This window comes from Schistocerca serialis, chromosome 3, assembly GCF_023864345.2.
Source record: "Schistocerca serialis cubense isolate TAMUIC-IGC-003099 chromosome 3, iqSchSeri2.2, whole genome shotgun sequence".
Taxonomy (NCBI): Eukaryota; Metazoa; Arthropoda; class Insecta; order Orthoptera; family Acrididae; genus Schistocerca; species Schistocerca serialis.
The window spans coordinates 1,009,018,603-1,009,306,960 of NC_064640.1; the positions used below are offsets into that span (position 1 = coordinate 1,009,018,603).

Sequence of the window (288,358 nt, forward strand, 5' to 3'; positions counted from 1 at the left end):
CATACTTGACACCTGGGAAATTTCTCTAGAAATACGTGTTCACCTAGGCACCAATGCTGACGCTACAGGGCGGGGGTGCAGACGCTCCAGGGGCGCACGACCCGTTGCAGCGGCGAGCCGCCGCCAGATGCAGGTGAAGTTGCTTCTGTTTTCGAGTATACAGTCAGTGTTATACTGACATCACAGAACTCCAAGGGACGCTCACGCCAGTCTCATATACGAGACGCCTCTGGCCAGCACCGATCTTCACCATTGATAACAGAGTAGCACAGAACGCATTGTTCCTAGCATGACATGTGAGACGCGTGTAACCCTTCTTAAGTGCCTAGCCTGACTGACGCAACACCGCGAAGTGTGCATGCGAAGATACAAACGCATCTAACAAGGTTCTCAATCTTATACTGATGTCACATGACTATGTAAAAAATAAGAACTGAGTCGACCTCGCTGAAATTGAGTAATGTCCTGGGAATAGTTAATACTTGCTTCCTTGATGTCTCAGCTTGTATGCACGAAAATTGTTGCCCCAGCAAAACCTTTATACGAAAATAACGCAGAATCACGTCGAATGCAGTCTTTTTTGCGGAACCTAATGTGCTACACAGTGCATCATGTGTTATCATTCCTGCTTTCAACACACACAAATGTTCCCTCCGATATGTAGAGGCTCCTATATCCCAGCACAAAGGATGTGAATGACTCGAGCATTATGATTGGCTCTTATCGAATTTTCCAGCCGAATGACTTTTGCTGCTGTTATCGAAGCACCATCTGCCTTTTTCCCTTCTGCAGACAAGACACTCTGCGGTTATTTTACACAGATCGCCATATTGCACTGGTAGTTAAATCTTACAAACTACCATACATATCGTCAAATATAGAAAGACTCTTTCTCATTTACACTGCTCTCCCACCGAGGACAGGAGCTAGAATATTAGTGCGCGAAACCAATCTGTAACCCAGCAATATATCACCACTTACTGCGTTGATGTATTAAACATACAATTCGTATCCTGCACCTAACAAAATCATCCCTTTTACATCAGTCATACATATTCCGTGAAGACAGACAGTACCATATGTACTCCTCACAGCACTAGATATTTCCTGCAGCAGACGATCACAAGTCATCCACCACCAACTCGCGACCAGAGCATCCTCAGCGGACCGAAGTCGCTCTCAGAACTGCTCTACAAATTCGGGCTCGTTTCCCCTAGGCATAAATACATTACTGCTTCTGCTCCAAACCTGCTTCCTTGCTTGCTCGCTTATCTACACACATCTCCAGACTCGGGGATTACAAGAACACGTTATTTTTGAATGGTTCACCATGATATTATACCATTTTCGCGGTACTGCTCGATATCAAACACTAGGCAGCAACCTACCGATCGCTAGCGTAACACAATTCCCAAGATATAGACTGGAAATTATTTCTCTACAAACTCGAAACTTTAGCTAGGTGGGGCGTGCTGTAAACCACTGACTAACTAGAAACTTGTCACATCTGTGAACACATTTACTCAGCAACTTGAAACAAATAGAGGAAACTGATATTTCCACTCTCGAATAACGATGTCGGTGATGAAGTAGATTCCAAATCATTCCTATAATTTACAAGATCAACTAAAGTGTTTCCCATGTCTAGAGAACTGGCAAACGAAGATGACGTGCTACAGACGCGAAATTTAACCGACAGGAAGAAGATGCTGTGATATGCAAATGATTAGCTTTTCAGAGCATTCACACAAGTTTGACGCCAGTGACGACACCTACAACGTGCTGACATGAGAAAAGTTTCCAACCGATTTGTCATACACAAACAGCAGTTGACCGGCGTTGCCTGGTGAAGCGTTGCTGTTATGCCTCGTGTAAGGAGGAGAAATGAGTACCATCACGTTTCCGACTTTGATAAAGGTCGGATTGTAGCCTATCACGATTGCGGTTTATCGTATTGCAACATTGCTGCTCGCGTTGGTCGAGATCCAATGACTGTTAGAAGAATATGGAATTGGTGGGTTCAGGGGGGTAATACGGAACGCCATGCTGGATCCCAACGGCCTCGTATCACTAGCAGTCGAGATGACAGGCATCTTATCCGCATGGCTGTAACGGATCGTGCAGCCACGTCTCGATCCCTGAGTCAACAGATGGGGACGTTTGCAAGACAACAACCATCTGCACGAACAGTTCGACGACGTTTGCAGCAGCATGGACTATCAGCTCGGAGACCATGGCTGCAGTTACCCTTGACGCTGCATCACAGACAGGAGTGCCTGTGATGGTGTGTTCAACGACGAACCTGGGTACATGAATGGCAAAACGTCATGTTTTCGGATGAATCTAGGTTCTGTTTACAGCATCATGATGGTCGCATCCGTGTTTGGCGACATCGCGGTGAACGCACATTGGAAGCGTGTATTCGTCATCGCCATAATGGCGTATCAGTCGGCGTGATGGTATGGGGTGCCCTTGGTTACACGTCTCGGTCACCTATTGTTCGCATTGACGGCACTTTGAACAGTGGACAATACATTTCAGATGTGTTAAGACCCGTGGCTGTACCCTTCATTCGATCCATGCGAAACCCTACATAATACACGACCGTATGTACGGTACTGTACAGGCCTTTCTGGATACAGAAAACGTTCGACTGCTGCCCTGGCCAGCACATTCTCCAGATCTCTCACCAATTGAAAACGTCTAGTCAATGGTGACCGAGCAACTGGCTCGTCACAATACACCAGTCACTACTCTTGATGAACTGTGGTATCGTGTTGAAGCTGCATTGGCAGCTGTACCTGTACACTCCATCCAAGCTCTGTTTGACTCAATGCCCAGGCGTATCAAGGCCGTTATTACGGCCAGAGGTGGTTGTTCTGGGTACTGATTTCTCAGTATCTATGCACCCAAAATGTAATCACATGACAGCTCTAGTATAATATATTTGTCCAATGAATACCCGTTTATCATCTCCATTTCTTCTTGGTGTAGCAATTTTAATGGCCAGTAGTGTAAATCGAGGTACGACGTTACCTCTGAATTACATGGTTTCTCCATCCACACAAATACCAAGACGGAGATAGCTGGGGTGTATATTATCAGACCAACGGTACGTTTACATGTAGCCAACGATGCAAACTCGTGATAAAATTGCTGAATTTTGAAAGTTATTAGGCTAAGGAATGTGGTGTGAAATAGGTATTTGCGACGCCCTAATGCCTCCAGATATTTACCCAGTATGTGTAACATATTCTGTCTCGATACAATATCAGGCGTTCTGCTATATATCCAGTGAGTTATTGGAGATGTCTGATTGAGAAGGATCACACGCAGTATTAAATCGTATGCTTATTGAGGTCGTAAGAAATGTACACTAGCTCTAAGATCTCTAGTGTTTCGCTATCTGCTAGAAATGACGTCCATGATTTAGAATCAGGTCTTTCCATTCAATCACATACCTGCATTGGATCCTACCGACAATTCTTTAATTGATTACAACCACTACTCAATCATATTTCTCGCACTCCCATATCTCGAAACGAGTCACCTTTCCCGAACCTAGCTGCTACAGCAAAATTCCAACATGATTTTAGTCACCCCCTATGCATCTTGCAACTGCTCCAATTTTTGCAGCTTCCCGCAAGTGATCGTTCCATTTTGGACAGGAACGGAGCAGAGGTCGGAGAAACACATACCCACCACCCTCTGCAACCTGTGTAGGAACAGAACGACCTGAGTTAGTGCAAAAGGACCGTGTTTTGACCATTCGGTGGAAATGCGCGCAATGTGGTACATCTCCAAATTAGACACAGATACTACAGTCCGAAGCAGATCGGCGTCCATTCAAATCAATCACCCCAACATGCTATTCTCTACCCCTCAACAGATAAAAATTGCAAGCTACAAAAGATCCACTAACATCATCCGATACAGAAGCCACCTAGGCACCGATGCTGGCACAGGCCGGTGTGGCCGAGCGGTTCTAGGCACTTCAGTCTGGAACTGCGTGACTGCTACGGTCGCAGGTTAGAATCCTGCCTCGGGCATGGATGTGTGTGATGTCCTTAGGTTAGTTAGGTTTAAGTAGTTCTAAAATCTAGGGGACTGGTGACCACTGATGTTAAGTCCCATAGTGCTCAGAGCCATTTGAACCATTTTTGATGCTGGTACAAAGACGCATAGTTGCGGTGCGGACCATCATGCAAAGGAGATTTCGCAGTGCTTCCCAGAATGTCAAAGCATGTAGCCCTTCAAACATTCCTAACGGTATACCCCTTCCCTCACCGAATTTACACCTCAAACTGCTGCTGCTACTGCTGCCTGTGTGGCATGATCCTATTAAATATACAGGCACTGCAGAGGCCACTTTAAAGTTTCATCGCCTCTACTCTAGGCGAATGATCGTATCACACAGACTATACTAAGTGGCAAAGACGCTCCCTCTGGACCCTCTTAGTTGCTTGAAACACTGTTTTCTAACACGATTTTCTGCAATGCCAAACATTTTCTTTTTCTGGCACGATTTCGGGACCTGTGTCGGGTTCTAAACTGACATTAAGGCGTTCTGATCCATGGCCTCTCGCAGAAAACTAGACATCACATGGTGTAAATCATGTTGTTACGACGGCTACCATTACACACCACACACTGGACGATTTTAAATAAAAGACAGTTACAACATCAGGAAACTAGAAGAGTTTGGCTGTGTTGTGGAGAGTTTCCAAACTGATGTCCGAAAGTGATTTACGATCTCTACATTTAAACTCATCTGTCACAGTGAAGGTATAGATGATGGCTCTGTGTTCCCATTAGACTGATTCCTCATATTGCACTCATGTACGCGATCACTGTTTCGGTGCTAGCAACCCCCAGAAGGTGTCACCCATCCACAAAACTCATCCCCCAACTCAAACAAGCGCTGTCAGTCAATCATTATGTGATAACCAACAGCGCGCCAATGCACTGATGGGATGTAAAAGACACCGCTGATGTACTGTAATAATAAGTATCACAGTTGATAGCGCGAACAATTTTAGCAATTTTACAGTAATTTCAACGCCAGCCAACGATATGACAACTTGTTTCACCAATTTCAGTATCATAGCTAAACCACCCCTTCTATACTTTTCGAACATCATTGTGAATGCAGATAGATGACTGCACAGTACGTCCATTCCGTGTTAATTCGCGAACACATAAATCATCAAAGTATACCAGACAGCGCTCTACATATTTCTAACACCTCGAGCACAGTGCTTAATTTACGATCTATCTTTTGGGTATGAGAGTCACAGAGCATTCTCGCTATTTTAGGGTGAAATCAGATAGTGGAAGGCCCTCATCACACTGTCATCGACCAACCCGACCTGCAGCACCGTTAGCGAATTAATCTGCAACCGATCAGAAGTATACCGCTACACTCCACGTCTCGTGAGTGAATAGGGCTTTCCGAGTCCTCACACATCCAAGTGCATGAGATTTCTCGAGATGTGCCCATGTCGAGGAGCTTAGCAGTCCTTATCGATGTATAGTAACAGATTTCAAAGTGTCGTGATGTAATAGCAGACAGTTAAGAAAAACAAGAAACGAATGATTTTTATACGCGATGGATCTCCAGACGGATGGAATTCGGCGCATTTTTATGTAAATCAACCAAGCTATCAACTCTAAAGTATTGTTCTCGAGTCTAGGATCGGTACCATTAACACACGCAGTCCTAAGACTACAATGCACTGTACATAAAACGGGCTATAATGTTAGATCACTTGCGATTCCAACATATCAGTCGTATGCAGTGTAGTGCTGTTAATATTCCAATGTAAGAAATATATTTCAAGCGCAGGACATACATCCTTCTTCTCGGTTTCTCCTATGTTATCGAACCGTAAAACGAAAAAAGCTACTTCCTTAAAACATTGACTCTGTGTGATACGAGTACAAAACAGCTTTCCGGAGATGTATAGCGCCCACTGTCCATATCCGATCACGGTTCGGAAATTATACTATACCTGCATCAGCCCTGTATAAAATGATCGTTAGTAACGGCGAACACCTCTTACAAGGAAACAGATAAACGCATAACAGCAGCGTCCGACATGAGAAAATTACAAGTCATTCCGTCACTAACTTTGTAAACAGCACACCTGACAGGCAAATGTGTAGACAGGGATTGCACTGCCTCACAAGCACCTATCGTTAACTTAGTTATGACGCTGAAGTCTCGATTTTACACCCAAGATGCGACAGTGGGGATGGAGTACATTACATAAATCAAAGTTCGTTTAGTGGAATGTGCCCCGTTTCATCACAGATGAGATGGAAGTCCTCTGATGACCGACAGCTATACCGTTAACGATCGTAAGTAGACAGTGCTTTAAACCACATACAGAACACGTGGCTGTATACGAGTAGAACATAGGCTATGTCACTCGACTGATGCATCCTGACAGAAAACTAGGGTCTACTGTGGGCTCTGGGAGCCTTTTGCGACACATGCACATACACAGATATACAGAAAACAGAGCAGACACTCTCCAAATGTGGAGGTGACTGGATACAATCGGGTACCATGCTATACTATGCCTCCCGATCAGTGCATTTGGGCTAGTTGTTGGCAGCTGTGCTACACTTACAAGCAATTTTAGAACACAGAACAAGAGGTAATGTCATGACTGCATGGATAGATATGACATTAAATCGATAGAACTACGAAGAATGATGAGGGAATGGGTATAAATTGACTGAATATACATCGAAATGCGGGGAAATTGAGGAAGAACTTGCGTATCTTCTGGTTTGCTCCGACAATTTGTACATGGGAACAAGTATGTAGCAGCATGAGGAATCCGAGAAAACTTCGACCTCGAAACGAAGGTAATCAGGGAGGCAGTCAATTTTTCTCTTTCGAGGCAGCATTATACTGTATGTCCATTGAGGTACCAAGTGAGTTAAGTACTGTATTTGATGCTTTTCGGGAAGACATCCGCCTCTAAACTTACTTGCATCTGCGTTAAAAGATAACAGGGAGTGGAGGGAGTGATCGATTAGATGGAGCTGTATCGAGGTACGATTTAATGGTTAGCTGATGATGAATTCTAGAGAAGGTGAAGTTGCTGGAGGTCAATATTCCACTGTTCTGTCAGGAAGCATCAGTCGCGTGACATAGCCTGCGTTCTACTCGTATACAGTCACGTGTTCTGTATGTGGTTTAAGGCACTGTCTACTTGCGACCGTTAAAAGTAAACCTGTCAGTCATCAGAGGACTTCCATCTCATCTGTGATGAAGCAGAGCACATTCCTCTAAACGAACTTTGATTTATGTAATGCACTCCATCCCCCCTGTCGCATCATGGGTGTAAAATCGAGACTTCAGCTTCATAACTAACTTAGCGGTAGGCGCTTGTGAGGCAGTGCAATCCCCATGTACACATTTTCCTGTCAGGTGTGCTGTTTACAAAGTTAGTGACGGAATGACTTGTAATTTTCGCATGTCGGACGCTGCTGTTATTCGTTTATCTGTTTCCTTGTAAGAGGTATTCGTCGTTACTAACGATCATTTTATGTAGGGCTGATGCAGGTATAGTATAATTTCCGAACCGTGATTGGATGTGAACCGTGGGCGCTATACATCTCCGGAAAGTTGTTTTGCACTCGTATCACACAGAGTCAATGTTTTAAGGAAGTAATTCTTTTCGTTTTACGGTTCGATAACATAGGAGAAACCGAGAAGAAGGATGTATGTCCTACGCTTGAAATATATTTCTTACATTGGAATATTAACAGCGCTACACTGCATACGACTGATATGTTGGAATCGCAAGTGATTTAACATTATAGCCCGTTTTATGTGCAGTGCATTGTAGTCTTAGGACTGAGTGTGTTAATGTTCTCTCTTACCAATACCTTTTAGGTACCGATCCTAGACTCGAGAACAGTACTTCAGAGTTGATAGCTTGGTTGATTTACATAAAAATTCGCCGAATTCCATCCGTCTGGAGATCCATCGCGTATAAAAATCATTCGTTTCTTGTTTTTCTTAACTGTCTGCTATTACATCACGACACTTTGAAATTCTGTTACTATACATCGATAAGGACTGCTAGGCTCCTCGACAAGGGCACATCTCGAGAAATCTCATGCACTTGGATGGGTGAGGACTCGGAAAGCCCTATTCATTCACGAGACGTGGAGTGTAGCGGTATACTTCTGATCGGTTGCAGGTTAATTCGCTAACGGTGCTGCAGGTCGGGTTGGTCGATGACAGTGTGATGAGGGCCTTCCACTCTCTGATTTTACCCTAAAATAGCGAGAATGCTCTGTGACTCTCATACCCAAAAGATAGATCGTAAATTAAGCACTGTGCTCGAGGTGTTAGAAATATGTAGAGCGCTGTCTGGTATACTTTGATGATTTATGTGTTCGCGAATTAACACGGAATGGACGTACTGTGCAGTCATCTATCTGCATTCATAATGATGTTCGAAAAGTATAGAAGGGGTGGTTTAGCTATGATACTGAAATTGGTGAAACAAGTTGTCATATCGTTGGCTGGCGTTGAAATTACTGTAAAATTGCTAAAATTGTTCGCGCTATCAACTGTGATACTTATTATTACAGTACATCAGCGGTGTCTTTTACATCCCATCAGTGCATTGGCGCGCTGTTGGTTATCACATAATGATTGACTGACAGCGCTTGTTTGAGTTGGGGGATGAGTTTTGTGGATGGGTGACACCTTCTGGGGGTTGCTAGCACCGAAACAGTGATCGCGTACATGAGTGCAATATGAGGAATCAGTCTAATGGGAACACAGAGCCATCATCTGTACCTTCACTGTGACAGATGAGTTTAAATGTAGAGATCGTAAATCACTTTCGGACATCAGTTTGGAAACTCTCCACAACACAGCCAAACTCTTCTAGTTTCCTGATGTTGTAACTGTCTTTTATTTAAAATCGTCCAGTGTGTGGTGTGTAATGGTAGCCGTCGTAACAACATGATTTACACCATGTGATGTCTAGTTTTCTGCGAGAGGCCATGGATCAGAACGCCTTAATGTCAGTTTAGAACCCGACACAGGTCCCGAAATCGTGCCAGAAAAAGAAAATGTTTGGCATTGCAGAAAATCGTGTTAGAAAACAGTGTTTCAAGCAACTAAGAGGGTCCAGAGGGAGCGTTTTTGCCACTTAGTATAGTCTGTGTGATACGATCATTCGCCTAGAGTATAGGTGATCAAACTTTAAAGTGGCCTCTGCAGTGCCTGTATATTTAATAGGATCATGCCACACAGGCAGCAGTAGCAGCAGCAGTTTGAGGTGTAAATTCGGTGAGGGATAGGGTATACCTTTAGGAATGCTTGGAGGGCTGCACGCTGCGTTATTCTGGGAAGCATTGCGAAATCTCTTTCTCCATGCTGGTCCGCACCGCAGCTATGCGTCATTGTGACAGCATCGGTGCCTAGGTGACTTCTATATCGGATGAAGTTAGTGGAGCTTTTATAGTTCGTAATTTTTCTCTGTTTTGGGGGGGGGGGGGATGTTGGTAGAGAATAACGATGATAGCATGTTGGGCTGATTGATTTGAATGGACGTGGATCTGCTTCGGACTGTAGTATCTGTATCTAGTTTGGAGACGTACCACAATGCACGCATTTCCACCGAATGGTCAAAACACAGTCCTTTTGCACTAACTCAGATCGTTCTGTTTCTACACGGGTTGCAGAAGATGATGGACATGTCTGTCTGCGACTTCTGCTCAGTTCCGGCCTATATTTGAACGATCACATGCGGAAAGCTGTAGAAATGGGAGCAGTTGCAAGATGCATAGGAGGTGACTAAAACCACATTGGAATTTTACTGTAGCAACTAGGTTCGCGAAAGGTGACTCGCTTCGATATATGGGAGTGTCAGAGATATGATTGAGTAGTGGTTGTAATCATTAAAGAAATTGTCAGTAGGATCTAACACAGGTATGTGCTTGAATGGAAAGACCTGATTCCAAATCATGGACGTCATTTCCAGCTGATAGCGAAATACTAGGAATCTGAGAAGCTAGTGTACATTTCTTACGACCTCAATAAGCATACAATTTAATACTGCTTGTGATCCTTCTTAATCAGTCATCGCCTATAACTCACTGGAAATATAGCAGAACCTCTGACATGGTATCGAGACAGAATACGTTACACATACTGGATAAATATCTAGCGGCACGAGGGCGTCGCAAATACCTATTTCATACTCCATTCCGTTGCCGAATAACTTCCAAAATTCAGCGATTTTATCACGAGGTTGCGTCGTGGGCTACGTGTAAGCGCGCTGCTGGTCTGATAATATACACTCCAGCGATCTCGGTCTCGGTATTTGTCCGAACAGAAAAAACCATGTCATTCAGGCGTAATGTTGTACCTCAATTTATAAGGCCAGTATAGCTTTTAACATGGATACTTGTATGCACTTGTAGGACCATGACTGCTTGGACAGTAACATGCAGTAGTTGTTGGGATCTAGTTTTTTTAACATCTCTCCGATTACGTCTCTCTTTCTAGGACACACAAGAAAAACTTATGAGACATGTCCACCCATGGTTGATTTTCTCTCAGTATTATGTCGTCGCCAGCGATCAGTTCAAAAATGGTTCAAATGGCTCTGAGCACTATGGGACTTAACATCTGTGGTCATCAGTCCCCTAGAACTTAGAACTACTTAAACCTAACTAACCTATGGACATCACACACACCCATGCCCGAGGCAGGATTCGAACCTGCGACCGTAGCAGTCGCGCGGTTCCGGACTGCGCGCCTAGAACCGCGAGACCACCGCGCGGCGATCAGTTATTAACGATGTATTATACTTAGTAGTAGGGGCTGTGTGATATGTTCACGTTGAGCATCAGTCTTATGAAGTATGTGTTTGTGTTCCGACATGTGCAAAGGAAATGACTATGTCCAGTTGTAAGGAATGTATGGATTTGACATGGAGTACTGTGATAGCATGGGAAGAGTATGCAAAGTCATAAGAATGGTATTGATATTTCTATTTCCAGAGCCACAGCCATCAACAGAGTGTATTTCCAATCCCTCGATCATTGTCGAATGTCGTTCACCTGAGACCGCGATCGTACATTTAGTTGTAAGTACATGGATAAAATACACTCCTGGAAATTGAAATAAGAACACCGTGAATTCATTGTCCCAGGAAGGGGAAACTTTATTGACACATTCCTGGGGTCAGATACATCACATGATCACACTGACAGAACCACAGGCACATAGATACAGGCAACAGAGCATGCACAATGTCGGCACTAGTACAGTGTGTATCCACCTTTCGCAGCAATGCAGGCTGCTATTCTCCCATGGAGACGATCGTAGAGATGCTGGATGTAGTCCTGTGGAACGGCTTGCCATGCCATTTCCACCTGGCGCCTCAGTTGGGCCAGCGTTCGTGCTGGACGTGCAGACCGCGTGAGACGACGCTTCATCCAGTCCCAAACATGCTCAATGGGGGACAGATCCGGAGATCTTGCTGGCCAGGGTAGTTGATGTACACCTTCTAGAGCACGTTGGGTGGCACGGGATACATGCGGACGTGCATTGTCCTGTTGGAACAGCAAGTTCCCTTGCCGGTCTAGGAATGGTAGAACGATGGGTTCGATGACGGTTTGGATGTACCGTGCACTATTCAGTGTCCCCTCGACGATCACCAGTGGTGTACGGCCAGTGTAGGAGTTCGCTCCCCACACCATGATGCCGGGTGTTGGCCTTGTGTGCCTCAGTCGTATGCAGTCCTGTTTGTGGCGCTCACCTGCACGGCGCCAAACACGCATACGACCATCATTGGCACCAAGGCAGAAGCGACTCTCGTCGCTGAAGACGACACGTCTCCATTCGTCCCTCCATTCACGCCTGTCGCGACACCACTGGAGGCGGGCTGCACGATGTTGGGGCGTGAGCGGAAGACGGCCTAACGGTGTGCGGGACCGTAGCCCAGCTTCATGGAGACGGTTGCGAATGGTCCTCGCCGATACCCCAGGAGCAACAGTGTCCCTAATTTGCTGGGAAGTGGCGGTGCGGTCCCCTACGGCACTGCGTAGGATCCTACGGTCTTGGCGTGCATCCGTGCGTCGCTGCGGTCCGGTCCCAGGTCGACGGGCACGTGCACTTTCCGCCGACCACTGGCGACAACATCGATGTACTGTGGAGACCTCACGCCCCACGTGTTGAGCAATTCGGCGGTACGTCCACCCGGCCTCCCGCATGCCCACTATACGCCCTCGCTCAAAGTCCGTCAACTGCACATACGGTTCACGTCCACGCTGTCGCGGCATGCTACCAGTGTTAAAGACTGCGATGGAGCTCCGTATGCCACGGCAAACTGGCTGACACTGACGGCGGCGGTGCACAAATGCTGCGCAGCTAGCGCCATTCGACGGCCAACACCGCGGTTCCTGGTGTGTCCGCTGTGCCGTGCGTGTGATCATTGCTTGTACAGCCCTCTCGCAGTGTCAGGAGCAAGTATGGTGGGTCTGACACACCGGTGTCAATGTGTTCTTTTTTCCATTTCCAGGAGTGTATATATGTGACCGATTTCTTAGGATAAACATTCTACCTGTACATGCTGGGCCTGCAGCGCTGGTGACCTTTGTGGGGGTGATTCAGATTTCCTGTTAACGGTAGGAGCTGTCAGACTGGAGATGCCTGTTGGAGTGTAGGAATGTATATGAATTAACCGTGTTGTCCTCTAGACGACCGAATAGCGAACTAATACTTACTATATGTTGGATAGCTTCCGTGATTAAGTGGAAATTTGATAAGATTGAATATGGAGGTGCATCGTTATTCCCTCCCACGTAAATTGTTCGGTTCCCTGCTTCTGCACATTTCGCGCCGTTATTTAGTTGAGGCAAGATCGATTGTCGTGTGTGCATCTAGCGTGTGGAAGACATGTTTGCCGGTTCTCTAGACATGAGAAACACTTTAATTGACCTTGTAAATTATAGGGATGATTTGGAATCTACTAGATCACCGACATCGGTATTCGAGAGTGGAAATATCAGTTTCCTCTATTTGTTTCGAGTTGCCGAGTAAATGTATTCGCAGATGTCACAAGTTTCTAGTCAGTCAGTGGTTTACAGCACGCCGCACCTAGCTTAAGTTTCGGGTTTATAGAGAAATAATTTCCAGTCTATATCTTGGGAATTATGTTGCGCTAGCGATCCCTAGGTTGCTTCCTAGTGCTTGATATCGAGAAGTAACGCGAAAATGGTATACTATTATGGTGAACATGTGTTCTTGTAATCCCTGAGTCTGGAGATATGTGTAGAAAAACGAGCAAGCAAGGAAGCAGGTTCGGAGAAGGAACGAGCCCGAATTTGTGGAACAGTTCTGAGAGCGACTTCGGTCCGCTGAGGGTGCCCTGGATGACTTGTGATCGTCGGCTGCAGGTAAATATCTAGTGCTGTGAGGTGTATATATGGTACTGTCCGTCTTCGCGGTATATGTACGAATGATGTAAAAGGGGTAATTTTGTTAGGTGCAGGATACGAATTGTGTGTTTACTAAATCGACACAGTACGTGGTGATTTATTGCCGGGTTAGAGACTGGTTTCCTGCACTAATATTCAAGCTGCTGTTCACTTTGGGAGAGCAGTGTAAATGAGTAAGAGTCTGTCCGTATTTGACGATATGTATGGTAGTTTGTAAGATTTAACTGCCGGTGCAATATATGGCGATGTGTGTAAAATAACCGCTGAAAGTCAGACGGTGATCCAATACCGGCGGCAACAGCAATTCGGCGGGTAAATTCGAGAAGAGCCAATCATAATACTCGATTCATTCACATCCTTTGTGGGAGTTTCTAAAAAGCGGAGGGAACGTTTGTGTGTGTTGAAAACAGGAAGGGTAACACATGATGGACTGTGTAGCACGTTAGGTTCGCGAGGAAGTCTGCATTCGACGTTATTCTGCGTTATTTTCGTAAACAGGTTCAGTTATGACAAGAATTTTCATTCATACAAGCTGAGGCATCAAGAAAGCGAGCATTAACTATTTCCAGGACACTATACAATTTCTGCGTGGTCGACTCAGTTCTTATTTTTTACATAGTCATGTGACATCAGTATAAGATTGAGAACCTTGTTAGATGCACTTGCGAAGATTTGTAGCTATGCCTGCGTACTTTGCGGCGTTGCATCGGTAATGCTGGGCAGTTAAGCTAGGGTAGGTGCCATATTGCGCTAGGAACAATGTGCCCTGTGCTACTCTGTCATCAACGGTAAAGACACATGCTGCCCACAGGAACCTCGTATATGAGACTGGCTTGAGTGTCCCTTGGAGTTCTGTGATGTCAATATAACACTGATTCTATACTCGAAAATGGAAACAACTTTCACCTGTGTTCAGCAGTGGCTCAAGGCTGTGATGGCTGGTGCGCCCTTGGTGCATCTGCACCCCTGCCCATTCGCGTCAGCAACGGTGCCTAGGTGAACATGTATTTCGAGAGGAGTTTCTTAGGTGTCAAGTATGAAAGGGATGCCGCCGCCTCATGCATGCGGGACCCTAATGGGCTTCTGTGTGTAGTTTGACAGCTGAGGGCCACTTCATTTCACTTCACGGGTTCTGCCGCTAACCTCCTGTGCGGTCCAGTGGACGGGGTGTGGGGGGCGGTGCTTGCGCATGTTGACTGCGTGTCAATTGCATTATTTTGCAAGGAGGTCTGTTGGCTGTGCTATGCGTTATTTGGACAGTTTACGATTTCGTGCCTGCACATCAGTGTACTGCATTATTTAGCAGCAGTTTGCAGGTCTGTACTGAAATTATTTTAGAAAATTAGAAGTTGTTTGCGTGCTTAGAGAGCGTTATTTAGAAGTTCAAATGGTTCAAATGGCTCTGAGCACTATGGAACTTAACATCTATGGTCATCAGTCCCCTAGAACTTAGAACTACTTAAACCTAACTAACATAAGGACATCACACAACACCCAGTCATCACGAGGCAGAGAAAATCCCTGACCCCGCCGGGAACTGAACCCGGGAACCCGGGCGTGGGAAGCGAGAATGCTACCGCACGACCACGAGCTGCGGACTATTTAGAAGTACTTTACAGGTCTGCAGACTGTGTGTTGTGACCCCAAGCACATCAGGGCGAGTGTTTTTGCGTCAGTGTGATAAATATACTCCATCCCTCAATAAAATGTTCCAAGATAAATAGAGTACACTCCTTACTCACTCCCCCCAGCAGCCCAGTGCAGGTTGAGTCATTTTCGCATCATTTTCCCCCACCAGACCACCATCTCGGATTACATCACAGGAGGGATGAGAGCACTCTCTGATGGCAGTACTGTGTACTAGGTCATTTGGACTCAAGAACTCATGGTGGAGAGACTGCCTGCACAATAAAGACTGATGTCCAGCACAGGCAGAGTCCATTTTCCGCCATTTGGACTCTAGATCTCGTGGTGGAGACACTGCCTGTAAAATAAAACTCACATCCAGCATAGGCAGAATCGATTTCCTGCCATTTCCCCCCACTATCTTGGATTATGTCACAGAACAGACAACGGCGCCCTCTGGTGGTGGTACTGTGTGCTAGGTCCAGACGTCGTGCTGAAGACACTGTTTGCCGCCATCTTGGATGACGTTACTTGCGTCATCAGCAGACGTCATGGCCATCATCTTGGATTACTTCTTTTAATGTATGACAGCGCTCTCTGATGGCGGTGACGGGTGAAGACTGTTGCATGATTTCAATGGTTGACGATTAGCAGGCACGTTTGCAGAGTCTTTTAGTGGTTTGCATGTCTGTAGGCTGTGTGACATGTCAGAGCGTGTCTTCTGTATCACTGTGATAAATATACTCCATCCTTAAATAAATTGCCCCTAAATAAATAAAGTACACCCCTTCCTCTATCCACCAGCCCAGTGCAGAATGAGTCCTTTTCCCACCAGTCCCTAGGAAGAGTTGGCGGTCGGGTGACTTAAGTTAGTGGAGGTGAGCTTTGTTTCTCGCAATTTTCTTAGGTTGGTAGAGATAACCGTTTTGTAATGCATTATCCTGTTGCAATTTGAACTTGGTGCCATTTCTTAGGTAGAGGTGGCAGTCGGGTGTCTTAGGTTAGTGGTGGTAGCCCAAGTGACCATTTTGCTGCCATTTTGTTAGGTTAGTAGAGGTGTGATGCTTTGTCCTGTTGGAATTTGAACTTCCTATTTTCTGGAGGAGTGGAGGGGAGGAATTAGGTTAGTGGATGTAACCCAATTAATCTTCTTCCCGCCAAAATCCGCCACCTTGAATGACGTTATCGCCGCCATCTTGGATGATATCATGCGCTGTTTCCAGGTCTACACACTGCTATCTTGGATGACGTCATCGCCGCCATCTTGAATACATCTGGCAACGATGGAAAGTGGGGCCACGTCCTCTTACCTCTACTACTAACGAAACTCAAATAAATATCCTTGAATGAATATCCACACAACTAGATACAACAGAAATGTCTTTCCTGTGATGTTGTCTTTCATGTGCCTACATTAGGAACCCCAGAGTCGTGGTAGGCGGTAGTGTGGAAACCTGGGATGTTACTGGGCCAGTGCTGCCCAAGTGTGACAGCTGACTGCTGGTTGTGAAGATCACTACGAACTGGACCACGTCTGCTGGCATGGAGCATTGAGACGAAACTGCTGGTAATGCCACTTGTAGCGCCAGAACTGAACTGCTGATGTGGCCAGGCAGAACTACTGGGGCACTAGGCTTGGAGCAACAAAATGGTGCCCTGTCGACAGCGCTCTCTGCTGCGACAGACAGGCTGCCTGTTAGCGAGGTCAGAGCCCCCACACACTGTGGAGGTGACGTGTAACTCCATGGTAAACCTCCCAGGCTATACAAGGATAATATCTCTGTTTTGATGAGAGGCGCTTAACCATGTCCTCCCGGTCAGGCGGCTGCCCGCATTGCCTCCCTGGTGTGCGGAGGAATTGACTACCAGTTAGATACATCATCCCTTCCCTCTCAAAAAGAGATGATACTGCCATTTCGAAGACACACAGCACACCTGTAGTGAGGCAGCCCACCACCAGTGATGACTGTCCATGGAACTGTGTAATGTAGAGACTTTTTGAGGTCATAAAATGAATGTGGTGTAGCCGCAATGGCTGTACCAGCCAGTCCACATCACAAAGAAAGATAGCAGAATAAAATTAATTTGATAATTTCAACCACAAATTCGAGCTGCCTACAAACTTCCGAATTCACTGGGAGCAGTCCGATTATTAATAATTTACTGCAGTCGCACGCTACAGTTACAAACAAAACTGCCAGCCACGCCCTGGGTTCTTTCGGACGCTGTTCTCAGACCCTTCACGTTGCAGACAGTAGTATTGTGAAGTTACAACCATTTTGTGATGGAAGTGATGTCTCATATTACCTCGTGAGCAGCCTTCTGTTAGGGTCGTCCATGAGGGTTAGCATGGCTCACATTCAGAAAATAGCAGCAGTAACATTGGTTGCTAAGGCACAATTACACCGCTTGTATCGCGAGCACTCTGCATCGCGACCTTACAAAAGAAATGAGGAAAGTTTTTTCGTTCGTCTCCTGCACGTGTTTTCGTAACTCAGATCTCATGGCTAGAATCTTATGTGATTTCGTGTATTATTCGTTGTCCTACAGCAAAGTGGCTTCGTGCTAAATCTCTCAGCTTAGAGAGTACATGTTAGAAACATTGTAACTGAGCTATCTTCCATTCGTGTGTAGTACTGCAAAATAAATACCTAATTTGTCTCATTACAGCCTATCATGTTCTATTACTTTCACCTCACCCCACAGTTATTAAATGAACTTTTCAATGAGGTTACGAAACACCTGCCAAGTGAAGAAGTCCAGAGACAGTAGATCAGCAGATGGGTATAGCTTCCTGTCTGACAGGGAAAGGTGATAGGCAACAGAACATCATACCTCCTCAACCACACTGGTCTACCTACAGACCAGACAAGCTACAACAGCAATGAGCGACAATACAGTCAGCAAAAGGAAACCATGTGCCCAGGAACTGACCAGATAAATACAATAAAAGAATCTTGCATTCTGTGCATATTGAACTGAAGAAAAAACACTATGCAGATAACATTGAAGAATAATGCAAGAGACAACTAACAAGATTGCTGAGTATGGTGTGTAGGATCTGTGACTTTCGATATACAATAACAGTATAGAAACTTTGGAAAAGCTGAGTGCCAGGCACATGAAAATACAGAAGTGAACCACTAGTTAACCCAAGAAAACGATCCCAACAAAACATTTATGCAGTGTCTGTGGAGCGTAACGACGACTGGCCTCCACCGGAGGTAGTGACGGGTAAGGGCCGGGCGTCGGCACGACTTGGAGCGAAACTTCCGAGAAGGCGCAATCCAGAGCCCGGTATCAGCGTGGCTGGACCGGCCCCAAGAGGAACAGCGGCAGCATGAGGACCAGCCGCGGTAGGGCCGCTGACGTCGGCGACGCCACGAACTGGCTCATCGGAGAAAAGACTGACAGGTGGATGGACGACGTAGTCCTGGCGAAGACTTCAGGGCCGGCCGGAACACGGCTGACGACGGACGATCGAACTATAGGACCGACGTAGTCATAAACTAAATTGTCGACGGCGGCAGGACCGGCGAAGTCCGGACTGACAGCATGGCTGATATCGGTGAAGACAGGCTTGGCGACGACGACAACTCAGTTCAATTTATTGCTACGCATTTTAGACCTGTTCTCTGGAAACTCTAAACAGGTCGTACTTATTCGTTAATCATGATGACATACAATGATTTATATGATGTATGTGGTAGCAAGTCATGTTAATAGCAACAACTGTCAATATTAATGTGGAAATAAAACAGAACATTTGAAAAATAAGTATCAATTAAAAAAATAAAGAGAATTAACTCAAGCTCCAAGAGAATAATTTCCATCTTACATGACTAGATACGTTACTGGCAGCGTCGGAAGAACTAACTACAACTACACCTATTTCTAAACCAATAGTTGCTACACTATTGTAGATCATCCAAGATTGGTATGTGCGTGCCTTGGAAATCCTCCTGTCTAAGCACACTGGTGCGGGTGGCCGTACTATTTTTTCTTCTCTTTTTATTTTTACTTTTCAACGAAGGGCCAAAGAAACTGGTACACCTGCCTAGTATCATATAGGGCCCCCGAGAGCATGCAGAAGTGCCGTGGACTCGACTAATGTCTGAAGTAGTGCTGGAGGGAATTGATTCCATGAATCCTGCAGGGTAGTCCATAAATCCGTAAGAGTACGATGGGATGGAGATCTTTTCTGAATAGCACGTTGCTAAGCACCCCAGATATACTCAATAATGTTAATGTCTGGGAAGTCTGGTAGCTTGAGAAAGTGCTTAAACTCAGAAGAGTGTTCCTGGAGGCACTCTGCAGCGATTCTGGGCGTGTGCGGTGTCGCATTGTCTTGTTGGAATTGCCCAAGTCCGTCGGAATGCACAATGGACTTGAATGGATGCAGGTGATCAAATAGGGAGCTTAAGTACGTGTCACATGTCAGAGTCGTATCTAGACGTATCAGGGGTCTCAGACCCCTGCTGACAAGCATTGTCCATGGATTCATGAGGTTGTCTCCAGACCTGAACACATATATCTGCTGGATATAATTTGAAACGATACTCGTCCGACCAGGCAACATGTTTCCAGTCACCAACAGCCCAATGTCGGTATTGATGGGTCCAGGCGAGGCGTTAAGCTTTGTGTCGTGCAGTGATCAAGGGTATACGGGTGGGCCTTTGGCTTCAAAAGCCCATATCGATGATGTTTCTTTGAGTGGTTTGCATGCTGACACCTGTTGGTGCCCCAGAATTGAAATCTGCAACAGTTTGAGGAAGGGTTGCATTTCCGTCACGTTCAACGATTCCCTTCAGTCATCGTTGGTCCCGCTCTTGCAGGATCTATTTCCGGCCGCAGAGGTGTCGGAAATTTGATGTTTTACCGGATTCCTGATGTTCACGATACACTCGCCAAATAGTCGTACGGGAAATTCTCCACTTCATTGATACCTCGGAGATGCTGTGTCCCATCGCCCGTGCGCCGACTATAACACCACGTTCAAACTCACTTAAATCCTGATAAGCTGCCATTGTAGCAGCAGTAACCGATCTAACAACCATTCCAGACACTTGTTGTCTTATATAGGCGTTGCCGACCGCAGCGCTGTATTCCGCCCGTTGAAATATGTCTGTATTTTAATACGAATGGCTATACCAGTTTCTTTGGCGCTTCAGTGTATGTGTATTTGAAATTTCTCTTAATTAAATTTATACGTGCCTATCATTTCTATAACTGAGGAAGCGATCTTGTGACCTGTTGACACTATTTTGTTATTCAGAGCGGCCACTTGATCTTATAGACTGAGAGTTAAGCAGCTGCATTTTAGATATCCGACGCGCTCTCATATTGAGTTTTGTCCACAAGTTTTGCTCACTTGCAGTTCTTTGCAGATCGCAGTTTAATTGCCTGCAGTCTCTCTCTACCTATCTTAGATCGACAAGATCAGTGGAACCTTCCTCTCCCCATTCACAGATTGGTGTGTTACTACATCCCACTCCATGTAGGTGTTTGGGATATGGAACGTGACCTGTTAATAGCCGCCCCATACCTCGAGTTGGGGCAATGCAGCGCAGTTTGAGCCTGACAGGAGTGACGCCGAAAGGTGGGCCGGCCGTAACGTTCACAGAAGCAGCGACAACGGTCGTCCGTTACCAGAGGTCGCCCGATGACATCGCCCGACAGCGTGGTCATAGTGCGTCCCATCTCCTTCGCCAGTTTTTGGCAGGGTCGACGTTAAGTTAGGTTACGTCAGAATTTGTTCTATCCTCTTAGGATGGCATGGATACCACGACGCCTCTGTGCTTGGATACGAATGCTGAACAGCGGCTTCTGCTATTAAAGAGACGCCGAAAGCAAGTGAATGAGCTTTCCTCTCTCGTAAAGAACGTGGCGACTACTATACACTCTGTCCTCAAAGTTTTACGAATATATGAGGAGACGGGAGAAACGTTCTGTTACATGCTCTAGATAATTCGTGGTGACCTTGAAAAGCAAGCTATAAACACTGTATTTCGCTGTATTTATTTAAGGTTGTGCAAACGTATGTCAATTAACCTTCAATGACTGTCATTTAGCACACGAGTAAAAGACAGGCATAAAATGTAGCGTAAGAAACTCTGAAAACCTAAAGCACTTAAACGTGGAAATACATACCATACACGACATTTGTAAATCCCTTCATATAAACAGAATCACTATCCTACTGGCATAAAACGCCACTAAACAGTAATAATAATTTTTAGACAACTAATGACAAGCTGTCACAAAAAATATCCAGTACGGTAGCTGTAAGCATTTAAGATACGCGACCCTTTTCACTTTAACAAATTATTTTTAGAGGTTATAATCTATGCCCAATATTTCCAATAAAGATTTTGCTTATTTAAGGTTTCGAACAAACATGCCATTTCAGTCCATAGATTCCGAACTATAACCCATTATGATATTTTCATCCTCATGATGACACAAACTCACTCTTTCTTGGATTAAACGCACGAGAACGTCGGTCGATTTGACTGAAAAAAAAAAAAAACTGATTTGAATTTCACCGATACGGTCGACAGATAACATCGGCTGTAGTGGCATACTGATTTGAAAACATCGGCGGTCGCCGACCGATGTCGGCTGTCGGCGGAATCCACAGATATCGGAGCCACTGTGACCGCAGCCTTAGGCTATATATAACAGAACGTTTCTCCCGTCATCTCATACATTCGTAAGACTGGTCTGGTAATTCCAGTAACTGAGGACAGAGTGTATAGTAGTCGCAACGTTGTTTACGAGACAGGAAAGCTTATTCACGTGCATTCGGCGTCTCTTTAATAGCGGAAGCTGCTATGTGGCACTCGTAGCCAAGCACAGAGGCGTCGTGGTATTCGCCTCACCCTAAGAGGTTAAAATCTAACCTACTTCATACACAGAATAGATTCTAGCCTAACTTAGCCTCCCTGACCTTGTCAAAAACTGACAAAGGAGATCAGACGAACCTGTCGGTCGATGTTATCGCGTAATCTCTGGCGACGGTCTCTGACGACCGTTGTCGGAGCCACTGTGACCGCAGTCTAACAGGGCCGGCGCCGACAGGACTGAAGCTGACGACGAAATAGGCGGCGTCCGATAGCGTCACAGGCAAGGGATGGGCCGAGAGTGGTGGTACTATAGTTGAATTCTTTAATCTTGGCGGCTCGCGCATGCCCGCCCAGACGCGGGAGAGTGCTGCGTTGCCAGTTGCACACGACGCACGCGCCAATAGAAGCAGCGCCATAGTATAGCTAGTTTGCAAGCTTACGTTTAGGAGGAAGCGCGCAGTTCATGAAGTAAAGCCACCACGGCCACATTAACCTTTCGCTGTTACAAAGACGTGCTCCCTGCATTCCGCGCTGTGCGCGATTTTGTCACTGCACTGCTCGCCTGTGCAGACACATGGTGTTCCCACTGCTTTGACACACTTATCATTCGATTTCACAAAAACTATTTGGCGAAAAAATTAGATTTTTACATGTCTTCTTGACTGATACTTTCCCCCCATAAATGACTTAATTTTGTTTCGATGTTCAACGCAGTTATTATGCAGCATTAAATGTAGTAAACCATTGCACGAAATTTTGAAGAGTTTGCAGAGGTAGAAGTCCATAGCGTATATTTCCGTATGGTCGATTTTAGTTGCCACAATATTGAGAATGAAATGTGGACAAGATACCTAAATTTCATATTAAATTTACTGTATAACAATATCTCATTTAAGTACCACATATGTGTCGTACGTAATATTGAGAAATGTTCCATCTTTCGCGACTGTAACAAAAGTTTTATTTACACTGAGCACGTTTGGCTTTATTTTAGAGCACTTCAATGAATCAAAAGGAAGTAGACAAAATACATTAAACAAAACTGTGGACTTACAAAAACATTAGGACTTGAATGTACCGTCTATCAGTGAAGTGCTCTGAGCTATGTCAAATATAATTTTTGTGTGTGGCACACACTAACATCATTTATTTGCTAAAACACTGATCAGCCAACACAAACGTTGAATATTGTGTTACCGCAGCACAAAACTACGAAAGGTGACTTGACAATGGAGGAGACAGAATACTGTCCACTGAAGATGCTTCAAAAGAGAGAAACGCGTCTGGTCTAAATAAGTCGCTTATTACAGTTGCAGAAGAGGAATATATTTCAGTACCATAGGTGAAACTGCGACTGTGGAACAAAAACAAGAAAGAGAACATAAGTACCATTGTGTATGTGCCATACCTTTCATTGATTGAAGTGCTTTAAAATAAAGCCAAACGCGTCCACATTTCATTCTTAACATTGTGGCAACCAAAATCGACCATATGGAAAGTATATGCTATGGACTTCTACCTCTGCAAACTCTTCAAAATTTCGTGCAATTGTTTACTACATTTAATGCTGCATAATAACTGCGTTGAACATCGAAACAAAATTAAGTCATTTATGGGGGGAAGGTACCAGTCAAGACGACGTGCAAAAATCAAATTTTTGGGCCAAATAGTTTTTGTGAAATCGAATGATAAGTGTGTCAAAGCAGTGGGAACACCATGTGTCTGCACAGGCGAGCAGTGCAGTGATGACAAAATTGCGCACAGCGCGGAATGCGGGGAGCACGTGTCTGCAGCAGCGAAAAAGTTAATGAAAAGGCAAAGCACTAGAAATTTCATTCAAACGAATATAATTCATGAAGTAAGGCACTTCGATATTGTTTTTAAATAATTAAAATATTAAGTTCCGCACAAGGTTTGAACAGATAACCTTTCACATAGAAGTGCAACACCTTAACCATTATGCTAACGCAGATCGTCTGTCTACAGAACACGGTGAGGAGTCTAACATGTTACGCAAAATACTGACAAACACTTTTGGTATGACTATGAATTACTGACGCTTCATCGAAGTACAATAGGAAATAAACAATTAGCGCTCTTCTTTAGTGCGAAAAAGCGGTTCGTGAGATTGATACAAACACCTTTCCTTCCTATCGCCTGAATTAGGAGTCTTATTGCTTGTTTGGTTTAATTAATTAATAGAATATGAAGCAATTGGTATAAAGAATGCTTTTTCCAAACTTTCTATAAAAGAAAGTCTGCTATCAAGACATTGCTTTTGTTCTATTACTTTATTTATGGCTGAACGTTTCTAATACTGAAGACACTCGTCCATGCTATGCACTGCAGTCGAGATCTGGCAACGTCGTTCTCTGTTCATTGGCTTACTGTGTTTTGTGACGTCAGATGCGCAGAACGAACCTAAACTCGGCCGCCAACATAAATGACGCGCACTTTACCGACGTAGAACTCTGAGGACAAGACACGGAGTACCGCGTGGCTCGACAATACTGCAAACAACCGGACTGAAGGGGGGAGGGGCAGCTACCCACACGCAATGTTTATAGATGCGCTGTCCGGCCTCTGTTCATGAACAATCTCACTCGGACACTGTCGGCCTGAAGCTAATGACACAACGAAAATGCACATTTAACTGTTCCACCAACAAATCATAATTTAAGTTCTCCGGGCGCGACTCGGAGGAAAACTGACAACGCAAACTAAAAATTTCTGTACCCCCACTGCCACTGTCAAAACAACAAAAAACTAGGGCAGCTAAAGTGATTGCAGCCGTGCGGGATTCGCCGAGCGGTCTAGGGCGCTGCAGTCTCGGACTGTGTGGCTGGTCCCGGCGGAGGTTCGGGTTCTCCCTCGGGCATGGATGTGTGTGTTTGTCCTTAGGATAATTTAGGTTAAGTAGTGTGTAAGCTTAGGGACTGATGACCTTAGCAGTTAAGTCCCATAAGATTTCACACACACTTTTTTTATACCCCCACTGGCAAGAAAACGAGCACTATGTTGCTTCCCTTTGAGGCCGTGGGCCATAAAATGCAACTCCAACTGTTGATGATTAGGTCCCAGTCCTCCTTCTGACCGTCCAACACAAGAAGCAGCGATGCAGATGGTGGAGTCGCGTGCCGAGACGCACCTGTAGTAGCCAAAACCCAAGTGAGCTGGGTTACACCCTGTAACAACTTGTAAATTGCTGCTCCTGCAAGCGATCGACTTGAGACCACAGCAGCTCTGATGATGAGACAGACATGATACGCGAAAATACTGACAACGATCGAGCATCTCGAATACTGCAACACAAAAAACAACTTGGACCAGCAGAGCGAATAAAGTGCTCACTGGCACATCGTCTGAAATGTGCAGAAAAGACAACAACAACTAAGGAACTGACCGCATAGAGCGATAACTGTGCGCAGGTGGATGAATCGTGAATGCGAAGAACACTGCCCTCTGACTGAGGGCCCAGAACAAGCGGGAAAACACTGCCCCAGCAACGCTATCACAAGATGGACAGTGTAAAAACAAAACATGCTCCAGCAAACAAAACCAAGACACAAAGAAACCTCTAAAACCAGATTGAAATAATACTGAGACACGAAACCTGTGAGAGACATCTATGTCAAAACACACTTTTACACTACTGGCCATTAAAATTGCTACACCAAGAAGAAATGCAGATGATAAACGGGTATTCATTGGAAAAATATACTAGAACTTACATGTGATTACATTTTCACGCAATTTGGGTGCATAGATCCTGGGAAATCAGTACCCAGAACAACCACCTCTGGCCGTAATAACGGCCTTGATACGCCTGGGCATTGAGTCAAACAGAGCCTGGATGGCGTGTACAGGTATAGCTGCCCATGCAGCTTCAACACGATTCATCAAGAGTAGTGAATGGCGTATTGTGACGAGCCAGTTGCTCGGCCACCATTGACCACACGTTTTCAATTGGTGAGAGATCTACAGAGTGTGCTGGCCAGGGCAGCAGTCGAACATTTTCTGTATCCAGAAAGGCCTGTACAGGACCTGCAACATGCGGTCGTGCATTATCTTGCTGAAACGTAGGGTTTCGCAGGGATCGAATGAAGGGTAGAGCCACGGGTCTTAACACATCTGAAATGTAACGTCCACTGCTCGAAGTGCCGTCAATGCGAACAAGAGGTGACTGAGACGTGTAACTAATGGCACCCCATACCATCACGTCGGGTGATATGCCAGTATGGCGATGACGAATACACGCTTCCAATGTGCGTTCACCGCGATGTCGCCAAACACGGACGCTACCATCATGATGCTGTAAACAGAACCCGGATTCATCCGAAAAAATGACGTTTTGCCATTCGCGCACCCAGGTTCGTCGTTGAGTACATCATCGCAGGCGCTCCTGTCTATGATGCGGCGTCAAGGGTAACTGCAGCCATGGTCTCTGAGCTGATAGTCCATGCTGCTGCTGCAAACGTCTTCGAACTGTTCGTGCAGATGGTTGTTGTCTTGCAAACGTCCCCATCTGTTGACTCAGGGATCGAGACGTGGCTGCACGATCTGATACAGCCATGCGGATTAGATGCCTGTCATCTCGACTGCCAGTCATACGAGGCCGTTGGGATCCAGCACGGCGTTCCGTATTACCCTCCTTAACTCACTGATTCCGTATTCTGCTAACAGTCATTGGATCCCGACCAACGCGAGCAGCAGTGTCGCAATACGATAAACCGCAATCGCGATAGGCTTGAATCCGACCTTTATCAAAGTCGGAAGCGTGATGGTACGCATTTCTCCTCCTTACACGAGGCATCACAACAATGTTTCATCAGGCAACGCCGGCCAACTGCTGTTTGTATATGAGAAACCTTTTGGAAACTTTCCTCATGTCAGCATGTTGTAGGTGTCACCACTGGCGCCAACCTTGTGTGAATGCTCTGAAAAGCTAATCATTTGCATATCACAGCATCTTCTTCGTGTCGATTAAATTTCGCGTCTGTAGCACGTCATCTTCGTGGTGTAGCAATTTTAATGGCCAGTAGTGTACATTGTCGTCATTGAAGTATGGCACAAGAGGAGGGTAGAGCAGGCAACAATAACAATGTACTTCAACACACATGTACACAGAGTCATCGCCACTAAGGTATGGCTGACGACATGAGAGAAAACACCATCAAACGCACACAGGAGAGACAAACGTCTCGCCAACTAAGAATGGCGGATATACACTGAGATGAAAAAAAAAAGGTCATGCGATAGAGATATGCACATATACATATGGCGATAGTATCGCGCACACAAGGTGTAAAAGAGCAGTGCATTGGCAGAGCTGTCAATTTTACTCGGGTGATTCACGTGAAAAGTATTCCGACGTGATCATGGCCGCACGACGGGAATTAAGAGATGTTGAACGCGGAATGGTAGTTGGAGCTAGGTGCAAGGAACATTGCTTTTCGGAAATCGTTAGGGAATTTAGTATTCCGCGATCCACAATCTAAAGACTGTGCTGAGAATATCAAATTTCACACATCACCTCTCACCACGGACAACGCAGTGGCCGACGGTCTTCACTTGACTGACAGAAGCGGCGTTTACGTAGAGTTGTCAGTGCTAACAGACAGGCAGCACTGCGTGAAATAACCGTGGAAACCAACATGGAACGTACGACGAACCTATCCGTTAGCACAGTGCCGCAAAATTTGTTGTTAATGGACTATGGCGGCAGATGAATTACGCGAGTGCCTTTGCTAACAGCACAACATCGCCTGCAACGCCTCTCCTGGGCGAGTGAAAATATCTGCTGGACCCTAGACGACTGGAAAACCGTGGTGCGGTTAGAGGAGGCCCGATTTCAGTTAGTAAGAATTGATAGTAGGGTTCGAGTGTGGCCCAAACACCACGAAGCCATAGACCCAAGTTGTCAACAGATGACTGTGCAAGCTTCTGGTAGCTCCATGACGGTGCAGGCTATGTTTACATGTAATGGACTAGTTCCTCTGGTCCAACCGAACCGATCATCGGCTGAAAATGGTTATGTTCGACAACTCGTAAACCATTTGCAGACATTAATGGACGGAACTTTTATTGATGACAATGCGCCATGTCACCGGGCCACAATTGTCCGTGACTGGTTTGGAGAGCATTCTGGATAGTTCGTTCGAACAACTGGGCAACCCATATCGCTCAACATGAATCCCATCTAATTTTTATGAGAGATAATCGCGTAATCGAGAGCTCTGTTTGTGCACGAATCCTGCACTGGCAATACTTTCGCAGTTACGGACGGCTATAGAGCAGCATGGCTCAGTATTCCTGCAGGGGACTTCCGACGCCTGTTGAGTCCATGCCACGTCGAGCTCCTGCACTATACCAAGCAAAACGAGTTTTTTTTTCTTTATTGTTATTTCATCTCCTTCGTCCCATATGGGCGGGGGGCAGGCTGCCAGCGGTACAAAACCAGCTCTTCAGCCGAGCGAATTAAAAAAAAAATTATAATGAGAATTAGAAAGAAAATTTAGGGCTATTTTTCTATTTTAAATTAAAAATCAAAGACAGTTAAAAAACGAAAACACACTTACGGAAAAAATCGTAACATCAAAACATATTTAATGTAGAGTAATGAAATTTGGGGAACAAAATCATCTAGGTAACATATTTAAGGGGCTCCGGAACGCCCTATACTTGCAATGTTAAAATAACGCTTATAAATTACATCTTTCCTCACAAAGTATTTGAGGTAGGAAGTTGAACTTTTTACAGATTACTTATTGGAATATGGGCTACAACTTAACACCGGGATTTTACAAAATTTTAGTTCAGTTATTAAAGATGATTTTTTTTCAATTGTAATGAAAATTCACAACATTTTTTTGCCATTTTTTATTTATATATTCAAAAATATACAGTTTTTTGGAAAAAGGCTGTGTTAAATTATGCAGAAGGTACTGTGTAACATTTACTGAAAGTTTGAAACAAATATGTTATCCTTAGAAAACATGTAATTAGTATGAGAAAATAAAAGTTTTGGGAATCGAGCGACAAAGATTGGATTAACTTTTTAGTGCATTCCAGGTCCATAGGATGGATTATCTTCATCCTCTGCAAACTCCTCCTCCAGCTTCCTCTTGTTCCTCCTCCTGTTTACTCTTGCTTGTATTTCTAGACTCTTTACAGCCCTGTATGCAGCCCGAAGGCGTTCCTTGTCTAAAGCAAGCATCGCTCGTTGTTGTGTTCGTAGATTTTGCTACCATTTTCTTCAGTTGCAGTTACTGCAACACTGTTCCAAAAGGTGGTCATGTATGAACACTTATCACATTTCAGTTGTATTTCACTAGCAAGTCCGACGTGCTTTATTATGGAGAGTTCCAGACCAACTTCACTACAATGAATACATCTTATACAGTTTGAAAAAATTCCTTTGAGAACCGACAAATCAAATATTTCATTCACATCCGATTCGCCCATAAAACATTCATAGTTTTCACTCATTGAACCAAGCTTCTTCTGTGAAGTATTTTCTTTCCCACTTTGACTGCTATGGGCAGGTGTACTTGAGAGGTTAGGTTCACTCACTTGGTTATCGTCTTTATTGTTTACAGTAATAACACATACCTTTGGCTTTCCAACATTTCTCCTTTTCTTAAAAGCCTTCCGAGGATTTCTAATAACTTTACTTTTACTCATTATTATACTTCAACAAAACAGAGACTCAAGAAACAGAATTAATTACGAATATTTTCGAGATAACAACAGAGTAAATAAACATGAGACAATCGACAATCACACCAGCGATATATATTGAACCATCACACGTTCGCCACAACACATACTTTATCTCACATCACTAAAATGTACCTGATGAACACGGACGTTAATAATAACACCATTTGACAGCAGTTTAACAGCGCCACAGTCGGTCACGCCCATGTAGAACACATTTCAAAAAAAAATTTAAAAATAGTTGTAGTCTTTGGAATTGAATAAATTATATATCTATTAAAAGGTAATAGTCTGCAGATTCAGAAAACGCAAAAAAGTAAAAATTGAACTTTTCATGATTTTGAGCCTTTCCGGAGCCCCTTAAATGATTAACATTGCAAGATCACAAGTTAATGAACACACGAGATAAGCAATTCCAAACGTGAAATGCTGGTACATTGATAACTGGTGTGACTGCCAGAATGTTGAATGCAAGCATTCAAACGTGTATGCATTGTGTTGTACAGGTGCCAGATGTCAGTTTGTGTGATGGATTTCCATGCCTATTGCTCTTGGTCGGTTAATACAGGAATGGTTAATGCTGTTTGAGGATGACGTCCGATGATGTCCTAAATGTGCTTGATCGGAGATGGATATGGTGATCGAGGGGCCAATGAACGGTAGCACAACAAATCGAATCACCAGATGTATGTACGAATTTGCATTCAGGGTGTATGGGATAACTATGAGAGTGCCCCTGCTGCCATACGAAATCGCACCCTAGACTGTGACTCCAGGTGTAGGTCCAGTGTTTCTAGCACGCAGACAGGTTGGTTGCAGACGCTCACCTGGACTGCTTCTAACCAACACACAGCCATCACTGGCACCGAGGCAGAACCAACTTTCATCAGAAAACACAATAGACCTCCACCCTGCCCTCCACTGTGATCTCACTTGACACCAATGAGGTCGCAAATGGTGGTGGTTCTGGGTCAGTGAAATGCACACTACGGGGCGTTTGGCTCGGATTTGTCCTTGAAGTACGATTTGTAACACTTCTTTGTGTCTTTGTGATCCAACTGCCGCTCGTATTGTAGCTGCGGATGCAATACAATGCGCCATAGCCATCTGCCGAACACAGTGATTTTCTCTCTCAACATGCAGCTTCTCATAGCCCTATTACATGGCCTTGTTCAAGCTCAGTGTGGAGTTGATAACTGCGTCCTTGTCGATTTAAAGGCATTCTTGGCTAACATCAACTCACCACTTCCAATCTTAAAGGTAAATAACACTCGCGACTGTTACAGCATGTATTTAAAGCAAACCTGATTAGCGTCTTCATAGTGGTGCTACTTGCGCCACTTTTATGCGACTGGCACGAAATCTGAACATACATCATCTTTCAGATTTAGAAACACACCTGTCAACTATCGTTTATGTCGCGCAGCTCTTTCATGATGTTCCGATTTTTTTCGTCAGTGTATATGTACGTTAAAAACACATAGCCAGAAGTTGAAAGTCTTCTGGTTAAAAAAAAGAAAAGAAAAACATGGAAGCACTGCACTTTCACTTAAAAACTGAAGGACCTTCACTGGGTGACAAGTATTGTCAGAGGAGAGAATATGTCCCATACTGTTGAGGAGTGTCGGTAAAAAACAGGGATTTGTCAGGTAGGAAAACTAGAGAGATGATAGGTATGAGTTGAGGTGGATAGTGGGAAATAACTTCGATGGGAAAGACAGAGGATGAGGAGTAGTGTGTTGTGTGGGTAGGTTAGTGGTTAAGAAAGGAAAGTGATGAGAATGGATGAAGAGGTAAAAGGGAAGAGGTGCCCTGATATGGAGTGGGATAGGTGGAGAAGAGTTAAAGTTGGTAGGAGGAATAAATATCGGGGTGGATCTTGGATCTCATTGTATCAGAGAGGCAGTTGGTTGAAATTGCATTGGGATTGGATGTGGAGTGTGTGTAGGTGTAGGGATGGAGGGATGTGTTCGTGAAGGCAGGCAGCATACTAGGGTTTGTGAGCAGAGCATAGAAAATGGGGTTATGTGAATCTAGTCTGCAGATAGTGCAGGAGATGTGGAGGTATTCGATGTGGGTGAGAAGGAATGGTTATTTGATGAGATGGTAGAGACTACATGTAGGGGAAGGTAAATGGATGTGGAAAGCGAGATGGAGTACATGGCGTTCGAGGACTTGGAGGGACCTATAGAACTTCGGTGGAGCGGAGATCCACACAACATTTGCATAGCAAAGGATGGATCAGATCGTAGTTTTGTAGGTGTGGATAATAGTGGAGGGGTGTAATCCCCAAGGTCGACCTGTTTGACAAAAGGAGATGTTGTTTTTCTTTATTGTTATTTTATCCCCCCCACCCCACCCCATATGGGCAGGGGTTGGGCTGTCAGCAGGTGCAATTTGCTGCTTTTCAGTCACATGAGAGAAAATTAAAAAAAAAATGTAATATAAAAACTGGACATGGCGTTTGACAAAAATAAACATTCTGTACAATAAATCAAATGGTTCAAATGGCTCTGAGCACTATAGGACTTAACTTCTGAGGTCATCAGTCCCCTAGAACTTAGAGCTACTTAAACCTAACTAACCTAAGGACATCACACACATCCATGCCTGAGGCAGGATTCAAAACTGCGACCTCAGCAGCAGAGCGGTTCGGACTGAAGGGACTAGAACCGCTCGGGAACAGCGGCCGGCTATTCTGTAAAATAAAAAGACTGATCTTCAGTTTTGTAAGTTAAAATATAAAAGGTTGATTTAGTGATTAATGAAAATATAGACACAGATGAATAGAAGATGAGTGTTTCACATGAAAATATAAAAACAGATAGACAGTTGCACAAAGTAAAACATAAAACAGAGAGGTCGATGTGTGACTTATTAAAAGAGATACGCGGATGAGGGAAGAGATGAGTGGAAATAGACTGCCAGCGAGCAGAGTCTCAAGGGAATGCAGCATTTAAAGGTAGATCATAGGAGTGGGTTTGTAGGTAAATGTTTGGATGGGGGAAGAGTGGAGAGGGATGTGGTTCCGAATCAAGACTTAGGAAGTGAGAGGGGAAGGGATCGCTGGCAAAGGGTGGGTGATAGGGATCCCCTAGATCTGGTTGGATGGGTATACATCAAGGCAGATTTCATGGCTGGGTAATGGAAGGTGATTAAAGTTTCATTGGGAGAGGATGTAGAGGTTATTGCGGTGTAGTGTTGGGGCAGTGTGGTGGTAGAGGTGCGGCAGGGTACCAGTATCAGTGACCAACGGGTAAACGACAGGGTGGTTAGTGTCAAGTTTACAGGTAACATAGGATATCTGGGTGTGTTCAAGATGAAAGAGTAGGCTGGAGAATTTGATAAGTTGGTAGAGGGTGTGGGTGGGGGAGGGAAAGCAGATTCGAGAAGTTGGGTGGAGTGCATGGTGTTCAAGGATCTGTAGGGCGTGATACAAGGAGGGAGGAGCGGAAGTCCATGCCACACTGGTGTAGCAGAGGATGGGTCAGATTAGGGCATTATAGGAGCGGCAGATTGTGGAAGGGTACAATCCCCATATTCAGTCGGTTAGGACTTTTAGTAATTTTAGTCTATTGTGGGTTTTTTATTGAATAGTTAGTAGATGAGGCTTCCATGTTAATCACCAATCAAGTGTTAGTCCGAGTTATGTTAGCATCTTAATTAACTGGATAGGATGGTAGTAAATGGTAAGGTAAAAATCGTGGGGATGGAAGCTGTGGGTGGTTTAGCCTATAAGTATTGCCTGCATTTTGGTAGGGTTGATTTTGAGGAGCCATTGGCTGCACCAGGGGGTGAACTCATTGAGACGGTTTGTTGGGATTTCTGTAGGGTAGGGTAGGGGTGAGGAAGGCAGTGTCATTGGTGTACTTGGGGAAATGAACAAGAGGAAGGGGCTTGGGGAATGACGGCAGCATAGAGGAAATACAGGAGAGGTGAGAGGGGCATACGTGCTGTGGGATGGAAGATACTGGTGTTATCTTGTTGTTGGCGACATATGACAAGTAATTAGAGGGAGAGGAGGCGATGAGGTGCATATAATTTATGGGAAGTGTATAGGTCTGGAGCCTAAAGAGGAGCCTGGAATGCCATACACAATCATAAGCTTCCTCAAGATCTAGGGAGACAAAAATGCAGGATTTGTGGTTATTGATTTGGTGGGACAGGAGATGAGTAAGGTGCAGGAGTTGGTCATCAGAGGAAAACGTGGAATGGAAGCCACATTGATAGACAGGAATAGGTACGTGTTATTATAGGTGTTTATGGATACATCAGGATGGAATGGATTGAAGGACCTTGCTAAACATCAGGGTCAGACTGATGGGACAGTAGGAGGAGGTGTCACTAGCAGGTTTATTACATCTGAGGAAGACAAGGATTTAAGAGGTTTTCCATTGCTCAAGATAGAAACCTGTGGGAGCTGTGTTTGTGATAGAGTTTCTGTTGAATGTCTTGTGTTGTTATTAGAGTATTGAGTTCTGTCTGTGGGATGTTGTCGAGGTACTGGAAGCTAGGAGCGTGGCATGGGAGGGAGGTATTGGTACACTCATGGACCTTCAGAAATAACGAGTTATCAAAATGGGGATAATCTGGGATAGTGAAGGTCTCAGAGAAGTAGGACACAAAGTGATTGGCTTTGCTTAGATGGTCAGGGAGAAGGTGATTATCGTGCAGGAGGGGGTAGTATGTAGTATGGAGCAGGGTTGTTGCCAGTAGGGTGGTGAAATACCTTCCATTACCTGGAAGAGTTTATGGGGTTGTGGTGCTGAGGCGTGGTGGCGTTTCTTTGCATTAAGCAGTTTTCGGATTTGTAGTTGCTGAAGGTGTGTAAATGTATCGCAGTCATGGGTCTTAGGAAGGATTGGTAAAGGTGACGGGATTCACAGAAGAGTAGGAGACCATGTGGAGGGAGTGAGGGATGGTGTGGATAGAGGGGTTTAGTCAGAATGTGGCGAGTTATGGCGTTTGACAAGGTCTGCTGTAGGAAGGTGGCAGCATGGTGGATGTCATGGGGGTCTTGGAAGGATAATGGGTGGCTTCCAAGTTTGGTAGCAATGAATTCCCTGTAGGCATCTCAGTTTGTATGGGAGTAGTCCTGGATTGTTGGGGAGAGGCAGGGGGAGTGGGTGCATGGGTAAGGTGTGTGATGTAGGGGATGGTGAGTAGGACAGGAAGATAGTCGCTTCTAGTGGGGTCAAGGGCTGCTGCAATAAAGTGCCTAAGGAAGTTGGGAGAGGTGAGGATAAGATCAGGAGTGAAATAGCTTTCAGGGCAGGTATGTAGTGAGAGAGGGACTATATCACCATGGAGAGAGTCAGTAAACCGATGCCACCGCTGGAGCTTAGCATGGGACCAGCTATGATTGTTTAGGTCAGTGGTAATAATGTAGGTTGAAAAGGTATTGTCTATGTGGGGAAGGAAGTTGCATGATATGTGATGGCGTATTAAGATATGGATACTGACACAAGTAACTGTTATGGTTTTGAGGAAGAGAGTGAGAATAAGGTGGTCAAATGGGAAGGTTCTTGTGGTGGCCAATAGCACCTCTGTCCTGGGCCATGGGGAGCAGGATGAATGGCTTGTATGGGTTAAACTAAGGTGTTGAGACAGGTGAAAAGAAAGTGGACCTGGTTGTGGGAATAGTGGCTTGTGTGTGGAGGTGGAAGATGGAGTGGGCAGCAATGGCAATTTGGTGTAGTGTGTGTGGCCTGTGGAAAGGGTAAATGGTTTGAAGAACTATGGTTGTAAAGTGGATGATGTCTTCAGCTATGATAGGTGGGTGGAGGGAGTTGTTGGGGTGGAGGGGGTTGTCAATAGGTTTGATGGGAACTGTCAACTCAGGTTTGGAAGGTGGAGGTTGAGCCTTGCACTTGGAAGCATAGGCCACGTGGGGCAGGTTACAGGTATTACATGAGGGAGGGAAGTGAGGTTATGACATTGCTTGAGGAAATGGTGGGATTTACAATGGGGGCAGGTGGGAGGGTTTTCTGCAGTCAGTGGTTAGGTGGTCATCATACACTAGGTATCTTTGGCAGTGGTAGGATTGAGGGCAGGATTTGGATTGCTCAATGGTGTGTCATTGTTTGTAGTTCGGGGCCCCAGGTGGAGAACATGGTGGATTGTGGATGGGGATTCGGTGACCATGAGGACTTTGAAAGTTGGGCCAGAATTGTCAAAGACTTCTGAAATTCAAGGTCTGGATGTGAGTTGAGCTTCGACTCCACCTCCTCCATTGTCGCCTCAGGGTCGATCCCTTTGATCACGATGATGAGGGTGGGGGGATGGTGAGGAGGTTGTGGTTGCTTGGTCTGGGTGGTTGCAGGACCAGGTGAGAGGTTTGCATAGAGACTGAAAGTGATACAGGGGGTCTTCTGGAGGAGTTTGTTGTGAAATTCTGGATCAGGGTATTTGATGAGGATGGAGTCTCTTCTAGGGATGATCTGAGTGATGGGTAAGGACAGATATATTTTCTGATTTCGTGGAGGAGGGTTTTGTATTTGAGGAAGTTGGAGTCAGGATGGGAGAGGGGAAAGGTATGCAGTTCTGTGGATATAGTGGCAGTTGGGATGGCCAGGCAGTCCATGAAGTCTGTGCTTTCCATTTGTTTAGGTGTTTTTTTGGGATCAGGAGTTGGGACAGCATCAGTGCTGAGATGTTTAGTGGTCTTCCTGATGGGTATGAGTAAGGAGGGTTTGGTGGGCACAGCAGGGGGTAACAGGCGACGGAATTGTTTGAAAGGGGGTTTGGATGAAGAGGTTACCACAGTCCAGGGACCTGTTGTGAAAACAATAAGTTGAGTCGATGGTAATGGCGAAGGTGGATCGACGTATGGTGGTGGCAGTTCTGGTGTTGTTGTACTGAATGATGCTGGTCCTTGTGCTGGATCAGAAGAGGGCGCTGCTGGGGGTAGGGCGTGTCTGCAGAAGAGAGGACTAGGAGAGGCGGTAGGCTTGATGGAAGGTGGATGTGCTCCAAGTGATGATCGTAGGGGACTGGGAGGGACAGGTGTAAACAATGGTAGTGGTTCGAGAAAGCATGGTGACGTTACTAGTTGATGGATGGGTGACAAAGTCGGCGTCGGTGGCAACGGCAGCAACGAAGGCGGTGGCGGCAGCGTCAGCGGCAGCGACAGTGGAACAGCGACGAGAAAGCGGCGAGATGGAGACGGCGACAGTGACGATGAAAGGCACAAACACAGAAGAAGTCTCGAAGGCGGAATAAACTGACTATGAACACGCACACACACGGAACAAGAGTCGAAGGCACAATAAACTACACAGACAAACAGACGCAAAGCATAGGAGAGTTGTCTGTAACAGCCTGTGGCTTAAGAAGCGTAGCAGCAAGCGAACTAGTTGTAGTAGTCGAGTGATACTATTCAAAGGATGCAAAAGGAAGTCTGACGCTATATTAGGAGGTATCCTACGACTTTCGTCACCTCAGTGTATGCGAAAACTGTCTTCGCTTAACCAACCACTGTCTAGTCCGTTTCGATCGGGCTTTTTGTTTTTTGCATCTGAACTTGTGTCGACTGGACACACAATTTGCTCTGATTTACTGCATGCGCAAATATCTGCGCATACGGATAGTTGGCTGTAGATGAGCCTTTTTAAAATCCCACGAACGGAACGGAAAAGATCTCGATGTTTGGTATAATATTAAGTACCCTTTGCCATGCATCATACCGTTATATGTGGAGTACAAATTTCGTAAGTAACAGTTTAGCTAGTTGTCCTTCCGCCCCCCCCCCCTCCACCCTTCCTCTTTATAAGAGGGGTTTAGTTCGTTTGATGCTAGAAAGTATAAATGTATTTATCTAACTTACATAGGGGGATAACGGATGCCCTACAGAAAAAGAGAACAGTTTACATTAAAATTTGAATCGCCCTTCTGCGCCCACTAAGCTTAAAAGACACGTATTGGTGAAGAAGAAACTTTAGATTCCAGCAGAAACGTCTTTGCACACAAACCAGCAGTAAAAATTTCACATTTTAGATAGTGCATACATTAAGCTTGTAACTGGAGATAAGTACGAGCACGGCCCCCAATAGAGGCGGCCGTGGTGTGAAATCCGCACAGTTTCAACCTCTGAGCTTTGTTGTCATCAGCGTATCATTGTTAATCTTTGGCACAGATGTTCGTTTGTTTGGCGTGTGTTTATAGTATTTTTGACATATGGCACAAGAAAAGGAGTTTGTTTGGTGATGAACCCATAGATGGGTAACAAAGTTTATATCGTGGCAAATTCATATCCAGAGACAAAAACCATGATTTTAATCCGTCACTGCTGAAGGAAACTCATATATTTCAACCACAAGGTTAGTGTGCTAAATTATGTGATCTTGAACAGATAGCATGTGTTTATTAAAATGCGTAGGTTTAACGAAAGGCGATAATTAGTGAGTTGTAAGGTATCAGAATGACCGACAACACATGTGTAAGCAAATTAAGTAGAAAGAGACACTAAGAGGGGGAAAAACCCAAATTACATCGTAAAACTATGAAATTCGTACGTGCTCCAGTATCAAACGTTTGTTGGCAGTATTTTGTCAGATGGGCAATGTATAGTAAAATGTGACATAAGTTGCGGCAGGTTATTACCTTCACTTTTGATAAACACCCTTGAGATTGAGTATTGGCGAAAAGCCTGGACTATTAATGACTGAAGTGTCGTAATTTAAATATACATGACCTTTCTCTCATTCTCAGATCTACATAAGGTTGTAAGTGAAGAGCGATAACTGTCCTAGACCAACACTTAGAGGTAGTTTGATCATTGACAGTGCTGCAGAATACAATGAAAAAATTCATGTTTTGTTAACTCATTGTAAATGATACGACCTGAGGCTTATAAATGACACAATAAACGTATTAGGCCTAGTTTCTGTGTAAATGGGTGGCCAGAAATACCTAACTTTTTGTAGTCAGTGTAAGAAAATCTTCATGTGTTTCTCATTACACTGATAGTATACTTTGTCCTGTATGTTAAGGAACCTATGTAGGCCCTAATTCATCGGTAGTGACACTGTATAGCACCACACATGATGTTTCGTTATTGATCCTGTCCAAAAAGGTATTGCATGCATCTGGCAGGCAATTCGTATTTGTATGTTACTTGTTCAAGTGCCTTTATCAAATATCATAGGTAGTTTTTGTGTGTACTTTTCAATCCATTGTCATAAGTAAACAACAGTGAGCTTGGTAGAGAGGTGGTAAGCACACAAATCACCATTCGGCTACCTAGTCTTAGTTTTTCTTTGGTTTCCTCAAATCAGTTCAAATGCATGCCAATATCCTTTGCCTTCCTTATCTTACCGAGCATGTAGATGCACAACATTTTTAATGATCTCATTAGCAACAGTTTATTAAATTGTAATTTCCCTTCCCTTCTTTAATAAACATAAATGTTAATGTTAAATTTTTCTACAAGATTGAAACCAATTGCTTTCTATCCCCTTTGTCCCCATTGCTATAAACTTATCAGAAAGCTTATCAAAAGCTTTAGAAAGGTCAAAATAAACTTGTACAGCATTGTTGTTTTGTAAGTCCCTAGTTATTTCATCTGTGTAATTGATTATTGCTGTTACTATACCTCTACCTGCTCAAAAGCCATGCTGATTATGATGCAATAGCTTGTGATTGTTAGGTACTTGGTGATTTGTTGTTTCATTAATTTCTCAAGTACTGTAGACAATGCAGATAGTATTGATGTGGGTCAATTATGTTGAACTTTGTGTATTACCACTCTTGAATAAACATATAGCTTTTGAAATTTTTAATCTGTATGTGAGCACTCCCACAGTGAATGATAAATTATCAATGTGAGCCAAGGACTTTGCAATCTTTTAAGCATGAAGTGGGATTGGTACTTCATCTACACCTACTGACATTTTGCATTTGATCCCCTTTACTACTTCATACTGTATGCCGGTGTACTGTACTTAAGTTCATCCTGATTAGTGAAATTCAAGCTTAGTGTTTGGGAAGCCTTTATGAAATAATGATTCATGTAATTTGACTGGTCTTTGTTGCTAATGTTAATGTTATCAACATTTGTGAGTGTGATTTTTTTGTTCCTTATGTCATTTCCCTGTTTCGCTTTTTACAGCTTTTCATATAGATTTGGTTTTATTGGCTGACAACCATATTATGGTGTTATTTCTAAGCAGTTTCGCTTTAGCAATTGCCTGTCAGTATATTTTCTCTTACGTCTTTACATATTCGTTAAACTGAATGTCTGTGGAGCTTTTCATGTGAGAACTGAACCTTTTTAGTCACACAGGAAATTGCAATGCCTGACATTATTGAAATACTGGATTTAGTGATCCCATATAGCATATTTTGGTTAGTTTCTTTGGGAAGTGCATTTCAAAATTTAGTCCTGAATACTGAAGAGAAAGCATTGTAAGTGTTGCTAGTTCCAGAGTGTGAAAGCTATCAGGGGTTCCTTTGAAAGGGCACAGCCGACTTCCTTTCCTAATCAGATGAGACCGACGACCTTGCAGTTGGGTCTCCTCCCACAAATCAACCCACCCCTCCCCCCAAATCAACCAGCCAACATACACACACACACGCGCACACACACACACACACACACACACACACACACACACACACACACACACACACACACCAACACCAACAACAACAACATATTTATGCTCCTACATGGTGCCAGCTGGACGCACAATGCGAATGTTGCATTTTGGGAGGTGGACTAGGTTGAGATGGGGGCTACATTGGGTGGGGTGTTAGAGGCAGAGAGATGCGGGAGTCAGGGAGAGGGGTTGGTATGGTGGCTAGTGGCTTGGGGAGGGGGGAAGGCAACTGATTTTCTGGCTATGAATATGGAGGGGAGGGGTGGTAGGTGCATTGGCTAGGCATGTGATGCATGGTTGTCAAAGCCAGTGGGAGCAGGTGACATGAATTGAGAGGGGATGATGGGACAGAGGAAAGTAGTGTGTAGGGTATAGGGACAGTGGGTGACTGGAGATTGAGACCAGGCCACCCAACATACACATCATCCTAGTCCATCCCCTATGGAAGACCATGGTCTAAAACCTGCCCAATCCACCTATCCAGCACTTCCTACTCCGTTCGTGTCACATGCTTGCCCTACCCCATCAGAGGCTGGGCTAACTGTGAAAGCAGCCATGTCATTTCCCAACCCTGCTGCAAACATTGCACAGCATTTTATGCTAGTATGACTACCAACCGTGTGTCCACCAGGTTGAATGGCCACCACCAAACTGTTGCCAAGAACAGAATTAATGACCTGGTGGCACAACATGCAGCTGAGCATAGCATGCTCATTGTCAATGGCTGCTTCATAGCCCAGGCCACTCGGATCCTTCTCTCCATCAGCAGCTTCACCGAACTACGCGGATGGTAGTTATCCTTCCCACACAGTCTTTGCTTCTGAACTCATCCTGGCCTCAGTCTCTGGTATTCCACCATCCCCACACCCTGCACCCAGCAGTTTCCCCTTTCTCTATGCTGTCAGCTCCTCTCCATTCATGTCCCCACATCACCCTCAGTGTGTGCCGCTCCCCACCATCTCTCTAACAACCCTGCATCACATACCTAGCCTGTGCACCTGCCACCTCTCCCTCTGCATTCCTAGCTGGCAAACTGCTTGCTTTCCACTGGGCTGCCAGTCTCATGCCCATGCATGTGCACGTGTGCCCACACACACACACACAGCGCTCTCTCTCTCTCTCTCTCTCTCTCTCTCTCTCTACACCTCTCTCTCTACCTCTCTCTACTCACCCTGCCTGACACAACCCTGTCCCAAACTCTTCCACCTGCTGAAATGCAGCATTGGCATTGTGCGTCCATCCAGCATGCAGGTGCCTGACTCAATGATTCTGCTTTTCAATGAGTGGTCTCCTTTACTTCTAAATTGTTTGTAGTCTACCAGAAGTTTTTCCTACAAAATTAAATCAGTATTAATAATTTATATTCCTGTGGTGTCCATAATTGAAAATATATTATCAATAAGACTTAATGTATTCCACAGCTTCAACATGTTTCCTCTTATAAACAGGTCCACAAGAATAACACATAGAGCAGAAAGTCCTCCGTTGATGCACATTCATTCATGAAGTTTATACTGAAGTCCCCACAGACAGTTATAGTGCCTTTTTTGTCAAACTTCATGTCTGTCAGAGACTCTAATTTATTAGTGAATATGTCTATATCCACAATAGGTGATCTGTATACTGGTAATAATTATTACTTTACCCAGCTCCCCATGCAATTGAACAGCAGTGGCTTCAAAATGTTTGACTTTGTTGTTTTTTTCAGGAATTGTTTTCAGCTTAGATAATTCAGTTGTGCAAGGCCTACCCAGAAAACTGGGTGAACTATATAGCTCCCTAGTTATCTGTGGGAATTAAATGGATCTCAGTCTCCCCATTGAAAACATTTCCTGAAAAAAAATTACTGTACTGCCATGGAGTACAGACACACAAAGAATTGATAACCTGATTATGTAGGCCTGTTGATGAAGTTTCTGTAGTGCTGTGTTGTGTACCCTTTCGAAGAAACCGTCCCAGCGTTTTCAAGTCCAGTATGCTAACTGCTGCACCACCATCTCACTTGGTACTGGTGTGTTAGAGATAACTGTCACATTTTTATATAAATTTTCAGTATGCTTGCGTTACCTAAGCATTTTAAGATAGGTTTCATTTGACTGAAATGTAAGGTCCTTTATCCCAAATCCTCTTGGGTGCTTTAAATGCAAGAAGTTTCGTCATATCATCTTGAGATGTAAAGGTGATGCAACATCTGGAAGGTGATCTCAAGTTTTATCGGGTTTGATTCCATAGGGAAACGGTTGTGCACAGGGACTGTATTCATTTCAAGTGTAAAGGGTAAAGTGGTCAGTCACAAATGATGTATATTGCATACCTAGATTTCAGTCACTTTGCGTCCAACTTCAATGAAGTAAATATAAGTTAAAACATTAAAACCACTTTTATATGCATGTAGTCTCAACTGCACTAATCACGTCAAAAGCTGAGGCAAGAATATTCCAGAAAGTCATGCACAGGCATGAAAATCCATACCATGTTTCCCAGGCTGTATCTCACTGTTTGGTAATATAGGGCTCTTGATCCTTCTCTTGGGTGTCCAGGGTCCATAAGCAAGCCAACCGTGTTGCTTCTTCAGTCCTAGTGATGAGATGTTTCATGTAGGCATCCTGAATGTCATCTGGTTGTAAGGGGAACGGTGTATCCATTGTCATTTTGACCTCACGACTGTGGAACAGAAAGAACAGTATGAAGCATATAGTGTCTGGCTTAACTGTGTGATATGTGAATCTCACAACAGACAGTATTGTATCTCAATTGCACTGTTTGACATCAGTATAAATGGAAAGCAAGTCTCCCATCCTGTTCCTGAGAGCAGTATTCACAGGAGACCTGTATTGTGACTGAAGTTTTTTTTTCTTTTTTTTAATATCTCAGCCTGTTATGCTACAAGAATATAAATTCCCTTTCAGAACTGAAGTAACACTCAGAAAAGTGATATCTGCTGTAACGAGAGAAAAATCTGGGATAAAATGAACCAAGTCCCTGAATTACTTCAAACTTTGACTCTCAATTTTTTGCTATGTCACTATTATGTTCGCTAACAAACTCTTAAATAGTGGTAATGTGGAACAAAAGCAGAGAGGGTACACTGCTGTTGAAAGAGGAAACTAAATGAAACACAGTATGACAGTTATCATATGTGAAGCACTCATTATTATGCTGCAAAAGTCAACTTTGTAAGAACTATATCTACATTACAATCACACTTGCAAACACTTCCTTTGAAGAAACTGGTCAACAAGCAGAAAGAAGGTGGGAATTTTGTATGAATTACAAAAGTACCTGCGATGTGATAGAGGGAGAAATAACTTTTTGATCCAGACATTGCTGCTAAAATTCGTAGATTGCTCAACTGCAGCTTTTAAACATGGATTTACTATAAAGTAAGTTATGCATGACATGTTTAAACTTCCAAAATCTTATAAAAATATGCCTTTATTCAGGTAGATGTAAACTGGTATTAGGGGGAATGATTGGATGACGGTACTGCCACCACAACTGTATAAAGCACAAATGTAGAATACAGCTGGCAATTTAAAATGGAATTAATTTTTTGTGGTACTTATCATTCAGAAATATGTGATGTGTCATGGCATACATTCAAGTTTTGATGCAATCAACATGAAGAGCTCATTTAAACTTTATGTAAAATGTTAGGATTTAGAGTTTTGAAGTGAAGTGAATTTACAAATACATGTGTCCTCACTAGCACACATATGAAATACCATTAATCAGCTTATGTGTGTAAATAAATGTGCAAAATATATGGAATTTTTACTTAGAAGGTTTTCTGGCACCTCCTACACTAGAGTGCCAAAGATGAATGCTGTAGTGTCAGTATATTTCACTAAAACAGCAAGAATTGTGACACAGAACAAAACACATCTTCCACTTGAAGTGACTAATGCAGCTGACCTATACTATAATGGAGCTTCACATTATTCTGCCATGAGTTCTAATAGTTGGCTGATCCAGCTGTGTTGATATCCACGATACAGTAATCACAGAGAGCAGTTAGAAGTTTATTTAATATGTTTTCAGTGGATGGACTGAAATCAGTATTGTCTTATTGTAACCACAATCAATTCCTAATCCAAAAACTGGGCCATCCATGAAGTACAGCTCTTAACATTGGAAATACATTTATTAAGAACACCAATATAGAGTCATAACAGAACTCAACTGGATAGAGAGTCCTGCAATTTATACAAACATTGAAAATTCCAGATTGTACAAACAAGAAGTTCCGAAAACCTTCCAGTCATGATAAATAATAAATAACAAATAATAGCTGGCAGTTGGGTTTCAACTGGTGAGCCACAAAATGCCACCAGTGATGCTAACCATGCACCACATTGCATACAGTATTGCTTGTGGCATTGCTGCCTCTCCTGGATATACAATGACCTGCTGTTTCAGAAGTTCTCACTGGAGCCGACTAAAGCACCCTGTATCTAGAGTTTGTCAACTGTCATCTGTATTTCATCGCTGGAGGAGTCTGATGTTACAGTTGTGTTGTTGCATCTTCTTCACTATTATGAACATCAAAGGTAGCCACTCATGTCAAAGCTTCATGATTGGTGAACAGGTCTTCAGTTTCTGTGAATGAGAAGCCTCATCATTAATCTGTGCATGTGGAATATTGTAGGGCTTCATATCAAGGCTACGGATGACATCTCTGTGCTTGTGTCCAATCCATGACTTTGTGAGATCTCACAAGTGGCAAAGGATATGAGACAGCCCAAAGTAGCACTTTAGTAGCTTTTCTGATAGTCCCACTTTCTGCACAGGCATGAAAATCCGTACCATGTTTCCCAGGCTGTATCTCACTGTTTGGTATTATAGGGCTCTTGATCCTTCTCCTGGGTGACCAGGGTCCATAAGCAAGTCAACTGTGTTGCTTCTTCAGTCCTAGTGATGAGATGTTTCATGTAGGCATCCTGAATGTCATCTGGTTGTAAGGGGAACGGTGCATCCATTGTCATTTTGACCTCATGACTGTGGAACAGAAAGAACAGTATGAAGCATGTAGTGTCTGGCTTAACTGTATTATATGTGAATCTCACATTGTATCTCAATCGCTCTGTTTGACATCAGTGTAAATGGAAAGCAAGTCTACCATCATCTTGTTGAAGCATTCTCTGAGGCCATTTGTCTGTGTGTGTTGGGCATTTGTAGTATTGTGGGTGATATTGCAACATGAAATTACCTCTGATACTAGTCTCAACTGGAAAACTTTTCTGCAATTGGAGATCATCTCTCAGGGTGTTCTCTCCTTTTAAAAGATGTCTTCTACAAGAAATTACACAATTTCTAGAACTTTTTCAATTGGCACAGCTTTGGTGACAGCGTAGCAAATGAGGTAATTAGTTCAGATTCTTTCCCATTTGGCAACATTAGGAACCTTCCCAAGAGTGGAATTGATTGGAGTTGAGTTGCTGCAGGTGGATTTGGTACTAGAGGCCCCAGAGGTGACTGCAGTACATGCTTTTGTAATGGGCATTCCTTACAGTGGCTCACATAGTGTCTAACAGTTCAATAGAGACCTGGCTGCTGATATCTGCATCTGATTATAACTACAGTATTTACAAATCCCAAATGTACAGATGTTGGAATGTCAGAGAGAAACTTCAGGATAGCTGGCCTTAGATGCACTGGGATGATGAGCAACCATTTCTGCCCCAACGGCTCATAATTCCTCTTATACAGTCTTCCATTTATTAATGGGAGTCCTCCATTGGTTGGTTTCTCCTCCTTCAAAACTTCTATGATTTTCAACAATACTGAATCTTCCCTCATTCATCAGCAATATTATTAAATGCAACAATAATGGAGATTTCATCCACACTGCTGTGTTCTGCCAAAGGATCCCTTGAAAGTCAGTCGGTATTCTATCTCATAACTGTTACCATCAGTGTGAAGTTCTGGCTTGGCATTCCCATCATACAATGATAGAACTGGAAATGATGTTAGTGGTTCCTAACAACAAGGACAGATTGGGATGAGCCTTGGTACAAAAGTCCTGTATAAATCATTAATAGTGTGAGCACCTTCCAAAAAAGGTTCTCACATCTCGAATGTGCCGAGAAGTTGGAAAATCTGTGACCGCTCTTATCTTCTATGGATCATGTTGCACTCCATTCCCATTAACTAGGTGCCCCAAGATATTTATTTGTAGGGCAACGAAAAGGCACTTTCTTGGATTCAGGCTGAAGCATGCAGTTGGAAAACACTTCAACACAGCTGTCAGGTGGCTTGGATGTTTTTCAGATGTCTTCAGAAAACAACAGTGTCATCCAGGTAGCAAAACCACATCATCCATTTAAGGTATTGAAGCAGGTTGTCCATCATAAGTGTGAAGGTGGCTGGTGCATTGCACAATACAAATGGCATAACTCTGAACTCAAGAGGCCATCAAGAGTTATGCAGACAGTTTTTTATTGATCATCCTCAATTTACCAGTAGCATGTCTGAATGTTCATAGTTGAGAGAAAACTTAAAGCAGTCGTGGGTGTCATCGATGTGAGGCTACGGGTAGATATCATAAGAGAGAGATTTTGGTCAGGTATCAATAACTGACACAGAAATGCTATGTACTGTCCTTCTTAGTCACGAGGACCACAGGAGGGGATTGAGGACACTCTGAAGGCTCAGTGATGTCATCCTGCAGTATCTTCTCCACTTCTCCCAAATTATGTGTTTTTCAGCTAATGAACGGACACCCAGGAGAAGGATCAGGAGTCCTATAACACCAAACAGTGAGATACAGCCTGGGAAACATGGTATGGATTTTCATGCCTGTGCAGAAAGTGGGACTATCAGAAAAGCTACTAAAGTGCTACTTTGGGCTGTCTCATATCCTTTGCCACTTGTGAGATCTCACAAAGTCATGGATTGGACACAAGCACATAGATGTCATCCGTAGCCTCGAGCATTGGAACTGGTGGATGGTCCCAGTGCTGATACAGTGTATTACCATGGGCCACTTGGTCTATAGTGGTTACAGAGCACGACAATTGACAAAAGCTTTATTATTATTACAAAAGCTTTACAGTTTAACTGATCATCTAGTTCGATGACTGGAACTAGTCTTGTTGACGTTGGCGAGATAACCACATCTTTAACACGATACTACCGTCCAGAGCAATCTTTGTTATGTGTACATGTTGGGATAGCTTTGTAAATCTGCAGCTCTGATATTCCATAGTCTGTGACTGTTTGTAATGCCTGTAAGAAGTGCCATCTGAGAATAACTTTATGACTGCATTCTGCTAAAGCAGGGCTTCACAACATACGTGCTCGCGGAGCAAGCTGTGAGCAGCAAGGCGCGAACACGGAGCAGCGCGAGCACGCTACCCCCACTACCGGACCAGAGCGGAGAGTGGGGAGAGTCATGTGAGGCACACAACAGCTGCCGCCAGTCAATGTAAATCCGCGGCCACCTGCAGGGATATCACGAATTATTACTGCGACAAATGAAACAAATAAAGGAGAATGTACACGTGCCACATAATTTTATTAGCTTAGTGTATGCCTCTACATGCGTATTAATTTGTGAACTGTTACACAATAAAAGGTGTCATTGAAGTGTGGGGCTCTCGGTTATCTTGTACTTTTTGCCCTTTACAATTGCATCTATGTTCGGAGTAATTGTTCTTGTGCATCGTAGGCACAGCGTGCAGTTTAAATTTCGATCAGACAATGCGTTTCTCAGGCGCGTCTTGTTACATTTCATTGCAGAGAACAGTTGCTCACAAACATGCGTGGAACCGAACATTGATATTATTGTAGCCGCCAGTCTGTGCAAACGAGGAAATCTATCCTGATGGAAGTGTCTGTAGAATCCAAAATGTTTTTCTTGTTCTGAAATTTGTCTCTGTATTCTCTGTCACACTGCAGGTCAATAATTTCTAGTTGCAGCTCAGGACAAATCTCTTCAATATTCGCTGAATATGGAGAGGAGAACAGATCAAAATCACTGTCTAGTGCTGTCAGATCTTGAAAGCGTTGATCAAATTATTCCTTAAGGGCAACTAAACTATGTGATTAACGTTCACAGTCTTTGTGAACATCATGATAATTTTGGAAAATGAACTAGATTTCCTGTTTCCAGCTGACTCACCCAAAGTGTCAATTTCATTTTAAAAGCTTGTATTCGATCCATGAAATGAGTAATTAGCAGATCATTACCTTGTAGTGAAATGTTCAAAGCATTCAGATGGCTAGTTAAATCTGCTAAGAACGCGAGATCACATTTCCATGAAGGCTCTTTCAATTCAGGAACACACATGTTATTTATTTCCATGAACATATTTATCTCATCTAATAGGCAAAAAAATCGATTTAATAATTCGCCACGACGAAGCCAGCAGACCTCGCTGTAATAAGGCAGGCTACCATACTGGTTTTCTACATCCTCAAGAAAGCTTTTAAATTGCCCATGCTTCCTTATATAATTGGTTGTACGAACAACAACAATCATCACATTTTTAGAGTGATACTCTTTGCCCATAAGTTTTCCTGGTGGATCACACAGTGAACGCCCCTTATTTAATTCGGCACGGTCAGTTTTTGCATTTTCTCCTTGAACAGCGCAACTAAACCTGATTTTTTCCCTGTCATCGCTGGTGCACCGTCTGTAGACACTGAAACTAAAGAATTCCACGACAATCCTATATTTTCAACACTTTCTTCAACGCTACATAAAATATCACCTCCGGTTGTAGTGTTCTTCATGGCTACTACATCGAGGAGCTCCTCCCTCGCCTGAAGATCTCTATTAACACCTCTAATAAATATGGCAAGCTGTGCTGTTCCAGTGATATCAACACTTTCGTCCAGAGCTAGAGAATACGCCATAAAATCTTTACAGATATTTGCAAGCTTCCTCTGGAAGTCGTCTGCCATGTCCTGTATGCAACGCATAATGGTCGTGTTAGATAATGGCACAATCCGAAACTGTTCAACTTGAGATGGACACAAATGTTCCGCTGCAGCTACCAAACATTCTTTTATTAAATCGCCATCAGTGAAGGGCCGCAGGGATTTTGCTAAAAGGAAAGTAATTTTGTAACTCACTCTGAGAGCTGCCTCAGTTGATTTTTCTTCGTCGTCCAGATCTTCTTCGAATAGCTTCCTTTTAAGTTTAATAACTTCCTGTGCACGATCTGGTCCATCACATTTTCCACTTCCGTAGTCTTTCGCGTGGTATGACATATAATGTCGCTGCAAATTAAATTTCCTAAAAGAATTCAGCGTTTAGTGACATACTAAACATTTTGCAACACCAACTTTTTCTGTAAACAGATACAATTCCTCCCAATGGGGGTTGAACTGCAAAAGCATGGTTGGGGTTACACAACGGCGACTTGACATGATTCTTAACCAGCGAAGTGATTGTTAGAGCTGATCGTAGTATTTTAAACGTTACACAGTCGGCGCGAATTCAATAGGTACATTGCGGACCTATTCAAACGTGCGCGTGCATTTCCCCTCCCTCCCCACTCCGGGACCTTGCACCTGCTCGCGAGCACGTGCCTGAGCAGATGTGAGTACTCGCGCTCAAAACCGGCTAGTTGTTAAGCCCTGTGCTAAAGCAACAAATTCAGAGGGCTGTGTTCAGTCATTGATAGTTATTCTTGCAATACATGTTCCTGTCGGCTGGACAGATCTCCAGTTTGCAACCTTCAGCACAATCGCTTTCATTTCATGGAATATGGTCTTGTTATGGAGTGACCTCATCCAGGTTACAGTGAGGGGCTTCATACCACAGGTCAGCTATCATTGTCTACAGTTGACTGACATGACTAGGACTGTTGTGATGGTTGATGTCGTGTCACTCATCTTCTCTCTCTGCATTAGTGTACAGGTCCAGAGCATCCACAGTTTAAGCACCATGTTGTCCTCTGTCTTCCAAATGTCCATTCTTTTGCAGGGTGCTATACTTGATGGAGGAGTTGGTTGTATCTGCATTGACTGGATGCTGGTTTGTCATTTTGCAGCTGCAACATAAGTCGCAGCTGGCCAGGTACATTCTTCCTGGCTAGTGGTGGCGATTGGTGTCAAAAGATCAATAAACATCATCTTGAAAATTTTCTATTCCCTCAATACATACAGTCTCTTACTTGGTCTGGCAATTCTAGCTGCTATAAACTGTTGTATTTCTTCTCACACTAGCTGGCACATGAGACAACAAAACTGGAGTCCAACTGACAGTTGACTATACAGAAAGTTTCAGTACTTTCTATGGAATTACACTGGTCAACAGTGAATTTTTTGCAGAAACCAAAGCAGATGGTCTTTATAGATCCCAATGCGCTGGGCATGAATATCACGATTAAAATTGTCTCTTACACTATGTGATCAAAAGTATCCGGACACCCCCAGAAACATGTTTTTAATATTAGATGGATTGTGCTGCCACCTATTGCCAGGTACTCCATATCAGCAACCTCAGTAGTCATTAGACATTGTGAGAGAGCAGAATGGGCCGCTCCGCGGAGCTCACGGACTTCAAACGTGGTCGGGTGATTGGATGTCACTTGTGTCGTATGTCTGTACATGAGATTTCCACACTCCTAAACATTCCTAGGTCCACTGTTTCCAATGTGATAGTGAAGTGGAAATGTGAAGGGACACGTACAGCACAAAAGCATACAGGCCAACCTTGTCTGTTGATTGTCAGAGACTGCAGACAGTTGGAAAGGGTCGTAATGTGTAATAGGCAGAAATCTATTCAGACCATCACACAGGAATTCCAAACTGCATCAGGATTCACTGCAAGTACTATGACAGTTAGGCAGGATATGAGAAAACTTGGATTTCATGGTCAAGCGGCTGCTCATAAGCCACACATCACGCTGGTAAATGCCAAATGACACCTTGCTTGTTGTAAGGAGCATAAACAGTGGACGATTGAATAGTGGAAAAATGTTGTGTGGAGTGACGAATCATGGTACACAATGTGGCGATCTGATGGCAGAGTGTGGGTATTGCGAATGCCTGGTGAACATCATCTGCCAGCATTTTTAGTGCCAACAGTAAAATTTGGAGGCAGTGGTGTTATGGTGTGGTTGTGTTTCTCATGGAAGCGGCTTGCATCCCTTGTTGTTTTGCATGGTACTATCACAGCACAGGCCTACATTGATGTTTAAAGCACCTTCTTGCTTCCCACTGTTGAAGATGGCGATTGCATCTTTCAACACGATTGAGCACCTGTTCATAATGCACGGCCTGTGGCAGAGTGGTTACATGACAATAACAACCGTGTTATGGACTGGCCTGCACAGAGTCCTGACCTGAATCTTATAGGACACCTTTGGGATGTTTTGAAATGCCGACTTCATGCCAGGCCTCACCGACCAACATCAATACCTCTCCTCAGTGCAGCACTCCATGAAGAATGGGCTGCCATCCCCCAAGAAACCTTCCAGCACCTGATTGAACATATGCCTGCAAGAGTGGAAGTTGTCATCAAGGCTAAAGGTGGGGCAACACCATATTGAATTCCGACATTACCGATGGAGGGCACCACAAACTTGTAAGTCATTTTGAGCCATGTGTTCGGATATTTTTGATCACATAGTGTAGCTCAGGATTACAAGGAAGTTGGGACTTTCTGTTTCACATACATTACTGCCATAATCAATAGCATATATACATTAATTGAACTTGCATATTATATCTGCACTGTTTCCTTAACTTCCTCTTGTGGGTGGTGTCTGGAGCCTCTCTCTGTAGCATCAGCCAACATAGCAGAAGTCCGCTGTCCTATGTACTGCTGTTCAGTGAGAAAAATCTCCTGGTGAAGCTGCTCGATGTGCTCATCAATGAATGTACCGCAGTTTTCTGGAAACACTTCAAGGCGCAAGGAAAGAAAATGCATCTTCAGTGCCATGTTGCAGCCAACGACCATATCAGCATGAATGAGTTCATTACAAGGCCCCTGTAATTTTCGGCTGTCCTATTTCCCAAGAACAATCTTGTTGTGTTACAAAAACAATGCCGTGCATGCAGATGGTAGGGGTTAGAGTGGACTCAAAGTTGGTGTATCTGTGGACCAATGAATATCCCTTTTATGATCTTCTCTGTGCTGAGTCATGGAAACTTCTTGCACGAATATTAAAATGTTGCTTCATTCCTGTGCATAGCCGTAACAAGTATTGTCATGAGTCCGAACTTAATGTGTAATGGTGGGAGAACAATTATTTTCAGAATCACTAGATGTTCGTTGGCAATATTTTTTGCTGTGAACATCAGAGTTGTTCGTGGAGACCATTCCCTCTGTCTGTAGTGTTTTTTTCTTGTGTGACTGTCTCTCTAGCTAAGCCGCGCATGTGATAGAGGTGGATGACTTTTCATTACTATTGTGTAACAGTACTGCCGCCAGGCTTGTTTTTGAACCATATACAAAGAGTCTCTACCTGTGTGGATTTTATGTGATGTTCAGGTCTTTCAACAAACCATTAATGTCGTTGCAGAATGTAATGCCACTTAAGTTTTTTTCTGATGCCCCTAAAACACAAACACACATACTGTGTCAGTGAGGAGATTCCACTGCTGCAGGCACCCCCACAGAGGTCTCACTACTCTTTGGTGGGTTTGTGCTTGGCTATCACGGGCCCCAGCCTTTGCAGCATCTTTTCCCTTCCGCGCTGCATGTCTATCCTCTTGTTATTCTTTTTCCCATCCCTTGGGGAACATGTCTGGGGTGTTACTGGGAATGTTACGCAATGTCTGTGGCTGACATAAGAACAGTCCACCACTGTTTTTCGTTCCCATTTCCTTTCTTTGTTTCCCTTCTCCTCTCATTCGTCCACTTCAGCGTTTGAGGTTCCTCTTTTTCTTCTTCCTCCCTGTGCGCTCCTGATGGCTGGCCCATGTGTCTTGACACATAACAGGTGACTGGGTAACGCGTAATTCCCAGCCTCGTATCGACAGGTAGGGTTTGCACCGACCCCCTGCTACAGGCCAGGCCCAGGGAGGGGTGACTGCCTGAGCTACTATCTTCTGAAATTGCTGATTAATCCCTCTGTGAGGTGGGTGAGGTGTGAACAACAACATTAGGTGCGTGTCCCCCTTGTAAAAGGGACCTCCAGTTGGAAGAAGTGCGCCATCGGAGATGCTGGCAATCATCAGGGAATTTCTTGCAGTGAGCCAATCATTTTCACAATCAACGTCTACAAAACGTAAACGGAATGTGGCTAATGATTCAAAGACCCTTCCAGCAGTACCACGGTTCCTCGTGATTTCACGTACTGAAGGTGGTCAGTCCTTCGCAATCGTAAATGTGTTTATTATTGAGAAAGGTGTTGACGCCATTGCCGGTCCTGTGAAATTGTGCTCTCGTTTATGGAATGGCACTTTGCTTTTGGAGACTACTTCTGATTCTCAAGCACAGCTGCTTGCCGCCTCGGGTCATTCCCTTGAAACTCATCAGAGTTTAGCCAAAGTGGGTTGCATCATGTTTATAGAGTTCAATGAAATTTGGTACAGTTAATACCTGCACTAAATTAAGTTGATATCTCAGGTATTGAAATGTGAAACCCCTGGGGAGCGGAGCTTGGCCCTCCCAAAGCTACAATTATGGTAATGTTTTTCAAAAAACATGCTACCATGTGTGACATCCTAGCTCCTGTACTAAATCAAATACAGCCAAAAGGTTGGTCTCATTTGGAAGGTAACACCTCTCCCTTGTAGGAGAGAGCAATAATATATTGCAGTGGTCCATGGTTCTGAAGTAATACATAGACAAACAGCTACACAAGTTATCACATTTTTGCAAGTTTTCAATATTTTTTATCTCATGTGTGAGTGATAGTACTAAACAATGTTTGGTGATAAGGCTGAATTCATTAAACAAATTTAGTTGTGTTACTTGCATGCACACAATGACTTTTTGGATTTTGAAAATTCTTACTTTGCCGAAAATCACTATTTGGAACCTCCCCAAATGCAATGTGTGCAAGGTCACTGTGTGCTGCAAATTGCTTCATTATGTAGCTTGTATCTAAGTCTAATTACCCACAAAATATGTTTGTCTTACTCCAATGCGTAACTTTTTTATTGTACTCTTTAACAGTGTGTATGTGTCGTAAAGGACAATATTGTAAGTGCCACAGAATTTGACATGACAGACCCATTATTCTGTAACATATTCAACCTGAATTAGTAGAAATAATATCTTTCACACTCTGAATACATCAATCATTATCTAAATGAAAAGTTACATAAGAAGCACATGCATTGAAGATCGGTGCCTTTCCTCACTTGGACTGCTGAAAGTCTTTAAACAACTGGATTATTTCAATTTCATTTGCCCTGTCCAGTGCATACTGTCTGCCTGTTATGGTGTTTGACACAATATTTGGTTTTAGAATGTCCCTGATTTTCACCCAGTTGACTTTATTGGTTAAGAAGTAAGCTTTAGCTGTTCCAAGTGGATGCAGATACTTCACCGAAACATCTTGGTTCTCTTCAGTACAGTCCATAACAAAGGCAAGGTACCACTTAGAATTGCAGACACAAATTATGTAAGAAGACAGCCTGATATTCTGCAATGATACTGCTTGGTATTGTACTGGAAACTGTTGTGACTCTCCCTTGTGTGTGAGATAACCCATATCATATCTCTCGGAGCATGAGGTTCGATACATCTTAACAACATCCTTTCCAGCAGCTATAAAGTGGTGGTACTGTCTTGTGTTTGGAATTGTCCTGCACTGATCAAATCTTTAATTTACTAGCATTGCACTGCTATTTTCAATGTTTTCTGAGGACGCGTAGAAGAACTGAATACCCTTTATCTCTTGTAATGCAAATTCGAAAAGTACTTGTGCAGTGAGGATTGGGTGATGAAGTTCTTGAAGACTCCTCCTGGCAGCCAGTCTTTTGACTGTCCCCCCAACTCCATCACAGGCACTCTTCCCACGGTTAGTGGCAAAGAAATGGCACTCAGCATCAATTCCGAAGTCCTCAGAATGCAGTGTCAGATTTTTTAAATTTTTCCAGTTTTTATATTGAGATGATGCTCCATCTTAAAAGTAGTGAATTTTTCCTAGTGTGGCATTGCGTCTTTTATATGGGGAATAATGGTTTCCTGATAATAATGTACTGTAGCTGTTGAGCGAATGAGATAGTCACTTGTTATGCACATTGTGTTTACAGTTGATGGTGCTGACCCTGAATTCGGTAGATAAACTACAAAAGGATGCACTGTGGCATGGGATTGCTGCCAGTGAAATTCTTGTGCAGCATCTTGTACAATAAACGAGTAATTCTCAGAAAAATTTGCAATCACAATACACACTGTTGGGCCGAGTGTTTATTTCAAGTGAAGATAGATAATGTGATTGCTGTTTTGTTATAAAATTATGACTTTTCAGCGATTCCAGTTTGTTGCAAAAATTGTGTATGAAATTATCGACTGTTTTCACCACTGATACCAATGTACACCAATTTGTTCAAATGGCTCTGAGCACTATGCGACTTAACGTCTGAGGTCATCAGTCGCCTAGAACTTAGAACTAATTAAACCTAACTAACCTAAGGACATCACTCACATCCATGCCTGAGGCAGGATTCGAACCTGCGACCGTCGCGGTCTCTCGGCTCCAGACTGTAGCGCCTAGAACTGCATGGCCACTCTGGCCGGCCACACCAATCTGTTGTGATCCACTGCATGTACTGGACATCTTCAACCAAACAAGTGCTTCTGATTCTGCAAGAAGAGCTGAAATACATTTCACTCCAGGGTATCTATCACACAAATATAACATACGGTCCTCGCATTCTGTAGAGCAGATAATCTTCTCAAGTAAGTCTATAGTTGTCTAACTAAGCTTGGTGATGTCTAACATAAGCTGCATGTTCTGGTGATGAATAGAAACACACACAGCATGGGTTCCACGAGTACACGCCATTTGGGATGCAACTGGGCAAATTTCAAGAAACCAATTTTGTAAGTGGGAAACTTCTCTTTGAAGGCTGCATACAGATCCTTCAAATTCACTAAAACAAGGCATTTCTGCTTGAGTTCTTTAACATCCCATTCCGATCAGACAGATACGAAGTCTTTCGTCCCTGGACACCAACAAGTGTACTAATCATCTTCATAAAATGTTCAGACAGCATGTTGTATATTGTCACTTAGACTTACATCCTCAATGCGTCATGTCAAGCAAGATTCCTTGTTTTTCCTTCAGTACCCTGGCCTTCCAAAACACATATTCTGACACCCCAAATTCTCTAGCACAATATGCAATTACCCAGTTCGAAGCAAGGAGACTGATAATCTTGATTTTTATTTCACATGTAGCCTTGCTACATATTTCTTTTAGCTATTCAATAAGATCAGTGAAGTCTGTCTGAGTGGAAGTTGAAGAGATGTGATCCTCATCATTAGGTATTGTAACTTCGAGACACTTTTCCAAGTGCTTATGAACAGCAGAGCAGATTTTCTTGTGCTTTGTTTTGCAGTGTGAGACTTTTTCACTACTACTACTACTACTACTACTACTCAGACGCCGTTTCTTAAGTGGTGACACACTGAGAGCAGTACAGGTCTCATTCACTGCAGCTACAAATTCTTCAGCAGGCCGAAAACTGTCACTTGTATCTATTGAACATTCATACTGCACAATGACAGCACAGCTGTGATTGGATGGTGGTGGTGGACCAATTAGGATTCCTGGGCTGGCAGAACTGTATTACAGGTGGTGTGTTAGGTTGCTGTCTGTACATAAAAGCAATAAATTGTTACATGTATCAGGCTTTCCACAAATGATCGATGGGACGTTTGGAGTTAGGGAAATCAAAATAAAATGTTTAATTTAAGTCCTTGATTTCTGTAGCTGGAATTCAAACATTTATTATTTGATAGCCAAAATTAATGGGCAATTTCAGTAGTTCGCCATTATTTTTGTCTGCAGTTTTGACTAATAGTTCTGGGTTAAGGCTATTTAAGAAAATAGTGAAAAATTAAAAATTTAATGTTGAATTTAACGTAATGCACTTTGGATACTTCATAAAACATCCCTGAAAGGTAGCAGTGCCATGGTTTGATGCTTTAGGGGATAGGTTTTAACTTAATTATCCCCTATAAATTGCCCCATCCATCACAAGTAGTATGTACCATTCATCACAGTGTTTATCCATCACAGTATTTGTGATAGATGGGAGAGCTTTCATTGTAAAAAAGAAATTAATGCAAAAGAATTTGGCAATGCCTTCTAGTTTCCAGATTTTCTATCTATGCTACTGAAGACAAACTTAATAATGAACTGTTTGTCAATAATGGTGGGCAATCATTGGAACAACGAACTGTTTGTTAATAATGGTGTGAAATCATTGCCAGCTTGACAACCTACTGTTTACCACTAACACCCACAAGTGTAACTTGTCTAAGATGATGGTGATAAACGAAAGGAAAAAAAGTTGCATAATGTTTCTATTCTCTACATGGAATTTCAGTGCCTTAGGATTTCATTGAAACTATTCACAGTCGTGGCTTCCACATTTTTAACTTCGACTCATAGGCTCTTTCATTCATGGAATCCCTGGTATAACATGTGGTGTATTAGCACATTGTTAAATGACTTACAATAAATGGGAGTAGCACAAAGATATTTTGGGGGTAGTTATACTTAGATACAAGCCACATAATGAAGCAATTTGCAGCACGCTGTGACCTTGCACACATTGCATTTGAGGAGGTCCTAAATAGTGATTTTTGACAATTTCGGAATTTCCAAAATCCAAAAAGTCATTGTGTGCACGCAAGTAATGCAACCAAATTTGTTTAATGAATTTAGCCTTATCACCAAACATTGTTTAGTACTATCACTCACACATGAGATAAAAAATATTGGAAACTTGCAAAAATGTGATAACTTGTGTAGCTGTTTGTCTACGTATTATTTCGGAACCATGAACCGTTGCAACACATTATTGCTTTCTCCTACAAAGGAGAGGTGTTACCTTTCAAATGAGACAATCTTGTGGCTGTATCTGATTTAGTACAAGAGCTCGGACATCACACATAGTAGCATGTTTCTTTGAAAAAAGAAAAAAAAGACTAAAACTGTTGCTTTGTGAGGGCCTAGCTCAGCCCTCTGGGGGTTTCACATTTCAATACCTATTTCAACTTAATTTAGTGCAGGTATTAACTGTACCAAATTTTATTAAAATCTGTAACCATGATGCAACCCCCATCTGATGATTTCCAATGGAATGACCCCCTCGCTTCTTCACGGCTATCCTGTTCGTGTTGAGATCCATAGGACTCTGAATTCTTCCCGTGGTGTTATTTAAACTAGGCTGCTTGACGGTCTGACGGAACCCGAAATCCAATCTTACATCTCTGATCAGGGTGTCATTGCCGTCCATCGGGTGATGAAATAGGTAGATTCCTCCTGGGTGCCCACCTGCACTCTTTTTCTCACCATTGATAGGCTGGTGCTACCATTCAAGTTCAAAGCAGGCTATGAAGTTATCACAGTTCGCCCATACATTCCGAACCTGATGCACTGCTACCATTGTCATTGTTTCAACCACACTAGAATGGCGTGTCGATACTCGGCCAAATGTGTAACCTGTGGTAGGAATGCGCATGAGGGTGATTGTCCACCTCCTTCTCACCACTGTGTCAACTGCAATGGCCTCCTCTCCGGATTGTCCCACGTATCTTGATGAGCGGGCTGTCCAGGAGATCTGAGTAAAGGAAAAAGTGCCTTACCCAGTCATTCGCAAGTTATTGGGTAATCGCAAACCCTGCATTCTCCCATCTGGCACTTATAGTTCATGTTACCTCTCGCTCCGTGAAGGACGTGGCCACGCAGACATGCAACCTCAGATTTGGCTCTGAGGTTGTGAAATCGCCCAGTGTCGAGGTAGCATTGCCATACCCCCATTCAGTTGTACAACAAGTCATCAAACTCTCGCCTCAAGGGACGAAGCCACCAGCTACACGACTGGTAGGCCAGAAAGGATAGAAGGGGTACTCCCATGAAGACTTTCTAGTCCCTCCAGCCAAACAATACCTGAGTCGTCCTGTACTAAACAGAGAGGCTCAAAGAAGTCCAACAAAGGCAAATGTTCTTCTCCTTCTCTGACTCGAAGATCCTCTTTGACGGTGTTGCCACATTGTACCTTAGCCCGACCAGCCCGAGTGTTGCCAGTACGCACCACCAACTGTTATTCTGCGTTGATCTCCACAGATTGACAGCAGAAGCAAGCCAATGGTTCTAATGACCTCACGGAGCAGGATCCTCCTGCTTTTGTGCCCTGTAGCAGTGAGTCTTCACAGGCTGTCACTCGGCAGCTGCCGAGGTGACACCCCCTTCACTTTTTCCTCATCGTGACTCTCCTTCAATGGAAAGTTTGTTGCCTTCTGTCCCACAAAGAGGATATATGGCTGCTCTTAGCATGGCAGCGTCCCCGTATACATTGCATTCAGGAAACGAAATTGCGCCCTTACAACCACTTTGAGCTTCCACATTTCTTCCTGGTTCATTTTGACCTTCTCCCTGAGGTCGGCATTCCATCTGTGGGGTCATTGTGTTGCTCATATGGGATGGCATTCGTAGTCAACCTATCTTCCTGACTACCCATCTTCAAGCTGTTGCAGTTCGCCTTTTCCTTCTTCACGTGATTTTTTCCCTCTGTATCATTTATGTGCCTCCGTCATTCAATGTCACTAGGGCAGACTTCCTTCAGCTTATTGGGCAGCTACCTCCCCAATTTATGCTACTCGGTGACTTTAATGCGCATAATCCTGTTTGGGGTTCTCCCAGAACCTATCAGAGAGGTGTCCTCTTGGCTGATCATCTTAATCAACTCAGCGTCTTCTGCCTTAACACTGGAGCACCCACAGTCACTTCCGACTTCTCACACACCCATTCTAATTTGGACCTATCCTTCTGTACTGCCCTGCTTGCCCATTGTCTTGAGAGGTCCGTTCTTTCTGACACCTACTTGAGCAATCATTTCCCATGTGCTATCCATTTGCTAACTCCTACCCCAACTGTGTGCACACCCATGTGGTAGCTTACTAAGGATGTTAGGTGGCTTTACTCCTCCCTGGCGACCTTCAAAGAACAAGTTTTCCCCAGTTGTGATGACCAGGAGGAATATCTCACAAACGTTATCCTTACTGCTGCAGAACGTTCCATTCCTCGCACTTCCTCTTTACGACACCGTGTCCCAGTGTCTTGGTGGACTGAGGCATTCCAAGATGTAATTTGCACACAGAGACATGCCCTCTGCATTTTTGACTGCCATCCTACAGTGGCTAACTGTATTCGTTATAAACAGATGCATGCAAAGTGTCATCACATTCTTCGGGATAGCAAAAATGCTAGCTGGCTTTCATTCACTAGTTCTTTTAACAGTTCCACACCTTCCTCCATCGTGTGGGCCAACCTCCAATGGCTCTCTGGGACCAAGATCCATTCGCCTATTTCCAGCCAGACAGTAGCAGGTGATGTCATCGTGGATCCTATTTGCTATCTCCAACACCTTGGGCCGCCATTTTGTGGAAATTTCAAGCTCTTCCCACTGTCACACTGCCTTCCTCCATCAGAAACAAGAAGAGGAGGCTCAGGTGATACTACCTTTCTCTTCTCAGAATCGTGGGTGCTACAATGCCGTCTTTATTGTGAGGGAGCTAGATCATGCTCTCATTTCGTCCTGATCCTCCGCTTTAGGGCCAGACACTGTTCATATTCAGATGTTGCAGCACCTGTCTCTTGCAGGCAAGCACTTCCTACTTAATACCTATAACCGCATCTAGGTAGAGGACACATTTCCCAGACATTGGCGTGAAGCCACCATCGTACCCATACCTAAGCCTGGTAAGGACAAACACCTTCCTTCTAGCTACCATCCTATCTCTCTCACCAGCTGTGTTCGCAAGGTGATGGAATGTGTGATTCATGCCCTGCTGGTACGGTGGCTCGAGCCTTGCCATTTACTAACCACTGCACATTGTGGATTTCGAGCGCCGTTCAGCAGTTGACCATCTTGTCACTTTGTCCACCCATTTCACGAATGGTTTTCTGTGGAAATCCCAGACTGTGGCCACGTTTTTTTGATTTGGAGAAAGCCTATGAAACCTGCTGGATGACTGGTATCCTCCATACTCCGTACACATGTGGCTTACGTGGCCGCCTGCCCCGTGTCCTTGAGGAATTTTTAACAGACCAAGTTTTCAAGGTATGTGTGAGTTCTGCCTTGCCGGACACATTCATCCAGGAAAATGGTGTGCCTCAGGGTTCCGTCCAGAGCGTTGTCCTCTGTTCTATCGCCATTAACCCTATAATTGCCTGTCTTCTGCCAGGCATCTCCAGCTCCATTTTTGTTGACGATTTTGCCATCTATTACAGTTCTCCATGGACCTGTCTCATTGAGCGCCATCTTCAGCGATGTCTCAATCATCTTTACTCATGGAGTATCGACAATAGCTTTCATTTTTCCACTGACAAAACTGTTTCTATGAATTTCTGGTGGCACAATTGGTTTCTCCCACCATCTTCACACCTTTGGCCTGTTGCTCTTCCATTGGTTGAAACTGTGAAATTTCTGGGGCTCATGCTCGATAGGAAACTGTCGATACTCCCATGTCTCTTACCTGGCAACCCACTGTACACAGTCCCTCAATGTCCTGCGTGTCCTCAATGGTACTTCCTGGGGTGCAAATCGAACCACCCTTCTCTATTTGTACCGGTCCCTCGTCTATTCAAAACTAGACTACGGGTACTTTGTTTATGCATGTGCATGTCCGTCCCTCTTATGCTGTCTCAATACTATCCACCATCGTGGCCTCTGTTTGGCCATGGTGCCTTTTACACTAGCCCATTTGAGAGTCTGCATGCTGAAGCTGCTGAAATACCATTGTCCTACCGCCATGACTTTCTCCTCAGCAGGTATGTATGCCGTTTGTCTACCATGCGTCGCCACCCATCCTATGTCTCCTTCTTTGGTGATTCCTTTGATTGCCAGTATGGGGCGTGTCCCTCTTCTCTGTTAACTCCTGGAGTCTGCTTTCGGCTCTTGCTCCGGGGGATTAACTTCACACTACCTGCAACTTTCCTGGTGAGTGTGAACCCTTCACCACCTTGGCTTCATAATGTGACCTGTGTTAACTTTAGCCCTCATTCGCTTCCTAAGGACACTACTCCAGCCTCGCTGTATCACCTTCAGTTTCACAACCTTCACATGGAACTTGGCGATTGTACCTTTGTGTACACTGATGGCTCGAACACTGACTGTGGTGTCACGTGTGCCTTCGTCATTGGTGCCCACATCTTTCAGTATCGGCTTCCGACACACTGCTCCATATTTACAGCCGAGCTCTTCATCCTGTATCAGGCCATGGAGTACATTCAGCGACACGGACTTTTCAATTGTGTCCCCTGCTCAGACTCTGTCAGCGCCCTTCAAAGTCTTTGTGCGCTATACACTGCCCATCCCTTAGTGAAACAGGTCCAGGAGAACTGTCACTTGCTCTTTCTTGGTGGAGCCACTATGATGTTTATGTGGATTCCTGGTTATGTCGTTCTGCCAGGAAACGAGGCTGCTGTCGCTGCTGCCAAGGCTGCAATCCTCATATCTCAGCTCACTAGTTCCTATATTCCCTCCAGTGATCTCTGTGTTGCCGTCTGTCAGGAGGTGGTGTCCCTTTGACATCACCATTGGTCCTCTCTTTATGGGAATAAGCTCTGGATCATTAAGCCTCTCCCAGCAGCTTGGACGTCCTCCTCTCGGCACTCCTGCCAGGAGGTCATTTTAACTAAGTTGCGTATTGGGCACTGCCTTTTTTGCCATCGTCATAAGATAAGTGGTGCTCCCCAACCACTTTGTACACACTGTGCCCAAATTTTAACTGCCTGCCACTTCCTGATGGAATGCCCATTTTTTAACTGTTTACGTTCCCACTTGGGTTTGCCATCTGAGTTATCAGCCGTTTTAGCAAATGATGCATGGGCTATTGACAAACAAACAAACATAGAAACTGCTGCAGGCATGAGGCCAAGAGTTCAGCTTTATGCTTTGGAAGATCTGAATCCTAGACAGATCACTGAGTTCACATAGTGTTGTTTTGTGTGGTTCTCCAGATGGTGATATTGTTGTAAATGTAAGGTCATTGTCACTGGGAGATAATTGCACTTTTCCAGCTGTATTTGTTGGTTCAGCGTCATTGCTATCACTGCTTCATGGTGGTACATGTGAGGGTACAGGAAATGATATTCCTTTGCCATGAGCTACTGGGCAAATGACAGAAGGGGTGTCAAAGTATTGAATATTCATTTTCCTCTTTGTACTGACTCTTTTCCTCAGAGGAGATACCGTACAAAAATAAAAACCCATGCACGATTTGTGGGTTCACTCCAATAGCGGACACACCAAACTGCATGGAGACATTTCAGTGCTTTAGTTAATGGTCACCTTCTTGAACCACAAATAAAATCTGCACACATGTAACAAAACTTATCAGGTTTGTTACTGCAAGTGCAGGGAATGTAGTGCTTATAACATCCCATAAGTGTGATTGTGAAACATAAACACCTTATTTAATTATATCCCTGAACTAGAAGAAAATTTTAACTTTGATATTTGTGTTTAGTGTAACTTAATCTATAAAGTGTGGCTACTTTCATTTCTGTAAAAAATAAAAAGTGAAAATTTGTGGACCAGTGCTACAGAGGCTAACACCAAATGTTTTCATATTCAGTTAATATGGATTGAATTATTCAATAATGTTTGCATATTGTGTTTGCAGGAAAATTTTCTGTCTCATTTATATAAAACTGGAGTACTGACAGGGCCACCCTTGCATAACATTTGAAGTAATATTACACCTTCAGGGTGTTCCCAACAGAGACAAAAAATCACATTGCACTTTATTTGTGTTGTTACTGTACAGGACATTTACTATGGTAGTAGTTTTGTTGACCAGGTTTTTACGCTATTACATGTGTATTCTTCAGTACTATTATAGTGTCACACCAATTAGTTGAATTGGGAAATGGATGGGTAGCTGTTGCTTCGTCTAAAATTTAAAATCCAAATAACTCTTATCTACTTTCATAGTAGATCCACGAGACATCTTTCTACTACTGATAGCCCCATACCTGCTGGAAGCACACACAGAATAGTTTTTTTGTGTGCAGAAGTGATATTGTAGGCATCTTCAACTGTGAGAGGATTATGACACTACTAGTAGCCATATCATCTTGAAGCACCTGCATAAACGGGGATTTTATGACCATTGTCCCACCTTCATATGGGACTTTCTTTTCACCAAATGTTTTTGTTATTGTGTACAAATAGGCAAAACATTACTTTCACCAAAAGTTTTTGTTAGATTATACAAATAGGCAAAACATTACAGTGAAAGTCTGCAACCTACTGTGAGTAACACCATTACGGAATTTTAAAAAAAAATGTTTGGTAAAGGAAGCTTCCAGCTTACACTTGAAAATTTGTGGTTCACCCATAGAAATTTTCAGCTCTTCTGAAATCATGTTGTAAATGGAACCTGCAGTATAGTGCAAATTTTTCAGTGCACTGAATTGTCTTTCTGTGCAGTGGAATGAACTGTACAATTCCTCTTGAGTGAATCCTCTTTATTAACAATAAATCTCATGGGGATTATACACTGTGCATCTGAAAAGTTTGGTGAATGAGCTCTAAAAATGAAGGAAACAAGAGTTAAAAACAAAATACCTTAACTAGTCTTCAGAGTAATCACAATTAGCTACAACGCACTTTTGACATCAGTTGTAAAGCTGTTGGAAACTGTCAGCAAAGACTTTTTGTGGAATTGCTTGAAGCACCTTGGTCACACATTTTGGATATGCTTATCATTGCAGGAGATGAGACCTGGTGTCATCAATACGATCCAGAGACCAAGTGACAGTCAGTGGCGTGGCGTTCATTGTATTTCTCCCCTCTCGTGGTTAGAAATTCATGATGGATCACGCCCTTGCTGGTGAAAAAGGCGATCAACATCATCTCAATCTTGGATTTTGCCAGCTGAATTTTTTTTGGAGGCAAGGAAGACAATGAACAACATGCCATCGACTATTGTTTGGTCTCTGGATCATATTGGGAGCATCAGATGTAATCTGCTGTAATGATGTGCATATCTGGCAAAGCTTGACAGCAGTGCTTCAAAGAATTCCATGAGAAGTGTTTGCTGACAGTTTTTGACAGCTTTACAACAAATGTTAGAAGGGTGTTGTAGCTAATGGTGATTACTTTGAAGGTGAGTAAAGGTATTTTGTTTGTAATTCTTGTTTCCATTATTTTCTGAGACCCCTCACAGAAGTTTTCAGGTATGAACCTTGATGTACAGGGTAATATAGTTAGAATTGTGGGTCTGCTCTTTTGTTATCATCAGCTAAGGAATCAAATGTGGCCTCATTTCTTTTGAAGACAGTCCATATGAAGGACATTTTGAAACTGCCACCACAGATGAAAACAGAGAAAATACCCAATGCTATATTGAACAATTAATGATGAAATAGTGTGTGAAATAGATGATGTAATAGCAAGCTTAGAAGTAATTATGATACATTTTAAATTAGGAATTAACTATACAAAGGCTTTATGCAAGCTGGGTGATACATTTTTGAATACTATCCAAAATCAGCTGAGAAAATGAATTTATCATTATTTTGAATAGAATTCAACAGATTTCATATTCTGATTTATCAATGTGTATGAGATATGTGTCTATCACTTCAAACTTGTAACAAAAACTACAGTCAACCCAGTGGATGGAAGCTGTTAGTTCTGTGCCAAAATCAGGAGAAATTTATTTTCTTTGTTGGAAAGGTAAAAGTCAGCCTTTTCTTTGATATGAAATTAATAATTGTAATTGATTATCTTGTAAAGTGTTAAATAGCAATTGTTAAATATTACTCAAGTATTCTTGACCAGCTGTGTGAAAAAATAAGAGAAGAGACCTGAATTGTGAAACAAATTGTAATTTTTCCTCAGGACACACTATCTGTCTATGCTGGTGCTCAGGCTATAGAAAACCAGATGGGAGTGAAGAATGTATTATTAGAACATTCTTACTATTAATTCTGTTATTAGGTCATTCTTCCTATTTACCAGATTTGGCACTGTGACTTCCACCTATTTCTACACCTAAAGAAATTTATGATTGGAGAACATTTCAATCCAAAGAAACAGCTATGTCAACCAGAGGTGGATATTTAGTGGACTTTTCAGAAATGCACTTCAGAGACAGAATCTATACATTACAAAAAAAGAAAGAGAAAACATTATGATGTTCATGGTTACCACAAAAACTACTTTTCACTGCCAGGCTGAAGAATTTGTGACTTATCCTTGTACCTCTATAACTGGAGAGATTTCATCAGACAGTTTAAGTGAAATGGTATCAATTGAGTATAGTCCCTGAATATTTTATTTGTGAACTGTCACTGACAAAAAAGAGGTCCACATTATATGTCAACAGATCCCTGAATCAGTTGCCTGTGAGAAAAAAATGGAATGTCGTTGGTTAACTATAAAAAATGGAAGGAGTAAAGGCTACAACTCACAACATATTTGAGGTACTGAGTTGTCAATAGGCATATTAACAATATTGAGAACATTGCTAAGATTTCAAAAGCCCCAGCCCAGAATCTCTTCCCCAAATCGATCCCCATTTGTAGTGCCGAATGAAATAACACTCGTCAGCATAGTGGTGGGTTCATAGATTACTCGTGGAGGAGGCTCAGTTGACATTATAACACATACAAAATATTAGCTCAGTTTATTATAACTTGAAGAAACAGAGCACTTAACTTTGAAACAACACAGGTATGTCGTGTATATTTGTTACTGTCACTGAACACTAATAAAACATCACATGATACAGTACAAGATAATAGTCTCTTCTTTCATAGTAAAGTGAGATGATCTAATACAACTTTTGCACTGCCGGCTGTAGAGAATGATTGTAGGCTGGGCTGAGCTGCACCCCGCTCTGCTAAAAGCAAGTGTGCTGCAGCAGTGGCATACAGAATTCTTAAGGGCGTGTCTGTGCCAAAGTTGTTGTCGTTGCTTCTTGGCAGTAACTATGCTCGCTTGTGGTTCTTTAGCGAGGTACCGCACTTGCCTTGGAACCACATTCTTCGGATGACACCACAATCTCTTCACCCTAACTACCCCCTTCCTTTCTTCTCCCCCCATCAAACACATACACATTCACATTCTATACGCTTCCCAAAATTCGTAGCCCTAACGATCCCATTATAGCCAATTATTTTGCTCCTATGGGAAGAATCTTAGCCCATGTTGACCGACACCTCCAATCTATTTCCCTCATCTGAGCTTCCCGTACGAAAGACACAAACTACTTCCTTCAGTGTCTCTAATCTGTTGTCATCCTCACTCGTCACTGTTGATGCCTCCTACCTATACACCGACATCCACCGTGCCCATTGCCTTGCTGCTGTTGAACAGTGCCTCTCCTAACATCCCACTGACTTTACACCATTCCATTAATTATAAACTTGAAAAACTGCATTATGAAAAGGGTAGTTGCTGCTCACCATGGAGTGGAGATGCTGCGTCACAGGTAGGCACAATGAAAAAACTGTCAGAAAATGAGCTTTTGACCGACAAGGCCTTCATTGGAGATAGAGAACACACACACAAATGCAGCCCTCACACACATGGCCGCAGTCTCTGGCTGCTGAGGCCACTTGTTGATGGACAATATTTGTTTTTGTATTTCAGAGTCAGCATTGTTCTTAAAGTTTACTTCTGATCCAAGGTAATGAAACTGCACACAACATCAAACCTATTGAATCAGTTTCTATTAACAGACAGTCATTAGAATAATTTTTTTTTTCGTTACAGGCATATACTTAGTTTTCCCTTCATTCACCTGTCACAACTATCCTTTTCGTAATATTGTTACATTCAATCCTGGATTTTCCATTGCTGAAAAACTACATTCTTACACACAGCTTCTTCTCCTGTGAAACAATCAAACCCTTGACACAGCCAAGGTCATCTCCTTGGCAACCTCCAATGCAAGAGCCATCCAGAGGAAAATTTGTAGCCACACCCCTGGTGTGGTTCACATTCATTGATGATATCTTCGTGATCTGGACCTGGGTTAGAGACACACTGCCTGCATTCCTCTATAGTCTCAACATCTCTACCATCTGTTTCACCTAGTTCTCCTCACCCCAGCATGTCATTTCCCTGGACATTGACCTCCACCTCTCTGATATCTCCATATACATGTCAGTCCTTTTCGAGGCCACTAGCCATCAACAGCACCTACATTTTGATAGCTGCCATCCCTTACACACAAAAATGTCTATTCTACACAGTGTAGCCTCCCATGGACTGTGCATATGCAATGACAAGCAATCTATTGCCCTGAATTCTGATGCACTTTGGTGGATGCTTCACAATCCCTGCCATTTTGATCCACCCAGTCCACCTGGTTTCTTCAGTTATCATATTGAATATCTCTGTAGTCATTCTGTCATTAACTCTCAGTACATGTCTTTAAAGTCCGTGTTTCTGCACTGCAGGTTAGCACCTGTCTTACTAAAATGATTTAAGTTTTTCTGAACAGCAACTAAGATTTTAGATATTTTCTGAGGTGGTGTTTGTACTTGTTGGTGGACAATATTTGTTTTTGGATTTATGAGCTGGTGTTAGCACTTGTTGGTGGACAATATTTCTGTTCGGATTTCAGAGTCGGCATTGTTCTTACAGTTTACTTCTGATCCACGGTAAGTGAAACTGTACACAACATCAAACTTATTGAACTTGTTTTTTTGAACTTATGTTAATTAGGATAATTTTTCTTAGTTTCAGGTATATACTTAGTGTCCCTTCATTCATCTGTAGGCCCATCTTTCTAGCACCTTTTTCAAGACTTGTAAAGGCTACTTTCATTGCTACTGGTGTTCTTGCAATTACATCAATACCATCTGCATACCAGCACCTGAAATGATTTGTGCAGGTTAGCCCCCCTTGTATTGATGCCCACATTTCGTATAACCATTTCTAAGGTTATATAAACAGAATTGTGCTGCCATACTCCGTTTTTTGTGGTCACAGCATTTTATAAACTATTCTGTGTCTTAATTTGAGTCTGGTTGTTTCCTATAGTAGCTCTCCCTAAGATATTAAATTTATTATCAAGAATCCTTAACTCTTCCATTATTATATACAGCTCCCTTCTGTCAGTACTGTTAAAGGGTAATCTACAATCTCCTCTTGGACACTAACATGACTCATCATAAAAAGCATCCTTCTCTTCATCACTCTTCTCTTCAGTTAGAATATAAAATAAATGTTGAGTGGCACCACAGCCTGGTATAAGCCTTTCAGTTGGATGCCACTTCAGTGACTTGCTTGTCCTAGAAACCAACAGCACTCAGTGGTCCCCATATGGTCACCGATATAAGTACTAGCCAGGCCCAATGTTGCTCGGAACATGAGCACATATGAGACTATAGTTGAAGAATTTTTCTCTGATTCTGAGTCTGCATGAGCTGTGTGATTTCCCCTGGAGGTCCATAATAATATCTCTTTTTCTCTTATGTACAATAACACTGGTACCAAATGTGTGAACTCCCTTTTTTTTTCTTTTTTTTGGGGCAGCCATTAAATATCATGTGATTCTCCTTCTCTATCACTCCTTCACCTAACCATCTCTCCTGTTCAATAGCTGTAATATCTAGTCTGTACTCATCCCCTGATCAAGTAATTTCCGTTGGAGCTCCAGCTTCATAGAGAGTTAGAACATTCAGTGATCCAAATCTCAGTTCCTTCAGATGTGGGGTAGTTCAAAGTAAATAGGCCAGATTTCATAAAATTTGATTTTTACAGATTAGGTTGTCAGCCCAGCATCATTGCCCAGTGGTCCTGTAGCACTGATATTCAGGGTTGAATTCCTCAGCTGGTGGATCCCCATTTTAAACCATTAGGAACTTGGGTTTTCTCCCTTGGATGACTTAGACATATATGTAAAGTTTACTGTTGCCCAGGGGCTGTGGCAAGTGACTCTCCTAAGAGTGATCAGGTGCATTTTCTCTGAGGTTTCAGCTGATATTTGCAACTTTGTTTTTGCAGTGTGTAGCTGGAGTCAACCTCGACAAAAACTACTCACCATGCCTTTCTTGTGATGCCCAGTATCAAGAGAAAGCATTTGTTTATTTCCCATTCCAAACAAAATTATTTTTAAAGCACAATTTTATGTATCCAATTGATAGAGCCATTTCAAATTAGCCTAATGCAATATGTGTTTTATCAATATGTATTAACAGAGACAGTAGAAGACGAAGAATAACTGGTACTCCAGCAACAATAGAAGAATGTTGTTGTATGGTGTTAGCAGACAGCATGGGCCAGTGCAGTTCTGTCACTGCCAGAGTACTGATTATTCTTCTTGTTTTACTGTCTCTGTTAATATGGATGGATAAAATGAATGTCGCACTAGACTAATTTGGGACCACTCTATTGAATCGGCTTATAAAATTGCACTTTAAAAATAATTTTGTTTGTAATGCGAAACAAATTAATGCTTCCTGTTGACACTAGGTATCACGGGGAAAGACATGATGATTAGTATTTGTATTGGGTGATGGCAGCTACACATTGCAAAAATGAAATTGCAAATATCTGCTGAAACTCCAGAGAAAATGGGCATGACGACAACTTGTGGGGGAGGGTGGTTGCAAAAATAGGAACATCAAAAGGCACAGCTTTTTTTTTTTTTTGTTTTTCTTCATTGTGTCGTAAGTAGTCTTTAGTAGCCTTGTTTGTCATTGACATCATCAGCAACAGCATCATCATAGCAAAAGTACTGTTTCTTTAATAATGAATAGCAACTATTTGATGAGTACAGTAATGATTATTCCCACTCCAGATTATAACAGAATTATGTTTTTCACTTTAACCAACTTCCCTAGGTTATTGATGAAACTTTGTAAATTATTAAACAAGAAAACAAACATTGGAAACTCCAGGTAGGAATATGTAAGTGTGTTTTAATTGTGCCCGTTTGCAACTTGACACATCTTTACAATAAACAAGAAAACACATTTTTTTTATTTTTTTATTTGACATGACCTGGATTGTGTACAAAAAATTTTAGAACATAAGCAATACGTGAGCAATAATTATTTTTTACATGCAATCATAGTATTTACTAATCCTGGACATTTGAAAACTACCACCCACAGTTAAACTGATGTAGTTGATTCATTTCAAGCAAATTATTAATTGTTAACAATATGTGAAGATATGTTATACGTTGTTAACTCTCTCTCTCTCTTCCTTTTTTAACAGTCGGTGCTGGAAGAATTACCACAATGCTCTCAGTTTTTAAGAGATTGGCTGGTAAATCAGAGAATGGGACACCAAATTGCCGACCCGGTCACCAAGCTATGTCACATAGCTTACAAAGGAAGTTTGCTAAAGGCGTGCAGTATAATAGTAAGAACTGACTTTTATCTTTGTTGTTTAAATATACAGAATATTTCCTCATCAGCCGTGTAATTTATTTATATCCATTTTAAAAAAGCATGGAAATACAATCTGGATATAAGATCAGAAGCTGTAACCTACTAACTGTGTAAAAGTATGTAATACTTATCTCTTTACCAGTTGCAAAAACTGAACTGGCTAAATCAGAATGAGAAGCCATGTAGAGTAGTAAGACAACTGATATTACGATTTTGTCAACACATTTGTGAGTTTAGCCTCGTCCTCACTACAGATGGGTCTCTCTCATCCTGGGGTCCGAGTTACCTGCACATTCTATTTACTCTTACCCAACATACCCCCTTTCCTCGTCCATGAAGGAACTATTAAAGCACTTGTATAAGGATTCAGGGACATAATGGCTCAGTGCAAATAAACATAAAGATCCCTAGTGTTATAGGGCAATGTGTGGTCTGCAACTGAATATGTCTCTACAAATTTCTTTATTTGATATGCTATTTGGAGCACATTATCACTTCAGATCCTCTAAAAGAGGTACACAGTGACGGGGCAGCAATTTCTTTTTTCTTTTTATTTTTGTTATGGGGAGAGGGGAGGGGGGAGAAGGTGCACAAATCCCTGTCCAGCCATTCAGACATAGGTTGTCCACAGTTTTCCTAGATCACTTGTAGCATTTGCCAGGACTGTTCATTTGAGAGGGATGTAGCCAGAGTGTACCCTTGTCCTTCCTCACTTCAAGCTGGTACTTTGTATGTAATGGCCTTCTTGCCTATGGGACTTTAAATCGTAATCTTCCTTCGTTCCATTACTAGAAATGTTGAAAGTGGTTTACTGTGAAATCTGTGTTACACTTACCACAGTACCAGTGCTTAGGTCTGTCATCTCCAAGAAAGAACAAACAACACTTGTTAGTTATTTGGGAGGACAAAGAGCATAAGATTTTTCAGTTGACAGTGGCAGTACTAATGTAACACATTGTTCTTATGTATCACATCATTAAAAATCTTATACTGCAAGCAACGAAAAATATTTTCATGTACTATCCCCTATGTATCAGCTGATAAATTATCTGTGAAGCATTCTCATTTAATATGTGGAGAAATTCAGATACCAAATCCACAGTGTTGTTGCCTTTGTACACTTTCACTTTGTTCATTGCCTGAGTGAACTTCAGATTCAAGTTTTGAATATTATGGTCCAGTCTGAGATGATTCCCCATGAATATGACCCCAATTTTTAAGTTCTTGGAACTGTTTGGGGAGAAGTTAAATGACTGTTTAATTGCTTCCTTTTGGAATCATCTCCTTCAGCGAATATTCTATTTGCTGGAAAATATTATAAACAAGCTTATGGAAGCTGTGATGTAAGGGGGTTTTCAAAAAGAAATGAGCCAGAAGTATTAAAATGAAAACCATTGAAAGTGTTTGCATTGCCAGTGCCTAAAGGAGGAGGTCTGGTCCCTACAACAGCATTGAAGCTGCAAATTCTAGAGGGGCATGGGTGGACACAATGTGAAGACAGAGTGAGCATGTGCATGCATCAACTGTCCACTGCACTCAGTAGTACTGAAAACATAAAAATGGAGACATCAAAAGAAGAGCAAAGAGATGTTGTGCAGTTCCTTACAGTGGGAGCACGGGGAATGGAAATTCGTTAATGAATGGCACAAGTGTATTGAGAGCACTGTATGTTCATTGCAGTTCTGTTGATTAATCCGATGTGTGGGGCAACAGCTGTCACTGTAAGCAGCTGGCCTTCAATAATAAGGGCATCCACCTGCTGGACAATGGTATCAGTAATGTGGGGTGGCATTCCACATCACTTGTCATCAGCTGATGACATCTGTCCTTCATGGAATCTCTGATGCCACGTCTTGACTGTTGCAGTGGCCATACGCTTGTGCCACTCTTCAACGAATTTCCGTTTCCCTAACACCTTCCTCTGTAAAGAAATGTACTACCTCCATTTGCTCTTCTTTTGAAGCACCCATTTCTCTTTTTTTCAGCACGACTCATTGCAGTGCACAGTTGATGCGTGCATGTGCTCACTGTGGGCTTCAGCACTCTTACATGAAACACGCCTTCTTCTGTAGACAGTGGCATTCTGAGTTCGTTGGTGGTTTTCAATTTACAGCCTCCGGCTCTTTTTGAGTGCATCATATAGATAGCTCCATCTCACAAGCTGGAGTGAAACTGTTCATGACAGAATACCTTCAGGTGTACCTGCATGTATGTGTGCATGCACATAATACTTTTTAAGAAAACTGCTCATTCTGACACTGGTTTAAGTAATTTTATTCCTCTGTTGATCACTTTTACAACCATGGTATTACAATGTAATAACAAAAAATATAATTAATATGTGCAGGCATTTACATAGTAACAAGTCTAGTGTGCCAAGTGTGGGGAGGGTAGTTGCCTGTGTCTTGTAGAAGGACTCGTCCCAGAATTTGTCTGAAGTAATTTATGGAAATCATTAAAAACTTAAATCATTTTGGCTAGATGGGAATTAGAGCTCCATCCTCCCAAACAAAAGGCTAGTCTGTTAAAAGCAGTGCAATCTCATTTGTTTTATCCCTGGTGTACAGTACTGTTTTGTTTATACATTCTTGCAAATAAGTTATTTTATGATGTAAAAAACTAGATCTACACTGTTCATTACTTTCCCAACACTAATCACTGCTCACACTGTATACACACTATCAGCTGATGTTTTACCCATTTTAAGTACTCTTGTTTCAACACAATTTGATATGTGTGTTAAAGGTCTTTAAGTCATGTGGCAAAACAATCCTGTCATCATCATTGATGTAAAGGTATTATAATGCAATAATGCCCTTTGAAAATGTTACTGTGAATAAGAGGCAGACACACTTGTGTTGCAGCCATAAAGAATATAATTGCCAACAATATTATAAATGGGATGACAGTGTGTCGTCTTTATAGTGAGTAGCAATCTATCCTTTTCATAGTATTGCTGATATTCCAACCTAGGCTTTCCATTGTTTGAATATAATCATCAAGACTTTTTGGAACACCTGACCTCTGTTCATCCCAATATAAAATTTTGCATGGTGTTTAAAAATGTGAGTAGCTACCATTTCTCACTTTGATTATCAAAAGATGTGTGTGGGTGTAGCACCCAGTGACATTTTCATCGATGCCAAGAACCTGCACTGTGCCTCACAAAGAAATTCCATGCTAAACACTGTGACCCATAGGGCTCACATACTGGTAACACTAGCTGACAAGGAGAACCTGATAATAGAATAAATGCGTATACACTGAAGAGCCAAAGAAACTGGTACACCTGCCTAATATCATGTAGGGCCCCAGCAAACACACAGAAGTGTCGCAACATGATGTGGCATGGTCTCTACTATAGCCTGAAGTAGTGCTGGAGAGAACTGACACTATGAATCCTGCAGGGCTCTCCATAAATCTGTAAGAGCATGAGGGGATGGAGATCTCTTCTGAATGCTGAATAATGTTCATGCCTGGGGAGTTTGGTGGCCAGAGGAAGTGTTTAAATTCAGAAGAGTGTTCCTGGAGCCACTCTGTAGCAATTCTGGATGTGTGGGGTGTTGCATTGTCATGTTGGAATTGTCAGAATGTACAATGGACATGAATGGATACAGGTGATCAGACAGGATGCTTACATATGTGTCACCTATCAGAGTTGTACCTAGGTATCAGGGGTCACATTTTACTCCAACTGCACATGCCCCACACCATTACAGAGCCACCACTAGCTTGAACAATTCCCTGCTCACATGCAGGGTCCATGGATTCATAAGGTTGTCTCCATACCTGTGCACATCCAGCCTCTCGATACAATTTGAAACGATACTTGTCTGACCAGGCAACATGTTTACAGTCATCAACAGTTCAATGTCGGTGTTGATGGGCACAGGTGAGGCATAAAGCTTTGTGTCGTCCAGTCATCAAGGGTACGCAAGTGGGCCTTCTGCTCCAAAAGACCGTATCAATGATGTTTTGTTGAATGGTTCACACGCTGACACTTGTTGATGGTCAAGCATTGAAATGTGCAGCAATTTTTGGAAGGGTTGCACTTCTGTCATGTTGAATGATTATCTTCAGTCGTCATTGGTCCTGTTCTTGCAGGATCTTTTTCTGACCACAGCGATGACGGAGATTTGATGTTTTACTGGATTCCTGATATTCATGGTGCACTCATTAAATGGTCATAAGGGAAAATTCCCACTTCATATCTACATTGGAGATGCTGTGTCTGGAGATGCTGTGTCTCCTAGCTTGTGCGCCAACTCACTTAAATCTTGATAACCTGCCATTGTAGCAGGAGTAAATGATCTATCAACTGTGCCAGACACTAGGGGTGTTACATAGGTGTATTTGAATACACATGCCCATACCAGTTTCTTTGGCACTTCAGTGTATAAGTGTTGTAGAAGATTTTATTGACAGTGAATTACAAATTGTGATAGAGCAGCACAATAAGATAATAGAAAAATTCAAGAAGGAGCAACATTTACCACAGGAGAATATTACCACATCGTGTGTCTAATTTTTTTTATAAAGTGGTAAATCTCACTGACGTAGTTTTTGAACCACATGAAATCAATAGTCTCAGCAAAGGTCTGAACTTTAATGTTAAGTATAGACCACATGACAAATTTATTAAGTGTTTAGTTGCTCATACAAAAATAGCTGTAAATCAGTTAGTAGGTTCAGCAACATACAAAAACTCAATGACAAATAAAGTAGTACAGGTTTTTGATAAATAGTTGTGCAACAGTAGAAGAGAGGAGGAACAAGTGAATAATAGAGATGTAGTACAAATACATGCCATTAAAAATATATACCCTAAAAAATACTTCTTGTCTCCCAGAGTCAGATAAGGAATTACAGATACTTAATGACACACACCTTTTTTCATTAGATGTCACTAACTTATACACCAACGTCCTAATCGATGATATCATTGAACTGATCAGAAAAAATTGAACTGCTATAGAAGTCTACATATTCCAGTAATTGTGGAGGTAATAGATGGGTTAAAACTTGTGTTGCCACACAATTACTTTACTTTAATGATGGTTTCTATAAACAACCTCAAGAGTTAACAATGGGATGTTATTTAGCCAAAGTGTTAGCCAATATCTTCATCAATCACATTGAAAATAAGATCCTAAACAACAAATAAGATGTCACAGACAGGATTATTATCTATAAAGGATATGTAGATGACATCATTATACTAGCCAATGGTAATGATGTAGAAGTCAGTGAAATCTACAATGTGTTTAATAATGCCCATCCAAATTTAAAATTCACTACAGAAAGAGAAAAAGATAATAAAATTAACTTCCTGTATCTAGAGATATCAAAAGCAGGTAACAAACTAGCCTTTAAGATATACGGAAGCAATTTACCACAGATATTACCAGTCATGAAACATCCTGCCATGCCATGAGATATAAGCATACATACTTCCGTAGCATGATTGACAGGTTGCTAAGAACCCCCATGTCTGCTGTAAACTTTAACAGTGAAATAAATACACTGAAATTGGTAGCTGCAAGTAACGGATACCAAGAACTACTAGTTGACAATATCTTACAGAAAAAGGAAAAAGCTGAAAGATATAGAGCAAATCAGAAAATTACCCTAACTGAAGACAAAAGTATTTAAAAAAACCAGGTACATAAGTTTTCCGTATGTAGGTAGTATCCCAGACAAAATAAGCAGTGTATTTTGCAGAAGGAATGTGATGTTGGTTTTCCAAGCTTATAACATCATTTCAGCAATACTGCAAAAGAACTTAGGTGCAAAAAATCAGTATATGACAGACCAGGTGTCTACAAAATTAATTGTCGACAATGTGAAAAGTCTTACTTAGACCGAACTGGGAGGAAACTAAAGACAAGGTTTCCTGAACACACACAACAGTCTAACACTTTGGCTCTAGGCTTCCATCTTAAAGCTTGTAACCACACAATAGGTACCACTGATGAGAATATGAAAATACTACATCAGGCAAAAAAGGGGGTTAAGTATGAACCTTCTGAAGGAAATTGAAATCTTTCGTAACTCTAAGAAACGTCCAAATGATGTTCTAAATGAACAAAAAGATTTGAAAAATAAGGGTTTCTTAGAGAATTTTTTTGGTGTCTTTCACTTACCTGATTCTAATCCAGAACTTGTCTCTTTGAATTCTACCACTACTCCTCCCTCTCACCCCCCCCCCCCTCCCCCAAATCCCCTTAGGCTTGTCTTCATGATAAACCTTATAGCTTAGTTTTATAATATGAAAATATTGCCAGACGTACATGTAACCCATTTTATGTAGCATTTTAATGTCAACATGTGTTGCTAATGAAATTTTTTCTAATACCTCCTCTGCTGTTTCTTCATTACACAAGTGCAGTACAGCTAGATTGTATTATGGTTTCTCATCGACATCCTGTGTATTACTGATGTTCATCATAAACATATAAAATGTTTGTAACTTCTCGCCTGTTGTTTTACATTGAGTATGTTAAACACTCAGTAATTCTGTGTTTAACTTTTATTGTATTTGACATGAACTTCTGGTCAATAAGTTGCCTTTGCCTGAAGTATGTTCTTACTCCCAGTGCTGTTATGTATATAACCATCATTTATTTATTTATTTACACGTCAAGTTTCGTAGGACCAAATTGAGGAGCAAATCTCCAAGGTCATGGAACGTATCAGTACATGAAATTACAATATAAAAGTAATAATTGATAAAAATGAAATGTTTATGAACCCGAAAAAAGTCCAGCCATAGGTTTAGTAAACGCAGTCAACAATACAACAAGAATCAGCTTAATTTTTCAAGGAACTCCTCAACAGAATAGGAGGAGGAAACTCTTCAGTTTCAATTTGAAAGCGTGTGAATTACTGCTAAGATTTTTGAATTCTTGTGGTAACTTGTTGAAAATGGATGCAGCAGTATACTGCACACCTTTCTGCACAAGAGTTAAGAAAGTCTGATCCAAATGCAGGTTAGATTTCTGCCGAGTATTAGATGAGTGAAAGCTGCTTATTCTTGCGAATAAGCTAGTAGTGTTAACAAGAAATGATAGTAAGTGGTGTTTTTTTTTTAGAGGCCAATGTCAAAATACCAGACTCGTCGTGAACAGAGGTCGACAAGAGGTTCCTGAACTTACACCACTTATTGCCCGAGCCGCCCGTTTCTGAGCCAAAAATATCCTTTCAGAATGGGAAGAGTTACCCCAAAATATATCACCATATGACATAAGCAAATGAAAATAACAAAGTAGACTAATTTTTGCGTTGAATGATCACTCGCTTCAGATACCGCTCGAATAGTAAAAATGGTGGTATTAAATCTTTGAACAAGATCCTGAATGTGGGCTTTCCCCGACAGTTTACTATCTGTCTGAACACCTAGAAATGCTGACTGTTCATTTTCACTAATCATATGCCCATTCTGTGAAATTAAAACATTAGGCTTTGTTGAATTGTGTGTTAGAAACTGTAAAAACTGAGTCTTGCTGTGATTTAACATTAGTTTATTTTCTACAAGCCATGAACTTATGTCATGAACTGCACTGTTTGAAACTGAGCCAATGTTGCACACAACATCCTTTACTACCAAGCTAGTGTCATCAGCAAACAGAAATATTTTAGAGTTACCCATAATACTAGAGGCCATATCATTTATATAAATAAGGAACAGGAGTGGCCCCAACACTGATACATGGGGCACCGCCCATTTGACCATACCCCACTCAGACCCCACATCACAGCCAGTCTCAACACTGTGAATAATGACTTTTTGCTGTCTGTCTTTGCTAAAGTTAGAGGTGAACCAATTGTGAGCTACTCTCCGTATTCCATATTCCATATATATCGTGTATTGATATACACTCCTGGAAATGGAAAAAAGAACACATTGACACCGGTGTGTCAGACCCACCATACTTGCTCCGGACACTGCGAGAGGGCTGTACAAGCAATGATCACACGCACGGCACAGTGGACACACCAGGAACCGCGGTGTTGGCCGTCAAATGGCGCTAGCTGCGCAGCATTTGTGCACCGCCGCCGTCATTGTCAGCCAGTTTGCCGTGGCATACGGAGCTCCATCGCAGTCTTTAACACTGGTAGCATGCCGCGACAGCGTGGACATGAACCGTATGTGCAGTTGACGGACTTTGAGCGAGGGCGTATAGTGGGCATGTGGGAGGCCGGGTGGACGTACCGCCGAATTGCTCAACACGTGGGGCGTGAGGTCTCCACAGTACATCGATGTTGTCGCCAGTGGTCGGCGGAAGGTGCACGTGCCCGTCGACCTGGGACCGGACCGCAGCGACGCACGGATGCACGCCAAGACCGTAGGATCCTACGCAGTGCCGTAGGGGACCGCACCGCCACTTCCCAGCAAATTAGGGACACTGTTGCTCCTGGGATATCGGCGAGGACCATTCGCAACCGTCTCCATGAAGCTGGGCTCCGTCTCCATGAAGCTGGGCTACGGTCCCGCACACCGTTAGGCCGTCTTCCGCTCACGCCCCAACATCGTGCAGCCCGCCTCCAGTGGTGTCGCGACAGGCGTGAATGGAGGGACGAATGGAGACGTGTCGTCTTCAGCGATGAGAGTCGCTTCTGCCTTGGTGCCAATGATGGTCGTATGCGTGTTTGGCGCCGTGCAGGTGAGCGCCACAATCAGGACTGCATACGACCGAGGCACACAGGGCCAACACCCGGCATCATGGTGTGGGGAGCGATCTCCTACACTGGCCGTACACCACTGGTGATCGTCGAGGGGACACTGAATAGTGCACGGTACATCCTAACCGTCATCGAACCCATCGTTCTACCATTCCTAGACCGGCAAGGGAACTTGCTGTTCCAACAGGACAATGCACGTCCGCATGTATCCCGTGCCACCCAACGTGCTCTAGAAGGTGTAAGTCAACTACCCTGGCCAGCAAGATCTCCGGATCTGTCCCCCATTGAGCATGTTTGGGACTGGATGAAGCGTCGTCTCACGCGGTCTGCACGTCCAGCACGAACGCTGGTCCAACTGAGGCGCCAGGTGGAAATGGCATGGCAAGCCGTTCCACAGGACTACATCCAGCATCTCTACGATCGTCTCCATGGGAGAATAGCAGCCTGCATTGCTGCGAAAGGTGGATATACACTGTACTAGTGCCGACATTGTGCATGCTCTGTTGCCTGTGTCTATGTGCCTGTGGTTCTGTCAGTGTGATCATGTGATGTATCTGACCCCAGGAATGTGTCAATAAAGTTTCCCCTTCCTGGGACAATGAATTCATGGTGTTCTTATTTCAATTTCCAGGAGTGTATTAGATAATTCACCTGTAGCCTGATGTCTAAGTTCCATTTAATTTTTTCAAGTCTTTACATATGCAAGTACGTGGAATTGTGTTTTATCCATCTCATGATGTACATTTGTAAACCGTCATCACTATCACTATTATATAACTTGTGTTGTCAATATTCCCTAAAGCCAAATTTGGGCACATGGTTTGTTATGCTGTGGCTACGTATGCCCCTCCTCTTCTGTACGATACTACCATTACCAACATACTAGGCTCCTAATTAAGCACTGTAATGAAACAGGCGGAGTGACATTTCAACCCATCTCTGAACACTATTGTAGCTTGTTTCAATTTTACAGAAGCGATTTCCAATATGTTTATGATATAACTCATGTTTTTTTATGTACATTTCATTAAGTGTATGCAGTGAATATGATACTGTGTAACATTAGGGTTCTATAGTGTTTTCTACCTTTTATTCTAACATCGATGTTTGTAGATAGTAACTTCGTTTTCTGTCTACATACGAAACTGTACCAAAGATATTCACTAAAGAGAGTCCCGTCCTCTATATTAACACGTTACTGGTCATCGAGATATTTTTACAGCATACAACGAAAATACTTTTTAACGATCTTTGACCAACTCCTCAATATTTTGTACAATGTAATACTTATAGTACTGATCTTCTCTTTAGTTCTGCTCTGTGTACCCTTAATAATAGTATGTCTGCTTCTAAAACTCTCGTGTCGTATATTGATATTCGTGACATGCTCTACAAATTATTTAAGTAAGGACAATGTAATGTGGTGACTTAAACCGTTTTAACCCTGTTAGTATTCATGTATATTTTGCACTTCTTTGAAAGAGAACTGTTACCATTTCCTGTATACCACATATAATTATTTGTATCTTTGGACAGTATCCGTGAAGATGGTCCATGACTAAAACTGGTTAATATTTGGGTTTAAAATTAAAAAAGCTGATGCTCAGACATACATTTTATACACACTAAAAATAGATTTTGCTAAAGCAGAACTAACAGCATTTTGGTGCATTAAGAATACTGATTACATCCATTACAATTTTGTAGATGTGAAAGTGGATTTGCAACTGTGGTAACACTGAAAACAAAAGCAAAGAATCAGTTGAACTATAAACACAATTTATGATGCAAATTACCTTAGAGTTAACAAAATGTAAAATGATTGTTATAAATTAGCAATACTAACTGTCTCATTGATTTTCATTCTTTTTTTTCTTTAACAAAACACCTACAGACACATGACAGATTTATTTGTTGGACTGTTAGGGAAATATTATGTATTTTCCTGTAATTTTAAAAATAGGATTGTTCATTTTCTTTTGTCGACTGTAATGTTTAGTTTGACATTCATATTAAGACTATTGGCTCATGCATGATGTGGTGTTTCCTACGTGCTGTGTGTGTAAAGTCTCAGTTACATTTTGTTAATTCTTGACATTCATTTCTCAGATACGTGTAAATCTTTGTGTAATCTTGCACAGGAGATGACACAGTAAATAACTAATATTCTAGCCGTATCAGTGTTTGAGAGTCAGTGCCATGATTAAATCACTGATATGTGATAAATATACCGTATTTACTTGAATCTAAGCCGCACCTGAAAAATGAGACTCGAAATGAAGGAAAAAAATTTTCCGGAATCTAAGCCGCACCTGAAATTTGAGACTCAAAATTCAAGGGGAGAGAAAAGTTTTAGGCCGCACCTCCAAATCAAAACAAAGTTGGTCCATTGTAATATGAGACACAATTTAGGTCGAATGAATGACGATACAGCTACAGTAGCTTGGTTCGAGTCGTAAGCTTAGCAGTTAAGCTTTACCGGGTAGACATTGCTATGCGTCAGGTGCTCTGTCTGTATTTATAAGGGTACTCTTCCTTTTTCGCGTACTTCGTCTGTTTTGAATTGATTGCTTATTTTTCTTTCATCTGATAAGTGCCGTTCTCTTTGTTATAGGTGTTTACGTCACTCTAAGCTGAAAATGCATTACTGTACTGTGTCATGCATTGTTCATTGCATTCTGATAATGAGTGTTTACGACCTGTCACCACTCGCAGCATGGCTTGCTTTAGTGCACGCTACCGCTGCTTTAAAAAAGAGAGAGAGAGAGAGAGAGAGAGAGAGAGAGAGGAATCATCTCATTAGCGAAACAATGGCAAGAGACTGCTATTTGTTGTTACTTACACTGCTGCTTTCTTTGATAATGATCAACAAGAACCAAATAATAGACAGCGTATGATAGAAAATGTTCTGAACGAGAGTTTAGCGAAAATTTATCTCCATTTGAAAATCTTTGGAGACACCTCTTTAGTACATTACATTCTGCGCAGAAATTAGAGTCGTCTTAGATTTAAAAATCTAGTCAATTGCCGTGCTTCATTTCTGACTGTATCACTATTAGGCATAAGAATAATACGAATATAAACATGACATGATATGTATATTCTTCCGCGTTTGCTGTTAGTCTTACTCTAGTTTCGTAGTTTATTAGGCAGACAGGATTTAAATGAGTTAGCAGCAAACACAAAAGAATACATGGCAAAATTTTTATATGCGTATTATTCTTATGGTGAAGAGAATACTGCATGCGATTCACAATTCATAAAAGTTCCTATAAGGAAACATCTCTTCTCACAGGTAGGAAAAAATTCAGAACGTAGAGTTGGCCATATTGACAAACATCCCAAACAGTCTTGCTAGTCGGATTTTCGTAGTACATTGAAATGCTGGTACATTCGAAGATGGACAATACGGAATTTGTATTTACTTCGTTGGATAATGTAGGAAATGCAGTGGTCGAAACTCGAGGCGGAGAAAAAAAGCTCATCTTCCAACTTTTTTTTTTTTTAATTTATTTACTGATGCAGAGGGTTTGGCGCCAGTATTTATCTTTGTGCCTGCAAAGCATGCCTGTGTAGCGCTACATATATTCGACGGCAGAAGTTAGTTGTGACGGCACCTACCAACATTTTTCAGAACTTCCGCTTACTTTGCACTCGATTCTAAGCCGCAGGCGGTTTTTTGGATTACAAAAACCGGAAAAAAAGTGCGGCTTAGATTCGAGTAAATACGGTAGTCACTTCTAGCTATTGAGAAGATTTAAAAAGAGTTTTATTTCCTTTTTTAAGTTTCAGTATCGTTCGAAACAATGCTGGCTACAGATATTACAAGAATGCAAGAATCAACAATTTAATGAGACAAGTGAACTGTGTCTTCACTGTGCAGTGTAAATTTGCTAGTTAATATTATTGGAAACTTTCATTTATAAAGTTGCTGCCTATAATTGTCCACACAACTGTTTCATATTAATTATTTCTTCTTTTCAACTAAATCACTTCCGTTAAGACTTGAAAAATTAACTATCTGCCCATTTATTTTCACAGGTTGTCACAGGTCATAGCTTTGTCAAATAAAATCCTACATTTTCCTGTTTTTTAAATATATTTTCATAGATCAGAACTTTTCCAGTACTATAACAGAGTGACCCACAAGCACACAAGGAACAAGAACAGGGAGAGAGAGAAACAAAGGGTTACATCACTATTTATAAGAAAAGGAAAACAAAAAAGTCAGTTCTTTAGCTTGCATAGCCCCTAGGTTCTCCGGAATCAAATTATTGCAATATTAATAATATGTATTAAATATTTGTTAAAATATATGAACTAATTATTTTTATTGTTAACACTTTGCCATCCGGTGACACCACAGTGGTGTCGTGTGCATAGTGTCGCTCAATGGCCGGCAACACTACAGTGGTGTCGTGAACATAGTATTGCACAGTGGCTGGCGACAACACATTAGTATCTTTTTCATTGTGTTGGTGTTTTGTTCAGGTATCAATAAGTTACACATGTCAACAAGTTCTTAGGTTTTGTAAGTGGTTAGCACACTGGATTCGCATTCGGGAGGATGATGGTTCAATCTCGTCTCCAGCCATCCTGATATAGGTTTTCCGTGATTTCCCTAAATCGTTTCAGGCAAATGCCGGGATGGTTTCTTTGAAAGGGCACGGCCGATTTCCTTCCCCATCCTTCCCTAACTCGAGCTTGCGCTCCGTCTCTAATGACCTCGTTGTCGACGGGACGTTAAACAACACTAACCTAACCTAACCCTTTTGTAAGTACTTGTGCACTTTCATCATTGCAGACTAAAGAGACGATACAATTATTTACGATGAATGCGTGAACGTCTTGTCTTATGTTCCGGATGACTTGGCTGATTGGGAAGAAGAGAATGGATATCAAAATAATGAAAGTGAAGCAGAATCGTCAGAAGATAGTGAAATACGAGCAAGAAGAATTCGGCAAATGCTATGGTTTCCAACTGATTCAGATGAATCAGACGAAGAAGACAGACTATAATTTACTGAGGACCAATAATAAATTTGGAGGATCTCTGAGTCCACACATATTTCCCAAAGATACACAGAGCATTGTGGATATTGTAGAATTATATATTGGGTTTGATCTGTTTGAATATATTAGCAATGAAACCAACAAGTATTACAGTCAAAATTACAATAGAAGGAAACTGAATTAAAAAAAAAGAAAGTGCCAAATTTGTCAACGTTATGGGACCTGAATTTAGAAAATGGTTTGGGCTTGCTATCCTTATGGGAACTGTAAAAAAAAGCAAGGCTCGATGATTATTGGTCAACAAATCCGTTGATAGACACACCGATATTTCGCAAAAAGATGTCCCGCAACCGATTCAGACAAATATTATCAATTTTACATTTTTCAGACAACAACAATAAACCGGATAATGCCGATTGGCTTTTGAAAGTGCAATGCGTAATGGATTATTTTTCCAAAAAGTTTAAAGAAATGTTTAATCTAAGTCAAAACATCTGAATTGATGAAGGAATGATACTGTAACATGGAAAGTTAAATTTTAAAGTTTACAATCTATAGAAAATTACGGAATATTGCATACTCATTAGGATGCTGTGTGATTCGAGTACGGGATACATTTCCTCATTCAAGATGTATTCCGGTCCTTGACAACCTTTAGCAAAAACAGTGATGGAACTATTGACACCTTCTTATGGAAAGTGGCATCACCTCTACATGGATAATTATTATAACAGTGTAGGAATTGCAGAGAAGTTACTTGAAAAGAAAATTCGAGTTGGTGGAACGATACGACAAAATAGAGGATTTCTGGAAAAATTAAAGCTCACGAAAGTCAGTGTGTTTGAAGCTTGTCATCAACGTAAAGGTGACAAGCAGCCGGCGACAATCCAAGTAATCCAAATTAGCGTTGCCGGCGCCAAGCAAATAAATTTGTACGAAACGTGCGGACGGCAAAGTGTTAAAATGTTATGACTTAGGGCCGTGTAAGAGTGGTTACAAAGATCTGAATTTAACGTCCCATTGACTTTGACGCATATGTCAGTCATTCATGGTAATGTTCTCAGAAAGGTTGGGAACCATTGTGCTACATCATTGGAGGTGGGGTGCGTGATAATGAGGTATGAGAGGAAGCTGGGTGACAAACATTCTCAACTGAAGTCCAACTTCTAGCACATGATTTTTTACGGTCCTAGTAACACTTGAGATGTGATCTTGTCCTTGTCCAAATATATGTTACGATTACTGTAAAATGAGCAGTGGCTGATTATTTGATGTAATAGTCTGGGTGTGGATCTGCATGATACTGCTGTCTGAAACCAGGATGATATGCCTGCACGGCTTTCTTGGAACATGGTTCCAACATTCATACATCGCTAACACTTCCTGTCCAGTGTGCTGGGCAATTCTTTTGGAGGATCAGCCAGCTGTATAGACCCCAAATAGGAACGTGGTGGAACTCAGTTAGTTGCGTAAACAGCGTTTGGTGACACTACTCTACCATGTTTGTAATGTTTATTATACCTGTACAGACCAAGTTCAGCAATGCAAACACAAATGTTGTGGGTTCAGGTTTTTCATGCTCAGTACTTGCTTCCTGTTCTTTCCACACAGTACTTTGATTCATTACCTGTACATCTACATCTGCATGATTACTCTGCAAGTCACTCTTAAGTACTTGGCAGTATGTTCATAGGACCACTTACAGACTCTTTCTTAACTGTTCTACATCTACATCTACATTTATACTCCGCAAGCCACCTAATGGTGTGTGGCGGAGGGCACTTTACGTGCCACTGTCATTACCTCCCTTTTCTGTTCCAGTCGCGTATGGTTGGCGGGAAGAACGCGCGCTCGAATCTCTGTAATTTTACATTAGTGGTCTCCTCGGGAGGTATAAGTAGGGGGAAGCAATATATTCAATACCTCATCCAGAAACGCACCCTCTCGGAACCTGGCGAGCAAGCTACACCGCGATGCAGAGCACCTCTCTTGCAGAGTCTTCCACTTGAGTTTGCTAAACATTTCCGTAACGCTATCACGCTTACCAAATAACCCTGTGACGAAACGCGCCGCTCTTCTTTGGGTCTTCTCTATCTCCTCCGTCAACCCGATCTGGTACGGATCCCACACTGATGAGCAATACTCAAGTATAGGTCGAACGAGTGTTTTGTAAGCCGTCACCTTTGTTGATTAACTACATTTTCTAAGGACTGTCCCAATGAATCTCAGCCTGGTACCCGCCTTACCAACAATTAATTTTATGTGATCATTCCACTTCAAATCGTTCCGCACGCATATTCCCAGATATTTTACAGAAGTAACTGCTACCAGTGTTTGTTCCGCTATCATATAATCATACAATAAAGGATCCTTCTTTCTATGTATTCGCAATACATTACATTTGTCTATGTTAAGGGTCAGTTGCCACTCCCTGCACCAAGTGCCTATCCGCTGCAGATCTTCCTGCATTTTGCTACAATTTTCTAATGCTGCAACTTCTCTGTATACTACAGCATCATCCGGAAAAGCCGCATGGAACTTCCGACACTATCTACTAGGTCATTTATATATATTGTGAAAAGTAATGGTCTTATAACACTCCCCTGTGGCACGCCAGAGGTTACCTTAACGTCTGTAGACGCCTCTCCATTGATAACAACATGCTGTATTCTGTTAGCTAAAAACTCTTCCATTCTTGAATAGCATGTAGGAAGAATGAACATGTAAATCTTTCCGTGCAAGCTCTGATTTCTCTTATTGTATCATGATAGTCATTTCTCCCTATGTAGGTGGGAGTCAACAAAATATTTTCACTTTTGGAGAAGAAAACTGGAGATTGAAATTTTATGAAAAGATCTCACCACAGTGAAAAATGCTTTTGTTTTAATATTGCCATCCCCAACTTGCTTACTATATCTGCCTGTTATTGCTCCATACAAATATGGTATTTCAACATCATGTTTTAATATCTTCATGAGAGATTTTTGTATTAATCACCACCACCACCAAGACTGTTATCAGCTTGAATAGTAGTGATAAAATGGGATTGAGATATTTCTGATGAGTTTCATTTATGCCCATGCTTCTTCACTCTTTCTATCATGATTTACAGTTTCAGTGTACATCAGGTTTGATGCTTTAATGAACGATATGAAGTAACAAAAGATTATTCATCTTTAAGAAACCCCTTTGTGAATGAAAGTAATACAGCTCATAAAAAAGGATTTTTGACATGTGGCTTATGACATATTTGAATAATTTAAGTATGTGCTTCTTTAATGTCCAAGAGTGACTGTTGATTAATAACAGCTTTTCAGTGTTTAACCAACATGAGTTGTGAATAAAAACTTCGTATTTAATCAGCACAGCTGCCTTTATTCATAGGTGATAGAAACTGGTTGCCATGGACAATAATCATCTTCATTGTATAGGTAGAGGTTAACGTCATTATGTTTCCTCGACATTTTTATGTAAACATAAATAAGTTACTGAGAAACCATTGTGAAAGTAAGATAAAAATATAGTTTTTTCATAGATATTCCTTGTACATTATATTTATCTTGATTAATTTTCCACTGGTATAACAAAGTTTGTGTTTGTATGCTGCAAACAAAATGAGCAGAATTTGTAATCTGTTAAGTTCAAGCATTTCTATGTTGTGCAGTGGTATAATTAGACAGAGTTTTGGTACAATTACATACAATAAACTGTGGATAAAGTAATGAAATCTGTGAAAGTAAGTTAGGCCTGTTCAGAAAGTAAGTGTACTAGATTTTTACATTTCTCTAGGAAAGGTGTAGTAGAAAAAAAAATTGTAGTATATTGTTGATACACTTGTTGACTATTTTTCCACATAATTGCCAGCCTGTGCAGTGCACGTGGTGAGCCGTTGCGAAGTTTCTTTATACCCTCCCTGAAGAACTCTCCCGCTTTCTTCTTCCTCCACTTCAGAACCTCTTTGAGGACTTACTTGTCACTTGAAATTTAATTCCATTCATGTGTGCCTTTAGAGAGGTGAAAAGATGGTGATCTGAAGGTGCCAAGTCAGTAGAATACTGGGGATGGTTCAAAATATCCCAACCATGTGAGTCCAAGAGTGCCTTGGTGGCTAAGGTTGTGTGAGGGCAGGCATTGTTGTGCAACAAGCACACTTCTTTTATCAGCATTCCCCTCCTTATGTGTTGAATCCTCCTTTTGAGTTTTTGTTAGGGTCTTACAATATAGTTGTGCATTGATGATCTTGCCCTGAGTCATAAATTTGAACAAAATGGTTTCTTTTTGGTCCCAAAACACTGAGGGCATGATTTTTTTTGCCCATAATTGTGGTTTTGAATTTTTTAACATACGGGGAATTGGTGCGACACCACTGTTACGGCTGTCTTTTTCTCTCAGGCATGTAATGAGCCACCCACATTACATCCCCAGTCACAATAGAGCTCAGGAAATCCTCACCTTCTATTTCCAGTCACTCAAGAAACTTGCTGGCACTATTATGACCCGATTTTTCTTATGCTGCTCTGTCAGCTGTTTTGGGACCCATCTTGCACACAGTTTCTGGTATCCCAGTATTTTTGTCGAGTGTCTTGTCTAAGAGAGTTACAGTGAGTTGTGGAAACATCACAGAAATTTCATCCAAAGTAAACTGGCAGTCTTCCGAACAGTTACCTCAATTTTTTGCACCGACTCATCAGTCAGAGTGGAAGGTCTTCCACTCCTCTGTCCTCCACGAACACGGCTTGCACTTCGCAGTATTTTACCAATGTCTTTCACACAAGTGGACACTACAACGTGAGTTTATGTACTACTGTTTGTGTCCATGCAATGCTCGCTCCAGTCCCCCCTCCCCCTTCCCCTCCACCACTAAGTGTTGTGAGCCCTCGAAAAAATGTAAAACCACAGCTTGTTACAGTCACGGTACACTTACTTTCTCGACATGCCTCGCACCTTCAGTCTGCAAGACTTTGGTATAAGGGGCGGTCAAAAAGTTTTTATGTGAGGGCATTGTTGCAGTGTATTTGCAACACAGTGTAACTCCAATGTGGGTATAAAAGTACCGACATGTAGGGAAGGGATTAGTGTGGTACTCGTGTCCATACAGGACCAACATGCTATTGTTATTTTCCTGGATGCCAAAGGACAAATGCTCATAGATGTCCATCAGAGAATAAACCGTGTGTAGGGGGCAGCATGTCTGTTGAAAACCAGCATTGTGGAATGGTGTGCCAAGTTCCATACTGGTCGCAATTCGACACGAGACGATCTGCGAGGCCAGCCTCATCCGTTACAGACTTGAGCATCTGCCCTAAAGTCCTGCTCTCTCCCCATGTGATTAACACACCTTCTGTCCTTTAAAAAAGGCCTCGAAGGGTCAATGATTCCTGTCAGAATGGGGATGTGCGGCAGGCAGTTACAGACTTCCTCACTCAGCGAGACTTGGTGTTTTACCAAACAAGTATCTTCAATCTGATATGTAAATGGGATGATTGCCTCAGTGCTCATGGCAATTTTGCCAGATTGGCTGACAGATTCTGGACTGTATGGCCTTCGAACTGAAACTTTTTCGTTGCCCCCTTATAGGTTGCATTCACTAATACTTGGAATCTGAAAATCCTCATTGTGCTTATAGTTTTTCTACTTAATTAATGCAAATCAAGTAGCACCATCCTGCATATATTGAAGGTCTCAGCTACTGCAAGACAGAGTTTCCAAGGAGGCCTTTAAACTGCTGCCTTTACTTGGTCGGATAGGGAGCTAGCTCAAACTCTGTGGATTGTTGAAGTCTTTAACTCCACATCCTGTGGCATAGTTAGTAGACAGTGTTTCTTGAAGTTGTTGTGTCGTTATTCACTCAGTGATTATGCTTTCACTGTCTCATCATATTTCTGTTTGGTACCTCCTTTTTTAATTTTTTAAAATTCACTGATATGTCAAATATGGGGTGGTTATAATTAAAGTGCAGCTACTCATGGAGATCCTTTGTGGGCTGTAATTAGGGTATGGTATTGAAACTTAGTAGATATTCTAATGCGTTAATGTGGCACTGATATACACTGGAAAAAAAATATTTCCAATTTTGGCAACCAGGTGCAAATCTAGTGCTGTATACTGTTTGTTTGATGGTATGATGTCCACATTGTCATTTGACAAGCCGTAATATGAGCGAACAGTACGGCTGTCGAGAAGAGAGTCCTTGCACTTTTAGTGAAACTGTTTCGTGCAAATGGCAGCAATTACAATGCTGCATTGAGAGAATATGACCAACTGAAAGGTCTGAGGAGACACCTGATGTCATTAAATTGTTTAAAGATGTTAATGAAATTTGAAAACAAGGGGGGAGCTTGGTGTGGCACCTGGAAGAGGAAAGTGTCCTATCCCGGTGGAAGTTAGTGACAGTATTACACTGGTACTCATACGAGATCCACACGTTGCAGCAACTGAAACCTCATGATCCACAGCAAAGTTCTGAATTTGCTTGTCGGATTCTGGCATGGATCAAAGTTGATGATGTGGGCAGGCAATATTCTGTGAAGTGATTAAACACATTTTATACTATAGGATGAGATGAGTACACAGACAGCTGAATTTGGGGCACTGTTAAACTGTGTGTTGTGCACGAAGAGACACTGCATTTACCGTATCTTAACTAGGTAGTGTGGATTCACAAGCACCTCTATACCTTTATTCTTGGTCCATTCTTATTTGAAGATAATTCACCCAGAGGGCCTGTCAGGTGTACTGTGACTATTCTGTTGACCTCATGCCCAGTGGTAAGGAGAGGTGGGCTACAGTGTGGTGTGGCAACTGCCATAATAGGAAAGCTGGACAGGAGCAGAAATGATTAGTGAATAAGTTAACACAGTAAACAGAAAAGTTGCTTAACTTGTATTTCTCCATGTGTACAAAGATTCATTATACAAATAATGCAGCAAGAAACAGAGTGCAGCTATCACAATGTCAACAAGGATGAGGCCCTCTGAACTAAGCATAAATGAAGGTTTCAGAACTGTGACTAGGCGGCATCTGCATAGCATCATGTAGCGAAGAGGCACCAAATGTGAGTAGGTTGTCAGGCTGCCACTGGCCATCCTATATTGCGATGGCAGAGGACACTCGTAGTCTGGAGCTACTGGAGTCGTGGCTCAGTGGGCGTGCACTGTTGGGTCTGTTAGGTCCTGCACAACTGCTGTCAGCATCTGATGGAAACTTGCAATTCCATTGTCAACTTAAAGACGCCAGTAGGGTGGTATCAATACATGATACCACAGTGATATCTGCACATTGTAAGGGGTCCGTAGGCCCTTACTATAAGTTTTGCGACAGCACAGGTCGACAGGACAAACAATCGATAGTGTGTGTCGGGTTGCGAGAGCGAGAGCGAGTGTTGAGACAGTAGTGTGGTACGCGCTGCGGGCCGAGCCGGGTGGAGGTCTGTTGCTGGAATGCAAGCCCGTACCGATAAAGGGAGTGGCCATCGCCGTGGTTTAATCCCTTTGTGTTAAAAATATACGGGAAAGTGAAAAAGTATAATTACTAGTGTGATTTAGTGACATTTTTGTGCCGATATTGTAATTACGCGTCTACTGCGCCGGCATCATTTGGATTGCAGTGTTGGATTGTAGTGGTGAATTACAATGATTGAAATTGCGTGTGACGATAATGAATAACGAAAGGGCCTGTGCTGAGATTAGCCATTATTAATTCTGTACGACGAAGGCAGTGGCTGTCTCCTTACTTTGTGTTTTTGTGATGAATATAAGGTGTTGATTAATGAAGCTGTGTTGTCGTTCTTCTTGGCACCAGACATTTCTTTATTACAGCATTTGAGAAGGACAAAATGGAATGTAACATCTCCGTAGCAGTCCAATCCGATTGCCAGCCCATTAGGTATACGGTCACATTAATTAATGTCTGCTTTGGGCTGCTATCAGATCACGATCGAGCGGGATAAGTAAGTAGATTAAACCGGAGTGTTACAACGTTATTGAGACCACCTCATAGAGCATGTGATTCTGGCTTTGGAAGAGTGCAACTGTGTGGAAACCAGTGCTTTCATGCAAAATGGGGCAACAGCTCACATTGCTCATCCAGAGAAAGATCTGCTTAATGCAGCCATGCACGAACATGTTATCTCCACGGGTTTTCCAGATGCAAGCCTGCAGAATCATCTGATCTGAATCCATGTGACTTTTGGCTCTGGAGATATATAAAAGAATGCATTTATGTGACACATATTCATTCTCTACCTCATCTGAGGGCATCTGATTCCACCAGAACTGCTGTGAGCAACTGTTTATCACACCATTTTATGGATGCAGCATCTCATTGACATCTCTGGTGCTCATATCAAACAAATTGTGTAGCAGTGTTTAATAATATCATCATCATCATCATCATCAACATTACACCTTTCTCACTTTTTTGACATTTTCTGCCTATGCCCCATTCCTAATCTATAACATATGAAAACATTTCTGTATGTCGTTTTTGCATTCACAGTGCTAGATTTGCACCTGGTGACCAAAGTTGGAACTGATTTTTTCCAGCTAAATGTGATTAGCTGCTCTTTTGTTGTAATCACCCAGTATGAATGTGGCTTAAGGGGGTGTTCTCACTTGGAAAACAAATTACAGAGATAGCAATATGGAAGGCTTGTCATTATGCCAAATTTGGTACAGGATCTGTTGTGTTTTTGATATGGTTAAAATATATTAACTTGTTTTGTTAGTGAATGTGAAAGAACTGTGAGGTGACTTCTCCTGGATGGGCACCACAACTTCAAAAAATTTAAAGAACATCATTTCTGCCAGGCTGTTCACCTAAATGAATACTTCATTAAGCACAAAAACTAACAGCCAGGTGAAAATGTCGCTCTAGCATTGGGAGGTATTTTATGCTAAATGAGGAACTAACACTTTCAACAGTTTAATTCATGCCGTATATTTCATGTCACTTTCTTGCTAATGTTGCAGTGAAAATCATAATCAAGGGTGACAGAAATGTTGGCAAAACATGCCTTTTCAAACGACTTCAAGGCCTTAAATTTGTTGAGGAATATATCCCTACAGAAGAAATTCAGGTAAGGTTGCTTTTAATATGTTCATCTATCTGTTAATATTTCTGTCTCGAAAGTAATGACTACTATTTAGCATCTGTTATTTCATGATGAGCTGTTTGCTGAATCTTGAAAGTATCTGAGAAATATGAATAATGCTGGGCCTTCTGTTTCTCGTGGCAGATTTCATGATAAAATAATGCATGGGTATACTGCTGGTTGTTGATGTTCAAAAGGAAGAATACTTCAGTGCCTGATCTTATGACCTTCATCAGGTGTTGATAGATTTACCATCTCAAAGCTCTGGGGGCACTTATATCCTCCACCCACATGTCCTCCCTGGTAATATCTTAACAGTCCACGCTCAAAGTTGTGGCAGCATGTTGACTGCCATAGCACTCAGAGCTCTGTCTGTGGTTTACTCCCTGCAGCATGTGTTGGTTTAGTGGCAACAACATTTAAATTAATCCCAAGAGTCAGTTTTGTATTCTTGTTCAAAGTCTTATTCTTTAACTTAATTAAAATAAATACAAAGTCCAACAGTTTGCTGATCTTGTAGCAAGCATCATGGTTGATTATTTGGTTCCTGATTCGTATCTTGATAAACTGATTGATGACGCAGTCAGAGAAATGTGATGTTGGAGCCAGGAGTCTGGTGTAATTATACTCCATGTCAAGTCTAATAGACAGTCGTTTGCGACTGCTGACTTGTTGAGGTGCATTAAACGAATACATCATTGAAGTACTGTACTTGGCACTGTTCCTTGACAGTGTGTATTGTTTGTCCGGTGTACAATTTGCCACCATAGCAGATAATTTGATACACCCTGGCCTGGGAAGTGGAAGACTGTCTTTGATACTCCCCAGTAATGCATGTGTCTTAGTAGATGAAATCCATTGTTATTGTGGTGTTGCCAAAGCAATTGTCCTATTTTTACCGGTGGAGCCCTAGTTTGTGGCACATACAGATATGAAACATCATATTAAGACTCTGTTGAACCCTTTATTAAGGTCCAAGCATTACTGGGGTGTCAAGGATGATCTTACACTTTGCAAGGACTGGGACTATCAAATTCCCTGCTAATGTGGCAAATCATACATCCAACACACACTGCACAACGACAAAGACTGCGGCTGAGAACGTCACTTGCAAACTCATTTAATGCAGCCCAACAAGTCAATAGTTGTGCAACATTGTTTGTCAGAAATACATGGCATGGAGTTCAGTTGCATCATTAAGCTATATATTGAAATATGAACCAGGAAGCAATTGATCAACTGTGGTGCTGGCTATAACCTTAGTAAAGCTTTGGATTTCATACTTGGTTTAATTTTTCAAAAGAACAAGCCTTGTAGCAAACCTAGGGAACCACCTCCTGGGATTGATGGAGCAGAGGTCAGCATGCTGGTGCATTTATGAGAGGAGACCAGGGATGGGACATCGGGCAGAAGGTGTGGGGTACGAGGTTAAAGGCATCTCCAGAGCTTTTGATGGACAGTTTATCAGGATACTGAATAATGGTAACAGGATTGATCACTGAAATAATGTGTACTGTCAGTACACCCCTGAATTATTTTATCATAAATAATGTTGTTTCATGTACCCACACATATGGGATCTGTATGTTTGAGTGTGGCACTAATGAACTGACATTACTCAACAAATCTACATGTAAGAACATTGGCACACTTCCACATGCTATAGTCAGAAAATGTATAATGTTTAATTCTTTTTAAACAGCTCAATAATAAAAAGAAAGGTATAGACAGTTTAATAATTCTACAATGGAAGCTCCAGGTTGGAATATCAACAATATTAGGAAAGGTATAGACTGCTACTCACCATAAATATGACACATTGAGTCACAGACACAATGAAAAGACTGTTACACATTTGGCTTTTGGCCAAAGCTTTCTTCAGATAGAAAAACATACAGATATTCACACAAGCAGCACACCTCAAGCACACATGATTGCTATCACCAGCAGCTCAGACCAGAATGCTACTGTAATGGAGAAAAAAGCAGCATTCTGTTGTGGGGCAGGGAATGGGGAGGGATAGCAGAAGAGCACAGCCTGACAGTGTGTGGAGGGGCTAGATGGAGGCATGACAAGACTGCCCGGTGCAGCATCGGAAGGCTGTGGGGCAGGAAGATGGAAGGAGGGGGGAGGGGGGCAGAGGAACAGGGAGAGGGAAAGACAAGTGGATGCGTTTGCAGAGGGTGACACACAATGAGGGTGAGGGGACATGTATAGGGAGGAAGTGATATGACAGAGGTGGTGGAAACTGTTGGGCGGAGGGGGTGTGGGGACAGTATCTTACCATACATTGAGGCCGGGATCATTTCAGAAGCTGAGAATGTTTTAAGGATAACTTCCACCTCCACAGTTCAGAAAACCTGGTGTTGGAGTGGAGGATCCAGATGGCCCAGGCTGTGAAGCAGTGACTGAAATTCAGCATGTTATGTACAGCGATGTTGGACGACAGGGTGGTCAGCCATTCTCTGGGCCACGGTATGGCAGTGGCCAGCCGTTCATCCTGGTGGACTACTTGTTGTTAGTAATACCAATATAAAAAGCTGTGCAATGATTGGAGTGGAGCTGGTATATGATATTACTGCTTGTGACCCAGCCTCTGATGGGGTAGAATAAGCCTGTGACAGGACTGGAGTAAGAAATGTTAGGTGGGTGAATTGGGTAGGTCTTGCACCTGGGTCTGCCACAGGCATATGATTCCTGTGGCAAGGGGTTGGGTTTGGGAGTAGCATAGGAATAAACTAGGATGTTGTGGTAGTTGGGTGGGTGATGGAACATCACTTTAGAAGGGGTAGGAAGTATCTTGGGTAGGCTGTCCCTCATTTCAGGGTATGATGATAGGTAACCAAAACCCTCATGAGGGATGTGGTTCAGCTGTTCCAGCTGAAGGAGGTATTAGGTGATGAAAGGGGGCAACCCTTTGTAGACAGTTCGTGGGAGTGGTAGGTGGATTGGGGGTGAGTGAGGAAATCGCACAGGAGATCTGTTTGCAGACTACTTCTGGGGCATAGTGTCCGTGAAAGCCTTGGTGAGACCTTTAGCATATTGGACAAGGGAGTCACTATAGGTATGCTGTCTCCAGGTAGCCAGGCTGTATGGAACGAATTTTTTGGTGTGGAAGGGATGGCAACTGTCAAGATGCAGGTATTGCTACGTATCATCAGTAAACCTGAACCAGACCAGGGGTTTGACATTGTTGGAGGCTAGGAAGGTTTCCTCTGCATGACCCATAAACAGGTTGGCATAGGAGGGTGCCATGCAGGTGCCAATGGCTGTGCCAAGGGTTTGTTTGTTTACCTCCCCTTCAAAAAAGATGTAGCTGTGCATTAAGATACAGTTACTAGGGTGCATGAGAAATGAGGTAGTGGGTTTGGCATCTGAACTATGTTGGGAAAGGTAGTGTTCAGTTGGCAAGGCCATGGACATGAGTTATGTTGGTGTACAGGGAAGTGGCATCAACACTGAAGAGTAGGGCTGCAGGAGGTAAAGTGGTGGGGATGGTGGAGACTTGGTGAAGAAAGTGGTTGGTATCTTTGATGTGGGAGGCTAGATTCCAGGCGGTTGGTTGTAAGTGTTGGTCAAGGAGGGCCGAAAGTATTTCATTGAAGGCACAATAACCAGCTACAATGGGGTGTTGAAGATTGTTGGGTTTGTGGGTTTTGAGGAGCATGTAGAAGGTGAGTGTGTGGGGTGCCACAGGAGTGACAAGGGAAATGGATTGAAGGGAGAGGGTCTGGGAAGAGAGATTTAAGCAGATATTGGATGGGATGGGCTGGGATGGGATGGGATGGGATGGGATGGGATGGGATGACTGTGGAAGAGCTTATAGGTGTCAGATCAGATAATTGGCTGAGGCCTTCTTCGAGGTAGTCACTGCAATTCATAATGACAGGGGTGGAATCTTTGTTTGCAGCTTGGATGATTACGTCCAGATTTGTTTTAGGAGTGGTTTACGGATGTCTTTTCTTCTGTTGGGAAATGATAGTGAGCCCAAGTTAGAGGCAAGTTATTCTTGAATTCTTTGATGGTGATCAGGGGTGAGTGGATGGTTAGTGGGGTGGGGGGTTGGGGGGTGGGAAGGATCAAGGTTAGATTGTGATATGAACTGGGAGAGGTAGGGTTCAGTATTGGGATTAGGTTGTCTTCAGTTGGAGGGATGGATGGCAAAGATGTGTTCCCATTGCAGATATTGGCTGGTGCAGCATATCATGCCCCAAATTCTCACTGATAATTATAGTTATTCCTATTGATGATATTTCCTCCCTCATCCTCATGTATTTTTACAGTTTATTTTCGACACCTACATGTGCCACACAAACTTGTCAACCTCGACGTGACCAGCCCCCTTCCCTCTCTCTTCTCTCATCCCTACATGCGCATACTCCCATACATCATTCCACTCCTTTTCTTCCATATTTTTGTACATTTCTTACGTATTTGTGTGTATTTTTACATAGCTACACATATTTTTTAAATATTTTTGTATATTTGTTCATGTTTTTATGTATTTGTGCATATTTGTTTGTGGTTTTATGTATTTGTGCATATTTTTACATGGTTGTGCATGTTTTCATGTGCCTATACATATTTTTACACATTTTTACTCTTGTCCAGCTCCCCTCACAGCCAACTAACGCTTTCATTTGCCCATTTCCATATCATTACTATTTCCCCAATGCCATCCTTGCCACAGTGGCCCCTGCTCCAGCTTTCTACACCAGTTCAGAAAATATCCCTTTCACTGGCTAAATTTCAGTCCCACATCCAGTTCCTTAAATGCTGCCTAAGTCACCCCAGTGACCTAACTATAAAAATTCATTTCTCTGGATTCTACCCCTCCTTTCACAATGACCTTCACATTTACAGATTCTTCCAGTCTGTGGCCCTCACAAACCTTGTATTGCAAAAAAATATGTCTCTACGGCACAGGCATCCCAGAACCACCTCTGCTCCCTCCACAAGATACAGCTACTGTGCAATCCCTACTATGTACGTCACATCTCTGAAATCAAATCTATTCCTCTTCAGCACCTGGATGAGCATTCCTACTCCATCTCCATAAATTATCCAGCCTACTGACACCTTGGGGTGCCAGTATCCAACCCCTGTCTTACCCACAGTCTTCCTCCTTGTGAACCTCTCATTGCACCAAGACCCTGCCTAGCCAACCTTTTCAACTTATAACATCCCCCAAAACTCACCACCAACACTTCCTGTAAAACCAGAGCAGAAACATTTCCGGAACACTGTTGTCAACTTTTCCACCAAAATCCTTAGTCTCACAGGAGTTTTAGTCCTGTCCAAAGGCCTCACCTTCAGCACTACACCCAGATTTAACCATGTTAGACTTGTAAGAAACATACTCTCCTCCTCCTGATCCCAGCAATGGAAACACTTTTTTGCTGCCAATCCCTCAAACCAAAGCCATCCAAATACCAACATAAAACTCAGCTTCTCCCAGTTCATACCACCATCCAACTGAGATACTCCCCCCCTCACATCCAAAAACCCTCTGGTCACCTTCCAGGAATACCTTACTTCCAACTTGACTTCACCATCCTTCCACAAGTCCCTTAAGAAGAAAACCAAACTTTCAGCGGAAGAATGGACAAACATACACAACCTCAAAACAAATCCTGACCTACATCTACATCTACATCCATACTCCGCAAGCCACCTGACGGTGTGTGGCGGAGGGTACCTTGAGTACCTCTATCGGTTCTCCCTTCTATTCCAGTCTCATATTGTTCGTGGAAAGAAGGATTGTCGGTATGCCTCTGTGTGGGCTCTAATCTCTCTGATTTTATCCTCATGGTCTCTTCGCGAGATATACGTAGGAGGGAGCAATATACTGCTTGACTCTTCGGTGAAGGTATGTTCTCGAAACTTTGACAAAAGCCTGTACCGAGCTACTGAGCGTCTCTCCTGCAGAGTCTTCCACTGGAGTTTATCAATCATCTCCGTAACGCTTTCGCGATTACTAAATGATCCTGTAACGAAGCGCGCTGCTCTCCGTTGGATCTTCTCTATATCTTCTATCAACCCTATCTGGTACGGATCCCACACTGCTGAGCAGTATTCAAGCAGTGGGCGAACAAGCGTACTGTAACCTACTTCCTTTGTTTTCAGATTGCATTTCCTTAGGATTCTTCCAATGATTCTCAGTCTGGCATCTGCTTTACCGACGATCAACATTATATGATCATTCCATTTTAAATCACTCCTAATGCGTACTCCCAGATAATTTATGGTATTAACTGCTTCCAGTTGCTGACCTGCTATTTTGTAGCTAAATGATAAAGGATTTATCTTTCTGTGTATTCGCAGCACATTACACTTGTCTACATTGAGATTCAGTTGCCATTCCCTGCACCATGCGTCAATTCGCTGCAGATCCTCCTGCATTTCAGTACAATTTTCCATTGTTACAACCTCTCGATACACCACAGCATCATCTGCAAAAAGCCTCAGTGAACTTCCGATGTCATCCACAAGGTCATTTATGTATATTGTGAATAGCAACGGTCCTATGACACTCCCCTGCGGCACACCTCAAATCACTCTTACTTCGGAAGACTTCTCTCCATTGAGAATGACATGCTGCGTCCTGTTATCTAGGAACTCCTCAATCCAATCACACAATCGGTCTGATAGTCCATATGCTCTTACTTTGTTCATTAAACGACTGTGGGGAACTGTATCGAACGCCTTGCGGAAGTCAAGAAACACGGCATCTACCTGTGAACCCGTGTCTATGGCCCTCTGAGTCTCGTGGACGAATAGCGCGAGCTGGGTTTCACATGACCGTCTTTTTTGAAACCCATGCTGATTCCTACAGAGTAGATTTCTAGTCTCCAGAAAAGTCATCCTACCTGCAGAGAAAGGTTCCACCGCTGTCCTTATGAATTGCAGTGTCTACCTGGCGGAAAAACTCTGCCAATTATCTGACACCTCCATCTATAAACTGTGCAGGAGTGATCCCATCCCAGAAGTCCAGCATAACATACAGTCCGTGCTTAAAGCCTTAGGCCATTCCCAGAACCTCTCCCCTCAACCCATTTCCATCCTCACCCCTATAATGCCTCACACACATGCCTTCTGTGTGCTCCCCAAAATCCACAAACCTAACAATCCTGGACGCACCATTGTATCTGGTTATTGTGCCATCACTGAACGAATTTTGGCCATCATTGACCAACACCTTCAACCAATTGCCTGGAATCTACCCTCTCACATCAAAGATACCAACCTTCAACAACTCCCCACCATCCCCACCCCTTTACCTCCTGTGTCCCTACTTGTTACTGTTTACATCAGTTCCCTACACACCAACATCCCTCATGCCGATTATCTTGTCACTATTGAACACTATCTTTCCCAATGTCCTTCACACTCCAAATTCACTACCTCATTCACCTTACTGACTTGATCCTAACCCACAACTACTTCTCCTTTGAATGGAAAGCATACAAACAAATCCATGGCACAGTCATGGGTGCTCGCATGGCACACTCCTATGCCAACCTGTTTATGGGCCATGTAGAGGTAATCTTCCTAGCCTTCAACAATGCCAAACCCCTGGTCTGATTCAGGTTTATTGATGATATCTTCATGATCTGGGCTCCTGGTCAAGACACACTAGGCTCATTCCTTCACAACCTCAACACCTTCTATCCCATCCACTTCACCTGGTCCTCCTCAACCTCAGTTTTCCTACTCCCTGATAGCTCCATCCACATCTCTGTCCATATTAAAACCACCAACAGTAGCTTCACTTTGACAGCTGCCATCCCATCCACACCAAAAGATTCCTCCCATACAGCCTGGCCACCTGGGAACAGAATATCTGCAGTGACAAGAACTCCCTTGCCCAATATGCTGAAGGCCTCATCAAGGCCCTCACAGGCACTATCCCCAGACATAGTTTGCAAACAGATCTCCTGTGACATTCCCCCTTACACCCAAGTCCTTTCACCACCCCTAAGAACCAGCCACAAATGACTGTCCCATTTGTCACCTAGTACCACCCCAGACTGGAACAACTGAACCACATCCTTCGCTTGGGCTTTCATTATGTCAGCATGAAATTATGGACCATCCTACCCAAGATACTTCCTATCCCTCCTAAAGTGGTGTTCCATTGCCCACCCAACCTCCACAACATCCTAGTCCATCCCTATGCCACTCCCAACCCCAACCCTTTGCCACAAGGATTGTATCCCTGTGGAAGATCCAGTTGCAAGACCTTCCCAGTCCACCCACCTAGCACTTCTTATTCCAGTCTTGTCACAGGCTTATCCTACTCCATCAGAGGCCAGGCCACCAGTGAAAGCAGCCATGTTGTCATATACCAGCTCTGCTGCACTCATTGCACAGCTTTTTGTATTGGTATGACTGACAACAAGCTGTCCACCAGGATGATTGGCCATGCCCTACTGTGGACCAGAGCATGGTTCACCTCCCTTCACCAGAGCCTCCAAATACTGCACCTGGCAATCTTTTCATGCCTCCATCTTGTCCCTTGATGCCCTGCCAGACAGCGCTCTTCTCCCCCTCACCGCCCCATTCCAGATTGCAGCTTTCATTCAACTTTACAGCAGCATTCTGGTCCAACCTGCCGGAGATGGTGGTCATTTGTGCTTGAGCTGTGCTTGCTTGTGTGAATGTTTTCCTATCTGCAGAAAACTATGACCAAAAGCCAACTGTGTAACAGTGTTTTCAATGTGTGTGTCTGCAACTCAACATGTCACGTTTATGTTGAATAGCAATATATCCTTTTTCTGATCTTGTTAATTTAATAATTCTGAAATTTGAATATGAGACTTGTAAGAAAGATTATATTATTTGCAAAAGGCTGGTCTATACCACATTTAGTGTTCTTGCTTTGTAATGCTCAGTTATTAAATAACTAACTTTGTCAGTTATATATTTCAAGAAGTAGAGCTTCATGACTTGTGGCAATTTCATTTTCTTGGTATAATGTATGAGCATTATGGACGCAGACAGAAACTTGTCTAGTACGTCCTACTGGCAGATATACAGTATGTGAGAATTCACACTTAAAAATTTGACAAGATGTCTTCACAGAAATATCTAAGAATTTCTGTTCCACCCTCTATGTGTATCCCATTGAGAACACAGAAATCAAATTTGATAGATTAAGGTGTGTACAGAAACAATTTTGGCAGTAATTTTTTTCATATGGCATCTACAACTGCAGTGAGAAATGGGAAAGTAATACTGTTGTGAATACAGGTGCAGATGCTGATGTTATTTGTGCTGTAGTGGAAATGCCTCTCAGAGGGTTGTCTTTCTTGAAGACATGTTAACTTGGAGATAGGACAAAAGATCTAGTATCCACAATCAGTGACCCAGTAAAGTGAAGGAAATGTCTGAGTCTTTCAATTATGGCATTCAAGTGGTTTGTTTGGGTCTCATATTACACAATTGCAGAAAGTGTAAATTTCGTGCTACACTCGTTAACTACTGTGTGAGTTCAGAATATATTGCCCAAGACAGCTGTCCTGTGGTAAGTTCTGTTGAGTTGCATGAATTATTTCTGCTGTATCCAAGAATATTAACAAATACTGATGCTAACACTGGAAAACTTTTTAAGAAATAAATTTTTGTAGTTTGATTTCAAATATGTTTGTGTTATGAATGATAGCATAAGTTTGCAGCTGAATTCTTTTTAAATAATGTTGCATTTTCACATGAATTATTTAGTTTGCTTCATATACTAATGAACATAAATATTTTAAAACAATTTATACTGGATACTTTTTTTTTATTAAGGTTGCTTGCATTCAGTGGAGTTACAAAGCAACAGATGATGTTGTGAAAGTAGAAGTTTGGGATGTTGTAGACAAAGGGAAAAAGAAGACTAGATTTGATGGTTTGAAATTGGATAATGCTCAGTTAGAGGTTCCAGAAGAGCCTGCATTAGATGCAGAGTTTCTTGATGTTTACAAAGGAACTAATGGAGTGATCATGTTGATGGATATAACAAAAAGTTGGTGAGTGAGGTATTGTACATATATGGAGAGTCTTGATATTGTTCTTTGTCAAAACTTATAAGTATTGTACCAAAACTTACTGTTAGAATGACTAAAAAATCACTTTCTGTTCCCTTTAGGACTTTTGATTATGTTCAGAGGGAGCTGCCTAAAGTGCCAAACCATATTCCTGTTCTAGTTTTAGCCAACCATTGTGATATGGCTCATCATCGCACAGTCACACCAGATCATATAGCATACTATATTGAAGAATTTAAAAGGTGAGCCATCCATGTAATTGTGAAATTCTTGCAACTTGGATACTGCTTGAATAATTTCCATATTTAATGATTTCTGCTACCTATTTGTGTAGAGTTAAGGGGAGTTAGAATGGAAAATTTTTATCTCTCGTTTTTGGATTTTTATCTCATTATAAAATTTGTAATTTTCTGAATAAAATGATATACATATATCACGTATAAACCCACATGGGAAGTATTTTATTTTACTTTTTTAAATATAATCTACACTGGTTGAAAATGTTCAAATTTTTATGTGCATTACTTCAAAATCTAATAAAATCTGTAATTTTTTATTTATAAGGCTGTGGATTGCTGTGTTATAAAGGTGAAATTACGTGTTTGTATTGATAGCACTGTCAAAAACAGTATCGTATTGCTTCATAGTATAAACATGTGTTGTATGTCGAAGTGCTAACATTTTTCTAAACAAAAGTGATGAACAGATTGGTGAATCTCTCAAAATGTATGACGCCTAAACGAAGTGTTTTTAAGAAACATGGGTTTCATGGTAATAGATTTTCGAATAAAGGGAAACATTGTGTTCAACATGTGGCATGTGAAGTTACAGACAATGATTTGAACAGGGAGATAAAAACAACAGAAGTCCTAGCCCACTGTTGCCCACACTGAAACAGGATTTATTGTGTGATTTCACTCCCTGTGACACTAGTAAAGCCTGCCAGTACCCTTAAAGTGCAATAGGAAGCCTTTTAGTAGTAGTTTTTTATTAGCCACAATTTCTTCAGGACTTGATAACCTGATAACTCTTCACACTGGAAGATTAGGTATGGTGCAGTTTTATCACCTTCACCACATAGCCTACACCTAAGAGCTTCTGTCTCTACACCCATAATTTGTAGATGTTTCTTAAAGTTCCCATGGCCTGTTGTTAGTCCTACCATGAGTTTACTGTAGCTTGCCGTGTTTTGGTTTTTGGGTCATAGTCCAATATTCTACATGCTGCCTTTTGATCTAGTTTTGATTTAAGCATCACTTTAGTGAGAGACGATGGTTACGACAGGTTCTGGTCCAGTAAGGAGTTGTCATACTTCTCCTGGCCAGCCTATCATCTGGTTTCTTACCACTGGTTCCTGAGTTTCCAGGAACCCATAGAAGGGCTTTGTGACATTCTGCAAACACCTTTGATCTCATTGCAGGGCCTGACACAGATTGCAGAGCTGCTTGGTTGTTTGAATAAGTGTAGTTGCTACAATCTGTGTAGCACCTATGCAAATTCTCTTCCACGCACACCCTGATAGTGGATGTTTTTGCCTGTAGTACCGTGGCCAGCTTTTGTAGGGAGATTGCATTCTGTGGCATAGACTGTACCCCGTATTCCCTTTCCCCAGTTCCTTTGTCTGTTTTTGACCCATTAGTAAAACAAACTCACTCTCCTGCATGGTGTCGTGGTTCATTTTTCCAGTGCTCTGTACTTTCAGTTGTTTCACTGAAAGGTTTTCTGAAACAGCTGGAAGCTATTTTATAATCATCTGGAATTTCCTCAACAATCCCTATATTGGTGTAGGATTCCAGATATCATTTGGTAACGAATTATTTTCAGGTTTTAGACTGGAACCAACTGCTGCTGCCTCCATTTTAACTGCAGTTGTGATGGGGGCATGTCCAGCATCTTCTCCAATCCAGTAGTAGGTGTGCTGCTAATTCTGTGTTATGGTTAAGCCAGTGTCTGCACCTTGCCAAGCTCCTTAGCAGCCATCTTCTGTTCTAATTTGTCTCACCGTACTGTAGCCCATAAATTATCATACGTCTTATTACACTGGTGTATATCCAGTACATACTCTTGGTGTTTACACCCCAGTTTTTGAGTACGTTTCGTCTTGGAACACACATTCCTTTTGTGAGGGTCCATGATAGTTTCACTTCCAGCTTTACCCCTAGATACTTCACTACCTCCTCTATTGGTAGAGTTATGTCGAAGAACTTGGATTTCCAGTAAATGTCCTGGATATGCTTCCTCATGAACGGTGCTACTAAAGTTTTCTTGGGACAGATGCTTAGATCCTGTTTCCTGCACTGGTTTGGCACACTGTTCGAAATGAATTGTGTGCCTTTCTGTAACTCTAAGCATGTGTTCAAAGATCTTAATTCTAAAAGTCCCTTTGATGTCCAGGACAATGCAGAGAGCAATTTCCTGAAAGTGTAGTGCTTTTTCCACCTTCCCAGCAAGTTGGTGATATGCTGTTTTACATGATTTACCTGGCTGATACTCACAATGGTTTACATTCATTCCCTAAAATGCATATTAACCAGTTATTCTAATGCCTTTAAGAGAAAGGAGGACAGACTGATCAGTTTCATATCCTTGGCCAGGGTAAGACCAGTTCTTCTTGACTTCAGAATGAAAACAACCTTCACCATCTACCAAGCATTAAGAATGACAGTTTTAAACATGGCTGTTTCTCAGGAACCATATATTAGTTTCAATATAGGCCTCATACTGCCAAGTGGTTGCAAATAACTTTGTGATACATTGACCTAGATGTCGACACCACTAAGGATGTCCTCATCAGAATGACTCCTGCTGCTTGGCAGACTCTAAACAATCTATTTAGGAATCTAATTATTCCCTCTCCTGCTTCTGGCAGTAGAGCCAGAAAGATCCCACCAGGGCCTGGTGTCTTGAATGATTGAAATGTTCTCACCACCCTCGGAATTTTTGTTTTTGTTTTTGTTTTTAAATCAATGTATGCTGTGGCAGATCCCCAGACCTCCCTTCGGCTTCCTGTAAACCAGTACCTTCCCAGGACTGAATCTTGGTTTGTGTTATCTTCCAGAGTGCATTGAGAAAAGTGAGTGTTGAGAACATCCAGTATCTCGTGTGTTGTCCTTGTATACTAACCATCCTCCTTCTTTAGAGTCTTATCTTGGATTAGTTGGTATTTTAGTGACAATTTTATGAAGTGTTGCATAGTTGTATCTTCCATCTATCACAGAGTACCTTCCAGGATGATAGGTTCGTTCGCTTAATCATAATTTGGTAAGGATCTCCCGATTTTTTGGCCATTTTCCTTTCCTTTTTGCAGCATTAAACTGTCTTTTTAACTACTTCCTTTACATTTTCAGGTTATTGTCCCACCAATGTGCATTTCTGTTCGTGTACTTGTTGGTGATAAGACAGTTTTCTAAGTTCAAGTTCATAATGACAGATGTCACTCTGTCTGCCATTTCCTCAAGATCTAGTAGATTCCTTATTGAAGTTCTGACTTCAGGTAGGTATGAGTTTAAGTCTCTCCTATACGAATCCAACTCTGTTTTCCCAGGATTCCTATAGGCCATGGTCTGTTTAGCATCCATGTCAACCTCAGCTTTATGTACTTGTGGTCAGATATGTTTGGCTCCAACGCCACATTCTGTTGTTTGACCTAACTACCCATTAAGATGGATCCAAAAGTTATGTCAATTACTTCTTCCCTTCTGATGTTCCTGAAGGTATGTTCTCTGCCCTTATTTAGGATCTCCATGTTACTCTTGAGTAAATATTTGAGAAGGTACTCACCTCTGCTGTTGGTGTAGCTGCTTCGCCGCACCAGGTTGTTGGCATTGGCATGACAACCAATACACAGTAGTTAGACAGCTGTTCACAGCTGAATTATCAGTCTCCTCACTTCCTGGGAAGGGTAAGCAGTGACCTCTTAAGGGCAGTAAGCTAACACCAGTGCAATTTTCCTCACACTGCCTTCCTTTTGCTGCTTCATCTTGATGGTCAATAAGTACATGGAACAAAATTCCATCATTTTAATGACTGTAATTCCATTCTTGACATCGGGGAATGTTCTGTAGTTCCTTAGATTTCCAGCATAAATCAATCCCTTTATAAAAATTGAGTTCACAGGTCAGGTCCACATCCACCTCCTCTCCTCTCAGAAGACGACTCAGGTGGCAGCTGCCCCTTACTGTGTTACAGGTTTATCTACAACACTTACAGCTGTCTTCTTTGCCCCCATAGCCACTTCCAATGTCCTCGATTATCCTGTGAGGACCCTAACAAAAGTTTCAGGTTTTGTTCTTGCATTGCCCTCAGGGGTTCTTCAGCAACTTCCACCACAAGGATTAGACCATCCAATACAACCTTATGGTTGATTACCCTCCAGTTCTTTGTCAAGACCAAATGGTTCTGTGCCCATAGTTTCTCCAGAAGAGTCTTTGGAGGAGTGTCCTTAGGAAGTTTTGGTACTCCAATCATGTCTCTATGGACTTGAAGAGCTCAACCGCTGTCTGGACCAGCAGCTTCACCTCTTTCTATCGAGATATCTTCAGCGCCAATTCTGTAAGCCAATCCACTGTTCTCATCCTCCCGCAGACAAAGATTAGAGCACCTTTCTTCAGATAGGACCTCCTGAACTTGGAGACTGTACTTGTATTGTCATCGTCCCTCTCACGTGTTTTCAAAGAGAGCCATCTGAATTGGCACCTCCTGGTGTGAGGTGATGTAGGGCAAAAATATTCTGTCAAACAGAACAGCTCCTGAAACAGTGTAAGCAAAATATGAGTTAGAATGGCAAATTGAAAGTTTTAGCAAGGTGTTGAGATGTAGGTGAAATGCACAATCAATATGATTGATCTAGAGTTTTACATTTGTTCATCAGTTGTCTTTTAAGCAGTCTTTTTTTCTGTAATGATGGTTTACACAGCACAGCTCTTGGTTAGTCTCAGAATGCTCCAGGAGAAGACAATCTCTAGAGAATTGCTTTGATTTGAGAGTATTAAATATGATCTGCTTTTACAGAGACTAAGAAGAAATTTTGTCAGGTTTTTTGCTTCTGTGCAATCCAAACAAGTGTTGATATCTGTTAGAAATATTTGTTTGTTACAGTCTTACCAATATGCTAAAAGACATAAAAATTGTAGTTTAGTTTTAATTTTTAGCAGGTTCTATGAATCATATTTGTTAAAACTTGCTACAGTGTGGAATGTGTGTGTAGGTTTAAAAATAAAAAAAAGACATTGTATCTTTGCAGATATAATTACATTCTGGTTATTTATGTAACTGGACTTTTTAAAACCCCAATCTACAGCAAAGGTTGATAAGTGTGACCCATCCACGTTCATACTTTCTACTCAGAAATTTGTCTGTGTGGGCAGAAGGCTTTGTCAGGCAGAAATGGTTTCAATGTGTTTGTTTTTTAAATAGTATTCACTTCTGTGTCCTGTTCGTGCAACCATTTGCTGCTCTCTCTGATTTCTCTTATTTTATTATGATGATCATTTCTCCCTGATTAGGTTGGTGACAATAAAATATTTTCTCATTAAAAGTTAGTGATTGAAATTTCATGAAAGGATCTCGCCACAAAGCAAATCACCATTGTTTCAATGATTGCCACCCAACTTGCTTATCATATCTGTAACACTTTCTCCCCTATTTCACAATAATACAAAATGAGCTGCTGTTCTTTGGACTTTTTTGATGTCCTCCATCAATTCTATCTGATAAGGTACCCATACCACACAGCAATACTCTACCATAAAGAGCTAAAGAGGATAAAGAGCTAATTGTGTTTCACAAGAATGATATTTTCTGAATCCATGCAGACTGTGTCAACAAACAAGCATAGTGTAGGCTGTCTCTTTAACAGATCTGTTGCATCTTCTAAGTGTCCTGTCAATAAAACACTATCTTTGGTTTGTCTTCCACTCAGCATTATCTACATGATCATTCCAGTTTAAGTGGTTTGTAATTGTAATTCGTAGGTGTAGTGTTGACAGATTGCCAACACTACGCACATTATTTAAGGGAGGCGGCCATTAAGCAAGCAGGCGGACTTGATGGTCTGAAACAGGATACTTCATAAAAGCTATAAAGAAAAGTACATAGCTGCTGGAATACTTAACTTTAATCCACCATTTGTATACAGCGTTCTTGATGAGGCATTTCATATGATAACTATCAAACTATCAATTGCTATGTAAGGCTAATGGCGCCTTGCTAGGTCGTAGCCATGGACTTAGCTGAAGGCTATTCTAACTATCTGCTCGGCTAATGAGCGATGCTTCGTCAGTGTAGTCGCTAGCGATGTCGTCCGTACAACTGGGGCGAGTGCTCTTCCGTATCTCGAGACCTGCCTTGTGGTGGCGCTCGGTCTGCGATCACACAGTGGCGACACGCGGGTCCGACATGTACTAATGGACCGCGGCCGATTTAAAGCTACCACCTAGCAAGTGTGGTGTCTGGCGGTGACACCACATTCCTCCCCCGCAAATCGGCGAACGGTCGTGTTATAAGGCTTCCGCCCGCCGTGGGGAGGACCCCATGTTGACGTATGCGATGAGGTGGGGAGCCTAACAACAGGCGAGGCTGTGCCACCCGCACCCGGCCATTCGGTCCGAGGGGAGCTAGGAAACGCCTGAAAACCTAGTCCAGGGTGCACGTCAACATGCGGTGTATGCGCCCGTAAAGAGACAGGAGGGGCCGAAGGGTCGACCTCCATTGCGTCGGGGTACCCGTCGCGCGATGACGTCATGTGGTCCGGAGTGGGCAAGAGTTCCATGGCGGAGGACAGCTGGTCACGGGAAACGATCGGCGGCGCGTGACCAGGGAGGCGCTTGGCGGCTGCAGCGAAGCGTCGAATGCGGGCGGCGCTGGCGGGAGAACAGGCGGCGGCGGCGGCGGCGGCTGCGGCGGCGCGTCGCCATGGGGCAAAATGGAAGGCATCGTCGGTAACACCTGGGGATGAGGCGAGCCAGTAGATGGGTCCCCAGGGTGCTGACCGGACGGCACCGTTGCTGAAAGCAGACGGGGAGCGGCAGAACCCGTGCGACGACAGAGGCGCAGCTGATTGAGATGCCGGCGCACCTCACCAGAGGCCCCCAAAACCAAATACATCGCGCGGCCGAGGCAGCGAAGAATGCGCCCTGCGAGCCAACGCCGTGAACCGCGAAAGTTGCGATAGAATACAACGTCGCCTGGAGCAAAAGCAGGAGTCTGCCGCTGCACAGGAACCTGATGCGGCGGGTGCAGCAAAGACATCAAGGTTCGATGAGGACGACCGTGGAGCAACTCAGCCGGCGAGCGACCATCTCGGGGCTAAGAGCGATACGATGACAAAAAGAGCAACAACGCGTCCTCCCGAGAATGCGACTCTTTCAACTTCACTGGACTCGCATTCGGGAGGACGACGGTTCAATCCCACGTCCGGCCATCCTGATTTAGGTTTTCCGTGATTTCCCTAAATCGCTCCAGGCAAATGCCGGGATGGTTCCTTTCAAAGGGCACGGCCGACTTCCTTCCCCGTCCTTCCCTAATCCGATGAGACCGATGACCTCGCTGGTCTCCTTCCCCAAACCAACCAACCAACCAATCTTTCAACTTCAACATCTGTGACTTGAAAGTCCGGACCAATCGTTCAGCGGCACCGTTTGACTGAGGCGAAAACGGCGCGGATGTCAGATGTTGAATACCATTGGCCTGGCAGAATGACTGAAATTCTGCGGACATGAATTGTGGGCCATTGTCGGAAACAATAGTCTGCGGAAGACCTTCAATGCAAAAGATAGCAGACAACGCTTGGATGGTGGCGGAGGACGTCGTGGAAGACATCCGGACAACAAAAGGAAAATTACTGAAGGCATCTACCAGAACCAACCATCGAGCATTCCAGAATGGACCAGCAAAATTGATGTGCAAGCGTTGCCAAGGGGAAGTGGCTTTTGGCCATGCAAAGACTTTCCGCTGCGGTGCGGATTGTTGTTCGGCACACGCCATGCAAGAAGAACACATATTCGTAATCACAGCATCGATTCCGAACCAAGTACAGTGCTGACGAGCAACTTGTTTCGTTCGCACTATACCCCAATGTCCTTGGTGAAGAAGCCGTAAGACAGAGGACTGTAACGAACGTGGGACCACGACTCTGGACTGATCATTATCAGAACGCAACAACAAAACACCACGTCGAACAAAAAGTCTCTCCTTATGAGCAAAAAATCGGCAAACCAACGGATCCTCGATCCGAGACTTTGACAAAGGCCATTGCGTAGCAACAAAACGCAAAACGGTAGCAAGGACCGTGTCAGCAGCTGTGGCTGTAGCTACACAACGAAAATCAATCGGAAACGATTCGACCACGTCATCAGTTTCCGCATCAATGAACAGGCAAGCAAGTTCGGAAGAATCGAATGCTTTATCCTCAGCAACAGGCAAACGGGACAACGCATCGGCGTTTCCGTGCTTAGCAGTGGACCGATACAAGATATCGTAGCGGTACTGCGAGAGGAAAAGAGACCAGCGAATGAATTTCTGCGCTGTACGCGGAGGTACAGGCTTGTTCGGATGAAAAAGCGACATCGAAGGTTTGTGGTCTGTGATGATGGTAAAGTGACGACCATACAAGAAATCATGGAACTTAGTAACACCAAATACGAGAGCCAAAGCTTCTTTCGCTATCTGTGAATAATTTCTTGGCGCAGATGAGAGCAATTTGTGGACGCAAATGCAATAGGGCGATCATGCGACCCATCTTTTTGCGCAAGCACAGCACCGATCCCGAAATCCAATGCATCTACCATCAACAAAAGGGGTTTCTGGGGATCGAATAGTGTAAGGCAAGGATTAGAAAGCAACGCCGATTTCAACTGGCGAAAGGCGCGTTCGCATGCCGTCGTCCAGACGAACGGAACACTTGTACGGCGTAAGCGATGAAGCAGAGCTGAAAGAGAAGAGGCATTGCGCACATTCACTCACACCTTGTGATTCTAAATCGGGGAATGTTCTTGCGACCTCATCACGCAATGCATGAGGAACATTGCGCGCTCTGAAAAATTTCGGTTGCGCGTTGACTTTCAGTTCCAAATGTGCTTCATAGTTCTTAGCGCAACCAAGGCCCGGTGCAAAAATGTCTGCAAAGTCTTCACATAGCCGAGAAACATTGGCGGAAGGCACAGTCTGATTCACTGATAGGACCTGATTTACTATAGACATGTTAAACAATTGAAATAAATCTAAACCAAACAAGTTCACTGCAGTAGAAGACCGAAGAACGTAAAATGACACAAGTTTTGTTTGTCCCTTGTATGTTGCAAGAAGAGTGCACTGTCCTAACACAGGGATCTGCTGTCCTGAATATGTAGTGAGCTTAACAGTTGCGGCACGCAACGGAGGTTTGCCCAGTTGTTTGTACGTGTCATGATTGAGCAATGAAACTGCAGCTCCGGTATCGAGCTGGAATGGTATGACCTTGCCATTAAAGTCCAAATCTACAAAAAGTTTATTGTCCTGCTGACGACAAGAGCGACTGTCTCGTGCAACTTGAACTGATACAGGCACAGCATCACTTGCTGATTGACGTGATTTCCGGCGACGTCGACACACACTTTGTGTGGGATGAACACAGTCACTGTTAGAGAAAGTGGCACTGGACGGGATGGAATTAACTACATGAATGTCCATGGGCGAAGGTCCATGAGCCTGAGTGTCCTTGGTTCGATTCCGGCGCGAAGCAAAAGGCCGGGAATGATTGTGATTGTCTGATCTGAGCTTTTTCTGGCAAACACTTTGAACATGTCCTTTCTTATTACAGAAAAACCAAATAGCCTGGCATGACGGGCAATTTTCACGCGAATGTCTAGTAGCACACCGCGGGCATGATTTCACTGCATTTGTATGCTGTCACGGCACACCTGGTTTAGAGGGTGGCGGCAGCTGCGCGGACGTGTGCGAGGGCAGTTTACCGGGCCGTGCAGCGCGCCCGGCGGGCCGGTTAATGTTACACACGGCTGGCGAAGTTGCAAATGAGTCCTGTGCAAAGTCAAGCGTGTCCTGTCTATCCAATATGTCTATCACTTGCTGAAGGGAGGGATTAACTAGTTTCAAAATTTGCTCCCGTATACGAACATCAGAAACGTTCTGTGCAATTGCATCACGTACCATTGTATCTGAATAAGGGAGTCCACATTCACACTCAAAAGCACAATCCCTTGTAAGGCCTTGCAATGTTGCAACCCACTCCCTATTAGTCTGACCGGCCGTACGTTTTGTACGAAAGAAAGTATACCTTTTTGCAACTACATTAACTGTTTCCTTGAAATAGGCATCTAAAGCAGACAAAATTTCCTCGTAGGACAGAGTTGCTACGTCGCGTCGGGGAAACAATTTCACTATCACACGGTACGTTTGGACCCCTACACACGACAATAAATGAGGCTGCCGCTCATTACCTTGAATTCTGTAGGCCGCGAGATGAAATCCAAACTGGCGTGACCATTCAGTCCATGTCTCCTGAGCTGGGTCATAGGCCCTAAAAGGCGGTGCAACTGTGAGTTGTGGCTGCGGTAGCGGTGAAGCGGCGGCTGCCGCATCGTGTTGCAGTGCACGTTGACCCTGGACGAGCTGTCCAAGGGCATCCAATAACGCCTGCGTCTGCTGATTCTGCAAGCGATAAAATTCGGACAGTACATCGGGAGATTGTTGCGAAGCCATGACACAAGTAAATCAATCAAAGAGAAAGAAGGCGGTTTGTAACGTCGGCGCCATAAATTAGAGCAATACGAACGCGAAATCCTCTTTTAATCCCATCCTCGTCGCCATTTGTAGTGTTGACAGATTGCCAACACTACGCACATTATTTAAGGGAGGCGGCCATTAAGCAAGCAGGCGGACTTGATGGTCTGAAACAGGATACTTCATAAAAGCTATAAAGAAAAGTACGTAGCTGCTGGAATACTTAACTTTAATCCACCATTTGTATACAGCGTTCTTGATGAGACATTTCATACGATAACTATCAAACTATCAATTGCTATGTAAGGCTAATGGCGCCTTGCTAGGTCGTAGCCATGGACTTAGCTGATGGCTATTCTAACTATCTGCTCCGCTAATGAGCGATGCTTCGTCAGTGTAGTCGCTAGCAATGTCGTCCGTACAACTGGGGCGAGTGCTCTTCCGTATCTCGAGACCTGCCTTGTGGTGGCGCTCGGTCTGCGATCACACAGTGGCGACACGCGGGTCCGACATGTACTAATGGACCGCGGCCGATTTAAAGCTACCACCTAGCAAGTGTGGTGTCTGGCAGTGACACCACAGTAGGTATTTAGTTGAACTGACAGCCTTTAAATTTGTATGATTCGTTGTGTAACTGAAATTTAACAGCTTTATTTTCATACTCAGGTGGATGACCTCACACTTTTCCTTATTCAGAGACAATTGCCACTTTTCACACCATACAGATATCGTGTGTCAATCATTTGGCAATTCTTTTTGATTTCTGGTGAGTTTACTGATGGTGATTTACATAGATTAGGAGCAGCATAGGGCCCACAACACTTCCTTGGAAAACACCAAATATCACTTCTGTTTTACTTGATGATTTTCCATTGATTACTATGTACTGTAACCTTTCTGATAGGAACTCATGAATCAGATAGCACAACTGAAGTGGCACACCGTAGGCACGCAATTTGATTAGAAGTCTGTTGTGAGGAACAGTGTCAAAATCTTTCTGGAAATGTAAAAATTTGGACTCAATTTGAGATCCCCTGTCGATAGCACTTATTACGTCGAGAGGATAAAGAGCTAATTGTGTTTCACGAGAATTATATTTTCTGAATCCATGCAGACTATGTGTCAATAGATACCTTCTAGGTAATTTGTAATACTCAAACACAGTATATGTTCCAAAATCTTACCACAAATTGATGTTAGTGATATAGGTCTGTGATTCAGCAGATTACCCCTACTTCCTTTCTTGAGTAATTGTGTGATTTGTGCAACTTTTCAGTCATTTGGTATGGATCTTTCAATGAATGAGCAGTTATGGTTGCTGAGTATGGGGCTATTGTATTGGCATACCATGAAAGGAACATTATTGGTATATTATACGGACCACAAGACTTGCTTTTATTAAGTGATTTAAGCTGCTTTACTACACTGAGGATATCTACTTCTAAGTTACTCATGTTGGCAATTGTTCTTGATTGGAACTCTGCGATGTTTACTTCATTTCTTTGGTGAAGGAATTTCAGTAAACAGTATTTCATATCTCTACTTCAGTGATGCTGTCATTGGTAATATTACCATTAGTATGCACGGTGAAGGTATTCATTGTGTGTTGCTGGTGGTGTACTTTACATACGAGCAGAATTGCTGTTGATTTTGTGTCACATTTCAAGAGGGAGTTTCGTTGTGGAAGCTATTAAAAGCTTCTTGCATTGAAGTCTGCAATGCATTGAAGTTTCCAGCCTCAGTAAAACATGCCAGTCATATTGAGATTTTGTGTTCTTTTAAATTTGGCATACATTTTTCTTTCCTTCTGCAACATTGTTCTGACCTGTTTTGTGTACCATGGGGGATCATTACCATCTTTTATAAATTTATTTGGCATAAATCACTCAATTGTCTCAGATACTAATTCTTTGAGTGTAACCCATATTTTGTCTACAATTAAATAGTTAGTTGGGAAGGAATGTAGTGGACCGATCAGGGGACACGAGGGACATGCTGGATGTATCCATCATCCCCAGCCCACTGTCCAGCCATCCACAGCTATGCCCACTGGCAGCAGTATCAGTATGCGTGACCGAAGGCGGCACCACCTAGAGCCGTGAGTGAAGGGTCAGCAACTCGGTGCACATCTTTATATGAGGATTCCTTTTGTCGTATTCCCGCCACATTTAATTGTAGACGAGTTAAGTTTTATTGCAACTAGGGCAACCTCTGACATTTATACTGTTGTGTGATTTGAAGAGTTGTTGGACTCTAACCCAGGTGTGTCCAGTTGATGGGATGTATTTATGTAAGTCATCTTTTTGTAAATTTTTAGACTATAGAACCAATGGTTGTTTCATATTTTAACTATGTTAAATAATTGGTACAAGAAGTAGTCATAAAGTTTTAATTATCACATTAAAATAGTTATGTAATTAATTTGTTGTATGTTTACAGATATTGTCTGCAGTCCTGGTGCACATTTAAATTACCATGCCACAACACTGTAGCACAGTAGAGGTCTGCAAATAGGACATTTTGTTCGCTAATAATCATTCGAGCTCACCACACTCGAGTACAATTGTTGGAAGCAGGCTGGCTGTGGTCAAATGAGGTGCCGTGGGTGAGGATAGAGGCCACCCAGTCTGTTCCACTTGCCATGTTGCTGTTGCAACCATTTTAGTGGCAGCTCCGTGTGTCTGCAGGGTGGTATTGCTACTGACATACTCCCATCAGCCAATGGAACTACACTCAGAACAATTTAGTTATGCTGTAGATGTATATTCCTGGGTGACAGTGTCTAATTGCAACATCATAGTTATCCATAAGAGAAAGTAAGTTGTTTTATTCAATAACAAAAATTTGGAAACACTGCGAAGTTTCGCAGAACAACTTTGTAATGATAGTTGGCCTTGTAATGAAAAATCATATTGCCCCTCTGCGGAACCATTGGCATGATTTTATTGTGCTGCATAACTACATACTGTAAGATTCAAAACACGCTTTTTCACATACTCTCCATTTCTTGCTTCAAGCATGACTGTATCAAATGTATGTCACCAGTTTTCTTCATGAAACAGACCGTATCTGTGACGGCATAAGTAATGGAATAAACCAATGCAACCTCATTTATCAAATAATCATCGTCAAACATGTGTTTCAGGACTGGGTTCAAAAACACTTCAAATGCATGCATAATGCTGAAAGGATTGCAATGCTTTGCATACATTAGCACCTTGCTGGGTGGCAATGAAATCTTATTAAAATGCTGGTAATTTACTCGAAGCACTCTGACTAATCTTTCCTCATTCTAGTTCTTGTCTCCAATACTATATTTTGTAGTGCCTAATCTTGACAAAAAGTGCACAGTAATAGACACAGTAATAGATGGGTAACACGTTTTACAATGTTTATCGCTCCATAAATTCCCTGTACATCCACATGCTTTCACACCTATGACCTGGATAATGCTGGGTGTCATACTCCCCCATATTTCAACAGCTTGTCCTTGATGTTTCGTGTCACTGTCATAGGATGTTGGAGATGTCTGTGTGTCCCAATTCTGAACTGATGTTTACAAACTCCTGACATTAAGCACAAAATCCTACAACTAATATTAATGTAAATGGCTGAAGATCTGTGATGCAAGTTTCTATGCACCTTTTTAATTGCCATAACTGTCACTGAAACTGGTAATGCTTCAGAACTTACACTTTGTCATGTTCTGCAGATGTGTGCCTTCAGATGTGCGGTGGCATATCTGTAGAGACAGGAGAGCAAAGCATTTGCGACGATACATGTAACTGACATCTTTATCAGTCACTAATGAAAATCTCTTCCGAACATTTTGACAACTACCACCTTTCACACACAGGATATATTCTTTTGAATCAAGTTTTACTTTTGCACTGTCCTTTTATCTCGTATTCATGCACCTCAATCCTACAATAGATGTTCAGGTAACTATAGTAGATGGGCTGGCAATTTGAGCACAAAATGCTCAAACGAGCATCGAGAAAGTTGAATGGAGTTACTACCAACGGCAAAATAGGCTGTATTGACATATGCCAGGCTTATGTGGAACTACATGCACTTAGAAATTCGAGTGAACATAAACTTCAGATGGACATTTCTATAGCACACTGCTAGAGGAGTGAAAACACATTGCTGCAGCCCATTGATGAAGTGGAGTATTGTGTGGTAATTCATTTTGAAGGAGAACAGTGCTGCAAAAATCCAGCTAAAGAAGTCATCTGGATTGATCTGAGACAGATGCAACATTTCCACTGTTCTGGAAACAAATTACCACACAATGCTCCGCTTTATCAGTAAGCAATGTCATTTTGTTTTGGATCCTTCAGTGGCATGCTACCGTACTGCAGTACTGTGACACAGAAATTTTTGTGTGTACCAGGAATGTGATATGTACCTTTAAACAAACAAACATTCAGTTATGTAACTTTATTTTTTTAAAGTGATAATTAAAACCTTATGACAACATACTGTATGTATTCCAGGCAAACATTTGAAACTGACTTTACAGGCAAAACTGTGCAATAATGGAAACAATATAAAGCAATGTTTTAAAACATCCTATGTTAACCGATGTGGTCCACTGGCTATTAAAACTGCAACAAACATCAAACTGGCATGAAGTACACTACATGCTTGGATATATAAATGATTAACATTTCAGTGAAACTGGAAAAGTAGGTAGGAGTAATGCCATTTATACTCTGTGTATAAGGGAAAATTACACAGTGGGTTTTGTTTGTTAGTTTCATGTTCCATGAATAATTTTGCTTGACTCATTTTACATTCACATCGCAAATTAATTTCTAAATATGGCTACACACTGTACAATTACAAGTGCCTTTTTTTTAAATACACAGATGTTACTTAGTAATACCTGCTAACCACGTTTTAAACATTACAATAAAAGAAATTCTACTGTGGAATAGGAGGAGTTGTCAAGGAGAAACTTTTTTAGTTTGTTTTCAAATTTTGGTTTGCTGTGTGTCAGACATTTTATATCACTTGGTAAGCGATAACAAATTTTTGTTGTGGCATTGTGAACCCCTTTTTGTGCTACAGAAACTTTAATGTGGAGTAATGAGTGTCATTTTACCTTCTTGTGTTGTAATTATATACACCATTGCTCCTCTTCAACTGTAGTGGGTTATTTACAGTAAACTCCATGAGGAAATAAAGTACTATGAAGCAGTAGTCAGAATGCCAAACTCCTTAAACAGATGTCTACAAGATGATCATGGAGGAGCACTAAATATTATTCTTATAGCATGTTTTTGAGCAACAAATACTTTCTTTCTTAAAGAGGATTTACCCCACAATACTATTCCATATGACATGTTGTTGTTGTGGTCTTCAGTCCTGAGACTGGTTTGATGCAGCTCTCAATGCTACTCTATCCTCTGCAAGCTTTTTCATCTCCCAGTACCTACTGCAACCTACATCCTTCTGAATCTGCTTAGTGTATTGATCTCTTGGTCTCCCTCTACGATTTTTACCCTCCACGCTGCCCTCCAATACTAAATTGGTGATCCCTTGATGCCTCAGAACATGTCCTACCAACCGATCCCTTCTTCTGGTCAAGTTGTGCCACAAACTTCTCTTCTCCCCAATCCTATTCAATACTTCGTCATTAGTTATGTGATCTACCCATCTAATCTTCAGCATTTTCGAAAGCTTCTATTCTCTTCTTGTCCAAACTATTTATCGTCCATGTTTCACTTCCATACATGGCTACACTCCATACGAATACTTTTAGAAATGACTTCCTGACACTTAAATCAATACTGGATGTTAACAAATTTCTCTTCTTCAGAAACGCTTTCCTTGCCATTGCCAGCCTACATTTTATATCCTCTCTATTTCGACCATCATCAGTTATTTTGCTCCCCAAATAGCAAAACTCCTTTACTACTTTAAGTGCCTCATTTCCTAATCTAATTCCCTCAGCATCACCCAACTTAATTCGACTACATTCCATTATCCTTGTTTTGCTTTTGTTGATGTACATCTTATATCCTCCTTTCAAGACACTGTCCATTCCATTCAACTGCTCTTCGAAGTCCTTTGCTGTCTCTGACAGAATTACAATGTCATTGGCGAACCTCAAAGTTTTTATTTCTTCTCCATGAATTTTTATACCTACTCCGAATTTTTCTTTTGTTTCCTTTACTGCTTGCTCAATATACAGATTGAACAACATCGGGGAGAGGCTACAACCCTGTCTTACTCCCTTCCCAACCACTGCTTCCCTTTCATGTCCCTCGACTCTTATAACTGCCATCTGGTTTCTGTACAAATTGTAAATAGCCTTTCGCTCCCTGTATTTTACCCCTGCCACCTTTAGAATTTGAAAGAGAGTATTCCAGTCAACATTGTCAAAAGCTTTCTCTAAGTCTACAAATGCTAGAAACGTAGGTTTGCCTTTCCTTAATCTTTCTTCTAAGATAAGTCGTAAGGTCAGTATTGCCTCACGTGTTCCAGTGTTTCTACGGAATCCAAACTGATCTTCCTCGAGGTTGGCTTCTACTAGTTTTTCCATTCGTCTGTAAAGAATTCGTGTTAGTATTTTGCAGCTGTGACTTATTAAGCTGATAGTTCGGTAATCTTCACATCTGTCAACACCTGCTTTCTTTGGGATTGGAATTATTATATTCTTCTTGAAGTCTGAGGGTATTTCGCCTGTTTCATACATCTTGCTCACCAGATGGTAGAGTTTTGTCAGGACTGGCTCTCCCACGGCCGTCAGTAGTTCCAATGGAATATTGTCTACTCCGGGGGCCTTGTTTCGACTCAGGTCTTTCAGTGCTCTGTCAAACTCTTCACGCAGTATCATATCTCCCATTTCATCTTCATCTACATCCTCTTCCATTTCCATAATATTGTCCTCAAGTACATCGCCCTTGTATAGACCCTCTATATACTCCTTCCACCTTTCTGCTTTCCCTTCTTTGCTTAGAACTGGGTTTCCATCTGAGCTCTTGATATTCATACAAGTTGTTCTCTTACCTCCAAAGGTCTCTTTAATTTTCCTGTAGGCGGTATCTATCTTACCCCTAGTGAGATAGGTCTCTACATCCTTACATTTGTCCTCTAGCCATCCCTGCTTAGCCATTTTGCACTTCCTGTCGATCTCATTTTTGGGACGTTTGTATTCCTTTTTGCCTGTTTCACTTACTGCATTTTTATATTTTCTCCTTTCATCAATTAAATTCAATATTTCTTCTGACATTACTGACTAAAAATATGCAAAATATGTCAACTTACTGATTAGTCTCTCCCTATGATTTTCAAGTGATTCTAAGTGAAAATGTGGCAGAACTAAGTTGATTTAGGAGTTGGAAAATTTGCTTTTTCCACTTTAAAATCACATCAATATGGGTGCCTAAGAATGTTGAAGTTTCCACCCTATTTATTATTTCCTCACCATGTGTTACACTTACTTATCTTTGGCATAGTACCCCAGTATGTGCAGAATTGAATGTGTTGTGTCTTTTGAAAATTGCGGGATAGATCATTCACTGAAAACAAGTCAACAATACTTCTAAGAACATTGTTATCCATTTCTTGTGTTTCCGTTTGTATGATACACCACCTTCTCAAAAATTCTAGAAAATGATGTTAGAAGTGAAGCAGCTCGGTAGTTATTGACAGGTCCCATCACCTTACTTAACACACTATGTACAGAATTATGAAGGAATAAAGGCAAAAAGTTCTAAATTCTATATTGGTGTCATTTAAGGGTCAAAATAAACATATACTGTTAAAAATCCATTAAGTCATGTTTATATAATATATTTTGTGATGATACATATTTGTTACACTAGGCATTTAAGGATACCGATAAATTAAATTTTATCTTGTGAATAATAATGTTTATACTTTTCTGACGTATGAAAATATTTAAGAATTTGAAACTTCTGTTCCTCATAGTTTTTATTCTTTATGAAGCTCCAGAAGACAGTTCCATTTCTTCTCGATGCACAAATTAACGTTACACATCTGATGGCAGATAACTGATGGACTTGCTTTGCAATTTGGCAATCTGCCTCTCTTCATAGACACAGCTGGCCAATGTCCCAACATTGTCCTGACAAATAACCTTTTGGGGAGTTGGCATTGATGAATGCCCTGTTTTCTACTTCTTTGCTTATTCAGTATCTACACTTGAAGGAGGTTTTTATTTTATTTTTATTTACACATCAAGTTCCATAGGACCAAAATGAGGAGCAAATCCCCAAAGTCATGGAATGTGTCAGTACATGAAATTAAAACACAAAAGTAATATCAGATAAAAGTAAATGTTTATAAACCCAAAAAATGTCAATCCATAAGTTTAAGTAAACACAATCAACAATACAACAGGAATCAGCTTAATTTTTCAACAAACTCCTTAACGGAATAGAAGGAGTGATCCATGAGGAAACTCTTCAGTTTCAATTTGAAAGCGGTTGGATTACTGCTAAGGTTTTTGAATTCGAGTGGTAGCTTATTGAAAACGGATGCAGCAATATACTGCACATCTTTCTGCACAAGAGTTTAGGAAGTCTGATCCAAATGCAGTTTTGATTTCTGCCGCGTATTAACCAAGTGAAAGCTGCTTATTCTTGGGAATAAGCTAATATTGTTAACAAGAAATGACACTAAGGAATATATATATTGAGAGGCCAATGTCAAAATACCAGACTCGTGAACAGGGGTCGACAAGAGGCTCGTGAACTTACAGCACTTATTGCCCGAACCGCCCGTTTCTGAGCCATAAATATCCTTTTAGTATGGGAAAAATTATCACAAAATATAATAACATATGACATAAGCGAATGAACATAAGCAAAGTATACTAATTTTCATGTCGAACAATCACTTCCTTCAAATACCGTTCAAATAGTAAAAATGGCAGTATTAAGTCTTTGAACAAGATCCTGAATGCGGGCTTTCCACGACAGCTTACTATCTATCTGAACACCTAGAAATTTGAACTGTCCAGTTTCGCTAATCATATGCCCATTCTGTGAAATCAAAACAACAGATTTTGTTGAATACTGTGTTAGAAATTGTAAAAACTTAGTCTTACTTTGATTTAGCATTAGTTTATTTTCTACAAGTCATGAACTTAGGTCATGTACTACACTATTTGAAAACAAGTCAATGTTGCACACAACATCCTTTACTACCAAGCTAGTGTCATCAGCAAACAGAAATATTTTAGAGTTACCCACAGTACTAGAGGACATATCATTTATATAAATAAGGAACAGGTGTGGCCCCATCACTGATCCCTGGGGCATCCCCCATTTGACCGTACCCCACTCAGACCCCACATCACAGCCAGTCTCAACACTGTGAATAATGACCTTTTGCTGTCTGTTGCTAAAGTAAGAGGTGAACCAGTTGTGAGCTACTCCCTGTGTTCCGTAATGGTCCAACTTCTGGAGCAATGTTTTGTGATCAGCACAATCAAACGCCTTAGTTAAATAAAAAAATATGCCTAGCATTCGAAACCTGTTGTTTACCCATCCATTACCTCACAGAGAGAAGAGAATATAGCATTTTCAGTTGTTAAATGACTTCCAAAGCTGAACTGTATATTTGATAGCAAATAAAATGATTAATTATCCTTACATACACAGCCTTTTTAATAACTTTAGCAAATTCTGATGGCATAGAAATAGGTCAAAATTGTCTACATTATCCCTTTCTCCCTTTTTGAAAAGTGGCTGTACTACTGAGTACTTCAGTCATTCGGGAAACTGACCATTCCTAAACGAAAAATTACAAACATGGCTAAATACACAGCTAATATGTGCAGCACAGTACTTTAATATTCTGCTAGCACCCCATCATATCCATGAGAGTCATTAGTCTTCAGTGATTTAATTATTGACTCAATCTCCCCCCGTTGTCTGTATGACAGAGAAATATTTCAGTCTTCAATCTCAGAAAGGCATTTGCCAAGAGAGTTATATAATTACCTGTAGAAACTAAATTTTTATTTAATTCACCAACAATGCTCAGAAAATTATTGTTTAATACTGTACATACATCTGATTTATCAGTAATAAATATTTTTACTACAAACTGACTTTATATCGTCTACCGTGTGCTGCTGATCAGATACTTCCTTCACAACTGATCATATAGTTTTAATTTTATCCTGTGAATTAGCTATTCTATTTGCATACCACATACTCTTTGCCTTCCTAATAACATTTTTAAGCACCTAACAATACTGTTTGTAATGGGCTACTGTAGCTTGGTTGTGGATATTTCAAACATTTTGATATAATTCCCACTTTGTTCTACATGATATCCTCATCCCACTAGTCAGCCACCCAGGCTGCCTATTACTGCTAGTACCCTGTTTAGGATGTCATAATGGAAAGCAACTCTCAAAGAGCATGAGAAATGTGTTAAGGAAAGCATAATATTTATCATCTTTGTTATCGGCACTATAAACATCCTGCCACTCTTGTTCCTTGACAAGGTTTAAGAAAATCTCTATTGCTGTTGGATTAACTTTCCTACATAGTTTGTAATTATATATGGCATTCGTTTGAGTACAACAGCCTTTTAGTGTTAAAATTTGTGCATCATGGTCTGAAAGGCCATTCACCCTTTCACTAACAGAATGCCCATATAGTAATGAAGAATGAATAAAAATATTGTCTATGGCTGTGCTACTGTTCCCCTGCATCCTAGTTGGAGAAAACACAATCTGCATCAGTTCATATGAATTTAGGAGATCTACCAACATCCTTTTTCTTGCACCATCATATACAAAATTTATATTGAGGTCACCACATATAACTAATTTCTGGTACTTCCTACAAAGTGAATCAAGAACCCTCTCTAGCTTGAGCATAAATGCTCTGAAGTCAGAGTTAGGGGACCTATAAACAACCACAACTAGAAGTATAGTTTCACTAAATTCAACTGCCCCTGTACAACATTCTAATATCTGTTCAGCGCAGTGCCGTGATATGTCTATGGACTCAAATGGACTACTGTTTTTTAGGTACATAGCCCCACCCTGCAAGGAACTCCTTGAAAAACAGCCAGCTAATCTGTATCCTGGTAAAGGAAGCCTCTAAATTGTCAAATTATTTAAGTGGTGCTCCAATACCAATAATTTCAGAGTCAACATCTATAAGCAGTTCACTAACTTTATCTCTAATACCTCATATATTTTGATGAAACATGCTAATTCCTTCTCTATTTTGAAACATGACATACTCTGAAGGTGAGCCCTTAGGCAGAGGGACTTCCTTTAAGCAGTTATACCTATCAATTGACTTCATTCTGAAAAAAAAGGTGCAGTTCTAACACCAACTACTATAGGAATTTTTCCATGAGTGATCCCACCACCACCCACTACACTGTCACCTATAAGCTTTGCCAGCTGCCCCTTCCCATACATATTCGAGGTGCAGGCCATGCCTAGTGAAACCCGATCTATTGATAGACCCAACTGGCGCCACTGAAATGTGACCATGCCCTCTGCCATCAGCACCCTGTCCAACCCTATGTTAACACACTTAACAGCCGCATTAAGATGAGGCCAATCATGACACTGAAACAGTTGCACGAAATGCACATTAGTGCCACCAGTTTGAGTAGCCATCTTTACCAGGTCACCACCTACTTCATATTCCCTGTCCCTCTCAAGACTGTTCCCTGCTCCACCCACTATCGTTACCTGATTGATCCTCCTTTGTAAAATTCCTACATAACTCCCCTATGTTGTCAGTCACCTGAGCCAACCCTGCACTAGGCTTCACAATGCTGGTGACCTGGTACTCACTCCCCAATACTTCCTGCAACTTCCCCTCTTTCTCCAACTTACATCCTTGTTCATTTTGCACAGGGCATCAGCTACTTCAGATATACCTCAAAATTACTTCTATCAAGTAACATTTATTTAAAGTTGATAACTTATATGTTGACGAAGTAAATCTCGGGTGCACAGCCTGGTTGTCCTTCAGCCTTCTTGGTAGTGTCAAGGACAACCTTGGTCTATGTAAATCGGGTTTATCAGATACCTTGCCAATGCGGTAGTGTATACATAGAGCAGACCATTCGTACCACTGAGGACCGATGCCGAGAACATCAACGGCACACTAGACTGCAACAGCCTAGTAAGTCGGCAGTCGCTGAGCATTGCCTGTCGGAATTCCAGAGCGTGGATTATGACCAAACCAAAGTCCTGACACAGACTTCCAAATACTGGGACTGTGTCATCAAAGAAGCCATAGAGATCAGAGTAAGAGAGCCACAACTAAATCGTGACAGCGGTTACATCCTTAGCAAGGCGTGTGAACCCGCGATCACCCGGATTAAGAAGAAAAAGGATATTTTCCTGATTGTACTGACTTCGAGGGAGGAGGGAAGAATAATGAGAGCGGTGCCGGCAGACCCTCCTGAACGAGAAGACCTAGGATGCAGCGCCCAGACGGCGGGAGAACGGATGCTATACCTGGACCGCAACCAGGGCGCGTCCACACCGACTCATAGGAAGCGCCTGAGGAAGGAGCAGGAGTGGGAGTGTCCTATATATACATGGTGCTGGCCCACCGCCGGTCAGTACATCAGCACACTTGATGATGGCAACATGGTTGATTGCCGAAATATTGTGTCCTATGCTCACTCGTACCAGGCTGTTCACCCGAGATTTATTTCATCATTAATAATAAATAGCAACAACTGAAATACACACATCCATGCTACACAGAACTCCCAAGATGCAGTCGTTCAAGTAATTGAAGAAATTCTGATGGTGAATCATAAAATCCCATACTTATAGGCTGAAGCGTTATGAATCTGCTAGCAACTGTGAGAAGATACTTCTCACTATGCAGATACAGCAATGTACTGTAAGCATTACAGATTTGTCAAACTCATCCATAGAGGGTTAAAGAGGGGTTTAACAATGACAATATTTCAGTCTCTCTGGAAAAATGCCTCAAGTTAGCGATGAGTTACACATTTCAGATAAGAATGTCCTTATTATATGAGAACAAATCTTTGGTATCCTATTGGACACACCATCAAAACCAGATGAGCTTTTATTTGTGAGAGAATCTATAATTATCTTAATTTCAGAAGCATAAGTTGGTGATATATTCATATGATTGAATTTTATGACAGTTAGTTTTTCAACATACTGTTGTGATCTTTCTATTGAACTGTTTCTCCCTATACTTTCTACCATATTTAAGTAATGATTGGTCGTGTTATCCTGTTCTGTGGCTGGTTGTCCTGTCTTGATTCACTACATTCAATATAGCCTTAAATCTTTGGATTTACTGATTTATGACATATTGTGCAAGTTCCTTGGTTTTTTAACTTTTCTCAGTAATTTTGAGTAGTTTTTATAGTCTGCATCTACTGCAGTATCTCTACTTGTTCTTGCTAACAGATAGATTTCCCTTCTCCTTTCACAGGACACTTTAATACCTCTAGTGACCCATATTTTTTTACATGGCTGGTTAATGTGCTTTCTGATTAGTGTATGCAGAAAGCTATTTTCAAGTAATGATATGAATGTATCATGGAATAGATTAACTTTTATGTTAGAATTTTCTTCATTATAAATTTCATCCCACGTCATCTATTGTAAACTATTCTTAAGAATATTTGGAGTCATTAATTATTCTAACTGATTTCCACTGAGGGATATCCATACTGTAAGGCACTATGTTATTTATCCTAACTCTGCGTCATGATCAGAGATAGCATTTGTTACTGGGTAAATAGTTATTTTCTTGCTTTGAGGTTCTCCAAATAAAACATTATCAATTAGGGTCCTACAGTTAATTACTGAGATCAAATTTTAGGATCCAGATAAGATTTCCAGATCATTTTTCCTATCAGAATCCTTTAGAAATCTACATTGAAGTCAACACAGACAATTAACTGCTTGCTTCTGTGTGACAGATAGCACAATTAGGAATCCAGATTCCTCATAAACAGTTCAAAATTTCCCAGTGGGGAAATCACATTTGGATATAGGTTGTTTGTGACAAGACTGGGTTGTGCCTTATGTGAGAAGGAGAAACATCTACCAGTGTGTGTCTAAATTTGACAGCAGCAGGATCGTGGATTATCGAGATGGTGGTTTATTATTCTGTGATACTGCTGCTTGCAGCTCTAAGGGTCCCATAAGTGTCATACAGATATGGAAATGGTGGGTTCGAGATGGCCCATATCCGACACCATTCAGAATCTCAACAGCCCATACCATTAGTGCCAGAGAGGACAGTCATTGAACATTCAGTCATGCAGTATCGTACAGCCATGTCACATACGTTGAGTCAGGAAATGGCCTCGTTTGCAGAAGGAAAAGTACCCATATGGACCGTGTGACTATGTCTGGAGCACGACAGACTGTCAGCATGGCGACTATTGTGACTACTCTGTGTGGCAACAGAGAGAGGCATGCTGACAGTGATGAGTCCAATGAGAAGACTTGTCACAGGACTGTGTTACATCATCTTTTCAGCTGTGCAGGAGGCTCCAAGGAGAACAAACTTTGTTAGACTGCATTGATCATAATCATCATACGGTCATAGCAGTTAGTGTGATGGTATGGAATGCCATTAGGGTGTACAACATGATTACCTTTTGTGAACATAGCCAATAATTTGGACAGCAGCCTTACATTTCAAACATGTTTGGGCTTGTGCCTGTGATCTCTTTTCAAGGTTTGCATGATGTTATCTACCGACAAGATAACACAAGACCACATTTTGTCCATATTCTCCAGATCTTTCACCCATCGAAAACATCTGGTCGTGAGTTGCTGAGAGATGCACACACCAACACTTGCCAGTCACTACAATTGATGAACTGTGGTATGGAGTTGACACAGCATGCAATTAAATGCGCACATCTGTCATCCAAGCTCAGTTTGAATTGATGCCCTACCATGTTAGAGCCATTATTGCTTCCAGAGATGACACTCTGTGTACTGAATTTTGCACCCTGTACTACCCAAAAATCACCTGCAAATTTAATTATGTATTCTTCCTACTACACTACCATCTGTGAAAATTGCAACACCAAGGAGACACATGATTACAGTGAAATTTATTTCACAAATTAGTGACATAATAATACACAAACATTTAGAATTAGGGGGCTGTACATGCGCTTTGACTGATAGAATTCAGTATGGCGTAAAAACTGCCATGTGCTGCAATCAGAACCTCTGGATGCTGTAGCAAGGAGTCAAAAAGAATCTGGATATACTGCTGGAGAAAACACTGGCACATGGTTCGTAGGTGTGTCCATAAAGCATCAACAGTGATTACAGGAGCAACAGAATGAACAGGTTGCTGAACGACCATAACCCAGACAAGTTTGATGAATGGTTTGTTGGGCTAATGTGCAGTCCTGGGTAGCAGTTGCACACGTCATTCTTCGAAGTACACTTGCATGTCATATGTGTCATTCTTTTAAGGAAACTAGCGCATTCCTCACCACATCTGGCCGTGCTTTGTCCTGTTGAAGTATGGCGTGCAGAGCTGTCTGCAGGAGGGACTATGCCTCAGGCTCTGAAACTTCCTGATGTAGTGGTTGCTGTTCAGGTTACCCTCAATACATAGGAGGCAAGATTGCATGTTATAGCTAATAGTGCCCCAGAATCATCAAACTTGGCATTTTCTGACTCTGCTGCTCAACAATGCAGTCTGCCCAGCTGCATCCACCGTGGTAGCATGTAACATTTACATTAACCATCACAGCAGGACAAGCTGATGTGGGACTCTTCCAAAAGCACTACTTTCTGTCTTTCAGCATTCCAGGGAAGGCATTTGTATGCACATTGCAGTTTTAGACAATGGTGTTTTCTTGTCAGTTGAAGCTAGCACAATGGTTTGCAATCACCAGTCCAGCCCTCAGCAGGTGGTATGGAACTACTGTCAACACAGACGTGTCCACACCTGTTACAGCACGTCAACACCCAGCCAATACTATTGACGAAGCTGTTCGGTCAGTTAAGGCCATGGGATCAAGGTGGCAGTCATCCCTGACTGTGGTCACATTCTGTGTATGACCCTCTTCTATTCACTAGATCCACACACACATCACTGTTGTAACAGTGCATCCTGCATGTGCCACGATGTCCCTTAATTGCTCGAGGCAAATGCAGGGATGGTTCCTTTGAAAGGGCACAGCCGACTTCCTTCCCCGACCTTCTGTAATCTGATGAGACCAATGACCTTGCTATCTGGTCTCCTCCCCCAAAAAACAACAACATCTATGCATGTATAAGCTACATAATTGAATGTGCCAGAGGATACATTGTGTACCAATACCACATTCTATAAACACGTATTGTGTACTAGATGACAGCATGAAAATTAAGGTATGAAGTTGGGCATATCTAAGAGGCTGACAGTGTTAAATTCCTAGGATTACAACCAGAAAATTAATTCAGTTTGGAGGAGCATACCACAGAACTGCTGTAATGCCTAAACAAATACTTATTTTCAATGAAAAAGTTATCAGACATAGGTGACATGAAAATAAAAGAATCTGATATACTTTGATTACTTTCTTTCTGTAATGTCGTATAATGTCATATTTTTGAGTGACTCTTCAAATCAAATACAAGTTTTCAGAATTCGAAAGTGTGTAATATGCATTATTTGTTGTACAAATTCACAAGCTTGCAGTAAAAGCTTGTTCAAGGAACTTAGTACACTAACTACTGCTCCTCAGTGTATTTATTCCATAATGAAATATGTTGTAAACAATAATCCACCTTTCCAACAAACAGGAACAATAATAGGAACAAAATTAATACTAGGATCAAGAACAACCTGCATAAAGATATAAAGGCACTTACTTTAGTCAAAAAAAGGGTTCGCTATTCAGGAACACGTATTTTTAAAACTTGCCAGGAACCATAAAAAGTTCAGTTACAAATAAAGTTCAGTTTAAGAGTAGCCTGAAAAAACTTACATACAGCCTACTCCTCCTACTCCACTGACAAATTTCTAAACAGAACTGGTTGATGTAGTGTATGTGTGTATGGTTATCATTATTATTTCTATTTTTCTCAGACCTTAGGTCTGGTTAAAAATGGAAAGTGACGCAGACCTTCATCAAGCGTGACTTCCTTTTAACTGTATGGTATATGTTACACTGTATTTAGGAACTTTCGGGTTATTGAACACGTATCAATAATTACGGATTTCTGTAGTTGTATATATACGTTTGGATGTAGCTGTATTGCGTTGATGTACTGGTGGATATTGTGTGGTATGACTCCTGTAGTTGATAGTATAATCGGTATAATGTCAACTTTATCCTGATGCCACGTGTCCTTGACTTCCTCAGCCAGTTGGATGTATTTTTCAATTTTTTCTCCTGTTTTCTTCTGTATATTTGCTGTATTGGGTATGGATATTTCAATTAGTTCTGTTAATTTCTTGTTTTTATTGGTGAGTATGATGTCAGGTTTGTTATGTGGTGTTGTTTTATCTGTTATAATGGTTCTGTTCCAGTATAATTTGTATTCATCATTCTACAGTACATTTTGTGGTTCATACTTGTATGTGGGAAAGTGTTGTTTTATTAGTTTATGTTTTATGGCAAGTTGTTGATGTATTATTTTTGCTACATTGTCATGTCTTCTGGGGTATTCTGTATTTGCTAGTATTGTACATCCACTTGTGATGTGATCTACTGTTTCTATTTGTTGTTTGCAAAGTCTGCATTTATCTGTTATGGTATTGGGATCTTTAATAATATGCTTGCTGTAATATCTGGTGTTTATTGTTTGATCCTGTATTGCAATCATGAATCCTTCCGTCTCACTGTATATATTGCCTTTTCTTAGCCATGTGTTGGATGCGTCTTGATCGATGTGTGGCTGTGTTAGATGATACGGGTGCTTGCCATGTAGTGTTTTCTTTTTCCAATTTACTTTCTTCGTACCTGTTGATGTTAATGTGATCTAAAGGGTTGTAGAAGTGGTTATGAAATTGAAGTGGTGTAGCCGATGTATTTATATGAGTGATTGCTTTGTGTATTTTGCTAGTTTCTGCTCGTTCTAGAAAGAATTTTCTTAAATTGTCTACCTGTCCGTAATGTAGGTTTTTTATGTCGATGAATCCCCTTCCTCCTTCCTTTCTGCTTAATGTGAATCTTTCTGTTGCTGAATGTATGTGATGTATTCTATATTTGTGGCATTGTGAACGTGTAAGTGTATTGAGTGCTTCTAGGTCTGTGTTACTCCATTTCACTACTCCAAATGAGTAGGTCAATATTGGTATAGCATAAGTATTTATAGCTTTTGTCTTGTTTCTTGCTGTCAATTCTGTTTTCAGTGTTTTTGTTAGTCTTTGTCTATATTTTTCTTTTAGTTCTTCTTTAATATTTGTATTATCTATTCCTATTTTTTGTCTGTATCCTAGATATTTATAAGCATCTGTTTCTTCCATCACTTCTATGGAGTCGCTGTGGTTATCCAATATGTAATCTTCTTGTTTAGTGTGTTTTCCCTTGACTATGCTATTTTTCTTACATTTGTCTGTTCCAAAAGCCATATTTATATCATTGCTGAATACTTCTGTTATCTTTAGTAATTGGTTGAGTTGTTGATTGGTTGCTGCTAATAGTTTTAGATCATCCATGTATAGCAAATGTGTGATTTTGTGTGGGTGTGTTCCAGTAATATTATATCCATAATTTGTATTATTTAGCATGTTGGATAGTGGGTTCAGAGCAAGAGAGAACCAGAAAGGATTTAATGAGTCTCCTTGGTATATTCCACGCTTAATCTGTATTGGCTGTGATGTGATATTATCTGAATTTGTTTGGATATTAAAAGTGGTTTTCCAGTTTTTCATTACTATGTTTAGGAACTGTATCAATTTAGGATCTACTTTGTATGTTTCCAATATCTGTAGTAACCATGAGTGGGGTACACTATCAAAAGCTTTTTGGTAATCAATGTATGCGTAGTGTAGTGACCTTTGTTTAGTTTTAGCTTGATATGTCACCTCTGTATCTATTATCAGTTGCTCTTTACATCCTCGTGCTCCTTTGCAGCAGCCTTTTTGTTCTTCATTTATAATTTTGTTCTGTGTTGCATGTGTCATTAATTTCTGTGTAATTATTATTATTATTATTATTACTGTATTTTATGAATATCATATAATGAAAAAATATGACATTGTCTACATTCATGGAGGATCTCCTCAGTATGGATCCACAAAAAGAAAAGTTCATGTAATTTCATGTTAATTGAAGGCATCTCAGAACTCAAGAAACATGTACTCGCCAGACCCACTGTCTGAGTTTCACAGTGATCTTGGATTTAATAGGAATGGGACTCTAATTCATAGGTCATGTGAAGTGAATGTCAAGATAGTTCCTTTGAAAAGGCCATTCATTGTCCAATCTGAGCTTGTGAACTATCTGTGATGTTTAACAAAGTGTTGTATTGTGTGTTGACCTCCTTTCAGTTTCTATTCCAAGTGCTTAACAAAACTGCCTGATACTCAGAATGTATAATAAAGCTGATGACCAAATATTGAGAGGGATATTTTAGTATGTCACATATAGTTTTGAGAAAAATCCGTTAGACAGCCACAGATATCAGTGTTCATTTTTTAAATTATTTCTTTTCTTTTTTTATGTATTAGCAGTATAAAGGAAATTGTTGTGTACATAGTTCCGCGTAGTCAGCGCGTACACAACTTTCCCACTAGAGCGCGCCCCGCTAAGCACAACAGCGCAGGCGCAGCACTCGTCCGTCTCTGCACTATGAGATAGCGCTGCCTTAGAGACGGACCAAATTCTGCTTCCGGCGATTTGCGTATTAATATGTAACGCAGCCAATGAGATTGCTGCTAACGTAGAACCTTTTCTCCTCGCAGATCACACTCGCGCAGTGATACCTGAACGCGCGAAGTATTATAACAAGAGTACAGACCTCCGATTAGTCAGTCTGCATTAGTCTGCACCAGTCTGTACCAGTCTACATTAGTCTGTGCCAGTCTGTACTGGTCTGCATTAGTCTGTACCAGTCTATAGTCAAGTTTCAGTCTGCGCCTAATAAGATTATCATATTCCTGTACATAGCCATGAAGATAAATGTATAGACACTTTGTCAAGTATCAGAGATATGTGAGAATAAGATTAACGTACCAAGACCAAAGGAACTTCAGATTGTCAATTGAAAATATCATCTAGAATCAAGTTACGTAAGGTTTATGCTTGTTACTATTTTAATAAATGTGTGTGAAAATTAATCAAGTTCTGTTTAAATTTGGTCACCGTCAATCTGCTATCCTAAGCGTGCAAGTGGCATTTCTATTGTCTGACCTAACGGCAGAAGATAAACACGCCACGATAATACCACAAGACACATTGCTGACACTCGCCTACTTCGTTAGAGTGACAAGTCAAATAATCTGATGGTGTGTGTGCCGAAGGTCTTACAGTACGCATACCACAGAAATTTTATGTTCATTTGTGATATTTAAATGATATTCAAGGGGTATCAAAAATTTTGAAGACTAGCTGTGTAACTCGCCAACAGATGACAGTACAAACCTGCACACATCGGCACAGGGAACACCGACCTTCACAAGTAAGTGCGCTGAGAGACAGAATCCTGTTTACTTTGGAAGCTGTGAAGCTGGGGCTACTGTGGCCACATTTGTTACCATATCTGCAATATAGGCATGACCAGCAAGATAAAACAGTGAGCAAACTTGAAATTCTGTGTGAATCTGGGGAAATCCGCCATGCAGATGGTTGACGTGATTCGTCAAGTGTGCGATGATGCTACAGTGAGCCATCCAAGATGTTTTGAGGGGCATTTGCACTTCAGGAGTGGAAGAAATCAGGCTGACCTTCTATGAGCAAAACACCCAAAAATGTCAAAACTGTTCAGCAACTTGTGATTTCGGAGAACAATCCACAACATTGCTGACAATTTTGGTCTGTCATATGGAAAAGTGCAAGTTATCATGTGTGATTTTAACATGTGGCGTGTTGCTGCTGATTTTGCGCCATGCTGCTGATCCAGGAGCAGAAAAACACCATTTTGAAATCTGCCAAAAGTTCTGCCAATGTGCCCTGGATGATCTGTCCTCCGTGTCGAGGATCATTATGAGTGACAAAGTGTAGGTGTATGGGTATGACACTGAGACAAAGCAACAGGCTTCACAGTGGCAGAGCTAATTATTTACAAATCTTTAACATATTGCAGCGTGTCAGCAACTGTGAAATGTACAGCAAATAAACAATTTTTTTTTTTTTTTTTTTTTTCAAGGTAATTTTAATCGTTTACCTAGGTTTCGATTCCAGTAATGGAATCTTCTTCAGAACAAAAAATTAAATTATTTTGTGAGCCAAACACTGGCCATGTCACAGAGTAAAAATTAAAACATTAAAGACGCATAATCATAAAATTATGTCAGTCAAAATTAAAACCATTAAGGCGAATGTAGACGGAGCTATGCCGGCCAAAAATCAGGACGACACGTAAGCGGCTTTTCGAGCCGCTTACGTGTCGTCCTGATTTTTGGCCGGCGTAGCTCCGTCTACATTCGCCTTAATGGTTTTAATTTTGACTGACATAATTTTATGATTATGCGTCTTTAATGTTTTAATTTTTACTCTTTGACATGGCCAGTGTTTGGCTCACAAAATAATTTAATTTTTTGTTCTGAAGAAGATTCCATTACTGGAATCGAAACCTAGGTAAACGATTAAAATTACCTTGCAACTGAAGGCTGAAAAAAAAAAAAAAAAAAAATGTTTATTTGCAGAGCTAATTATCTCAAGACCAAAAAAGGCAAGGCATGTCTGCTGTGCGACCAAGTCCATGCTCATTCTCTTTTTCGTCATCTGTAGTATTGTGCACCTTGAATTTGTCCTAAGATGTCGTACCATCATCAGTGATTTCCAGTGCCTCGTTTTAAGATGCCTGAAGGAGGACACATGGCAAAAGTGACTGAATCTGTGGCACATTGGCTGCACCACAGTGACAGTGCACCCTGTCACCATGTTCTCCTAACATGTGAGCTTCTCACCAGAAACATGGTTATTGCACATACACACCCACCCTACTCGCCAGATTTGGCTCCTGTGAACTTCACCATCTCAGGCTCAAAGCTGTTTTGCCACCATTGTGGAGATCCGGCATGAATTACAGAAGGTACTTGACACATATCAAAATGAACACTTCCAGGACTCATTTCAGCAGTGACAGAAACACTGCGAATGCTATAATGCTGAATAAGGTGACTGTTTTGTAGGTGATTCTATGTAAATGTAGATATGTAAATAAAGTACTTTCTTGCAAAGAGAGCTAGTCTTAAAACTTTCTTATAGCCCCTAACTATAACCACATTGTTGGGCATCTGAATAACATAAAATCCCTCAGTATTTATCTATTCTTTCAGTTGTGTAAGTTGCCTTCAGTGTGACTTGGTGAGAACTAGCCAGACAACAATTCCTAGGTTCAAGGTTCTTAGCATTTTTTGTCTCACATTGTTTATTTCACTACTTACGATGTTTGACTGTGTAAAAAATGGCAACCAATGTTGTGGTTGAGTCCATGTTAAACTGCAGGCACCCCAGCAACTGAACGGGTTAAGTCATTTCATATGGCAGAGAAAAGAAATGGCATACTGTCTTCTGTAGTACTATAGCTACTACGGTGCTATCATGTTTAAACTAGCCTTTGGGGGCAGATTTAACTTTATTTTGTTTAATGTCTTCAAAATATTCAGTTCAGCATGCTAATTTGTTCAGTAATTTGCAAATTGATTTTTGGAATGTATGTTTCTTTTTTACTCCCCCCCCCCTCCCCCTCTTTTTTGCTTTTTCTCCATTTTTTATGTCCTTCAAACAGTAAAATTATTAGCCATATGCACAAAGTAATACACAAATGTGTGTGAATGAAAGATAGTTTGTGTACTGTTTAGTATTTAAGTTAGAAAGATTCTTGGTTTTCTAATGCATTGGGTTTTGGTTGGGTTAGCAAACTTACTGATAATTATCAGGGGTTTGGATACAATTCTTTTCTTCTTCATTTCTGTAATAAAGTTAGCTAAATGGCAGGCACTGAAGCTTTCCCTGGTGGTTTTTAATTTCACGGTAATGTTTTTAAAATGAGATGTAATGTAAACTGGACCAAGATTCATGTAGGACATGTGGACAATATGCTATGCTTCTGTTTTCGTTGAGGTGCTTAGCCAAGTGACAGTGACACTCAAAATCCTGCACAAATGTTATTTCATTAATGTTTTCTTCAATTTAATTTTTCAGGCCTGCTGGTTCAGCTCAAATACGGTATGCGGAGTCCTCTATGAGAAATGGATTTGGCCTCAAACTACTACATAAGTTCCTAAATCTACCCTTTCTCCAGTTACAACATGAAACATTACTGGCCCAGCTTGCCACAAATGAAGAAGAAACAAAACTAACCAGTCAGGAATTAGATTTATTTCTTGAAAGTGATGAAGCAGACTACAACAAGCAAGTATTTTGGTTTGCATTGGTTAAAGTGCATAGTAATGATAGTTACTATTAGAGGACTGAATAGCCTGTAAGATGCCGATTTCTCCGCAATAGTTTTCAGTATTGGTGAAAACTCAGAACAACAACTCATTTACTGTAGATCCAGAACACATTGTGTCCATAGCTCATCATCACTATCATCGTAGGTAATGCTAGTATAAAGTCGATGAGATGTCAGTATGCTTTAAAGTGTTTACATATGTTATGTTTATGGTATGGCAGTAAATAGAGACATGTACTTGATATTTTAATAAGTAGGAAGATTACTTCATTCATTGTTTTCATAAGAAGTCCTGTTATATATGTAAATGAAATAATTAGTTTGAAAATTGTGACTAACCTGAATTAGCAGGTGATAGGCATAAAGGTATCAAATATGAGTCTCACTGTGTTTGTATCATCTCTGTACACTCTTTTTGAAAAGATGTTTTCTTCTGTTACTTTCCTTATTTGGTTTAACTTTCATTTTATTAATATTTCAGCACCATTCTTATAGTTTCTTAATGAATACTATTTAACAGTATCAGATGGACATTGTTGTTTATCTGTTAGTCAATTAATACATTTGTTCCCTTTTATATCTGACCACATGTCAAATGTACTTGTACACATTCCTGTTCTGTAACTGTATGTTAATCATATTTGTCTTATGTTTAGGTTTTTAGATAACCTTGTAAACAAGAGACGACAAGTAGCAGATTCTGCGTCATCTGTTCCCACTCCTCAGACAACTCAACAGGTATCACAACAGCCAACAGCCTCTACTGCTGATACTCCATCTGTGAAACGCAGTAATGCTGTTCCTGTTGCTGTTCCTGTTCCTGTTGGAGGTGGCATTCCTATACCAGATCAAACAGCTGGCTATGTTTATAAAATGTTTGGGAAACCTAAAGAAACAACTGAAGAATCTACTGGTAATTGGTTTCTGAAAGTAATTAATAAGTTCGATATAACTTTTATCGAAGTTGCAAAAAGCTTTCCAATCTGTAAGTGCAATTTTCTGTTGCCACCAGGTTCCTTTCTAGCTTCCAGGTGGCATGCTTGCATTGTAGTGCATTATTGTTTTGAATATTGGAACACTCATTTCATTAAAGAAGTCACGTCAATGAACACGGAGATTAGGAATAATAGAGGGATGGCAGAAATTAAATTTTCTATCTATGCACATATAGTGCAATGGATTGAAACTTGGGATGAAGATAATGCGCAAAATTTGGGAAAGACTAAAAACTGTATTATAGTGTCCAGGATCATACAAAACAGGAAATGACTTGAGAACCAGTGGAGACTTGACCGACTGTCCAGGAGTGTCAACAGCAAGCCACCAAAGAGTAACAGGTGGACAGCACAAGAAAAAGAAAGACAGTGGAGATGGAATGACAGATTAACAACTCCAGTGAGAAAACTGAGATCGAAAACTAAGATGTAGCAAGTTCAGAACCAAGACGACAATCTGTAGGGAGAGCAACATCATAGCACAGAGAAGACATAAGTGGCTGCAGAGCTGCTGCGTTGTGTTGCGCTGCCAGCTTTAAAAGGAAGCTGTGGGCACCATGAGGCCAGCACAGTGGATGCGCCTAGGCAGTGACACTCCTGGCGGTGGCAGCTGTGTGCATATTACCAGACCAATTCTTAATTTAGGTTCTCTTTAGCTCAAAAAGGGGTGCACAGTGCTGCAACAAAAATTTTTGGTCACTTACCCAGTGATATAAAAGTCTGACAGGCAGCAAAGTAAAATTTGAAAACAAACTGAGAAACTTTCTCCTTGAATTTCTCTGTTCTGTAGAAGAATTTCTATTACTGTAATGTGTAAAATGTGGTGGATAGGAGTTACTAACTGACATCTATATATCTTTTTTATTTTTTTTATTTTTGAAGAAAGAAAAATAAGAGACATGAAGAAATATTCAGAATGTAACCATATGTACAAATAAATTTGCTATATGAATGTAAAATGACTCGTTCCACATCACTATGATCTATCATCCAAAATGATCCGTGGAATATGTAACTATAATCTGATCCCCAAACGATGGTGGTTCGTGCATGTCGAGGCACGGATGGGGATGGCATTGTTGACGATTCCAAGAGAAAGTTGTGGTAAGCGCATGCGCGTGCTTTCTGCTTGGAGGATGCGGGTATCCTGCAAATTACGTCTCTTGTTTGATTATGAAGAATTCGTCACTAACCACCACTATCGACGATAACAACTCACAACAAATAAAATAGAAATTCACTAAACAACTCTCTGTGATCACATTTAATGCTTGCATTAGCTATGTCATTCAGAGCAGAGCGCTCGGAATGATACCAATGACACAGGTGCGCATAATAATTCTAAACTCAAGCACCATCGTTTGTGACTCCAACTATTACATGGTTTTGTCGTACAAAACTTTACACTTTTACTGTATGCCTCAAACATCGACTGCATCTTAGCACTGCCCACAAGTGATTCCCTGTGCTACCCTCAAGTGGTGCGCATAAAGGTCACATGAAAATGTACCAAAGGAAAAGATTTAGTGATTCCCTGGCTTACTTGTGTTACTATTACAAGTTTGATTTTAAAGCAAAATAAAGTGTTCAGGAGTGGAACAGTCATTTACAGCTGAAATTAAATGAGCATATATCCATTCGATATTACATTACAATAAATAAGCTGCTGCTTTACAAAATGTATACAAAGCATACATTTGACTGAGTTCACAGATAGCACAGTAATGTTACACTAGTTCTTAGGAGGTTATTATTGATCATAACAATCAAATTTTTATAAAAGCAGTTATGTAAAAAGACTGTGTTGTTACTTTACAGACTGTTTTGATAAATTCATTTAATTTCATTTTAAACATTTATTATTTTAACAATTTTAAGAAGAAAAACACCACACACACACACACACACACACACACACACACACACACACACACACACACACACACACACACACACACAATGAAGCACATCTCACACACACGACCACCATCTTCAGCAGCTCAAACTGGTCCAACAGCCTATCATGTTACCTTCACAGTCTCTTCAGTCTGCAAGTTCCATTGTCAGTGTGCATGTGGACCCATTAGTGGAGATCTTGGTGACCCTCTACCATCTGCCCAGTTAGTCGTGGCATCACCCACTAATTTTCAGCCACATGCGTGCCACTCCAAGTAAATACTGGTATGGTGCTGGCAAGACAAACTATAGTGTACAGCATGAAACCATTTTTATTGTTTACTGATCCTGCAATTTTGCTTGATGTTACCTGCAATATCTAATTTGATTTTCTACTCATAACATGAATTCAGTCTATCACTTGTGTCAGCAATAAGTTGGTTAGCAGCCCACTGCTCTGAACAGTGACTACAAACGTAGGTTACTATTACTGATTTGGGTATTAACTTTCTCTTTAGACTAATCAGTGTTTTAGTATAGTGTAGTAAACAGCAATATTTAAATTCAGCAAAAGAAAATATTTACTGATTGCAGTTTACAGGTGTCCCCAAATCTAACTTAGGTAACTTTCTGAAAAATAATTGAGTGTGTGATGTCCCACATATTATGGAAGATATTTGTGTAGCGGAGATTTCCATATTGACTTTCTTATGCATTCTACAGGGGGGAAAAAAGTAAAACAACTTGATGTCTGTTCATTGTGTAGGTTGAATGTAAAAGGAGTCACCACTGGGGTATCAGGTCATGTGTTGTGCTGTTAGCAGACAAACAATGTTGACAGTATGCAGATATGCAAAATATGTATACTGAAAAATAATTTACAGCATTATAGACTTCAGGGAAAGTCATAATGTTCCTTTACTGTTATGTGTGTGTTAGAAGTTCGAAATTGCTTTACGATGTCATATAAGAAACAAATATCCTAGATCTTAATAATGTAGCATAACTTGGGTTTTTCCTCAAGTTCGCATACTTTTTTTGTGGTATATGTTTTATGGCAGCACAATTATAACTGTTTCAGATTCAGGTAAAAAACTGAATAAGAAAGCAAATAATATATTGGACAAAATTGATTGATTTTCAGATCAAAGCGAATTGTCTGATTGTCAGGTGAAGTATCACAACACGTTTAGTTCTTCATACAGAGTTAAATGATAAATTTCATATTTTCCAGGTGGAATGCTTTCATCCTGGCAAGCTCTAAATGCGAACATTTTTGGTTAGGCTTTACCATTACCATTACTGTTACTGACATCAAATGAAAGTACTAGTTACTATTATGAGTCACTATTTATTTATTTCCACAATGCATGTTGGGAGATTTATGTGGATTAATATGGCACGTATGTGTTGTCAGAACTTTAGAGTAACCTGTGGCACTGTCTCATATATAAAAAATTGAATTAGTGTTTTATTTGTTCTCTACTAAACAGTGTTGCAGGTTACTCTAAAATCATAACACAATACATACATGCCATATTAGTGTACATAAATCTATCTGATCAAGATGGTCTAAACCTCAAAAACACATTGTGGAAATAAATAAATAATGACTGGTGACAGTAACTTTTTATATATGTTTGATGTTGTAGCAAACTCTTGGGGAAATCTGAATTGTTATATTATTTTGATACATAATGTATACCAAGAGCACTTGTAAATCTTTATTGATTACTGGTTTTGATAGATCTGTGCTCTCGTCATCGAGTCTTGTAACACGTTAACAGAAGTTCATGACCTTTGCAAACTTCCAAGTCACATAGTGATGTTGAGTTGTTTTACAATGAAAGATAGCATGGAGCATCAGCATGTTAAACAGACAAAAAATACCACAAATATAAAACATACATTATCTTGTGCTCTTGTCCTAATGCACTAGGAACAAACTGTCTCTGTTAATGTGTAAAAAGATCGAGTGATGACAACACAGACCTGTCAAACACAGTAATCAATAAAAAGATTTACAAGCAATCTTGATTTATCTGATATTTCAAAACAATTTAGTAAATTTGCTGTTTAATTTGATGGTAAACTCTTTCTCTAACTGCCAGGAAAATGTAAGGTCCATTACAGTTTACTAAAATTAATATAATTTAGGATTCAGGATGGTTATCTGGTCCACACATGCTGATGTAAGTGTTTGTTGATTTCCTGTAGTAAAAATCATTTTAAGTAAATGTTAATAAGCTTCCTAAAAACCAAACTACCTGAAATAATCATTAAAAGTGTTGGACTCTCATTTAGGAGGAGCAGAGTTCAGTCCTCATAGATCCATTCAAATTTAGTTTTTCTATGTTAGTTGAGTAACAGGAAAAGAACCTGACCAATCTCCTTCACCCCTCAGTCCTATGAGTCTGGCTACAATAACCTCATCTGTAGCAGGCAATTAAACAGTAAGCTTATATTTATTCCTTTTTGCTTCATAAAATGGGTTGCCATCATAATCAATTTTATATCTTAGGTCCAAGTCAAAAAGCAAACTGAATATGCTATTATGGGCAGCAGGTGTTCTCTTCAATAAGTCTGTTGATATTAAATGTGTTTACTTCAGTGGCAGGCATTATTGAACTCTTAGGCCTAGTTTCACATACTGTCATTCAAAGCACGATTATTTATGAAAGTTGCACATAGTTGAAATTCACAACAGTAATGTGGACTGGATTCTGCTATTATGCGTTTTTGGTGGAAGTATGTCAGTGAATGCCAATCCAGTTACTATCAGACTTTTAGAGTGACCCTCATTTGTGTGAAGAGTTAAATGCTGTTGAGAATACTCCCATCAATGCTCATGAAAGGACAAGATGATTTAAGACTGATCAGTTGGAGAATAAAATCTGTATTTCCAGATGTCTTCAAACAGACAAGTTGTGTATCAACACTGAATTTCCATCTGGTTTTCAAAATTTAAATAGTGAAGGAAACTGTAAACCACATGTTATATTTAATGTAAATGTAGTGGAGAAACTGTTCATCCATGTTTATTGTAGATTACTTAAATTTTTTATTTAATGACAATAGTTCAGCAACCACCTAATAAAGATACTGATAACATTTAGACAGGCATATTTTTAGTCTCATTTAACTTTTTTAGAGTATAAATATTTCTACTTACACAAGGGCTGTTGAAATTTTATTTTTTTGTATATATAAATTTTTTTTTACATTGGGGGCCACATGCTCTCTATGTTTATAGGTATACATCGTGTGCATGCCTGATTTTTTTTCATGGCTGCGGAAGAAACGGATGGCTAGGCGTTGACAAGTGAACATGTGTAAGTGATAGTCATGGGATTTTGTGTAGTGGGCAAAGATAGGAAAAGTGGAACAATGGTATTGCATCAAATTTTGTTTTAAGCTTGGAAATTCTCAAGTTGAAACAATCTGCAAGATTCAACAAATGTTTGGGTGCAAAGCAATGGGAATCACACAGCTAAAGGATTGGTATAACTGCTTCAAACATGGCCACCTGCAAATGAGATAGTTATTGATCATACAAGGACCTGGGTGATGCAGGCTATGTGGAATGAGATCAGACAACTTGCAGATGAGGTTAAAATAAGTATTGGATCTGAGGTTAAAATAAGTATTGGATTTGTTCATTCCATTTTAGCAGAACATTTGGACCTCAGGAGGATCTTGGCAAAATTTGTACCAAAGTTGCTAACAACTGAGCAGAAGCAACTTCATTTGGAGATCACAGTAGACATGCTGGGTACTGTGAACAGTAACCCCAACTTTCTTAACACAGTGATCACTTGTGATGAGTCCTGGGTTAATGGGTATGACCCAGGGACAAAGTTCCATTCATTGCAATGGAATCACCCATCATCTCCAAGACCCAATACAGTGGACCGGTCTGCAGTAATGTGAAAGTTATTCTGTCTTTTTTGACTCCAGTGGTGTGGTCCATCGTGATTATGCCCCAGAAGGTACTAATGTTAATAAGGAGTACTACAAAGAGGTTCTACATCACATTCATGAAGCAGTGAGCCACAAAATGGCCAGACTTGGGGGCAGTGGGCAGTCAGCACCTTCACCACAATAATGCATTCACTCATTGTTCTCCATTAATTCAGAGTTTTTTGGCCAGACAAAACATGGCTGTGGTTTGTCAGCCTCCCTATTCCCCCTGACCCAGCACCGAGTTACTTGTGACTTTTCCCTAAACTGAAAAAGACAGTGAAAGAAACCAGGTTTCAGAACAGGGACAATATTCAGAATTTGACTGAGTAGCTGCACAACATACCAAAATAGGCTTTCCAGCGATGCTTCCAGTAGTGGCAGCAGTGTTGGGAGAGGTGTGTAGAAGCTGAAAGGGATCACTTTGAAGATGACTGGTGTCAAACAATTGCATCTGAATAAAGATTGATTTTATAAATAAAAGTCGGATACTTTTTGAACACCCCTCATATATCAGGAAAATTAATAGAAGCATTATCAAGTAGTGACAAGATCTTGTGAGAAGACAAACCATATTTTTATTTAACACTAATGTGGTATACTGCCCATGAAGTCAGACAAGTGCACTGGAAAATATGGCACCCCTAGAACAGATGGAAGGAGTCATTTGACCCATAATGAAATTTGCGTTAATAAAAGATTAAAGTAAGTCCATTATATTTCCATTCATTTCTATATAATGTACACATTTCTATCACAGCCTTAACTCAAATTTCTAACACCTTTATAGTGCAGTTTTTTATGCAAAACATTTTATTTCTACCAAAAAATTGTCACCTATTTCTAAAGTTCATATTTTTTCCATTTATTTCACTTGTTTGTTTTTAAATATTGGAATCATGATTTGAGCAAGTTATCGGTATTTTTCACTCCCTTTTTCCACAGACTGTTTTTTTGTGTTTCTCACAGGTGTCTTTGGTCTTGGTTCCATTCCACATTCCAATTTGCTTTTTTGATTTTTCCAATACTACAGCTGCTTCTTCATTCAATTGGCTTTCTTTTTCCTGTCCCATTCTTTTTTGTTTCCCTTTTATGAGTTTATTTACCAGATTAAAATGAATTTTTCCTTTTCGGTTTATTTTTTATTATTTTATTGTAGATGATCCATGAATTTATTGCTTGCATATATGATATTGTAGGATGCATGCATCAGCCATCTCCTTCAAGCATCTTAGTTGAATACTTACGAATTATTTGATCAGTGACTACCACTTCATGGTGTTGTAGAAGGTAGCAGTTTCTGCCTTCTTCTTTCTTTCTTCACTCAGTGCTACTTTAGGATGTAGTGTGCTGAGAATAATGACATTAAAAATTTGAGGTTCACCGATGACATTGTAATTCTGTCAGAGACAGCAAAGGACTTGGAAGAGCAATTGAACAGAATGGACAGTGTCTTGAAAGGAGGATATAAGATGAACATCAACAAAGGCAGCATGAAGATAATGGAATATAGTCGAATTAAGTCGGGTAATGCTGAGGGAATTAGATTAGGAAATGAGACACTTAAAGTAGTAAAGGAGTTTTTCTCTTTGGGGAGCAAAATAACTGATGATGGTCAAAGTAGAGAGGATATAAACTGTAGACTGGCAATGCCAAGGAAAGCGTTTCTGAAGAAGAGAAATTTGCTAACATCGAGTATAGATTTAAGTGTCAGGAAGTCATTTCTGAAAGTATTTGTATGGAATGTAGCCATGTATGGAAGTGAAACATGGACGATAAATAGTTTGGACAAGAAGAGAATATAAGCTTTCAAAATGTGGTGCTACAGAAGACTGCTGAAGGTTAGATGGATAGATCACATAACTAATGAGGAGGTACTGAATAGAATTGGGGAGAAGAGGAGTTTGTGGCACAACTTGACAAGAAGAAGGGATTGGTTGGTAAGACATGTTCTGAGGCATCAAGGGATCACCAATTTAGTACTGGACGGCAGTGTGGAGGGTAAAAATCATAGAGGGAGACCAAGAAATGAATACACTAAGCAGATTCAAAAGGATGTAGGTTGCAGTAGGTACTGGGAGATGCAGAAGCTTGCACAGGATAGGGTAGCATGGAGAGCTGCATCAAACCAGTCTCAGGACTGAAGACCACAACAACAACAAAATAACATTCTTCTCTCCTTGGTACACTGTCAGGGTGCACTTTGGCTTATCAGTCTTTTTCAAAATGAAGGTGGAATGTAACTCTGAGTTATTATTCTTCATTTGGTTGGGGATTTTGTGGTGAATCTTGTTCAGTGTTCCCTCTAGTAACATTTTCTCCTCTTGGTGTTTCATGGCAAGCTGAACGGATGTGAAGAAGCTGTCTGTAATCATGTTACTTTGTGGTTTAGACTGAGCGAGGTGGCGCAGTGGTTCGATGAGACCTATGACCTCGCTGTTTGATATCTGCCCTTGCACAATCCAATCTTGGTTTAGAAATCACTCCATTAAGTTACGAACGACATAGTCTTCAAGTGGCTGGTTGTGTGGTCAGCCTTCCTCCCTACTAAGGAATGGGAAGGCATTGTAAATATACTGGGATGTCACATCTGCAGCTATCCAAAACATGCATCCTTATTTATCAAGTTTGTTTGACATAAACTGGGTATATGTTCATCTTAGTTTACTTGGAAGTAACTGGTTATCAGTTGTAATATTTTCACCAGGGTGGATGCAGTTTTGCATGAACTTGCTCCATATTTCAGAATTAAGAATTAACTTGTCAGCAGGGATGTATTAAGCTCAGATGACTTCTCATTGTAGTGAAGGAATCAGATATGTTTGCAGAATTTGTATCATGTCATTTTATCCCTGATACAAGTAGGCCCCAACAGAGTGACCCCTTGTATCGATGCCCGCATCTCCTATAATGTTTTCCAGTGTGTGTGTGTGTGTGTGTGTGTGTGTGTGTGTGTGTGTGTCTGTATATTAAGTTGACTATGAATGTTTTCCGTAATAGCTTTCACTATGGCAATAAATTTCTTAGGAATCACTAACTCTTCCATTGCTATATACAGCTCTCTTCTGTCAGTACTTTCGTAGGTGTATCAGTCCCAAATTCTGTACATTTTTCTAATATTTTCTGTATTGTGAAGATATGGTCAACAGTAGATTTTCCTTGATGAAATCCACATTGATAATCATTGTAGACTGTTCTGTACAATTCAGTTCTGGTGCTGGCATATGCAGATGATATTGAAGTAATTCAAAGAATATCAAGAGCAGTGAAAGAAGCCTTTAAAAGTCTTGAAAAAGCTGCTAGAAAGATGTGAACCTACAGATAAATGAAGAGGAAAGTAAGTACATGCCCGTAACTGTGGAAGATTATCCAAATGAGCACCTATTCATAGAAATTGGTTCATATAAGATTGATGTCATATGTAATTTCACTTACTTTGGATCCAAAATGAACTGTAAAAATAATGTCAGCTCTGAAGTCCAAACACAAATTTTGTCTGCCAATAAGCACTACCATAACCTCAGAAAACATCTAGAATTTAAGTTGCTCTCAGGAAAACCAAAGTTATGATGTATCAAGTTTTAATAAGGCCAGTGCTAACAAACAGTGCTGAAACAAGGACATTAAAAAATTGATAAAAAGCAAATGTGCATATTTGAAAGAAAGATCTTGAGAAAAATTCTTGGGGCAGTGGAAGAAAATGGTGCATGGATGAGGAGATTCAACCATGAGTTATATAACCTATATAGTGAACCAGACATTGTCAACTACATTAAGATTAAAAGGCTTGAGTGGGCAGGACATGTACTGAGAGTAAACAACAGAATAATTAAGAAAATATTCAGCTTACTGCCTGAAGGAACAAGCAGATTTGTAAGACTAAAGTTAAGGTGCGACAAAGGTGTCATAGAGGACATTAGGAAAATTGTAATTCAGAATGTGAGGAGCTCAGCACTAAACAGGGAAGATTGTAATTATCTTCTACAGAAGGCATAGGTTCACAAGGGCTGTTGCACCGATGTTGCTGAAGAAGAATGCAACCAGTGAAACATCTTTAGCACAAAAAGTATGTCTGGCTTGCATGAGAGCAGTCATTATCTCCAATTATACCATACATTTGTGTGGTGTTTTTTATTTAACTTTGAGTATTTGATTCTGAGTGGATTTTTTTTTAATGATAGCATCAGTTCATCAAAATGAAGTTAGAAGGCATTGATGACAGACTCCATCCACTCAGTTGCAGGCATATGCAGTTGGATGTCCTCTCTCCTTTAGGACATTCAAAGCAATCTTCTTTCCAGACAACGGCATGGTGGTAACCTTCCATTCTGTTACAGCTCTAGCTGTCTTCTTTGGTTTTGTGTCAGCTGTCTCCTGAGATTGTTAAGAAAAGACTCGAGATGGAGAGACATTTATTGCTTTTCCCCCATCTCATTGCTGTCATTGTCAGTCGACCCTGGGAGAGAATCATCATCTGAATCCAGTAAGTCACTTTCTGATTCAGTATCAAAGTTCTACAGAATTCACAAAATCTCTTCATAGGTAAGACTACACTGACATGATGTAATTGAAACTGCCAATTACAGGCCAAAAAATGCTATATAACTGATGAAGTGAGCAACACCAATACACAAAACATGACTGAAAAGCTAGATTCCAAATCTGTTCTGAAAACCTTTCTGATACCATGCTCACCATAATTTGAAGGAGCAATTGTTGACCAAAGCAAAGTACAGTGCAAGTACCTTTGTGTTTATGAGACCAGAAATAATTTAAAAAGACGTTATGCCAGGGGTCTGTTGACTCGTGGTGCTGTTCTTGGTATACCTCATGAAATTTCCATGAAACCTAGAAAATTTAATAGATTGCAGTAGCTTATTGTCAAAAGTAGAAGTGAGGAAAAGTCACAAAGTTTGCTGAAAGAATGTAAAAAAGAAAAAGAATTGAATTCATTATTGCAGAAATAAAAGCTGAGAGGTGTCTTGACCCCTTTTGCTGTTGTAGTGATAAAAACTGAAATATGAGAAGTAGCAGTTTTTGAGACTGCAGACAGATCACATTCTGAATTGGAAAATCCTCACCCTAAAAAATTGTAAACTGCCCTAGTTTAAAAAAAATGATATTTTGACAAGTGTTTCACTGTCTTTTGTTATAATAAATGCTTCTCTTTTCTAAAAAAAAATTAACTAATATTTGTGCACCAATACTATAATATCTCATAAAGTGATGTAATTCCAATGTATTGTACTAAAACTAAATGTATTTCCTTGACAGAAGTTAGATTTTCTGCCATCTTACAAAAAAAGTCCACTTCAAACCATCAGCTACAATGACACACTATCAAGCAACCGTGAGTCTTGTAGCTCATAATGAAGAAAGTTATGTATTATGCTGTAAGGGACATTTCATATTTAATGAAGTTGATTATCTTCTGCATCATGCACAAATGATGCTAGGTTCAATATCTAGACCAAGGATAGTCAACCTTTTTACCCACCTTCCCCTTTTTTGCCTCTGTTAGTAGTAAAATTTTCTAGCTGCCCACTGGTTCCAGAGCAATGGTGATTTACAAAGTGGAGCAGTAAAGTTACTTTAAAAAATTTATAAAGAAGAGTGACAGCAAGTTAAAACATATAACAACAATTATGTACCAAATACTGTATGTAAATATTTGATGAAAGCACCCAATGAAAAAGTTCTTAAAACCCTAGTGCCTGCCACTCACCATGAAAGCTGGAACACCCACTAGTGGGTGGTGGGGACCAGGTTGACGACCAATGATCTAGACCATCATATCATCACTGTTGCTATAGGCATACAACACACTATATCTTTCAGGACAAAAGTACTCAAAAGAAGCAATACAAAAATATATCAGGGTCTTTGCAGCATAAACGATAGTTCTGGGTATGGATGCAGTCAAATCCCTACCAGTGGGCATGATTTCAGTGTATAGCTGGTCTGTTGTAGTACTGGGATATGTTCTTGAGAAAAGACACCTGAATCTGTAACAATAACAAGAATTTTAGGCAGTTGTCATAGCCTTAGGCATAGTTTCTGAGAATAAAAACCCATATTTGTAGCTGGGCAGGCAATATCACAGTCTATAATGAAATCTAAATTGGTGATTAGAATAAAATATAATATATCACAGTCTATAATGAAATCTAAATTGGTGTTTAGAATAAAATATAATAATGGCACTAACAACCGAATCAGGAGAAGAAGAGACTGAGTGCTGTGACATACAAAACTGGCCTTCAGACCCCAGCAGTGGCATTAAAGTGAACCCTGTCTGTTACGAGGGTTTTCCATGTGACTTCTTGTCATAGCCCCTTGTAGAGAGCATGGTACTGTAGAGCTAGTTAATCGATATGCTGGTTGACGTTTTCTGGCTGGATTCAGAGTTGGCTACAAGTTGGGCCATTGAAACTGCAACACCAGGAAGAATAGCAAATAATGAAATGTTATAAATTATGCGTATGTGGAATAATATGAAGAATCAATGATTAACTTTGTATGTAGTTTTGGATGTACAGGGTGCAAAATTTAGTACACAGAGTTGCCACCTCACTGCCAGGGCAACAGTTGAACACTGTCTGTACTGATGTAGGTTAAGTCAGGATGGGCAATGTGCAGTTTTGCATTAAGTTATTGAAATCTATCGACCTTAACAAATCAGAAATGTAGTGGCTGCTGTCCAGATTACCAGCTACGCGAACCTGAGGTGATCGTATTGTGCATCCAATGGCACCCCATACCACCACACCAGGTTCTGTATCTGTATGACAATGACAAATGCAGTCTGACAGTGTTCATTCGCCTAGGAGCCTACACACATGGATACATCCATTCTGATGCTGTACACCGATCCAGGACTCATTTGAAACAATGACACAATGTCGCTCCTGTTTATGGTGGACACCACTGTTGGTCCACCTCTCTCTGCTACCATGTCAAATGAAATGACAACAGTAGTTGCTGTGCTGATAGCCCATGGTGCTCCAGACATCATGTTTGCTGTCCTGCAAACAAGCCTATTACCTGACTTGAAGTGTCCAGGGTGCAGTGTGACTGCCAAGTGAGCAATGTGTCTATTCTCTCAGGCACCAGCCTTATGATATACTGAGATCGTGCATGACATTGGTAGCAGCCTACCTAAACCTCTCAATTCATGACCAACACAAGTAACAATATTGAGAGATAATAAACCGTAGCCGTGATATGCCACAATCATGCCAGTGTCAAATTCTGACATGTGCTGGTAAAAATGTCTTCTTACATGATTCTGTGTAACACATTCATCTCCAAACAAGTAAGATTGAATTGCAGTTTTTGAATGAGAAACCCTTTGCATAATAGTTCCATACAAATAGAATGTAGATGGTGTTACTACTCTACCTACTTCGTGTGGTTGTGTTTAAATGATAATCCATAGCCTATCCAAACATGATATACTCCATGCCAGTTTGATGTTTGTTGTATGCCATCTTCATAATGTTGCAATTTTAATGGCCAGCAGTGTACTGATATACCAATATCAATACATCTCCAAACCTGAAGAAGTCCAGAAAATTAAGGAACAATGAACAACATGATATAGATTCCAGTAATTTATTTAAATTCCTCTAACCCTGTAATGAGCTTTTGATGAAATAGTAAAACTTCTAGATGAACAAGTTATTTGTCAGTCCAAAGAAGTGCCTCAGTTTGCGTTCTGAGAATACTCATTGTCATTTTTAACTCAACCCCTCCCCCTTTGCTTCTTCCCTCCATTTAATCTCTCTCTCTCTCTCAGCCAAAGATATGAGGATTGATTCAAATCTCTTTATTTGACATCACTCAACAAGTTACAAAACATTTACCATTGAGGCATGATGTAGTAAGCCATCATTCATTGTAAACCTTAATTTATAGAGTAAAAGTTCATTTGAATTTTGATAAAAGAAATTCTGCTTATTGGGATATGTGGGAATGTGCACTATGTACCACAAGTGTAGTTAGCAATCTGATTAGTTTCTGCCAAGAGACACATGTGCCTGTCACTGTACAATCTAAAATGTTATACCCATTCTTTTTTTCTTTGTTAGTATTGTTATGTTTTAAAAGGCTGAATTAAGTAGCAACTTAATTTGTAATTTGTATATGTGTGTTTGTTAAAGGTGTGGAGAACATCCAGCAACCTAGTTCAGAAGAAAAGATTGAAACTCCCTCCAAAAATCCCAGCACACCAGAAGTGATAACAAGTGTTGATGAGTTTGTGCCTGATGGAGGACAGATAGACAATTCATTTCTTGAAGACAGTCCTGTCACATGTGCATCTCCTGTACACAAGGAGGAAGATACAGACAGGTAAATGTAGGAAAATAAGATGTTATTTACATATTCTTTGATCCTAACTTATTTGTATGCTTTTTCCACTTATTTCTTATACAGTTAGTAGGATTGATTCATTGGCAGAGTTGTCAAAAGGCTTTAATATGAATCACATTATAAGTTTAAAAAGTTTGTAATATTAAATCAAGAAAAGAGTTACCAGTCTTATGGAATCTGTTCCTAACCTCCTACAAATCAAACAACTTGTAACTCTATGCAATTGGCCCAGACAAAGAAATTAATAAACTAGACTGAACTGAATGAAGATATGAATTTAAACAATCCCATGATTGCCCCATAACCTCTCCAACTAAATGCTGGAATTCTTTTCAAAACAAACTTTTGAGCAATTACTTCTGCCGTCCTAAACAAGGCTTAGTGGTCATTGTCAGCTTTGTTTCACTTTATTCATTTCTTTTTCACCTTTTGTAACATTGTATTATCATTTGCATAAGGATGCTTTTATGATACGTAGTACACTCTCACCATTTTTATTTCTGTGCTGCTCTTACAGAACTTAAGTGTGTTGTCAATTACTCCTAAGAGGTCAACTAAGCGAAAAGTTTGTGATGGTAGCAAAGACTATGTTGCTTACAACAAAAATACACTTTATTTTTCATTGTAGCCCGATTTTGTGTCAACACAGTTTGTTCAACATTTTTGGGTGAGTAGATTTTATCCATGGAATATGGTTCAGGAAAATCTGCAAGATACACATCAATGACTGCCATAACCTACCGATTGGTCTCAAAATGTTTTCCAGTCACAACTTCCTTTATGTGTGAGAATAGGTGGAAGTTAGTGGATGTCAGACCTAGTGAAGAAGATAGATGTTCAGCTATTTGTGCATCAGGTTCCACATTTTCCATATTGCTAAACACCCTTGTAGACAAGCCATTATCTGGACAAAATATGATTTTTTTTTTAAATGTTCAATCCAGGCTTTTCTGGTGTATTTTTTGATCCAGTTGGTCCCAAAAACTTGCTTAGTATCCGCAATAATTGTTAGTGTTGTATTCTTTGCAAGATAATCAATAAGAATAATCCGTTTTGCATCCTCGAAAAGTTAGGCTTGCATTGCTTTCTTTCAGTGAAATATCTTGTTAATGACTGCTCATCTACAGGGTGATTATAATTATATAATCAAAGTTAAACTTTCAAAACACTGTAGAAATAACACCACTGGTCAGAATAACGTCAAATTGCAACAATATTATCGGAGCAGGGTAAAACATGGCTGAAGAAAAAAAAAGTGTGAAAATTGATCAATAGATGGCATTGTATGTGTCAGAATACGTAAATGAAAACACCTGTCATGTGCACAACCCACTGAAGTTGGTATAAACACGCTGGGTACAAGGTTTTTCCTCCTTTGGCATCTGTGGCGTTCACCATGACTGTCTCGATGCAGGATCGTGCTCTCCTTGTAAAGCTGTATTACAGGAATGATGACCGTGCACGTGTCGCTCTGCAGAAGTTCTGGACATTGAAGGGTTTGAAAAGAGGCGTTGGTCCGATGACTGCCGTGGGTCTGGAGAAAATGATTGGGAAATTCGAAAAGACAGGTTCTTTTGGTGTGCAACCTAGTGGAAGGAGGAAACGAATTGATTCGACGGCGGTGGAAACAATGGCCACAGCAATGCAGGAGGAGATGAGTGGTGGTGTGTAAACGCGTAGTGCACATGGAATTGCTCGAACATTGGACATACCCATGAGCTATCCATTCAAAATTACCCATGTCCATGAATTGCTTCCTGGTGACCTGCCAGCAAGAGAGGCCTTTGCCTTAGAATTTCTTGCTCGCATGGAAGTGGACACTGATTGGCCATGGAAGATTTTGTGAACAGGCGAAGCCCACTTCCATCTGACAGGGTATCTCAATATACAGAATTGTCGAATATGGGCAATGGAAAATCCACATGCAAATCAACCAATACCACTTCATCCTGAAAAGGTCACTGTGTGGTGTGGGTTTACGGCATCATTTATCATAGGGCCATATTTTTTCAGAGAGACAGCTGCTTCCGGTCCTGTTAACTGTACCATGTGCTATGAGTGTCTTTTGCGCAACCACGTCATTCCAGCTCTCCAACAGCGTGGATGTGTGGATGTGACCATTTTTATGCAAGATAGCGCGCTTCCGCATATTGCAAATCCAGATAAGCAGCTGCTGAAGCGCCATTTCAGAAATGCTAGAATTATCAGATGCCATTTTGCTACAGCCTGGCCATCCCGATCACCTGATCTTAATCCATGTGACTTCTGTCTGTGGTGCTGTCAGAAAGATGTTGTGTTCAGTGTTCCAATTGCAAACTTAGCTGCATTGAAGGCACACATTGCGCAACACATTCTGGAGGGGACCCCGGAAATACTTCGATCAGTTGTGGAACATACTGTTTCTCGATTTCAACTTGTTTGCAGAAAACAGTGGACAGCATATTGAACATGTTTTGCGCCAGTCACATGGAAATTAATAATCCGATTTTATTTTGATTGATGCTTTTTGTGTGTTTTTTGGCCTCAGAACAATTAAAAACCAATGTGATTGATGCTTTTATGTTGTTATTGACCTTAGAACAATTAGAAACCGATGTGAGTGATGCTTTTTATGTGGTTTTTGGCCTTTGTACAAATAAGAAGTGGTTTTTCCCATGCAATGTGATATGACCTTGCCGTGGTGGATGGGCTTACGTAACTAACAGTATCACACCTGTACACCCATGCACATTGAGTAATATGGTTTGCTTAACGTCAAATGTACACCTTAGGCATTGTTATATGATTCATTTGTCATTTTAGTCGACCGCTTTTAAATTATGACGTTTACAGTGCCATATATTGCTACATTCTGTAACTATTTATTTTTCTTCTGCCATACGTTTTCCTCCTCCTCCAAAAATGTTCCATTGCAATTTGACATCATTCTGACCAGTGGTGTTATTTCTACACCGGTTTGAAAGTTTAAGTATAGTCACCCTGTATATCTCATCATTTTTGTTCCTGTTAGATTTGTTTACACAACACTTCTATTTTATTTATTAATTGGTTTACTGAATGATAAAGATTATATTTGATTATGGAGTCCTCTGTAGGTAACTTATTAGTTAGAAAAACAATTTTTTGGTAGTAATTAGTTATTTTTTGTTATGAAAAGAGAAAAGTGGTATACAGGGTAGGACAGAAAGGGGAAATGGGTAAGACTTGTAACATAATGGCCAGCATTTATCATATTGGCCCAAAAATATGCTACCTTTTTTATCTAAATTTCATCCTTGTAAAGTTAGGATGTGGCTTATATCAGCTACCTTGTCTTTTTACATACCCTTGCTGTGCAAAAATGATGCTCATTTGCAGCAATACAACTAGTGTCTGTAACTGAAACTGGTGGCAGTGGATTATATTACACAGCACTGCAAACTTTTACCAGTATTTTATTGGCATTCACATTGTGTAGGTCTACCAATATTGTTCTTTAGCTTATAATTCAGTTTCAGTTGGATACTGGTAGGAAAGCCTGATTTATGCCAATATCAACAACCATTTAGAGTGAAAATTGTCATCAAGCCAAGGAATTCAATGCAGTTGAGTGAAAGTTTCAACTTATAGTTCTGCATTATGCCAAAACCACAACCAACAGAGGGGCTGGAAGAAAGTGTGGACTGATTGAATCTAAGTCTTTGTTTGTCCATCTTTTCAGAGATGGTTGCAAGACTCATTTGTTCAGTACTGAATATCAAATCAAACACATTTCAGCCATCTAATTTCCAAACTGTTATTTTATTGGGCTACCAGTTTCTGTGATATGTTATGCCATCTTCAGACCCCCTGACTGACATGCAGGAAGATTCCAACCTCGGTTCTGGTCAAAATAGGGACCAGCATTCAAAGACTGGTATCTGTAGATTTCTGCTTGATAGAGTGATCACTTCAAAAAGTCAACAGATGATGTTTGAAGTGATCACTGTATCAAGCAGAAATTTACAGATACCAGCCTTTGAATGCTGGCCCCTATTTTGACTGGAACTGAGTTAGAATCTTCTTTCATGTCAGTCAGGGGGCCTGAGGATGGCATAATATATCGCCAAAACTGGTAGCCCAGTAAAATAACAGTTTGGAAATTAGATGGCTGAATGGCATTTGATTTGACATTCGGGATGCTGGGTTGCTTCAGTAGAAAAATGGAAGATGGCTGTTACAACAAGAAAATCATCACTTGAAGCTGAGGTTCTTTCCTATATGCAAGATAAGAGGAAAAATAGGATGCCTGTCTCATGAGAAATAATCCAATTGAAGGTCTTGGAAATGGCAAGAGTCTTAAACATGCCACGAGGAGACTTCAGTGGGAATGTTGATTTGAATTGATTTACGCAGGGAGACAAAACCAACAGTGGTCTTAGCCCAGTGTTGTCCACACTGAAACTGAGTTTATTGTGGGGTTTGCTCGCTGTCATTCAAGTGAAACCAAGTAGTACCCTTAAGAAGTAGTAGGAGACTCTTTACTAGTAACTTATTAGTTACATTTTCTTCAGGCTCTACTGACCTGAATATTCTGTGTAATTTGCCTTCCAGAGCTTTGCACTGGAATGTTATATGTGGTGCAGTGTCATCCTCCTCATCTCACAGTCTGCAGTTAGAGGTTTCTTCTTCTATACCCATCATATGTAGGCCTTTCTTAAAGTCTCCATGGCCAGTCATGAGTCCTACTCTGAGCTTAATCTGTTTCCTGTTCAAGTTCAGTATTACAGAACTTTTCTTGAAACATGATTTCAGTATCATCAGCTTGCTATGCTTTTGTTTTTGGACTGTAGTCCAATATTCTGCATGCTGCCTCTTGATTCAGGCCACATAGCTTTGATTTTACCATCCCATTAGTGGTGGTTAGGATGGGTTCTGGTCCAATAAATGGAGTCATCATGCTTGTCCTTGCCAGTGTATCAGCTTGTTCATTGCTACTAACTCCTGAGTGACCAGGGACCACAGCATGCATACTCCAGCCCCAGTGCCTTCATCTGTTTTTGACTTGTCAGTAAAACAGACCATGTCTCCTGAACAATGTAGTAACTCATTCTTCCCCTGCTCCCTTCTTTCAGTTGTTACATTGAAAGGTTTATTAAAGCAGCTAGAGTTACTTTATGGTCAGCTACCATTTCCTCAATCTTTCCTATATTTACCACACTCACTATATCAGTCTAGAATTGTGGATATCCTACAGGAATCCAGTTGTTTCCAACTTTTAACATGTATGCCCTGCCGCTGCCTCCATTGTAACCCAAAGGTGTAATGGACGCATGGTCTCCATCCCAGCAGTTCCGCCTGTTATGGCTAAACAGGCCAGTCTCTGCATGTTGCCAAGCTCCTTAGCAGTCACCTTCTTTTCTGCTTTATTCTACCATACTGTAGCCCCATAATTTTTTCTATCTGGTTTAATGTGACCCACCTGATGCGGCCCGCCATGAATTCCTCATCTGTACCAACCTCTTCATCTCATAGTAGGACTTTCAAGCTATGTCCTCAGTTATTTGCTGGATGTATTCCAATCTCTGTCTTCCTCTACAGATTTTACCCTCTACAGCTCCCTCTACTACCATGGAAGTCATGCCTTGATGGCTTAACAGATGTCCTATCATCCTGTCCCTTCTCCTTCTCAGTGTTTTTCACATATTCCATTCATCTCCAATTCTGCATAGAACCTCTTCATTCCTTACCTTATCAGTCCACCTAATTTTTAGTTCATCTGTAGTACCATATCTCAAATGCTTTGATTCTCTACAGCTCCAGTTTTCCCACAGTCCATGTTTCACTACCATACAATGCTGCTCCAAATATACATTCTTAGAATTTTTTCCTCAAATTAAGCTCTATATTTAATACTAGTTGACTTCTGTAGGCAATGAATGTCCTTTTTGCCAATGCTTGTCTGCTTTTGATGTCCTCCTTGGACCGTCCGTCAGTGGTTATTTTGCTGCCTAGGTAGCAGAATTCCTTAAGTTCATCTAATTAGTGACCATTAATCCTGATGTCAAGTTTATTGCTTTTCTCATTTCTGGTAGTAGAGTGCCCCACAAACCAAACATCATCATCATCTCATTTCTGCTACTTCTCATTACTTTCATCTTTTTTCAGTTTACTCTAAATCCATATTCTGTATTCATTAGATGGTTCATTCCATTTAGTAGATCATGTAATTCTTTTTCACTTTCACTCAGGATAAAAATGTCATCAGTGAATCATATCATTGATATCCTTTCACCTTGAACTTTAATTACTCTGTTGAACCTTTCTTTTATTTCCATCATTGCTTCTTCGATGTACAGATTGAACAGTAGGGACGAAAGATTACATTAATGTCTTATACTCTTTTTAATCCGAGCACTTACTTCTTGGTTGTCCACTATTATTATTCCCTCTTGGCTCTTGTACATATTGTATATTACCTGTCTCTCCCTATACCTTACCCCTATTTTTCTCAGGATTTTGGACATCTTGCATCATTTTACATTGTCCAATGCTTTTTCCAGGTTGACAAATCCTATGAATATGCCTTGATTTTTCTTTTGTCTTGCTTCCATTATCAACCGCAACATCAGAATTGCCTCTCTAGTGCCTTTACCTATCCTAAAGCCAAACTGATCGTCATCTAACCCATCCTCAATTCGCTACGGTCGCAGGTTCGAATCCTGCCTCGGGCATGGATGTTTGTGATGTCCTTAGGTTAGTTAGGTTTAACTAGTTCTAAGTTCTAGGGGACTAATGACCTCAGCAGTTGAGTCCCATAGTGCTCAGAGCCATTTTTGAACCATCCTCAATTTTCTTTTCCATGTTAAGGTGATTGTGTACAGTGTTGTATATCCAGCACATATTCCTGGGATATAGACTCATTTTTTATCACGGGTCCTTCTAGTGCTCATATGAGTACTTTTTGCCGTGTAACATATATACTTTATGTAAGGGGTCCATGAAACTTTCACATCCAGGGTTATCCCTAGATACTTCACTATCCCTTCTACTGGTAGAATTTTTTCAAGGTGCCTGAGGTTCCAGTAGGTGTGCTGGATTTCCTTTCTCATAAATGGTACTACAACTGTTTTCTTGAGACTAATCCCTAGATCCTGTTTTATGCACCAGTGTTCCACAATATCTAGTGCACATTGTGCCATTGTTTTAAGAGCACCAGCAAATTTGACAAGTATTACTATGACTGAATCATCTGCATAAGTAGCCTCTGGTATTTACCTCTTCAGTGTGTCCATTCACCATTTGGTTTGACAGTAGTGGGAACAACACCCCTCCTTGTGGACACTGCCCAGTAGTGTTGATTGCCATTTTCTCATTCATCATGGTGACTTCTATCTTTCTTCTGCTTAGGATGGTCTGAATCCACCTGCATGTCGTGGTCTCGGTGCCATGCTCATCTGCAGCTCTAGACATGGATTCAAATGTTGTATTGTCAAAAGCCCCCTCGATGTCTAGCATAGAAATATTTCCTGAAAGTGTAGAGCTTTTTCCACCTTCCAAACAATTTGGGGAAATGCCGTTTCACATGATTGTTTCATGTGTTGATTTACATGTAGAGGAACCTCAGTTAATCTCTTCTCCGTTATGTGCACAATAACTGGTTTTTCTAGTGTCTTTAGAAGAAACTGGACAGTATGGCATCAGGGGATGTGCAGACAAATGGATTCATTGTTCTTAAGCAATCATATACATAAAGTTAACATGAAGTACACTAATAATCAACTCAATTCAATAACCAAAATCCTATCTACTAGGTAAACTGTTAAACAAGATGTACCACAGGGCTCAGTATTTGGGACCTCTACTATTCATCCTGTATATTACCGTATTTACTCGAATCTAAGCCGCACTTTTTTTCCGGTTTTTGTAATCCAAAAAACCGCCTGCAGCTTAGAATCGAGTGCAAAGTAAGCGTAAGTTCTGAAAACTGTTGGTAGGTGCCGCCACAACTAACTTCTGCCACACAGGCATGCTTTGTAGGCACAAGGATAAATACTGGCACAAAAACCTCTGCGTCAGTAAATAAATAAAAAAAAGGTGGAAGACGAGCTTTTTTCTCCGCCCCGAGTTTCGACCACTGCATTTTCATACATTATCCAACGAAGTAAACACAAATTCCGTATTGTTCATCTTCGAATGTAGCAGCATTTCAATGTACTATGAAAATCCGACTGGCAAGACTGTTTGGGATGTTTGTCAATATGGCCAACTCTACGTTCTGAATTTTTTCCTACCTGTGAGAAGAGATGGTTGCTAATAGGAACTATTATGAATTGTGAATCACTTGCAGTATTCTCTTCATCATAAGAATAATATGAACATAAACATTTTGCCATGTATTCTTTCATGTTTGCTGCTATCTCATTTAAATCCTGTCTGCCTAATAAACTACGAAACTAGAGTGAGACAACAGCAAACGTGGAAGAATATACGTATTATGTCATGTTTATATTCGTATTATTCTTATGCCTAATAGTGATACAGTCAGAAATGAAGCACGGCAGTTGACTAGATTTTTAAATCTAAGATGACGCTAATTTATGTGCAGAATGTAATGCACTAAAGAGGCGTCTACAAAGATTTTCAAACGGAGAAAAATTTTCGCTAAACTCTCGTTCAGGACATCTTCTATCATACGCAGTCTATCATTTGGTTCTTGTTGATCATTATCAAAGAAAGCAGCAGTGTAAGTGACAACAAATAGCAGTCTCTTGCCATTGTTTTGCTAATGAGACGATTCCTCTCTCTTTTTTCTTTTTCAATTGAAAGCAGCGGTAGCGTGCACAAAAGCAAGGCATGCCGTGAGAGGCGACATGTCGTTAACACTCATTATCAGGATGCGACAAACAATGCATGACACAGTACAGTAATGCATTTTCAGCTTAGAGTGACATAAACACCTATAACAAAGGAAATGGCAATTATCAGATCAAAGAAAAATAAGCAATCGATTCAAGCTAGACGAAGCACATGAGAAAGGAAGGGTACCCGAATAAATACGGACGGAGTGCCTGACGCATAGCAATGGCTACCTGGTAAAGCTTAACTGCTAAGCTTATGACTCGAACCAAACTACTGTAGCTGTAACGTCATTCATTCGACCTAAATTGTGTCTCATATTACAGTGGACCAACTTTGTTTCGATTTGGAGGTGCGGCCTGAAACTTTTCTCTTCCCTTGAATTTCGAGTATCAAATTTCAGGTGCGGCTTAGATTAGGGATTTTTCTTTTTTTTTTCCCTTGATTTCGAGTCTCATTTTTCAGGTGCGGCTTAGATTCGAGTGCGGCTTAGATTCGAGTAAATACGGTAATGATTTGAGCCTGAATGGAGATGCACACAGAACCATAGTATTTGCTGGTGACACAACTGCACTCCTTAAAAGAGAGAACACACAGGCTGTCCAGAAGGCTGTGGACTTTGCTACTGAACAACTGGGCAACTGGACTACAATCAACAGATTAACCATCAACCCTAAAAAGAACAGTTTCCATGAGCTTTCACACCACACAAAATGCAAATCCCTGTCAACCACTTGTAATGTCAAATAACCAACCAATAAATCCAAATGCTGTTTTCAAATTGCTGGATCTGTGGTCTGTGGGTAAAAGATAACCTGAAATTGAATAAACATACTGAAAAGGTAACTGCCAGAATAAGTACTGGCTGCTATGCAGTGAGTATGCTGAAATCATGTGCTAGCCAGAAAACAGTAACTAGTGCACACTATGCATATGTACGGGCCTGCCTAAAATATGGTGTGCTATTCTAGGGAATTTTTCAACTGCCCTGAGCATTTTCAAAATCCAGAAGAGGGCCACATGGATGTCCAACTATTCAGCAAGCTTCACACATGTACTAAGTCTGTTGGAGACAACATACAATTTAGTAAAGCCATGAAGTCCTGTCTGCTGTGTCACTGTTTTTACTCTGTAAAAGAATACCTAGAAAAGTTATTTTGCTGTTTATTTTTAAGTGCAGAACATGAACAACTCGGTGAATCTATTTTAGTCAAGTTGTTGCAGTGTGTTATAATACCATAATCTCCCCATAATATTGGTTAAAAATGTTAACAAATTTTATCCAACATCTGTAACTCACTGTGTATTGTCAGATCACATGGATTTAAATGAATAAAGGAAGACAGGCTGATGGGTTTTATATCCTTGGCCTTGGTGAGGTGAATTTCCCTGGCTTCGGAATGAAAATATCCCTCAGTGTTCTCCAAGAATTAGGAATGATTGTTGCTACTATGCTGACCCGACCCTAAACAGTCTACATAGGAATCTAATTACATCCTCTCCTGTTTGCTTTAGTAGAACTGGAAAGATACCATCTGGGCTTGATGAGTGCTTGAAACATTCACATTGTCCACTGGATTTCATAAAATCAACTCATTCTCTGGTAGAATCCTAGTTTTCCCTTTGATTACATGTAAACCACTGTCTTTCAGGGATTGGCTCCTGGCATGTGTTACCTGCCGGAGTGCACTGAGGGAAGTGAGTCTCAAAGAGCACATCCAGCATGTCACTCGCTGTCCTTGTATACTTACCATCCTCCTTCCTTAAAATACCTCCTGGATTAGTTGGTATTCTAGTGAGGGTTTTATGAAGTCTAGAACAAGTAGCTGTACCTTCCAATTCCTCACAAAATACCTTCCAGGTAGATAAGCTTTGCCGGCTTAATCATAAGGTTGTATTTGACAAGGGCCTCCTGATATTTTGCCCGTTGTCCATTCTTCTGTGCAAGGTTGAACAGTCTTTCTATCTGTTTCCTTTTCACTTCCAGATTGTTGTTCCACCAAGGTACGTTCCTGTTTGTTCACTTCTTGGTGATTGGGAAGTTCGCTAAGTATGAAGCTGTGATGGCAGATGTTACTGCCTCTGCCATTCCCTCAAAATCTGATGGGTTCCTCATCAAAGTTTTGACTTGAGATATGCATGAGTTTAGATCTTTCCTATATGAGTCCCAATCTGTTTTCCTAGGTTTCCTATAGGCCAGGGTCTGTTTAACACCCATTTCAACCTCAAACTTAATATACATGTGTAACAGCGAAGATAATCAGTTTTTGACACTGCAATTGAATGGATAAAAAATCTAGTACCAACCAGGAAGCAAGAGAACACATGTATAAAAAAAAAGGTTTTGCATATGCAAGCTTCTGGAGCCAGTCACTCCTTCTTCTGGCAGAAGGGTTGAAGGAGAAAGAAGAGGGGTGTAGGAAAAGGACTGGAGATGTTTGGAAGAAAGGGGTAGAGTTCGGGAAAGTCATCCAGAACCCTGGTTCAGGAGAGACTTACTGGACGGGATGAGAAGGAAAGAGTCTTTCCTGCCTTAGTTTCCTGTCTTAGCTTTTTCTGGATCCCTTTATGCTGAGAAGTGAGAGTATTAGACTCCTCTCTTGTTCTCTGTCTTAGAGGTGGAAGGGATCTGATTACCCCTTTCACCCTGAGACTGTCTTTTTTAGGAGGTCTTAGGTTCAAGACCTTTTAGTTCCCTCCTTTTTTGTTTAGGAAGCCTTTCTTTACATTCCTTTTGTTTCTTTTCTTTGAGAAGTTTCCTCCTCTATAGTCTCAAACAAGGATTTAATCTTGACCTGGTCCAACATCACAGTAACAGTTTCCACTTCTTGGACTGGTTTGATCACCCAATACAATTGCAGAAACAATTTCCATCAGTTCCAGCCCTGATGCTTGGGTGTTTTGCAGTCTCATTCAGTCCTTCAGTTTTTGTTCTCTTTTCAGTGTTCTCCATTTTGATCCAACGAGTATTGGGGATCTATTTGGTCAACATCATGGTACCCCAGATGGTGCAAGGCTAATTACTCAGCATGTGTCACGTCACACCTTGGATGGGGTCTGGGGAATTGGGGAAAGACTGTGGGAGTGGATATGGTAAGACGCTTTGTCTGGGTCATCCATTGAGGTTTGTCAAGTGTGGATGACACTGCCAGCAGCTGTGCTATCGCTGGCATAGACCTCAGCTTCTTGCAAACTCACAAGCATCTCCATCCATACAGACAGTGCTTTTACAAGGTGCCATTTCGTGGAGAGTGTGGAAGTATTGGTTGATGTCGTTGGTTTATGTGGAGAAACCCCTTGATCTCTTACGAAGTACTACAGTACCACAAAGAAGCCAGCAGATTTTGAGGAGGAAACAGTTTGACTCCTAGCAGTACATTATCCAGTTGCAAAAGAGTCGCTTGTGCCCTTTTCATCAGCTGACAAAACACTAGTAATTTTCGAGATGCCGAGGAACATGACAGTAGACATGAAAAGGGTGAAAAGTATCCCTTTAAGAGGAACCAGGAATGAAAAACGTAGAATAACTGTGATGTTAGCTGTTACAGTGGATGGGTGAAATTATCCCCTTATGTCATTCTGAAGTGAGAAATTATGCCAATGAAAAGTTTCGTAGCGACGTAGCGATTAGTTTCTAAGGAAAGGGCTGGATGACAGTGCAACAGATTGTCGACTGGCTGTCCACTGTTTGGAATTGCAGACCTGGAGCAATGCATGCTAAGAGAGACATGGTAGTTTTGGATACTCTTAAGGGACATCTGACTGCTGAAGTAAAAGATTAACTTGTTGCACAAAAGACAGACCTTGTTGTAATACCTGGAGGAATGACTTCACAACTACAGGTGCTATATGGGTCCATAAACAAGCTGTTCAAGAATATTTCCAAAAAATTTATTCAGATTGGCTCCTGGGAGAAGACCATGCCCTTACACCATCCAGTGAGATTAAGAAGCCATTTGACACCCTTCTGCATGAGTGGATTCATGATTCATGGCTCTCCATAGCATCAGAGACCATCATCAAGGGGGTTTAAGAAATGATGCATGTTGAATGCACTGGACTGCAGCAAGGATGACATACTGTGGGAGGAGAATGCAGAAGGTGATGGGAGGGAGACTCAGGATCATGAACTCAATACCAGTATTGATAGTGATGAGTGTGAATAAGACAAAATATGGTACTGTTAAGTGCCACTGTGTTGTATTGAACAAGTAAATTTCTGGTAATTTTTCTCTTCTCAGTCAGCGTGCAGCTTATTTTTGTGCAAAATATTTATTTTTATTTCTTCCTCAAAATTTAAATGTGCAGCTTATATGCAGTGTCAGATTATTATAGGGTTAATATGCCAAAGGGCAGTGAGAGGACTTTCCCAATAGAGAAACAAGCCTTTGGCATACACACACACACACACACACACACACACACCAAAAAAGGTTTTGCATCACACCTATTCCCAGAACTCCTGAAGATAGATGTTGACTGTGGGTATTGTATCACAGACACAGTCCCTTTGACTGTTCAAAAATGTCACCCAAAGATGTAAACAACCATGTGTGTGCAGCACCTATTAGATGGAGGGGGTCAGACAGCTGATCAGTTCTAGTCATTCCACCAGGAAGGAGGTACACGGCTCATGTCTGTAGTTCAACCATGCCTAGATGGTCAGTACCGCAGTTCGATTGCGTCCGCATCGGTACATTATGCCAGGAAGGACTCTCAACAAGGGAAGTGTCCAGGCATCTCGGAGTGAACAGAAGTGATGTTGTTCGGACATGGGGGAGATACAGAGAGTCAGGAACTGTTGATGACATGCCTCGCTCAGGCCACCCAAGGGCTACTGCTACAGTGGATGACCGCTACCTACGGATTATGGCTTGGAGGAACCCTGACAGCAATGCCACCATGTTGAATAATGCTTTTTATGCAGCCTCACGACATCATGTCATGACACAAACTGTGCGCAATAGGCTGCATGATGTGCAACTTCACTCCCGACCTCCGTGGCCAGGTCCATCTTTGCAACCACGACACCATGCAGTGCAGTACAGATGGGCCCAACAACATGCCGAATGGACCACTCAGGATTGGCATCACGTTCTCTTTACCACTGAGTGTCACATATGCCTTCAGCCAGACAATCATCGGAGACGTGTTTGGAGGCAACCCGGTCAGGCTGAGGTTCCCTGCTGTTTTCGGATGGCATTATGCGGGACCGACGTACACCGCTGGTGGTCATGGAAGGTGCCGTAATGGCTTTATGGTACATGAATGCCATCCTCTGACCGATAGTGCAACCATATCGGCAGCATATTGGCGAGGCATTCATCTTCATGGATGACAATTCGCACCCCCATTGTGCACATCTTGTGGGTGACTTCCTTCAAGGTAACGACATCGCTCAATTAGAGTGGCCAGCATGTTCTCCAGACATGAACCCTATTGAACAAGCCTGGGATAGATTGAAAAGGACTGATTATGGACGACGTGACCTACCAACCACTCTGAGGGCTCTACGCTATATTGCCGTTGAGGAGTGGGGCAATCTGGACCAACAGTGCCTTGATGGACATGATAGTATGCCACGACGAATACATGCATGCATCAATGCAAGAGGATGTGCTACTAGGTATTAGAGGTACCGGTGTGTGCAGCAATGTAGACCACCACCTCTGAAGGTCTTGCTGTATGGTGGTATGACATGCAATGTGTGGTTTTCATGAGCAATAAAAAGGGCGGATTTGATGTTTATGTTGATCTTTATTCCAGTTTTCTGTACAGGTTCCAGAACTCTTGGAACCGAGGTAATGCAAAACTTTTTTTGATGTGTGTATTTTACTGGTTCGAGATTTATTTCCTGATTTCATTTTTTTATCTCATTGTCTCCTGTCACTCTTGTTGTTGTTGCTGCTGCTTGTGAAAGTGGAATACTGTTTAATTATATTCCTCACTATACTTACCATCAGTGTTTAAATTAACGACCTCATAAACTTCATTGTCCAAACCAGTGGATGAAATAGTAATATGTTCATGAAAAATCCTGTTTAGAAGGTAAATAGGCATTGAATACCCAGCAAAAGGGAAGGGGAGGGGAGAGAGAGAGAGAGAGAGAGAGAGAGAGAGAGAGAGAGAGAGAGAGAGAGAGAGAGAGAGAGTGTGTGTGTACAGTGTGATGCTGCCAATTTGCTCCCGTCAGTTTGCACAGTCTGACAGCTGACTGCATGCCTTCATTCTCAGTGTTCCACAATGAACTGAAATTTTAGTGATTCACACACACACACACACACACACACACACACACACACACAAAATATTGTCAGTGTTTCATCTATTGTACAATAATGATCCATTTTGTTAGTCAAATGAATTTTTCCATTACTTACATTGGGCATCCACAGTGACCGAATATACTCAAAGCATTTTCAAATTGCAAAAATGTGTCACATTACTAATATCATAAACAGATTGCTTGATTTTGTTTTATTGTGTGACATGCTTACAGTATCTACTTTGTTAAAACTTTTGTACTTGCATTCTGTATTTACGTAGAATTTAATGTGTTGCATGAACATAACTGCATTATTATAGGTCCATAGATGGGTCTTTGGCTATTAATAAGTGTATGCAAGAAAAATTAATAATTTATAATACCTAGGTAGTTCACAGTAAGAAATCCATGCTGACATGTGTTCAATGCAGATTACTTGCATTACATTATTAGTCAGTATGGTACATGTTCATAAAAACTACACTAAAGCTGCCACTGTTCTGCAGCGTTGTTGATTTTGTAGGTTAGCTACAAAGTTAATCCAAATTCAGCTGTAGGGAGCCGAGGGGACCATTCAATTTGCCTATATAATCAGTGCTGCAAGAACTGTAAATTGTAGCAATCAATAATAGATGCAAATTAGAGCTGCGCCTGTTGAGAAACATTTTTCTGTGTTTTCATGGTTCACAGTTGATTCATGCGGGCATACAACACTAATTTTAAGTTAATGGTGATTAATAAAGCAGAGATCATGAACAGATGTGCAGCAGAAAGGAACTTCAGTGTCACAGAAGAAAATGTTTGTAGGTGGCATCAGATGAAGAATAAATTAAAGATTGCTAGTTCTGTGTGCCAAATTTTCAGGTGACCGAACCAGGGAAGGTTTTATCTGTTGGCGCAGCAGACTGTTCAGTGTATGCAAGAAAAATTCAATGAAGACTTACTTACTGCCAGAGAAATTAGCCAAATGAAGGTACTGGAGATAAAGAGGAATTTTCCAACTGTATGTCTCGCAGCAAGTGAGGACGATGAAGGGGGCGAGGCTTACATTACAACAAAGAACAATGCTAGCTCAGCTACTGCCTGTGGCATTTGATGAAAAGCTTCTTGCATATCAACATCATATAATCAATCTAAGGATACAGTATGTCCGTTTGCTAGACCGTATGGGCAATGCCAATCAGGTACCTTTATAGTTTGATGTGCTGTCAAATATTACAGTCAGCATGAAAGGCAATAAAAGTATCCCTATAAAAAGTTCTAGCAGTGAAAAGGCAAGGCTAATAGTAATGCGGGATGCATTATCAGATGGAAGCAAGCTCCCCCCATGCGTGATTTTTCATAGAAAAATGATACCAAAATAAAAACTGCCTGCAGAACTTATCTTTAAATGCCAAACGGATGACAAATAACCTGATGCTAGATTGGTTGAAGGTAGTTTGCAACAGAATAGCAGGCTCTTTGTTTAAGAGAAGGAAAATGTTACTCTGGGATTCTTTTAGGGTACACATCACCCAGGAAGGTAAGGAGCTGATAGTAAAGAACAACTCGGACCTTGTAATAATTACTGGCAGCTTGACCACACAACTTCAGGTAATGGATGTTGTTGTGAATAGACCTTTCAAGGCTCATTTGTGACAGTTTTACAAACAGTGGCTTTTTCAAGGAGACCATACTTTCACTTCAGGAGGAAGGCCCCCTGCGGGTCCGGGGATTAGAATAGGCCCGAGGTATTCCTGCCTGTCGTAAGAGGCGACTAAAAGGAGTCCCACCCGCTCAAGGGGGTCGTTAGCGCCTGCGTCCGGAGACGGACGGTTCCACGACCTCTATGTGCGGTCATTTTGCTTTTTCCCTTCTCGTTTCTTCCTTCCTTTGGTTGGTTCCTTTCTTTGCTCTTTTCCACCTCACTGTCTTCCTTACTGTTTCCGTGCCTTCTTCTCCTTGCCTTCTCATTGCCTTCTTCTCCTTGCCTTCTCATTATCTTCTTCTCCTTGCCTTCTCATTGCCTTCTTCTCCTTGCCTTCTTATTGCCTTCTTCTCCTTGCCATCTCATTATCTTCTTCTCCTTGCCTTCTCATTACCTTCTTCTCCTTGCCTTCTCATTACCTTCTTCTCCTTGCCTTCTCTGGTCTCCGCCTCGGCGTTTGAGACAGTCTGTCCTCTCTCTCCCTCTCTCTCCTCCTTTTCCTCTTCTTCCTTCCTCCCTGTGCGTGCCTGAAGGCCGACCCACGCGTTCGCACGCGTAGCCGGTGACGGGGTAATGCGTAATTCCCCGCCCTGGGTAGACATGTAAGGCATGCGCGTACCCCCTGGTAAAGGCCAGGCCCGGGGAGGGGTGATTGCCTGAGCTGATACCTTCTGACCATGCCGATTGGTCCCTCCGTCTGGTTCTCGGGAGGTGTGACCTGAGGTGTAAACATTCACCTAAGGCGGGAGTGCCCTCTGAGAGGGTCCCCACAAGGAAGGAGCGCGCCATCGGAGACGCTGGCAATCATGGGGGATTCCTCCGCAATGGATTTCACTCCATCTGTCTCGACTTCTGCCCAAAAACGGAAACGTGACCAGCCATCAGTGACAAAAGTACTACCGCCTGCCCCACAGTTCCTCGTCGTTTCTCGATCTGAGGACGGAAAGGATTTTTCCTCTGTCAACCCTTTCGTTATCCAGAAGGGTGTAGATGCCATAGCCGGATCTGTCAAATCTTGTACCAGGTTGTGTAACGGTACCTTATTACTAGAAACTGAGAGCGCCTTTCAGGCACAAAAATTGCTTCGGGCCACACTGCTGTACACGTTCCCTGTGCGGGTGGAGGCTCACCGCACTTTGAATTCGTCTTGTGGTGTGGTCTATACTAGCTCCCTTGACGGACTGACTGACGAGGAGATTCAATCTTTCCTCGCTGAGCAGGGCGTGACGGCTGTCCATAGGGTCATGAAAAAGGTCAACAGTGACCTTGTGCCGACCCGGACACTTTTCTTGACCTTCGATAGTGTTAAGCTGCCATCACGCATCAAGGCGGGCTATGAGGTTATTTCTGTTCACCCCTATGTCCCGACACCTACGCGCTGTTACCAGTGTCAGCGTTTCAATCACACTCGACAGTCTTGTTCCAATGCGGCTAAATGTGTCACTTGTGGCAGGGATGCCCATGAGGGTGACTGTCCACCTCCGTCTCCTCGTTGTGTGAACTGTCAGGGTGACCATGCAGCATCCTCCCGCGACTGTCCCGTCTATAAGGAAGAACGCTGTATCCAAGAAATTCGGGTCAAAGAGAAAGTGTCCACCTCGGCTGCTCGCAAGCTATTTGCTAGTAGGAAGCCCACGCTGCTCCCAGCGGGGAAATACAGTACTGTCCTCGACTCTCCTCAGACTACCAGGGAGGTGGCAACCCAGACATGCGATCTGACCTTCAGCACCACGGTCGTCCGTTCGGCCAGTGCTAAGATCGCCCGGTCGACGTCTCCTCTTCCTCCCGTCACCCCTCAGACACAAGCACCTTCATCAGCTTCTGCCAAGACGAAGACCCAGAAGTCAGATGCACGGGCCTTTAAGAAGGAACCGTCCCGTGCAGACTTCCTACGTACCTCGACCTCCCAGCCTTCGACCGGTACTTCCACCAAACGTACTTCCAAGAAGGCTCCTAGGAAGCACAGTTCTCCTTCTCCGCCACGGCGCATTTCTTCTCCTGCGCCACCCAGCGGTTGCCGCCCCAGGCCGTCATCCGTTTCGCCTGGCCGCACCGCTGGTAGCCGAACATCTGGCCGTTCACCAGCGGAGGAAGCTCCCCCTCCCGGCCATCTTCCCAAGATGGCCGATGAACCTATAGACCCAATGGACCAAGACTGTCCGCCTACTGATAGCGGCGGCAGTGCTCGCTCGAAGCCAGGCCCTCCACGGCCTTCGAGGTGACCCCTTCTTTTATATTCCCTTTCTTACGATGGCACTTATTCACTGGAATATTCGCAGCATTCGCTCCAATCGAGAGGACTTGAAGTTGCTGCTCCGCTTGCACCGTCCGCTCGTCGTAACCCTCCAGGAAACGAAGCTACGCCCATGCGATCAAATTGCCTTGGCACACTACACCTCTGTGCGTTTTGACCTACCCCCTGTGGTAGGAATCCCGGCTCATGGAGGGGTTATGTTGCTGGTCCGGGATGATATTTACTATGATCCCATCACGTTGCACACCGGCCTGCAGGCAGTTGCCATCCGCATTACTCTCCCCACTTTTACATTTTCCATTTGTACCGTTTACCCTCCATCGTCATCTGCCGTTACCAGGGCAGACATGATGCAACTTATTGCTCAGCTACCTGCACCATTTTTGTTAACTGGAGACTTCAATGCCCACCATCCCCTTTGGGGCTCTCCAGCATCCTGCCCGAGGGGCTCCCTGTTAGCAGACCTTTTCAACCAGCTTAACCTTGTCTCCCTCAATACTGGCGCCCCTACTTTTCTTTCGGACACATCTCACACCTATTCCCATTTAGACCTCTCTATATGTACTCCCCAACTTGCACGCCGGTTTGAGTGGTATGTACTTTCTGATACATATTCGAGCGACCACTTCCCGTGTGTTATCCATCTCCTGCAGCATACCCCCTCTCCATGCTCCTCTAGTTGGACGATCTCCAAGGCAGACTGGGGGCTCTTCTCTTCCAGGGCGACCTTTCAGGATCAAACCTTCACAAGCTGCGATCGTCAGGTCGCACACCTCACGGAAGTCATTCTCGCTGCTGCTGAGTATTCCATCCCTCACCCAACTTCTTCTCCAAGTCGCGTACCGGTCCCCTGGTGGACTGCAGCATGTAGAGACGCTTTACGTGCTCGTCGACGTGCTTTACGCACCTTTAAACGCCACCCTACAGTGGCGAATTGTATCAATTATAAAAGATTACGTGCTCAGTGTTGTCGTATTATTAAAGAAAGCAAGAAAGCCAGCTGGGCTGCTTTCACAAGCACCTTCAACAGTTTTACTCCTCCTTCTGTTGTCTGGGGTGGCCTGCGCCGGCTATCTGGCACTAAGGTCCACTCACCTGTTTCTGGCTTGACGGTCGCGAATGACGTCCTTGTGGCCCCTGAGGATGTCTCCAATGCCTTCGGCCGCTTTTTCGCCGAGGTTTCGAGCTCCGCTCATTACCACCCTGCCTTCCTCCCGCGCAAACAGGCAGAGGAGGCTAGGCCACCTAACTTCCGCTCCTCGAATCGTGAAAGTTATAATGCCCCATTCACCATGCGGGAACTCGAAAACGCACTTGGCCGATCACGGTCCTCCGCTCCAGGGCCTGATTCTATTCATATTCAGATGCTGAAGAACCTTTCTCCTGCGGGTAAAGGTTTTCTTCTTCGTACTTATAATCGCATCTGGATTGAGGGACATGTCCCCGCATGCTGGCGCGAGTCTATTGTTGTCCCGATTCCTAAGCCGGAGAAGGACAAGCACTTGCCTTCCAGTTATCGACCCATCTCGTTTACCAGCTGTGTCTGTAAAGTGATGGAGCGAATGGTTAACTCTCGATTGGTTTGGCTGCTCGAGTCTCGACGCCTACTTACCAATGTACAATGTGGATTTCGTAGGCGCCGCTCTGCTGTTGACCATCTGGTTACCTTGTTGACCTTCATTATGAATAACTTCTTGCGGAAGCGCCCGACCGCGGCTGTGTTCTTTGATTTGGAGAAGGCTTATGATACCTGTTGGAGGGCGGGCATTCTCCGCACCATGCATACATGGGGCCTTCGCGGTCGCCTCCCTCTTTTTATTCGTTCTTTTTTAATGGATCGACAGTTCAGGGTACGTGTGGGTTCTGTCCTGTCGGACACCTTTCGCCAGGAGAATGGGGTGCCACAGGGCTCAGTTTTGAGCGTCGCTCTCTTCGCCATCGCGATCAATCCAATAATGGATTGCCTCCCAGCTGATGTATCAGGCTCCCTTTTCGTGGACGATTTTACCATCTATTGCAGCGCGCAGTGTACACGTGTCCTGGAGCACTGTCTTCAGCGTTCTCTTGACTGTCTTTACTCCTGGAGTGTCGCCAATGGCTTCCGTTTTTCTGCCAAGAAGACGGTCTGTATTAACTTCTGGCGCTACAAAGAGTTTCTCCCACCGTCCTTACGACTCGGTCCCGTTGCTCTCCCAATCGTGGAGACAACAAAATTTTTAGGCCTTACATTTGACAGGAAACTTAGCTGGTCTCCACATGTGTCATATTTGGCTGCCCGTTGTACCCGTTCTTTAAATGTCCTCCGTGTTCTCAGTGGTATGTCGTGGGGAGCAGATCGAACCGTCCTGCTTCGTCTATATCGGTCGATCGTCCGCTCCAAGCTGGATTATGGGAGCTTCGTATACTCCTCTGCACGGCCATCCATCTTACGCCGCCTCAACTCCATACAACATCGGGGTTTACGACTTGCGATTGGAGCATTTTATACTAGTCCCGTAGAGAGTCTTCACGCTGACGCTGGCGAACTGCCACTCACCTACCGGCGCGATATACTGCTTTGTCGGTATGCCTGCCGGCTACTGTCAATGCCCGACCACCCGTCTTATCGCTCCTTTTTTGACGACTCTCTTGACCGTCAATACGGGTTGTATGTCTCTGCCCTGCTACCCCCTGGAGTTCGCTTTCGTCGCCTCCTTCACCACCTTAATTTTTCACTCCCTGCAACCTTTCGAGTGGGCGAGAGCCACACGCCGCCTTGGCTCCAGGCTCAGGTCCACGTTCACCTTGACCTCAGCTCGCTCCCAAAAGAGGTTACCCCCAGTTCAGTCTACCACTCCCGTTTTGTTGAACTTCGTTCAAAGTTCATCAATAGGACCTTCATTTATACAGATGGCTCAAAGACCAATGACGGGGTCAAGTGTTCCTTTATTGTCGGGGCACAAAGTTTCAAATACCGGCTCCATGGCCATTGTTCGGTCTTCACAGCTGAGCTCTTTGCCCTCTACCAGGCTGTTCTTTACATCTGCCGCCACCGACATTCTGCTTATGTCATCTGCTCCGATTCCCTGAGCGCCATCCAGAGCCTCAGTGATCCGTATCCGGTTCACCCTTTCGTGCACCGGATCCAACGCTCTCTTCAGCAGCTGGTGGACGTCGGTTCTCTGGTTAGCTTTATGTGGGTCCCTGGCCATGTCGGTATCCCTGGGAACGAAGCTGCAGATGCCGCGGCCAAGGCTGCGGTCCTCCAAACTCGGACAGCTGCTTGTTGTGTCCCTTCCTCAGATTGTAGCAGGGTAATTTGTCGGCACATTTTATCGTTGTGGCATGCTGATTGGGCTGCACTTACAGACAACAAGCTTCGGGCCTTGAAACCTCTTCCCACGGCTTGGACGTCCTCCTCCCGCCCTTCTCGGCGGGAGGAGGTCGTTTTGGCCCGGTTACGCATCGGACACTGCCGGTTCAGCCATCGCCATCTGCTGACGGCTGCGCCGGCGCCGTTCTGCCCATGTGGTCAATTGCTGACGGTCCGCCACATTTTAACTTCCTGTACAGATTTCAACACACTGCGTCTCGATCTTAACCTGCCATGTACTTTAGAAGCTATTTTAGCCGATGACCCACGAGCAGCTGCTCGTGTCCCTCGTTTTATCAATTTGACACACCTCTCTAAGGACATTTGATTATACTGTTTTTTAATCCTCTGCCTATCAGTCTGTCTTTTATCTTGTTTTCCCGTTTAGTTGTTGTTTTAAACTTGTGCCTCGCGATGCATTCTTAACGTAGTAAGGGCGCTAATGACCATTGAAGTTGTGCGCCCTAAAAAAAAAAAACCTTCAGGAGGAACGTTTAAAAAGCCCTGAAAATCCATGCTGGGCCAGTAGCTCATTACTATTTGGGGTAGAATGTCAGGTGAATCAGTTACGAAAGTATTCAAGTGCTGCATATCCGGTGCTGTGGCTAGCTCGAAGATGACACACTATTGGAGAAGTGTCAGGAAGGAAGAAATGCCAGTAGGCCTACAAATGAAGATCCCCCAGTGATCAGTGTTGGGGCCACTCCTGTTCCTTATTTATATAAATGATATGCCCTCTAGTATTACGTGTAACTCCTAAATATTTCTGTTTGCTGATGACACTAGCTTGGTAGTAAATGATGTTGTGTGCAACATTGGCTTGTTTTCAAATAGTGCAGTACATGACCTAAGTTCATGACTTGTAGAAAATAAACTAATGCTGAATCACAGTAAGACTAAGTTTTTACAATTTCCAACACAGTACTCAACAAAACCTGGCGTTTTGATTTCACAGAATGGGCATATGATTAGTGAAACTGGACAGTTCAAATTTCTAGGTGTTCAGATAGATAGTAAGCTGTCGTGGAAAGCCCGCATTCAGGATCTTGTTCAAAGACTTAATACTGCCATTTTTACTATTTGAACAGTATCTGAAGTGAGTGATTGTTCGACATGAAAATTAGTATACTTTGCTTATTTTCATTCACTTATGTCATATGTTATTATATTTTGGGATAATTTTTCCCATACTATAAGGATGTTTTGGCTCGGAATCGGGCGGTCTGGGCAATAAGTGCTGTAAGTCCACAAACCTCTTGTCAGCCCCAGTTTACGAGTCTGGGTATTTTGACATTAGCCTCTCAGTATATATATTCCTTACTGTCATCTCTTGTTAACAATATTAGCTTAGTCCAAAGAATAAGCAGCTTTCACTTGGTTAATACTCAGCAGAAATCAAACCTGTATTTGGATCAGACTTCCTAAAGGTGTGCAGTATATTGCTGCATCCATTTTCAATAAGCTACCACTCGAATTCAAAAACCTTAGCAGTAATCCACGCACTTTCAAATTGAAACTGAAGAGTTTCCTAATGGGTCACTCCTTCTATTCTGTCGAGGAGTTCCTTGGAAAATTAAGCTGATTTTTGTTGTATTGCTGATTGCATTTACTTAAATATATGGATTGACTGTTTTTGGATTCATAAACATTTTATTTCTATCTGTTACTACTTTTATGTTGTAATTTCATGTACTGACACATTCCATGACCTTGGAGATTTGCTCCTCAATTTGGTCCTACGGAACTTGATGTGTAAGAAAAATAAAATAAAAAAAACTTGAAGAATGTGGTAATTGTGATTCCAAAGAAAATAGTTGCTGAGAGGTGTGAAAATTACCAAACTATCAGTTTAATAACTCATGGTTGCAGGATATTAACACAAATTCTTTACAGAAGAATGGAGAAACTTGTAAAAGCAGACTACAGAAAACATCAGTTTGGATTCCAGAGAAATGTTGGATCATGTGAGCCAATACTGTTGCTATGACTTATCTTAGAAGATAGGTTACATTTATAGCATTTGTAGACTTAGAGAAAGCTTTTGACTGTGTTGACCGGAATACTCTCTTTGAAATTCTGAGAGTAGCAGGGGTAAAATACAAGGAGCAAAAGGCTGTTTACAACCTGTACAGAAACCAGATGGCAGTAATAAGAGTCAAGGGGCATGAAAGTGAAGCAGTAGTTGAGAGGGAAGTGAGACAGGGTTGTAGCCTATCCCCAGTGTTATTCAATCTGTACATTGAAAAAGCAGTAAAGGAAACCAAAGAAAAATTTGGAGTAGGAATTAAAGTTCAGGGAGAAGAAATATAAATTTTGGGGTTTGCCAATGACATTGTAATTGTCAGAGATAGCAAAGGACTTGGAAGAGTAGTTGAAAGGAATGTACATCATTTTGAAAGGAGGATATAGGATGAACATCAACAACTGCAAAGCAAGGGTAATGGAGTTTAGTCAAATTAAATCAGATGATGCTAAGGGAATCAGATTTGGAAATGAGACACTTAAAGTAGTAGATGGATTTTGCTATTTGGGCAGCAAAATAACTGTGGATGGCCGAAGTAGAGAGGATATAAAATGTAGACCGGCAATGGCAAGAAAAGCATTTCTGAAGAAGAGAAATAAGAGAAATCTTTTAACATCGAATATAGATTCAAGTATTGGGAAGGGTGTAGCCATGTACGAAAATGAACCATGGATGATGATCAGTTTAATAAAAAGAGAATAAAAGCTTTTGAAATGTGGTGCTACAGAAGAATGCTGAAGATTAGATGGGTTGATCGTGTAACTTATGAGGAAGTACTGAATAGTTTGGGTTGACAGGAAATTTGTGACACAACTTGTCTAAAAGAAGGGATCAACTGATAGTACAAATTCTGAGACATCAAGGGATCACCAATTTAGTACTGGAGGGAAGTGTGGGGAATAAAAATCATAGAGGGAGACAATGAGATGAATACAATAAGCAGATTTAGTAAGGCATAGGCTGCAGCCATTACTTGGAGGTGAAGAGGCTTGCACTGAATAGAGTAGCATGGAGAGCTGCATCAAACCAGTTTTCGGACTAAATACAACAACAACATTCGTCATGTTAGGGCAGACAAAAAGTAGTTGAACCCTGAGCAGAGTATTTTGTTTAGTTGTTGCATTTGCTTTTGATTTCTTAGCAAATGGGTGGGAGTGTTAGATTTGTTTGTGGTGAGTTAGTATAGAAGATAGTTCACTTACTGGAAGAGACTTGGGAAATTTTAGAATAGGTGATAAGTTTCTGGAAGAACAAGAAAGTGTTTTTGGACCATTAACCCAGATTGTAAAGATCTCATCATTGATTCTGATTTTATAGTCCTGACACTTTATGAACAAAGACTGGGATGTTATTTTTTATCTCAGGATATGGAAGGCTAATGCACAGAAAAATTTACAAGGGTAAGTCGATTCTGATCCGCAAAGTAGTTATAAAATTTTATTCTAATCAAATAGGAAACTTACAAGAACATCATTTTTCGACATAGTCTTCTTGTGTTTCAACACACTTGATCCATCGGTGTACAAGCTTCCTGATTCCCTCATAAAAGAAGGTTCTTGGCTGAGCTGTGAGGCTTGTTCGCCCACTGCTTGAATACTGCTCAGCAGTGTGGGATCCTTACCAGATAGGGTTGATAGAAGAGATAGAGAAGATCCAACAGAGAGCAGCGCGCTTCGTTACAGGATCATTTAGTAATCGCAAAAGCATTACGGAGATGATAGATAAACTCCAGTGGAAGACTCTGCAGGAGAGACGCTCAGTAGCTCGGTACGGGCTTTTGTTAAAGTTTCGAGAACATATCTTCACCGAAGAATCAAGCAGTATATTGCTCCCTCCTACGTATATCTCGCGAAGAGACCATGAGGATAAAATCAGAGAGATTAGAGCCCACACAGAGGCATACCGACAATCCTTCTTTCCACGAACAATACGAGACTGGAATAGAAGGGAGAACCGATAGAGGCACTCAAGGTACCCTCCGCCACACACCATCAGGTGGCTTGCAGGGTATGGATGTAGATGTAGATGTAGATGAATGCACCACTTCTTTCACTGCTTTGTCTGAGGCAAATTGACGCCCCCTTAATGCCTGTTTGAGTAGACCAAACAAGTGATAGTCAGAAGGGGCAAGATCGGGACTATATGGAGGATGATCCAGTACTTCAGATTTGAGTTTCTGGAGTATTTCAGCAGTGTGGGCAACAGTATGCAGACGAGCACTGTCATGCAACAACGCAACACCTTTTGACATAATCGTCGGCGTTTGCTTCGAATTGCAAGCTTTTGCCTGGCAGTAAGCATCTCACTGTAATGTACACTGTTTATTGTTGTGCCCCTTTCCCCATAATGTTCCAGTACTGGACCTTGTGCATCCCAAAAATCCGTAAGCAACAGTTTTCGTGTGGATGGTTGGATCTTGAACTTTTTCTTGCATGGCGTATTTGGATGTTTCCATTCCATACTCTGCCGTTTACTCTCCGGCTCGTAATGATGGATCCATGTTTCGTCACCAGTAATGATCCTGTCCAAGAAGTTGTTCCCTTCATTACCATAGCGATCCAAATGTTTTTTGCAGATGTCCAAACGCATTTTTTTATGCAATTGTGTGAGTTGTTTTGGGGCCCATCGTGCACAAACTTGCAGAACCGTGACTAATTTGCAGACGTTGTGCCACTTCATCAATAGTTAATCGTCCATCTAAGAGAATCACTTCACATGAATGCTCAGTGGTTTCTTCATTTGTGGCGGTAAACTGTCGTCCGACTCCTTCATCGTGCATAACAACTGTGCGACCATTTTGTAATTTTTCAATCCATTCGTAGACACTCTGTTGTGGCAAAACACTGTTCCCGTACTGTACCAAAAGTCTTCGATGAATTTATGCCTGATACACCTTCCAACCACAAAAAATGGATCACAGAACATTGCTCTTCTCTGGTGCAAATAGACAGCGAAGCAGTCATGATTAACAGCATGTCAGTGATAATGAAACTAACCTAGCAGCTTGAAAATTGCAAAGATATAACAACAAATAAACAATGCATGTGTCGTCAACCTAAAATGACAGTACTACCAAAATAAACAAAAATATAGGTAAATTGGGGGTAATAATTGACTCACTCTCGTATATTCATGGGCAATTGAATTAGCCATCTTTAGCTAGAAGCATGTAGCAGTCTTGTACCTCTGCTGTCATTTCTTACCACTCCCCACCTCTTTCATTCCTCTCTCAGTAGCTCCCCGCCTTCCCAGATTCTCTCTCTCCCTCCCTCCCCCCTCTTCCTCCTGCCTCTTCCTCCCGCCTCTTCCTCCCGCCTCTTCCTCCCCCCTCTTCCTCCCCCCTCTTCCTCCCGCCTCTTCCTCCCGCCTCTTCCTCCCCCCTCTTCCTCCCCCTCTTCCTCCCCCTCTTCCTCCCCCCTCTTCCTCCCCCCTCTTCCTCCCCCCTCTTCCTCCCCCCTCTTCCTCCCCCCTCTTCCTCCCCCCTCTTCCTCCCCCCTCTTCCTCCCCCCTCTTCCTCCCCCCTCTCTCTCCCCCATCTCTCTCCCCCATCTCCCCTTTCTCTCTCTACCCCTGCCCCTGCCCCCCTCACCCCCTCTCTCCCCTCCCCTCTCTCCCCCCACTCCCACCCCTGCCCCTGCCCTCCCCTCTCACTCCCTCCCTCCCCCCACCCCTGCCCCTGCCCTCCCCTCTCACTCCCTCCCTCCCCCCACCCCTGCCCCTGCCCTCCCCTCTTGCTCCCTCCCTCCCCCCACCCCTGCCCCTGCCCTCCCCTCTTGCTCCCTCCCTCCCCCCACCCCTGCCCCTGCCCTCCCTCATCCCCTCTATCACCCCCTCTCTCCCCCCTCCCCTCTCTCTCCCCCCTCCCCTCTCTCACCCTCCCTCTCTCTCCCTCCTCCACGCTTCCTAATCCTAATTTTCCTGCTCCATGCCTATGGCCTCTTTCATCTTCTGCTGCCACCTTAGCTGCCTCATCTTGGACACTATAGATTGACAGAAGAGAGAATATCTGTGAGCTCTGATGAATGATGAAAGCACAATAGCTGAGGAGCATCTGCCACTACCATTTTATTTTTAAAAAATAATTATTATAGTTATTAAAAATGTGCACAATTTTTATATGTACAAATGAAATTTAATTTTCTTGTGTCTTTTTGCTTGATTTACAGTGATGTGGACAATACAAATCCTCTTGTCACAAGGTTTCAAGATGAACTTGACCCAGAAGATGAGGTGACCAACAGCTTTAATGCAAAAGATGATCATTATATAATTTCCTCCAGTAAATTATACAGTGACAAGCAGGACACAATGGATAACACAGAATTTAACATTATGTCAGAGAAGTTTGATTCGCTTTTAAACATTGAGAAGAAGTCACAAAGTATGCAAGAAAGCAAAGATGAATTTGGCCTGGGTGCTCAGAACTGGAAGATCAATTCTAATACTTATTCAAATATAAATTTACATTTGCTAGGACCTTTACAGACACCTGACAGCTCCACAGCATCCAGTCCTGTCACTATGAAGGACCACAGAAGAGAGAAAGTTAAGGTTGGTGTTATGTATTCAACTCTTTTAAGCCTCTAGATCAAGGGTTACTTGTTCCAGTAGGAATAGTAAATAGAAAATTTAGAAAGAAATGGCCGATAATCAACATTTATTGCTATAGATTTTACATGTTTGTGGTTACTTGATTGCATGTTGGTGTGCGGTGCAGATATGTCTGTATCAGTATTTACTACAGTGTAAAACTGACACACGGTATGACTCCAATACTGATGAGTTTCTTTGTTGATTTAAAATTTTTTTTTCTATACCACATGCTTCGTATTATATATAGAGCGCAACCATGATTGGAGAACCCTTAGCTTAGATGTAAACAATTGATAAGAGATAAATGATTGATGGAGTTAGTTTATTATTCACATTTACAATTGCTCTTTTTTTTTTTTTTTTTTAGGAGGGGATGAGGGGGAGATTTTTATGACTTACAAGGATAATATTTTCATAATACAGAAGCATATCATAAGAATAATGTCTGTTTTTTGTTCTAGAACGTCTTACTGAGACACTTTCAGAAAAAACTTTGTATTTTGACAACTGTTTTATCATGCATATATTCTTTAATTTCCTTTGTGATTATGATTGCTTATGTTTCTCAAAAAATAGTGGAAAGTGTGATAAAAATATTAGGGGCAAAAACAACCTCTGCAAAATTGCTATAAGGTTTTTTGCAATAGAGCTCTTGGATAAAAAGTTTGCATGTCATCTTGCTGCATCAAATTCAGATAAAACTCTGAGCTTTAGATGATTGCCTCCGTTATCATCATCAGGGAGCTAAGTCTGACTGTTATGAAACTGGTGAGGCTCCCATATCTGTATTCATAAAATGACATCTGATTGGCTGAATTACATCACGGTGCATGCTGAGGTGACACCCTCTTATCCCCTGACAACATTGATGAAGGCCATCAGATTCTCTAATGGCATCCTACAATGTCACTTAGCTGGAAGATGGATGAACTCTGGCTCCTGTGACAAATTTGTAAAGAATACGAGTCGTAGAGTCTGCCTTAAATAACTTAATCTGCAAAACTTAAGGATGAGATAGATAAATTAATATAATATATTAATAATGCAATAGAAATTAATTAAAGTGCAAGAACTTGTTGGCAGAAGTCTCAAAGTCATGCAGAGAAAGCGGGATATCACACTGCATTAGGTCAGCTTGACTATAGTACCAGATAGGGGTAGTCCTGCAGGATGAGGTGGTTGGTGGTTGAAGGAATGGGAAAAGGCAATGTGTGTGTCAGTCAGCAAGCAGTTATGATTTACTGTGGTGACCTGGAGACAACATCTGGATGACTCCACATAGGGAAGAATCATGGAAATTGGAAGGAGAGCAAAGTGTGATGAGAGTTGCCCAGAAGTTTGGTATTGCTCACAGCATTGTTTCACATGCATGGGAACCATTCAAAACCACAGTCACTGCTGACTGAAGAAGAGTAGGTGGTTGATAACGGTCAACTACGTCAGCAGATGAAGATAACTGCTACATTGTGCAATAGGCAAGAAGGGACCCCTGCCAAACTCTGCATGCAATTGCAACACATTTAACAGAACTAGAAGCCACGCAATCTCACACTTCACAGTGATATGGCAACTGCATGGGGGTAGTATTTTTGCCCAAGGACCAGTACATTGTTTTCTGTTGATACCCGCACATCCCCCCCCATGAACCATGGACCTTGCCGTTGGTGGGGAGGCTTGCGTGCCTCAGCGATACAGATAGCCGTACCGTAGGTGCAACCACAACGGAGGGGTATCTGTTGAGAGGCCAGACAAACGTGTGGTTCCTGAAGAGGGGCAGCAGCCTTTTCAGTAGTTGCAAGGGCAACAGTCTGGATGATTGACTGATCTGGCCTTGTAACAATAACCAAAATGGCCTTGCTGTGCTGGTACTGCGAACGGCTGAAAGCAAGGGGAAACTACAGCCGTAATTTTTCCCGAGGGCATGCAGCTTTACTGTATGATTACATGATGATGGCGTCCTCTTGGGTAAAATATTCCGGAGGTAAAATAGTCCCCCATTCGGATCTCCGGGCGGGGACTACTCAAGAGGATGTCGTTATCAGGAGAAAGAAAACTGGTGTTCTACGGATCGGAGCGTGGAATGTCAGATCCCTTAATCGGGCAGGTAGGTTAGAAAATTTAAAAAGGGAAATGGATAGGTTGAAGTTAGATATAGTGGGAATTAGTGAAGTTCGGTGGCAGGAGGAACAAGACTTCTGGTCAGGTGACTACAGGGTTATAAACACAAAATCAAATAGGGGGAATGCAGGAGTAGGTTTAATAATGAATAGGAAAATAGGAATGCGGGTAAGCTACTACAAACAGCATAGTGAACGCATTATTGTGGCCAAGATAGATACGAAGCCCACACCTACTACAGTAGTACAAGTTTATATGCCAACTAGCTCTGCAGATGACGAAGAAATTGAAGAAATGTATGATGAAATAAAAGAAATTATTCAGATTGTGAAGGGAGACGAAAATTTAATAGTCATGGGTGACTGGAATTCGAGTGTAGGAAAAGGGAGAGAAGGAAACATAGTAGGTGAATATGGATTGGGGGACAGAAATGAAAGAGGAAGCCGCCTGGTAGAATTTTGCACAGAGCACAACATAATCATAACTAACACTTGGTTTAAGAATCATGAAAGAAGGTTGTATACATGGAAGAACCCTGGAGATACTAAAAGGTATCAGATAGATTATATAATGGTAAGACAGAGATTTAGGAACCAGGTTTTAAATTGTAAGACATTTCCAGGGGCAGATGTGGACTCTGACCACAATCTATTGGTTATGACCTGTAGATTAAAACTGAAGAAACTGCAAAAAGGTGGGAATTTAAGGAGATGGGACCTGGATAAACTAAAAGAACCAGAGGTTGTACAGAGATTCAGGGAGAGCATAAGGGAGCAATTGACAGGAATGGGGGAAATAAATACAGTAGAAGAAGAATGGGTAGCTTTGAGGGATGAAGTAGTGAAGGCAGCAGAGGATCAAGTAGGTAAAAAGATGAGGGCTAGTAGAAATCCTTGGGTAACAGAAGAAATATTGAATTTAATTGATGAAAGGAGAAAATATAAAAATGCAGTAAGTGAAACAGGCAAAAAGGAATACAAACGTCTCAAAAATGAGATCGACAGGAAGTGCAAAATGGCTAAGCAGGGATGGCTAGAGGACAAATGTAAGGATGTAGAGGCCTATCTCACTAGGGGTAAGATAGATACCGCCTACAGGAAAATTAAAGAGACCTTTGGAGATAAGAGAACGACTTGTATGAATATCAAGAGCTCAGATGGAAACCCAGTGCTAAGCAAAGAAGGGAAAGCAGAAAGGTGGAAGGAGTATATAGAGGGTCTATACAAGGGCGATGTACTTGAGGACAATATTATGGAAATGGAAGAGGATGTAGATGAAGATGAAATGGGAGATACGATACTGCGTGAAGAGTTTGACAGAGCACTGAAAGACCTGAGTCGAAACGAGGCCCCCGGAGTAGACAATATTCCATTGGAACTACTGACGGCCGTGGGAGAGCCAGTCCTGACAAAACTCTACCATCTGGTGAGCAAGATGTATGAAACAGGCGAAATACCCTCAGACTTCAAGAAGAATATAATAATTCCAATCCCAAAGAAAGCAGGTGTTGACAGATGTGAAAATTACCGAACTATCAGCTTAATAAGTCACAGCTGCAAAATACTAACACGAATTCTTTACAGACGAATGGAAAAACTAGTAGAAGCCAACCTCGGGGAAGATCAGTTTGGATTCCGTAGAAACACTGGAACACGTGAGGCAATACTGACCTTACGACTTATCTTAGAAGAAAGATTAAGGAGAGGCAAACCTACGTTTCTAGCATTTGTAGACTTAGAGAAAGCTTTTGACAATGTTGACTGGAATACTCTCTTTCAAATTCTAAAGGTGGCAGGGGTAAAATACAGGGAGCGAAAGGCTATTTACAATTTGTACAGGAACCAGATGGCAGTTATAAGAGTCGAGGGACATGAAAGGGAAGCAGTGGTTGGGAAGGGAGTAAGACAGGGTTGTAGCCTCTCCCCGATGTTGTTCAATCTGTATATTGAGCAAGCAGTTAAGGAAACAAAAGAAAAGTTCGGAGTAGGTATTAAAATTCATGGAGAAGAAATAAAAACTTTGAGGTTCGCCGATGACATTGTAATTCTGTCAGAGACAGCAAAGGACTTGGAAGAGCAGTTGAATGGAATGGACAGTGTCTTGAAAGGAGGATATAAGATGAACATCAACAAAAGCAAAACAAGGATAATGGAATGTAGTCTAATTAAGTCGGGTGATGCTGAGGGAATTAGATTAGGAAATGAGGCACTTAAAGTAGTAAAGGAGTTTTGCTATTTGGGGAGCAAAATAACTGATGATGGTCGAAGTAGAGAGGATATAAAATGTAGACTGGCAATGGCAAGGAAAGCGTTTCTGAAGAAGAGAAATTTGTTAACATCCAGTATTGATTTAAGTGTCAGGAAGTCATTTCTGAAAGTATTCGTATGGAGTGTAGCCATGTATGGAAGTGAAACATGGACGATAAATAGTTTAGACAAGAAGAGAATAGAAGCTTTCGAAATGTGGTGCTACAGAAGAATGCTGAAGATTAGATGGGTAGATCATGTAACTAATGAGGAAGTATTGAATAGGATTGGGGAGAAGAGAAGTTTGTGGCACAACTTGACCAGAAGAAGGGATCGGTTGGTAGGGCATGTTCTGAGGCATCAAGGGATCACCAATTTAGTATTGGAGGGCAGCGTGGAGGGTAAAAATCGTAGAGGGAGACCACGAGATGAATACACTAAGCAGATTCAGAAGGATGTAGGTTGCAGTAGGTACTGGGAGATGAAAAAGCTTGCACAGGATAGAGTAGCATGGAGAGCTGCATCAAACCAGTCTCGGGACTGAGGACCACAACAACAACAACAACAACAACCCGCACATCTGCAGCTCCATTTGCAATGATACCTAGAGCATACAGACTGGACCTACAAGAGGTGGGGTCACATGCCCTTCTCAGATGAGAACATATGTAGCTTGACTAGTGACTTTGGATGCACCCTCATATAGCGAGAGGTGGGAACACACAATGCACCCAGTAACATTGTCGAACATACTTGTTTTCATGGTGATCAATAATGTTGCATTCGCTTACTGACGTTCAAGTCTTTTAACATGGTGCACTCACTGGTCAATGAATGGAGGAACACATGTCACTCTACTCCTCCCCCTTCTGCATCTTTCCAGGCTTGTATTCAACCCAGACTTTATTTTTATGGATAATAATGCGAGACTGCATCGAACAGCACAGCTGGAGGAGCTCTTGAAACGAGAGGATATTCGGTGAATGGCCTCGCCTGTCCATTCCTTCAACTTAAAGCCCTTTGAGCATGTGTTGGATGCAATGGGGAGATGTTTTCCAGCACACCCATATGCACCAGCGACGATCCGACAATTGTCAGATGTACAGGTGGACGAGTCGAACACTGTTAAGAACCATATTCTGCCTTTTGTAATGTCCAGGGAACCATCATAAACACGCTGACTTCAGTGTAAGAACTGTCTTTGAATAAAACTGTCATTTCTGTTCATCTCACTGTGTACTTCTTTCAGTTGCCTTCTGTATTATACTGTAGCAGTTTTTTTTTTTTTTTCCAAGTTTCGTCAAGCTTCCCAGTAACATGTCATGTGAAAGCTACTTTTGTCCTTATGTTTTGCATGCCAATGTACAGAAAGATGGCATACCACTGAAACCAACCATCTGTGTTATCAGCTCTCCCCTTCATACAAGGTGGCAAAGTATTTAACCGAAGTATAGGCATCTACACTAATGTGACAAAAGTCACAGGATAATGATATTTGCACATACAGATGGTGGTAGTACCCCATACACAAGGTATAAAAGGGTAGTACATTGGCAGAGCTGTCATTTCTACTCAGGTAATTCATGTGAAAAGGTTTCTAATGTGATTATGGCCACACAACAGGAATTAAAACGCTCTGAAAGCAGAATGGTAGTTGTAGCTAGACACACAGAACATTCCATTTCATAAATTGTTAGGTAATTCAATATTGCAAGATCCACAGCGTCAAGACTGTGCCAAGAATACCAATTTCAGGCATTACCTCTCACCACAAACAATGCAGTGGCTGATGGCCTTCAGTTAACGACCGAGATCAGCAGCATTTGCGTAGAATTTTCAATACCAACAGATAAGCAACACTGCTTCAAATAACTGCAAAAATCAATCAAACAGCTGACGCAAGTGCCTTTGCTAACAGCGTGACATCACCTGCTGCATCTTTCTGGGGCTTGTGACCGATCAGTTGGATCCTTGACGAGTGGGAAACTGTGGTCTGGTCAGATGAGTCCCTATTTCAGTTGGTAAGAGCTGATTAAATGGAAATGGTTATTTTTGGCTACTTGGTGACCATTTGCAGCCATTCATGGACTTCTTGTTCTTAAACAATGATGGATTTTTTATGGATGACAGTGCGCCATTTCACAGGGCCACTGTTGTTTATGACTGGTTTGAAGAACATTCTGGACAATTTGAACGAATGATTTGGCCACCCAGATTGCCCAACATGACTCCCATGAACATGTATAGGACATAATTGAATGGTCAGTTCATGCACAAAATCCTGCATTGGCAACACTTTCACAGTTATGGATGACTATAGAGGCAGCATAGCTCATTAGTTCTGCGGGGGTCTTTCAATGACGTGTTGAGTCCATGACAAGTCGAGTTGCATTGCACGAGGCAAAAGGATGTCCAACATGATATTGGGAGGTATCCTATGACTTTTGTGACCTCAATGTAGAGCAGACCACTGTAGACCCATATTTAGACTTAAAGAACTGCATGTTTAACCATAAACTGTATAAATAAATCTTTACTGTATACCAGTTTCTGTCAATGAGATCATCATCACTGGAAGAAGAGGCAAATGCATTAGATGGAAAAGCAATTCATCTTTCACTTAGAAGTTTGAAAGTCCTCTGTGTTACCGTGACTGGTTGGGTGGTTGATTTGGGGGAGGGGACCACACAGCAAGGTCATCAGTCCTATCGGATTAGGGAAGGAAATCAACCATGTCCTTTCAAAGGAACCATCCCGGCATTTGCCTGAAGAGATTCAGGGAAATCACAGAAAACATAAATCAGGATGGCCGGACGGGGTTTGAACCGTTGTCCTCCCAAATGCAAGTCCAGTGTGTTACAGTGACTGTACGTGTCCATCTATTGTGTATCATGACCTTAAATAGCAAGAAATTGGTCTTACAGTAACACATGTAAAGGAACTATCATGAAGATTTCTCTGCAGTTTGGCAGACTGTGGAAATTATTATGAAATGACTGATGAAACAACCATGCGTTCACCCCTTTCGCCTGTCATAGATAATTTTTTTCGTGGAGGATTTCGAAGAATGAGCATTGAATAGTGCTCTCATCCATCCAGCCTGTTTCTTCAGATATGTCAATGAAGCAGTTCATTGACCATATGAACATTATATGTCTTAACATATTTACAGCAGAAATGGAGGAGGACAGGAAGTTGCCTTTCTTAGATGTATTGGTCGAACAAAAAGCAGAGTGGCAATACAGCCATTCTGTCTATTGAAAACCAATGCACACAGACATACCTCCGTGGATGTAGCTTTCGTGATCCATCTCAGAAGAGCGCTATGCTAAGCACCCAAATAGCTAGAGTCAAGACTATTTTAGACAAGGAGCACCTTGTATCCAAGGTTAACTATTTCAAAAGGAACAAGCATTCTGTCTGTGATATTACTTCAACACTGTCGAGGAAACTGAGACACACACAAAGCAATTCAATGAAGCCATTAGGACCCACACATAGTGCAGCTTCCATTCTACAGTACAACAATAACTAAAATATGTAGAGTCTTAACCAGGCGATGAATTGGACTGGCCATCTGGCCACCTAAAAAAATTAAAGAAATGTTGCATCCTGTTAAAGATACCAGGGGATTTGTAATATTCCTTGCAAGTGTCATAACAGTTACCTAGGTCACTCTATGCGAACTATTGCTGATTGCCGTGTTGAGCATCATAATAGTAAATAATTTGAGAGAGTAAGCAAGAGTTCCTGAATATCATCAGTAGGTCTACACACACAAGCAGAGCATGAGAAGCCATTGGGAGAATTTCCAGGTGGAACTCACAACTGCCAATAGCATCTGCATGACAGCAGGGGTGCCTCTTAACATCACTGAGAGACATTGCTCAGGTTATAGCTGAACTGTACAAGACCATTACAGCTGATTCTAGCCAGAATCCAGCTTCCCGTCATTATTGGGCGATGCAGGAAAGGGTTGGTTTTGATTTTCGTTCCACCAAAGTTGAAGAATACAACTAACCTTTCTCTGTTTGGGAGTTGGATTCTGCTCATCATATTGTGCCTAGTCATGACCTGATAATGTACAGCATGTTGAAAAAGTTGAACCCAACTCTTTAATGAAATCTGGATGACAGGAGACTTTCCCAACTTGTGGAAAGAATCTGTTTTAATCACAATTTTAAAATCAGTGAAGGATTGGACTAACCCCAGTAGTTATCATACTGTCAGCCTCACAAGCTGCATAGGAAATACAGTGGAGTATATGGTCAACCAATGACTAGTGTGGATTCTCGAAACCAAGTCACTTCTCATTCGCTCCCAGTGCGGGTTCAAGAGGTATAATTCCAGTCTCAATAACTTGATCCTGCTCGAAGTTACAATTCAACAGGCTTTCGTACATTACCAACACCCTTTCGGTGTACTCTTTGATTTGGGAAAAGTCTATGATATTAACTGGAGCCATAATATTTTGTTGTAGCTTTGCAAGCGGTATTTCCTTGGACATCTCTCCACATTCATACAGCCCTTCCTATCAGATATGTATTTTTGGTACAAGATCGGGAATGTCCTGTCTGAATACCCTATCTGGCCATTTTAAGCAGGGTAACGGCGTCCCTCGAGGAAGTGTTTTAGGCGTAGTAGCGTTCACCATTTCAATCAACAGTATTACATGCACAAGGCATCCTGCACAGTGTTGTTTTGTTTGTGGATGACTTCTCCATCTGCTGTGCCACCACCAAACTTGCAATGGCTAATCATCAGTTACACTTGATGATCAGGTAGCTGGAAGAATGGTCAAACATATTAGGTTTTAAATTTTCTTTGGAGAAAGCTGTATGTGTGTCGATTTTAAATGCTCCTGCTCTTTTTAATTCACTTGTTTTAAAATTGGGTGATACCATTCTCACTTTTAAGGAAAAGATGAAATATCTGGGTCTCACTTTCGATGAGAGTCTGACATGTCTGCCCCATCTTAAAGAATTGAAGATCAGATCCCTCAGGGCTTTGACCATCATTAAATACGATAATGATGGAAGCTGAATAAATGAATTAAAATTTGTACCATGGCCGGATTATGGCAATAAATTCCTCGTCTTCTCAGATTCCCAAGGTGCCCTACTTTTTATTGGTCATATGTACTCAGCAAATCAGATGGGACTTGAACCCAGCCGTGGCACAAATTTTAATTCATTTATTCAGGTTCCATCATTATTGTAGATAAAGATGAGATTTAAATGTCTTGAGGAAAATTTAATTATAAAATCTTTAGATGCGTTAGTGATAGGTAGTCAACAGAGCACGTATATTCTGACTTTGTAAAGCATTTGTGCGACCCCTGCTTGAATATGGATGCTAGATTTGTGGATCAGTAATGCCTTCATACCTGAAAATGCTGGACGCAATTCACCATGAGGGTATTAGGCAGTCAACAGCGACTTGTTGCACAAGTCCAGGTTGTGTGCCAAGGCTTGTAAGCCTCCACTGTTTATTCAAAATTTTCTCCTTGTGGTACCCGAGCATATAGGGCTCTTTCCATTCCCTAATCATCAGCATTCATCTCCGTTGCACAGCCGCCACTAGAACATCTGTTCTGTAACTGTCCATGAGCAAATTAAACCATTTGGTATCAGTGTGAAGTAGAGCCTTCGGTTACCACAGGTGAAGTGTACTGGGGTCCAAAGCTGGGAGTGGAATATGGGATATCCCTGGCTGCTTCGGGTCTAAGCATGGGGATTTGTATCGGTTGCTCCATTGTGTTCCCTGACAGTGTCCCCAGGACAGGGCTCCCAAAACAGTTTTCAGTTTATTATGCAGAATTGTTTGCTGTCCTGTCCTGAGGGCACTAGAGCAGATGAGATGGTATTGCGGCAATAAATTCCTTATCTGCTTAGATTCCCAAAGTGCCCTACTTGCTATTGGTCATATGTACCCAGCATATCAGATGGTTCAAGAAATGCAGGATGCTCTCTGCCTTCTGCAGCAACAAGGTACAAAATAATTTTCTGCTGGGTTCCAGGGCACATAGGGGTCAGGGGAAATGAACTCGCTGCTGCTGTTGCCAAGGAGGCTTGCTACCTTCCATCTTTTGCTTGCTGCTCAGTCCCCCTGCAGGCTATTGCCATGTTTGTGACCCAGAACACCATGTGTTGGTGGGGAGGCTCAGTGTCTGGAAGTGAGGAGTAATAAGCTGCTTTCAGTAAAACCATCAGTGCAATCATGGCTTATGACCCTCAGACAACAATGAGCTGAAGAAGTAGGTCTTAAAAGGGTTAAAGCAGGACTTTGTCAATTGAAACCTGGCTTTATCTTGTCCCAAGTAGCCCCAGCGTGTCACAGATGTGGAACACAGCTGTCGATATGACATATTTTAATTGAGTGTGTTTTATATGACAACTCGAGGGCAAGCTTGGAGTGGGACACTGCCCATTGATGCAGGGCTTTCTCTTACACCCCCAGTGTGTCGATACAAAATATTTTAATTGGGTGTGTTTTATATGATGACCTGAACACAGATGTGTGTGTTATCTTAACTGATAGTAAGGTGAGTGTAGTTTCTGTTTTAAGATTTTGTGTGATGTCAGGACTTTTCCCACAATATTGGGTGTGAGTTTTAATGTGTTGCAGAGTGGCTCAGTCACCAATTATTTCTAAATAGTCACTTAGCCACAGTCACCTGTCCTCTTTTTAACTATGTCTGTACTGATATTTTATCCTTGCTTAAAAGCAAAAGATAAATCTAGTTATTCTGTTGTGTTTTGTCCAAATGTATGATTGTTCTTTTATAATTCTCACAATGTCAGGACTGTGTTTTCAATAGTCATGTGAGGATACAACTTGATTTTAAAATTTGTTATTTTTTAATAGATGTTCACCATCCTCCTTTGCAATTATTTCAAGCAAGGGTGCTGATGACCTCACCATTTAGTACCCTAAACTATTAATCATCACCACCTTCAATAGCTGCAGGCAAGGCCCCCTTCACATCTTGGATGAGGCTCCCCATCAGACATACCGAACACACATTGGACTCCTTTTCAGCCCTGAATTCTATTTCCCTAAGGGGCTCCATAGTGCATGTAACATTGGACTTCCCAATAACTAGCAAACCTGTCCCCCTGTGTGCCTGCTTGGATCCTGCTGGAAGAGTGGCCATCTGTTGACTCATAGGGTGAATGGATGACACCAGCCAGCCAGTCCCCACATTCACTGTCTGCCTCACGTGATGTGAACGTGACTCATATTGCCACTCATTTTGTGGCGAGCACAGTTCCCCATATCAAGTACAATGGAAGGTGCCTCAGCAGCATAGCCCATGGGCAAAACAAGCGACACCTGAGGTGTCCCATGCGACATGCCAGTTTTTTTGCCAGTGCTACACCGTGAGGCAGCAGCCTGTGATGGCTGACTATGGCCAACAGCGTTTTCAGCTATTCACTGTCTGTGACCAGCTCCTCTTGTGTCCACTCACTGCATTTGCATTCTGTATTCATCCTAGCATGTAAGAGTACTACTCAACTAAATGTAATATATAGAATATGTGTTTAGACTGAGAGCTGCTGTTGCTTTCTACCCTGTTCTGCTGGAGCTCTACAGAATACTTACTGTTTGAAAAGCTCACAGAATTAAGTAAATGAAGCAAGACTTAACGATTGCAGCAGTGGGAAACTATAGTAAAACAGTAGCTGAGTGGACACAAGTGACAGCAAAATACACAACCTCCTATACAAAATAAATAATCCTGCTAAACACAGTTAAAGAAACAGGTAGTGCGTATTTCTGTTCAGAAGCATGAAAGAATACTACAAAACCTAATGATTAATGCAATATGTGGACAAACTGAGAGCTGCTGCTGCTACTGAAATCCACCCTGCTCTACAACTGGAGGCCTACTGGGTCTGATGGAATAAAAATAACTTTGACAGTAGAAATACTTTTAGGGAATTACTCAAGTTGAATAAGTGACCTAGTTTGATTCTCTAATCATAATATCAACTAAATCACAGAAAAAATGTTGAGATATAGACTATGTATCTTGCCTGTTTATTAGATACTATATGTGTACAACAGTTCAGATTAGTTTCTTTCCCCTCCAAGAAACCCATACCAGTATATAGGGCTATACTTTTAAATGAATGATAATGTCTCATTTAAATAAAATTCTTCTTGAAATGTTGTGCTTAAAGATTGTCTGAATGTTGTGCCCAAATTTTAATGTTCGTAGTCTCTCAATTGTGGTGCATTAATTTTTTTTTCCAGTTTTGTATGTAGGAGGTTTTGTAACTGAAATAGTATTAGGCTGGGTTTATAAGAATCTCAAATAATAGTAGCTATGTGGAGACTTCATCATTAAGGTAGCATGCACTTCTGTAGATAAAAAGTGTCAGATTATCTCTTAGATTTGTAAGATCTGACTAAGATGGCTCATTTTCCAACTGAGGTACTAGAAGTAGCTTCAAAGCTATATATACAATAAGTAATGCAATACTTTTTTTTTTCTTTTCAGTTGATAAAATGCAGAATTTGTAGTGGAATATCGTGGAATATTCCTGCTTCAGCCCCTATAATTTCATGAAGTTAGTTCCAATAGGTGGTGGCACTATATGTGGCCTTCAAAATGGCGTCTGTAACAGAGGTGTAGTCCAAGCAGAGAGCTGTCATTGAGTTTCTTTTATTGGAAAACCAGGGCATCACATATTTTCATAGGCACTTGCAGAATGTCTGCAGAGACCTGGCAGTGAACAAAACACAGTGAGTCATTTGGCCAGACGTTTGTCGTAATCACAACAAGTTTGCGCAGTCCTGTCCGATCTCCTTCATACTGGCCGGCTGCACACAGCTGTAACTCCTGCAGTCTTGGAACGTGTGGACACTCTCATTCAAAGTGATCAACAAATAACATCAAACACCTCGGGGCACAACTGGACATTTCTGTCAGTAGTGCTGACACTCTTGTCCACCAGATGGGCTTCTCAGAGGTGTGCCTGCTGGGTTCCTTGCTGCCTAACAGAAGAGCATAAAGAGCAAAAAGGACCATGCTCGCAGAATTGCTTGCATGTTACAAGGCCGATCGCAACAATTTTTTGTCAAACATCATCACAGGCTGTGAAATAAGGGTTCATAACTTCAAAACGGAGAGAAAACAGCAATTCTTGGTGTGGCACCACATGATCTCTCCTCAGAAGAAAAAGTTAAAAGCTGCACCCTCAGCCAGTAAAGTCATGGCAGTGGTCTTCTGGGATTCTGAAGGGCTTGTTTTCTTTGCAATTATTAACTCTTGAGGTGTGTTGTGCTAACCTCAGGAAATCGAAGAAATGGCTTCAGCATGAGGGGACTGATGACCATAGATGTTAAGTCCCATAGTGCTCAGAGCCATTTGAACCATTTTTTGAGCTTCAGCATGTGTGTTGGCACAAAAATGCAAACAAACTTCTCCTCCTCTATGACATCACAAGGCCTCACACAAGTCTGTGCACTGAGAGGAACTCACAAAATGTCATTGGACTGTTACTCATCCAAGCCCGGATCTCGCACCTTCTAATTTCCATCTATTTGACCCAATGAACGATGCATTCCCCGGGAAGCATTAGATGTATGATGGGAAGGTTATTGATACAGCAAGACGTTGGCTCGTATGTTGACAGGTAGAGACAGCCATACGGTCCCTCGCAGTAAGGTGGCATAAGGCTATCGTACGGAACAGAGATGATGTTTGAAAAATAGGGTTTTGTGGTGAAAACAGTGGAGAATAATTTGGTGTACTGGAATCCAAAATAAAACCAACCTGCTTCCACAAAGAAATGTCCAAATATTTTTAGGCAACAGTCTACAGCACAAACATATTTTAGAAATGCCTGTTAACCTGACTGTATTGAATTTTACACATTTATTCTGACTAGCTTCAGTTTTCAATCATCATCAGTAACTATACCAAATAGAAATAAACAGTACATGTAACTGATGAAAAATAAACATCCCGTAGTCATTAAGTGTGAACATTATACATAAAGATACTCAAAAGATGTACTTATGAAACAAAAAACAATACGACTTTTATATTTGAAATATCATGCTACAGATGATGCCATACAACAGGGCATATTGTGGTACACATTAATAGTTATCAGTGAAATATTGTGACAGATTCCACTTAGATACAGAGACTGGGCATGAAGAATGCTTGTAGAACCACAGTAACATTTATTACTCATTTGTCTGTTTGGTATGGTCCCTCAATGATGGTTGAAAATTGAAACCAGTAGGAATAAATGTGTAAAATTCAGTACAACAAAGTTAATGTGTATTTTCTAAAAGAAAAAAAAAGTGTTTCATTACTTATTGAACATCCCTTGTAGTATTTCTGGGGGCTTGTCATTAAATGTGGATAGTTTCATGGTAAAAATCATTAACAATTTCTCACATTCTGCATCCCAAATTCTAGATATGAAAGGTATCACAATGAAAAAAGTCTGATATATGCACTCAGTAAATTTGTAAAATAAAGGAATATACAGCATAGTCACTGAAAAATGTTCTTACAAAACATATGTGGTAGGAAATCTGCATATTCAGTTATTAAAAATCATCTTACATTTTATTAATATCTGAAAAATGTGCTGCTAAGCATCGTTTATAGATAATTAAAGGAATAAAGAAATTTTATAATATAGAGACAACTATTGTGTCAAGAGAATAAAGACATGTTCAGACCAGATTAAAATGATCCAGTTCATATTGGATACATATTGAAGACACAATAGAGTACCACAGTTATGATACCATTGCTGCAGAAAAATAATTCTAAGGCATGTGTCAAAAATGTGTCATATATTCAATAACCGTTCTCTGCCATTAGTTGGTATGATAAACTGAAATGTCGCTAGCACAGACAAGTACTTAAAAACTATTTCTTTGAGACCTTTATTTCAGATCCACCTAAGGGAAATTAACAGCCAGGAGATTGAATCAGTTATTGTATAATTGGAAATGAAGATTCACGTGGATGTGAGCCAGTTTCAAGAAAGCTACAACACACTATCTTGTAATGAACCATCTGTGTAACATGCCTTTCAGGATTGGTCACTTTCCTCACAACTTAAAATGTGTGGTTCTGACACAGCTATGTATGGACGAGAAGTGGGAGTGCATATTGCAAGGGTGGGTAAATGGACACATGCTGTTCAGTATGTGTGTTCTATTGCATGTGAATCTGCATGTGTGTGGATGTAGAGTAGGGAACTCCTTTCGGATGCATAACAGCAGCTGTAACTATGTACCAGAAATAATCAAAGTGACAATAATCTACATATGAGCAAGAGCTCAGTATGTGAGTGAGTGGGAATCTTATCAGCTTCAATTCTGGACAGTTATAAGCTAGTACAAGTAATAAAATATTGCCAAAGGGAAGTGAAAATATTGTGTAGAAAACAGAAGTCATGCATTTCAGTGAACATAATTTAGATCATCCACAGTATAGTTATATATAATTAGTTGGTTGGCAGTGCAGTGTGTTGTGTATGGTGAAGTGGAAGAGCTTGGTGCTTTCAGTGAATGGACAAATTTTTCATTTTATGTTGTATGTAATTGATGAAATGTTAATGCAGAAGTCAGAAAAATATAGAAACAGCAGAAAATCTCAAAGTTGTCAAGAATGAAATAGTTTTTTGTTCTCTGTTTTCATGATATCCACAATATGCTGTGCTTAACCCCCCCCCCCCCATTTTATTTTTTATTTGATTAAGTTATGACATAACTTTCAAGGGCAGTTACATGATTAGACACTCAAGCGTAGCTGATCCTCAACTCCCAGTTTTGGGTCACATGTACAAGAAAGCTGCCAAAAACTACAATATACACACATCAAAATAAGTTTCCCATCACCAGAACATGTCATGTAGGTGTGTTGCTATTTTGACTGTTCCTGTACTGATTGGAAGGTCACCCCTGACATTGTTTGTAAACATGCACAAAGTTACTTTAAACACTAAGTAAAGATAGAACACTACACTCTAATGAATTGCAGCATTCCATTTGAAAGTAAAGAACAAGTAGGGATGCATTGAGGAACAGTAGAGTGGACATCCATCATGCCACGATGGACAACCGTGACCAATGATTGGGTCAGCATGACCGTGTCAACTGCAGAACCAGAGAAGTTGCTTGACAAGTGTACTGTAGTCAAAGTGATGTGGTGCAAACATGGAATTGGTTCCAATTGACAGGTAGTGTTCAGGACAGGTCATCCTCATCCACAGGGGCACAGGATGACCAATACCTATGACTTTTGAATCAAAGGAAGTATGGGCGTAGTGTTCTAGGACTGAATTTGGTGTCTGGTATTGCATGGAACTGTTGCTAGGAAATTGCATAATACGAATCTCCATTCTCAACTACCATGGTAAGCAACACATCATACACCCCATCACCATGGACTCCCTTACAGGTAGGTAAGAAATCATGCAGAATCAACCCCAGGATTGGCATCGGGTGGTGTTTATGGATAAGTGGTGGAGTGATGTTGGGTTATCATGTTATCATTACATGGGGGCCACCTTACGATTCTTGTGATTGTTGAGAGAAATCTCACTACTCTACAGTACTGGGACAATAGTCTGTAACCAATAGTGGGATCATATTGCTAACAGTTCAATGACAGTTTCATCTTTTCATCTTTATGGATGCTAACTTGCATTCTCATCATGCTGTTCTCATGAAATTGTTCTTTTTGCATGCTAGGATCACCAGAATGGAGTGAACTGCCAGTTCCCCGAATGTGAACCTATTTGAATATGTGTGGGGTCAGTTTAAATGAGCTGTTTTTGGGCATTGATAAAGACCATGTACTTTGCACGATTTACAAAGAATCGCAACTGTAAAGTGGGACAGTTTGGTCCAGGGGTTTCATCAGTGGTATGGCACGATGTATTCAAGCCTGTATCTAAGCAAGGGGACATTCCACCACATATTGACATTGCTCAGGTGTATTGTGAAAAACATCCTATGGGAAACAGATGATTTTTATCATTACACAAATGTTTATTTTTTTTCTTTTTTTTGGACACATTTCAGTTGAATACGTATGCATGCTTCAGAGCCAATTTTTGATTTCTGTGCCATGAATTTCAAAATAAAGGAGTGATGCAAAATGTTTGTTTATATGTGCATTTAATGGAAGCTATTGAAGGAAATTCTGCACTGATTAAATCAGATTCCGTACAGGTGTGTCCATTGTGGAGCACAGTATCAAGAGCATGGTCTGTTATGACACTGAAGCATCCAGTCTAAAGTTCTTGGCTTATTTTTGATTGAGACAACAGGTTTCATGTAGGATGGAATATTCCTTTCTATCTTAATGGAAAACTGGGCAGCACAGCGAAAATGCAAATTTAGATCATGTACTGTACAGATAATCTTGCAGCCTTTCGGGTCAATGCATAAATAAGGAAATCACACTGTGACCATGTCAAGGGTTACAGCATTCCATTAGTAGAGCAGTGTTGAAATTGATCAGTAGAGTTCCACAGCAAGATAGTCTAACTCTATAACTGTCATGTTGAACTCTGAAGTCTTTTAGTATACAGTGAAAGGCATGTCATAGGGAATAGTGGAATTCTTCTGTCACATATCATAAATCGGGGCCCTAAATATTGGTATCAGTGGGATGGTATGGACCACATACATTTAGTTGTTGTTTCAGCTGCTATCCTAATTACAGTTGTCTCTTCTCCATATGGCAGTACAGGTCACTGTTTTTTGCAACTATAACAGAGCAACATAACATGTTTGTTGTTTTGAAAGAATGAGAAGGAAGGATTAAGAAGGCACACACTCTATAAAAAATAGTGGTTTAGAGTTTTTGTTCACACTTCAGACTCTGCCAAATAGTTTCAGAATAATATCTCCTTATTTTCGTGAGGTGGCAACTTTCCAAAAATCAGTAACTAGTAGAAAAAAATGAAAATGTAGGTCAAAATTTCATATGTTTCGTGACTCATGTATCATTTTAGTATAGTACTTTTTTCCTATTATTTCTCTCACAGTATTATCATCTAGATAAGGAGGCCCCTCCAAGCTTAGTTAATGAATCTGTGATGCTATACTTGTGAAACTCTTTAACTATAACTGCAGGGGCAAATGTTATTGTTGGCACCTTCTTAACCCTGCTGTAGTCACGGGAATTTCTGTTACATTATTGGTCACATAGGTGACAGCTGTCAGGCACCATTGTTTTCAATGTTATTTTAGCGATGATGAAACAAAATGGGTTTTACACTTGCCTAATGGTATGGGATTCAGTTAATTACTGAACTTCTTACTTGAATGCACTACACTTATTAAAATTGTCACACACAACCTATTTTAATGAAAACAAACAAAAGTGAATTTATATTGCAGCAAAAATGGATAATAAGTTTAGCTTCTGAACAGTACACTGCAATACCTGTATATGAGCCTCACTAATATAGCAATTAAACCAATACTTCCAAAATTACATTTTGGTACATGTATTATTTTGCTCCACACTATCCAAACAATTGACACAATCTTCCTTCAAATGATCAGGGCAGGTCCACTTACTGCACCTAACACACCACTTCCTGGTTGATTTGTCCCATGATCTGTCAGACTCAAAACATCTTCCCATTTTTCCCTATCCTTTTCTCCTGCGGCCTGTTTACAGTCTCTTCCATTCCAAGCAGTAAAAGTCCATGCCTCCTGATCTTAGGAACATGTGGTGCTTGATATCTGCTTTCTGTTTGGGACTTTATAATCTCCCATGCAAGATTGGTTAGGAAAAACGTTCTCTTCAGTGCTTTATGGATTTTTATTGAATTTATAAATGCAAAATGCATTTATTGCAGCTAAGTTTAGTAGATTGTAGAACACTACCATAGGCCAGTGCCTTGAATTTCAAGCCACATTATTTTTTTGACACAGATGATCAGCCAAGTTCACGCCAACATTTGTCATGTTGTAAAACGTTATGATCTCGGGTGTTTTTGCATCCCCTGTATTGCTGTTGATAACATTGTCATGGTGAATTGTATAAATTGCAAGAGCAACTTTATTCATCTTGAGACAGTATGACACAAGGGTTTTGTGGTTTTGAAAGCCAAAAATTGGAGATTTTTCAGATCTTTGTTTATTTAGAAGAAACTCCAAACAAACTTCGCATTTATTTCAGTGAAGTGTGCTCCCATCAGTAAGACCCTTATCTTTGAGACTTTCAGCAGAGAATACGTCGAAAACCAGTTATTGGTGGTTAAATTTCTGTTAATGCTTGCAATTAGCTCCACCATTGTTATTACATCATGTTGGTTTAATTGTTGTGTTAGTGAGGCTGATATACAGGTGTTGCGGTGTATTGTTCATAAGGTAAACTTATTATTCATTTTTGCTTTGTTTGTAAGGTCCATTGAACTGTGAACCTATATAGGTTTTTAAATTTACTGTATATGCTGTCTTAGCATCAACTAAAGCAAATGTTTTCAGCCCATACTTAGCGTGTTTGCTAAGTATGAACTACTGAGAAGGACTGTTACCCAAAACGCTAACAGTTTTTCATCTAGAGTAAGGAACTCACTTGGCAAGAAATATTTCTGTAAATTATGTTCTATTATTTCAGACACTTCTTTCGTTTATGGGAGCTAACTTATCACTTTCATTTCTCAAGTTTCTGTCTCTCATATCATCAAAACGTAAGCATCATAAGAAAAAGCAAAATCTTTGTTCATTCACTGATAAGTAATATGAATCTAGGCCATTGCCTGTGAAATTGTCCCACATTTGATGAATGTTTTTTCTAGGTAATCTCGTTGTACCCATAAGATACAGTAAACCCCAAAATGTCCCGATTTCTGTTTCATACGTTCTACAGGCATCTCAATCCCTTGCAAATGGTGACCTGAGTGTTTCTATGTAAATATTTGTACAACTGGTTATTTTCCTAATGTCATTATTATCAGAGAAAAGCCAAAACTGGCTAGCTTCAGAATTTATTTCTCATGCTCCACTTTGCGGTCCAGAGAGATTACATTGGTTGCCGAAGTGCGTATGTTAGTTGAGGGCTTTTGTTTCAGCCATTTTGTGGCCTTATCTTTACACGAGAAATACCTTTCATTTGCATTGTCACTTAAAACATGCTCTTCCATTATCTTCTGACATCTCTTGCTCAGAAGCTGAATGGTGATCACTAAGTTCATCAAACCAAGCCAACCATGTTGCTGGATCTAAAGTTGTCTCAACATTCCACTATTTATATGGTACAGACATTAAAATATTACCAGTAATTACGACTGTAAAAATTCAAAGAAAATGTGAGAATGAATAGAAATATAAGTGCAGTGTGAAGCATATTATACAATATTTAATATAGACAGTAAACTGAAAAATATAGACATTAAACTGAAAAATAAATACCTTGCCTATCGCAAAAGAAACAGAAATGGTAACACCATTAGTCACATGGGTGACAATTGTAACCAGAGCACACAATGTGGGTAAACAATAGCCACGTTCAAACAACAATGGTGATATACTGACCTTTAAAGTGGAACTCTGAGCTAGAGAAATTCAGATCTGTGGACACCCCTTATGGTGGACAAAATAACAAAAAGAAAATCCCAGGGTGACATAGATCACCTGCATGACTACTCAAGGGTTAACAAAAACGTGTGTATCAGACACAAGGCAAATGGCATGTTTTACCATTACACGTGGTGGAATGTTTAATGATTAAGAGCAAACACAGAATTTCAGTGCATATTTACAGTCAGTAGGAACATGAGCTGTGTCACTGAAGATTGCTTTCTTATAGTTATTTAGTCTGCATGTCACACTCACTGTAACATATATACTGTAACTGTTGTTAACTGCTTCTCCTCAAAAGAAAAAGAACTTGGCATTGATTAAAGAAAGAAAAATATATATACATATAATCACAAGCATGACAAAAAATTCATACAATACAGATTTGCCAAGCCATTATTGAACACGTTATCTTGGTGGGGGTGGGGGTGGGGGGGGGTAGGTACCACTGAATAGCGGCTGGAGATTGAGGAACCTATCATTGTGCATCAGTGGTGGTGGTTGGAGGGGGGGGGGGGGGGGGGGGGGGAGAAGGTTGCTGATGAAACTTGTCCAGATCAGGTGGGTCCAGGTATTCCAGGGCCCACTCAATAAGATACTGGGTCACAGTGCAGCTTTGTCTGCAACAGTGCTGTAACCTGCCATTTTCGTGGCTGCATGGAGCATGCATGGTAGATGGTCCCCGTTTGCCTGTCATAACTGCCTGGCTGGAAATCTGGAAGGTGTCTGTGTCAGAGGCCAGCTGCTGTGTTCATATGCTTATGGCTGTGCCTGTTGAGGCAGATGCAACTGATTTTGAAAATGTGAACTACCTGCTAGGATGCAGACCAGTGTCCAGAGATGGGTTGTCACAGGGGTGGACAGTCGTGCCCACTTGCTGGTTTTGAAGCTTTTGTGAACTCAGTGACAGCTGAAGCTTTTCAGGATACTCGAGTACCCACAGTTGCCATTGGAGGTGGAGGATACTCTCTGGCTTGTCCACGACTTGCAGCTACGCGTATAGCTGATTCTGCTAACTGTGCCATTGGCCATCTGGAGACATCATAAGATACGTACATTGGTCAATCACAATGTGTCTTGACCCAAGTGCATGTCAAAACCTGTTGCCCAAACCACTGTTCTGACTGCGAATTGTGGACGGTATAGAGGTAGGCAGCAGTGTTTTTTTTTTCTTTTTTTCCCCCTTTCTTTCTTTCTTTTTTCTTTTTTTTTTTTTTAACTGAGATTTTCTAGTCCTTAAGAATTTTTTTGCAATGTATTGCAATGGTCAGTGGCAATGCTGGAATACACAGTACAGAATCTTTTTGTGCATTCAGCATAGCTTGTAGTGTGTTATTTATTTATTTATTTATTTATTTATTTATTTATTTTTGCCATAGTCCTTTGATTTTCACTGACTCTGAATGATCCAACTAAGGTGTTGGTTCAGAGCTTGCATCCAAATGCTTCAATAGAAACAAAATTGTAAGCAATAGGGGAGAAGGCTTCATAATGCATTTTTATATGTGAACTAATTCATAGTGAACCACATTCAGTTTGTCACTGGTAATGTCACTTTCGAATTAACTCTTTTTATTACTCATTCACAGTAGTTCTGTGATACAGCAGTCCCCAAGAGAGAGAAAAACTGTTGTTATAGGAAGAGAGAGATTATTACTAGGTGTCAGATTTTGTGTAAATGCATTCGTTTTTATTGTAGCCAATAAGTAGGCTCTTTTGGACGTGCAGTAAAATCTCAATTATCTGTAGTAATTGAGGACTTGAAAATATCAAATTCCCTGGATAATTCACAGTTACAGTTCAGAGTAATGTATTACAGTTGTTCAGAACGAAAAATTAATTACAGTTTCATAATTCAAATCACTTAACTAATGTTTATAATAAATTCTACTTTAATCATCAAAGAATATGGGAAACTACATACTTATGGATAATGCGGTACAATCCCATTTCATATTACATTACACTACTTTGAAGCAAATAGCCTTGATTTAATTTCTGTCTCAGTGAGGTAGCTTGTGTTTCACATATCACACTACAAATTTTATGTATCACCAACTTGTCAGAAAGGGGATTTTTGTGGTTTACACTTACTAACAGTCTTTATTCCATATTCGCTGGATAGACAAACAGTGAACAAGAAGTACATAATCACACAGTCAAAGGTTAGTCGAGGTCAGAGGTGGTCCTTGTCATCACATGGTGGCCGGTATGATATGCAGATCATATGGAGCAACAACGAGGATTGCCATTCCTGGCGGAGCGTCCACCTTCCATCAGGCAGGTTGGCCACGGGATCTCGCCAGGTGACGCAGTGATCACCTCAAGGATGTAGCTTATTTCCGAAAATTTTGTTGTTGTGATCACTTGCAGCTCCATTGGCGGTGCAAGTGGCAAGTATGGTTTGATTTCAGACATTTGTGATAACTCCATCTCGCTGTGTGAGTATTTTACATCAGGGAGCCTGTTCTTACTGTTCCAGGTAGCCCAGTAACACTTCAGCCCTTTGAAGTGCTGATACATGACTGATTAGTGATTACTGTTTCTGGATTTAAAGAAAAGTATTGTCATCTTCGTCACTGTCATTCACCACCACATATTTCCCTTGTATTCGCTGAACAATAGCACTGTCACTCAACATCTCATGACCTGGCTCATTGCGCTCGACATAAAACCATTCAGAAATATTTCTTTTGTTAACAGTTTCACAACCTGGAATGCTTTTCAAAACAGTGCTTAATGTTGCTTATGAGCACTCTTCTTTGTCATTAGAATTACTGGTTTCATCAGTTTTAGGATTAATGTTTTCCCATGACTTGGGTATGACTGATTGTTTTACTTTACTTCGTGATTTTATAAATTACGTCTAGCAATTAATTGTTTCCAGAATGTTCAAAGATTGCTACCCCTCATCAATAAGTTTTTGTAGCAGACTTCCTCTATAAATTTTCTTCAAGGCAGCAGTGACACCGTAAACCATTGCTGGATTAAGGCTATCACATTGTAAGGTAATTATTTTGCAAATATCAACCCATGATTCAATTTCAGAGCATTTTTGTTCAAATGTACTGGTGTATTGTCCAGTTACAAAACAGCCCTTGCAGGTAGACCTTTCAGCAGTAAATGTTCAACATTTCAATAGTAAATGTTCGCATACCTGTGGCCTAAGTCACAGGTATGCTTACAGAACCATGGTTACAGAACCATGTTTGAAATGTTGTGTGGTCCATCCGAGCCCCTTTCTGCTGAAAATAAAGGACAGGTGAATTGTGCATTTCTTTTTTCTTGAAACATTGCAATTTTTTAGGTGTACCTTCTATGCCAAGCCTAACTTTATATGATCCTGTACCATTAGCGCAACACAATTCAGTTATCCTTTCTGTGCTTGATGTATAACCAGGTGCACAAAACTTAGTCTTGCAAGCTAATGTCTTTGTTGGTAGACACTTCCAAAACAACCCAGTTTCATCCACATCGTATATCTACTCTAGTTCTAAATTTTATCATACAATAAACTCCTAGGAATCATTACAAAATTCAGAAGCACCCTTATTAACTCTATGTAACTTTTTTCCTTGGTTGGTAATCATCTGGATACCGTGAAGTTGTTTATATCTTGTTAACCAGCCAGAGGACACATTAAAATCTCTTCCATTCCCCAAGATCTTAAAAAAAAACTGAGTGTGTTTGGCCTTATTGTGCCAGATACTTGTGTGCCCTCCGCTTTTTTCTGTTGAAACCATTCCAGAATAGCTTGATCCAGTTTTGTATAAGTACACACTTTCACAGGCTCCCACTTTACAAACCTGCAGGATGAGTCAGAACTGCTAGCAAATTGAATTATTTTGTCTTTGTTTTTCTGAATATCATGGATCATAGTTTCATCCACATTGTAAATCAATGTCATAGTTCTGGTAACAGTACTGTCTTCTTTGAGTTGTGTATTATTTCCAGTTCCTGATTTATTGTTAACACAACATGTTTTCACTTTTCAGACATTTTTCTACCAGAAACCAATGACTGTATTCCGTAACAGTTACAGTCTAGTGCTTGTGGTCTTCAAGCAGCACTCTGTTTACTACACTTATGTTACATTGTGGGATTATCGCTCACCCGAGTTTACTTTAAGTCCACATTGCTTATTTTTTTTTAGTAATCTAGCTGAGTATCTGGCATTTCCCAGGTATGTTTTTATTCCACTTCTATTAGCCCATCTCCTCCTTCCCTCTCTCTCTGTTTATCTCCTCTGCTCCCTCTCTGTCCATCTCCTTCTCCTCCTCCCTGTCTCTGTCAACTTCCCCTGCCCCCCCCCCCCCCCCCCAGTTCCCTGTCCATCTTCTTCTGCCCCTCTATGCATCTCCTTCTGCCCCTCTATGCATCTCCTTCTGCCCCTCTATGCATCTCCTTCTGCCCCTTTGTACATCTGATACTCCCCCCTCTGTCCATCTGCTCTTCCCTTTTCCATCCATCTGCTCATACCCCCTCTGTCCATCTGAGCAGATACTTGCTCTGTCTATTTCCTCCTCACCCCCTCTATTTCCTCCTCGCCCCCTCTATTTCCTCCTCACCCCACCTATCTCCTCTTTCCCCTCTCTCTCCTCATTCCCCTCTCTCTCCTCTTTCCCCTCTCTCTCCTCTTTCCCCTCTCTCTCCTCTTTCCCCTCTCTCAGTCCACCTCCTACCCCCTCTCTTTCTGTCCATTTCCTCCTCCTCATCTCTTTGTACATCTTCCCCTTCCCATCTCACTGTCCCTCTCCTCCTCCCCAATATCTGTGTCCATCTCATCCTTTCCCTGTCTGTGTGTCCATCTCTTCCTCCTCACCCCAATAGGATTTTGCTGGTCCTTATCCCCACAGTATTTCATTGCAGATAGTAAGTAATGTGTGCACTAAATTTGTTTGAAATTGTTCCAGTATTTTTAGAGGGTTTTTTTAACCCATGGCTTTGCTCGCATGCAGACAGGTCACACGTATTTGTACACATATTTCACCTGTATCTCAGGCGAATTTCACCCTATAGTTCTGTTTTCATGCAACTCAATGTTTATGATGTCATATATGTTGAACTATATGCCGTACATTGATGTATTTATGTAGGTTCATTTGGCAGCATATGTGTATATTGTCTGCAGAATGTGTTGTAAAGAGACTTAGTAGCAAAGAAGAAATAAGTTTAAACATCATGCATGATGCTGCAGTATTTCACTCATACAATGAGATATATAATTTTGATGTATATTCATTGGTAGATGTGAATACTATCTGCGAAATGTGTCACAAATACAGTTTGAAGTGAAGCAGTTATAATTTAAAATATCCTATCTGATGTGACAATTTTAATGCATGAACAGTGAAAATGTATTAAGTGGTAAACTTTTTTCTGTTCATCATTGTGTGGGGGTTTTCAACAAGAAAAAGGTTTTGTTAAGATTTCAAATTATGTGTTAAGTTTGTTGCAAGTCACTAAATGCTCTCATTCTCAAAATACTGGATGAAAAGAACCTGGGCATTCACTCGTCGTGGGTAGCACTTGTTTTTCATCTGCACTCCCAACTCTTTGGTATGCAGGTGATTCTTACCATCACAGTGACTTTTTTTTCAGGCAGTAAATGTTGTGTGTGCCAAGTGTAGTTGAAGTTGGCCCAGTAGTTTAGGAGGAGATTTGGAACATACAAGGGTCGTTCAGGAAGTAAAGAACATTGTGGCGCGCCCGGGTTCCCGGGTTCGATTCCCGGCGGGGTCAGGGATTTTCTCTGCCTCGTGATGACTGGGTGTTGTGTGATGTCCTTAGGTTAGTTAGGTTTAAGTAGTTCTAAGTTCTAAGGGACTGATGACCACAGATGTTAAGTCCCATAGTGCTCAGAGCCAACATTGTGGCATAACTAAATAAAAATGAAAGATATTGACACAAAACATTACTTACAAAGTTACAGTATCTTATTCTATTTTTTAGTGTTGTTACCATAGCTGTCAAGACACTTACAGTAATGTGGAGCTGATTTTTCAATTCCCATATTGTACCACCAAATGAGATTTGAATCAGGATATCATTGCTTGTTTGAGCTCTGTTTTTCACGCAAAAATTCCATTAGTTTTGGGAATAAGTGAAAATCACTTGGTGCCAAGTCAGGGCTGTAAGGACGTCCAAAAATTTCTCACTTAAGATGCTGAAGTTCTTACTGTGTTCATGCTGATGCATGAGGTCACACAATGTTAGGAATCAAAAACACCTTTGCCAACGACATTCCCTGTTTCTTGTCTTGAATGGCACATCAAAGTCATTGAAGAGTTTAGCAATAGGCCTATGAATTGATTATTTGGCCTCTTGGCATGATATGCACATGAATCAAATGATTGACACTACACACTTCGCATTTGGTGGGATTTTCAGAGGGTGCCACCATTTCAAAAGGTTACATAACAGGAACAAAATTCAGCTCATAATGAGACAGTGGAAGCAGCTACCTGGCACACTGGCAGTCGTGGTGGTGGAGGATTGGTGCCTGGCATGGTGTGCAATCGTTTTTTACTTCCTGAACAACCCTTGTGCATACATACACAATACATACCTACATTTTTATAATATATATGGATATAAGTGAATATTTTGATTGCACTGTAAGTATGGATTTTAAAAGCTTGATTATCATGCACAATATTATGAAAAGGATACATTGCTGCTTGCCATGTAGAGCAGACATTGAGCCACAGACATGCACAATGGAAAAGACTGCTATACATTTAAGCTTTCAGCCAAAAGGCGTTCTTCCAAAGAAGAAAACACACACACACACACACACACACACACACACACACACACACACACACACACACACACACACACACACACTCTCTGTAGAGCCAAAGAAACTGATGGAACCTGCGTAATATCTTGTAGGGCCCCTGCGAGCATGCCCATAAGAGTACAAGGGGGTGGAGATCTCTTCTTAACAGCACGGCCCCAGATATGCTCAATAATGCTCATGTCTGGGGAATTTGGTGGCCAACAGAAGTGTTTAAACTCAAAATAGTGTTCCTGGAACCACTATGTAGCAATTCTGGACCTGTGGGATGTCACATTGTCCTGCTGGAATTCCGTCAGAATGCACAATGAACACGAATGTATGCAGGTGATCAGACAGGATGCTTACGTATGTGTCACCTGTCACAGTCATATCTAGACATATCAGGGGCCCCACATCATCACTCCAGCTGCACACACCCCACACCATTAGAGAGCCTCGACCAGCTTGAACAGTCCCCTACTGACATGCAGGGTCCATGAATTCATGAGGTTGTCTCCATACTCCACTCGATACAATTTGAAACAAGACTCATCCAACCAGGCAACATGTTTCCAGTCATCAACAGTGCAATGACGGTGTTGACGGCACAGGCGAGGCATAAAGCTTTGTGTCATGCAGTCATCAGGGATACACTAGTGGGCATTCGGCTCCAAAAGCCCATATCGATGATGTTTTGTTGAATGGTTCACTTGCTGAGACTTGTTGATGGCCCAGCATTGATATCTGCTGCAATTTGCAGAAGAGTTGCACTTCTCTCATGTTGAACAATTCTCTTCAGTGGTAGTTGGTCCCGTTCTTGCAGGATCTTTTACCAGCCACAGCGATGTCAGAGATTTGATGTTTTACTGGATTCCTGATATTCATGGTAGACTCGTGAAATGGTCGTATGTGAAAATCCCCATTTCATCGCTACCTCGGAGATGCTGTGTCCCATCGCTCGTGCGCCGACTATTACACCACATTCAAACTCTTTTAAATCTTGATAACCTGCCATTGCAGCAGCAGTAACCAATCTAACAACTGCACCAGATACTTGTTGTCTTATATAGGCATTGTCAACCACAGTACTGTCTTCTGCCTGTTTACATATCTCTGTATTTGAATACGCATGCCTATACCATTTTCTTTGGCACTTGAATGTTCAGACAAGTACGTCTTGCACACATGTGACCACTGTCTCTGGCTGCTGTGGCCAGACTGCAGACCACGACTGTGCCTGATGGGAACAGCAACCTGTCATTGGCGGTAGGGATAAGGAGGCAGCCTGGGATTGGGAATAGCAGGGTAGGGGAGAGTGCAGTGCGGCTTGTGAGAGTGTGCAGTGTTGTGCTTGGGACAAGGTAGGGCTGCTAGAGGTGCAGTTGTGTTGTGAGGTTGTGGGAAGTGGGGGAGGGGGGAATGGAAAAGGAGAGAAGTAGGGGAGATGAAAAAGACTAGTGAGTGCATTGGCAGAATAGAGGACAGTCTAACACTGCAGTGGGAATGGGATAGAGGATAGGTAGGTGAAGGACAGGGAGTAGTGAAGGTTGATACCAGAGGTTACAGGAACATAGGCTTTATCACATGGTGAGTTCCCACCAGCACAGTTCAGAAAGTTGGTATTGGTAGGAAGGATCCAAGTGGCACAGGCTGTGAAGCAGTCATTGAAGTGAAGCACATTACGTTGGGCCGCATGTTCAACTAGTGGGTCGTCCAGCTGTCGCTTGGCCACAGTTTGTTAGTGGCCATTCATGTGGTCAAAGAACTTTTTAGTTGTCATTCCCACATAGAAAGCAACTCAGTGGTAGCAACATAGTTTGTAGACCACGTGAGTGCTTTCACGGGTAGTACTTCCTTTGATGGGATAGGTGATGGTGGGAGGATGTATGGGACAGATTTTGCATCTACTTCTATTGCAGGGATATGAGCCATGAGGCAAGGGGTTGGGCGGATGGGTGGAGTAGGTATGGACAAGGATATTGCACAGGTTTGTGTGTGCCAGAGTACCACTGTGGGAGGGCTGGGGAAAGATAGTGGATAGGATATTCCTCATTTCATTACACAATAAATCCTGTTGTGGAATATGGTTCAGATGCACCAGCCCTGGGTGGTACTGAGACACAAGGGGATTTCTCCTTTGTGACCAGACAGGGGGTATGTGGGAGGTGTACAGAAATGGATGCCCCATGCCATGTCTCTCCAGTCACCTCCCATATTCCCACCATCTGGCCACAGAGGAGCACTTCCTATGTGACTCAGCACCATCCAGGACTGGAGCAACTGAATCACATTCTCTGACAGGGTTTTAACTACCTCTCGCCATGCCCTGAAATGAAGAATATCCTACCCACTACCTTTCCCATCCCTCCCACAGTGGCGAACCTACACAATATCCTTGTACATCCCAACTCCACCCCTGCTCCCAACACCCTTTTCTTATGGCTTATATCTCTGCAATACAATTAGATGCAAGACTTGTCCATACATCTTCCTACCATCACCTCCTCCAGTCTCTGTCAGAGGCAAGGCTACTTGTGAAAGCAGTCGTGTGATCTACAAACTAAGCTACAACAACCATGCTGCATTCTACATGGGCAAGACGACTGACAAACTGTCTGACCACATGAATGAACTGACAAACTGTGGACAAGAACAGCTGGACCAGCCACTTGCTGAACATGCTGCCCAACACAATGTGCTTCAGTTCAGTGACTGCTTCACAGCCTGTGCACCATCTGGATCCTTCCTACCAACACCAGCTTTTCTGAATTTTGCAGGTGGGAACTATTCCTACAATATATTCTATGTTCCAGTAACCCCCTGACCTCAACCTTTGCTAGTCCCTGTCCTTTACCTACCTACTCATTTCACTGCTCCCATTCTAATGCTACACAGCCTTCTATTCTGCCAATGCACCCACTAGTGCTTTTCCTCTTCTCTTCTACTTTCCTTTTTCACTACCCCCCTTTCCCCGTTTTCCGACCTCCCAATTGCACATAGCAGTCCTACCCTGTCCCCACCATATCCGCTGCATGCTCCCACAAACGAAGTGGCACTGCTCCTTCTCCTCTCCTTCTATTCCCCCCTCCACAGCTCATGCCTCCTCCTTACCCCCAAAACCCACCTCAGATTGCTGTTCCCATCACCCACAGTTGCTGTCCACAGTTCAGCCACAACAACCAGAGACATTGGTCATGTGCATGCAAAACCCAACTCAGATTGCTGTTCCCATCATCCGCAGTTGCTGTCCACAGTTCAGCCACAACAACCAGAGACATTGGTCATGTGCATGCATTTTCTAGTGTTGAAGAAGGCCTTTCATGTGAAAACTTAAATGTATAGCAGTCTTTTTGCTGTGCCTGTCTGCAGCTTAACATCTCTATATGGTGAGTAGCAATCTATCCTTCTCATAATATTGTTGTTATTCCTTCATGGACTTCCCATTATTTGATTACTATGTACGTATCATAATAGTGTTAAAAGTTTCAGTGGTCATTGTATACTTATTTGCAAAGAATATTTTTAAAGTACTTTTTATTTAATTCTTGAGTTTCTCCCGGCGTATTTGATAATCAAAATATTCACGGGTGTGCTGCCGGTCTATAGTGTCCAACGGGCACAATATTTCGGCGATCATACATGTCGCCATCATCAGGTGAACGGACGGACGGAGCTCCTGTGAACGTGCCGGCACGGAGATCCGTACGCTATGGCTGCTCAGAGGGAACTGGGTTTGGTCTCTCTCTGCTCTCTTTTTATTCCTCTACCGTTAGAGGGGGGAGTTGGTGGAGGTTGTTGTCGCCTTTGGACATTTCCTCCTCTTTTCTGTGTGTTGTTTTTGTTACTGTGCTGTTGTGAGTTGCTGTTTGTTGAGAGTCGTTGTGTGTTCTGTTTCTGTTACTGCTGGAGTAGCGACTTGGGTCTTGCATATCTGCCCCTATGGTGTTCGTATTGCCCAAGGGTGTTTATGAAGTCGTTTTCTGAATTCCGCGCCTTGGCATAGAACGCTTCTGCCAGGGCACGGAATCTTGTTGTGAGTGGCTCTATATCTGCGGCTTCATGCAGGTCTGCCGTGGGGAAGCGCGTGGGGACGTGTAAGGCCCGTCGTAGCGCTCTGTTTTGGACCTTCTGTAAGCGATCTATCGTCGATCTGGCTGCATAGCCCCATACAGGGCACGCATATTCCAGTATCGGTCGAATTAGACTTCGATAGATCGCTACTCCTGTTGCGGGGTCGAGGGAACTGGTGCTGTTCAAGACAGGGTACAGAATCTGCATCCTGGCGTGAGCCTTTCTCCGAAGTTCCTCTATGTGACACTTCCATGTCAGGCGTCTGTCAAGTGTGACGCCGAGGTACTTCGCAGAATTTCTCCATGGCAAGTTCTGCCCCTGCAATCGCAGCAGTTGGTATGGTCTTCTTGGGGGACGGCGTTTCCCATGACGTCTGGTGAGCAGCATGGCTTGTGTCTTCTCTGAATTTATTGAGATGCGCCACTGCTTGGCCCAGTTTTCCGTCCTGTTTAGGGCGGTTTGCAGACGCCTAGTAACCAGGTTCCTGTTTGTCGAGCAGGAGAAGAATGCAGTGTCGTCTGCGTATTGTGCAGTGTGTACATGCTGAGTCGTAGGGATGTCAGCAGTGTAGACACTGTAGAGGACGGGTCCCAGGACCGAGCCCTGGGGCACGCCTGCACTGATTCTTCTCCTGGTCGACAGGGATCCATCGATCTTGACTGAGAAAGTCCTACCGGAGAGATAGTTTTTAACGATTTTGACGATCTTTCCGGGGAAGCCTAGGGTATACATCTTGTGTAATATCCCGGTGTGCCAGACTGAGTCGAAGGCTTTTGCTACGTCTAACAAGACAAGCCCGCAGTAGCCCTTTCGGTTGAAGCTGTCTGTGGCTGCTTCAACCACCCTCATGATTTGCTGTGGGGCGGAGTGTCTTTGCCTAAATCCGAATTGGAATTTCGGCAGAATCTGCTCTCTTGTGATATAGTCCTGTATGGGGGTTAGTAGGAGGCGCTCGTAAAGTTTACTGAGGGTAGGCAGTAGACTAATTGGTCTATAGTGTTGCGGGAACACCGGGTCTTTTCCTGGTTTCGCGATCGCAATAACTTCTGCGTGCTTCCACTGCGCCGGGAATTTTTGTGATCACGTCAGTTCATTAACTATATCGGTCAGGTGGGTGATTGCCAGAGGCGGGAGGAGTTTCAGCAATTCATTTGTGACCTGGTCGTGACCCGGGGTTTTCCTGGTGGGCAGGGACTTGATACAGCGCGCCACATCTTCAGTATTGAAGAGTGGCGTGTAGTCATCATCGTCGTCTGCTTCCAGGAACACGGCCAGTTCTCTGCGGACTGTTGCGACGTGTTCTCTGTCCTGTCTCTGTCTCTGGTCTGAACTGTTTTTCGAACACGTCGGCTAGTGCGTTAGCTTTGTCGATGGGGCTGAACTGCAGTCCGCGTTCGCCATGCAGTGGTGGCATTTTCGCGCGTCTTCTCGTGTACTGTTTGGTGGCTTGCCATAAACTATTGTCTTCTAGTTTGAGAGCTGAGAGTCTTGCCGACCATTGTTGGTTGCGGTACTCATTGAGATCTGCTTCCAGCTCTCTCTGTAGCCTATTGAGTAGCCTCCGTGTATTCTTGTTTCTGGTGAGCTTCCACTCTTTGGCGATCCTGTTTTTGTGCCGTATTTGCGCAAGCAAGTGCGGGGGGAGTTGCCTGAAGCGGGGGGGTCCCACAGGAGGCGGTGTGGCTCCCTCAGCAGCTTGTAGGATCGCTCTTGTGAGGTCGTCTAGTGCCTGTTCTGCTGTCTCTGCAGTTGGAGGCAGGGTCTGGGCAAGTTCAGCTGCTACTGCGTTGCTGAATTGCTCCTTATTGATGCGCTTGTATGTCGCATGCCGTTGAGGGATAGAGAGCCATTCTCCCATATCGACCTCAAAAATCACGGGATTGTGGTCCGACGACATTCTGTTTACCGATGTCGCGGATACAAAGCCCACCAGATTCTTTGTGATGGCTATGTCGAGGACGTCCGGTCTTCCTCCGTTCTTTGGGAAGTGTGTCGGTTCCTCTGGGCCCCATATTTGTAACTGGTGTGTGCGCGCAAGTCGTTGCAGTTGTTGACCAGCTTGATTTCGGTGTCTCGAGTTCCAGTCCGCGTGTTTGGCATTTAGGTCCCCTGCTATTAGTAGTTTGCCTCTAATACGGCTTAGTGCAGCTATGTCGTCCTCTTCTAGTCTTTGGGAAGGGGGGCGATACACTGCAACGACTGTTAGGGGGCCAGTTACTGTGGCCACTTCGATTGCCGCCGTTTCTATTTCGGCTGTATTGGGGGGGTATATTTGGTGGTGTCTGATTCCTTTTTTGACATATACCGTGACCCCGCCTCCGTGAGTGGGTCGGTCGTTTCTGTAACAAATGTAGTTTGGTACAGAAACTCTTAGTCCTGGTTTGAGGAATGTTTCTCCCACTAGGCATATGTCAACGTTTTCTTCCTGTACGAATTCTCTGAACTCCATGGGTTGTCGAGTAAGGTTGTCTGCGTTAAACGCGCATATTTTGAGACCTTGTATATTAGGTCTCCTATCCATGGTGGGGGACGGTTTTTCCTGAAGTGGTCGCTGCTACAGGCGGCGGCCGATTTAAATACCCTCCGCCCGCGGCACGCTCCCTGCGCCGTCCGCGCCCCGCGCCACGGTCACGCGGTGGAACAGATTGCGACGGCGTCTGAGATGACGTCGGTGTGATGGCTCTGTCCGCCGTGGTCGTCACAACTATACGTTTGCTCGATTTACTCTTGATTAATCCAATCGCTGGTTCCCAAGGCCGGCGTGTACCAGATTCCGTGTCAATGTGGCAAGTCGTATATTGGTCAGACGATGCGTACCGTCGAGGATCGATGCCGTGAACACCAGAGGCACACTCGGCTGATGTATCCGAGCAAGTCGGCGGTCGCTGAACATTGTTTGTCGGAAAATCACGCCATGGAGTATGACCGCACGAGGATTCTGGTACAGACGTCGAGATACTGGGACAGCGTTGTTAGAGAGGTCATCGAAATTCGCACCAATGACGACCTCATAAACCGTGACTGTGGCTATAATCTTAGCAAGGCTTGGGAACCAGCGATTGGATTAATCGAGCAAACGTATAGTTGTGACGACCACGGCGGACAGAGCCATCACACCGACGTCATCTCAGACGCCGTCGCAATCTGTTCCACCGCGCGACCTTGGCGCGGGGCGCGGACGGCGGAGGGAGCGCGCCGTGGGCGGAGGGTATTTAAATCGGCCGCCGCCGCGACCAAACCCAGTTCCCTCTGAGCAGCCATAGCGTACGGATCTCCGTGCCGGCACGTTCACAGGAGCTCCGTCCGTCAGTTCACCTGATGATGGCGACATGTATGATCGCCGAAATATTGTGCCCGTTGGACACTATAGACCGGCAGCACACCCGTGGATATTTTGATTACTTTTTATTTAGTTTATTGCCTTCATTTCTTTCCAATTTGGAGCAGGGTTTTTACGTTTTTGGTGTGGTATGCATTCAGTAAACTGAGAAGTCTGAGTCAGTATTATTTAGTGAGACTTATCCAATTTTGTTGGCATGTCCCCACAATGTGCTTATGAAGGTATACGTTGTGAGGATGCTTACAGAGTTACATCGTTCTGTATTTTTAACATGTAGTACCTGGTGTTCAGAAGTGATTTGAAGTCTTTCAACATTATTAAACACTAACAGAACATTGGAATAAAATCCATGACAAGTGCTCCTGTTGAAAAAAAGAACAATGAGGCAAATTATGTCTTGGTAATTTTTTTCAGTTTCATTTGTAATTTTGTGATTCCATTTTGTCTACAGATATTCCATTAAAGATGTTAAACAGTCCTGTTGTCACAAATTCTATAGATAAGATACACATTACAGAATTACCAAATGAATTGTCTTTGCACAAAAACTATACGAATCAGTGCTACATTTATACTGTTAAAACATCTGACTTAAAATTCAAAGTAATTTTGGTGAATGCCAGTTGATTAAATACCAAGATTGTGGTAAAATTATAATTATATTCCTAAAAAAGAATAAACAGTTATGCCTTATCTAATTGCAACAGAGCAGTCTCAGGCAACAAATAAATCTGAATTTTATGCATATATTTCTCTTTGTGAATAATGTATCAAGTTAAATAATGAAAGCCAGTATGCTCTCAGAGTTAAATTTTTAAATGTCATACCTTTGATCTTCTTTGTCCATGTTGCAACAACTGTCCATGCCACTTTTATTCATTTTGTGAGCTGGTGTCTTAACAACAGAAGATGTTTGCTACCAGCAAACTAGCAGCACCTGATTTTTCCCTGCCACCAGAACCAATTGTAACAAACCAGTGCCCATGGTTGAATGCAGTGATTTACTGTACCAAACATTTATTAAGTGTTAGGTGTGTTCTGGAGATATTTAGTCCTCAACATGGAGCCTCTATTAAAATTTCTCATGTGATGCTGAAAAATATGGAAATAAATGCTAATATTTCTTACATATACAGGGTTATTACAAATGATTGAAGCGATTTCACAGCTCTACAGTAACTTTATTATTTGAGATATTTTCACAATGCTTTGCACACACATACAAAAACTCAAAAAGTTTTTTTAGGCATTCACAAATGTTCGATATGTGCCCCTTTAGTGATTCGGCAGACATCAAGCCGATAATCAAGTTCCTCCCACACTCGGCGCAGCATGTCCCCATCAATGAGTTTGAAAGCATCGTTGATGCGAGCTCGCAGTTCTGGCACGTTTCTTGGTAGAGGAAGTTTAAACACTGAATCTTTCACATAACCCCACAGAAAGAAATCGCAAGGGGTTAAGTCGGGAGAGCGTGGAGGCCATGACATGAATTGCTGATCATGGTCTCTACCACGACCGATCCATCGGTTTTCCAATCTCCTGTTTAAGAAATGCTGAACATCATGATGGAAGTGCGGTGGAGCACCATCCTGTTGAAAGATGAAGTCGGTGCTGTCAGTCTCCAGCTGTGGCATGAGCCAATTTTCCAGCATGTCCAGATACACGTGTCCTGTAGCGTTTTTCTCGCAGAAGAAAAAGAGGTCGTAAACTTTAAACCGTGAGATTGCACAAAACACATTAACTTTTGGTGAATTGCGAATTTGCTGCACGAATGCGTGAGGATTCTCTACCGCCCAGATTCGCACATTGTGTCTGTTGACTTCACCATTAAGAAAAAAATGTTGCTTCATCACTGAAAACAAGTTTCGCACTGAACGCATCCTCTTTCATGAGCTGTTGCAACCGCGCCGAAAATTCAAAGCGTTTGACTTTGTCATCGGGTGTCAGGGCTTGTAGCAATTGTAAATGGTAAGGCCTCTGCTTTAGCCTTTTCCGTAAGATTTTCCAAACCGTCGGCTGTGGTACGTTTAGTTCCCTGCATGCTTTATTCGTCGACTTCCGCGGGCTACGCGTGAAACTTGCCCGCACGCGTTCAACCGTTTCTTCGCTCACTGCAGGCCGACCCGTTGATTTCCCCTTACAGAGGCATCCAGAAGCTTTAAACTGCGCATACCATCGCCGAATGGAGTTAGCAGTTGGTGGATCTTTGTTGAACTTCGTCCTGAAGTGTCGTGGCACTGTTATGACTGACTGATGTGAGTGCATTTCAAGCACGACATACGCTTTCTCGGCTCCTGTCGCCATTTTGTCTCACTGCGCTCTCGAGCGCTCTGGCGGCAGAAACCTGAAGTGCGGCTTCAGCCGAACAAAACTTTATGAGTTTTTCTACGTATCTGTAGTGTGTCGTGACCATATGTCAATGAATGGAGCTACAGTGAATTTATGTAATCGCTTCAATCATTTGTAATAGCCCTGTATATCTGCTCACTTTTTTTATCTTTTTACTGTTACTGCCTTAATAGAAACGAAATGTGAGTACAGTACTTTATCGTAAAATTTACAGGTCAAATTTTTTAACATAATGCTACTACATATGACAAAACACTTACCCCACTCTCCACAGAAAAAGTTCCTGTGAACAGCATAGTTTATTTTTCTGATATTTCTTTTTGTATTTTCACAGTTGATAAAAGCTCTTCAGGTTGCCTGTGTGTAGGGTGATATTTGCTCCCTTATCAAATCATTAAAATGGCTTGTAAATATTCATTCAGCCAATGAAAATCTACACTTAAAATTATTTTCTTTCTTGGCTACATTGATACCTCAAAAATATGTATTCCCTATCCAGTACCTTCTAAAAGAAATTGTTTCCTCCTCAGAACTGTAAGATAACACAGTTATCATGAAAATCACCCAAAGTTGACTCTGTTAGTTACTTAATTTTTATGAGCCTTCCCTTTTTCATACATATTAAAGTTTTCTTACTTTGTTCTTCATAATAATGTTATAATTTCATTTTCCATGTAAATGTGTTCCCTTTTACAAAGAACATGTATAACTTTGACAAGTTTCAAAATTAATTCCAGTTTCAAATTACTTTTTAGATAGATTGTCAGCTCGTTTATGGCAAGATTCAGTCCTTGTTTACTGTTTACACAAATTATAACAAATTTTCTCAGTGTTATGACACATTCAGTAAAAATTTCCTCTCTTAATTTTAGTTATTCCTCTGTCATACTTGTGTTGCTAGAGATTGTTCTCACCTATTTTCAAAATACTGAATCACATTCATGTTGCTCTTTTGCAAATAGTCACAGTACTAACTGTAAGACAGTCAGTCAGTTAGGCATACTCATTAGAACATGAACTATGTTACAGAGACACACAGTCAGTTATCTTGTTAGCAAGGACTGTGAAATCAATGTGCCACTCCTCAGTTTAAAACATAAACTATACAATATGCTTATTTTATAGCTGACCAGCATGTATGTGATCCACTTGTGATTTCACATACGAGTAGCCTATCCAGATTTACCACTCATAAACTCCAGCCCTCTCCCGCATCTTGTGATCCTTCATGTTGTTTATAATGTATATGAGAATTTGATCTGACATATATGTATGAAAATATACAGCTAATCATTTACTTCACCCATTGCACTTCAAAATGGCATTCTCAAACTTCTTTAAACAAATGGCTAATAATAACTTCGTGTCACTGTGAAAAAATGTGCTAAAAGGAAGGCGCATGTTAAGTGTAAGGACGAAATTTTGAAGCTGACATTTATCTTGTTTACAATTTTTATTCAGCACACTAGCAAAACCTGTAAGTGAAGTATTAACGTATGAGTTGATGTTGAAGCAAAGGACACTGTTGTTGCAAAAAAATATTGGCCTCCTCAGTCAAGAGGACAAACATGACATGAAAACAGTACCCAAAAAATATAAAACCAAGACAAATTTTAAGTACTTTTTATTTTGGTTGTGTAGGTGCAGATAACTGTATTTGTGAAACAAGTGAAAAGAAAAAGTGTAGTGTGAACAAAACAAGATAGAAAAGTTTTTCCATCCAGAAAATTAAGATAAGGAATCAAATGTGACTGTGCACATAGTATGTTTTCTGGCTCTAAAAATGTTGTTGCAACATTATCACTTATTGTCAGCAAAACAACCCAAAAACTACATGAAACATGATGGCGTGCACTGCAAATGTGAGCTGAGAAATCCATAATTTTGCAGCAATAAGTGAACTTATAACTGATTTACATGCATATAGCTAAAGGCAAAACATAGTCACAAGAATTCACAAAAGAAACCATCATAAAATAACAATCGCAATTAAACCTGTTATGAAATTTGGTTCTGTGACAGCTGTGAACCGTAGAAAAAGCTCTGCATTTAGCAGATATGGCATTTTCCATATGCGCGCATGGTGAACAGTATATTGCATAGAACAAGACAAAATATGTTGTGGTCTCAGTCTAAAAAACTATAAAAATTGAAAATACATTTGTGATTACATTTTTTATTCCAAATTGTCACAATTTACCTGAATGATAATGTGTAAGCAAAGTTGGAAAGTCTGAATAAGGAGGTACAAAACATATAAATGTTATGTAAAAACACAACATTTGTTGACATAAGCAGTTACTTCCTGTCAACAGATTATGGAAGTATGGGAACAAAGTTCACCATGATCACAGTCTAGTAAAAAATTTTCTCATCTCACTGTTCCATCAAATTAGAATAGAACTGAGGACTGCAACAGAAGTGATGTTGTGACTAGTGTTTCTATGTGACAGGCATTGGCAAGATATCTAACAGTAAGATATAATGTAGGACAACCAATCATAGGTCAGTTATTGGTGACAAAAGGCCATCTCAGCAGCAGTCAACAATCAGCTGCTTCAAATGAAAATGATGGAGATAATCATCAAAGAAATAACTTTTTACTCTAATTTGATGCAACATTAAGACAGAACAATTATTTATATATATAAAATGGAAGGATTTTTTTAATTACAAAGGTTTTGGAAATAGTTAATAAGAAGTTAAACAGGCAGTGGGGGTGGTGTGGACAGCGTTCTTCTCAAGATCGAGAATTGTCTCTTTTTAGAAAATCAAATGTATGATGTTCTGTTATTCAAGTGATGTATTGTGGACAAGATCAATGTTTTTAGTGGATCAAAATTTATGTAGTGCACAGTTACAACATGTGTGCATCATAAAGACTAACACTCAAAAGAGACAAATTATCATTTTTGCATTGTCACTTAGAAGGCTTTGCAAATAGAATAAATACATTTTAATTCTTATTGCAGAATTTTCTCCTTCTGTGATTGTTGTTCTCGGGGCACTATAAATCTGTATATAATATTCATTATTTCAAGTTAATGAAATATGTATGACCTACTTGCATTTGTGCTTACTGAATATGTTGGTGTACATGAAATCATATGTTGCTGTATAATTCTGTAGCCATTTCATTTATACTAAGAGTTAGCCACTGTTAATGATGTCCCTGCTCATTTGTAATGTTTCAGAATGAATTGTGATGCACATAGCAAATGAAAATATTGTTGTTCACAACCTCTGTCAATTCATCTTATTCTTTTTTCAGTTTTTGTAACTGGATTAGTATAGATGAACCACCAAATTTATCAGTGACACTCCTATGTTTGAAATATATTTCATTTTAATATTGTCTTAACAATATTTTTTTATTGCTCAGATAATAACATGTTTGATGGTGTACTCTTTCTTTTCAATTAGGGTGATGAAAAAAATGTCAAAAAACACAAGAAAAAACTAAACAAGGATAAAGAACAGAATGAGGATAAAAAGAAGAAAAAGAAATCTAGTAGGAAGCCCCATCTTCTTGAAAATAACAGGGATGAGCTTGAAGAGTTCTTGAATGGTACTGGTGTAATACCAGTTGATGCAGCGTATGAGGCCATCTAGCACTTGTCGTCTGTTATCAGTGAACTACAGAGGAGGTAAGTAATCTCAGGAAACATGAAATAAGTAATTACCTATGCACCCTCCATTACACCATCATGTAAGTCACTTTTTATCTCTTTGAATCCAGCATCAAACTTCTTCATTCCATCTTACGTCTATGAGTGTACGAACCAGAGTATAGCTCTAATGTTTATGATCCCCTGCATTCACAAATTGAATTTTTAGTGGATGTTGAGCTCTTGTTAAAAAAAAGAACTTCAAACAGTTCCTTTTGCAAGGGTCATTGTATACTATAAAAAAGTTCCTGAACCGAGGCGTAGTATCCCTATACCTATAACACTCAGATACACTGTCTGATCAAAAGTATCTAGACACATGTTAGTGGCAGTTAATATGGGACATGCATACCCTTTGCTTTTATGACAGCTTGAACTCTACTGGGGACATGTTCAATGAGGTGTCAGAATGTCTCTGGAGGAATGGCTGCCCATTCTTCCTCAAGAGCTGAACCCAGAGAAGTTAATGATTACAGGTGGGTTATTCATGAACAAGTGGGTCCAAAGGAACAGTTTACTAAAGTGAACAAAAAGACAGAGGAATGACTTCCAAGGAACGGTCATTCACCACTCACTTTGGTCGCGGTTGGTCTCGCTATCAGGAACTGTTGTTCACTGTTCACGTTGGCCAGTCTCATTCCCTCCTCGGTCTCATTCCTCAGTCTAGTTTTGCCATTCCTTGTTACTGAATTGGTCTCATTTGATCAGTTTCATTATTTTTTTGTGTAGTCACTCACTGCTTGTTCCAGTTCAGATTTTTAATAGTGATATAACTTATACAAAAATTAAGTTGTTTGTGATACGTACATATTTTTCAGGCAGCAAAAAGAGAAATCTGCTTACTCTTCATTATTTTGATCAACTTTAGAACACATATTTATCCCAAAGTAAGTTGTTTTCTGTTTGAAGAGACAAAATGAGGCAGCCATTAGTTTCCCCCCTAATTTATAGATCTGCTTTATTTAGGCTATTATTTCTCAGGTGTGGTTTTGTTTCTTTCTGTTACCCCCTAATTTGGTTTCTTTGCACAAAAAAATAGTTGTGCATTATTCTGGCTCTATAGGCAAAGAGGAAGGGGTGCCTCTACATTTGAAATATCATAGAATGGCATAAAATCATGTTTACGTTTCATCTAAAATAATAATGTACAAAAGGAACTTTTTAATGAAATATTTTTTTACTTTTGTGTCAATTGTTATTACTATATTGCTGCATTAACTTTAATAATACAATCTATAAGCCTACTATTTCCTGTGTGAGGCAAATATGATGAGAAAATCACATTTTATTTTAAGAATATGTATTCTTTGATAATGTCTCTGTTTGACACCTGTTTCCATTGGATAACTTACAACTCTTAGCTTAGTAACTAGGTGTTGAGTGTTGATGACAACTTCATTTTCATGTCACTGTGAGGAATCTGTCAGAAGGAACATGTCACTCAAATCAGATCTGTTAAAAAATAATCTTATTTTATTAGAAACAAGCTGTTCAATCCCATTTGTCATAATTTTTGATCATTTCCTACTAGAATACTTATATATTTTTGTCTGTTGATTCTGCTTTATGATTCAGTGTAGTGACTCTTCTCATTTTTGTTTCAGAAGATTAAGGTGACAGAATAGGGGAAAGAAACCATAAATGATTTTTCAGTTTTTTTTACTCATGTGCAGGGTACTGGTGAACTGCTATACATGTATAAAGTTTTTAAAGACTTCTGAAATCCAAACATGGTGCTTTGGCTTATGAAGTGGCACAGAATGATGCTTTGACTTACATACTGGCAAGGAAAATATAAATAGAACAAATTGCAGTCTCTACTTGTTGTTGTAATTCAACTTAATCATGGAACATAAATGTTTTCTGTACGTAAATGGCCTTCACCATCCACCTTGCATGATGGATCCCCTTGGAGCACAGAAAGATGCTCCGCGAGATGGTTCTTTGAAAATGGAATATGTATTTAATTCAAAAGCTGTCAATGTAATCCTCTCATATATCTTACTCCTGCAAGATAAATACAAAGAGATCTTCCTCCAAAATCTTTTCAATCAAAACACATTCACTTCTAAAACTGATCATACTTTATGCTGTTCTGACAGAAACTAATGATTTAACTTAAAAGCCATTCAGCATGAATTTCATGGACATTTTTTTTTGTGCCCATTCTCATAGTACATTAAATGAATGAAATGTGTGTAAAATTATCAATATTGAACTGGTAGTGATTTTTTTTTCAAGTACACGTGTGTATAAAATTTATATTTTAAGTACATTATACAAATTTGCTGAATTGTTGAATTTCATATTTGTTTTACTCTCATCGGTTAATGGCTGCCTGTGCTCACTCAGAAGTTCTCTTTCTCAAATAACTCATTCCGTGCATAAACCTTGGGGCCCCCTTTCTGCTGATGACTGATCAAAAACAGGTTATCTTTTTCAATTGTAAAGATTGCCAAAGCAATGATTTCTGCTATATCATCAAAGTTTTTTTTAAAAAAAGTCTTGTTTCTTTTCACTTATGAAGTTCTGATGATCTCCTAGCATATTTATGTTGCTGCTCCCATTGCTGATACAAAGCTTCTATTTTTACATTTTAGAATGCAGTTTCTCAGCTTCTGTGTTGAAACTCCATGTAGCATGCACAGTTAGATAAAAAAAATGAATGATGAATGAGTAAAAAAGAATGGTTCCCAAAAAGGAATGATCACCAGTGTACTAGTTCCCAAAGATGAATGAGTGTGCCCATCTCTAGCAGTGGTGTTGGATGCAGGAGTCTAATGGAGAATTGACATTCTAACTCATCTAAGATGTATTTCATTTGGTTCAGGATACTCTGGGCAGGCAAGAACAATTCAGGAATGTTACTGTCCACAAACCATTGTCTAACAGATGCTGCTTCATGGCAGGGTGCATTTCATCCTTATAGAAAGTCATCATCTCCAAACTGTTCCTCTGCTGCACACTTTACACACTGCTGTAAAATATGTTCATATCCTTCAACATGTAGTGGTTTCTTAAGCACAATGAGGGGATCACAGCTTAACCACAAAAAATTCTCTCATGCTGTGACGCCTGTGCTTCACTATTGCCTACGTAGTGGCAGGTAACGTTTTCCAGGCATTCGCCAAATCCAAACCCTTCCACCAGTTTGCCACAGGGTATAGTGTGATTCTCTCTTGCCCAGTCATCCACTGTCTGGTGACATCATTCTTTATCTTACCACAATCAACACTTAACATTGATTACAGAAATGTGTTGCTTCTGAGAAACTGCTTGACCATTCTTTTAAACTAATGTACAGCCATTGCGTTAGCCGATCAGCTGGTTGCACTTTGGAACTCGCAAATGATTCCTTCCACTGATAATTTTTTACAGCTGTGTTCTGCAGAGCTTCAGCTGCAGTTTTTCTTTCACATTTCCACTCCACAATCACATCACCAATGGAATGATTTTTTCACTCTGTAGTGGAGTGTGAACTGATATGAAACTTCCTGGTAGATTAAAACTGTGTGCCAGATTGAGACTCAGACTCGGGAACTTTGCCTTTTGCGGGCTAGTGCTCTATCAACTGAAGCTACCCAAGCACAACTCACGACCCATCCTCACAGCTTTGCTTTCATCAATATCTCATCTCCTGCCTTCCAAAGTTCACAGAAGTTCTCCTGTGAAATGTGCTGGACTAGCACTTCTGTAAGAAATGATATTTCGGTGACATGGTGTAGCCACAACCAGGGGGATGTTTCTAGAATAAATTTTCACTCTACAGTGGAGTGTGCTGGACAGGGACTCAAACTCAGGACCTTTGCCTTTTGCGGGCAAGTGCTCTACCGACAGAGTTAGCCAAGCGCAACTTATGACCTGTCCTCACAGCTTTACTTCTGCCAGTACCTTATCTCCTACCTTCTAAACTTCACAGTACTTCTCCTGTGAAATACACAGGACTGCCTGCAAAAAGCAAAGTTCCTAAGTTTGAGTCTCAGTCCAGCACACAGTTTTAATCTGCCAATAAGTTTCATATCAGTGCACACTCCACTGCAGAGTAAAAAATTCACTCTGGAAACATCCACTAGGCTGTTTCTAAGCCATGTCTCTGCAGTACCCTTTCTTCCAGGAGTGCTAGTCCTGCATCTTTCACAGGAGAACTTCTGTGAAGTCTGGGGGTAGTAGATGGGGTGCTACTGGAAATAAAGCTATGAGGACTGATCATGAGTTATGCTTGGATAGCTCAGCTGGTTGAGCACATGCCCACAAAAGGCAAAATTCCTGAGTTCGAGTCTCAGTCCAGCACACAGTTTTAATCTGCCAGGAAGTTTCAGATCACTAACAGTCATCGGTCAACCTGGACAGCATTAGAAGGGTTGAAATATTACTGATTTGTTACACAGGTGACATCCAATGACTGGTCCATGTTCGAAGTCACTGAGCTATCCAGGCGGACCCATTCTGCTATTACTATTTCTCTACTCAAAATACAGTACTTCCCACCTCCTTTTGTATTGGAGAGTCTGCCTCTCATAACATCTAGTGGTCAATTCCACATAACATATGGGTGTCCGAACACTTTTGATCAAATAACATACATTCCATAATCCTTATTTGTATGCATGTTTATTTATTATTGCAAAACATATTTAAATATTTTTATTTTCTGTTACGAAATGCAGCAGCACAGGTTTTTTTCTGCTTACCCACTAAGACAGAAGGCACTCATCTTAAAGATTTCTGCAGAAACACACCTGCCCTGAAACAACATATAATGTTCCTCAACTAAGAAAAGCTGTAAAAGATTTAGTTGCTCTACACATGTCAAAATTTTTTAAGTTTACTGGGTCTGGCTATAACTTCTGAATGAAGAAAGGTCCTTTTCAAAAATTTCTTTATATATTGCCTTTTCTTTATACATTCATTTCCTACGAAGTCCATCACAGCAAACAGTTCCAAAAATGCAAAAACAGAAATTAACAGAGTTTGTAATTAGTCTTTCACATGTACAGCACACTTTCACTCTAGTAGCTAGTTTGAGGTTTCACACAGACCTGACAGCAGCACAGGTTTCTGTTCTGACTTTCTACTAAGACCAGAAGCACTCATCTTAACAGTTTCTGCAGAAACATGCCTACCCTGAAGTGATGTGTAATGTTCCTCAACTATGAAAAGCTGTAAAAAATTTCAACAGAGTGCATATTTTGTAAGTTTACCAGATCTGGCTATAACATCTGAATGAAGAAAAGTCATTACATTAAAGTTCCTTTATATCTTGTTATTTTTGTATACATTCATTTGCTGCTAAGTCCATCCCATCTTACAGTTCGCCACTTGTATGGCACACTTTCACTCTAATAGTTAGTTGAAGGTTTTCACACAGACCTGATACAGAAAGAAACACACATTGTTTTACAGTTTGGAATGCTTACTCTAATACTATGCACATCATCACTTTTGATGTAGAAAGTCCTCTGTTACTATTGCACAGCACACAACACAGAATTTCTCCAAAAGAAATTTGCGGTTCATACAGAAGTAATCTGAAACTTCCATAAACATTATCCACATTTAATCTTACACATTTCCTAATACATCACAGATTCCAAAAGTTGACTGTTACTCATATGTAACAAAATTTAATAGAGGTCCTGGCAACATGACCTCACATCTTGAGAGAAGGCCACCAATTCACGTGCGAAAATCCTCTCCCAGTCCTAATGCACATGAAAGTTCTCTTTACTGATTGGCCAGTTGCCACAGTAGCCAATCAACTTCGCAGCTCATGGTCTTGCGGTAGCATTCTCGCTTCCTGCGCACGGGGTCCCGGGTTCGATTCCCGGCGGGGCCAGGGATTTTTCTCTGCCTCGTGATGATTGGGCGTTGTGTGTCTTTCATCATCATTTCATCCCCATCGACACGCAAGTCGCCGAAGTGGCGTCAACTCGAAAGACTTGCACCAGGCGAACGGTCTACCCGACGGGAAGCCCTAGCCACATGGCATTTCCATTTCTTATTACAATTCATGTACTCGATAGTTTCCTGCTATGGGTCAGTCCCTGTTCCAAAATCAATTTAGATGAAATTACCAAATAATGATGAAATTACCAAATAATAAATCCCCAAAAATCAAATAAAAACAAATTAGCTCCACCTTTAACTATCTGAAGGACTAAAGTAAGTTTAATGTTTCCCGAGAAGCAAAAATGGGCTGCTTTACAGTTATCATTTACTCCCATGTATGTGACTCACATAAGAACTGCACAATCTGATTCCCATGCTCATTCACACCTCGTTACAGTTACAGTGATTTGTACGTGCCACATTTATTCCCTCCTTCACTCACACAGCAAGACAGATCAAAATAACATTATGTAGGAAGAATAATAATAGTAATGAAAAATTAAGTTATTATGTAATTTTTAGTGCTTTCCTAAATGTGTTGTTTACACCATTATTTAAGGATCCAGTATTCAGTCAACCATCTTCACTGATGTCTACAGAAAACACATTAACACGTCACATTCAGTATTTTAGGTAATGTTTTGTATATCAAAATTTATTTTAGACAGAAGGCTGAAATTCATACTGTCATTAACAATTATCATTATAAAAAATTACACAAAGTTTCATCTTGTTCTGGGTATGGCAAAGGGCTGTATTGATTCATAATAATGAAAGAAGTAGTCAACTGTTGTTCAGGTACCTATATGCAAATTGGTTTGAGGAGCAGGCTGATTTGTGTGAACATCTATTACTCTGAGGTCATGACTCATTGCATGTGGCAACTTAGCTCCCATCAGTTTCCTTATAGGTGGTCTATATTGCTATGCCACTCATGGAATATAACCACAACAAACTTGTAAAACTGACACGTTCTATGTCCTGTGGTACATTCACAACATGGATCATTAGAACAAGAAGTAAATAGATTCAGCTGACTACAGGTCCTGCCCTCTTGTATTTCATTCTAATTACAGTCTTATTACATCTCTCGCTGTACTCTCTTTTCTGGATCCTTTCTTTATTCTACTGTGTCTAATGCTCACGGGGAAACCCGTAGTTTTAAACAACTTCCATATTAAAAAGTCAAGTCTCATTTTTCACAGGGCAGAATTGGTAACAGAAACTGATTGCATGCTTTCATTATCGGACACATTGGAATCTTAATGTTGAAAACTCTTATTTAATTTGCCAAAGTTTTCCAAGTCATTTCTTTACTCTTCAGTTTCTTCTGCCTTCACCCAGCCATAGAAAAGATTATCAACTGATTCTATGAATTTGTTGTCATTTCCCAAAATTTTGTAACATTTTTTGTTGTTGTGCTAGTGTGAGTGACTGCACTGCATCTTCACACAGATTATTGGTAGTGATGTACAGATAATGTTCATGATATCTGTAAGTTGTTTAACTCGGAACTTCTAACTGAAACAAGAATCACTACAGGCATTTATTCTGTCAGTGTTAACACTACAACGTGTACGATTTCTTTGAGGCAACTGTATGAACATGATTTACAAACTTAAGTCTGTGTAATTGTTTGTGTCAATTTTTTTTAACAAGATTATATTTTATCACTAATAGCATTAATATTATGTGTTTCTGTTTTCTTCTTCTGTTTCATTGTACAAATGAAGAATCTGATGAGGATCACCTTGCTACGGTGTCCCTGTCGTGGATTGTTCTCTCTGTGGTATGGGCCAACACAGCCCCAGAAACTGACTTACAAAGTGCTGAAAACAGTGACAGCATGTTACTCAGGACATTATCATTTTTCTTTTTTCACCTTTTCCTTTTTCCCATCCTTCCTGCACCCGTCTCTCCCAACTCATTGTTTTGTTTACCTCTCCCCTCCCCCATCATACATATCTTGCTATTCTTTTTGTGCCCTTCTACATTCTTGTGCCCCATCCTCCTCCTCCTCCTCCTCCTCCTCACTACCTTGACCTCCAGTGCCCTCCATAGTGCCAAGCTGACTAGTGCCTGAGTTGTGGAAGTTGTTTGATGCTTTCCTGCGGTGTTTGCCGGATCTTCCCTGCCGTGTTTGCTGGATACTCCCCTTAACTATGCCATTGTAGGCATCCCACTACACATTTGTGAGTAGTATTATGTGAACACAGCAAAAACAGTGCGTTCCTACACACATGCAGTTACTGGACTGGCCATCTGTTGCCTTTGGTGATTTGTGTCATTGCTTATGAGATTGCTACTGCTTGCCTTCCAAATGGTTTCATTTGCACTTATCTGCTCACCCCAATGGCAGATAGTGCTCAGCAGTGTTGTGTCTCCTATTTGACATGGTCTAGCTATACTAGCACTAATTAAAGTTGTGCTGTGTTTGAGTGCTGAAGTGGGAACTGTGCAAAGGCTAGCACTGTGCATGGCCCTGCCCCACACTCCCTGGATCTCCAGTCACTTCTGCATCTACCAGAAGTTGCGTACTAATAATTAGCAGATGAACTGTATATAATTTTGTGTCAAATATATAAATGTTGAGTATGTAGTGTGGTACCATGTACAATGTGTATTTGAGTGAAAGAGTCAATTACATACAAATTGTTGTTGTATGTTCATCAGTTTCATTTGTTTATAATTTTTTATACTGCTTACATTTAGTCAATATCATATGTAAATTTCATAATGTAGATTGAATGAAACAGAAGTGTGCTTCTCAATATTCAATGTATAACATATTTTTGAAAATAATGTTACAATAAAATTGTGATTTTTATGAATATTTAGTTATTTGTAATAACTACATGAAGCTAACTGTATTTAATTGATGTAATATGTGTTACAAATTTCTACTGCAAAATATGAATCAAAATGTGTGTTGTTTTTAGAGACATTTGACAACTAACTCTTTATAACAAACACTTTATCTATCTTATTTATTGGCTATATTAGTTTCAATAGTTTCTATATCATAACATTCAGAATTTTACAACTTACTGTTCTGAAAATGTCATTTACTAGTTGAAATGTCTGAAAATCTCTATAAGTTTGTATCCCCAGTTTGAAGTTCATATGTCTAAGAAATGTTTTATGGTTACAAGTAACTGAAAATAACATCAGAATAAGACAGAATGAGTTCAGGCTAAACATGCTGCAATTGTGGTTGTAGAAACTGCTTTACAAGAAGACATCATTTTGTGTTTTAACTAGATATGGTGGGCGGCAAGAGTGTTGCAACTTGTCTGTAATGTTACTTCACGTTTTTTAGTTCATATGGGCTTATGTAAGCCTTTCAGCATACATCCATTGTTTTAATAAGCTTTAATCACCCAAAGATCATGGCCATGGTGCAGGCAGTAAAAATATCGTCCTTTTGTGATTTATGAACATGATTTTTGTCAGTGAGGACAATCTGAAACTTCATTGACTCCTTTTAGTTTGCTATTGTTATCATATAGACATAATTTCTGAATTGGACCTAACAAAGATTGAATATCACAATATTAATGTACAGAAATATTCATAACTAACCTCAGTTGATTTTTATGCTAATGTAATGTCCTAAATGGAATATAAATGTTACCATTACATATTTCATCAGCTATATTTTTGCGTGATAAACGTATTTTAAAATCTGACACACTAATTATTCTATAAAGATTTTTAAATAAAAACAGTCAATGTTTGCAAGTAGATTGCTAAAATTTAAAATTTATTAATCAGGAGCCAGTTTTGATCATGGTATAATCATCATCAGACCATAAAAACTATGTGTAAAGAGTAATACAAACTTTTGGAGGACAAGACTTAAGTATAAATGTAAATAATTTAAAATACAATTCCATATGTATCCATGATGAGGAGCAGCCTGCTAACTAGCAACAATAAACATTGCTGACCCACACTTGGCTGTTTATGGTAAAGTAGCCGAAGCTATGCCCACTGTCTACCGCATAATGTCATTTGCAGCCAATGGTTACTGAGTATTAAGTAATTTCCTAATAAGATTGTAATGAAGTGTAATTATTATAGATGTAATACCAAAAATATAAATATGAGATGATACATCAATTACACAATGAAAAAAATTTTTATTAGTGATAGAGAATTGAAAGGAAGTGATATCCCGTAACATAGTGTATTGAAATGTGACCTGTCTTCTGTAGGAGGTTTCAATAACTACACATAGTCCAAAGACGGTTGACATGATCCCAAATGGATCAGTGATGGCCCGACACAAGCTAAAATAAACAGGAAAATTCACTACCATCATTTATGACAGTATGCTGTTAGTAATAACAAACATTAAGCTTAAATTGCACATCAAAATACGTGACATACCATAAAATGAAACTACAGTTGAATAAGCTAAATGTAAGCAGAATTATATATAATAGAGGGAAACATTCCACGCGGGAAAAATATATTTAAAAACAAAGATGATGTGTCTTACCATACGAAAGCGCTGGCAGGTCGATAGAAACACAAACAGACACATACATACACACAAAATTCAAGCTTTTGCAACAAACTGTTGCCTCATCAGGAAAGAGGGAAGGAGAGGGAAAGACGAAAGGAAGTGGGTTTTAAGGGAGAGGGCAAGGAGTCATTCCAATCCCGGGAGCGGAAAGACTTACCTTAGGGGGGAAAAAGGACGGGTATACACTCGCGCACACACACACATATCCATCCACACATATACAGACACAAGCAGACATATTTAAAGACAAAGAGTTTGGGCAGAGATGTCAGTCGAGGCGGAAGTGCAGAGGCAAAGATGATGTTGAATGACAGGTGAGGTGTGAGTGGCGGCAACTTGAAATTAGCGGAGATTGAGGCCTGGTGGGTAACGGGAAGAGAGGATATATTGAAGAGCAAGTTCCCATCTCCGGAGTTCGGATAGGTTGGTGTTGGTGGGAAGTATCCAGATAACCCGGACGGTGTAACACTGTGCCAAGATGTGCTGGCCGTGCACCAAGGCATGTTTAGCCACAGGGTGATCCTCATTACCAACAAACACTGTCTGCCTGTGTCCATTCATGCGAATGGACAGTTTGTTGCTGGTCATTCCCACATAGAATGCATCACAGTGTAGGCAGGTCAGTTGGTAAATCACGTGGGTGCTTTCACATGTGGCTCTGCCTTTGATCGTGTACACCTTCTGGGTTACAGGACTGGAGTAGGTGGTGGTAGGAGGGTGCATGGGACAGGTTTTACACTGGGGGCGGTTACAAGGATAGGAGCCAGAGGATAGGGAAGGTGGTTTGGGGATTTCATAGGGATGAACTAACAGGTTACGAAGGTTAGGTGGACGGCGGAAAGGCACTCTTGGTGGAGTGGGGAGGATTTCATGAAGGATGGATCTCATTTCAGGGCAGGATTTGAGGAAGTCGTATCCCTGCTGGAGAGCCGCATTCAGAGTCTGGTCCAGTGTATACCCGTCCTTTTTTCCCCCTAAGGTAAGTCTTTCCGCTCCCGGGATTGGAATGACTCCTTGCCCTCTCCCTTAAAACCCACTTCCTTTCGTCTTTCCCTCTCCTTCCCTCTTTCCTGATGAGGCAACAGTTTGTTGCGAAAGCTTGAATTTTGTGTGTATGTATGTGTCTGTTTGTGTTTCTTAATGGTTATAGCTGAATTGTCTACTAAGTTATAAACACAAATATAAAAGCAACATAAGACCATGCAACCTTATAAAGAAAAATGTATGTACAGTGAGGATCGTACTATGATCAAAACTGGTCACCTTATTAGCAAATTTTAAATTTTAATGACCTGCAATCCTACGCTGTTCCCCTGGAATGGTGTTCGAAAAGATGCTTGCTAATTATCCTATCAGTTGATTTTTTTTTCCCTACTAGTGTGATTTAACACTTTTTCTTAAGTATCTTCAAAGGTTCAAACTGACAAAATGAATTACAGTTTTTGATTTCAGCTGGAATGGCCACACTTAAGTGTGACACTGAATATTAAGTCAAAAACTACATTTTCGTAGTCAATAAATAAAAAGCAAATGTGTTTGGACTCAGAAAAACACAATGAATTGATCAAGAATGATTAGAGGAATAATTTAGAATTACGGATTACTTTTGTCATGAACTCAAGCAAAGAATGACCTCTGCATATAGGTGATCGATACTAGAAGGCTGAATATGAAAATCACCATACTATCTCCATGAGCTATGATAATACACTCATGTATGATGGTGTAGCTGGTCAGACTCAATAAACTGAAAGGAATAATACTGGCCAAAGACAAACTAAAGAACATGAGCCAAGGCTGAAGAATTCAAAGATAAATCTCACAAAATGTATGCCATACTGGTTTAAAGACTGTAGGAGACCAGTGAAAATATAAATATTGTAAAAATAACATAAATACAATAAAAAGTAATGTATGCATCTAAGTTATAGGTTTTAAGAAATTGGATGACTGGCTTGGTGCAATGAACAAAAAGTTTTGCTCAGCAAAATAATGCATTTTCAAAATATGTAAACTGTGAAGCAGAACACAGCAAGGAATACTTTGAGTACTGAAAATATTTTATTGAAGGAGAGAAAAAATATTTAAATCAAAATGATGACTGCTGTGAGGTCACCAGTGGAATCAGTAGATGTGTACCTGATGCCATGTGTCCGCTGGCAGCCACGTGTTCCACTCTGTTTAGTACACTATATGTTTGGACGAAGTGAAGGTTTAACAAAAAAAAGTTCAAGAATTTGATCAACGTCTCGTTCATGACTTCTTATACACTGACATCAATTCAGTTAAGAAATACAATGGAATCTACACTACTGCACTATATACTGCAGTACAGTAAACAGAATGGAGAGAGTGGCAGCTGGCAGCCACATGGCGTCAGATGTGAACCCCTGCTGCATCCGCCAGTGGTCCCGTGGCAGTCAACGTGTTAAAGATGTGATTATGTGAAGGTATGTTTATTCCAATGAGGGAATACTAAACATTAACAGTCCAAAAACCAAAGTACTGTGGAGGAATTATTTTGATAAACTGCTGAATGTGCCGGCCGAAGTGGCCGTGCAGTTCTAGGCGCTGCAGTCTGGAACCGCAAGACCGCTACGGTCGCAAGCTCAAATCCTGCCTCTGGCATGGATGTGTGTGATGTCCTTAGGTTAGTTAGGTTTAACTAGTTCTAAGTTCTAGGGGACTAATGACCACAGAAGTTGAGCCCCATAGTGCTCAGAGCCATTTGAACCATTTGAAACTGCTGAATGTGTTTGTGAGACACAGAACATTGATGTGATGTACCTAGGAATAAAAAGAAATTAGGTGAATACATGTACTTAATATTAACCAATGGACAATGGGATTGGGAGAACATTAAAGGAGAAAACCTGTATGGAACTAGCAACTCAATAAGTACACAAAAATAATGAAACTATGAGAATCATTCCATATAATTAATTTACGTGATCTTACATGAAATATGGCAGGAATATGCTCAGTTTACAGGATGAAAGAGTAAAAAAGACCCCCTTTTTTCCATAAAATATGAAGGGAACAAAGGTTCAACTCATAGGGGCATTACAATAAAATCTTTCACTGAAATTGGCCTCTCTGGGGAACAAGTTCGAATTGAGGGAACTGGTGGTGTAATGTTTAGACTGCAACAGTTACTGCAGGAATATTGTGAAGTCCAAAAAATCTTAGGATACATTTACTGAACTTCAAGATGGCATCAGTACTCAGGAAGAGGAAGACTTACAGTAGTCAGTGTTGTTATAAATTAGACTGAAAATCAATTTGAAAATAACTGCAACCACAGTAAAATCTCCTGCAAGAATCCCTGAGAGCATTGGAATATAGCCAGGTTTATAGCAAGAAGCTGTTCTCTTCACCACTATAATGAATGAGCTCCTGAAGAAGGCATACAAGATGTTGTTCCAGCTCAAGTGCTCGCTCACGGACACCCGTTGGGCACCCACAGGCATAGGTGGATGCGGAAGCAGCAGACATATGGGCAATTGGCCAGTTGGGTTGTAGTGTACATGATAATACTGCCATGACCAAGAGCCAAAAGGCAGGGGTGCCCTAGCAGTTCAAGTATGTGCAATGTGGTCACCTTACAGATAGCCTTCATCAGCAAGCTGAGGGATGCCCTAGCGCTATGGCACAGTGTTGGAACAGCTTGACATACATCATCACTGGAAATGAAATAAATAAATAATTTGATTGACTGCTGTCATCTATTGATCTCGGCCAAAACCGGAAATTAGACCGTGCCTCGTCATGCTTTGGTTTAGTAAGTGGAAAAGTGTCTTAAGACACTCTTCCAACTTCAGTGCCTGACATAACAAAAGAGATGTCCATCAAGGTGTGGTTTCTTGTTAAAACAGTAAGACTGTACATTCCTAGAAGAGTTAATCAGCATATTACTTCCTCCTACATCCACCTTGCGGGAAGATCAGAGAGATTTGAGCTCGTACAAAGGCTTATTGACAGTCACTCTTCCTGTACTCCATTTGAGACTGAGACAAGAAAGGAGGGGAGTGACAGTGGTGCATGAAGTACCTTCATCTACAGAAGCTTTTGGAATATAGATTTAGAAGTTAAAGTTCTATTAACTTAATAATAACTGCTGGATATTTCCATAGAATAGTTGACAATTTCATATGGAACCAGAAGAATTCCTTTAAATGTAGGAGAGCCATCTCTGAAATCAGTCATGCACCAAGCAACATATTTGATAGTTGAAATTCAACAGTGAAGGAAATACACGAGATAACAGGGATGTGGATTATTAGGAGAATGGTTAAAAAGGTGACATGCATAATGCACATATTTGTTAGTTAGCAGCTTTTAACAGAATGCAGTAGTATATAACACTTGGAAACTTTATGTAATATGAATAATGGACTTCATCTCTCTGACATACATCACACAGTAAGTGTATGTGGATTGCAATAATTCAGAGAAATAGAATCATAGCAAAGCAGTAATCAAAACTGCTAAGTCATCGTATTTGTTGTGTGCAATAATTACATAAGCACAAAAATGTGGATGATCCACAATTGTAGAAAAGCCGTAATCAAAACTGCTATGTCATCCTATGTGTTGTGTGCAATAAGAACCTAGGCACAAAAATGTGGACGATTCACATTTATTTCATTATCAAAACACATGTTTTGGTATCTGGAACTATAATTGTAACTACTATAGAAATACTTGATTCCCCTGCTAGTTTCTAACAGCTGCCCAGTGATACGACAGCTGCGATACATTGTTATACTTTTCTGTATGTATTTAATCCATTACACCATATCAAACTAAATTTTACTAATTAACAGGAAATTAAAAAATATTTCTGGATTACACTTAGCTTTGCACATTTTTATAATACTGTAAAATGAAGGTGACATTTTTCAGGCAATAAAAGGAGAGCCCCTTACATCACACACACACACACACACACACACACACGCCAGTATGCGGATGACTTGAGTGATGTTCTCCTTTTAAAAATAGCTTTATGCTTATAGTTAACAAATTATCACTTACTCCATTTTGCCTTCTGTTGTCTCATCTACCCAGTATCTCTTTTGCTCATCTTTTGAGAAACAAATTATTTTTGTGGCTGCATTACTACTCTTTGACTCTAAAGTAAACCTAATATTTAAAAATATCCAGGGCTTTGCAGGTATGACATTTTGTGTTTCCAAAATTGCTGGAAGACGTGGTATTAAAACAGTACATTTCGGTATCCTTCTGTAGAAACTCAAATAAACTTCATGGATCATGACAGTGTGCTGCTTTTGAAATTTTGTGTTCTGCAAAACTTTCTCCAGAAGTACAATTTTTGAGAACAGTACAACTTAATACTGTGTTAAATCTAAATTGTGAAATAATCATTGAAACAGTAGAAATGTGTTTAATATTGACAAGAACTATGTAATTTGCCAATGTAGTGAAACCCCATGACTGTTTAGCTATGAAGGCTCAATTAAATATGGTGACCAGTCAAATTTAAATAAATATGTTTTATTGGTAAAGTTCTGTTCCTTTATATAACTACTACAAACAGAGGTTGTCAACTTGATATAATCTATTTATTTTTGTATCATATAAAGTTTCCCTGTGGTGAATGTTACTCAACAATAGGTTGGTGCACATAACAGATTGTATCAGTGAGTGTAAATTTCTCCCACTGTTAAAACCATTTTCAAATGTTGTATTCACACACCATTAACACTATATGAAGAGTCTATGGCACTGCCATGGAAACTGATCAGCAGAATAAAATGAAATTTTCTGCGTGGATTTGAAGGTAGATTCTAATTGTACGTGGCACATCTTCAAAACTGGTTTTGACAAGAGTTTACATTTGTGTTCATCTTAACACCTATGTTCTGCAAGTCTTTTTGATCAGGGTGGCAGTATTCACTTTTTATGCTACCACACTGTTAAACTTTCTTCTCATTCCTCCCATGGATGAAGAATGTGAAGAAAGTTTCATATGTACATAGTTATGTACTGTAATGAACGTGTTTGATCTTTATCTTTCTAATTTGTTTCTAATTCATGAACAAATTTTATATAGTGCATTCTAAGTTACAGATTTTTTGCACTTAATGATGTGCACAACTTCCATATTTCAACTCCAAAGCCTTTTTCAGTAGTGTTTTCTGCAAACATTGCTATCATACCACTTGTAAAGCACATGTCTGATGATGAGAATAATTATGGTGTGCTTTTATGTGAAAGAAACAAATGGTGTATGCAAAATGAATAAGCATATACCATTTAATGGCCAAGCAATTCATCATATTTAATATCATGCAATACAACACATATTTTTGCATCAAAAACTGGAATACACTGCAGTAGTAGATGCCAGATGCTCACAACATGCAGTTCTTGATACATAAATGTAACCACCTGAAGAGGGGCATATATGAATGAAACAAATTGTGGTTTAAATAAAGAAGTTAATGTACATAAGGTAGTGACTGTTGACTTTGCTGGCGACACCTTCAATGAGATGTCTGAATGTCTGTGGAAGAATGGCAGCCCATTCTTCCTTAAGAGCCAAAACCAGAAAAGATAATGGTGTTGAGTGCTGGGTTGTGGAGAAAGGTTGTTTTAACTAATCCCAAAGGTGTTCCATTGGATTCTGATTGGGACTCTGGGCAGGCAAGTGCTATTCAAGAATGTTACTGTCCACAAACCATTGCCTCAGAGATGCTGCTTTACGATTGGGTGCATTACTGTGCTGATATAAACAGTCATTGTCTCCGAACTGTTCCTCTGATGTACGCAGTACACAATGCTGTAAAATGTGTTCATATACTTCAGTAGTTATACCATAACATTACCTCCTCCGTACTCTTCTTTTGGCACTACACATTTTGGCAGGTAACTTTTTCCACGTATTCCCCAAACCCAAGGCCTTCCATTGGACTGCCACAGTGTATAGCGTGATTCTTCACTCCAAGTCACTTGTTTCCAGTCATCCCCTGTCCAGTGGCATCACTCTTTACACCAACTGAAGTAAGCATTGCTTAAATTGACTACAGAAGTGTTTGGCTTATGAAAAGCTGCTCGAACTAATGTACTCTATTTTTTCTAACTTGCTATGCATAGTCATTGTGCTAGCTAGATTGATGGTAGCACTTTGGAACTCTCAGGTGATTCCTTCCTCTGATTTCATGTGATTTTTTACAACCACCCTGCGCGGTGCCTGCCTTAGCTGCGGTTTTTTCAACTTCACACTCACATCAACAGCAGTCAATTTGGGAAGCTTTAAAAGGGATGAAATATCTTTGTTGGATTTGTTACTCAGGTGACATCCAATGACTGGTCCATGTTCAAAATCACTCAGTTGTCTGAACTGATTCATTCTGCTGTTACTTCTCTACTCACAGTACAGTATTCCACACCTACCCGCCTGGCTAGCTGCGCAGTCTGGTAACGTGCTGCTTCCCAAGTGGGCAAGTGGGAAGACGTGCCAGTTCCCAGCACGAATCCACCTGACAGATTAGTGTCAAGGTTCGGTGTGTTGGCCAGGCTGTGGATGGTTTTTAAGGCAATTTTCCATCTGCCTCGGCAAATGCAGACTGGTTCCCCTTATTTTGCCTCAGTTACACTATGTTGGCGATTGCTGTGCAAAAACTGTCTCCACGTACATGTACACCATAATTACTTTACCATGCAACCATTTGGGGTACACTCATCTGGTATGAGATGTTACCGGAGGTGGCGGGGGGGGGGGGGGGGTGGAGTTGTCCACAAGGGGCTGAACCGCACAACCACCCTGGATTTGGTGTGGGGGCAGTGGTGAGGTGGGTGGACTGCTGTGGCCTGTTGTGGTGGTGTGAACCACTGAGGGCTACAGCAGGAAGAAGCCTCTCCGTCGTTTCTAGGTCTCTGGTTCAATACACTCACACACTCCACATCTCCTTTTATACCTGTAGGTCTGCCTCTCGTAACAGCTAGTGGTCAGTTCTGCATTATATACAGGTGTCTGTATACTTTTGATCAGATAGTGTAACATATGCTCAATACAATCGCATAAGTTCAAAGTAATTTACAACATTATAAAAAGAGAATGCACGGAATTGATTGCATTGATCTGCAGCTTTTATAATGAAGAGTACTTTTGCGTGTTATAGAACCAACTATAATATTCTCTGCCAGTTACCATGAGCAATACAATTTTCTTTAAGATCGGTCATATTCTAACTTGTAGTGTGTTTTAAAAACTTCCAATAAAATGAAAGAGAGACTAGCAGTGTAGAATGAAAGTTCTGTGACTGTTTCCTTGCCCAACTTTTGTGTGTGACTTGTACTAACTTTTGATCCCTGGTTCCATGAATCTGTGACTGATTTTGTTTAACACTGGCACAGTTTCATTCTGGACCTTATGTACGTTTAATGATTTCAGAAGCATCACTGTAACTGATCTCTGTTGAATTCATCTCAAAACTAATAATTTTATTATCAATATAATGTTTAATAAGTCACAGCTGCAAGATACTAATGCGAATTCTTTACAGACGAATGGAAAAACTGGTAGAAGCTGACCTCGGAGAAGATCAGTTTGGATTCCGTAGAAATACTGGAACACGTGAGGCAATACTGACTTTACGACTTATCTTAGAAGAAAGATTAACGAAAGGCAAACCTACGTTTCTAGCATTTGTAGACTTAGAGAAAGCTTTTGACAATGTTGACTGGAATACTCTCTTTCACATTCTAAAAGTGGCAGGGGTAAAATACAGGAAGCGAAAGGCTATTTACAATTTGTACAGAAAACAGATGGCAGTTATGAGAGTCGAGGGGCATGAAAGGGAAGCAGCGGTGGGGAAGGGAGAGAGACACGGTTGTAGCCTCTCCCCGATGTTATTCGATCTGTATATTGAGCAAGCAGTAAAGGAAACAAAAGAAAAATTCGGAGTAGGTATTAAAATCCATGGAGAAGAAATAAAAACTTGGAGGTTCGCCAATGACATTGTAATTCTCTCGGAGACAGCAAAGGGCTTGGAAGAGCGATTGAACGGAATGGACAGTGTCTTGAAAGGAGGATATAAGATGAACATCAATAAAAGCAAAACGAGGACAATGGAATGCAGTCGAATTAAGTTGGGTGATGCTGAGGGAATTAGATTAGAAAATGAGACACTTAAAGTAGTAAAGGAGTTTTGCTATTTGGGGAGCAAAATAACTGATGATGGTCGAAGTAGAGAAGATATAAAATGTAGACTGGCAATGGCAAGGAAAGCGTTTCTGAAGAAGAGAAATTTTTTAACATGGAGTATAGATTTAAGTGTCAGAAAATCGTTTCTGAAAGTATTTGTGTGAAACATGGACGATAAATAGTTTAGACAAGAAGAGAATAGAAGCTTTCGAAATGTGGTGCTACAGAAGAATGCTGAAGATTAGATGGGTAGATCACATAACTAATGAGGAGGTATTGAACAGAATTGGGGAGAGGAGGAGTTTGTGGCACAACTTGACAAGAAGAAGGGACCGGTTGGTAGGACATGTTTTGAGGCATCAAGGGATCACAAATTTGGCATTGGAGGGCAGTGTGGAGGGTAAAAATCGTAGAGGGAGACCAAGAGATGAATACACTAAGCAGATTCAGAATGACGTAGGTTGCAGTAAGTACTGGGAGATGAAGAAACTTGCACAGGATAGGGTAGCATGGAGAGATGCATCAAACCAGTCTCAGGACTGAAGACAACAACAACAACAACAACAATGTTAATCACCACAGTGCAGATGTGGCATGTTGGGAGTTGTATGACCATGTCTTCCACCATTCTGAGACATTACAGAGGCACTTATAGTTAGTAGTGTACTGTCTGTGTTAAACTGTGCCCCAGTTCTTGTCCAGAAACTGTTAGATATAGTGAACTTTTTTGGGTGTTCAGTGAACATCGTGACATTCAAGTGTGTGTGGCTGCAGCATGGTTTAAGTTTTCCTAGCTCAAGAAGCAGCTTGCACAAACTTTAAAACAGTGGAGTCCCAAAGTTACAGGGCTTACAAGACATTGCAGGTTTAAATGTTCATGTAGGCTTTGTTATAGTGATGTCATGTTACGTGATGCAGTCATGCAGAAGGTGTCAGACACATGTATTCTCAAATTGCCAAATCCTGATCTGTAGATAGTTCTGTCAGTTGTGGAATCTAAAACTCTTGTAGACACAACTGAATTCGATATTGAGGCTCCATGTATTTCTGTTGATAAAAGTACACAAGACACTCAGTCTAAAGCTCACACTAAGTTAAAGTGAATAAAAACAGGGCTCAGATGAACGGTAAATGTAAAAGTAAAAACTTTCAGACTTGTGGTACACGAGGTGTACTACAGAATACACTGAGGTAGTCTTGTCCTCAGTGCTTTTCACATCATGATGAGAAACTCATCTGTGATGTGACTCAAAATGTTTCCAGTGTCTTAGCCAAGGTCATATTCAAACAGTGTGTTTACAAGGCAGCCAGGGCTGGCACTGGGCAGGTGCACAGCTTCAGCGAAGCAATCAACAAGTGCATGTCATGTCAGCATTGCCATTAGAGCCAGCACAGGTAAAGGGTTGCATATCTGCCTTGCGGAAATCTTTTGCTCCAGTACACACACAGGAGAACAAACTTTTTGCCCAATTAAGAGCAGCTCAAAAGACAAATTTCAGTGAGATGTAGGTGCATCTGTTTCCCTAATCAGTAAGGGCACACATGAAAGGATCAGTAGACCACAGCTACAGAAGTGTACTTCTGTTTTGTCTGCATGTAATGGACGTGAAATACTAGTACTTGCCATGTGCAGTTTGCCAGCAACAAACGTGTTTTGTTTCATGTACTCAGTTCTAGGAACAGTGCAAACATTTTTGGCTTGGACTTGTTTGATTTGTTCAGCCTGTGCGTACAAGACATAGTGTTACAAATTGTTTTAGTGCCTAGCAGTGCTGTTTATGACTTGTGTAATAAGTACAGTGAACTGTTTGATCCAGGTTTTGGAAGGGATAATGATTTTGAAGTTCACGTTACTGTTAAAGACAATGTGCAGCCATGATTTTTTCGCACAAGGCCTGTTCCACATGCAGTAAGTGAGCAAGTTTCTCAGGAATTGCAATGATGGACAGACATTCAGCTTATTCCCCCTGTTTCTGCAAGTCAGTGGGCATCACCTTTGGTCAATCTCATAAAGCCATCAGAAGCTTTACATCTGTGTGCTGATTTTACAGCAACAGTAAACCACACAAACTGTTATTTATTCCTTTCCTCTCCCACGACCATAGAAATTATTTGACAGATTGGGACAGGGCAAATACTTTTCCAAGACTGACTTACATGAGGCTGAGTTATAGTTGCCGCTGGATGAGCCGTCCAAGCAATATTTTGTGATCAGTACTCACCTAGATCTATTACAGTTTCAGAGACTACCATTTGGAAGTGCTTTAGCTCCTGCTATTTTTCAATGGTTCTTGGAACAATTACTAGCAAAATTCCCTTTTTGTACAAACTATTTGGATGATATAGTTGTCATGGGTCATATGCCTTCTGAAAATTTGGCAAATTTAGGCTGCTTGTTTCAAGTTCTTTCTGTGGTTGGCTTAAACCACATCAAGGGAAAGTTCCCCTTCTACCATGAAGAACTTGAATATTTAAGATATGCTACAAATGCACAGGGTATTAATCCAGCTAATTTGCACTCATCTGTGATTAAAGATCTGCCAGTGTCCCTTAACAATAAGGAGCTCCAAGCTACCATGAGCAAGGTTACATATTACATTAAATATTAATTGTAAATGCTGTGAAAATTGCTGCTCCACTGAAACCGCTGTGCCAAAAAGGTGTTCCCTTTGTGTGGTCCCAAGAATGCTAGGATGCATTTCACCAATTCATCATCAGTTATCTGCTATATTAGCAGGTCCTTTGCCTCTCCATTTTCTGCGATCCATTGCTTCCTTCTTAAGGCTGCTGTATGTTGTACCGTCCATCATGTCATCCAGTATCTGGAATCTCTTCCTTCCTCGCTTCCTTTTCCCTTCTACATAACCTTCTAAAACTGTTTTTATCAGTCCGTCATTTTTTCTTAATATATGCCCAATCCAATTTCTTTTTCTTCTCTTTATTACATCTAGTAACTGCCTTTTCTCTCCCACTCTTCTCAGTACCTCTTCATTTTTTACTCTGTCCATCCAACTTATTCCTTCCATCTTCCGCCATGTCCAGATCTCAAAAGCCTCCAGCCTTTCTCTGTCTTTTTTCCTCATAGTCCATGTTTCAGCGCCATATAGAAGAACACTCCATACAAGACATTTTATGAGTCTCTTTCTGAGTTCTCTGTCCATACCGCTGCAGAAGATTCTCCTTTTCTTATAAAACGCCTCTTTTGCCATTGCTATCCTTGTTTTAATTTCTGTGGTGCACTTCCAGTCGGTGTCTATCCTGCTTCCAAGATACTTAAAATTTTGCACCTGTTCTAGTTTTTCTCCATTCAGCACAATTTTTAGTTCCTTATTTCCTCCTATTGCCAATACTTTTGTTTTATTTGTGTTAATTTTCATTCCATATTTTTTCCGTTAGTTGCAATGGTGTCCACCAAATCCTGTAATTCTTTTTCCCCTGTGGCTAGAAGGACCATGTCATCAGCAAATCTCAAGCACCCTACTCTTCTTCCTCCAATTTCTACTCCTTTGTCATCTAATGAGCATTGGTCAATCATATTTTCCAAGTACAGGTTGAAAAGAGTAGGTGATAAACAGCATCCTTGTCTTACTCCTTTCCCTAGTCTGATCCAGTTTGTACTTTCTCCTCTCACTTTAACTGAAACTTTTTGATTAAGGTACAATGAGTTTATAAGTCTTCTGGTTTTCCAGTCCACTCTCTTTTCCCTCATAATAGTCCCCAGCTTGTCCCAAACCACATTGTCAAATGCCTTTTCTAAATCGATGAAGCACATATATAGGTCTCTTCCTTTTTCAATAAACCTTTCTCCTAAGATTCGTAGGAGCCCTATTGCATCTCTGGTGCCCGTATTCCGTCTAAAGCCAAACTGCTCCTCGCCGAGATTCTCCTCTATTACTTTTTCAAGTCTTTTATTAATTATTCTTAACATCACTTTGGCTGCATGTGAAATGAGGCTGATTGTCCTGTGCTCGCTGCATTTCTTGGTTCCTTGTTTTTTCGGCAATGGAATCATTACTGTTGTCAAAAAGTCCTCAGGCCATTCACCACTGTCATATATTTTATTACATAACCTCAATATTTCTCTTATTCCATTGTGGTTCAAGCATTTTAGTATTTCTCCCGGTATTGTATCTGTACCTACTGCTTTGCCATTTTTCATTGCAGCAATAGCAGACTTTACTTCTTCCATTATGATGGTCGGTCCTTTCTCTTCATCACTTACACTGTTGTGTGATTCAAGTTCCAGAGTTTCTGGTTTGCTATTTGTGTCATATAGCTCTTTTATATATTCTTCCCATCTCTGGAGGACATCGTCACGATCTTTATACACTACCTCTTCGTCTTTACTCAAAATTTCCATAGTAGCACTTCCTGCTCTGTTTTGTTCCCATGTCATAGTCTTTACTCTGTTGTATAGTAAGTCGTATCTTCCTTTCCTGTCCAGTTCTTCAATTTCATCACATTCCTCTTTTAGCCATTTTTTCCTAGCCTGCTCTGTTTCTCTTCGCAGTTCGTTATTTAACCTTTGGTATATCTTTCTTGCATCTTCAGTGTTCTTATTTTTCAATTTTCTTCTCTCCTCCATCTTGGAAATCATATCTTGTGTGACCCATGGTTTTTTTGACCTTTTCCCTTTTACATATCCTATATTTTGCTGTCCTGCTTTAATGATTCCTTCTTTCAGCATATTCCAGTACTTGTTGGCATTATCAGGTGCTTCTTTGTCTCGTAATGTGTTTAGAAAGTCCCGAGACAGCATTTCTGTAATTTGTTCTTTGTTGGACCTTATCTTCTCTAGATTCCATTTCTTCACCATTGTCGCCTTTTTCAGTTTTTTCATTCTTATTTCTATTTCTGCCATAAGTAAGTTGTGGTCACTATTAATATCTGCACCTGGTAATGTGTGCACCTTCTTGATTCCATTCCTGTATCTTTCTTCTACCAGTATTAAATCGATTTGGTTTCTATATTTATCCCCCGGTGATTTCCAAGTGTAGAGCCTCCTCTTATGGTTCTTGAACCATGTGTTTGCCACTATCAGCTGCCTTTCCCTGCAGAAGTCAATTAACCATTCACCTCTGTCATTTCTCTTTCCAAGACCATGACTGCCTACTATGTTTCCCTCTTTCCCTTCTCCCACAATGGCGTTCCAGTCTCCCATTACTATTTTGCAGCATTTTTTATTTTCGTCCATTATTCTCTCTATTACATTGTACGTTTCCTCTACAATTTGGTCATCATGTTCTGAAGTTGGCATATACACCTGGACAATCAGTAAATCTTTTTGTGCTCCTTTCAGCCTTACACCAATAACCCGGTCATTTGCATACTCTACATATTCCACACATTTAGCCAATTCCTTTGTCATAATCATTCCTACTCCATTAATTCCTTTTACTTCTCCTCCTGAGTAGTAGAATACATATTCATCTGACTGCAACTCTCCATGTCCATTCCATCTTACTTCAGCAACTCCTACGAGGTCCATATGATTCTTTTCCATCTCTCTTTTAAGGTTTTCTAGTTTTCCTGCTTGTAGCAGAGTTCTGACATTCCAGGTACCAATTCTCGTTTTGATTTTTTGCCTCCTTTCAAGAGATCCGAATGGGGGACTATTTTACCTCCGGACACTGATTTAACATGAGAGGAAGCCATTTTTTGTGCATAAAATGGAGACTGCATTATGCAGGGAAGATAATCTGCGGTGGTATTCCGTTGCCTTCCGCAGTTCTGGAGGCCGCCCCTAACATGGGATACAGACGCCTTTTGCAGCCGCCCGCTCCGGGTCAGACACTGCATGAGAAGTATAGGTTGGAAAATGAAAGACCCCTAGCCCTCGAAACCTAATAGCGTCAGGGTCGGAAAAGAACAAGAGCTGGCCGAGGGTGGCCAGATAGGAAAGATAAGAGTGAGGAGCCTGGCATAAGTAAGTGGAAGCAATGCCAGGACTCAGCTCGGGGCCCCGTGGTCGCCAGCCACGTATCACTAGTTGTGACTCCCTGAGGACACATTATTTAGTTGCCATCATGTGATTCATTTTGATTCAACTAAACCTGTTGTGTTAGCTGTGAATGCATCATCTTACGGGACGGGAACTGTGCTCTCCCACAGACTTAGTTTATCTGATAGGTCTGCTTCATTTGCTTCAAAAACTTTAACAAAGTGCAGTGTAATTACAGTCAGCTTGAAAAAGAGGCTCTCACCATTGTTTGTAGTGTTACCAAAGTCCACAAATGTATGTACAGTCAGGAGTTCTATTTGATTACAGATCATCAATGTTTAATGACATTGTTCAATCCTTCCAAGCCTGTTCCACAAAAGACAGGACAAAGATTGCAAAGTTGGCCTCTGATATTGTCTCATTATCAGTACAAGTTGTTGTATTGGCCCACTGCCCAACATTTGAACGCGGGCATGTTGTCTCAGTTACCAGTCGGTATAGACACAGTGTTTGATCCATCTGACGCATCATGTTATCAAATAGACTCACAGGATTTTGAAGTTCTTCAAAATTTTCCTCTCGATTTTTTTTGGTATTGCTGGAGCAACTCCTTCTGACGCAGCTGTTCACATGCTTTTGAAATGTGGGTGCGTATAAATTACCAGCTGTGGTGTCACAGCCAGACACCACACTTGCTAGGTGGTAGCCCTTAAATCGGCCGCGGTCCGTTAGTATACATCGGACCCGCGTGCCGCCACTATCAGTGATTGCAGATCGAGCGCCACCACACGGCAGGTCTAGCCTAGAGAGACTCACTAGCACTCGCCCCAGTTGTACAGGTGACTTTGCTAGTGATGGTTCACTGACTACATACGCTCTCATTTGCAGAGACGACAGTTTAGCATAGCCTTCAGCTATGTCCTTTGCTACGACCTAGCAGGGTGCCATATTCAGTTACTACGAATGTATTCTGAACAGATAATATTGTGAATCATGTACCGTCAAGAGCGACGTTCATCATTAATGGATTACAGTTAAGTATCAAACTAATTCTGTCCGCTTTCTGAATTCTAATTCCTTGTCATGTTCCAGACCTCACATCAGTATAGTTCTTCCCTCCTCACACCTGCCTGCGTGAGCTAAAACGCGTGCATTGCGGCCTCCTCTAGTAACACGATGTTGGCTCTTCTGCCAACTACAACACCAACTCAGTGAGGCATTGCTACTTTTTGCTTCATCACATGCTATCTGTGTGATCAGGTGTTCCGCTGTTGCATCCGGAGAATAACAATGCATGGATTATCATTCCTCACTCCTGCCAAAAGAAATTTTTGTCTTTGTTGCATCAAGGTGGGCTCAGACACTCAGATAGAGCAAATGATCTCATGTTACAATGTTTTTGCAGAACATGGCCATGTCCATCCAGACCACGGCAGTGTATCTGTATTGATTTCACAGATCTATTCTGGCACGTGTGATGACTGTTGGTGGTAGATGCATACAGTAAATTTCCATTTGTTGTCCCCATGACGTGCACTACTACTGCATGTATTTGTATCAGTTCTGCCTTCTAATTTTTACCTTGAAGGTTTTCCTGAGGTCCTTGTATAAAACAATGGATCACAGTTCACATCACCTGACTTTCAACAGTTTTGTGCTCTAACTGGCACACACCAATGTGACTACTGCCCCTTTTCACTCTCAGTCTAACAGTAAAGCTGAATGTTTTGATCAAACATTCCACAGTTTCATGGAGAAACTCTGTTTTTCTCACACATGAGAGCAAACCTTAAATTTTTTTCTTTCCTCCTACCATACCATGCCACATGGCAAGAAGTCGTTGACAGAATTGTTACACAGTTGTCGCCACTTTACTCTGTTGCATCTTCTGCAAACAGTGTGGAAACAATTCATTACACTGGGTCAGACAAAATTTCAGCCATAGGATGAAGTCTTTCTCGAAGTTTTCAGCAAGAAACAGTGTTGGGAACACAGTGTCATAACAGTTGCCATAAGGTGTTCTTCTTATGTCGTACAAGGTTCTGCTGGGCTGCACTGATGTCACCAGAACCAGCTGTGGTGCTCTTATGTCAGTGATTCTGCCACAGAACTTTTGCCCACAGACCCAGTACACTGCTGGGATCCACAACAGCGGTCATTTATGTGGCTGGCACCATCCAGAGTAGTGCCCACTGAGGTTTGCAACACACCACCACTGCAGCGGTCATCTGTCACTCTCTGACAGTCGTGGCTGGCACTGTCCGGCCTGGTGCCAATGGAGACCGACATCGCAGTGCCACCACCATTAGTATTGTAGCTAATGTCTGTGTCAGTCTGTTCTGTAGCCTCTGCTGATGTCCATGAAGGTGCTGCCCCCAGACTGCTGCCATGCCATCCCAGAAGATCCTCTTGCTGTCAGCTCGACCACAGTGTCTCACTGTATGTGGGCGTGCACCCTGTGGTCAGATTGTCAATTCGTGTTTGAGATCACTCACAGTGTGGATACAGGGATGCAAACAGGGAGATTCCATCAGCTATCATTCCACTCCCTGGCTTCTCATCTACATTTGCATTCAGGCCTCTCCCTGCCATCATTACATGACACAGCACTACACAAGGATGGTGTGGAGATTTGGTGATTGAAATTTCGTGAGAAGATTCCACAGCAACGAGAATGCCTTTGTTTTAATAATGTCCACCCCAAATCCTTTATCATGTCAGTGACACACTCTGCCTCATTTCTCAATAATACAAAACGTTCTGCTCTTCTTTTAAATTTCTCCATGATCTTTTGTCATCATGAGGACTCAATGCTTTCTTGTTTATTTCAACTGTGTATATTTCAGGTTTTTCACTTTGAATCATATTAATTCTTCTGTACTGTTCTCTATTGTTAAACAAACAATCTTTATAATCTTCTAAGCTTATTCTGTTTTTGACAATACATTTCTTAACTCCTTTAAATTTTTTCTCTATTTTATCACCAACTTTGTAAGCATACATTTTTGCTCTCAGACAACAAAATTTTTCCATTATTTTTCCACTGCATTCATGTTTCAGTTTTCCTATAATTTTGTTGTTTACTTGTGGAATACCATAAATATTATTTTGAGGACAATCACTAGTATCAAATTTATCAATAATTGTTTTCATGTCTTCATGAAATTCTTCAGTTTTTATATTGTACATGTAACTGTCCATATCTTGATAACAAACTCAATATTTTCTCCATACTTTGGTTTCATTATTCTATAGTGAAAATCATACATCAGTTCTTTAGATAAATCAAGTATACTCATACCAACATAATGTTTTTATTGAACACAATTTTTGTTTTATTCATATGAATAGCAACGAGATTTTCATTAAATATAGGTCTTTCTTTAAAGTTTGTTTAGCTATAAGTTCATTAGATTTATTTCCATATGACACTAATTTTATATCCACTTTGTTTCTTATTTTTTCAATTGTTTTTTCAAACACTGAATTATTCAATAATTTGTAGAAATCTTTTTCAATATCATTTTTGGCTTGAATTCTCATATCTGTATCCAAATCTAGATAGATTTCTTCAAACAATCTGATTGATTGAATTTTAAGACTCTATGTATTTTTTATATTTTCCTTCCAAGAGAAAGATTCTGTTTAAGATTTCTATACTGAACTGTGGTATGGACAACAAACTGAACTGGGGTATGGACAACAACATCGCTGCCTCAGATGGGGTAAAGTGCGTTCTTTAAACTGGGGGTCTGTGTCTTGGTGAAATTGGTTAGAACTACTGTATCCATCCGAGCTGCTGCAGCGTGTTTCACAGTGCACTATGGCTGGCTGTAGCAGTGCTCCCGAGGAATGAGCAATCAAAAGTAATGGATTAGCTCAGCCTTTGACAGACAGTTAGGTACAAAGAATGCGTCAACCTGTCTTATCTCGCCCCTGGTGCCCAGGGCTGGTGAAATTACCAGTGTGCTGGATGAGCAGCAGCAGAAGCGGACATGTATGTTTCCTGAGAGAAGATTCTAAGTTATGGGTGTCTGTGCTGGACGGCTTGATAACTTCCGAGTTCCTGCCACTCTGATCATCCCTGGACGTCCTCCGTGGCAGGGGGTGGTGTGCTGTGGCATACATGCTCACCCACGACTGCAACTGCGGCTGTGCCAACAGTTTTCATCAACCTGTGAGCATTGCTGCCGGTGGCATATGAGAGGATTGGCAGGCTGCATATGTGTGTGGGATTGGTGAGATTTTCAGTGATCTCTGACATCTAGCCATGACAACAACTGCTATGGATTCGATCGTGGTTTAAGTGTGTCGTGTTTAGTGCTTCTCAATACGTCACAGTTGACTCTGTCTTGTAAAGGTACTTGTTGTTGTCGTGTTTATCCTACCAAGCAGTAGACCCTTCCTCCTTCTCCTCCTCCTTTTGAAAGTAGTGGAGAGATTTAGCTTAGGGGTTATATAGTGCTTTAGAAACCAAGTTGCAACATCAAATTCCTGACTGATTAATTCATCCTTCCTGATAATGGTATTGCAAGCATATACACCAGTCCAACACTCCACAGATTCTTTACAGGCATAGCATGAAGCTGAGCAGAAATTTGAAATTTTCAACTATCTCCAATGCAATGAACTTCCTACCAAATGACCTAACTGTGTCAGTATCCACTGATAAGAGGCAAGGGAAAACAAATCCAGTAGGGTTTGGAACCTGGATGGTTGCAGGATCGAATCCCATCAAATATTCCAGTCCTAGTATCCACCAATAGGAACCAAGCAGAAACTGTCCCACATTAAAGAATATCAATTTAATTAATTAGCCAATCAGTCTGATAGACTGACAAAATATTTCCAGGAAATTCACAGCTCAGGGTTTACCAGGTAAAAACTGATTTGTTTGCAGTTCGGTCTGAGCACGACCAATGGTGCGTGCAGGCCAGGCAGTGGCTTGCGACATGGCATGGGTATTTGAGAGAGAGCATGTGTTTTGACAGGAATTTCTCAGGTATCAATATCAAATGTTTGCCGCCATATGATGCTTTTGTTCAGTGATTAGCATAGTGCTTCATATGACTGTGGAGCCGCTAACAGCTGACACCGAGCGAGGTGGCACAGTGGTTAGCACACTGGACTTGCATTTGGGAGGACGACGGTTCAATCCTGTGTCCGGCCATCCTGATTTCCCTAAATCGCTCCAGGCAAATGTCGGGGTGGTTCCTTTGAAAGGGCACAGCCGACTTCCTTCCCTAATCCGATGAGATCAATGACCTTGCTGTTTGGTCTCTTCCCCCAAACAACCCAACCCAACAGCTGACAGCGGTATGGTGAGCCCACTGGCGTTTTAAAAGTCCTTCTGGCATGCCCTGATTCCAAGCAGTCTGCATGCATGGCCAGACACAAGAAACCTTCTGAGATATGTTTAAGCAATCTGTGACAGTGTACTAACCTGTTTCCTTACGCGAATGGAATGAAAAGCATCCCAATAGTTTAAATATTCCACACACTTCAATCAATTTCCTGACAAATTCTTTAAATAAACTATATTCTATACCCCACCTTGTATCCTGTAAATTGTTTAAGCAAATAGTATTTCATACAGTGCAATCAATTTCCCAACAAGTTGTTTAAATAAATGAATAGACTATATTTCAAACACCACCTTGTATCCCAAAAACATTTAAATAAACAAATTCCACACATTGCCTTGTCTACCAGAAATTGTTAGGTTAAGGACCTGTCTATCAAAGGAGAAGAATAGGTTTGCCCCTGAATGTACACTTGCCCCTGATGTAGGCTCCCCACAATGTGTGCTGATTCCCTCTTTGTCCTGATCCAAAAAAATTTATTTTGCTTGCTCCTTTTTCCAGTCTTCACAGTTCAGTTTAATATTAGTAGGGCCATCAGTTTGACATCATGCATTCAACATATAATGCTTGTAAGAGCGTTCATACTTATAAATAAATAAGAGCATCACTCTGAAACACTTGAGGTAACCACTGACACAAAACAATGGTATCAGGTCTTTAGGAGACAAATACTAATCAATATTGCGTTCCAATTACAACACTTCTCTGCAAGTTTTTTTTTATAAATATCAAGGAGCAGCTTACACACATTTTTGGATTTAAGCCACTTGAACATCTAATGATCATTAACACTCTCTTCTTCCATCCCATCAAATCCATTGTCATCTGTTGCAGCATCACAAGGTATTTGGGGATAACATGTTTCAGAATATTTAGGGTATTTCAACTTACTAGATTTCTTGAAAGCACCAGCTTTGTGCAGTCATCATCTTTCACCAACAAGCTAATGGATGGTTTCAAAGTCCTTAATGAAGCTGCAGTGTTCAGATCTTGCAGTGTACAATTGCCACGATAACTTAAATTAACAACTAATACTATTGCTTTGCATTTAGAATCAAGTACCACACCCTTATTCAACCTTATTGATTTTTTCGATAGAGAGAGAGAGAGAGAGAGAGAGAGAGAGAGAGAGAGAGAGAGAGTAGGTAGTTGTGATGGACTTGGTGTGCATACCTGAAAGTAAAGATGATATACAGGGTGTTACAAAAAGGTATAGCCAAACTTTCAGGAAACATTCCTCACACACAAATAAAGAAAAGATGTTATGTGGACATGTGTCCGGAAACGTTTAATTTCCATGTTAGAGCTCAATTTAGTTTCGTCAGTATGTACTGTACTTCCTCGATTCACTGCCAGTTGGCCCAATTGAAGGAAGGTAATGTTGACTTCGGTGCTTGTGTTGACATGCGACTCATTGCTCTACAGTACTAGCATCAAGCACATCAGTATGTAGCATCAACAGGTTAGTGTTCATCACGAACGTGGTTTTGCAGTCAGTGCAATGTTTACAAATGCGGAGTTGGCAGATGCCCGTTTGATGTATGGATTAGCACGGGGCAATAGCCGTGGCGTGGTACATTTGTATCGAGACAGATTTCCAGAACGAAGGTGTCCCGACAGGAAGACGTTCGAAGCAATTGATCGGCGTCTTAGGGAGCACGGAACATTCCAGCCTATGACTCGCGACTGGGGAAGACCTAGAACGACGAGGACACCTGCAATGGACGAGGCAATTCTTTGTGCAGTTGACAATAACCATAATGTCAGCGTCAGAGAAGTTGATGCTGTACAAGGTAACATTGACCACATCACTGTATGGAGAGTGCTACGGGAGAATAAGTTGTTTCCGTACCATGTACAGCGTGTGCAGGCACTATCAGCAGCTGATTGGCCTCCACGGGTACACTTCTGCGAATGGTTCATCCAACAATGTGTCAATCCTCATTTCGGTGCAAATGTTCTCCTTACGGATGAGGCTTCATTCCAGCGTGATCGAATTGTAAATTTTCACAGTCAACATGTGTGGGCTGACGAGAATCCGCACGCAGTTGTGCAATCACGTCATCAACACAGATTTTCTGTGAACGTTTGGGCAGGCATTGTTGGTGATGTCTTGATTGGGCCCCATGTTCTTCCACCTACGCTCAATGGAGCACGTTACCATGATTTCATACGGGGTACTCTACCTGTGCTACTAGAACATGTGCCTTTACAAGTACGACACAACATGTGGTTCATGCACGATGGAGCTCCTGCACATTTCAGTCGAAGTGTTCGTACGCTTCTCAACAAGAGATTCGGTGACCGATGGATTGGTAGAGGCGGACCAATTCCATGGCCTCCATGCTCTCCTGACCTCAACCCTCTTGACTTTCATTTATGGGGGCATTTGAAAGCTCTTGTCTATGCAACCCCGGTACCAAATGTAGAGACTCTTTGTGCTCGTATTGTGGATGGCTGTGATACAATACGCCATTCTCCAGGGCTGCATCAGCGCATCAGGGATTCCATGCGACGGAAGGTGGATGCATGTATCCTCGCTGACGGAGGACATTTTGAACATTTCCTGTAACAAAGTGTTTGAAGTCACGCTGGTACGTTCTGTTGCTGTGTGCTTCCATTCCATGATTAATGTGATTTGAAGAGAAGTACTAAAATGAGCTCTAACATGGAAAGTAACCGTTTCCGGACACATGTCCACATAACATATTTTCTTTCTTTGTGTGTACGGAATGTTTCCTGAAAGTTTGGCCGTACCTTTTTGTAACACCCTGTATATTTTTTCCATGCTTAATTTCCATAAGCTGCTGAAAATGTTTTACTTTAACTGCGGTTGAAAAAGCATTTTATGATCACATTGGAGCTCTGAAAGGATGAACGTGTCAAAAGGTGCAGCAGCAGCGCAAGTCCTCTTCACCACAGTGCAGCCATCATGTAAATATTAGCGATGGTGGTAACAGAATGTACACTGAAGCACCAACGAACCTAGTATAGGCATGCGTATTCAAATACAGAGATATTTAAACGTCCAGAGTATGATGCTTCGGTTAGCAACTCCTATATAAGACAACAAGTGTCTGGGTAGTTGTTAGATCGGTTACTGGTGCTACAATGGCAGGTTATCAAGATTTAAGTAAGTTTTTTATGTGGTCATATAGTCAGCGCATAAGTGATGGGACAAAGCATCTCTGAGGTATTGATGAAGTGGGGATTTTCCCGCACGAACATTTGGAAGGTTGTGGTAAGATCTTATGGGACCAAACTGCTGCAGTCATTGTTCCCTAAGCTTACGCACTACTTAATCTAACTTCAACTAACTTACGCTACGGACAACACACATACCCATGCCCGCAGGAGGACTCGAACCTCCAACGGGGGGAGTTGCATGAACCATGACAAGATGCCTCAGACAGTACGGCTGCCCCTCGCAGCGTCTGACCATTTCACAAGTGTACCGTGAGTACCAGGAAGCCAGTTAAACATCAAATCTCTGACATTGCTGCAGGTGGAAAAAGATCCTGCAAGAACGGGACCAACGATGACCGAACATAATTGTGCAACATGACAGGAGTGCAACCCTTCTGCAAATTTCTGCAGATTTCAATGCTGGGCCATCAACAAGGGTCAGCGTGCGAACCATCCAACGAAATATCATCAATATGGGCTTTCAGAGCTGAAGGCCCTGCTTGTATACCATTGATGGCTGCACGACACAAATATTTTTCCTTGCCTATGTCCGTCAACACCGACATTGGACTGTTGATGACTGGAAACAAGTCTTGTTTCAAATTGTATCGAGCAGACGGACACGTACGGGTGTGAAGACAACCTAATGAACCCACGGACCGTACATGTCAATAGGGAGTTGTTCAAGCTGGTGGAATCTCTGTAGTGCTGTGGGGCCCTACACGATATAAGGCAAGTATACCAGTTTCTTTTTCTCTTCAGTGTGGTTAGAAATACAGGTGGAACTAATTATTGGTAATTTTTCTCTCACATGAGGCAATGCCATCACAGCTATGTGACATGAAAATAATGCTGTATAATGCGACATATAGCTTAATTTGCAGTGATAGTAAACTTGTTCATGTAGAAATGATGTTGGCTCATGAGATGTATCCAGCAGTGTTTTTCAAAAATCCTCGATGTAGTGATACAAAAGACATATTATCTGTGGATGCTCCAAAGCAAATTGCTGCCAAGTTCAAAGGAATTGCTTCGGAAGAACTCATCACTCAACCCTATAACGTTCGCTGTGCATCAATACCTGGTGATCCGCATGAATCAGTCATGCCAGATGTAGACACTAAACTACGTTCTTACTTAAGCGTGTAAATATATCCAGCTATTGTGATATTACAGCCACATATCGCTATCGATCTTTAATCATTTTATTTGCTCATTTTAGCCTAGGTTTGAGGTTAGCACAAGCCTAGCTAGCTCTGGAGAAAGGTTTCAGTTTGTCCTGATGAGAAGCGAGCGTTTGAAGTGGTCGACTAGTGGTTCTGGCTTGACCGCAGAAGGTCTGCCACAAAGTCTTTGATGAAAGGAGACAGGCCTTGTGGGCACTACTTTTCACAGAAGCCTCTGGCCACCCGTTTCAGTTACTATTGCCTTTTCCTGTTGCAAAGCAGGCGCCGAAAAGCCCCCAGACGTTAGCTGTGTGTGACGAATTCACCTTCCTGTACGCAGATTGTAGAATAGGATGGCATGACACCGCTTTACGAGTGATAACTCGTTGTCTTTCCTTCAAAATCTGGTTATTCAATAATGTGAATCTTGATTCATGTGAATCTTTTCCTACAACGTTATTTGGCGCAGAGGGTTCGACCAATGAGTGGAACTTGGCTAGGAGTCAAACTAACCTGATGCATACTAAAATGCATTCGGTGAGCCAAGAATGAGAAATTTGTGCAGGGTTTCCTTGTATACTGGAAAAGAAAATGTAGTTTTCGCTCATCCCAGAGGCAATGGCTGAAGGTCCTCATCTCCATGTTCAATTTTTAAAGAAGAGGGAGAGATTGAGAGAAGATTCCTTTTCGGCACTTGTTGCGGTGATCTTGTCTGGTCCTCTGCAGGTTTCAGTGACAGTTTTTCTCTGTCGCTATTTCTGCTACTTGCATTCAGCGTTGACTTGTCCGTGGTCCCGCACAATCGCTGAGTTTGAAGTATGTTTCAAATTTTGTAATATAGCACTGTCCATTATTGGAGCAGCTCATTATCTGCAGTATTTACTCCTCAGCTTGGGTTGCTTATTTTGCGAGTCTTGCACTTCATTTGTGAACTGTGCAGATTACGAAAGATTGTAGATCTTCCCAAGCAGTCTTCCAATTAGATTTAAGGTATCCGCTAATGTGTTAGAGCTGCATTCACGTGTAGTTAAGCGGCTAATGTTCAGAGAACTGACGTTTGCACGATAGTAACTGGATACCGTCATTTTAATTGATTCATTTAGAATTTTGATCGAAATAATCAATATTGAACAGCTCTCCTATTAGAGCCCTGACTGACTGACAACTCATCCTGACTAGGCGACCCTTAGCTACCAAATATAGTCAGTTATTTGCATATCTAATTTGTTGTCTCACTGTGACGGTATTTCCATTGCTGTACAGGTTCCCACGTTTCTGAGACCATTGTTAACATTTAATCGATGTATAGTGAGCAGTGCACCCCCTCGTATAGCATTTTGATGTTGAAGTCGTAGGTTTGGTAGGCAGACAGCACATGCAATTGCCGAGCCACAGCATGTCTTCACGTTACGTTTCATTGGGACCCTGATCAGCAACAACAGCTACAAGCAGCGAATTTCATGTCGACCCTGATACTTACTATTGGAACTGTCTAACATTTCCGCGGGACTGATACGGTCGCAGGTTCGAATCCTGCCTCGGGCATGGGTGTGTGTGATGTCCTTAGGTTAGTTAGGTTTAAGTAGTTCTAAGTTCTAGCGGACTTATGACCTAAGATGTTGAGTCCCATAGTGCTCAGAGCCATTTGAACCATTTGTCTAACATTTCGCAATTAGAACGGCATGGTTAAAGTCCAAAGATTTGTTGTAGTCACCATTTCCAGTCCGTCTTCCTCGCCTGCTCATTGCTCAGCAGCTGCAGACTACCTTGCGTAAAGTGTTTTATATCTATAGTACTTTAGGGGGCGTCTTTTGTTTATTATATGTTGCGTGTGAATTGGATTTATTTTGCGTGTGATATTTCTCGTGAGTTTTGCACAAATTCAATTCGTATTTGTGATCTCCCAACAGCAGGCTTTCGCTTTTGTGTTAATTACAATGGCCAGAGCGGATCGAGCGCGTTCTACGGAAGCTGGAAAGATCAACAAAGATAATATTTCAGCAGATACAAAGGATTTCGATGCAGAGCTTTCCCAGCGAGAACCGGCAGCAGCAATCTCTTCGCCAGGGCCCCAGGAAAACGCGCAGACGAGAAAAAAAAGGAAAAAAAAAACCCCACACGAGACATTTGCGTCGGCACTGTAGTGGGTCCTAGTAAGCCTAGATTGACCTCTGGAGAAGATCCAGCAGATAGTATAACATACACAAAATATTAGATCACTCAATTAAAACTTATACACTATGAAATACGTAACTTGGGAACAAACCATGTTCACTGAAGTGTCACTTATGTACGCTGGTGCCCAAAATTAAAGCAACAGCGGAAATTTTGAAAGGTTGCTTTCATTTTGCCACATAACACTATAAACAGGTGATAGTAAAGTAGAAACAATGTAATGAATACAGAATGTAAACAACTGCAACATGCATAACGGTAGACAAAAATGTTCTTCGTTTCTTCCAGTTTAACGGGTTTGCACACATATTCCCACAACTGGTTAACGTGCTCAGTATGGATTGTGGCACCTCTGACAGCAATACAAGCCTGCCAACTAGGGGGCATGCTGTGAATGATGTCATCAATCTCATGTTGTGGCAATACGGCCTATTCTTCTTGCAGAGCTGCTCGCAAGTCTTGCAGAGTGGTTGGTGGACGCTGGCGTGATGCAGCCTGACTCCCTAGTGCATCCCAGACATTCTCTATAGGACTTAAATCGGGAGAGCGAGCAGGCGACGCCAGGCGTGCAATATTTCCCGTTTCCAAGAAAATATCAACCACCCTTGCTTTATGAGGTCGAGCTTTATCGTCCTTCAGTACGAAGTATGAGCCCACAGCATCTCGAAACAACCGTTCATGAAGTCACAAGATCTCGGCACGATGCCTGGCAGCAGTTAAACCTTGTCGATTCATCCGTACAATTTCATGAAGAGGTGTTGGAGTGTTCAACTTAATCCCTGCCCATACTATTAAGGATCCTCGTCGATATCGGCATTTTTCCACTATGTTGGGTCCCGAAATAGTGTTCCATTTTCTCTCCAGATGTGAATCCGTCGAGAATCACTCTCCAGACCAAATCAGGACTCATTTGTGAAAAGAACATTGGCCCTCTTTTCGACCATACAAGTGCCATGTTGACGACTCCACTCTAGACGTTCCTTTCTGTGGAGACGCGTCAGACGTACTTCCAATAATAAAGGCTATCGTGCTGAAGCCTTCTGTACACCGTTTGCCTAGATACAACACGTCCAGTGGGTTCTGCAAGGTCAGGTGCTAGTTACCATGCAGCACTAAAGAGGTGTCGTTGTGTCCTTACAGCCAAACAACGGTCCTCTCTTTCCAATGTCACACATGATCGATCTTACCCTGGTCTTCGGGATATAGTTTCGGTCTCTATAAACTGTCACAACATCAGAGAAAGATTCACATTAAGCCATCGGGCCACATCAGTTTGCGACTGTCCTGCGTCCATTCTCCCTACTGCCCTCCTCTGCAGTGTGTCTGGTAGGCGTCTTCTCTCTGCCATACAGCACTGTCTGTGACTGTACACACAGCGATTGTGATTGTGAGACTAGCCGGCAAACACCAATCTGTTTGATAGGTGCCCTGACGTTATCAGGCCGGTATTACACTGTCAAATTTATTTGTCAAAGATTTGATTAAAGATGTGATCAAATATTAGTCAAATATATTTGACAAAGATCTATGACATGGCGTTAAAAAGGGTATTACACCGTCATCATATTTTTCGTCAAAGTTCAAGATGGCTGTCAACAACAACTAGTTATTAACCGCGGCAGTTGCATGTACCACAATTGCACTGTGTGCACATGCAGATGAGAAGCGGGGAAAAAAAGGAAACGTACCTGGGAGAAGCTGTGGGTTTTACGATGACACGATAAAAGCATTCAACAAAACTTGTTATGTGAGCTTATAGTGGAGGACGTCAAGCCGTACATCAGTTACTTAAGAATGGATGAGCATACATTTCAGCATGTGCTCAGTGAAGTGTATCCTCATATCACAAAGCACAATATTCACTTAAGAACTGCTATATCTGCAGAAGACAGGCTCACTGTAACACTCCGATTCCTTGCTACAGAAGAGAGTTAGGGTAGGTTAGGTTAGGATAGGTCTCCAATCTTCTTAATCTATTTTTGTATTCAGGGTGCCTCATGTTGTAAAGCACCTCATCAGCTTCATATATCTCTATTAATTTTTAGTTGTCGGTACACACCAATTGTATTTACCGGCAATGTTTATAAAAATACCACAGATGACAGAACGCTGCAGTGGTACTAGTGCTCCAGTTGGTAACATATCACATCGCAGTGAACAGAAGACAAGCGACTTCTTTGATCAAATCTACAGCAAGGCCCTAGATTTGATCAAATTTTTTTTGGCGACAGACGAGATTTGACAAAGTTTCTTATTACACTATCAAATTTCTTTGACAAAGATCGGAAGACTGCACTGTAATTCCTTCTCTAGATTGTCACACAGATGACAAAATGGTAGATATCGAAATAGACGACAGAGGGATAGAGAAACAATTAAAATCGCTCAAAAGAGGTAAGGCCGCTGGACCTGATGGGATACCAGTTCGATTTTACACAGAGTACGCGAAGCAACTTGCCCCCGTTCTTGCAGCGGTGTACCGTAGGTCTCTAGAAGAGCGTAGCATTCCAAAGGATTGGAAAAGGGCACAGGTCATCCCCGTTTTCAAGAAGGGACGTCGAACAGATGTGCAGAACTATAGACCTATATCTCTAACGTCGATCAGTTGTAGAATTTTGGAACGCGTATTATGTTCGAGTATAATGACTTTTCTGGAGACTAGAAATCTACTCTGTAGGAATCAGCATGGGTTTCAAAAAAGACGGTCGTGTGAAACCCAGCTCGCGCTATTCGTCCACGAGACTCAGAGGGCCATACACACGGGTTCCCAGGTAGATGCCGTGTTTCTTGACTTCCGCAAGGCATTCGATACAGTTCCCCACAGTGGTTTAATGAACAAAGTAAGAGCATATGGACTATCAGACCAATTGTGTGATTGGATTGAAGAGTTCCTAGATAACAGAACGCAGCATGTCATTCTCAATGGAGAGAAGTGTTCCGAAGTAAGAGTGATTTCAGGTGTGATGCAGGGGACTGTCGTAGGACCGTTGCTATTCACAATATACATAAATGACCTTGTGCATGACATCGGAAGTTCACTGAGGCTTTTTGCGGATGATGCTGTGGTATATCAAGAGGTTGTAACAATGGAAAATTGTACTGAAATCCAGGAGGATCTGCAGTGAATTGACGCATGGTGCAGGGAATGGCAATTGAATCTCAATGTACTCAAGTGTAATGTGCTGCGAATACATAGAAAGAAGGATCCCTTATTATTTAGCTACAATATAGCAGGTCAGCAACTGGAAGCAGTTAATTCCATAAATTATCTGGGAGTACGCATTAGAAGTGATTTAAAATGGAATGATCATATAAGGTTGATCGTTGGTAAAGCAGATGCCAGACTGAGATTCATTGGAAGAATCCTAAGGAAATGCAATCCGAAAACAAAGGAAGTAGGTTACAGTACGCTTGTTCGCCCACTGCTTGAATACTGCTCAGCAGTGTGAGATCCGTACCAGATAGGATTGATAGGAGAGATAGAGAAGATCCAATGGAGAGCAGCGCACTTCGTTACAGGATCATTTAGTAATCCCGAAAGTGTTACGGAAATGATAGATAAACTCCAGTGGAAGACTCTGCAGGAGAGACGCTCAGTATCTCGGTACGGGCATTTGTTGAAGTTTCGAGAACATACCTTTACCAAAGAGTCAAGCAGTATATTGCTCCCTCCTACGTATATTTCGCGAAGAGACCATGAGGATAAAATCAGAGAGGTTAGAGCCCACACAGAGGCATACCGACAATCCTTCTTTCCACGAACAATATGAGACTGCAATAGAAGTGAGAACCGATAGAGGTACTCAAGGTACCCTCCGCCACACACCGTCAGGTGGCTTGCGGAGTATGGATGTAGATGTAGAATTAGATATGTTGGTGGACGGGCTGTGTAGTGGCTGCACGTGGGATGCTCCCGATGCGACCGATACTTCGCCCTGCTTGTCGTAAACCATATGGTTGTATCAACTGCAAATTTCGTAAACGGTTCAAGAAATCAAAACGTGTTTTTTTTTGCAAATGATAACTTGTAAGAAGTCATGTATTTCGTCGCATGATAAATATCCAATATATATATGAAGATATTTGACAAAAAAAATTGCTAGTGTAATACTGGCCTCATTGATGTGGTTGTCCGTTGACTGGAATGCCATCTTCTATGCAGAACTCCAACGTATGGACATCTGTTGACAGTTTGTATGATTGTGTCGTGAATTAGACACATGACGGGGAAACAGCGCTTTGTTGCTTTAATTTTGGACACCAGTGTGTTTGATACTGTCACTGTACTCTATAACTTATCACCTGATACGGTACAGAACAATAGTCTCATCTCAGGGCGCAATTGACAGTAAACTATGATAGAGTTCTGGCTTCTAATAAAACATGTGCTGCTTGATCTGAAGTAAGACAATGCTGTCGTCATAAACGATGACCTCAGAGTGGCACTGAGTGGCACTGACACTGCACTCTGACTTTTAGGCCGGTTCCCACTAGGGCTACCGTGCGGCAAAACAGCGTGTAAGGTCCGTGGTTGCCAGGGAAACGCCATTAGTTGCGCGGCATAGCAGCCTCTGCGTCGCGGTTTGCTCATGTCGAACCAGTGCCGCGTGCCGCGCTGCAGGTCCGCGCTGCCAATCACAGAACGCACTGAGCGCGACGTCAGGTACGGAACCCTGGGCCCCACGAACTTTCGCCGAACCGCTGACGCGACGCGGTGGAAGCTATGAAGTACCTATCATCCGATTTCAAGGAAACCACTCGGTAGAAAAATCTGATTCTTGTGCATGTTACAGCCTGATATCTTCTCTCGATTAAGGACCGAATTTCTTTTCGTTATTCGTCGTGGTTACTTGCTGTATCGCATTTACGTAAACCATTACACGAAATTTTAATGAGTGTGCAGAGGTAAAAACGCATTGCGTGGACTTTGTGTACAGTTCATATTAGGTAACACATTAATGCGTATGAAATTTAGTCAACATATCGAAATTGTTTGTAAGCTGAGAGAAGAACGATAGCTATCACCGGTCTCGAGACATTGAATGATATGTTGGTGGACGGGCTGTGCGGTGGCTGCGCATGGGTTGCTCACGATGTGACCGATACTTCGTCCTGCTCGTCGTAAACCATGTGGTTGTATCAACTGCAAATTTCGTAAACAGTTCAAGAAATCAAAACGTGTTTTTTTGCAAATGATAACTTGTAAGAAGTCATGTATTTCGTCGCATGATAAAAATACAATATATATATATATATATATATATATATATATATATATATATATATATATATATAGATGAAGATATTTGACAAAGAAATTTGATAGTGTAATACTGGCCTCATTGACGTGGTTGTTCGTTGACTGGAATGCCATCTTTCATGCAGTACTCCATCGTATGGACATCTGTTGACAGTTTTTATGATTGTGTCGTGAATTAGACACATGACGGGGAAATCGCGCTTTGTTGCTTTAATTTTGGACACTGAACATTGAATGATGTGTTGGCGGACGGGCTGTGCAGTGGCTGTGCGTGAGTCTATTTATCTACCGAGACATGAAAGTAACTACAGTTTTTCAGAATCGATCGATGAGTTTTTTTTATACGGCATTTACTAGCATATGGAATGGGAATTACAGTGACATGGAACACGTTAATATTTAGAATATTCTATATAGACTTACAGAAGTTAAACTGAAACTAATTTGCTGGTACGTTATAAGATGTAATTTGCCAAGTATCTACAGCTATTGAGTGTTTCCTTTAGTAAGTAACAAACGTTTTTTTTTTGCTACAGTGTACGTTATTTGTTCAAGACGCGTTTCGCCTTTTACTTTAAGGCATCTTCGGTGGGATCTAGAATGATTCAGTTTTGTTTTGATATGTGATACTTGAAAATTATACAACAGGTCACATCTATTTTTTTACGTGAATAACTGATTACTTACAATTAATTGAGTTTTTGGCGGACATCTGAGTTTCCCCTCACCTGGTCACATGCTGGAAGTTGAACTAAAACCTAGCTTATGGAGCATAAGCACATTTTCATGTTCGCTCTTTTTTCTTCTGTCACTAGCTGTAGACATTTTACCGAAAACTCTGATTTAAAGTCGTAACTACAGTGTGTTCACTTCATGTCCCTTGCTGTTTGGTTTGTTTATGTGCACTTCGCCAACCTAAAGAATTATATGCTGAAAACTAACGTTTCCTTATTTCTGTTCTCCTTATATTTGTATGCATGTGTGACTAGCCAGTGATAGTTATAGAAAGTTGAAAGTGAATGTAGTTGTCAGACAGCTCGAATCAGCTGAACACGAAAACTTTCAACTGCGCTCTGGCATATATTACATTCACATGCAATTTCTTCAGTTCAGCGTGACTAACTACACGCACACATAACGAAATATAAAGAAAATAGAATGAAGAGACTTTAGTTTTCAGCATACGCTTCGTTAGGTTGGCAACGTGTACATAAACAAACCAAATAAGAAGAGACATAAATTGAACACCCAGTAGTTATGACTCTAAATCAGTTTTTGGTAAAATATTCGCAGGTAGTGAAGGAAAAAAGTTTGTAGCGTGAAATAAATGCCCTTACGTCTCGTAAGTGATTTTGTAGTGCAATCTACAGCCTGCGACCAAATGAGAGGAAACGCAGACGCCAGCCAAAAATTCGATTAACTGTCAGTAATCACTTATTCACGTAAAAAAAAAAAAAGACCTGAACTGTTTCATAATCTACTAATAACACAAAGGTTCTACTGGAAGTGCCTTAAAGTAAACGGCGAAAAGTGTATAGAACAAATAAAATACGTCACAGGAAGAAAATGGCGTTTGTTATTTACGAAACGAATATTCCTGTGTTTGTTGCAGGTGATGGCCACGTAAACAAATTTCTTATTAATTATTTCGTTTTTCTTTAAGATATTTTGTTTATTTCCAACGTTTAGAATACTTCATAATTACATGTAAAAACACCTGATTGCCAATTACTCTTACCAGCATCGCTAAAAGTCTTTACAGTCAGATGTACAGTTTTTGATAAGTCGATTTCTTTTACCGAAAGATTTTACATCCCTGATCGAATCTTTGTGTCAAACACCTTGGCATAAGGCACCAAACATAATATTATGTGAATCGTTCTCAATATCCATAAAGTCTCACTGATCACAGTTTTGTAACTAGTTATGAAGGACCAGTCATAATAATTGCTTTCACAGTTACCACTTTAGGCGTTATAATCCAATTGCCGATTCCATATTCGGTTGCCAAAATACCTTATTTATTTTTTGATTTTTTCCCCAGCAAAAAAGGTAATTAAAAATAGTTTCATACGACGTTCGTGCATCCTTTAACATACCTGAGAATGGTCACATGATATCTGAAGTCAGCGGGGCCTCCACTGCACAAAAAACCTATGGAAGCATATGTAAAAGTGCATTACGATACATTTGCCACTGCTGACTTCTACACAGTTTGAGAATTACCAATGCATTCGAAAGTCATGGATAATACGTAACTAGTCATTGGTTGTTGTTTCATGAAGGAATACATGTCTTATCGAAAATGCTGCAGATGGCAGAGTGGCCATAACAGTAATTAAACTTCATCACATGCTGAGTCCACCACGACAGCACAATGGTCAGCGTGACAGACTGCCGTCCTAATGGGCCCGGGTTCGATTCCCGGCTGGATCAGGGATTTTCTCTGGTCAGGGATTGGGTGTTGTGTTGTCTTCATCATCCGGCGCGCAGGTCGTCCAATATGGCGTCGAATGTAATAAGAGCTGCACCAAGGCGGCCGCACCTGCCCTGTAAGGGGCCTCCCGGCCAATGACGCTAAACGCTCATTTCCATTTCCATCATTTGCTAACAGTTGCCATAAGAAAACTGCATTAAAGTTGTAACTTTTCCTTAACATAAGGCTGTTTGCAGAGACTAATAGAGATGTATACACAAATACATCATAAATATATGTGCTAGAAGCTACATTAAACAAATATTCTGGCAATAAATACGCAACTCAACTATCTAATGAAAAGTGATGTTATTTGCTGTTAGGCTGCATTAACAAGAAATACAATTTGTCTGTGTGTTGATACAGTGTTCCACAGTAGTCTATCCTCTGCAGGCCTCTTTATCTCTACATAATTACTGCATCCTACATCCATTCTAATCCGCTTACCGTTGGTAAGTCTTCGTCTCACTCTGCCATTTAGCCTCCATTACCAAACTGACGATTCTTTGATGCCTCATAATATGTCCTGTCAACTAACTCCTCTTGTAGTCAAGTTGTGCCATAATTTCCTCTTCCTCGTCTATTTAATTCAGTACCTCTTCTTTAGTTACACGATCCTCGTATCCAATCTTCAGCATTCTTATTTATCACCACGTTTTGAATGCGTCCGTCGTCTTCTTGACAGAACTGTTCATCGTCCACGTTTCACTTACGTACAAGGCTGCACTCCACACAAAAACCTTTATAAAATAGTACCCAATCATTAAAATTTATATTCGATGCGAACAAATTTTCTTTTTCAGAGCGCTTTCCTTGCTATTGACAGTCTTCATTTTACATCCTCTCTACCTCTGCCTTCTCAATTACTGCTTGCCTTTCAAGTGATTGGAGTCTTTGAAATGCAGTTTGGTTTCTGTACAAGTTGTAGATAATCTTGTGTCCCTGTGTTTTATCGATGGCATCTCCAGAGCTTCAGAGAACGTTTTTCAATTAAGATTGTCAAAACCTTTCTCTAAACGTGCAAATGCTATAAACACAGTTTTGCAGTTCTTCAGTCTGTCTACTTAGCTAAGTGGTACGATCACTTGCCTTGCGTGTTCAGACATTTGATCGCAATCGAACATTGTGCTTATGTTAGTTTTTCCTCTCTACATATTCCTTCGACTTTCTAGCCTTCTCGTATTTGTTTAGTCCTGGCTTGCCAAATGAGTGATTGACAGTTGCTTCTCCTTTGAGCAAAGTTTTCTTTCTTCTTTCTCATTTTCATTCTCCTATGTTTTTCAAGTGCAAAATTGCGTTGCCATTTTGGACTCTCTGTCAACGTCATGTTTAGACATTTCTATTTCCCATGGCCTACTTTATTTGCTGCATTATTATATTTTTTCCTCTTGTCAATTAAATTCAATATATCACGTTTTATCCAACGATTTCTACTGTACCTTTTTCCCGTTCACATTCATGCTACATTCACCACTTTTTCTCTCGAAGATATCCATTCGTATTGTAGTGGATTCCTTCCTCTGTTTCAGTCAGTCGTTGCATTACGGTAATTTTAAGATTATCGAAAAACTGTGGGTCTTGACTTATTCAAGTTCCATCTCCTTAATTTGCTACCGTTTACTGTCTCTTTAGTTGTAAACTGCAGCTCGTACCAATAAATTATTGTCGGTTAGCGTCTGCACTGGGAAATGTCTTACAATTTAAAATCTGGTTTCTAAAACTCAGTTCCAAGTATGTATTATTCTCTCATGATTCTTAAGCAAGGTGTTGGCGACGATTACAATATGCTCTGTGCGACATTATATCAGGTGGCTTCCACTTTCATCCCTTGCACCAAGCCTTTGTGTTCTTACTGTTTTCCTGTACCTGCTACCATATTAAATTTTAAATTTTTGTCTCGCTTAAATATCTGAATAATCTCTTGTATCGTACATTGTTTCAATGTGTCAGGATATAGTGAACAATCATGAACGGTAGTCATGAAATCTGTTTATGGTGAAATGAGAAAACATGAATAATGAAATGTGTGAAAGAGTACATTGTACAGAAAATGTAAAATTGGTATGTCTTCACCCAACTTCGTCTTTCCTTTCAGTGGGTCCCGCCCTGTACCTCAGTGGCTGTCCGTCATTGGCTACCGCAAGCGCCGGCCGATGTGGCCGAGCGGTTCTAGGCGCTTCAGTCCGGAACCGCGCTGCTGCTACGGTTCGAATCCTGCCTCGGGCATGGATGTGTGTGATGTCTTTAGGTTAGTTAGGTTTAAGTAGTTCTAAGTCTAGGGGACTGATGACCTCAGATGTTAAGTCCCATAGTGCTTGGAACCATTTGAAGCTACCGCAAGCGTCTGCCGCTTCCAGATGGGAACGTCAATTCCACGAACCGCCGCGTCAAAGCGAAAAACGCTTCTCGCTGCCGTTGCCGCATGCCGCGCTGTAGTGGGAACCGGCCTTAATGCCTTTACAGCATCGGCGACGTACGGAACCTGCTGAGGGTGCGTCTACGCCGTCGTCTTTCATTCGTTGCTGTATCAGGCAGCGACTGTCCTTACATGTGGTTATGTCGTGAGGTACCAATGTTGACATGAGACCTCGTTCTTCGGATGATACCACACAGATATCAGACCAGAGTAAAAATAGAATTGCTTGCGAAACAGAACTGAACGAAATGTAGAGCAGATCGAGTATAGGAAATATGGGTGACCAGGTGACCTTCCACTCAGGCTAAAACAAATGTTAAGGCAAGCTGAACAAGACAGGCAAAAACCGAACAAGATAGGAAAGAAATGCAGGAAAGAAACAAGAAAAGCTAAAGAAAGAGACAAAAGTTGGACAAGATAGGAAAAAAGTCGAACAAGATAGGAAAGAAGCTGAGGATAGAGACAGAAAAGACTAACAAGATAGGAAAGGAATGCAAGAAACAGCAAGGAAAGCTGAGGAAAGAGACAGAAAAGCTAAAGACGACAGGAAATAAGCGAGGGAGGAAAGATAGCAATTCTGGTCAAAAATGGAAGATTTAGAAAGAAAGGTAAAGTCTATATTCGAATCGATTGACGATAAGTTAGAAGAAATTTCGGAAACGATGAAAACCCGTGTATTCAGGCTGGCAGAGGTCGAAGCTAATCTGGAGAAGGTAGAGGAAACCAATACCTCTCTTTTACAAATGGTGTAGAAGGCTGTAGGTATTAAGAAATCTCTTCCACGAAGAGTACAGAATTTGGAGGACCGATCAGTATCAGACAGCACTGAATCGATACAATTTACAGACAAAAGAGTTCGTATCGGTCACAAACGAAGTAGATGCATTGAAGAAAGAGAGGGAGCGACCTCAAATGGCGATTCCGCTATTGTTAGTATTCGATAGAAGGTTGAGGAACGAATATGAGAGCAATGGAGGCTAAAGTTCGCGGACTAATAGCACGCCCTCATCCGTTTCAGAAAGATTTGTGTTTAGAGACACGAGTGCAACGTCTGGGTCCGTGTCCTAAATTCATAGAATGTTTGACGGAAAGCGCTTTTGCTCTCTTAGAAAATTCCAAACTTACACACATGGATGAGTCAGTTCAGAGATGGCCTGCCGAAATCATGGCCGGTACACAGGAAATTACGAGGGGCGTTCAATAAGTAATGCAACTTTCTTTTTTCGGCCAACTTCGGTTGAAAAATGCGGAGTTTGTTGTGGGACATTGTGGAATATTCTCTCTTCAGTCCCTATAGTTTCATGAAGTTCCGATAGGTAGCGGCGCTATACAAAGGCTTCAAAAAAATGTTTAAATGTGTGTGAAATCTTATGGGACTTAACTGCTAAGGTCATCAGTCCCTAAACTTACACACTACTTAACCTATATTATCCTAAGGACAAACACACCCACCCATGCCCGAGGGAGGACTCGAATCTCCGCTGGGACTTAGCTTTCATAATGGCATCTGTAGCGAAGGTGCGCTCCAAGCAGACAGGTGTCACTGATTTTCTTTTGGCGGAAAACCAGGGCGTCACAGACATTTATAGGCGCTTGCAGAATGTCGACGGAGACCTGGCAGTCAATGAAAGCACGGTAAGTCGTTGGGCGTGGCGTCTGTCATCTCCGCAACAAGGTCATGCAAACCCGCCCAATCTCCCGCGTGCCAGCCAGCCGCACGCAGCTGTGATTCCTGCAATGTTGGAACGTGCGGACAGTCTCATTCGAGGTGATCGATGGATCACAATCAGACGCCTCTCAGCTCAACAGGACATCTCTGTTGACAGTGTTGACACACTCGACCACCAGTTGGGGTACTAGAGGGTTTGTGCCCACTGGGTTCCTTGCTACCTAAAGATAGTACAGTGTACTGTACTTCCCTCAGGAAATTGAAGAAACGACTTTAGCCGATTCGTTATCGCAAAAATACAAACGAACTTCTCCTTCTCCATGGCAAAGCAAGGCCTCAAACAAGTCTGCGCACCTGAGAGGAGCTCACAAATCTTCATTGGACTGTTAGCCCTCATCCACCCTACAGCCCAGATCTAGCACCTTCCGACTTCCATCTGTTTGGCCCAATGAAGGATGCACTCCGCAGGAATCGGTACGTGGATGATAGAGAGGTAATTGATGCAGGAAGAATTTGACTCCGATGTCGACAAGAGTAGAGTGAGACCACGCGAGCATACAGGCCCTCCCAGTAAGGTGGCTAAGACAGTCGCAGTGCCCAGAGATTATGTTAAAAAAACAGGGATTTGTTCCCAAAAGAGTGGGGAATAATATGGTGTATAGGAATACTAAATAAAACTAACCTGCTTTCAGTAAAAAATGTGTTGCATTACTTATTGAACGCCCTTCGTACAATTCATGTGTAGCTATTTAAGGTGAAGCTATTGTGAAGGCGTTACCAATAATCAGAAACTGAGCAAAAATCGCAGATTTCGAAACCAAAATCATTAAACTATTTGAATTGCTGCTGAGCAAAAAAGGATGCACTTGAGTATAATTAAAGCTCCACCACTAGCAGCAACACGGTTGTAGTCGTATTAGTGTATTTCGACGAAATCTGAAGAGAGATCAGCATTTGCATAACCCATATAATAGCGATGAACTAATCCAGTTGTTTGTTAATACCATGCCGAAGGAGCATAAGAGAACCCTCATTTGCGTAGAAAAAAGAGCTGGAGGCTTTCAGATTGATGATAGCAGGTCCGGATGAGATTGAGAGAGAAGAGAAGAGTGAGGGTGTTGCTTTCGACAGGCACCAATGCTGAAACTCATGTGGTAATAAGCAAGCAAATGGAAACACGTGAGACAACGGCGACGGTAATCGAAGCCATAATAAAGAAGTAAACTGACATGGTCCGAAACCGAGGCAGTTGGACGCCAAAGGACGACAAAGTATCGGAATGTCAGGGCCAACGAAAGTAATGAAATAGTTGAGTTATGGAAGAAGACTTTTGTTTTTCTTTTCTGGTATGTATTCTGTAAGAGGAGCATTAGGACATTTAGTTAAGATTGGAAGCTTCTTGACCATAAGGCTTTATTTGTCTTTGCTATAAGATTTTGTGTGATATATTCTTGATGTTGTTGTGGTCTTCAGTCCTGAGACTGGTTTGATGCAGCTCTCAATGCCACTCTATCCTGTGCAAGCTTCTTCATCTCCCAGTACCTACTGCAACCTACATCCTTCTGAATCTGCTTGGTGTATTCATCTCTTGGTCTCCCTCTACGATTTTTACGCTCCACGCTGCCCTCCAATACTAAATTGGTGATCCCTTGATGCCTCAGAACGTGTCCTACCAATCGAGCCCTTCTTCTAGTCAAGTTGTGCCACAAACTTCTCTTCTCCCCAATCCTATTCAGTACTTCCTCATTAGTTATGTGATCTACCCATCTAATCTCTTCAGCATTCCTCTGTAGCACCACATTTCGAAAGCTTCTATTCTCTTCTTGTCCAAACTATTTATCGTCCATGTTTCACTTCCATACATGGCTACACTCCATACAAATACTTTCAGAAATGACTTCCTGACACTTAAATCTATACTGGATGTTAACAAATTTCTCTTCTTCAGAAATGCTTTCCTTGCCATTGCCAGTCTACATTTTATATCCTCTCTACTTCGACCATCATCAGTTATTTTACTCCCTAAATAGCAAAACTCCTTTACTACTTTAAGTGTCTCATTTCCTAATCTAATTCCCTCAGCATCACCAGATTTGATTTTACTACATTCCATTATCCTCGTTTTGCTTTTGTTTATGTTCATCTTATATCCTCCTTTCAAGACACTGTCCATTCCGTTCAACTGCTCTTCCAAGTCCTTTGCTGTCTCTGATAGAATTACAATGTCATCGGCGAACCTCAAAGTTTTTATTTCTTCTCCATGGAATTTACTACCTACTCCGAATTTTTCTTTTGTTTCCTTCATTGCTTGCTCAATATAGAGATTGAATAACATTGGGGAGAGGCTACAACCCTGTCTCACTCCCTTCCCAACCGCTGCTTCCCTTTCATGTCCCTCGACTCTTATAACTGCCGTCTGGTTTCTGTACAAATTGTAAATAGCTTTTCGCTCCCAGTATTTTACCCCTGCCACCTTTAGAATTTGAAAGAGAGTATTCCAATCAACATTGTCAAAAGCTTTCTCTAAGTCTACAAATGCTAGAAACGTAGGTTTGCCTTTCCTTAATCTAGCTTCTAAGATAAGTCGTAGGGTCAGTATTGCCTCACGTGTTCCGATATTTCTACGGAATCCAAACTGATCTTCCCCGAGGTTGGCTTCTACTAGTTTTTCCATTCGCCTGTAAAGAATTCGCGTTAGTATTTTGAAGCCGTGACTTATTAAACTGATAGTGTGGTAATTTTCACATCTGTCAACACCTGCTTTCTTTGGGATTGGAATAAATATATTCTTCTTGAAGTCTGAGGGTATTTCTCTTGTCTCAAACATCTTGCTCAGCAGATGGTAGAGTTTTGTCAGGAATGGCTCTCCCAAGGCTGTCAGTAGTTCTAATGGAATGTTGTCTACTCCCGGGGCCTTGGTTTGACTCAGGTCTTTCAGTGCTCTGTCAAACTCTTCCCGCAGTATCGGATCTCCCATTTCATCTTCATCTACCTCCTCTTCCATTTCCATAGTATTGTCCTCAAGTAAATCGCCCTTGTATAGACCCTCTATATACTCCTTCCACCTTTCTGCTTTCCCTTCTTTGCTTAGAACCGGGTTTCCATCTGAGCTCTTGATATTCATAAAAGTGGCTCTCTTTACTCCAAAGGTTTCTTTAATTTTCCTGTAGGCAGTATCTATCTTACCCCTAGTGAGATAAGCCTCTATATCCACTCATTTGTCCTCTAGCCATCCCTGCTTAGCCATTTTGCACTTCCTGTCGATCTCATTTTTGAGACGTTTGTATTCTTTTTTGCCTGCTCCATTCACTGCAATTTTATATCTTCTCCTTTCATCTATTAAATTCAATATTTCTTCTGTTACCCAAAGATTTCTACTAGCCCTCGTCTTTATACCCACATGATCCTCTGCTGCCTTCACTACTTCATCCCTCAAAGCTACCCATTCTTCTTCTACTGTATTTATTTCCCCCATTCTTGTCAATTGTTCCCTTATGCTCTCCCTGAAACTCTGTACGACCTCTGGTTTAGTCAGTTTATTCTGGTCCCAACTCCTTAAATTCCCACCTTTTTGCAGTTTCTTCAGTTTCGATCTACAGTTCATAACCAATAGATTGTGGTCATAGTCCACATCTGCCCCTGGAAATGTCTTACAATTTAAAACCTGGTTCCTAAATCTCTGTCTTACCATTATATAATCTGTCTGAAACCTGTCAGTATCTCCAGGCTTCTTCCATGTATACAACCTTCTTTTATGATTCTTGAACCAAGTGTTAGCTATGATTAAGTTGTGCTCGGTGCAAAATTCTACCAGGCAGCTTCCTCTTTCATTTCTTGCCCCCAATCCATAGTCACCTACTACGTTTCCTTCTCTCCCTTTTCCTACTGACGAATTCCAGTCACCCATGACTATTAAATTTTCGTCTCCCTTCACTATCTGAATAATTACTTTTATTTCGTCATACATTTCTTCAATTTCTTCGTCATCTGCAGAGCTAGTTGGCATATAAACTTGTACTACTGTGGTAGGGGTGGGCTTCGTATCTATCTTGGCCACAATAATGCGATCACTATGCTGTTTGTAGTAGCTTACCCGCATTCCTATTTTCCCATTCATTATTAAACCTACTCCTGCATTACCCCTATTTGATTTTGTGTTTATAACCCTGTAGTCACCTGACCAGAAGTCTTGTTCCTCTTGCCACCGAACTTCACTAATTCCCACTATATCTAACTTTAACCAATCCATTTCCCTTTTTAAATTTTCTAACCTACCTGCCCGATTAAGGGATCTGACATTCCACGCTCCGATCCATAGAACTTCAGTTTTCTTTCTTCTGATAACGACATCCTCTTGAGTAGGCCCCGCCCGGAGATCTGAATGGGGACTATTTTACCTCCGGAATATTTTACCTAAGAGGATGCCATCATCATTTAACCATACAGTAAATCTGCATGCCCTCAGGAAAAATTACGGCTGTAGTTTCCCCTTGCTTTCAGCCGTTCGCAGTACCAGCACAGCAAGGCCGTTTTGATTAGTGTTACAAGGCCAGATCAGTCAATCATCCAGACTGTTGCCCCTTCAACTACTGAAAAGGCTGCTGCCCCTCTTCAGGAAACACACGTTTGTCTGGCCTCTCAACAGATACCCCTCCGTTGTGGTTGCACCTATCTGTATCGCTGAGGCACGCAAGCCTCCCCACCAACGGCAAGGTCCATGGTTCATGGGGGGCGGGGGGGGGGGGGGTATATTCTTATGTATGCATATTTAGTGTGTCATAGTCTGTAGTATTTTGTTCACGAGTGTCCTTTTGGGGGTTTTGACAGCATTAAATTTAATAACTTGTGTGTTTAGGGCGTTGGGATAGATGGACCAAGCAGTGAGTTGGCTTTGAATGTGTCAGAGATACCCGCGATTTGCTTCCGCACCGTCTTGGAGAGTTGAGTGGTATCTTCTGTTACTGCAGCAGCGCATCAAAGAACAAATACACCACTTCGTTTGTGAGATGACAAAGTTTCTCATAAGTAGCGACTTATTTTAATGATCTTTCCTTCGTGGCGAACAACAGTCAAACAAAAAATTTTTTGAAATATATTTCCACAATCTGACTTTTAACTGTTTATTTATTTTACACAGTCATGATTTCTGCTTTGTAGCCTTTCTCAAGTGCATGTTGAAATGTCAAAGTATCTCTGACCTATCAGTGACATGTCATCATCGAAAATACACTATGTGATCAAAAGTATCCGGACACCTGGCTGAAAATGACTTACAAGTTCGTGGCGCCCTCCATCGGTAATACTGGAATACACTATTGTGTTGGCCCTCCCTTAGCGTTGATGACAGTTTCTACTCTCGCTGTCATACGTTCAGTCAGGTACTGGAAGGTTCCTTGGGGAATGGCAGCCCATTCTTCACGGAGTGCTGCACTGAGGAGAGGTATCGATGTCGGTCGGTGAGGCCTGGCACGAAGTCGGGGTTTCAAAACATCCCAAAGGTGTTCTATAGGGTTCAGGTCAGGACTCTGTGTAGGCCAGTCCATTACAGAGATGTTATTGTCACGCAACCACTCCGCTACAGTCAGTTCATTATGAACAGGTGCTCGATCGTGTTGAAAGATGCAGTCGCCATCCCCGAACTGCTCTTCAAAAGTGGGAAGCAAGAAGTTGCTTAAAACATCAATGTAGGCCTGTGCTGTGATAGTGCTGTGCAAAACAACGAGGGGTGCAAGCCCACTCCATGAAAAACACGACCACACCATACCACCACCGCTTCCGAATTTTACTGTTGAGACTACACACGCCAGCAGATGATGTTCACCGGGCATTCGCCATACCCACACCCTGCCATCGGATCGCTACATTATGTATCGTGATTCGTCACCCCATACAACGTTTTTCCACTGTTCAATCGTCCAATGTTTACACTCCTAACGCCAAGCGAGGCGTCGCTTGGCATTTACCTGCATGACGTGTGGCTTATGAGCAGCTGCTCGACCATGAAATCCAAGTTTCCTCACCTCCCGCCTAACTGTCGTAGTACTTGCAGTGGATCCTGATGCAGTTTGGAATTCCTGTGTGATGGTCTGGATAGATGTCTGACTATTACACATTACAACCCTCTTCAACTGTCAGCGGTCTCTGCCAGTCAACAGACGAGGTCGGCCTGTACGCTTTTGTGCTGTATGTGTCCCTTCACGTTGCTGCTTCACTATCACATTGGAGACAGTGGACCTAGGGATGTTTAGGAGTGTATAAATCCCACGTACAGACGTATGATACAAGTGACACCCAATCACTTGACCACTTTCGAAGTCCGTGAGTTCCGCGGAGCGCCCCATTCTATTCTCTCACGATGTTCGACGACTACTGAGATCGCTGATATGGAGTACCCGGCAGTAGGTGGCAGCACAATGCATCCAACACGAGAAACGTATGTTTTTTGGGTGTCCATGTACTTTTCATCATGTAGTATAGTGTGCAACGAGGGAATCATACTCATACACACACAACTACGACGAACAGTTCATCAAACTACTCCGCACACATTTGCACAAACACATCAACTGTTTACAAATTAAAAGAAAACGGCACATGCATTCACTGCAGTGAACAGTGTGAGAAACAGAGGGTCTTGATCCCGTCCCCACAGATGAAACGTTTATCGTAATGAGCAGACAACCTTACTTTCGCTGCAGTGCAGTATGTACCTCACGACCTCTCGATTGAAACATTACCTGGTGTACCGTATATGGAGCGGTGCCAATGCCCTCAAGCACATACGTCTTGTAGTCCTCGACCTTGAGAGGATTTGAGATCACATGGTGCACATCCTTAGCTAGCCTTTGGATGGCACTTTCATCTATGCAGTGTGCATACATCTTCGATGTGAGACCCACAACTCCATAATCTGTGAACCATTCATGTCGTCTTTCATCAGGCCAATAACCTTTTTGTTTTGAGGTGTTATTGCAATAGGATTATTGGCCGTATATCTAGACATGTCAAATTATTCGTGATTGCACCTAATTACTTCATATGGATTGCAGCCTTTCACTTAGGGGATGAGACTACTTGTATTCATATGAAGTAACTCGAGATCGGTGAAGCAAAGTGGTACGTGTGAAGTTTGGAGAGGTCCAGAGCGTACATACCGATATGTTCAGGTTTCCTGAACTGCACTGAGATCTTGGCCATCTCCATAGTGACTAGTCCTTCCTTGAAGACAGTGGCCCATTTGAAATTTGGCGTGGCGTTGAACTCTCTTGCATCACAACGCCCAGCCCATCGGCAAACTAAATGAATTTCGTGTATTCTCTAACATTCTCCGTCGTTTTACCGAAAACTGAATTATTCATCAGTTTGTGAAAATATTTTTCAAAATAACACATCAAGAGAGCCCTCTCTTCAGTGTTTAAATGAATGTAGTCTTTCACCCACGGACGCTGATCGAATGACTCTCCTTGATAGGCCAAGGGTGCACTTCAAAAAGGAACCAGCTACTCGGGCAGCAGAGTATTTGTGGAATACACATGAGAGTTTTTTAGGCTCTAGGCAGTAGTTTGAGGTGCTCTGATGCCAGTCGATATGCAGCAAGGGAACTCAAACGGCCTTCAGAATAAAGACGCTTCGATTGTCACAATTTTATCAGTAAACTATGGAAGTAATCGTAATAAAGTTCCCAAATTTACTGCCCTCCAGGAAAGTTCTGCACTCAGATAATTCTTGGGACCAAGAGGTGGCTGAAACCCTTGGAATGTAACTGGAAAGAGAGATTAGAGGCCATAGGAGGGGGAGTGTTCATTCCAGTTGACAAAAATATTGTCTCCAATGAGGTCGAAGTTGAGTGTAACAGTGAAGTCATCTGGTCGCCTACAACAGGTGTAGATGAAACCAAGTTAATTGTTGGATGTTTTTACCAGACATCCGATTTTGATATGACAGTTCTAGAGTCATTCAAAGAAAGTCTACGTCTAATAGCGCGTAAATTTCCAGATTATGCAATACTAGTTGTAGGAGACTATCCTGCCGAGTATAGACTGCGATGTGTATGGATTCATTGCAGGGGATACAGACAGAGAGTCATGCAAAATACTTTTGAACACGTTTTTTTGAAAATTGTCTTGAGCAGGTAGCTCGGCAGCCCACGCCCAATGGAAATACACTCCTGGAAATTGAAATAAGAACACCGTGAATTCATTGTCCCAGGAAGGAGAAACTTTATTGACACATTCCTGGGGTCAGATACATCGCATGATCACACTGACAGAACCACAGGCACATAGACACAGGCAACAGAGCATGCACAATGTCGGCACTAGTACAGTGTATATCCACCTTTCGCAGCAATGCAGGCTGCTATTCTCCCATGGAGACGATCGTAGAGATGCTGGATGTAGTCCTGTGGAACGGCTTGCCATGCCATTTCCACCTGGCGCCTCAGTTGGACCAGCGTTCGTGCTGGACGTGCAGACCGCGTGAGACGACGCTTCATCCAGTCCCAAACATGCTCAATGGGGGACAGATCCGGAGATCTTGCTGGCCAGGGTAGTTGACTTACACCTTCTAGAGCACGTTGGGTGGCACGGGATACATGCGGACGTGCATTGTCCTGTTGGAACAACAAGTTCCCTTGCCGGTCTAGGAATGGTAGAACGATGGGTTCTATGACGGTTTGGATGTACCGTGCACTATTCAGTGTCCCCTCGACGATCAACAGTGGTTTACGGCCAGTGTAGGAGATCGCTCCCCACACCATGATGCCGGGTGTTGGCCCTGTGTGCCTCGGTCGTATGCAGTCCTGATTGTGGCGCTCACCTGCACGGCGCCAAACACGCATACGACCATCATTGGCACCAAGGCAGAAGCGACTCTCATCGCTGAAGACGACACGTCTCTAATCGTCCCTCCATTCACGCCTGTCGCGACACCACTGGAGGCGGGCTGCACGATGTTGGGGCGTGAGCGGAAGACGGCCTAACGGTGTGCGGGACCGTGTAGCCCAGCTTCATGGAGACGGTTGCGAATGGTCCTCGCCGATACCCCAGGAGCAACAGTGTCCCTAATTTGCTGGGAAGTGGCGGTGCGGTCCCCTACGGCACTGCGTAGGATCCTACGGTCTTGGCGTGCATCCGTGCGTCGCTGCGGTCCGGTCCCAGGTCGACGGGCACGTGCACCTTCCGCCGACCACTGGCGACAACATCGATGTACTGTGGAGACCTCACGCCCTACGTGTTGAGCAATTCGGCGGTACGTCCACCCGGCCTCCCGCATGCCCACTATACGCCCTCGCTCAAAGTCCGTCAACTGCACATACGGTTCACGTCCACGCTGTCGCGGCATGCTACCAGTGTTAAAGACTGCGATGGAGCTCCGTATGCCACGGCAAACTGGCTGACACTGACGGCGGCGGTGCACAAATGCTGCGCAGCTAGCGCCATTCGACGGCCAACACCGCGGTTCCTGGTGTGTCCGCTGTGCCGTGCGTGTGATCATTGCTTGTACAGCCCTCTCGCAGTGTCCGGAGCAAGTATGGTGGGTCTGACACACCGGTGTCAATGTGTTCTTTTTTCCATTTCCAGGAGTGTATCTTAGACCTTGTAGCTACAAATAGCCCGGGCCTTATCGACAATATCGGTGTAGAAACGGAGTTTAGCGACACGATGTCATTGTAGCAACTATGATTACGAAAGTTAATAAATCAGTCAAGAAGGCTAGCAGAGTGTTTCTGCTAGATAGAGCAGATAAGCAGTTATTAGCATCTCACTTAGACAGTGAATTGGTATCACTTAGTTCCAGAAAGATAGATGTAGGGAAATTATGGGCAACGTTTAAGCAGATCGTAAGTCATGGTCTGGAATGCTATGTGTCGAGTAAGAGGTTAAAGGATGGAAAAGATCGAACACTGTTTAATAACGAAATTTGGCGGATGCTGAGGAATCAGGACCTGTTGCACCCTCGGTTCAAAAGGGAACGCATAAATTACGACAAGAAAAGGTCAATAGAGATTCGTGGGTCTATGCACCAAGCGTACAACTACCAGTGTCACACCTTAGCGAAAGATCTGGCAGAGAACCCGAGAAAATTCTTGTTGCATCTAAAATCGCTAAGCGGGTCTAAGTCTTCCATTCAGTCCCTTGTTCACCAATCTCGTGTGGCAGTTGAAGACAGCAAAACGAAAGCCGAAGTTTTAAATTTCACATTAAAGAAATTGTTCACACAGGAGAATCCTACATACGTACTGTCATTTGACCATCTGGGAAACTCCCGTATGCATGACATAGTAATGAGCATACCTGGCGTAGAGAAACGACTGACAGATTTGAAAGCAAATAAATCACCAGGTCCAGATGTAATCCCAGTTCGATTTTACAAAGAGTAACCTACAGCATTGGCCCCTTACCTAACTTGCATTGATCGTGAATCTCTCACCCACCAAAAAGTCCCAAGCAACTGGAAAAAGCACAGGTGACTGCAGTATATAAGAAAGGTAAAATTACCCACCTCAAAAATTACAGTCCAGTATCCCTAACTTCTGTTTGCTGCAGAATCATTGAACATATTCTCAGCTCAGATATAATATACTTTCTTGAGACTTGAGAAGCTTATGTCCATAGACCTACAGAGGATCGATACTTGGTGCAAGGAGTGACTTCAGCGTAAACAAATGTAACGTATTGCGTGTACATGAGTATTGGGACAACCTGTGTTCTGACACACTCTGCATTGTTGCCAGACATATCCAAGATGGCAGCGATGACGTCATCCAATATGGCGGTGTGTAGACTTGGCAACAGTGAATGACATCATCCAAGATGGCAGCGATGACGTCATCCAATATGGCGGTGTGTAGACTTGGCAACAGTGAATGACGTCATCCAAGATGGCGGATTTTGGCGGGAAGATAGGTCAATTGTGCTACCTCCATTAACCTAACCCCCTCCCCTCCACTCCACCAGAAAAATGGTGGGAAGTTCAAATTCCAACAGAATAATGCATCACACCACAGTTATCTCTACTAACCTAAAATATCGTGAGAAGATAGGTCACTTGGGCTACCTCCACTAACCCAAGTCATCCGACTGCCACTTCTTCCTAGGAACTGGCGCCAAGTTTGAATTTTGATGGTAAAGAAAGGTCAATTCGCGTATCTCTACTAAGCTAAGAAAATGATGCGAAAGAAAGATTACCTCCAGTAACCTAAGCCACCCGACACCACCTCCTCCTAGGGATTTGTGGGAAAAGGACTCGACCGGTGCTGGAGATAAGTCTTTATTTTGCATGCACCAGTCTTTATTAAAACAATTTCATGCAGTACAGCCATCCAGTGTGTTCACCACGAGGTCCAGACTCCAAATGACCTAGTACACACTACCACCAGCAGAGTGCGCTGTCGTCCAAGATGATGCACATAATGTCAGCTGATGACGCGAATACCGTTATCCAAGGAGATGGGAAATAGTGTATTCACCACGAGGTACAGACTCAAACTCACCTAGTACACAGTGAAGTCACTTGAGTGCGGTCCCATTACGTAATCCAAGATCGTCGTTCACAGTATGTGAAAGTCCCGTCACCCCCTCTCTACCTGAAGTCAAGCGCAGAGAGAGATATGCTGCAATGCTTTCTCTCTCACACGATTCTAACGGGGCATGCGCCACGTGTATAGCCTGCGAGAGCGTGAATGCTGACATCATAGCCTCTAGCCTGCACGCTAATACTGACTTTACACATCGTCTTCTAGAAATGTGCTAGCGATTCTAACAGAACACATGTGACATATCGCACATCTAATGTATGAATTACGTAAGTACTTAATTCCAATTCAATTTTAATGATATTCGATAACTGAATGTATCACTTGGAGATTCAGTGATCAAATGAGAAGTTCGAGGTTTTCCCAATAGGAGCACAGTCAGTCATTCATTCATGACGTAGCACCCCCCACCCCTAGAATGCTGCGCTCCTATTGACTATTGCATCGGTGACGTGATTCGACATCATAGAAGCTATATATGCCAAGCCACAACCGAACTCGCCATCATTCTGCTTCTGTACTTCTACAAGTTTCTCAGAGGTAAATCATTTGTACCTTCATTATCATCATGAAGCATATTAACAGCAGCAGCAGCGACAACAGCTGCAGCGGAAAGTGCCGCCGAGGAGATGAAGGTCAATTACCTGGTAAGTACTTTTTCGGTGTTCAAATATCTGTTTGAGCCACAAGTCCACAGACTGCTGCACTCTCTAACGGATTCTGTGTCTGTGTTCTATGTTCTGTGTTATATCTGTTTCGGCCACAGTCCACAAACTGCTGACTCCTCTAACAGATTCTGTGACTGTGTTCAATGTTTGTTTGTCAAATATGTGTTTCGGCCACAGTCGACAAACTGCTGCGCCCTTTAACAAATTCTGTGACTGTTCAATGTTTGTTTGTCAAATATCTGTTTCAGCCACAGTTGACAAACTGCTGTGCCCTTTAACAGATTCTGTGTCTATGTTATGTTTTTTCTGTGTTTGTCAAATATATGTTTGGGCCACAGTCCACAGACTGCTGCGCCTTTTAACATATTGTGTGTGTGTGTGTGTGTGTGTGTGTGTGTGTGTGTGTGTGTGTGTGTGTGTGTGTGCGCGCGCTACAGAGATTTTTTTCCATACTGGAATTCTAGAATTCATCCCTCGCATGTTGGCTGACCTAGCCCATCAGCTAGATGTTGAGAAGGCTGGAACACAGTGCGAATGTAAGTACATTTGTAAAACGTAGTTTTAGATAAAATAATTTCGTGTGATATATATTGGTTTTCTAAGTGCCTAGATTGAGTTGTCTGAGACATATTCTTCTCTTTTCTTTCTAGATGATTCTATGCATAGGGAGGGAGTCACTGAGAGTGTCATGCAAGCAGAGCAAGGTGGGGATGGGATCCCTGATTGGGTTCATGAGACGGCGGCCGCTGTGGATGAAGAAGAATCTGAAAGGCGCAAGTGTATGACCCTTTTAGATGAGGTGGAGGAGATACCGGAGTGGGTGGGAGACCTCACTGAATGTGCTGATGAGTTGCTCAAGCCATGGAGTCAGAGTGGAGGTGAATATTTTTGAACTTTATCATTACAGCAAATAATTACCATTATTTAGTCTTATTAGTTATTGTTTTTAATCTAGATCATTAAACTTATTTATTTGTATTTATGTTACAGGCGAGTCACATGTAGTACATCGTGTACCTAGAGCGATGTTTGCAGGGGCAGGAATTGGCCACACACCACAGAGACACGCAGCGCCATGTATAGCACTGATCACAACTGCTCGAGAGGCGGCAGCAACACCTGCCCCCGACCGCCGCAAGTCCTCTGGCGCCCATGGGCAACTCAGCCGGCAGATGACAAAGAAGGGCATCTGTCTCCCCCTCACCAGTCGGCAATGGGGACACCAGACCCAGGGAATGGCTCTGAGCACTATGCGACTTAACTTCTGATGTCATCAGTCGCCTAGAACTTAGAACTAATTAAACCTAACTAACCTAAGGACATCACACACATCCATGCCCGAGGCGGGATTCGAACCTGCGACCGTGGCGGTCGCTCGGTTCCAGACTGCAGCCCCTAGAACCACACGGACACTCCGGCCGGCACCCCGGGAATCATCGCCGCAGCCCGGTTGTTCCCACCGCCTCCGCCTCCTCAGACAGTTCACCTCCGCTGTCAGCGAAAGGTGTGTGTACCATGGCGCGTACCCCTTCCTACAGCTGACGCACCCTTACCAGCCCCGTCATCGATGGGATGGACTTCAAGTTGTAGTAATAGTAGTAGTAATATTGATTATTCTGTGGCTAGCGGTAGTACTCTCTCCTGTCCTATTGATAGTGAAGGACATCAGAATAACGGTATAATGACCCCTCTAAAATACTCAGCAGTTCCTAGGGTTCATTCACAAGGATTGAGAATCCGGGAGGGAGGTATTGGGACCCTGTCGTGTTTTTAGAAGCGTGACTCCCTGTCCATTGTTGAGTGGTATCACGAATCCACCTTGAGCACTATTATAGCCCAGTTTTCCAAGATGGAAGTTCACGGATCTGCTAAAGCGCTCAGCCACATACCACACCTTGACATCCATATACATGTCTATGATCTGGTAAATGGAGGGTCCAGTTATATTAAGCTCCCTAAATATACAACAAACAAGAAGGCATACATTAATATCGCAAATACAAATGATGATGCTTGTTTTGCATGGTCAATCCTGGCTTGTGAGAGAAGTTACAAGAAAGATCCACAGTGTCCAAACAGTTACAAAGCCCGTGATATTAAGACATAATGTAACTTTGATAGTGTAGAGTTCCCCATCAAGAGTCAGGACATAACTAAATTTGAGGCGCAGAATACCGGCATATCGGTTCACGTTTATGGCCTGGAGAAGAAAAGCAAGTCAGATGAGCAACACAAGCACTCCGTCATCAGCCCCCACCATTTCTCAAAATTTGCAGGTGACTGAGAGCTGCATGTAAAGATGCTGCTCATCTCCAAAGGTGATAATTATCACTATGTTTGGATCAAAGACATGTCCCAACTCCTTCCCTCCCAACTATCAACTGATTCTCGGGTAAAACATATTTGCTTAAGGTGTCTGAATTATTTTTCATCAGAAGAGTTATTAGCGATACATCTACTAGACTGTGCTTCCAAGGACAGCACCAACATTCCCATGACCAAATCAAAGGAAGATGATGAACTGTATGAAAAGGCGGTTAATTGTCATATTTATGGGCTACCATTAGATAGAAAAGTGGGAACTCCCCGTAGAGATCATTGCCATCTTATGGGAAAGTTCTGCGGTGCAGCTCATAACGCATGCAATTTGAT

At 41.5% G+C, this 288,358-nt stretch overlaps 1 protein-coding gene across 2 annotated transcripts; it reads left to right on the forward strand.

Annotated features, from left to right (window-relative positions):
* Positions 1-37,813: 37,813 nt before the first annotated feature.
* On the forward strand, positions 37,814-232,978 carry LOC126471464 (rab-like protein 6). 2 transcript variants are annotated; one of them, XM_050099656.1, is made up of 11 exons: positions 37,814-37,996; positions 71,615-71,761; positions 94,455-94,561; positions 104,369-104,589; positions 104,709-104,849; positions 138,628-138,837; positions 139,537-139,793; positions 153,894-154,083; positions 182,669-183,053; positions 224,014-224,237; positions 231,881-232,978. In XM_050099656.1, the coding sequence occupies exons 2-10, from the start codon at positions 71,638-71,640 to the stop codon at positions 224,200-224,202; spliced, it is 1,824 nt and encodes a 607-aa protein (XP_049955613.1). In that variant the 5' UTR covers positions 37,814-37,996; positions 71,615-71,637; the 3' UTR covers positions 224,203-224,237; positions 231,881-232,978. The 2 variants fall into 2 exon arrangements, with proteins under 2 accessions (XP_049955613.1, XP_049955614.1); XM_050099657.1 differs by lacking the exons at positions 224,014-224,237; positions 231,881-232,978 and adding an exon at positions 198,389-199,099.
* Positions 232,979-288,358: the final 55,380 nt, after the last annotated feature.

Excerpts from the sequence above, each read along its gene's own strand:
- LOC126471464 (XM_050099656.1), top strand. The coding sequence starts at position 71,638 with ATGCTCTCAGTTTTTAAGAGATTGGCTGGTAAATCAGAGAATGGGACA. Across the intron at positions 138,838-139,536 it reads GATGAAGCAGACTACAACAA|GTTTTTAGATAACCTTGTAA; the intron begins GCAAGTATTTTG and ends TCTTATGTTTAG. Across the intron at positions 139,794-153,893 it reads AACAACTGAAGAATCTACTG|GTGTGGAGAACATCCAGCAA; the intron begins GTAATTGGTTTC and ends TGTTTGTTAAAG.